Source organism: Strix uralensis, chromosome 3 (genome assembly GCF_047716275.1).
Source record: "Strix uralensis isolate ZFMK-TIS-50842 chromosome 3, bStrUra1, whole genome shotgun sequence".
In the NCBI taxonomy this organism is placed as follows: domain Eukaryota; kingdom Metazoa; phylum Chordata; class Aves; order Strigiformes; family Strigidae; genus Strix; species Strix uralensis.
The window spans coordinates 6,889,280-7,172,963 of record NC_133974.1 but is presented as its reverse complement, the minus strand read 5'-3'; the positions used below and the strand labels follow the sequence as shown (position 1 = coordinate 7,172,963).

At 45.1% G+C, this 283,684-nt stretch overlaps 12 protein-coding genes and 1 pseudogene across 26 annotated transcripts; 5 read left to right on the top strand and 8 right to left on the bottom strand.

The window, feature by feature from the left end:
- Positions 1–15,876: 15,876 nt before the first annotated feature.
- TNFRSF21 (TNF receptor superfamily member 21) lies at positions 15,877–50,543 on the top strand. 5 transcript variants are annotated; one of them, XM_074861434.1, is made up of 7 exons: positions 15,877–16,031; positions 21,646–22,300; positions 24,018–24,515; positions 39,017–39,282; positions 45,957–46,010; positions 48,348–48,567; positions 49,468–50,543. In XM_074861434.1, the coding sequence occupies exons 1-7, from the start codon at positions 15,987–15,989 to the stop codon at positions 49,695–49,697; spliced, it is 1,968 nt and encodes a 655-aa protein (XP_074717535.1). In that variant the 5' UTR covers positions 15,877–15,986; the 3' UTR covers positions 49,698–50,543. The 5 variants fall into 5 exon arrangements, with proteins under 5 accessions (XP_074717535.1, XP_074717534.1, XP_074717536.1 ...); XM_074861433.1 differs by lacking the exon at positions 15,877–16,031 and adding an exon at positions 16,867–17,025; XM_074861435.1 differs by lacking the exon at positions 15,877–16,031 and adding an exon at positions 20,430–20,523 and having other exon boundaries at positions 24,057–24,515.
- Positions 50,544–87,262: 36,719 nt separating this feature from the next.
- ADGRF5 (adhesion G protein-coupled receptor F5) lies at positions 87,263–137,994 on the top strand. Of its 3 annotated transcripts, none has more exons than XM_074861418.1 (23): positions 87,263–87,555; positions 104,804–104,919; positions 106,323–106,451; positions 108,693–108,753; positions 110,762–110,932; positions 112,236–112,415; positions 114,908–115,035; positions 115,509–115,567; positions 116,233–116,375; positions 117,186–117,398; positions 118,656–118,889; positions 120,296–120,460; positions 120,596–120,814; positions 121,085–121,303; positions 122,436–122,588; positions 123,836–124,032; positions 124,738–124,917; positions 126,339–127,709; positions 128,654–128,695; positions 128,789–128,848; positions 132,343–132,399; positions 133,670–133,754; positions 134,881–137,994. In XM_074861418.1, the coding sequence occupies exons 3-23, from the start codon at positions 106,347–106,349 to the stop codon at positions 134,958–134,960; spliced, it is 4,122 nt and encodes a 1,373-aa protein (XP_074717519.1). In that variant the 5' UTR covers positions 87,263–87,555; positions 104,804–104,919; positions 106,323–106,346; the 3' UTR covers positions 134,961–137,994. The 3 variants fall into 3 exon arrangements, with proteins under 3 accessions (XP_074717519.1, XP_074717522.1, XP_074717520.1); XM_074861419.1 differs by lacking the exon at positions 87,263–87,555 and adding an exon at positions 87,580–87,698; XM_074861421.1 differs by lacking the exon at positions 132,343–132,399.
- Positions 100,239–100,508, bottom strand: LOC141941601 (mitochondrial import inner membrane translocase subunit Tim9 pseudogene; annotated as a pseudogene).
- An 836-nt stretch (positions 137,995–138,830) lies between the features above and the next one.
- LOC141940487 (meprin A subunit alpha-like) lies at positions 138,831–155,706 on the bottom strand. Of its 2 annotated transcripts, XM_074861423.1 has the most exons (14): positions 154,027–155,706; positions 153,917–153,941; positions 153,765–153,818; positions 152,870–152,910; positions 152,681–152,759; positions 152,285–152,402; positions 150,549–150,724; positions 147,067–147,288; positions 145,966–146,115; positions 142,882–143,097; positions 141,583–142,041; positions 140,280–140,453; positions 139,503–139,710; positions 138,831–139,159 (listed from the first exon to the last, which is right to left on the bottom strand). In XM_074861423.1, the coding sequence occupies exons 1-14, from the start codon at positions 154,093–154,095 to the stop codon at positions 139,012–139,014; spliced, it is 2,139 nt and encodes a 712-aa protein (XP_074717524.1). In that variant the 5' UTR covers positions 154,096–155,706; the 3' UTR covers positions 138,831–139,011. The 2 variants fall into 2 exon arrangements, with proteins under 2 accessions (XP_074717524.1, XP_074717523.1); XM_074861422.1 differs by lacking the exons at positions 152,285–152,402; positions 152,681–152,759; positions 152,870–152,910; ... (1 more) ...; positions 153,917–153,941; positions 154,027–155,706 and adding an exon at positions 151,961–152,217.
- A 646-nt stretch (positions 155,707–156,352) lies between these two features.
- On the bottom strand, positions 156,353–169,922 carry LOC141940488 (meprin A subunit alpha-like). Its single transcript, XM_074861424.1, has 13 exons — positions 169,367–169,922; positions 169,246–169,270; positions 169,081–169,134; positions 167,327–167,367; positions 167,165–167,240; positions 166,203–166,320; positions 164,625–164,800; positions 164,197–164,418; positions 163,195–163,341; positions 160,469–160,684; positions 159,687–160,160; positions 159,415–159,588; positions 156,353–157,443 (listed from the first exon to the last, which is right to left on the bottom strand). Exons 1-13 carry the CDS (start codon positions 169,424–169,426, stop codon positions 157,400–157,402), a joined length of 1,827 nt encoding a protein of 608 aa, XP_074717525.1. The 5' UTR covers positions 169,427–169,922; the 3' UTR covers positions 156,353–157,399.
- Positions 169,101–193,010, bottom strand: ANKRD66 (ankyrin repeat domain 66). Of its 5 annotated transcripts, XR_012627999.1 has the most exons (6): positions 188,362–193,010; positions 187,846–188,006; positions 186,246–186,474; positions 179,098–179,447; positions 169,246–169,270; positions 169,101–169,134 (listed from the first exon to the last, which is right to left on the bottom strand). XR_012627999.1 is itself a non-coding variant. In XM_074861430.1 (5 exons), exons 3-5 carry the CDS (start codon positions 187,982–187,984, stop codon positions 179,264–179,266), a joined length of 552 nt encoding a protein of 183 aa, XP_074717531.1. In that variant the 5' UTR covers positions 187,985–188,006; positions 188,362–188,418; positions 188,714–188,729; the 3' UTR covers positions 177,023–179,263. The 5 variants fall into 5 exon arrangements, 2 of the variants coding, with proteins under 2 accessions (XP_074717531.1, XP_074717530.1); XR_012627998.1 differs by lacking the exons at positions 169,101–169,134; positions 169,246–169,270 and adding an exon at positions 173,646–173,690; XR_012628000.1 differs by lacking the exons at positions 169,101–169,134; positions 169,246–169,270 and adding an exon at positions 175,774–176,773.
- Positions 171,628–173,687, top strand: LOC141940490 (taste receptor type 2 member 9-like). The gene is made up of 2 exons (XM_074861427.1): positions 171,628–172,984; positions 173,023–173,687. The coding sequence occupies exons 1-2, from the start codon at positions 172,699–172,701 to the stop codon at positions 173,685–173,687; spliced, it is 951 nt and encodes a 316-aa protein (XP_074717528.1). The 5' UTR covers positions 171,628–172,698.
- Positions 193,011–193,620: 610 nt separating the features above from the next.
- Positions 193,621–210,977, top strand: PLA2G7 (phospholipase A2 group VII). 2 transcript variants are annotated; one of them, XM_074861425.1, is made up of 11 exons: positions 193,621–193,994; positions 200,724–200,848; positions 203,089–203,239; positions 203,855–203,948; positions 204,491–204,559; positions 205,024–205,171; positions 206,647–206,760; positions 207,032–207,123; positions 207,566–207,739; positions 209,142–209,290; positions 209,672–210,977. In XM_074861425.1, exons 1-11 carry the CDS (start codon positions 193,733–193,735, stop codon positions 209,773–209,775), a joined length of 1,482 nt encoding a protein of 493 aa, XP_074717526.1. In that variant the 5' UTR covers positions 193,621–193,732; the 3' UTR covers positions 209,776–210,977. The 2 variants fall into 2 exon arrangements, with proteins under 2 accessions (XP_074717526.1, XP_074717527.1); XM_074861426.1 differs by lacking the exon at positions 193,621–193,994 and adding an exon at positions 199,846–200,093.
- Positions 198,213–199,726, bottom strand: IMP3 (IMP U3 small nucleolar ribonucleoprotein 3). Its single transcript, XM_074861431.1, has one exon. It carries the CDS (start codon positions 199,724–199,726, stop codon positions 199,169–199,171), a length of 558 nt encoding a protein of 185 aa, XP_074717532.1. The 3' UTR covers positions 198,213–199,168.
- Positions 210,978–221,192: 10,215 nt separating the features above from the next.
- Positions 221,193–223,236, bottom strand: LOC141941707 (taste receptor type 2 member 9-like). Its single transcript, XM_074864686.1, has one exon. The coding sequence runs from the start codon at positions 222,989–222,991 to the stop codon at positions 222,038–222,040; it is 954 nt and encodes a 317-aa protein (XP_074720787.1). The 5' UTR covers positions 222,992–223,236; the 3' UTR covers positions 221,193–222,037.
- A 2,210-nt stretch (positions 223,237–225,446) lies between these two features.
- On the bottom strand, positions 225,447–236,778 carry TDRD6 (tudor domain containing 6). Its single transcript, XM_074861417.1, has 5 exons — positions 230,096–236,778; positions 229,547–229,665; positions 228,390–228,479; positions 227,518–227,575; positions 225,447–226,218 (listed from the first exon to the last, which is right to left on the bottom strand). Exons 1-5 carry the CDS (start codon positions 236,712–236,714, stop codon positions 226,157–226,159), a joined length of 6,948 nt encoding a protein of 2,315 aa, XP_074717518.1. The 5' UTR covers positions 236,715–236,778; the 3' UTR covers positions 225,447–226,156.
- A 2,417-nt stretch (positions 236,779–239,195) lies between these two features.
- SLC25A27 (solute carrier family 25 member 27) lies at positions 239,196–251,641 on the bottom strand. Of its 2 annotated transcripts, XM_074861416.1 has the most exons (9): positions 251,425–251,641; positions 249,886–250,077; positions 249,031–249,115; positions 247,040–247,162; positions 246,169–246,281; positions 243,181–243,265; positions 242,438–242,530; positions 241,993–242,095; positions 239,196–240,624 (listed from the first exon to the last, which is right to left on the bottom strand). In XM_074861416.1, exons 1-9 carry the CDS (start codon positions 251,525–251,527, stop codon positions 240,553–240,555), a joined length of 969 nt encoding a protein of 322 aa, XP_074717517.1. In that variant the 5' UTR covers positions 251,528–251,641; the 3' UTR covers positions 239,196–240,552. The 2 variants fall into 2 exon arrangements, 1 of the variants encoding a protein (XP_074717517.1); XR_012627997.1 differs by lacking the exons at positions 239,196–240,624; positions 241,993–242,095 and having other exon boundaries at positions 242,458–242,530; positions 242,648–243,265.
- A 4,953-nt stretch (positions 251,642–256,594) lies between these two features.
- Positions 256,595–283,349, top strand: CYP39A1 (cytochrome P450 family 39 subfamily A member 1). 2 transcript variants are annotated; one of them, XM_074864683.1, is made up of 12 exons: positions 256,595–256,827; positions 263,820–263,955; positions 264,470–264,644; positions 266,655–266,804; positions 267,626–267,719; positions 269,693–269,791; positions 271,693–271,783; positions 272,826–272,959; positions 273,806–273,901; positions 276,840–276,928; positions 280,570–280,657; positions 281,772–283,349. In XM_074864683.1, exons 1-12 carry the CDS (start codon positions 256,651–256,653, stop codon positions 281,841–281,843), a joined length of 1,401 nt encoding a protein of 466 aa, XP_074720784.1. In that variant the 5' UTR covers positions 256,595–256,650; the 3' UTR covers positions 281,844–283,349. The 2 variants fall into 2 exon arrangements, with proteins under 2 accessions (XP_074720784.1, XP_074720786.1); XM_074864685.1 differs by lacking the exon at positions 269,693–269,791.
- Positions 283,350–283,684: the final 335 nt, after the last annotated feature.

Below are 283,684 nucleotides of genomic sequence, written 5' to 3'. Positions count from 1 at the left end.
ATGGGAATAAGAAGAGAAGGTGAATTTGTCAGAAATAAATTGCCCAACCCAGAGTAATGTTCAGCTCATGTTCTCTCTTGGGCAGCTGAAACTTGCTGCAATTTAGGTAAAGCTTTTTAAGTAGTCCCATCTGACATTTCACAAATTCTCTTAAATTAAGGAGATATGGGAAAGCAAATTTAGGAACAATTGAATAAGACACTTGGAGTCACTGCTGATGCTTTTGAGCCAGACAAGACGGAGTTTTTGAGCAGTGTCCTCCTCAATCAGGCATAAAGGTGCTTCAATATTTTCATTTACCGACTCGAATGATAGCCCAGGGAACACACTTCTAAAATATGCAGGTTGTGCTGGACCGCAAGCGCCTGGGAGGACCAGATGAGAATTCAAAATGACCTCGAAAAATTGGAGAAAAAGCCTGAACTGAACTAGATTAAATCCAATAAATAACAGCACAAACTGTGGCTCTTAGAGGAGCGATATCAAATGAACAGGTACCCACCAGGGAGCTCTTACCAGATGACGGTATGGCAGAAACAGAGGAAGTATGGCAAGTCACAAAGGATGGGGATGAGAAATCTGCCATTGGGAAAACACCAACAGAAGAAGCAAATCTCTTTCCAGGATGCAATAACAAGACTGTTGTGTGTAAACCAGAGGAGGTAATTATTCAACTTTCCTTCATACTGATAAGGTCTCAGTTGGACCAAGTCTCCTATTTAGGGTACACTTTGAAAAAGATGTTAATTAATTAAAAAAGATTAAGATATGAAAAAGTAGAAAGGTCAAAGGATTTAACTTTGTTTTGCCAGGAAGGACAAGCTGTGATAAAAGTTCTAGGATACAGCCAACTGTTGCAAAGAGCAGATATTCGAGTGTTGCAAGAGGAATTCACTTTAAATTGCAACAGGGCAGCTGCTCCATCCCCATAAACCATTTAGCTGCCTTTTTCTGTCCCTTCTGCCCCCAACACACCCGCTTTGGGGTGGAGAGACTGGAGCAGCACACAGTGCTCACCGTGTGGGTGCACCAAGGTTGAACACAGCAGGAGAGTGGTACCTTCTGCCCTGATCTCCATCTCCCTCATTGGTGCTCTCTCCTGATGGGTTTCCCAGGTTCTGGCAGGGACATCTCAGCTGGACTGACTCAACCAGCAGCGCAGATTTTAGCATTGCTGAGCGCAGAAACAGGGAAAAATGGCCATGTCTCTTGCAGCGAAAGAATCAGGACAGAGGTATGGAGCTGGTTGGTTCAATTTAAGCACCAGATTATGGATGTGTGGCCACCCTCGGAGTGGGTCTCCTAGCCCCTTGCCTCAGTCCTTTGGACTCTAATCCAGGTTCAAGCTGTTGGATGTGCATCAGTTGAAAATAAGGAATAATTAAAACACTGTGCAATGCCTTTCCCTTTGGGGCCAGAAAAAAAAAAAAAAAAAAATCTGTTTGTATTTTTGGCCTGGCTTTCCTCATTTTTTTGCCACAGAAAACAATTGTCCTTAATGATGACTGTTCCACGTTCCCGCTCGTGTTCCTCGCTTTTGTTAATGTGAAGATTTAAATGCACCAGTTAATACTGACATGGGCCAATGAACTCATGGTTACACTCGCACTCCCAGACTGTGAGGAGGATGCACGATTCTATGACAGGCAATTAAAAATCCTATTATAGGATCGTGGAATAAGAAGTAGATGATATATTAAAACAAGGACCATGTTTAATTTATAAATCCAAGTTACTGCATGCTGTGAAGTGCTAGGGAGAGAAATGAATAAAGAAAGGACTTTGTAGTGTTGTTTGCTATTAAGTATTATAAACAGCAATATATGTCTGGCTGTCAGAGCCTCCCAGCAGCTTTGCATCTCAGGCAGCTCTATGCCTCCCCTTCCCCCAGGGCAACTAGTTTCCTGTATTTCCAAATCCAATAAGAATTTTTGTTGCATTAGGCAAAAAAAATTCTAACCTCATCATTAGGGACTCTTTGATGCTAGCAACCTGGCCTTGGGGCTGGGGCGTAAAGTAGCATTAGACAGTTTCTCTATAAAAATTCGGCCCCGGTAATTAAAATTTAATAATAAAGACAGCTCAGCACCCAGATGGTGCAGGGATGAATTTCTCAGGCATGCTCCTGTCCCTTGTGTGCCCAGTGTGGTAGCCCGAGGCACCACCTTCCTGGCAGCTGACCACCTGGCTGGGAGACAGTGGGCTGCCATGGGGGCCCTATTCCCATTTAGTTTTCAGAGGGAAAGGGAGAGGTACATCATGCAAAACACACAAATAATTGCACGGATGGCAATTGCATGGACGGCTCTGTCCTTTCAAGGAGGACTGATGAAGTAGGGTGCAGCCCTGGTGTGAAAACCCCTCCAAGGAGGGCTGTCAGGTCAGACTGAGATCCTGGAGAAGTGCCTGAGCTCACCTCTCCCTCCAGATGGGAAGGCTGAGGCTTCTCCATGGGTCCATGCTCCGTACACATGTGTTGCAGCGGTAAGTTATCCTCTGAAGAGCAATGCCTCCAGCCACAGCCATTCGGGTGACAGAGGGACGCTACCAGGGACGCTAGCCTGAGATGACCAGAGCCCAGCAGCTTGCTGAAGGGGGTCAGAGGAAATCCCAGAGAGAAGTCAGGGTGAGAGATAACGGGAGGGCAAGACATCTCTGACCCACAGGGAGGGCTGGGAGAGGAAATGGTCCATTAGCAGCTCTTCGTCTGGGGGAATCAAAGAACCATTGTGCATTGGTCTCTGCATCCAGCTTTCTCAGCATGTTTCCACCTCCCTCGGGACAATGCTCCAGCCTCTCACCTACTTCTTACGTCAATGCATTTCCCAGCAGATTTCCCCATCTGTTTATCATCTCTGGTGGTGAAGGATCTCATGGGGAGCTCTGCCTGCTCTGCATCTGCTCTTGTGACAGGCTCCGTTCTGTCTGCAAGAGATGAATGAGCAGCCCTGGGGTGGGGAAGTCCTGGGAATAAATACTCTGGTCTGGCGAAGAGACCTTTCTATGGTGAGGGTAAGACCCCGCGCTGCTGCTGTGGTAATCTGGGGAAGAATGGGAGCTCCTTGTCAAAGCAGCCAAGGGGGTCTTTGTCTTCATCCACAGAAAAGAAATGGTATTTTCCTACATGTCTCACTTCATGTGGCCTTTAAAGATACTGTTGCTCCTTGGGTGATTAGTGGAGAAGAATGTTATTCTGCCTTGCCTCTACAAAGTGCGATGACCATCTCCCGACACGCTTGTTGGCCAAAGGACTTGCACACGGCAAAGGAAGATGCCTAACAGATCCTGGGCCAAACATACTCCACACCAAACTGGCTCTGAGGGGGGGCTGCATAACAAGAGGAATCAAGCAGCAAGCAAGGACAGAGAAGTCCAGACTACCCAAAGCCCAGCTCCTTGCCACACACAAGCACGTGCCCCCTGCCTCTTCAAAATGGCTGCACAAACAAGATGTGTGTTGAGGAATATCTCACCCAGGCAGCCAAATGGGCTCCTAAAGCCTGAAAGGACACAGTTTCCCTTCCCTCCTGACAGTACCATGGCCGCTGGAGGACACACAACCCCCTAACTCCTGAGGGTTTTGCAAGGAAGCACTGGCAGGAAAAGTCCTATCTGATGTCCCCCAGTGCTCCCACAAGTCCTCCCCTTGGCACTGGATGGCCCGCAGAAGATTTTCTAGTGAGATGCTGTTCTGCTGTTCTTGGTTATTTCACTGGCCTACAGCGCATCACTGCCAGATATTGCAGGCATCGCAACATCCCAAATAAGCCTAAAATACAGGTAGGTCCTGGAAGGGACTTTCCAAACCATTTCAAAGCAAAAATCCATGTGAATAGGGCAAGCCCATAAGGCACCTGCTGGCTGGTCACTCTCTTTGACTTGATACTTAAAGGATATTTATGAACTTCATCAAGGTCAAATGCCAAGTCTGGCACCTGGAAAGGAATAATCTCCATGCTACAACACAGGTTGGGGCTGACTGGTGGGGGAACAGCTCTGCAGAAAAGGACCTGGGGGTCTTGGTGGACACAGGTTGACCAGGAGCCAGCAATGTGTCATTACAGCGAAGGCAGCAAACAGCCCCTTGGGCTGCATCAGGCAGCATTGCCAGCAGGTTGAAGGAGGGGATCCTTCTCCTCTGCTCAGCCCTGCTGACACCACATCTGGATTGCATCCAGTTGTCAGCCCCCAGTACAAGAGGAACAGGGACACATGGGAGTGAGTCCAGTGAAGGGCCACCAAGATGGTCAGGACACTGGAGCACATGGCCTGGGAGGAGAGGCTGAGGGTGCAGGGCTGAGGAAGAGAGAGCTTTGGTGGGGATCTGATCATGACCTCCAATACCTGCAGGAAGGATATGAAGATGATGAAGACAGCCTCTACACAGTGGTGCATGAGAGGAGGACAATAAACACAGGGCATAAGCTGAAATGAGGAAGGTTCTGACTGGATATGAGGAAAAACATTCCCACTACGAGGACAGTTCAGCACTGATACACATGCTTCAGCCTCAGAGGTTTCTAAGACCCGACTGGGTAAAGCCCTGAGCAACCTGGTCTGACCCCAGAGCTGGGCCCACATGAGTCGGAGGTTGGGCTGGAGACCTCCTGCAGTCCCTTCCCATGTGAGCTATCCTGTGATTCTTCAGTGCCTGAGGGCATCGTGTGCCCAAGACACACAGTGCATCTGTGGCTTAGTCGGCTCCAAAAGCTGGCCTTCCTGTCTAGGAACAGGGCTGGTGATTGCTTCTTCTCCCTTGCTGTGGGACCTCCACCAAACCCACAGCTACCAGATGGCCGAAAGCTGCCTCCCCGCCAGCACTGGCAGAGAGGGGGGGAGCAGGGAGCCTCCCGGCACTCTCCCAGGCATCCCTAACCACAACATATTGTTCTGGGCATCGCACAATAACCCCAGACGGAGCAGGGCGTCATGGGGGGCTGGGATCCACAGTCACGTCTGGGATGCTGCGCGTCACTCCTAGGAACAAAGCCTTGCGGGAAAGGGCAGGGGGCTGTGCCTGCTACCCCTCCCTGCTTAGCGCAGGAGGGACAAGGAGTGCAGCCCTCCTTCCTCTGTCGCAATCGGCATTTGATTATCCAAAACCAGTGATCGTAAAAGTCCCCCACTCATCTGGTAACAATAATGAGCAGGGGAACAGCATGTCCCTTGGCTGGCACCACGTCACTCATCAGGCAATGCAGCCAAAAGTGCAACACCCCACGCTCCTGCTCTGAGTCTTTCCTATTCCACTGCTGCTTGAGTGCAAGGTGAACCTTGCAATGGAAACTGGAGGTCCAGAAGCACTCCTGTTCCTGGGTCAAATACCTCTCACTGCATGACCTTGAGACCTTAGCTCAACAGAACTGCTATCAGAAATTGTGCATAAAAAATGGGCTGCCCTTGGGTTTTGACTTTATTTAGGAAGCCTTCTTCTGAGAGAGGACAATATGGGGTTCCTGCTAAGGTCATCACTGAATAGCTAATGAGGAGTAGTGCCTAATGGGGGTGGTTGCACAGACAGAGGGAGGGAGGGAGGGAGGGAGGGAGGGATGGATGGATGGATGGATGGATGGATGGATGGATGGATGGATGGATATCTTCTGCCTGGGAGAAATGCACAGCCTGAGACTTGAGACCAGTGAACAGAACACAGTGGGAGGCTGTAGGACAGAGGCAGTAGCCAGCTTTCCTAGGGGGCCCCGGAAAAGCAAAGAGAAACGGAGAGTTGAACATTTCTCTGTGTACTTTGGATGGGGTGGTTGTTTATTGTTATATTATCTGCTTTCCTGTTTCCCTTGCCTCTCTTCCTTTCAGTGAAGCACTGTTTTGTTAAGTTTCTTTGTTCACAAGTGGAGAAGGATAGCCGGGAAGGGAAGCAGGGGAAGGATGGCTGGGGCATAGCGGTGGGAGAAGGAGAGCAGAGGTAGAATGGTGGGGAAAGGCTTGCAGGGCAGGATAGGCCCTGGAGTACGCAGGCTGATTTGACGAAATTTTCCCGGGTTTCTGCCAGGATATTAGTGATGTGTTTGTAAGGACCCTTAGAAATTAACAGTTCTTTAATTGCTCTCTTGTTGCTGCCAGAAAGGTTGCATTTATTACAGCATTACCACTAGATAGGGCAGCATCTAGAGCTTTTAGGGCTGTGCTCTGGCTCATTTTCAAGGACAACTTGATCCATAGACACTTCAGAGATTGAAGAGGAGGTTCCCAGAGGTGAAATGGAAAGAACTGGGCTAAGAGCAGAAATGCAGTAGCTACACATCCAGACCTTGTGCTACCTCTAACCAGGCTTATCCCATAGGCAGGGCACTGGGCATCCCATCATCCTGCTGCTACTCAACCAGCAAGTGCCCCACAGTGATGGGACAGAGCTCAGGGTGAGGTGAGCTACAAGCAAGGCCTGGTGCAACCCCAGACCTCCCACGGCACCTCACAGCCATCACTGTGCCATGGTAGTCATTCCTCAGCTGCTGCTGATATTGTCCCAGCAACCTGCCAATGTCCCTTCCCAGTTCCCCCAGTCTCAGGCCTTTCACCCCAGTTCTCATTGTACCTCCAAAGGACCATCTCTGCTTCTCCTCTGATCCCATATGACCTGGGAATAGGCTCTGATGGCATTTGCATCCATAATGACTATCCCTCACCCACAGACTGCCTGGGACCATCCTCCACCCCCCACCCCCCACACCCCCACACCCCCACCCACCCCCCGTCACTCTCTCTTGCATCAGGTTTGGTGTTGCAAAGCCTCCACACACCCAAAATACTAATCTGGCACAAAAATAACCGAGCAAGAAAAGGGAACATATTTCTGCTAAGTCAGCGCTGAATGTGCCAGCGTGAGGGCTGAGACAGAGCGGAGGACGGGAGCTGGTGGCCTGGAGCTGCAGGAGGAAGGACGAGAATGAGACCTCCATGTTTGGCAGCGGCGAGCTCTTAGGTTGGTTGAAGCTGATGTGTTTAAGCCATGGCTGAAGGTGATTTGAGCTTGGGGAGTGGGACTTAGCATCTCTTCTCCTTCTTATCCAGCCTGAGTATAAATGCGGAGGCAAACAAGACCATAAGCCATCACAGGAGAGGGTCTGAAGAACTTGCCAAGGGATCAGAGAAAAACTGCCCAGTCCCTAGGAAGGACCTAGAGGCTGGTGAGATGGGAGGGATGTGTCCTCCCTGTGAGCTGGCCTGTGATCTCTGTGCTGCTTTGCACACCAAGCCCCAAGAACAGGCATTAAACGGGTGTTAATGTCTCTAAAGGTGCTCTCTTCCAGAGTAATTTAGCACCAGGGCTAATTCTAAATTTCCTGGAGGAGGATTTGCATGCAGTAAAAATGTGTGAAGGGAGGAGAGTGCCAGACTGCAGGGAGTTTCCTGCAGGCCCTTCTTGCCTCCTAAACTGGTGCCTAATGCAAGGCTTGAGCTCCCTTGTGCTGGAGGTCTTGCTTCCTGGGTCTTTGTCTCCACTGAAAGCATATCACGGGATAACCAACTCCTTATACCACGTTACTCTAACCAATGTTAAGTCTATAAATTAGCCTTTAAGCTATGTCTGCTTATGTGATGATTAAATAGCCTGAAGTGATTTAAATCAGCCAAACTTTGGCAAGGCTTTTAAATAGTTGTGCTGGACTGCAGGAGCCCATGAAAGACGTGAACATCTCGCTACCTGCAAGCCGCTTTGCCCTGCTCCCCACGGTGCCGAGGACATCCAGCCACCGCTCGGACCCCAGAGAGCTGCCTACAGTCACAGCAGGCTGCTCTGTGCACGCTTTCCACCGACGGCCACTCCGGGGAAAAGCCTGCCTCGCAGCACTCAGACAATGCAACAGGGAACACCCAGTGCTGCCAGGACTGAGGTTGCACAAATCCCCGTGATTCAGAGACCCGGCATGTTCCCAGGCTCCCTCACCTACGTATGCTGTGAGTGATACGTTACTAATTTCCCTGTTGGTTTTCTCTGTATCATCCATGACTTCAGCCTCATGTCCCCCATGCTACAGTGCCTGCTAAGCCCTCCCCATCCAGGGGCTCCTCCATACCCATCACCATCCTCCAGATGCAGGGGAGGCTGTTTGTGTTCCTTGCCCGCTGCTGTGCTGCGACTTGATATCTAGGGGATCCTCTGAAAGGCTCTGGGATCTCGTTCCTCTGTGGCAGTAACCCACGTGGAGGCAGTCCTTGCCCCTCTTCAAGGACACTGTGCTTGTGGTGCCTGGTCAGCTGTTATTTTACGCTCTTTGCATCTCTTTGCTGTCACCCCTAGTGACCACCCTGGATAACTCCGTATCCGGCGCAAACACATCAAAAATGATGTACAGCGCAGGGCTAGCAGAGCCCCTGTGAGTTACTTCTCACCCTGACCATCCTTCCCCCATGAACACCGTGGCCGTAGCCCCCTTGGCACAGACATGTGCACAGCCCTGCATGCCCCTCAGCCTTGGGGCAACGGAGCCGTGGGGTCCCCCTTACATTGGGGGAGTGGGAGGAGGCCTTAAATTGTGATTAAGATTATCCGTGATCACTCAGCAATGAGGTCTGCCTTACTGGGTGCAGCTGGGGTGGCTGAGCAAGGTCACTTGGGAAATGACATTCTCCTGGAGCTCCAAAAATCCCCCAAGGCTGCACAGCTGGCTTTGAGCTCTCGCTTGAGCAAGAAAAGCACTGTGCTGAGCCAAGCGAAATGAAGCTTGCTGCGTTAGAGGTGGTGAGAGTTATTTGCTGGTTCATCTCTGTACCAGGAGGATTTAGGCTGGATTAGGCAGTGGCTGCCCATGCCACTCCAACAGTCCTTCTGCAGGCGACATGAAGTGTGAAGCCGGCGGCATCACGTGCACTGGGTAATCTGACACAAAAGGGATCTTGCGTCCACAGCTGACATGAATCACTGATTTGAACTGGAGGGTTTTTTGTGTCTTATTGTGATGTTGAATCTACAAGAGCACACAACTCTCCCAGGAAAACAGTTAGCTTTGGGAAGCTCATACTGAGTTTTGCAGTTCTCTCCGAAAGCTCTGCAAACCACCCCGTCACCCTTGCCACTTCCCCATCCCACTCAGGCTGTGCGGGGCTCAAAGGAGCAAGACAACATGTGGTCTTCTGCTTAGTGTGAAGCTCCCGGCTTTGCTGACAACTCTCTGATTGTGGCTACACTGCTTAATTTGCTACTTGGATTTCTCCGTGTAAGCTTAGGGACACTGCAAGACGTTTCAGATACATGCATAAAAATTGTCTTCATAATTTTTAATTTCCAATTTCATGACCACCAAGATATCCCGGCTGAGAGCAAGGCTCAGCTTTGTTAGGCACTGTTCAAGACTCAGCCCCAGAGCACTTGCACCCAAGGAGAAGCAGGAAGGTGAATGCGGGTGTTATATGATATGCCCAGAGTCATAGTGGTTTTGGTGAGGTTGAAATAAGCCTTCAGGCTTCAAAATCTGGGCCTCACTCCCCAGCTGAGCCAAAGGACCTCCTGCAAAACAAGACTCCATATAATCAAAGGGATAAAACCTCCAAAAAGAAGCATTAACTTTAAATACGTTTGTTATTTTTTCTCTGGAAGGTACAGACGTGACTGCTGGGCTTGCTCCACTTGTACTAAACAGCGCGCAGGCAGCCGTGGCTTTCAGATGGAGATAAACTGTTCTGCTTTATAGCACTGGCGTTACTGTGCTGCTTTGGGGCAGAAGGGAAACTTCTTTACAGCGAGTCACTGACCTGGAAAGGATTTGATGTGCCAGCCCCAAGTGCCCCTCTCCCCTTTCTCGCCAGAGGTGAAGATGCAGCACCAGCTGTGCTTCACATGCAGCCTCATCTCCCCATCTTACCTGCTGGTTATATCTCACGGCCGTTACCCTGGGTGCAGGGTTAAAGTCATGTTTATGCACTTAGCCTTGCCATCAGCTGCTGAGTTTCTCCTTTCTTAAGATCCTCTGGGAAAACACGCTTTTCAGCTGTGCATCAGCCTTTTACAGAAGAGAGATCAGCTCAGGAGTGATGAGGACCATGTCAAACAGGGCCGCATTTCATTTCCCAGCTGCCACCGCTGGCTCCCCAGCTCCTTGCCATGACATCCCATGGGGTACGTAGGCAGGAAATCCATCAGTGATAACACACCTTTGTTAAGGAAATCTCTCTCCTTTAAGATGCTTCTTATTCAGTGGAATCAAAATAATATATAACAGCAACTTGCTGCTGGCAAAAAGTTTAAGTCAGGAACTGGATTCTCTACAGGGAGACCCAGACTCATCTTAGCTCTGTCACGGAGAACGTGATTTTGTTTTCCCACAGTGTAAGGTGAGAAAAGCTCATTTAAAAAGCAGAAGTGCACTCTGTCCCAGTCTGGACAAAGGGCCACAGGGGAGCTGCTCTGCCTGATGATCTGCAGGACATTCTCATGGTCTTTTTCGGTTGCCATCTTACACTGGCAGACCAACATTTTCTCATCTCACCTCAACCACCCGAAAGACCTTCCTGCAGGCAATCCTGCATTTGCCATGGATCCTGCTAGAAACTGCTGTGTTTATAAATATGTGTGTATATATATATCTATATGTTCCTGCTGGGAACATCTGCTCTTGGTAGACATTTCCCTTCCCAATTTCCTGGAGATCATAAGGAGGGCCAGAAGGGTGAGAACTCCCACCCAAACTCTCCTTTCCCTCACCCAGGGAAGTCTACAGGCTTTGTTGGTTTAACTTCCCAGTTTATGTTAATGCAAGTGATAATTGCGGTTTCTGTATGAACTGGAGCTGCAAATTTTCCCATGCAGTGGCTATTTTTCCATAACAGCAACAGAACATAGAAATGTTCTGTTTCTACAGGAGATGTGGAGGCAATGGTCCATGTACAGAAAATGAGAAAGTCCGAAAGTGATTTACGTCTGCCCCATTAGCTTGGTCTCTTTTATTGCAAGTAAGAGATGAGAAATTGCTTCCCAGAATGCTTCTGGCTTCTATGGGATGAAACAAGTGATGGTTCTGTAACGTATTCTTTAACATTTCCCAAAAAACTTCTCTTCACAGAATCACAGAATCGTCAAGGTTGGAAAAGACCTTGAAGATCATCTATTCCAACCATTAACCTCTCACTGACCATTCTCAACTCCACCAGATCCCTCAGTGCTGGGTCAACCCGACTCTTAAACCCCTCCAGGGATGGGGACTCCACCATTGCCCTGGGCAGCCCATTCCAATGCCCAACCACCCCTTCGGGAAAGAAATGCTTCCTAATATCCAGTCTAACCCTGCCCTGGTGCAACTTGAGGCCATTCCCTCTTGTCATATCACTCATTACTTGGTTAAAGAGACTCATCCCCAGCTCTCTGCAACCTCCTTGCAGGTAGTTGTAGAGGGCGATGAGGTCTCCCCTCAGCCTCCTCTTCTCCAGACTAAACACCCCCAGTTCCCTCAGCCGCTCCTCGTACAACATGCGCTCCAGACCCTGCACCAGCTTCGTTGCCCTTCTCTGGACACGCTCAAGTCATTCAATGTCCTTTTTGTAGTGAGGGGCCCAAAACTGAACACAGTAATTGAGGTGCGGCCTCACCAGTGCCGAGTACAGGGGTAAGATCCCTTCCCTGTCCCTGCTGGCCACTCTATTTCTGATACAAGCCAGGATGCCATTGGCCTTCTTGGCCACCTGGGCACACTGCTGGCTCATGTTCAGCTGGCTGTCAATCAACACCCCCAGGTCCCTCTCTGACTGGCAGCTCTCCAGCCACTCCTCCCCAAGCCTGTAGCGCTGCTGGGGGTTGTTGTGACCCAAGTGCAGCACCCGGCATTTGGCCTTATTGAAACTCCTACAGTTGGCCTTAGCCCATCGCTCCAGCCTGTCCAGGTCTCTCTGCAGAGCCTCCCTGCCCTTGAGCAGATCAACACTCCCACCCAACTTGGTGTCATCTGCAAACTTACTGAGGGTGCACTCGATCCCCTTGTCTAGATCATCAATAAAGATGTTAAACAGGAGTGGCCCCAAAACCGAGCCCTGGGGGACACCACTCGTGACCGGCTGCCAACTGGATTTAACTCCGTTCACCACCACTCTTTGGGCCCGGCCATCCAGCCAGTTTTCCATTCCTCCCATTTCATGAACATGCTTTAAATAGCCTCAGATGACTAAGCAGGACCACTGGCTTTTCCTCGCAAGAGAGGAGATCTTGCCATTGAAGAGAAGATGGTTTCTGGTGGCAAGCCAGGTCAGTGGATGTCCCTCTATCACTCACTTGGACTTGTGCCACCGTCTTAGCAAAGACCCAGGGGTCTCCGGTCAACATGAGCAGCGAGGTTCACCAACTCCGATTAAAAATACCCTCCTTCTTGTTTTTTTAACAGTTACCAGTTCACTGACCTGGTTGATCCCGTGGGCCTGTACTTGCATGATTCACAGGGTGGCACAAGGGGGAAAAAAGGAACCAAATGCAGGGAGGCGAGGAGGAACTTCTTGAGCTGCTGCTGCCGCCACCAAAAACACTTAACTTGAAACTCTGGCCTCAGTCACCTGCTTCCCTATTTTCCTTCCAAAGACTGAGAAAAGTGGAGATGCAGCAAGTTGGATGTTAATAAGCAATTTATGTCGCAGCCAGTATGAACCAGTCTAGGCAGCGTGACTGGTGTTTGTCATTACAAGGGCTGAGAGGCGGGGTGGGACAGGGGATTTACAGATCAGCCCATGCATTTTTGGATAATCTGTGGACTGCCTTTAGGTTCTGTATAAATAACAATAATTAAAAGCGGATGTAACTAATTGGAATCCATTCCATGGCAGTAACATGATCCATCTTATTGCCAGTCCCCTGAGTCACTCCGTCCTCTGGATGATTATTTTTCTGCTTTTCCCTAATACAATCTGAACACTGTCTTTCACACTGCTGATGGATCCAGCGTGGGCTGACGCTGCTGGGGCATTTCAAACCCTCTTCTAGCCCAGACACAACCAGCCCAGATAGTTCCGCATCAGCAGGGCAAGACTTGTCCTGTATTTCATCAGAAAGCTGCACATTTTTAAACTGAAAATCCCCTCCACCATCCACAAGTCTGGTGTTGACCCAGTTGTGTTATCGCCTATTATTTGCTCAATTTATTTTGAATTAAAAGCAGCAATGGACATCCCGGGTTTCCCTCTGGGCAGCTTTACTGGGTCTTGCTTTGCATCGTGATCTCTGTTTGGGATGAGCCTCCCCTTCTTTGACCTCCTGGGAAGAGCACGTTGTTCCCGCGTTTGGTGGCCCCGGGGGAAGGCAAAGCCCAAAGCAGAGCTCTGCAGAGCTTGCACAGCAGCACGGCCAGCTGTGGAGGAAGATCCTCTCTCTGCACATGTGACACAGTCTGTCTTGTCCCCTCCTGGGAACAGCAGTCCTGCCACTGCCACCCCGGTTCAGAGGGGGAAGCTCTTCTCGAGGCTCATTCCCAGGCTCCCGAGGGTCATTGCTCTCTTCCAGCTCCCTTACAGGATTAGATATGGAGAAAGTATGGGGAGAAAAAGTGCACCTTGGCTGGGAGAGGAGCCTTCTAGCTGGAGTCAAACGTCCCTAAATCAGTAGGAGGCTTCTTGTGGGTTTCAGAAGGGTTTGGATGAAACCCACACTCCTGTAGAGCAAGACTATGACTTTTTTATTTTTTAAAATTTTTTTTTTGGAGATTTTCTGTCATTCACAGGGATTCTGTGCTGTTTGCTTTGGCACTGAAACCCTCCCTTGTTTCATCTGTCTTCAGGATGCCTCCAGAAGGTGACTGTTGGTCAATAGAATTTCTGCAGGCTCTGGAAATCAGGTGTTTGAATGTTTTCCTCAGTAGACAACCAGCAATGTAGAGTCATATAATGCCTTAATTCGGTGCATTCATAAACCCTGACAGCATTGATCAGCCTTACCTGGCGCCTCCCCCACCCCTGCCCTGGTCTCTGAAGCCTCATCTCTGCTCCTGTCTCCTGGAAAGACCTTGGACTTTAGTTGCAGCCTTTCCAGTCCTGTCCCTGGCCCCATCTCTTTCTCCTCCTGACTCCCCAGATAGACCTGGACCTGTTTCCATCACTTGTCATGGCCATCGATAGACACTGTGACCAGCACCCTGCTCTGCCCACCCTGTTCAGATGGTGCAGGATGGTCCCTGAGGGCACTGCCTGTGCTGTGGCCCCCCTCGGCTGCCAGCTAATCCTCATGCATGGAGGGATGCGTCTGCTCCCTGGCACATTCCTCCATCGTGGGGAATGTGCTACATGTTCATAGAATCATAGAATGGTTTGGGTTGGAAGGGACCTTTAAAGGTAACCTACTTCCAACCTTCTGGAAATGAGCAGGGACATCTTCAAATAGATCAGGTTGCTCAGAGCCCCATCCAACATGACCTTGAATGTGTCCAGGGATGGAGCATCTACTGCATCTCTGGGCACCATGTGCCTGTGTTTCGCCACCCTCATTGTACAAAAATTTCTTCCTATATCTAGTCTGATGTTGAAGAACAAGAAAAAAAAAGAGTCTAGAAATCCCACCCCAAAATTTGTTGCTGCTGAACACTCACCGCCCTGCAATTTCTACATGCTCGCAGCCTTAGGATGGCTGAGCTCACTTGAGCAAAACTACCATGGGAAGAGAAACTACTCCTACCCCGTTTTTAGGGAGGACGACGGAGGGGGACGCTAAAGCAACACGGGGCAGAGCTGACGCAAAACCATTTCACTTCCTTCACCATCCTGCACAGCGCTTCCACCTCTGGGGTCCCAGGTGGGTGGGAGAGGGTCACCCCTGGCTGGAAGGCTGGGCAGCACGTGCAGCGATGCCACGTAGGGCCCCTCTTCTACATGTGCCCAACGCCTCAATGCTCGGCACAAGGATGGATTTGGGGTGGTGGAGCTGGACGCTCCCTCTGGCAGGGTCCGCACCTCGATTACTGTGTTCAGTTTTGGGCCCCTCACTACAAAAAGGTCATTGAATGACTGGAGCGTGTCCAGAGAAGGGCAACGAAGCTGGTGCAGGGTCTGGAGCACAGGTCTGACGGGGAGCGACTGAGGGAACTGGGGGGGTTTAGTCTGGAGAAGAGGAGGCTGAGGGGAGACCTCATCGCCCTCTACAGCTGTCTGAAAGGAGGTTGCAGAGAGCTGGGGATGAGCTTCTGGAACCAAGGAACAAGTGATAGGACAAGAGAGAATGGACTCAAGTTGCGCCAGGGAAGGGTTAGACTGGATATTAGGAAGTATTTCTTTCCAGAAGGGGTTGTTGGGCGTTGGAATGGGCTGCCCAGGGCAGTGGTGGAGTCCCCATCCCTGGAGGTGCTCAGGAGTCGGGTCGACATAGCGCTGAGGGATCTGGTGTGGTTGGGAACTGTCAGTGTGAGGTTCATGGTTGGACTGGATGATCCTCAAGGTCTTTTCCAACCTCGATGATTCTGTGACTCTGTGACTCTGTGAGCCTCGCACACCCCGCGGACGGCGGGTCACCAGCCTGAAGCAGCCGGGCGGGGTGTGGGTGGGGGATCCGCCGGCGCGGAGAGCCGCGCAGGCTGCTTGGGTGAATGTGAAGGGGGGGGAGGAACGGGACGGGACACGCGGTGCTGCATCGCGCTGCGGAGCTTCCAGGCAGCCTTACGCGGCCGCGGAGGGAATATGTGGGGGTGGAGGTGGTGGGGGTGGGAGGGGTGCGCGCTGCGCGGCGCTGCGCGGGGGGGGGCGCCCTTGTGCGTTTGTCTTGCGCGGCCGGGTGACGCCACAAAGGCCGCCCCGCCCCGCCGCGCCGCCCCACGTGCGCGCCGCCCCGCCGCGGCAGTGCGCAGCCGGCGGCCCCGCAGGCAGGTGGGAGCGCGGCGGGCGGCTGGGCCCCCGCCCCGCCCCGCCCGGCCCGGCCCCGGCCCCGGCCCGCCGCCATGGGCGCCTGCCCCCCCCCACCCCCCCCCCACCCCCGGCCGCCGCCGGCCCCCCGCCCCGCCGCGTAAGGCAGCGCGGCTGGACGGGCAGCGCCTCGCCCGCAGCGCTGCGCGGCGGCCCCGGCCCCGGCCGCCACCATGGGGGCCGCCGCGGCGTGCCGGAGCGCCGCCACCTTCCTCACGGTGAGTGTTTGGGGGGGGGGGGGGAGTTGGTGTCGCTCCGTCCCTGCGGGCGCAGCGGCGCCGCCCGCGTAAGATCCGCGGGGGTGGGGGGATATGCTGCAGTGCGAGGCTGCCTGCACGCCCCTCCTGCATGCCTGGTGGGGGGGATATGCGTGTATTTGGGTGTCCTGGTGTCCCCTCTCCGCGGCGCCGTGGGGTGTGCGGGGCTCCCCTGTGCCTTCCCCGGGGGGTACTGCCCGCGCCGGCCCCTGCACCCCCAGCCCTGGCAGCGGGCACTGGCTGGGTGAGATTACCGCCCCCCCCCCCCCCATCCTCTCCATCCCCGTGTTACTGCAGGCGGGCAAAGGGCCGCGTCCTCTCCGGAGGCTTCATCCAGGGCTGTGCCGCCCCTCGAGGTGTGAGCGATCCTTGCTTCGCCCCCCTGCCCCCGCTCCCGAAGCTCGGCACGGGGTTGGGGTCAGTTTGTCCGTCCGTCCATCCATCCCAGCTGCTTCTCTTGCCATTCACCGCCGCTGCTTGCAGGCAGCTGCCCTGACTTAACCGGGCAACGTTTTCCGGTGAGTTCACCTTCAGGTTTCCCTTCCCAGGTAGGGCCCTTCCCCATCAGCGCTTTGGGGCTACATCCTGTCTTTTTGGGGAGAGACGGTAATTCGGTGTGTCAGGCGCACGCCGCAGCTGCTGCGGCTGGGTTGTGTAACCGAGGAGTGCACTTGCTCTTGAACTCAAGGTGGGTCTTAGCAAGCTGGTGCTGGCTCGACAGGAATCCGAGTAAACAAAAAATAATCTAAAGCTGGGAGAGCATTAGTGGGGAAACAGCCTTGTCGCTTTGAAGGCGAAGGGTAACTTTGCGGAGCAGCCCGGGTCCGTGCATGGTGCTGGCTGGGTGCTCCCGAGCGCCGGGTTCCCGCTGGGAGAGGCGAGTGCTGCTGTGTGCCTGGAAGATGAGATGCTGAGGGGGAGCTTGAGATATGGAGCTCCAGCTGGGATCCTGGAGGTCAGTCGGGAATGGCGGGTGTAGAGGGAAGAGGGGCGGGGCGGGGGGGAAAGACCTTTAGGTGTAGGGAAATAAAACAGCAATTTTGCAAAATGAAGCTGAGAGCAAATGTGTGTGTGTACTGCTTGTGCGTGCATGTACTCAAACCTCTGTCCGTGTTGATCATACGAGCGAAAGAGCCACAGGACAAAATTCCCATTTGCTCGTGAGCTGGCAGGATGCTCTCTTGGCCATTGGCCAGGGTTTCTTCATCCGACATCATCATCTTCAAAAATTTGGGCAACTCCCTTTGGCCCCACAAGGAGTTAATGGCTTTCCAATGTGATGGAAGTACGTTCACATCAATACTTGGTGGATCTCTCACTGGTGCGGCAAACTCGGATCCGCCCGGCCGCTTGGTTTTTCAGCGACGGCTGCTTGGTTTTTGAGCCGTAGCTGCTCGGCAGTGGCTGTGTAAGGCTGATGTTGGCTGTGGTTTCCCTGGCTTGCCGTGGGCTTTGGGCACCCGCCAGCTGCCGCAAGGTAGTTTCTACCATCTCCCCCAATGCCCTCGCCTTGAATAGGCACGATGTCACCTTGCTTAGACTCGGGGCTTTCAGGAGCCTGGGGGATTTCCTCTGCTTGGAGCAAAACTGTGGCTGCTAGGGATGCTCATGGGCTCTGGTCAGCGCTGGCTGCAGGAATAGCTGCTGGGTTTTCCTTTGTGGGGACCAGATGTGCCAGCTGGTGCTGCTGTTTTGGCACGCTCGGCTGCCAGCGTTTTGCTCTCGAGATGTAGCAAAGGGACTGCTAAGCAGGGTAAGCCCTGGACTCTCGGTTTCACAAACCCCAAACCAGCTGGTCGTGTTGCAAGAAACGGAAACTTGCTTTGCTCTTCGATACTCCGCTCACAGGCAACTTTTTTCGGAGTGAGTAACTTGATCCTTTTTACAGTGAGCTGGACAGGAGGTGGGCTCCTCCTGTCTGTGAAGTTACCATAAAACTTCCAGACCGGTCTTTCTGGGTTTGTTTTATAGTTTTTTTTTTTTCCTCCTTTAATGTAACAAGCAACTTCCCAGTGCTGGTTGGCGGAGGGTGCAGCTGACCTTCAGGAAGGGGGGTGGGCTGTGCAGCCCATCCCTGACCTGTGCCAAGGCATCGCCATGGAGCCAGCTGCCATTTCTACCAAATTCTCCTGGTTTTGCTTGGAAACAGTTCCCAGAGTATCAGTTTAGCACTGTCAGTCTTTGCTTGCTTACAGCTCTCTGCTCCCGCACTTTTCTAGCAGCGTCAAGTGCCCTGCGTTTAGCTGGCTTTTGTCTTTTTTTCCTTTTTTATTTTTTAGGTTTGTCACTGCTTCCGTGCAGGGCTGGCAGCAGGGCAGCACTGTACACAACCTAAGATTGACTGTCTTAAGGTGTCACCCTGTTTTGGGACACAAATGCTTGTTGATCCAACTTTCTGCTGGTGTTTTGAGTCCCAGAGGAGCCGTTGTGTTCCCAGCTGCATCCCCTCTGCCACGTGCCCAGGAAGTTTGTGGCCCCCTAAAAGCTATTCTAGGGTAAATTAGTGCAAATTGCTCATCAGGTCTCTCCTGCAGCATGCAGTTATTTAAGAGGGTGATGGAGGCATGGCATGGATGTCATTGGGATGGAGTCATCTAGCTGGGAGGTGGTAAGGTGGGTCATGCCCACGTCAGCTGTGGGATGCTGCTGGCTCGCGGGTTTGTTTGCAGCTAAGCACAAAGGTCCCCTTGTCTGAGCCATTTCCCTGATATGGGGAGGTGAAAATGGGAGCGTTCCCAAGCCTGATCTGCTTTCCTCATACCATAAAACCTCCATGTGTTGGAATGGGTGAAGGTGGCTGGGAAGTGCCTTTGCCTGTGCGGTGCAGGGCGTTGGTGCTGAGTTGGGGATGCTCTTTGGGATTGTGGCCACCCTGTCCCGCTTGACCCTTTTGGCTTTGGTGTTGAGAGCTACTCCTGCATTGGGCACAGAGAGCAGCACCGAAACTGCTTGAAACCAAATCTGCTCTTTAGTGTTGTCTTGCACCCGTTCCTTTTTTTATGTGTTTTTTTGTTACCCTATACACTTTCTTTGGTGTTGGAGTAATGAACTGAAATCCAGCGGCTAAGCAGAGCCCACTTCATTACTCTGTTGCTTTTGCCACTGAAACTGGGTGTACCAGCCAGAAAAGTCTATAGTTTTGTGTGCTGCTGGGCAGCCCTGAGGATGAGGGACCAAACCAGCAGACACCCTTTTTTGTTGAAGATGTCTTCTTGCTCCTGGCTCTCTATCAGATCTGAGTGGTCCCAACCGCAGAAGCTGAGCAGCTGAGTTTTTTTTTTAGGGACCAGAAGTGCCAATCTGAATAAATAGCAAATTCTCAGTGCTGCTTATCCTTCCCCCACAGGGACTTGCTGTTGTCCCTAAGCTTGGAAGTGCATGTGCAGCTGAAGATCTGGAGATGTGCAAAAGTGCCAGTGCCACTTTGCTGAGGATAGGGTTTGGAAAAAAAAAAAACAAACAACAAAACCAAACCAAAAAAAAACCCCACCCTGGTGCTGTTGCAGTAGTGCAGGTCCCACTGACTTTAGTTACTTGGATGAGTGATGGAAAGATCCCGGAGATGGGAAGGAAAGGGAGAGCAAGGGGGGACCGGTGGCACGTGCCTGTAGCAGGGTTGTCCGTGGGTTTCCTGAGGTCTGGCTTGATGAAGAGGGAGAAATCAGGATCTGAGACGGCAGCACACAGCTCATCGCTGGCAAGGCAGGAGAGCTGCTGCCTGTCCTGCTTCTCCTGACACCCTGTCCCGCTCAGTGTCAGCATAGGGAGGAGGATGAGTAACACGGGTGACCCCCCCACGCAACCTCAAGAGGCCGGATCCTGCTTCATCTGGTTTGCTAATGCAGGGTTGCGTCATGGAGATTACGGGCGGCAGGTTTCCTTAGAGCCAGCTAAGCACTTCGTTAAATCATGTCTTAGGGGAGGGGAAAAATAAAATGCATCCTGTAAACCTTTGCTGCCTGCCAGGGCAGCCCCGCTTTTTAATTTGACGTGCTGTAATTAGCCTGGCCGCTGCAGGATCTTTGTCAACTCCTGCGGGTTTACCTGCTTCTGCCTGCTCTGTAATTGCTGCTTCAGGGGAAAAAAAAAAATAAAAAAAATAAAAAAAATTGAAGTGTTTTGTACAAATCCCAAGCCGTAAATTATTTAGCAGGTGAAACAGAAATGTGCTGTGTGTTTCCAGGAAGCAAGAGACTGCACCAAAAATGACGCGGCGCAGCTTGCGGCTCTGCCGCGATGTGCCTTCTGCAGAGTCATGTTGTTGGGAGGCTGTTTTTTTTTTTCTTCTGAATGTATTCTTGCTGGCTGATAGCCTGGAATAGGTAGCAGAGCAAGAGGCGAGGGCTTGTGTAACATAGCCGAGTGATCTATGTGCCTGGCTGTGCAGTTGAAAAGTGTTAGGGTCTCTGGTCTTCTTACCTTCAGTGTAGGAAAGCACCTTTGGAAATTCAAGGTAACGTTGGCTCATTGTTCTGTCTCCCTCCTAACTCAGCCTGAAGCTGTTTGAAAATGTTTTTTCTATTGCTTTGCATGTTATATGAGGTTGTGTCAGCCTTTCTTCTGATACATCTTTTGTTCTTGCTGTCTTATCTCTGCTGGCATAACTGACATTAAATCCAGGGACCGGAGGTCTCCTGGAGGAAGAGGAGATCCTGCTTGGTAGATGGAGGTTCTTTTGGCCATGGAGCAGCCTCAATGCAAAGGAATTAAGGGAATAAAGCCCTGGGATTGGAAATAGGTAAACAGATTTGTAGCAGCCATCTAGCCAAGCCCAACTGGGTGCAGTTCAGTGTCTAAAAACTGGAGACCTTTTACCTGTATCTGATGCAATGAGGAACTGAGTTACAGCAGAGTTCCTCAAAGAGCTTAAAAATAGCATCAGGTTTTCTCTTCTGTTGCCAACGCATCTGGTTTAAAGTGGGTTGAGATGTGGTTGGAGTCTCGAGGCAGAACATCCCTTGAGGTCTCACCAAACCCTACGCTTGTGCAGGGTCATAAAAAAATCATGAAAGTGCAGAGGAGCTGAGAAATAGTCCGGTAATGCCCGCTAGCCTGGATTTCATCCTGGTTTGTGTTATTTAGAAAGGCAACTGTTTGAACAAGTGCAAATTAATAAATACAGAGGAAGAAAGTTTTACAGGTCAGAGCTGCCACCTGCATGTGTGTTTTGTCTTCTTGGCAAGCGCCTGGCTTGTGCTGGAGCCTCTCAGCCCTGAAATGCAAAGCTGGTCTGAATTCTCCTGGGGTGGCCAGGTAGCACATACTGCTGAAACACAATTAGCAGTATTTACCGCCATGGCAGGGTTGCAGTGTAAATGATGCTTAGTCTCGCTGAGAAGCGTGGTGTCAAATTTAAGGAATTATAATCATAGCTGGGGATGTGTCCGGAGAGTGTGCTGCTGTCTGCACTGGTTCTCTTCCACCCTGACCTTGCTGAGCTCCCACCCCTGGGTGTAGAAACAACTCTGTGGTCCCACGGCTTTGGGACATCCCTTGTGATCCTGCAAGGGATCGCTGGCAGGGAGGGCTCCGGTCATGCACTGTTGTTGACTAATACCTCCTGCCTGTCTTCCAGCTGCTCATGCTCCTTGGCACCGCTGATGGTCAGTCGAAGCTGACCTCCGAGCAGAATGCCATCAGCCTCTCCCCTGGCAAGTACCGCCACTTGGACCGTGCCACCAACAAAGAGCTGATCTGCGACAAATGTCCTGCAGGAACCTATGTGTCTAAACATTGTACGAAGAGTACCTTAAGAGAGTGCAGCCCTTGTCCAGATGGGACTTTTACGAAGCATGAAAATGGCATAGAGCGATGCCACCCTTGTAGAAAACCCTGTGAACTGCCAATGATTGAGAAAACTCATTGTACTGCCTTGACTGACCGCGAGTGCACTTGCCTGTCTGGTACGTTTCAGACGAACGATACCTGTGTCCCTTACACGGTGTGCCCGGTCGGCTGGGGTGTCCGCAAGAAAGGAACTGAGACAGAAGACGTTAGGTGCAAGCCGTGCCCTCGTGGTACCTTTTCTGATGTGCCTTCTAGTGTGATGAAGTGCAAAACATACACTGACTGCTTTGGGAAAAACATGGTGGTCGTCAAGCCTGGGACGAAGGAGAGTGACAACGTCTGTGGTTCTCCAGCGTCTCTTCCGAACACATCCTTGACTTCATCAAGCACTGAAGCAGGTGAAGAGCCCTATGAAGTTCCACCAACTGCTCATCTTCCCAAAGGTAATGTCCACCACTGAAACAGATGTGGTTTTGGTTGTGGGATTGTGTTCCTGCTGTGTTCAGGGTTGACTTTAGGCTCTTGAAGAGCAACCTGCTCCAAAGTGTGGGTGGTGCTTTTGTTTCTTGGCCAGGAGGCAGCTCTGGGGTGCATCAGGTTGTCCTCACTTGTGTTAAACCACGCTTAATAACATTTTCACTGGGACTATAGTCGTGATTGTACTCCTGGCTGTCCTACTGTTTGGACTGAAAGGACATCACGTTCCCCAGCTGCTTTTCCCATCTGTGTGTTGTGCTGGCACAAGTCTTTGTGCATACGTGGCAAACTTGAGCAGGGTGCAGCAGGAAAACCCCGACAGGAGAGGAGCTTTGCTCCACCAGACTCCTTTCCTGCCCATGCTTTCTTTGCTGCGTTTTGCCCCATACTGTGCCAGCATATCAGCTGGAATGGGAAACGTTGCCAAAACAGCCCGCCAGGAATCTAGGCTGTGCCATAAATTTTTTTCTTTAACCTCTAAGATTTCTGTTAGTTATCACTGGTGAGGAGAACCAAGTTAAATTCCCTATTCTCTTATTTAATTGGAAATGATATACGATCCCAGTCTTTATGGAGATGTTTTAGCCATGGCTGATTGCAGTGGTGCTGTGGGACCCCATCTGAGGTGATGCTCAGCACTCCCTGGAAAGCAGCCTACTTACAGTGTCTCAAATGAGGCATTTTATTAAAAAAATGCAACTTCTGGTGGCCTGTACACCTGAGCTGGTGAATGCAATAGCAGGGAAGTGTTGACAGTGGTAGACTCCCAGTCCTTATCCTTTGTTATGTCTCAAAGTTTGATACCATGTTTGTGTATCACTGGGAGAGCACACAAGGGTGTTCCCTGAACTTTGAAATCAACTGTAGACAATTAGGTAAAAGTTAAAGTGTTTTCCCTGTTTGTATCCTGGTCAGAGTGTTTTGGGTAACCAAGACAGAGGCAAAGTCAGGTTACAGATAGTTACACCCACTCTCTGGCTCAGCTGGGTTGAGACATAATCTTCAAAAGCTGAGTTTCTAAAGTAAGCTCCAGTTTTTGCCATAACAGCCCTTCCTCTTCTCAGCCAGCTTTGGTCATGCATCTGGCTGGGACCTGAGAGCTGTTGGTCGATAAGAAAACTCAATAAAGATGGAAAGTAGCTCTTAGGGGGAGGTTTGCTTTCTTTTGTTGCTTCAGAAACCTGTTTTGTAGCTGATGCATCCACAGCTGCTTGCAGTGCTGATAAAAAAGTTTGTGCTTCCTTAACAAAACACAGTAGAGAGATACTAAGCCTCCAAATTGTCCTGTATTTCTAGCCCAAATGCTAAATTCCACAATTGGAGTAAAATTAATGTTCATAAACCTAAGAAAGAAAAAACAACTCCCTGATAGTTGTAGGTTTTCTGGGAAATACTGAATATGAGGCAAACACAGATTGACAACATGCCTTTAACTCATCTTTTCTTTAATGAGCTGCCAACAGCCTTAACCAACAAGGGTCATTTTTACCTTGAACCTACCTCTGTAACTGTACCCATCTGTTCCCAGAGCCAAACCTCAACTTCACCTATTCCCTTTCTCGCTGCTTGGCATTGGGTTTCTGTCTGCTGGCCAAGCAGATGCTCAGGCAGGTCTTAGACTGTGATGCGATGCCGTATCGCGTCTCCGGTGCCGTGACACTGAACTCGCCTCTCCTTTTACAGGTCTGAACTCTTCAGTTCCTGATTTTGTCCCCTCTCCAGCACCACGCGCGTCCAGCAGCATGGCAGAGCCGGCAGGCTACTACAACGAAACCTCGTCCAACGAAACGGATGGCGCTGGTGGGATCCTCACAGGCTCCAGCACCACCGGCCAGGCACAGAGCTACCGGCACAAGCAGACCAGCCAAGCACTGGAGAAGCAGCCGTCGCTGGAGATGGTGGGGGGTGAGAAGTCCAGCGTCCCATACAGGCCCCCCCGGCGAGGTCCGCAGAACAGCCACCAGCACTTTGACATCAACGAACACTTGCCGTGGATGATTGTCCTGTTCCTGCTGCTGGTCCTGGTGGTTATCGTTGTCTGCAGTGTCAGGAAGAGCTCACGGACTCTGAAGAAGGGACCCAGGCAAGATCCCAGTGCCATTGTGGAAAAAGCTATTATGAAAAAGTCCACCACCCCAACGCAGAACAGGGAGAAGTGGATCTATTACTGCAACGGGCACGGTGAGCAGGAGCGACTGGGGGCCGCGGGGGGTACTGTCCTCTCTACCATCCCACATGGTGCTTTGGAGGGGCTGCCCCCCATGTCCAGTGACCAGTTGCTTTTCTGACGTGCTGGGTTTTGTAGCAAGGACAAAGTCCATATACTGGTTCCTCAGGTGTTTCTCTGTCCTTGGATTCTCCCCCTTGCTGTTCCCATGGTGTGTCCCTGCTCCTGAAGGAAGGGTTAATTGAGCGAATGTCACCTGCTTGCCCTAGCTCCTCTCCTTCTCCTTCTCCTTCTCACCCATCCTTGATAGAAGGATCTTGAATGAAGGCGCCTTCTTATTTCCCCCCCCCGCCCCCTCCTTCCCACTTTTCTGTTTTGCACTCTCCTTATTTTCTCGGTGACTCAGGCGTGGGTCTGGTTGTCTTTCATGTTGTCCTTTTTCCCCTCACCCTGTCTGTTTCTGGAAGACTGAGTCATTACCCGCCTCTTGGCAGCGCCTCAATTTCAGGTTCTTAGCCCTAAATCCTGACTGCTGGCTTGTGTCCCCAGCCCTTCGCCCATGCTGGAGCCAGGAAGGTTGTCCTTAAAGTCTGTGTCGTGGAGGCGTACAGCTCCATGAGTATTGTCGGGTCTTCCTGGAGGCTCTGCTTTGTAGTGTTTTCTGTTCTTTTGGTTCATTTTGACTTGCTGTCAGCTTTTTGACGAGACTTTAAAGATGACCTGTTGTGGTCATTAAATTGAAATTTGTAAAAATCAATGATAAATTAATGGTGTCATGAATGTGAACACCGAGCAGCCATGATCTCCCTAGTAGGATGTATGGTTCTTCCTCTGCAAAGCTACAGTGGCAATTCTGACACTCCCCTTTTCCTGTGCAAACAGCACTGACGAGTCCTTTCTTTGGGTTGAGGTTGCTCAACCTTAAACATCCGTTCAGTTAACCTTTAGAAAAGCACATTTAACAAGAGGGGCCAAACAAAGAATGGATTGAAAAAAGATCGGAAGGTTTAAGAGAGATCAGTCCTTGATGAAAGTCATCCATGAGTGCTTAAGTACAAAGCAAAGAAGGCTTTGAGTAGGGCGTCTTCTGTCATGTACTCTCTTCTCTTTTGTGCCGATTAATAGACCTATACTTTGTTTGCCTTCATTAATGCATTTATAGAAACAAAAGGTCTTGTTGGAATTAGTTTTGTGCCTTCTGTTTGTGCTACTTATCAGGTTTTTTTTAACTCTCTTGAATTCTTGCGGTACAGTTCCTTGAGCTTTCTTCTGTTTGTGATAACTTTTTCCAGTAACCCCTGCACTCCATTGTCTCTAAAATCTGTACCTGAAGCATGGTCCTTGAGGCTATGGTGAGTGATCTGCAATGGGGTTTCAGAACGTTACTAGATGTCCTTATTTGTGGGCACTACCAGAAATACTACGTGGCTTTGACCATGGTTCATTGACCAAAAGCAGCTGGCTGTTACTAACTTGTAGTAACTTTTTTCCCCAAGACCTTAATTTCAGTTGGTTGAATTTCTGACTCTCTCCTGTTTTATGAAGCATCTTAGAGCAGGAGCTGACTTTGTATAGGGCAGGGAGTGCTCAAGTGCAGGGACAAGACCAAGTTGCTTTGAGCAGGTGCAGCTCTGGTTTCTAAATGGGTGTTTCAGACACTGTGCAGAAATAAATGCCCGTACTGCAGCTGGTCCTTCTCCTGGAGGCCACGTTAGAGCTGCCTTTGTGGGCAGTGCTGTGTGTTTGGCCACCAAGCATGATTCACGTTAAAGAAACAGTGCACGTAAGAGAAGGTGATACATGGTGAGCAGTGAGGCTGTGTTAGCCCATTTGGGTATAACCCCACCTCCCAGATCTTGTCGTCCTTTGGGGGACAGCATTATTCATGGTGCATCCTGTGCTTCTCAAGGTGAGTTGTTCCAGTCTTGTCTGTCATCCTTTAACAGCTGAATTCAGTTAGTGCATCACATTCACAAAGGTATTTGCTAAGTTTTTGCCTTGTCTTGGGAATAAGCTGAATGTAACAACAAAACCACGTTTAGATGATAAACTGGCCCAGTATCTGACCAGGTCTATCAGGTCTGGAGACAAACTGCCCTGTTAGTCTGGGCTCCTGGCTGGGTAGTTTTGCACATCCCTCCCAGTCATTCTTGCAATAGTCACGCTGGTTCCGTGTTGGCACGGGTGGCTTCATGACTTCCTCCTGTCACTGAATGTCCTCAGTTGAACTTCGTGCTATGAAGGCAGACAGACGAGCGCAAACCAATTAATGTTTTGTCTTGCTTTGAGTGCAGCTCTGGTGTTGCCTAAATCGTGTTGTGTTAGCTGGAAGGGCCTTGCTCATTAGTTCTTACATGGTGGTGGTGCTCTGTCATGTCAGATTTGGAAATTGTTCTCCTCCACAGTGGTGTATAAATCCCTCTTTGGTTTTCCTATTGAAACGTCTGGCTCTTAAGACTGTTTACTTGAAACAAGAGAAGATGTAGTGCCATAGAGGAATTGACCTTTTACTTAATAACTGGCTGTACAGCTAAGATGTACTGCAGAGCTGCAGCGTCATGGCTTAGCTTTCTGCTGTTCTAGCAGTGTTTGTACCCAAATCATGCTTCATCCTGAAGCAGTATTTCAAACGAGCGTGAATATGGCCAGGAACAAACTTCAAGCAGTTGCAAAGAAATCTTTCCCCTCCTGTGCTGCTAGTGCAGATCCCTCCATGATAGGCAGCCAGAGCAAAGCCTCCATAGGTGTGAGGACCACAGTTGCTTCTCAGGTCTTCAGGTGGCAGCCTGGTTTGTGGTTGTACAAGGGGTGTGGAGGGCAAGCAATTAGGTTTAAGTCATTTTCTGAGGCTGGGGGTGAAGCCCCAGAGTCTGGTGCTGGCAGTGCACCCGCATTCATATGACCTCCCCACCTATATGTTGGCTGGCCACGCCAACAAGGGGTTGGGGAGTGTTTATTGTCGGGGCAAAGCCTATGTACGTAGTTGTTGCGCACAGTCTCCCTCACTTCCTTCTAGTTTACTATCTCCTCCCTCCTAATCCTTTCAGTAAACAGCTTTAACCTTTGAAAGGGAAGACTGGGTCTGACGTCGGTGCTGCAGCCTCTGCTCAAGGAGCTGTGTTTGGGCAGCTGACCTCACTCCGGCACCTCTCAAGCCTTCTGTGGTGCCAGACAGACATCCAAGGCTTTGCCTGGTTGAAGTATTTTATTACTGATTGCCTCAAGCCCATCAGTTCCAGGTAAAGTGTGGTCAGGGTGGCATTAGCACTGTTTGGTGCTGGAGCAAAGACATCTCGCTGTGGTTGGGCTGCTTCCCAAGAGAGGAGGATTTTAGGGTGGAAACAGTGGTTCAAACTCTTGCCCAGTTCCCGAAGGTGCTTGATATACTGAATTGCCTAAATAGATGAGATAGGCGTGCGATCCTGCACAGCAGTTGTTGTCATGGGGCATTTCACTTGTCCTTATTTCCCCGTGAGGTGTCTATGCCCCGTGCGCTCTCTGGTTATAATACATGCCTTAAATAACAGCCCAAACCTAAAAATAGCAGTAGCTTGGGAGGCTGGTGTTAAAACTAGGCCTGTGTCCTTAACATGGACACGTTCCAGCTAAGATGGCAAATGCCAATGATTCTCGCTGGATTAAATGGTTCAGAGGTCTGGGAAGAGCTTGCGATGACTAATGGCCTGAGTTAGCAACCAGCCTACCTCCACGTCTGTCCTCGTGTCCATCCCCATGACAGGGGTTCTCCCGAGCACTCCAAGGTCTCACCTACACAGGATTGAGAAGGTAGAGCAACACCAACGGTACAGCTGTGGTTGGAGAAGCTGGACCTCTTGCTGCTTCAGCTGGCTCTTACATTGTAGCCCCTGCAAATGGGAATCCAAAGGGGAAAAACAGTTTGCCAAAGTTTTCCAAAGAAATTATCAGCGTGGTGCCTGAACGACGTGGGTACTGGGCTGATAGTGCTCTGTGGTTTTAACCTTGTACCTTTTAGAAGATCAAGAACAGCCTACACACTGGAAACACTTTCTTCTAAACAATCCCTTTATTTTAGCAAATAGCCATTTCCTTTCTTCAACTGTTTCCAAAGGCAAGGAATTGAGCTTGCAGAAACCTTTCAATAAAAATAGAGAGTTGAAGCCTGTCTCTTGAACGTCTCGGAAGTGCCAAATTTGGCATCGTTCTATGTCAAACGTGAAGATGGGCTTGAAATCATCTTGCAGAAATTGCTGATAGTGTTGCCTTTTGACTTTCACCCATTGAGTAGCAGAGGATGAAAGGCAAAGACTGTGTAAAATGTTATGTTTTGGGGTAAAATCTGTGTATAGAAGAAGCTGCCTGAAATGATGTGCCAAGAGTCAAGAAGAGAGTTTGGTGATTATTTTTTTTTCTGGGAGTTGAAAGACTGAAGAACAGATCTTGGCAGCACTGGCCTGGCATGAGATGCCACTTCCCTTTTATTTTTCTTCAAGTCTGGTAATTGCACATTATTACAGTGGGTGGTGAGAGCGAAGCCAGGAAGCCTCTGGTTAAATAATCAGAGAAATAAACTGTTCTGCAAAAGCTGTTTGCAGCCGAGATGGAGCTGAGGCTTGACTGCAGGTAGAAGAGTGTTTACTGAAGATGGCTCAAGGTCAGAGTGGGGAGCTAAGGGATGATGCTGGAAAGATGGGGAGTGTCAGGATTTGAGGGTCTTGGTTGCTCAGTTATTGGGACTCCCAGTTGTCAGCATGTTGGGAGCCATGATCATCTTTGTTGGCAGTTCATAGAGAATAGTCCTTGGCTTGCAGCTCGGTTGCTGTAGGACCAGGGCTAGGCTGGGGCTTGGCCTGCTCCCAAGGAAGTTGTTGAGGGTCTTGAAGAGGGACCACATCCTTGTACCTTGGAGAGTCTGATGCTGCACTGCAGCTCTGAAGCATCCCCATGTGAATATAACCAGCAGGTATGTTGGGAGTATGCATTGGGATGTTTGGGTCTGCAGACTTGTCCTCACATGGAATCAGATACTCATTTATGGTTAGTGTTGGAAGATGCTTATCAGAGTAAAATTACTTGATTCTTTTTCTTTTAAAGAGACAGCACATGGCCAAAAAAAGCCCACACATAACCATAATCCTTTATATAGATTCATCACCTAATGAAGGGAAGCAAGTGCGTGGAAACAACCCAGCAGGGGATACTCTTCCTCAGGTGTTGTGTCACTCCTTATTCAACTGCTATCCTAAATAAGGAAAACCCAGCTGCAGCGATGGCGCTCACAGGTCCATGCATGATTCTGGATGCTACTTTAGGACACCTCCTTATGCGTGTATGGGTAAATGAGATGAAAGCCACTTAGTGTGGTGGTTTTGTTTTGTAGCTGTAGTTTTCCCTTTGATCAGCTCCTGAACAGATCGCAGCTTGGTGGCAGGAGCATCACGCTGGGAGGCAGGGCGAGGATGGAGGAGCTGCTGTGGAAACGCACCCCTGGGGACTCCGTCTCTTCTGCACATCTGCAGATCTGGGGAGGAGCGATGGGGTTGAAAGTTTCACCAGTCTCAAACTCTGGTGACCTCAAGGTGTTGTGCCTAGACCACAGGTAGGGCAGAGATGGCCAGCAGCATCTCACAAGGGCGGGTGTGCCCATTGCTGCTAACATAATTTGGTAATTGCGGTTACACCTGGATAGGAGCAGCCCTGGGCTTGTGTGCAAACCCTAATAAGAGTCTGGCAGGCAGAGCATGAGATAAGGGATTAATGTCTGTCTCCCTGCCAAAACGAAGAAGCAGAAGGTGTTCATTTGTTTTTTTTTCAAAGCAGTCTCTCTTCTGGCATCTGCATCTTAATAATCTGCAGATGACTGCTGGTCCTCTAATGTCAGCCTGCCCAACTTAGCAAAGTAAGACCCAGGCAGAAAGGGAGCCTGTTAAATTGGAAGGGGCAAGTATGTGCCAGGCACTGTGAGGAATATGGATGCTGTGGTACTGCTGAGCCTTAAAACAGGAATGTTCCCTTGCTGGAGCTTGTTTGACCGTGCGGGAGCTCTGCATTTCATGCTACCTTTGCTCCAACACAGGAGCAATGCTCTGCTTCAGAGTGGGTTGAAGCAGCATTTTATCTGCAACACAGACCTCTGCCATGGGAGCTTTGGGGTGAAAGCTGAGAAGTTAGAAAAAAACCATCTTCCTTAAACTACTTAACTTACAACTTTGCTCAGGTTTGCCCCAAACTCACCAACCTTTTGGGAATCTCTGTGGTTTCCAAAGGGCGTATGCAGGAGCTGACCAAGGCTTCATGGTGAAAGGGAGCCTTGGAAAACATGAGCGAGGGATCTGTTTTGCTTAGAAAGGAGGAAACATAATCATGTGCAGGTTTATCATATCTTGCTCTTCAGCCTTACTGCATTAGCAGGCCTGAAGACCGGTGCTTGATTACTTTTAATGTGTGCTGCTACATGAGCCATCTATCCGCAATGTGCGCAGGGCTGTGCGGAGCTGCCCTGGGAAGCTGGTATGTTTGCTCCCAAATCTGCTTTAAAAAAAAAAAATTAACCCCCAAGCTATCCATGATCAAAATTCCTGGGTGGCCCCTGGCTTAATTTAATAAGGGATCGGGATTTGTGCCTGTCTGTTAAGGCACAGGGCTGAGTGTCAGAGACAGAGCAGCTCTGCAGGGAGAGGAGGGTTGTCCTTGTAGAAAAACACACCGAGCCCGGGTTTCTTTTTCCAAAAACCCAACACCGGTTTCTGCGCCAGGAGGGCTGTGATTTCTCACATCAGTAAGGCTCTCACACATAACTCCTCGAATAACAAGGCAGATTTTTCTTCCTCTCTTGCCAAAGCTTTTTGGGGGGGGGAGGGGTGTGGAAATGCAGGAGGCAAATTTAATCCTTGGGGTGGCATCTGCAGGTGTCTGGATATTTATATGGCTCTGGCCGTGGCAGTGTGCTTGCTCAGGGTTACCAGCTGTCCGAGACGGTTATAATGAAGATTAACTCTGCGAAAGCTGTTTAAAATTTAATAATTACATAAAATACTTAAGCTAGCCATTCCCTTTTAAACCAAAGGAAGAGCAAGTCCACTCTGCAGATCCCCAATGTAGGGGGACACGCAGGGAGAGCATCCTGTGGTGGTGTGCAGGAGCTTGCGTGGGTCCTGGGAGAGTTGGACCACAGGTGCTGTTATAGAGGTGACGTCCACATAGCGTGTAGTGGGAAGGGAGGTCTTGTCTTGTGCTGACCCTCAATTTCCCAGATCTGAAACACATTCATAACCCTGTGTGATTGATCACAGACCTTCCTTGACTGCCTGGTTTGGTTGAGTTATTTTCCAGAGAGTGTGTGGGAAGTGTTTGTCAGGAGTCCCTTTCCTGCCCTGCAAGATTATCTTTTTTTTAAAACAAAACAAAACAAACCTCACCATTTAGTGGTTTGTTGCCCAAACAGTGCTTGCTGAGGATGTGAATCACTGGCTCCTGGGAGGGTCTGATACCAGCACTGTCCTCCATGGGAAAACTAGCAAATTGCTTAACAAGTCTTCGTAACTGTGTCCTTTCCTCCTGTCCAGACAAAGGCTCTTGTTAGACTCATGGGAAGATTTGGGTTGGAAAGGACTTTCAAATATCATCTAGCCCAGCTCCCCTGCCATGGGCAGGGATATCTTTCATTAGACCAGGTTGCTCAGAGCCCCGTCCAACCTGGCCTTGAACACTTCCAGGGAGGGGGCAGCCACAGCTTCTCTGGGCAACCTGTTCCAGTGACTCACCACCCTCACAGTAAAGAATTTCTTGCTTATATCTAATCTAAGTCTACCTCCTTCAGTTTAAAACTGTTGTCCCTTGTCTTATCACTACAGGCCCTGGTAAAAAGTCTCTCTCCATCTTTCTTAAAAGCCCCCTTTAAGTACAGAAAGGCTGCAACAAGGTTTCCCAGGAGTCTTCTCCAGGCTGAGCAACCCCAAATCTCTCAGCCTTTCTTCACAGGAGAGGTGTTCCACCCTTGTGACCATTTTTGTGGCCCTGATCTAACAGGTCCCATGTCTTTTCTGTGCTGAGGACCCCAGAGCTGGGCACAGTACTCCAGGTGGGGGTCTCACCAGAGCAGAGTAGAGGGGGAGAATCACCTCCCTTGACCCGCTGGCCACTCTTGTTATGCAGCCCAGGATACAGTTGGCTTTCTGGGCTACGAGCGCACATTGCGGACTCATGTCCGTCTTTTCATCCACCAGTACCTCCAAGTCCTCAGGAGAGCTGCTCTCAATTCCTTCACCCTCCAGCCTGTGCTGATACTGGTGATTGCCCTGACCCAGGTACATGACCTTGCACATCTTCCAAACCTCCTCATCTATGACCTGAAATATATTTGGGGAGAGGAGTTGAGTTTCCAATAACCTCCCCTTATTGGTGAAATTTTCAGTTTTTGGAAAGGCATTTGTGTCAGGGATTTGGGATTTCTAAGTGCTGGTTTGGCTGAGCCATGGTGTCTTGTCGACTGGAGTTTGGATGTGCTGCATCCTGGCTTGCTTGTACATGCAGGCTCTTGGTGTGTGCTCAGAGGTAAAAATAGGCTGCTGTGGCTGTGTTTCGCATGAGTCAGGAGGATATTTGGAGGAGGTAGGTGGACTGAGCTCAGGAACAGAGCTGGGTTTGCAGTGATTTGGAGCTTTTATCTGAACATAGGGGCGGATTGAGCTGCATCACCGCAGTTCTCTTGTCTGACTTGCGTGTGCCCTTGGGCTGTGCTCTCCACCCATGATGCTTCATCCTCAAGGTCTGTGCAAGTGTTGAAATCCAGCCAGCCTGTTACAGTCAGGATTTGTCACTGCATGTGGTGTACAAATTAATATTGCCCATCTCTGGGATACCTGTGTCAGTAGGTAGGTGGTGGAAGCTCCAGGTGCTCCAGCTCGGATTGTTACTGAAATGGTGGAGGTCAGTTCCCAGAGGTGTCATGGGTGGACTGGTGGGACCTGTCCCTGCTGGTGAAGGGCTGGAGCATGCAGTCTCCTGAAATCCAGCCTTTCATGCATGAAGCTGGCTCTGGAACCCTGGGCAGATTTGCTGCTCGCTAGATGAGACTGTGCGCCACAGGTCCTGGAGGATCTCCTGAACTTTGCTTCCCAGCTGTATAAGACAGCCTGTAAGACCTGAACTGATGTTGTATTAATCCTTTTCTCTGTGCCGTCCCTTCATTATTAGGGGGTTGAGAGGACACATGGCTTGGGAGGTCTCTGTAGACTTGAGCATGAGATTTCCCTCAACAAGCACTCTTCTGAAAAATACAAATTATGTTTGGCTTGAGCTCCAGAAATGAAAATGACGGCTTTTTGTTTGTGAGAGGGTGGGGAGAGGAAGGAACCGAAGCTTCTCTGTGGCTAGGCTGTGGTTAGACTTTACCGTATCTGCTGCCAGGTGCTCGGGTGTAGCCTTCTGGCGGGGTAGCTTTTCCACTCCTCTTGAGTTTGCTTGAAGATGTGAAAAAGTAATGGCAGAGAAGAGAAATGGTCTCTTGCAGATATTGTACATAAGCATGCCAGCACTGCTGGTCATGGCCCCGTGCCGTGCTGGCCTCTTGCCCTGCTTGAGGCCAAATGATTGCAGAAGAACTGGGTTTGTGTCCAACCTGTGAATAGCAGGTCTATGGCAGATGAGCGAGGCTTGTCCAGAACAAGCTCAAGAGAGTCATTAAAAGCTCAGCCGTGTCCCATGCGCTTGTGTGATGACCACCTTGGTGACATTCATGAGTGGAAGGAGTGACTGCTCTGTCTACACCAAACAGTGTACTGCAATGAGGTGGGAGGCATCCAAGGGAGCTGGAAATGGGTGGGAATTGTTTTGAACCAGATTCAAAATAAGCAAATGGAAGTCACTGAAATAAACTGAAATGGTGTTTATGGGGAAGATTGGGGCAGAGGTGAGCAGTGTGCTTGGGGCGAGGGACCTGTCTGTAGACCTGCCCTGCCTCTCCAGGAAGGTCCTTCCTTCAGCCCAGCATCCTTGCCGATGAGCTGGACGTGTATTCAGCAATGCTGTTAGCTTGTGCCACTCTGCAGGCATCTGTCCGTCTCTGGACTTGTCTCAATTTGCCTCAGTTTGCTCTGACTGTAGACGTGCCTGATTGCACCCATGTTCCTATGTGTGTACATACACCCTTGGGCTTCACATTTGCCTGTGCACAACACGTTGGCCTTGTCCTGGCTTGAAGGGGAGTCCTTCATTGCTCTGGGGTTATCACCACCTTAAAAATAATTAGGTGGTTACATGGAGTAGCCCATCACAACACTTAGGGAATTGCAATGTTCAGATAATGGCAATTGAAATGCCACCTGCCCGGGTACCCAAGACATGCTTGGACGTTCTGTATTCTTCAGACGCTGTTGTTGCCTGCTCTGGGATGGCAGACAGCTCTGCTGGATGCAGCCATGGGGGTTTTACAGCAAGGGCTCCTCTTTAATTCCACTGTCTGAAGCAAGCAGAGTTGGGTGATAAATGGTGATGGTCCTTGATGGTGATGATGGAGAGGGTGATGGTGCCTCCTGCATTAGCAGCAGGTTGGTGGCTGCTCTGCCAGGCTGTTCCTGTGGCCCACGTTAAAAAAGGAGGACAACTCGGGCTGTTCTCCAGTATTGGCAAGCTCAGAGGAGCTTTAGCATTGTGCCGACGTGACTGTGACCGGGCTTGTATGGGAAGCATGAAATGGTTGGGTTAAAGCACCATCCCTGCTGAGCTCAGCCATTTTTATTGGGATTGCTGGGGTCTGGAGGGCTTTGAGCATCATCTCTAGCCTTGGTGTTTAGATGAGCGTGGTGGGAGAAGGTCCACATGGTTCAGTGGGTGGGGAGGACCCAGGACCTAAGGTGGAGCTCCACACACCCTGATGGGCACCTTCCCATCCCAATGGGACACTCCGGCACTATTAGTGCTCTGCAGAGTAACTTGTAGGGCTTCTGGAAATATGGAAATAGTAGGACTGTAAGCTTATTATAAGCATTAACATTGTATTTTAGTTTTGAACAAGTGAATTAAGTTACTGTAAATGACTTGAGCAGTAATACTTGGCAGTGTGCAGCCGCAAGTTGTCATGTAATGGTTTTAATCTTATTTTTCAAGAACAGAGGGAGCAATGTTTTCTAACTGACTGGAGCCAAATCTGCGCTCATGTCTGTGTCTCTTCCACATCTCTCTGGGGTTTTGTTTGCACAATATTGTAGTGGATGTAGTGAACATATGAGGCTTAAATTCATTTAATAGTTGCAAGAAAATGAGTTTAAGGTTCTTATAGTATTAAGGTAGACATTTCCAAATTAGTTTTTAATGGAACATTTGTTTTCCAAAGATTATCATGCGCCATTAAGTCCTCTGCTGCGTGGTGCATTCTTGGGCCCTGGGATATTATTGCCAAGGGATATAAACATGTTTATGAGGCCACTTTATTGAACGGTGAGATTAAATACACTAAACTCAAAAATGTCAGTAGCGGCACGAGCGCTTTTTGTCATAAATCTTGTGTGAGAACACCAGGACATAAATGTCGTGCCACTGTGTAAAACTGGTGCAAATCAGCATTTCTCACCAGTACAGCAGCTGTAAATACTGGGATTTATCAGCATTAAATACAGATAGCATATGGGTTTTTCCTTCCCTGGGAGGGCTAGATGTGCCATACAGGGGTCATAAAACAGCAGACTACGTTTTTATGCTTCTGTATGACTGACATGCATGGGAGTGGGTGTGGGCAAATCTCCCACCCAGCTGTAATGCTTCATCTCGCCGTGGGGCAGCACTGTCGGGGGTGGGGGGGGACCCGACTGCTCATTTTATATATGTGTGTGTGTATATATATACACACACTTATATACATATATATAAAAATAGTATTATCTATATATCTCTATATATCATTCAACCCAGGAAAAAATAATAATCCCTGAATATGAGAGTAGAAAAAACACTGCAAGATTTATGCACTGAGATAACGACTTATGCACTATATATAGTTATATCTCAGTGCATAAGTCGTTATCTATATATATCTATTATCTATATATATCTATAGAGAGAGATATATATATAAAAGGTAGTACCAGACCTGCTTGTCCCTCTGCGTTGCTGGCATTGCCTTGGTGCACAAGCCTTGCAGAGCTTTTTCTACCCTTGTATTCAGGGATTTTTAATTTTTTTTTCCCCCTAGGTTGAGTGATAATATTGTCAGCAGCATAAACCCAGTGTTTTGCTGCTTTTATGTCAAAAGCAGCTGAATTTGCTAGTGATTCCAAACCCAGGTTGGCTTTTGGCCTTCTTACTGACACAGGTGTGTGATATCTGAAGGTGCAGGGCTTGGCTGCCAGTGTGATTTGGGCTGCTTGTCCTTCCTGCCTGGATGCAAATGCATCCAGCGAGAGGAATTTGGGATTTGCCTGGAAGCCTGCAGGCAACCTGTGTCATCTTGAACTGAGAACCGCTGGGTCTTTGTCTTAGTAATGGCAAGAGTTAACAAGACCTGGCTTAACTCCTGCTACTGTGTTGAAATGTGATGGGTGATAGCATCTATTTATGTGCCTCAGATAATTAACCCCATCATAAATCTCAGTAGCATTTTCGCAGCCTTTTCTTGTTTCTTAACGCTGGGGAACATTGTCTTTGTCTTGGGTTTATTTTGAATAATGAAGGTGGCTTTTTTTCTTTTTCTTTTTTTTTTTTTTTTTTTTTTTTTCCCCTCCCTTCTGAACCTTCCCATACTGAAAACCAAGCCCTGTGGTTGGTTTGTTTCTTGGGGGACTCTGCATCCCCTGTGCTGGGCTGGTGGGCTGAGCTTTTATGGTAGGAGAAACCCCGACCCTTGCATCTCCATGTGAGATAGTAGGTGCACATGGCTGTAAATCAGCTGGGGAGGGAGGTGTGATGGTTATGGTGGGAGGAGGGTAGGCATGTGCAAAGTGCAGTTTGTACTTTGGTGTTGCTGCTGTAGAGCAGGTTGAACACCGGCTGCAGATGCACTGATCACGGTGGAGTCATGGCTACGTTATCTAGCTCGGAAATGAAAACAAAACTCTATATATAGCAGGTCTTGATAAGCTTGCCTTAATAATAAGAAGGATTTGGATCAAAAATATCTCTATGAGTCTGTGTAGGGGTTTTTTTATACATGTGTATGTATGTGCTTTTACATGCACACATAAAACATGTAATATCTAGAGATATATGAAATGTATATATACACATACATATATAAAAATATATCAGGCCATATAGGTTTATGTGTATGTATATACACACTATATATGATATTGATATTATGAGATAAAAATATCATGTATATCTATGCATACACACATATATGTATAAAAAAGATGCAAATATATACATCAGGCTGTATTGTTTCTATCTTTTTTTTACATGTATATATATGTACGTATTTATTTGGCTATATCAGGGCTGCAACCTGAAGGTGCAGTTGGGAGGTCTGGTCTAAACTGCGTTAGAAATTGTTAAATTTTAGGCTAGCAGGAAAGACCTTGGCTATGACATTTCTCTGTAAGCAGCTGTTTTGGCTGACACAGCTGTTGTGCCTGCAGAGGGAAAGAGAAATAGCCCCTGTAGCAACTGAGGCATGCTGGCTCACGAAGAACCCAAGGTGTGGTTATATCTCTGGAAAAAGTGAGTTTCTCTTTGCAGCTCACCTACACCAACCCTTTGTGTGGTTGTGAAACAAGGTGTTGCTCAGCTTGATAAAACAGGGTTAATTAGCTATTACGAAGGAGGTATGGCTTTATTTGAAGGTTTAACTCTTGACCTTAGACTCAAGAATAAGAGTGCTGTTTGCATTGCCCTCAAAGCTTACAGGGAGGAAACCCTCACCATCCTGAACCAACATGTCTCAAGGGCCTTTCTGGGGGAAACTCTGCCTTTTTGCCCTTCAGATCCCCTACCGGATCATCCATTCACCCAACACTCACTTGATGCTGGGTCTTCCGTCCCATAACTGAGTCATGCCCACCAGTCTGCACTGGAAACAGCTCCAAGTCTGACTGTAGCTGCTATAGGTGCTCTGTTATGGAAATATTCATCTTTATAGAGATGCTTTGGTGACTCACCTCTTAATCCAGCCGCTGTTCAAAGCGGTGGCTGTGATGGAAGCGTATGGGCAAGCACGTTGCTATCTCTCCTGTTCCTACAGCTGTGCGTTGGCTGAGCACCAAGGTTTTTTCTGTGCTGGAGAGTGCAGGAAATTTTTATGGTTAAATTAACATGGTTAATTTTGGAGTGCGTGTGCCTTGATTGGAGCAAGCTATGGGTCTGTCACCCTTCACTTGCATAGCAGGTGTTGAGCATGTTATGGGTGCTTCTTGTCTGAAGAGCTCCTTGCGGGCTGGACTCATGAACGATCTTAAAAATAATAAAATAATCTCCAAACAAAGACCAACCAAAGAAAAGTAAAGCATGGCAATTTGAGGTTGGGAGAAGCTTTGCTAAAGCTTGGGTAGACATGCTGGGAGGCTGCAGACCCCCGTGGCTCACCTGTAGCTCTTCTGCCCCACAGGCATTGACATCCTGAAGCTGGTGGCAGCCCAGGTGGGGAGCCAGTGGAAGGACATCTACCAGTTCCTGTGCAACGCCAGCGAGCGCGAGGTGGCAGCTTTCTCCAACGGCTACGCGGCCGACCACGAGCGCGCCTACGCTGCCTTGCAGCACTGGACCATCCGTGGGCCCGAGGCCAGCCTGGCCCAGCTCATCAGTGCCCTCCGCCAGCACCGCCGCAACGACGTGGTGGAGAAGATCCGAGGCCTGATGGAGGACACCACACCGGTAATGACGGGCTGGGCTTCGCGCGCTCTGGTCTGGCGTGGTGCACGTCTTGCCTGGCCGTGGCGAGCACGTGGGTGTGTGGAAACCTGGCTGCGGCCTTGAGCTTAGCTAATAGCCGAGTAGCTGGACTCCATCTCCCCCTGGAGCTCCTCAGGGACTTAAATATAAGCCTTACTTTACTGTTGAGCAAAGATTTGCCAAACTTTTGAGCAAACTTCGTCAAAGTCTTGACAAGCTCTGGAGTCCTGTATGTTGCAGTGTGCTTGTATCTTTGAGGGTCACCGGGAGGACTTTGTACTTGAGCCCTTGTGTTGAGGAGGCAGAGGAAAAGGCATCCCTCTTTCAACTTGCTCTTAAATGCTGTTGCTAAATCCTCAGGACTTTGTGAGAAGGGCCAAGCATCCACCAAGTGGTGGTGGTGTAGAGCAGCAAATTGCTTCCTCCAAGGCAGTGACTGGTGGCATAGCGGACTCCATGCACACTGTCCTCCAGAGTTGCTGCCCTTCTGTGGCAGCTCTGGCCTTAAAACAACCTTTCCCGTATTTTTGGAAAATAAATTGCTGCAGGATATCCTGCAGCAAGGTCTTGGTGGGGTGTAAGTTGTTGGGAGCTGCCTCAGTGACCTTTGTGGTTTGTTTTGGCCACCGCTGCCTTACTTGTCAGTGTACTTTTGGGGTTTTGGCTGTGATAAGTTGGTGGTTTTCTGGAAACATTTTTAAAGGTGATGAATGAGGCGTCTTCTGAATGTGGAAGCCAATGGGATAACACAGGGACAGAGGTGGGAGCGGTTGAGGGAGGGCTGTTTCCCCTAAATCAGTTGGTGAAACATCTCCCTTTGGCCTTAGCAGTGACTCAGACCTAAAGGGGAATGGGGGGGGTGCTTGCAAATCTCCCTGGGCACTTGGTGGGGGCTTGGCAAGGTGGACCTTCGTGTATAGCAAAGACTGTGGGGCAGAACATTTGTCAGGGCAGGGGATTCCCCCCCCCAAATCCCATTTTGACCATCCCAAACTTCCTTCTATAAGAGGCACCATGATCCCTTCACCATGTTGCATATCTCACGTCACTTCATTTCCTGTGCTGAACATTTTGGTCCCTCACAACCACAGTGTGAAATCACAGGTTTTGATGTGTTAACAGGAGTCCTGGGCTTGTGTTCTTGAGAGACCCCCAAGTCAGGTGCGTGCCAAGCATCACCCCATGCATCCTGCCCAAATTTTGGATAGGTTCACTTTGCCAGCTCCCGCATCACTCCTGCTCCCATTCAGTTGCTGTTTTCTTCCTTCCAGCTCCTAGTAATTAAGCAGCATGTAGCTTTCTCATTTCCTGCCACACTCGAGATAATTTTTCTTTATATCAAAGATGGAAAAAATGAAATTAAAAGCCTGAGACAAAGCTATGGTTAGGAAAAGGAGAAGCAGAGAAAATTGTCATTTTGCACACGTGAATTAAAGTTTCCAGTGTGTGCAGTGTCCCAGAAGGACACATTGTCTTCTTGCTCTCCTGGAGCAGGTAGTAACATCTGTCCTCCTAGTTACTGCTTTGACTTTGAAAACTACAGCAAAGCGTTGGGCTAGGACATCAGATGAAACGTGGGGCTTGTTCATCAGCACAATGTCTAATTAACAGACTTGGGCTATGCGGTGTTCAGTGTTCCTGAGCGTTGCACTGTTTTGGCCAAGACTGTCAGGTGGTGCTTCTCAAACAGCACAAAAATATGGGTGGTAGCTCTATGAACATGTTTTATTGGGTGACCTGTTGGGATGGTGGGTTTGTTGGGTGACCTGTTGAGATGGTGGACTCCAGACGATGGAGTAACCATGAGCTGTTGGCTTGCATGTCTTCAGAGCGGATGCTCTGAAGAATGAACAAACCCAAATCTCAGGGATGCTTGTATGGAAGTCTTCTGGACTTCCTGACCAGCTCTCCTGGAGGACGTTTTTCTTTTTTTAAAACAGTGTGTTTCATTCCTCAGAATCCAGCAGCACCTGGAGCCTGATGGTTCCCCACCACTTCACTTGCTTTCCTAGAAATTGGTAAAATAGGGTTGCTGATCTTTTGAGCAGGTGGCTCAGGTGGATCCACATGAGAAATGGGGCTCATTTCAGCAAAGGAGGTGTTTTTAAAAATTCACTTGAGCTGGCACATCCTCCTCCCCCGTGCATGTGATCAGGCTTTTTCGGATAAGCATCCCTCATGATCAACCTTAGGTGTTGGCCGTTCCCCTGCCCTGAAGGTCCTGGAGCAGTTGCTGCTCTGCAGCTCTGTGTGGGATGTCAAAGCTCGAAAGCACCCCAGGGTGCAGATTCAGCATGACAGCACATTGTATTTCTGCAAGGTATTACCTGCTGTAACCTGTCTACCTCCTCTCACTGAGTTGGCTCCTGCACTGTGGCTGCAGGCGGTGATGGAATGGCCCTGGGAGGGATGCAGAAACCTTGGGGAAGCAGCTTGTGAAAGGGAGACTGAATCCCTGTAGCCTCGTGCCATCGGCTGAGCTGCATTGCAGCGGTCCAGAGTGGCCAGGGCAGCCAATTGCTCAACGCCGGGAGCAGGCATTGAGGTTGATTTTTAATCTGCTGGTTGGAAAGCCTTTAATTAGAGCTAATTCAAGTTTGATTCTCAGTGATTTGTCTGTCCAAATGCAGACAAAAAGAGGAATTTTCTCTCCATACAAGAGTGGTTTGATCTGAAGGAGCAGGTCGCCCCATTGGTGGCAGATGTAGATCCTGCGCTGCACCTCTCCAGCAACCTGCCCTGCAGAAACAGTCTTGCAAAAAAGCAAACAAAAAATAATAGAAGAGCTTTTTTGAGCTGTGGAAGGAGTGAGGGCTCTCCTAAGCAATGCAAATGCATATGTCCTCCCTGTAGCTAACAGTGTGAAGCCTTTGTGGTGACCAACCCAGCAGCAAGCATCCAGTGTGTGCTGGTGTGTCATAGTGAGCCTGGGCAGGATGTCTGGGTGGCTCTGCCATCCATGATACCTTTGGCTCTTGCCCAGCATCTGTGGGTGCAAATGGACACTCCCCCATCTCTCCCCATGGCCCTGAATCATAAGAAAGCACCAACACTCCCAACTCTTAGGTAGAAATTCTGTTATTGGATGACATAACTCTTAGACAGCAAATTAGTACCCTAAACCCAGCTGGTGTCCCTTCACCATCCCAGCGCAGCCGCTATCACATCTTTGTCCCAGATCTTTTATCTGGCATCTGGCTTCAGCCCGTGAGACCTGCGGAGGCAAAGCTGCTCTCTGCTGTAGTGCCCCATTCCCTCAGTAGCCTTTTGGGCTGCAAAATCCAAATATTTACAACCCCCAGATGGAATAAGGGAATTAATGGGAGTCTCTGGAGCGTTAAAGTATGTGGCAGGAACATTTTCCTTTGGGTAGGGAAGAGCTCTGCTGAAGGCTCGCCTTTTTTAGCTGCAGGAGATTATGCTGGTTTTGCATCGTGCTGAATGAATTTAGGTTAAAACGAGATTAGCCCTCTGAATCGCTTTGCTAGGGTTTTTTTGTAGCTGATCCAGAAAATAATGGTGAGCGCAGCAGTTCTTGGAAGGTTTTTTTTGAGGTGTGTTTAACTCACAGGGCTCCTGTTAAAGGTTGGCCCCAGCCATGAGCACTTCTCCAGCCTGAGGTTTGCAAAATCTCTCCCCTTGCAGGCAGGCTTGACGGGGAGCAGCTTGCACACCTGGGCACTGCCTAGCGAGCACAGGCACACCCCAAATTAGTGGTGCTGACAACAACAAAAATAAGGGACAGAGTCGGGGAAAGGGAGAGTTTTTTCACTGCTATCCCAGCAAATTGCAATTCTCCATTTTGACATTAAAATTGGAAAAGTTCAGTGCTGCGCAGGCACTGGGTAGTGGGATTTTTTTTGGGGTGCATAACAGCATTTTGTAGATACCACTGGGTGTCTGTGCTTGCCAGAGCTGGTCTGGGACATTGCTGGCACAGCTGGCCATGTTGGCTACCGTATGTGTCCTACTGTGAGCAATGCTTTAAGCTCTTATATATTCATTTATGGTTCTGCTGGCCTTGGCTGAAATATTTCAGGGAATGGATGGTGGGGAAGCAAACAGCCTTGCTCAGGGCATTCAGCAGCGCAGCCTCAGCAAAGCTTAAAAAAAAAAAAAATATTAGTAAGGGAGATGTTGAAAATGGAGAGGGGGAGGCTGTGGCCCCGAGCCCAACAACATTTAGGTCTGTGGCTAATTGCACACCACAGATAATCCCATAAATTGGCAGATATGTCAGGGCTGGGTCTGGTGTGAGGTTTAAGCCTTGGGATTTTTGGGGGGTGCCAGAGGAGAAGAGGATGTGAAAGCAGCCCTGTGTCCAGGCACACAGCTGTGGCAAGTGCCTTTTGGCTCCTTCCTCTTCTTCGGGTCAAAACGCTGGGATGGGGTTCAAAAGCCTGGAGCAGCATTCCCCAAATTCAGCCCCTGACAGCTCCTGCCTATCCCCTTCGTTTCCTCTTTTGGCAAAGCAGAACTGGGCTGGACCCAGTAATTAGCAACTAACTTTGTGCTGTGTCAACCTCACACCTTGGTGGCGGAGCAAGGGTGAAGCTGTTGGATGGATTTCCCAGCTGGGGGGCTGCAGTTTGGGGGCTGGGAAATGCCCAGGCAGCCAGGAAAAAACAAAATTGCATGCAGTTTTTCCTTCTGGACTTGCATCAGGTTTTATTTGAGGCACAAAGCTGTAGGATAGTGGCCAGAGCCCTGGGGAAGGGGTAGGGCCAGTTGGGTTTTGTTGGAGTGAGCTTCACTGTTTTCACAGAATCACAGAATCATCTAGGTTGGAAAAGACCTTTGAAGATCATCCAGTCCAACCATTAACCTAACACTGACCGTTCTCAACTACACCATATCCCTCAGCGCTGGGTCAACCTGAAGGTTCCTCCAGGTTTGCTCTAAACCATGAGTCAATTTTTGTCAAACCAAGGTTGGGTTTGAACCAGGCTGGACAATGTGCAGTAAACAAAAACTTAAAAATTTATAAAGTAATATAAATAATATAAACACAAAAATAAAAACTTTATAGTAGATGCAGTTGTATTTGAGGTTTCCCTGCAGTGGTAGCCACATCTCCTTGGGTCTGTGTATTTGCAGTATAATGGGCTTGGGAGCATAAGATGAAACTAGAAGATGGTGGGGTCATAACAGGCCAAACTCGGTACTGACTTACTCAGCCTGTAAATGAGTTTGGCTCTTCATCATGGCTTCATCAACTCTTCATCATGGTTTGAGCTGAAAAAACGGGTGGGCAAATCCATATAAAGGAGAAGCCACCAGAAGCTCTTCTGCTTGGAGAAGCACCTGGCTGGCCAGGGACAGTGAAGAAGAGCTGCTTCCTCCATGGATGGCTGTGTTTTGGTCTTGGTGTCTAAACCCTCCCCAGACCCGGCATTGCCTGTCCTGGGTCATGTGAGACTTGACTTGAGTCACTCTTCTCCAGGGCTGCCTTGTGTTCAGGGATGCCGGCTCCACCACAGAGCTGGTGTCAAGTGCTCTTCTGAAACCTGGCCAGTGAGGTGAAGGACACAGAGAGGACATTGGGGTTTTCCCACCACAGGCTGCTGAGCCTCCCTGTGCCCGTCCCATCCTGGTGAAGGGCTTGCCTGCTGCTCTGCAGCACCTGCACACCATCGCTGTGTCTCCTCTGCCACCTTGGCAAGACCTTGTGGCCTAGCCAGCAGCGTTTCACCTTCCAACGTCTGGTCTGCCCTGGAGGTGGGACCCCCAAACACCACATGCACCATGAAGCTGCTCATCCAGGGACATCCTCCCTGTGCCTGTGGGGACCACAGCAAGAGCATCCCCCACCAACACCACCCTGCATCCACAACATTGCCCGCTCAGGGCTGCTGCCCAGCCCCACCCTGCCTCATGTGCTGGGGTTTCTCCTCCCGCATCCCTGCGGAGGTGTAGCAGACCTGGGAATATAGGGCTGGTGTCAGCCGGGTGTCATCTTTTGGCAGGGAATCCGGGAAACGGCCTCCTCGGTGCTAAATTTATCCCCCCGCATCCCAGGAGGGTGCACAGCCACCCTCTGCAGCAGCAAACCTGCCACCGGCTTTTATTACCGCCTGGTTGCTGCAGGAGGAATTACAGGGAAGCATTGCCCAAGGGAGGGTTGGTTGGTTGTTTTTTTTAAATGCTTATGACTGCTGCTTCCTAACATTAGCACAGCAGCTGCAGTTTCTGTTTGTCCAAGTTGAGCTTTTATTGCGGTACAGTAAAACGATGGCAGATAATGGGACCAACCAGTTCAAACAGAGCTGTTGGGAGCAGCTGTGAAAAGAAAACAAAGCCAAGCCTATGTCCTCTGTACCCGTGCCCTTCTGTTCCCTTTTCTTCCTTTTAGTAAGGACCTTCAGACACCCTGAGCTGCTTAGAACATCCTCTCACATGCATTGGGATCCAAGGGGATGTTGGAGCTTGAGCCACATCCTAAAGGGCTGCGAGTACACAGAGCTTTTAGGATTTTTTTGTTTTTGGCATTGCAAGCCTCTTGCTGCAGTGCTGGAAAAAAAAAAAAAAATTGGCAGAGCACTCTAGTACGACTGACTGGTCGCCGGAGACTGCTGATGCGTCAAAGCCACCGCGGCGCCTTTGGTTTTCACGCTGGACCCCATGCATCTAACAGTCTCCCGTATGTCTGTCTGCAGGTGCAAATGCAGCCTCAGTGGCAAGCGCAGGACCCCTGCAACGATGATGGAAAGGTGAGAAACGTGGTGGCTCTGGAAAGGCAAAAGGGCTGCAGAGGGTTGGGTATTTTTTCCAGCCAGAGCTCGGTTTCGCTTGAGCACTGCCGTTCTTAAAAATAGGAATGGCCAAGGTGGTTTCAAGCAAATGAGTCATGGGCTATGAATAGTGTATTTTTACACCTATTCCACAGGCTTCACCTCACAGCAACCTTTTGCTTTCCCTGGCCTTTCAAAACCCTCATTCCCACTCGCTTTCTTCCCGCGGTTTAAATATTAACACGCATCCGAGCATCCTGTTTGCTTTGCCTCAAGCTCACAACCATTCAGCTATTTGGAAGGCTTTGGGCTCCCGGGACGCCTACAGTCAAATAACCTTGGCTGATTTTTTTTTTTTTTTTTTCCTAGTGTGCTTTAGCAGCTGTTTAATTAAACTCCAAATGACTCGCTTCTGGGAAGGGTTTTTCCCCTCTGCTGGGAAGGCAGAGCCGGGGCAGCCGCCTGCTCCCTGCCCTCTCTGTAATTGCTCCTTGGCCGTTGGGCCCCTTTTTGGAAATCAGGAGGTGGGTTTGTGGCTGGATATTAAATAGATGAGTTGCATGAGGAAAAACTAACCCCTAAAGCCTGTTTGTTGGTTTTTTTAAAGGGGAAATCTGAGCGTGTTGCAATTTGGAAAGCAGCCAGCCACTGTTCTGGTCCTTCCCTTGCTTTTCCCCAATAGGCAATAGGCTGATTCTCGTCGATGAACTGTATTGGGAAGGGAGTTTCAGAGGAGAAGGCAGATTCTTTTAATTAAAAATTAAAGCTGACTTTTATTTTTAACGTGTCTATTGCGTAACATGCTGAGCTAGAACAAATCCTCCCCTGTTTATTTTCAATGAGGGGAAAAAAAAACTTTTATTCTACCAGGAACAGGCTTCAATGTTAATTTAATTTGAACTAATGGGCGTCTCAGCAGACATGTGATTTGTGGGTGGCGGATTCCTCGACATGGATGAGGAATGTGCAGGCACATCCGTGCTGGCGTGGAGGTGGCTCAGCAGCTCCCTTTCCCACAGCCTTTAATCCGAATTTTTAATTTTAATCCTTGGGTAGTAGGCAAAAGCATGTTAGAAGGAATAGCCTGGTCTTCCCTCTGTAGAAAGAGAAAACAGGGTTGCAGAATGCTGTTGGGAGAGTGGGCTGCATGCGGACAGCGCTTGCAGTTCTGCTTTGTTGCAGCTTGAGCAGGGGTCTGGGGTTTGAGAAAAGTTAAATATTAGATGGTCCTTAAAGCAGCCTGCTTGGGGGGCCCTGGTGACTTGCAGAGGTGCCCAAGCTGCCAGCCACGGATGTGGGGACACTGCCCCAAGCTTCTCGTCCCTGTGAGGGATGGGAACCAGAAGTGCTCTGCTTGAGATTTGCACCCCGAGGGGATGCTGAGAGTTGGAGGAGGGTAGATAACGTTGTGTTAGGAAGGAGATACAAGAAGGAAGATGGGGCACAGTGAAATTAGGAAGTGGGTCACGCCAGCACCCAAATGGTGCTGCTTCCCAGCACAGCGGGTCCCAGCAGTGCTTGCTGCTCCCTGTGTCTTCGGGACCATGGAGCCAAACGGTTGCCCTTGGCTCGCATCATGGTAGCAAAAAGCAAAGGCACTTGGGTGATTTTGTGGTCAATGCCAGCCAGTCCCTGCTTGTTCTTCCTGGGCTTGACCTTGGAGTCTGGTGGGATGGATTTCACCATCACACTTTAATGGGGTGCTCACAGGAGCAAGAGTGAGACAGGGCAAACAAATCATTAACTTGAAATGTTACCAGTGCAGCTGGTCATAGGACTGTGCTGCAGTGGAGATCCCTGACGGGTCTTGCAGCTCTTGCCCTGCAGCCTTGGCACTGGTTGGAGGTGTGGAGCCCAGCTATGACTTGCTTTTAGCAAATGATAGCTATGGAGCAGGTTTTCTGGGGGAGCTTACCTGCTTGGGCATCATCACCTGTTGCCCCCAAGAGCTGTGCTTTTGGGCTTTAATAAACTGAGTGAGAAGGAAAACCAAGTTAACGTGCTCTGCTGTGGTTGTGTGTGCCATCCTGGTGCTGCGATTGCTCCTACCAAGGATGCAGGTTGCATTACCCCTCCTGCCTGCTGAGTGCTGACGTGCCAAATGCCAGCACTGATGTCCACCCTGGGTCACCTCCAGTGCCTGTTGTGGGTCAACAGGTCCCCTGGGAGGAGGAGGCGGCCACCCGAATGCGGCAACTGCTTGCCAAGGATGGGCGGGGGTGTGTTGAAAGCTGGGATGCAGATGGTTTTAAGTGCTAACCCACTGCACAGCATCTCCACCGAGTTAATTTTCCCCTATCTTTCTTCCCCCCAAAGCTGGAAGCTGACAGACTGGCGCTGCCGGTGAGCCCCAGCCCGATCAGCCCTGCGCCCAGCCCCAGCCCCAAGCCCCCTGAGGCAGCCGTCCTCACCGTGGAGCCCTCTCCTTCGGAAAAGAAATGCTTCTTCGTCGACGAAGCAGAGCCCCTCCTGCGGTGCGACTCCACCTCCAGCGGCTCCTCCGCGCTCAGCCGGACAGGCTCTTTTATTACCAAAGGTACCAAAATCATCCCAGGGGGGAGCGGGAGGACTGAAGGGATGCCACAGTGTGTCTGCTGCAGTCAACACACGTGACAGAGCTGCCCAATATAATATAATTAAAATATATAACTGGGAAAACTGGCTCTCCAGGATACATTTATCACATCCTTGTTCCAGACCAGAATATCCTGTTAGCAAAGATGATACAGGTTTGAGAGGGGAAAACACCTTTGAAGGCTTTTAACTCTTTGAAGTGCTGCCAGAGAAGTTGTAGCATCCCTAGATGTTTGTAGGGATTCCGCCTGACTTTTGGCTTTTGCACTGGCCTGTGCGTTATTGCATGAGATGAAACCAGAAAAATGTAATTTCAAGATCTGAATTATTAGTTTGGGTTTTTTTCACCCTTGGTCCTGCTTTCTGCAGTGTGTGACTTGAGATGTAAATCACTGTTAGTCCCCCACACTTTTTTGAGGGGGTTTAGTTTACTGCATTTAACTTGCTGCATTTAATCTTCTTTAACTTCTGATGAAGGTGAAACACTGAGTTCAATCAATCTACTAAATTTATACTTGGGTGCGGAAATGAAGCTGACCCAACAAAAACAACTCAAAAGAGCAGAATTCAGCTTTTTTGGCTCCCCTTCCTCTTCACTTTTCCACATTGGCCATTCAGCATTTATAAATGCTGTATTTGCTCTGGCAGGATCCTGGATTAGGTGCCTCAGCAGCGCTGGCGGCTTCACCTTCTCCTCTCTCCATGGCTCATCACCCTCCACCTTTTCCCTCAGTTCTCCTTGTGGCATGTCTCTCTCCAGAGGTGGCACTGGGGGTGGAGCAGGGTCTCCAAGGAGAGCAAGCCCTGGTTAGCAGAGGTTTCTCGAGGAGTTTCTTGACCACCTTCTCCTTTCCTCCTACAGAAAAGAAGGACACTGTCCTGCGCCAGGTGCGCTTGGACCCTTGCGACCTGCAGCCCATCTTCGACGACATGCTGCACATCCTCAACCCTGAGGAGCTCCACGTGATAGAGGAGATCCCGCAGGCCGAAGACAAGCTGGACAGGCTATTTGAGATCGCCGGAGTCAAGAGCCAGGAAGCCAGCCAGACCCTCCTGGACTCTGTCTATAGCCACCTTCCTGACTTACTGTAGGCACTGGGTCACCACGCACTCTCCGAATATCTGCTAGAGCTAGCTTGGCACTCGTTAAGATGACTGACAATATGCAGGCAGGTTTTGTTGTAGAATATATGGCCAGTATTTTCGTTGAGGTGTCCTTGGTTTCTGGAGGGGGGGCAGTTTGCCAGCATTGCACCCCTCCACCTTAACTCTCGCTCAGTCCAAGTCTTTGCACCCTCTGCCCCCATCCCGAGCATCTCTTCTCCTTGTTCTCATTCCAATCAGATCAGTCGATGCACTTTAAAAAAAAAAAAAAAATCAGTTAATGAACTAAAAGACCATGAATCTGGTGTAATTTAACACATCGAATCGGGGATTGCTCTGTAACCCACTTCTTCTGTCAAAGCTGTTGCTCGGAGTGACTGTCTCCCACCACCTCCCTTTGCCTTGGAGCGGTAAATGGCAAAAACACGCAAAAAAACCCCAATTGTTGCTGGTTACTGTCTCTTAACGCAGCTAAGCTTCCCACCTGAGCTGTCTCTTTTTTTTTTTAATGTACTATTGTATAGCTCATATCCATTGCTGAGATTTTACTAGCACGGTTATTTATTGTATGGTTTTCACCTGGACAATGCATCGTGCTCCTATAAGCTAAAGCAGAAGTGCTTTAACCGCAAAGAAAAGGGTCAGTCCCACCAACCTTTGAGGCGATGAAAAGGTCCTTTGCCTTCAGTTGAATGTAAGGAGTTTATCTTGCCTTGCCTCTGCGGGAACGGCGGGGCCCCGAAGGGAGCCGGTGCTGGATGTGAGGAGTCGAAGGCGGCCGCTGGTGGTCCTGCTCTCCTCGTGGTGTAAGACTTAAACCAAGCTATGCTTTTACACTCGTGTCTCTTGTTTTTTATACAGACGTGGCCGATAGGTTCTCCAAAGACCTTACCTGGTCTTAATAGTCTCTTCAAATCACACTTCACTTTTTATTAAAATAAAAGAGGTTGGGGGGTGGGGGAAAAAAGCTGCATCGTAAAAAGTCTGTCTGATTATATTTGCAACTATTATGCTCCCGTAACGAACAGTCTGTACTATGCTCAATTTGAAGAAATCATGATACAAGGGTGGCATGTGTCACCCTGTGGGAAGGGGTGGGAGTGGGGGAAGAGGGGAATGAATTGAAAAATTGCCTTCCAGTGTACTAATTTATTAATAAATACTAGGTGTTTGTTACTTGACATGATTCTGCGTTAACCTCCTTAACACCTGCCTCTGCTCAGGGTCACCTGGGTTGGAGCAGGGGGTGCTCAGGGTGCCTGTGGAGGGTTTGGGGGTATGAGAGTGTGTCTCCTTTAGCTTTAAGGCCAGAATGTGATTGCTTTCTGTTGACAACACTGCCTTGAGCCCCCGTGATCACTGCTGGAGCTCTCTGCAGCTGGCAGGGGGATGCTTCCCTGTGGGGCAGGTCCCCTCACTGAGCTGGGGTGGGGGACATGTGTTAATCCCTGTAGTGGTGAGCAGATCAGATGGCTGATGGGGCTTCCAGGGTTGGTTTTTGCAAGCTCTCAGAGGCTTTGCAGGCATTTTGGGGGGGGTGAAGTATTAATTTTCCAGGATGCAGCTGCTGTGCTGAGTCACTCCTGAGCAAAGGTCTTGCAGTCACAGCATTTGTCTTGCCCTGTTATGTTACCAATGTCCTTAAAATCTCCAACTCCCAATAACTCATCCCTTGTTACTCTGTCTACAAATGGAAACCTTAATGGGACAAATGCTTCTGGTTTATAATACTGTCATTTTGTATACTTAGCTCTAGAGTGTTTCCACTGTACTGTGTTTTTCTTCTGGCTGGCATTGAAATTTGCTGTTACAGGTCTATACATAGGTACAGGATTAGAACTTTTCAACACATGGACAGATGAAATACAGTGCAAAATAGCAAGAGCCTTCATTAGGAGTGCTGGGGTGGGGTTTTCCCTCAATGGCAATGAAGCATTGAGCTCTCTGTGGCTGCAACGTGTCTTCAAAGCATCACAAAGAAATAGTGAGCATGGCTCATGTGCCTGGCATACACCAAGTTGCTAAAAGCAGTATTTTGAGGTGGGGCCCAGTACCACCCTGTTGGCAAGTGGGTTTTTTTTAATCTCTGTGTTGGGAGCAGTGGTGGTTGCTGTTGATCAGCCTGGGCAAGAACTGACAAAGGGAGGGAAGGCATGCGATCGTGGGCTCAAGCTTAAGGCAAGCACAAACGGCTGGCTTTAAATCATCCTTAGCAGGTTCTCAGAGTGAGTCCAGCTGGGAAACTGGGGATTTGTCCTTTCTGATAATCCAGGTTCTCCCAGGTAAACCCATGGGTTGTAAGCACCAGAGCCATCATGTCACCCTCTCATGGCCCCATCCCGCAGCTCCGCTCCCCATCCTGGCAGCTGCTTGTGTTTTCTGACAGGCTTTGAAGGTAAAGCAAAAAAAAGGGTCCTGGGAGGAGGATTTAGTAGCCAGCTGAAGAAACACCACGAAGCAGGCATGTTGTGGAGGTGCCTTTGGCCAGGAGATGCCAAGGAGGCACGAGGAAGCTGTAAAAGCGGACGCAGGTGGGTCCCTGGGCTGTTGGGATGTGTTTAACTCCTCTTGGTGGCAGGTTGTGGGACAGGCCAAGATTTGGGCAATCCTTGGCTCCATCTGTGCTGTGCTCCCTCCTTTGCTTGCACCTAGATGTTGGTCTTGACTGGCTCCATTACTTCCTATTTGCAAGCTGATCACTCTAAGCAGCCCTTTGCTGTATTCATATGTATGTGTGTGCAATTTATGTATTTATTATATATTTAATATATATAAACATGTTAACATATACTACATAAGTATTTTTATATGTTATTTGTATATTTATATATATTTAAATAATTATGTATATATGTGTATTTTTATATATATATATAAATTTATATATCTGGGGGTGTGCAGGGGAAATGTCTGAGAGCAGTTGAGCCACACATACAGGCAGGGTATTTCCTGGCACTGTAGGAGGTGTGAGGAGCCACAAGCCCTGCACCCCCACCCTTCTTGTGAGCCAGCTCTCTTAGACCTTAAGAAAATAAACCAAGCAGGTAGGATCAATGGGTTTGTGACCTGAAGGCATAACTGTACGGTGGAGAAACTGTCCTTTTCCCCGTACGTGGCTTATTTGAGGCATCGAGGGCAATGCACAAATCTTGCATGCCACAACACTGATTGTGGTGTGCAACATAAGTGGGTGAAGTTTTGGGCTAAATGGTTTTAGCAAGGTAATGCTGTGAGTATAAAGACCTTCATACATATATATATAATATGCATAAAAATGCATTAAAAATGTACTCAAGTGTGCATTGTAGGCCAGCGGTGGGGTTTGAAATGCACGGCTTGGCTTTGCCCCTTGCTTGGCCTCACTCGGTTGGTCGCGGTGTTTGGTCCCTGTGTGCTGTCCTCCACCTAGGGACAGCCAGGAGGAGGGCGGATTGGGTGCTGGGGTGGCAGTCCTGGGCAAGGGAGCCTGTGAAACCAGAGGGGACAGAAAGGAACACGAGAGTGCAGCCGTGCTCCCCTCTGCCTGCTGTGGGCATCTTGTGTCAGAGCAGAGATCGAAATTTCTGGTGTAGCTTACACAAAACACCAGCTGCTCCAGTCCTGCTTGCTGTGGGCTTGGACACAAGGTGTGAAAACTGCATCTCCCCCCAAGGTCACAGTGTTTGCTGGGACAAAACCCTCTGAGATGCCTCCAGCGTGGCCTGGCATCCTCAGGACTGGATGGCTCTGCTCTTCCAGGGTCTTTTAGTTCCTCCCATGCAAATGAGGCTTGAAATTTATCTTTTTTTCCATGAATTACAGGCACTCCCTGCAGAAGAACAAGGCATCTAGTGCACTTTTCTCCTACCCCAGCCTAATTGGAGTTTATCCTAATGGGGAATTAATTGCAACCCTCCGGGCATGGCTGCTGCATCCCTGGTTGGAAGAGCACCCAGGGTATTCTGGGAGGTTATTCAGCCCTTCAGCTTATTTTACGTCAGCTAATTGTTGATGAATTGCAACACAGCCTCTGCGTAGGAGGAATCGTCTGTGCAGCCTTTGTGTGAATAACCTGCGGGGAGATCGGTGGTGGCGATGCCGCCCAAGGATGCCCCACAGACTCAGCGTGGGATGTGGGGGTTATTTGGGGTGGGCGGGTGTCTGTGCCTGTCCCTGGGGCTGCAGGAACGAGCTGTGCAGCGCATGGGATGGAGGCAGGTCGACACAGGGACGGCTTACACCAAAATGCTCGTTTGGCATTACTTGGCCGTGAGGTTTGCAGCTGGGTTTTCTTCTCTTGGGCTTTGCTCCTGTGAGTACCATGATGGAGAAGTTTCCAGGGCAACTGGTAGGGAATGGGAAGATGAAGGAGAAATAAGAGGAGCCATCGTTTATGTATTCATCAAGTACATGCCTAGCGATGGCACCCCCTGGGTTGTTTATCAAACCAGCCTTCAGGACACAGCTTCCTCACCATGTGAGCACTGATGAAGTTTACAGTTTCCTTCCTACTGCTGACACTTAATATTCCCTTCCAGCTTTCCTCCCTTTCTCAAGCATTTTTTTAACCAATAGAGAAAAAGGGGAAACAAACCCCAAAATTAAACCAGAAGCATCTGAATAACATTGGATCAGCTGTTGATGTAGATACTGTCCAGCAGCTCAGGCAGGGATTTTGTGGGGTTTCCTAAACTTGTACCTACCTTTCTTCAGATTTAGGTGCCGTTACAGCCAGGCAATATTCTTGTTTCTGTTCTTTAGGTGCCTAAAATGCTCTTGGAGTATCTGGCTCTGAAGTTACTTAAGCGATATTGGAGATGTTCCTCTATCTGCTTCTCAGATTTGCTTTGGCTGCATGATTAACCCATAACAGTGATCTAATTCAAAATCAGAAGCTAGTCTTTCCATTGATTTTTTGGGGGAGGAAAGCATTTATAAGTTTATAAAATGTTGCAACCCTGTAAGTTTTATTTTTTCTCTTTTTTTTTTTAAAAAAAATTTCTTTTTAATTTTTCTTTATCCTTTTTTTATGTGGATTTTTTTTCCCCTCTTATTTTCCTGATGCTAAAGTAGGAAATCTCCTGTTTCGGGCATGACTGAAACCTTGCTAACCCCTACATAAACTCACAGTGAGTGATTTACAGGGGGTGACTTGACAAGCAGCCAGGCCAGGCATCCTCTTGTTTTCCTCTGAAACCCTTGCAGGTCCATGGACCTGACTTCAGCACCAGGATGGGAACATGCTCTTTTTATTGTTGGAAACATCGCTGTTCCTCATCCCTAACCTCAAAACTCCTTGTGTCCAAGATGAATGACTTCTGGTTTGCTGTAAAAATCAGGCATGTTGTCTTGTTTTCTTCCCTTCTTCTTCAACAGCAGGTTTGGAGGGGGATAAGGTGGTCCATCAGGAGTTTGGGGTCTTTATTAAGCTGTATGGAGGCCTTAAATTGAAACAAGGGAGGTCCCGGGTGGGTATAAGAAGAAACTTTTCCGCTCTGAGGACAGTGGAGCAGGTCAAACAGAGAAGTTGTGAGTGGATAAAGCCATGAGCAACCTGTCTGACCACAGAGCCAGCCCTGCTTCAGCAGGAGGTTGGGCTGGAGACCCATGAGGTCCTTTTCAGTCCCAGTTATCTATGGTCCTGTAAGTTACAGTGCAAAGTAATGAAGCTTCTTTTAATTACTATTATTTAAAATTCTTTGGCTCTTTAATGTTAAAGCATTTGTGCCTTCCCTGAAGACAGTTTTCTCTGGATTCCTACCTACCTACCAGCTTGGACATCAGTGGTGAGCTTGTGTTTCTTTCAAAGGGCTTCACTGAGTGATGGATTTTTATCCAGAGCACTCAAATATCAGGAACGTATTTTGTTGGGCACCCAATAGTGCAAATGTGCAACCAAGAGCTGCCTTGGGCTTTCCCCAACGCTGCCCAGATCCTCTAGGTAGCAAAAGGGCTGTACACTTTGGGTAGAGCACTGCCATGTATGAACTGTGCCCTGAAAAATAAAAGCAATCTCCAATTAAGCAGACTTAAGAAGAGATGAGCAGCTGTGTCCAAGAGGCATGTTTATGGAAGGCATTTTCTGAAATGGTAATTTCACAACACAGTGACTTGGATGGCAAAACCAGCTGAAGGACCTCCTGTTCCTGGCTGCACCACTCCACCTTCGTGGTGTGCTTCGCCTCCATGGTGCCAGGGCAAGCTGCGTGGATCCCCTGGGACAACCTGGACTAGATCATGAAGCCACAGGAGCACTGAGAAACAGAGGTGAAGCTGATGTCAATCCATAAATCAGCTCCCTCTCTGAGGTCAAGGTAGGGTGAACCAGTACAAATAGCCATGAGAATAAATCTGTAGGATCTCAAAATGTTCCAAAGGTTTACTCATACTTTAGGGTCATTGAATAATTTAGAACCATAAAATTAACTTAAACTGGGAGGGACCTTTTAAAATCACTTGGCCCAGTCCCCTTTTCAAGGCAGGGCCATCTTCAAAATTGAATCTATTCTCAGATTTAGGTCTGGCTGCTCAGGGCTATGTTCAGTTGAGTTTTGAGCATCTCCAGTGGTGGAGAGACCCCACACCTTCTCTGGGAAACCATCCACAGAAAAGGCAGAATTTTCCACTTTTTCCCCCATTTTTGCTATGAGAGATCCAGGTTTATCTATCACAGCCCATGAAACAGTCTCAAGGAAGAGTCCCCTGCCTGAGACTCCATGTTGCTGGAGTGGGCCCAGGCATAGCCTGGGCTTCCCAGCAGTTCCCAGGCACAGTGCCCCTCCAGTGCTCTGGCCACAGACCCCTCCAGACAGCTGCCTGAATGTGTCCGCCCCGTCTAGGCTAACTAAGAGGGTGAAATGGTGTGGATGTGGCCAAACTGTGCCAGCTAGCCTTCTTTTGGACCCCATGGAGCCCCTTTCTGCCATCTCACACAGGCTGTTAGATGCAGATTTGTGGATATTTAGTACTCGTAGGGTGAAGGTTTGCACTGCCTCCCCTTCCACTACTCTCCTGGCTGAAGGGCCCAGCTTTCCCTCATGCATCAGTTCTCATTTCCATCACACCTTCAGCTGAGCCAGTTTAACCCTCTAAAACTGTAGATCACTACCTACTTTCTTGCTGGGTTGGTTGGGAGCGGAGGGACCTTGGGGGGATGATGGAGGACCTGCTTGTTTTGGCAGCTGTGTGTATTTCTGGCAGCTCATGTACCCCAAGCCCTGGAGCTTTGCAGTGCTCAGTGGAGCCAAGCCAGCACACCCTTGTATCTCTGTGCTCCTGCTACCCCATTTCTGCTCCAAGCCCCACAGGGACCCTTTGGCTGCAATGCCAGCTTCACCTGTCTGCTCCTTTCCCACTATGGACGAGATTAACTTCACCTTAATTTAATTTGAAGGGAATGAGTTACTCGTCAAGCATGCTAGGCTCAAAATACATTTCTGGGTACAGGAGCTTTTGCCAAGACCTGTCAGGCTTAGCAGGAGAACAGGACTGTGGGCAGGACATTAATCTGCCTGACTTTGTTTCTGGCAGCTCAGATCTTTCCAGGTTAATACTTGGCAAGGATTAGATTGATTAAATATTTGATCTTCCAGGGTCCTTTGATGGGATGATAAGTGATTCTTATGGTAACTGCTTCTTCTCTTTTACTGTTAATTTATTGTAAGAATAGCTAGTTGTCTTACAGCTCTCCCAGTGAGCGGAGCTCTGAGTACCTTACAGCTGAGGTTGGCAGCATTACTGTCATTTTACAGGTGGGGAAACTTGAAGGATGGAGATGAAAATCAACTGGTCAGAAAAAAAACCAAGGTGAAATTCAGAGAAGTCTTGCCCTATCAGACGCCACATCAGCCTCCCTCAAGGAGCCTATGTGTAAGATTTGGGGTTTGAAGTGCTGAGCCCCAGCAAATGGGGAGGGTTGGAGGCGGTGTTCCCAAACCGTGCTCTCCATTAATTAATTTGTTCATTAAACTAGTTTTCAAGCTGGAAATAAATCTATGGCTGTGCTGGCTCCCTGGTTAGACCAACTGCCTTCCTCTTGCCCCATCTTGCCATGTGCAGCTGAGAGGAAGGTCCAGCTCCAGAGCTGAGCCAACAGGCCCATTCTCCATCCTCTGTCTCTGTTTCTCCCAGAGAAAACCACTTGCTCCTGCCTTTTGCCCAAACCTCTTCTGTCTCCCCAAAGCAACGATGCTCCTTCTCTCTGCCCCATGCAAGGGCATGGCATGGTGGTGATGCTTTTATGGCTGTTGATGGAAGAAAGACACGAAATTGATGAGCAGAGCTCTTGGCTTTGCAAGCGAAGCAATTCCACGTGGCCAGGAGATTCACACCTGGAAATCACAGCTGGCCATGAGTGGTGAAAACCACATCAGGTTCCCTCAAGGAGGGAAGGGAATTACTATTGAAATGCAACACAGCACATGATGATTTCTTCGGAGTAACAGCAATTTTTTCCCCTTTTTGTTTTTTCTCCTTTTCTTCCTTTCCCAATGACCTCCCCACTCTGCCTCTGGCCATCATTTCTGCTGTGGGAGGATGGAGGAGCAGGGACCGGCAGTGATGGGAAGAGGATGGACTGGTGCTCTGCCAGCCTCCAGGATGAGGGGCACTTCCAAACGCCCCTGCAGGGATGGAGCACCCACCTGCCCTCCAACCCCCCGGATAGGCCCTGTGAGCTGGTTGGCAGCCTGTGAGTTGGCCTGGGCCAAAATCAGGCATGGGGACAACCTGAAAAATTCAACCGTCTGGACAGTAAAGATGAATTAACCAGCCCAAATGCAGTGAGATCACCTAAAGGAGGTGTGAGGACGGGACATCAACCTTTTCCCCCACCCCTGCTGTGGCCATCTTATAAAATTTCCTTTTTTGAGATGACATTCAATCTTGAAAACATCTTTCCTTTTTTTTAATTCTCGCCTCTGCTTTTTTCTGCTCTAATAGCTGGGAAGTTTCCTCTAATTAAATGTATCCATGGACAGATAATCCTGTTTTGCTCTAGTGTCAATATGGTCCTTTAGCTAAATTAAATATTTGCCCTGACTGATGTTTATCCTTCCCTCTCTGCCCCTTGGCTCCCTCCTAGAGGTATTTGAAGACCATGTTCCCATTTCGTCTCTTTTCTTTCTTCTTCTGAGCTCAGAAAGTCAGGTTTTCTCAGGGTTTTGATTCATGCCTGTCATTTAAGGCGTTCCTATCCTCAAGCATCTGCTCTCCCTTTCTGGATGTCTTCACCCCTGTAGCAGAGGTGGGGAGAAGGAGGCAGGTGTCTCCCCAACTGCCACAGCTAAACCCAGCAGAAACTACAAGCCAAAGACCCTTTTTCTTGGGTGAGCGAGTCCATCGTTCCCCATCAGATTCCCTTCAGCTTCACCCAGCTGTGGTGCAGGAAATCAGGGCTGCAGCTGGTGCTGCTGCTGGTCTGGACCTCAGGGTCATCCTCGGTATGTCCAATGCATGGAGACAGCCACGTGCCATCAGCACATGTTGCTAATGAAGAGTGAAATAACATCCACCTCAGCACTAACCTCTGGGATCTTCTTGCAGTTTCCCTCCAGATTTTCTCCCTGCTTTTGCCTGACTTGTGGTAGTGGATGGCAATTTAAGAAGTTAAATATTTGTTGAGTGCCTGACCCTGTTTTGGGGCTGCACTTGTGTTCATCTCGAGCTCATTTCTGCATGGTGTGGTGGGTCTTCGTCCTTGCAGTTCTGTGCTATTCGACAAGGCTGCTCCCCTCTCCCCTCCCATTGTGGACACCCAAGGGAGGGCCCTCACTGCTGGGAAACCCTGGCTAGTTTAATTCTTTGCAGTCTTGTTTTTTATTCCTAATATTCTTGAGATGGTGAGTAAAGTCAACAGCTTCAGGGCAGCTAGTATGGTGTGACCCCAGCCAAAACATTAACTCTCATCCTCTTGCATGGGGTGGCCCCATCCAAATTCCCCGCCAGTTACAAGGTGGTGTACCTGTCCCCCCACCCCGAGCAGTGCACAAGAGACCTTTGGAGGGATGTGATCTTTCCTGGGCCAAAACCATGCCAGGGATGGTCCTCACGCTGATGGCATTTGCAGTCGGGCTCTGGCGATGCTCAGTTTGTGAGCTTTGCCCTTTTGAAATCAGGAGCCTCCATCATGACCATGTGTTTGCTTGCACTTTCACTTCACTTCCATCAGCCACCTTGTCTGGACTAATTCAGCCTTCCTCTCCTCTAACTTTCTGTGATTGTAAATAATTTATGTAACAGGCTGAGTCAGGATTTGTTGCCTGGGATAAAGCACACAGGCTTCTGCAAAACACGCCTTGGTTTTGCTATTAGCCTAGAAATAGGGCCACTAATATAATAAACACGTAATAGTCCTGGCTCTTCTCCCTCCTACGGTGACATAAATTGGGGGTGACACTTGCTCAGTAACTGCAGCTACTCGGTTGTGCTATGAGCATGCAGGATGAAGTGCCAAAGAGACGAATCTACAAGGTTTTCTGGATCTGGCATGGAAATAAAAGCTGTTCCAGCAGGGAACAAATCCTGGCAGGTCACCAGCAGATGTAATCTTTGAACTCACAAGCATGGGGACATGTTATGGAAGAAGCTCAGTGTGCCCCTAGGATGCCCAAGCAATTCCACCCTGGGGGAAAAAAAAAAGCTGTTTCGATGGGAAAAATAAAAGTAACCTGTGTTTACTGCACCTCATACCGAATGTCCCTCTCTTCTTTACAGTTCTTTCCCACTTCCTTTGTTTTGCTCCACTTTCTCCTGCCCTGTGTCCTACAGCTGCATCCCTACACCCACCCATCAACCTCAGGGTGGAAGGATGTGGGGTAAGAAGGGCTGGTGGGGCTGTTTTCCTGCATCCACCCCCAAGGTGATGCACTTCTGTACATGATCCCCATGGATGAATAATGCCAACAGTGTCTTGCTGCCATGGATGGCCATGAGGGTCTCAGTCTGAGCCTGAAATCCCGAGCCATGGGTGCTCTGACCCATTCGAGACCCCTCTAGAAGAACAAAACTAGGCTGACATGCCAGATTTTAAATGAATGCACATGTATCTGTGGAAGAGGCAGTGATACAGCATCTGGATTGCATCCTAAAATAGCATTCAGCTTCACTGATTTTGGCATGCTTGTCCTGATGTACAAGAGCCACGGGGGGACTCAACCCCCCAGTTTGGGGTTTGGGTGTTCAAAGGGGTGAAAATGCTTCCCCAGAGGGCAGCAAACCCTTTGGGCTTAGCGCCGCTAACGCTGCCCTGGTGCTTGGTGCTGCCCTGGGGCTGGGGCTGGGTCCCCAGGCCAGGTCCCAACTCCCTTCTCAAATGTCACCCACTGGGGTCTCAATATGAAGCCCACAGGACTGTGTTTCAAACTGTATGAGTGTTTCTCAATCAGATTAATTGGTTACTTGCTATAAAAATCCAGTGCTGCCATTACACAGCAAACCTGCACTCACCGGGGATGGACAGACCCAGGGAAACTCCATGATGGACAAGTCACCTGAAATAACCCCTCGTTTGTCTGGAGTCCCAGCAGCTTCTGGAAAACGAGCTGCACAATTAACACTGCGGCATCAACGCACGCTGACACAGCACTGCTAATTATAGAGCCAAGGCTCAAGCAAGCACAGCACAATTAGCATTTCTTAGTCAAGGCTGCAAGAGGTGTGAGTGCTGCTCGGCTGGTCCCAGACCTCCTGCAGGCGAAGGTGATAACACGATGCCTACCAAGAACTGCCCAGCCATGGTGGCAGTCCCACAACGAGCAGCACTGATTTACACCCCGCTGCTCTGAGGGTGACATTTGGGCCTTTAATATTGGAGCAATGAATTGCACGTGGTTTTTGGAGGAAGGCCAGATTTTCTCCACTGGTAGCTCCAGGAGGGAGGGAAGTGGCCAGAGTGTGACTTTAAGGCTTGCAGCGCCTGTCCTCTGTGTCATCCATTCACATCATTCCCTGAGGCTTTGTTAAAAAGCACAAGGTGTAATTTTCAGCACTGAAATGCTGGTGTCTTACACCACCTATCTCTAAATGTACAGCCATTTCATTACAGAGGAGACATTATTCTGAAGATAAAAAGAAATGCATATTTTGACCAGAGTAAGCAGTGATTTTCTGTGCTTGTTGGTATTTGGAGCATTTGGCAAGCTGGGGGTTACCACACTAAAATCCTATTTAACATAATCCTCACCGCAGTGCCCATAGACCCCATCCTCAAGCTCTGGGAAACCTCTATGAAGGGTACCACTAAAGCACCTGAAATTCTTCATTAAAGACCAGGGATGGTCCCTGTGCTCCACTATATGATGCCCAACACTGCCATGAACTGGTGCCAGCCTGGGCACAAATTCCAGGCTGGAGTCTGAGGAGATTAAGTGGCCTTTTTGTGATAGGACAAGGGGTAATGGTTTTAAACTGAAAGAGGGTAGATTTAGACTAGATATAACGAAGAAATTTTTTACAGTGTGGGTGGTGAAACACTGGAACAAGTTGCCCAGAGAGGTGGTAGATGCCCCATCCCTGGCAACGTTCAAGGCCAGGTTGGATGAGGCTCTGAGCAACCTGATCTAGTTGAAGATGCCCCTGCTCATTGCAGGGGGGGTGGACTAGATGACCTTTAAAGGTCCCTTCCAACACAAACCATTCTATGATTCTATGATTTCTGACCAAAAGTTTGGGTGGGACTTGCAGAATCTCTTCATGGGATGTATGTCCTCAAGTCTCATGCCAAGGACCTGCACCCACTCTCAGCTGGGGAGACAGTGCAGGGGAAGTACCATCAAGCACCATGTGGCTCTCCTGGGACACATGGTTGTTTGGAAGTCATCCATCCCCAATGTCACAGCGAGCAGGCCCTCCACCAGCCCCCAGCTTGCAGACCTGTGTTCCCATGGGGTTTCACTGGGCATTTTGGATAAGCTCAATGCCCAGCACATCTCTGCATCGCATCCCACACCTGCACATTTTTCCCCTGCTTCCACCCCAGCGGCTCTCAGCAGCATTAAAGCTGGTTAATCAGTTCGACTGAAGAGTTTGATATTTAACTCATTTCTGTGGCCAGGCAGAGGCAGGAGAGGTGACCCAACAAGGTATCACCCTATTTCAGCCAGGAAAATCACGTCCTGTTCTTTCAACAGGAAAGAAACTTGGCCACAAACACGTTGCAGCTTGTGCACTGGAGGCATCTGCTCCTCACCCGGGCTGGTGTCACCTCCTCTGACCCCTGCTACAGCGGCTTAAAACTGGCACGAACCCACCAGCACAGCATCATATGGATGCACATAACTGCCTGGGCTGTTGGCAATTTTAAATGGTGTCCCACATGTTGCTCGTAACTTAAAAACAACTCACCTTGTGCCTGGGATTGGGTTTGCTCCATCTCACCCCAGCAATGGTTTTGGGTTCATGCCTGCTCATGTGCTCGATTGCACATCCCCATCACAGCTGGTTTAATGAATCTGAGCAAACTAGCACAAAAACATCGAGCTGTACCGATTTTATGTCACTGCCAGACTTTGCACTCAGCTTGGGTAGTGAGAGCCAGGGAGATAAAATACAGCTCATTTTGTTAATGTCAGTGAGGTTTAAAATTCAAGACAAATTAATTGCATCCCTATTTTTTGATTGGTGAAGGCAATTTCGTGAAGCATTTGTTAAAGATGCCACTTAAGGAGGAATTTCCTAACTGCAGAAGTTAATAACTTTAAAACTGCTGCTCATGCTCCCTGCAAATGGGGCTTTGTGCTGCAAATCTCTTTGAGGCTCATAATTCAATCCTATTTAGAAGCAAATTTCTTAGATTTAGAGCAATAAATATTTAAATACTACCAGTTGAAACATTTTCAGTTCTGAGATCATTTCAAAGCCAGGAGAGTTTATAGCATTCAGCTACTCTGCAACGCTTCTGTGTCTGAATTGATCTGAACTGTAACTGAATCTTAAGCAGCTTAAACAGCTATAAAGGGTTAGAGTAGTTTAAAGGGTTAGGGTAGTTTAAGCAGAATATCATGTTTTCAGGGCTTTGGTTAAAGAAATGGGAGTTCACAGGCTGCCAAGCGGAGCAGCTCCAGATGAAGGACCTGACAAGCATCGCTAGAAAAACTCTCTGAAGCACTCCACACGTTCTCTGCTTTCAAACCTTGTCTGCTTTATTTTTTCTAAGAAAAAAAGGAAAAAGGAAATTAAATGAGCAGGTTTAACATTCACACAAAATGCAGAATAAAGGCAAAGCATTTGGGAAATCCTGTGAAGGTGGGTTTGCTCTGACAACAGGCTTGTTACTACTCCCCATATTTGACACTTGTTTTTCTACACTACAAAACACTTCAAAACATAGTAACACTCTGAAAAGTGGCAATGAAAAAAACACATGATCTTTGTTGTGCTCATGTTTAGCCCCTTCGATGTCAGATACATGCAAATTAAAAATTGAAAGGTGGAGCTTTTAAAAACTCTTTTGCAAGCCCAAGCCAGTTCTGCATAAACATTTTTCCAGGACAATTATTTCAGATGGGAAAGAAGACAAGGGGAGAAGGAGAGGGGTTTGTTTTTTTTTTTGTAAGATATATTTATGCCAGTCCTAGCCATATAAAAAAGCCTCTGTGTACCATTATAATTTATTCCTCTCAACTAAAAGCCATGCATATTCCAGCATAGTTGCTCCATCTGTGCTGTTAATGCTGGACTGTGCAAAAAACAATTTAGGATTTATTGGGTACGAGAGGCAGCTGAGGCAGAGGGAAGACTCCTTAGTTTGGTACAATGCAGATGGGTGAACACAGGGGATATGTTTCCAGGTGTTTCTCCAACTGGACTGGCATAAGGACAGCATCTGTGCTGGCACAAGCCACCCATGCCTGTGCTACAAAAGCAAGGTGAGAGTGCAACTGAGGTGAGCCTGCAACGGCTCTGCTTGGAGCTGTCTGTGCTACAGCTTCTTTGTGTCAGTTGAAGGGGTGCAAGAACAGGACAGGACTGCTGTACCAGGACACCCACATGTCCCAGTCACCCACTGTCCTGTCCCTGACACTCACCAGAAGCAGATGTCTGGGAAAGGCATAATAACAGATAATGACATTTTCTCCACAAGCCCTCCTGTCTCTGACCATTTGTGGCTTGGGGAGCACCTGCAGCAGCTGGAGTTTCTGCGTGCTGGGTGACCCTCCATGGGTTTCTCTCCTGTGACCACTCACGCTCCTCTGGAGGGAGCAGGACCAGCCTTTGCCACCCAAAGCTTCCTTGCCAGACTTTGTAGCAAGCACTGGCTGATTTGTCTGTTTTGAGCCTGACAACCTCAGCTGATGCACTTATCTATTCATTTATTTAATAATTTTAATTGTATTTTTTGATTGGATGAAGCAGAGAACATCCTGTCCTCTCCCAATTTCATAAACCTCACCACGCTTCCCCTCCAGCCATCTCTTTTCAAAGGCAAGGAGCCCTGACCTACTCATTGCAGGAGCTGTTTGATTGTCCCTGTATCCCTTCTTCGAACTTCTCCCCTTCTGCCCGTGGTGAGCTGTGATGCAGGATGAGACAGGACCACATCCACATCAGGATTATACCCCGTTATTCTTGCAGAAGAAAGTGCCAGCCCTGACTAAATGCCCCCTCTGAGGCTATTGCTAGGGACTTCATGAGGAATGGGCTATTTAGCATCACCATCATAGAATCCAGGCAATCACTCAACCAGAAAAAAAACTCAGATGCCATGTAATGAGATCTGACAGAAATGTAGCATTAAATGATTTAATTACTCAGCTTATATTAGTGATGGTGCCAGGATGGATGCGGAGGTGCTGGGTCCCTCCAGCTGACAGCAGCATCCTCCCATAGCCTGGCAGCAAGCCTGGGGCAAGCCTGGGGCTTGTGGCCTCCCATCTCACCATAAATATACTATAGAATTGAATTATACTATAAATAGTGAGTACACCAATAGTATAGCTGGTATGTATATATTCACTGAAATATTCCATATCCAAGGCCTCCAGCAAACCTATTTCTCCTTCAGCTGCCTTCCTCAGCCCTATCTCCTCACTCCCAGTTTGCTCCTTGCTCATTCCATCTTGTCTCCATACCCTTGTAAAACCCTTTTCTTCAGCTGGAAGCCAGCAATATCCTCTCTGTCCATGAGTATGGTATTCCCACCAGTTCTTACTTTCCCAGTTCCTTTGGAGACATATGCAAAAGACCTGTTTTTCAGAGCAGACACTCAGCGTTTCCCATTAATTGGGTCTCTTCATCAAGTGCTAATGTGTGTGTTGTCCTCAAAAGCATCCAGCCCTTGCTTTTAATACTGGCTGTGCTGGGACCCCTTTCTTTGGGCTCTGGGTTAGGGTTAGAGCACCAGTATGCTCTAATCTGGTGGGATTTTCTAACCCCTCTGAACCTGGCAAGTGGCTGATCTCCTTCTTTCCTACAGAACTTTGCAAGGAACCTGTTTATATATCTCATTGAAAAGGAGCATAACTTCTGCATCAGTGGCATTAGGACTTCCCTTCCTGCATTGCCCAGGATTTCTGGCTTGTGAACCAGCTCCTGGGGAAAGTCACTGAAAAACTTCCCACCTGACGTAAGGCATTGACTGATTTCATCATTCCAAAAGCTTTCCAGGAAGCCCAGAGTCAGGAGTTCATGTTCTCCTTCTCTCACCCAGCCCATCGCCCTGATCTCCGCAGTAGTGGTCAGGCTTGGGGGGCCAGAGACGTCATCGCAGAAATGGGCCGGAAAACGCACTATCTGGGGGGAATTCCTTATCATGGGTCTTTCTGCTGCGGTTTTGCAAGCAGATCACCTCCAGGGTGGCCGGAGCTCTTCCCAGCGTCTTTTTGAAAGGTTTTCGCCCTCTGGAGGCTAATAGTAGGAAAGCAAATGCAAGAGGGGAAAAAAAAAAAAAAAAAAAAAAAAAAAAAAGCTCAAATCTTACATTTGCAGAAATACAGCCCCCATGAGAACCATGAGAATAAACCTGCAAAGAGCTGGTGGGCTTCAAAGTGCTTCTCCTGAAGATCATGGACAAGGACAATCTTGCATGGCATTGAAAGCCTTGGTGGGACCCAGAGGTGTTGCGCTCAGCCTCGGCTGTCCTGTTCCTGCTGCAACATCACTGAAAAATGTCAAAATAATGTTGATTCACCCTGCCTTGACAATTCCAGATAAGACCTGCTGATCTTGTTCATTTTATAATTATTTTATTCCCCCTTTTTTCTTGCCCCACCTTTGCCATAGGTTGTGCATTATAAAAGAATACACAGGGGCTAAAATGCACATGACATTTCTAAATTTTCAAAATTAAATGGTTGGATATCCTTTGAAATTCCCATAGTTTGCTCTCATCAGACACAGCTGCATTCATTGCCTGAAATTAGAACCAGGGGAGAAAAACAGTAGCTTTATTCCTTAATGAATAATACTGAGGGTGACACAGAAAATCTGAGCTCAGGTTTGGTTTGCACTGGGCTTGGTCTAGCAGCATCTACATATCTATTTGATTTTACTTCCCTATGTCTTTCTACCGTGACTCAGTCCAAGTTCCCTGGAGACCCCGATAGCCTGTGAGGTCCTCCTGTTCCTCTGGATTTTTCTTGCTAGCCTTAAGTACACCCTCTGTCAAGCTAACACACAGCTCAGCCTCATGAGTCTCATGAAGAACACAAAAAGTGCTGTGCATGGAGGCATGATGCCAAGAACATGCCCAATGAAGGCCATTTTCCAGGCATGGGTGATGTGATTCAGTGAGCTGGAGGCAGAGATGCAGAACGTCCCCTCCCGACCAATGCACCCACACAGGACACCCTGTGTTTGTGTTTGCTCTCTTCCAGCCAGGCCAGGTCCTTGCACGTCTGCCAAAACGAGAGCTTGAAGCCAGATGTGTGAAAGATAGCTAACACCTAGCTCCTAGCAGTGGCATAAACACCCATGGGTGCAGACACAGGTTAGGAGCCTATATATGAATGATGCTCCTAAACATCTTTGTGGACCTGGATCTTGTTTCCAGAACACAAAGCACATAACAGATGTGAGGGGCACCAAGGATGATTAGATTGCCATAGCTTCAGAAGCATTCTTACACCTATGGTGCATTCATCTGTAAGAAGGAGTTGCCCACCTGTGATCTATATGTCTCAAGAGCTCAAAAAATTCCCATATTCCATCAATGCCACAGCTCTACATCACAACTCATGGTTGGAAGAGAGGTGTGCAACAACACGAAGCAGCCAAGTGCCTCACTCTTACCTTGTCCGACTTCATGCCCAATCTCAGCGAGGTGCCCACCTCCACCTCCACAACATTCAACACTTCTGCATGGGGTCAGCTCCAGCCCACAGGCTGCCAAAGGGAAAGGCACAAGCCTTTTCCAAGGAGAAAACCAGAGGTTGTGAGAAAACAAAGTCCAGACAGCAGAGGGTTGATAAGGAAAACCTAGATGGGACTGGCCACATTCTTGGTCCTTGACCCAGAGAAGTGCCGCAGGTTTACCCAGTGCCAGCTGTCCAGTCCTACAGACAAGGGTTGGGGTTGGCCTTCACTTTCTCTGCAGGTCTCATCTGACTTCCCATCTCTGAGCTTGTTGAGGTCCCCCTCTGCTGCCAGTGCAGGGTCCGTAACTCATCAGCTATCCAGGGCCACCACCAGCCACCATGGTTCCTCAGTGCCAACACCAGCAAACCTGTGTAGGGCTCAGCTCAACAAGCTTTGATGTTTCTCAGACCCTCAGCACTGGAACACAGCCATGAGTTCAGCACCCTGGATCTTCATACAAAACTTGAGGAGATGTCCATTTACCTCCAAGAGTGAGTCTTCCCATGCTCGAATAGGTCTGAACTTTGGAAAAAGCCTTCTACAAGGCTAACCAAAAGAGAAAAAAAAAAAAAAAAAACAAAACAACAATTTACCTGCAGCTCCCTCTATCTCAATAAAAAGACAAGACCATTTCCTACTGTGCACTGTCAGGGAACCATGTGCATTCATGAGACTTCAGGGGAACTCATAGCCATCATAGCCAGGTGGCTGTGGCAAGTAGCTCCTCCATGAGACCTCTTTTGGTGTGTAAGCAACTATTTGGTGTGAAGAAGTGTGCTACTTAGTTAAGTTTGCTCTCAGCAATTCCCAGTACAAGACCTGCGGGAAGGCACATGGGGGCAAGAACCCTGAGGTGGAAGCAGTTTGCTCTGTCCTGATTCCCATTTTAGGGGGTTTGGGGTCAATTTTGACAGGATGGCTCCTTGGGCATGACCCTGGTTGTGGGTGAGGGCTGAGAAAAGAGATTTCCCCCTTCTTTCAGGGACATTATATAGTGTCAATGATCCAAGTTACATTTTAGCAAAAGAGGATGACTTGTCACCACACAGCAGAGGGACAAAGCTGGGACAGGAGACACTTGTTGCAAAACCCCCAGCAGTTCTGGGTGCTACTGGAGTAGGGAACAGGACATCAGTTAAACCTAGCTATTGCAATACCTGTGCAACCCAGCACCTCCTAATGTGAGCAATACCATTCCCAACTCCTATAGGCAGTAAATCACTTAATAATTTGATACTGTGCTCAACAATAGAGGTAAATACATTCTGGTGGAGGAGTGGAGGTAAATGGATTTCAGTGGTGGAGTACATCTGATGTGTACTGAAATAAGTTATCAAATCAAAGCAGAAGCCAGAAGGGTACTTTCTTAGTGTGTGCTGAGAAGGGTACAGTCACAGGGATGTGATCATTACTGCAGATACGGGGTCGGCTTTGTCAGTGGTTTACAGGGAACCCAGGAAGGCGCCAGCAATGTTTTGAATTCTGCAGGGCTGGGATTTGTACAGCTGAACAAGTTTTAATGTGATGTTTTCTGAGGCAATAGATGTGGAAGCCCAAAGTGCCACTATTACAAAACTCCAGTCCAATGAGAGGCACATTTTAAATAAGCAATAAAGATGCAAGAACAAGTCAGTACCAAATAGCAATTCCACTGAAAGATCACAAAGCCATGACCAGGCACAACCGGATTTTTTATGCATGTTAAAGTAATTGGAAAGTTGCCTTGTACTTGTTCCTCATCTTATTAAAGGACCTGCTGCTATGAGGACACATGGGATCATTTTTTGGATGTTGCTAGCACGCTGCACAATTTCTTGGCTGGGTTTCACAGTGTGCCAGTAAACAGTTACCTGCTTGTTTACTGGAAAAGTAAGGATTTCAGACCTTCTTTAGAAGATGATTTAATCTTCTTACACACAATTTTGCACTTGGATAAGCAGGTCAGCAGCCAAGGCTTGAATCAACAACAGGGTCTGCCATTGCCTTACCTCCCACCTCGGCCAGCACTGGTATGCAGGAACGAGGAAACCAATGAGTGCACACACACGGCTGAGTCTCTGCAGCTTTATCATGTTTCCTCATGCCTGATGTGCACATGCCATATTAGCAAAATGTGAAAATTTGACTCAGCTTGGCCTACACTGAACAGGAGTCAGAGCCCTAGCAAGTAAACAAACCCATGTGTCATTCTCCAGCTGAGCTGCCAAGAGGCTCTTCAATACCCAGGCAGAATTCAATGGGCACCACACTGTCAGACAGCGTCTGCAGCGTGCCACTAATAAGGAAAAACCATCACAGTTGAGATGTCCTTTGGTTCATCTCAGCATACATGGAGAGCTAATCCTGCAGACTAATTCTCAGCTGGCCCAGCCACAGGAGAAAGGGAAGGTCATTTTAGAAAAAGCAGCACAACTTTGCCTTGCTCAGCCTGCGGTCGCTCACGAGGCAGAATTGCACCATCTCACTGTGACCTCAGCGGGTTACACCAACGACACAGACATGCCACGTGATGTCCAACACATTTCAGAAAGCAGCTGGTACTTCCACTTAGTCCCAAGAACTGACTTTTGCCATGCTCGTGCTGAGTACTGTGTTGTGCCTGGCTGAGTCATCTCTGCTGGGTAAGCACACATCTCTGAAGTCAACCACTGCTTGTGAGTTAGTAACTCAAAACCCAGCCTTTCTCAGCTGGGCAGCTCTTTGCCTGTGCAAGGATAAGAGGAGTCAGGTCTGTGTAAGAAGTGAAATCCAAAACCAGGAGGATGAAATGATGTTTTTCCCCATTTCTAAGCTGGCTGTAACCATCATAATTTTCTGGCTCAGTCCCTACAGCTGTGAAAGCTGGGGTTGTCATGGCTAACCCAGCTGCTGTCACCCCTTGGCTGGGAGCTGCAGGAGTTAATACAACTCAGAAAATGGAGGGGGGTTTATGAATGTTTTATCCATACCTGCCATTCTGCATAGCATCTGCACATCACGTGTGCTGTTTGCCTGTCCTATGAATGGGGCATACGTGGTACGTAACACCATTTGCAGCAAGAACAGGGACAGGAGAAAAACAGCATAGGGAGGGTAGAAAAAGGCTGATGGCAAAGAAAAGAAAAATATGAAAGAAACTATGAAAGACATGAGAAATAAAAAAGAACCTCTGTAGAAACCTACAGCAGAGCTCAGCAAGACAATTGGGTATGTCCCTCTGGGTTCATTAATGACTAATAAGATTTATGAGAAGAATTTGTCACACTCTTAGGAGTATTTAGAAAAACAAAAAATTAATCTGGAAAGAATCACACACTCTATAAACATGTATCTTTTCTAATGAACACTTTATGCTTGTTAAGAGTAGAGGAAGTAAAAGGAGCCAAGTGGAAGTTGAGCAGGGTCCAGTGTGAGATGAAGCCCCTGAGGTATGTAAGGACCTGGAGTCCTTGGCTCACACAGGTATTTAGGGCTGTATGAGATACCCTGAGCATCTGTCCTGGCCTCCAGCCACCTCTCATTGGTTGTTGATGTCCCACATGTTACACCTGGAGCCCATATCTATGTCTCTGATGCCCAGGAGCACTTGAATGATGCTTGAGGCCTTCAGTGAAGCAAAACAATGGAGCTTCCATGGGTTTTTTGGTATGGGTGCTTCAAATTATGGACCAGCTCAAGGGCAAGAAAGGTCACATCCAGTTGCAGGGAATGCCACAACCTGAATGGACCAAAATCCTACACTGTAACATGGACAGTCCAAAATGGCTGCTGGGAACCCAGGAGATGCTCACCCTTGCCTGGGTAGAGAAACACCAGGCAATGACCTACCCGAAAGCAACTGTGCCACCAAAGCCAGGACTGGGAACACTGGGGCAATTTCTGTTGCACCCCTGAGTCCCCCACAGAGATGAGCTTCTCGAGATCTTAATTTTTTCTGGGCTTCAGGAGTCCTAAATGCAAACCAGTAAGCAATTCCTGAGGCATGTTCAATGCCCTGAGCAAAACCACCATGATAATCCTCAGCTTTCAACACAAGGTGGCAGGCTGTCCCCAAGATGGGGAGCAGCCAAGGCAAAGTGGACAGAAATGGTCCTTTGTCACCACAGAAAGGAAAATGTTTCTCCTTCTTGTCACCTCTTAGAGGAGGGAGGAAAGGCACAAGGTTTCTGTGGGACTCGTAGTGACTTAGGGAGAGCCATATGTGGTGAAAGAAGGCTCGTTGCTGTGAAAGGCTTCCTCCAAGCCTGAGTTCTTGTCCAAAACAACCTACCAGCTTGGGAGGGAGGTGACTGAGGGGTGCCTGCAGTCTGACTGTGGTGACAGTGGAATGCTGCTGTCGATGAGTCTCCCCTCCTGGAAGTTAGGTACTGGCAGCAACCTCAGTGCATGTCCTTTAGTGCTTTGGCTACCAGGACTTGGAGATGGCATGGCTGAGGGCTGTTTCCCATCATTTGGACCTGTTTCACCCATATGAACTTGTCTGGTAGCCACTGGGCTGTGTCTAAGTCTGGTTACCTCACTAGACTGGATCCTGACCTTGACCCTGACCTGCAGGCTGACTTTGCAGCTTGACCTCCAACCTGCCTCATCACCTCAACTTGCCCAAGGACCTGGACTCTTGATTGAACCTGGCCACCATCTCCAGACCTGCAGCAAACCTGCACTAGCCATTTTGGTAGGGGAGAAATGAGAGCTAAGGAGGTGCCTTTGAATGCCTCTGGCCAGTGCAGACATAAGCCCGGCCCAGCTGCCCAGAAATACCCCAGGGGTTCACAACCCTACGGGTGTGGGGGGATGCTGGGGTCATCTACCTGCTCCCCACCACCCACTGATGGAGGAATGCAGCACCCACATTCAGCACAGAGCTCCATGCGGAGCAGAAGCTTCCCATGGCTTACGGGGCTCCTTGGCTGAAGTTTATTCACAGGGCAATTTACATTATATTGCAAAGAGTGACTAAACATGGTGAAACGGTGGAAAGAGCAGTCTAATCCACGAAGTCTCACACCTACAGTAGCTGCTGGCACCAGGTGACTTGGCGTGCTACCTTTGACACTGGTGTCAGAGCCTGAACACACTGCACTAAAGTGGCTTGATACTCTGCCTTCCCCTCACCCTGCTGACAGCATCCCCAGTTCATTAAGCTGATTTGCATACAGCTCTATATTAAGTCATTAAGAAGTGCCAGATGTGACAGTAAAACTGGATGAAAGCTTCACTGGTGGGAACAATCCAAGGAAATCCCAGTGCTCGAGCTCCAGTTTGCCTCAACAGAGGGGAATTCAATTAAGGGCTAATTTGATTTGTGTAGCTCAGAGAAAAACCAGCTGACTGGGTGTTGGACATATTTTTGGCTCTGAATCAGCCATAAATACCAAGGATTGTTTTAAGCAGACTGGAACAAACATGTTGAACCAAGCCCATCTCCAGCTGCCAGCTGAGGATCCAGGGTGGGCAGCAGAGGAGGCAGAATTGCCCCTCACTGATAGAGAGTTGATGTGTAACTGCTCTCAAGGGCTGCCATCTCCACACACCCCTCTCTGGGAGGAGGCCCTGCAGACTTTGGCTGTACTGGATCTGTCCTTCCCTCCCATGCAGCTTGCTCATGCCCTCCAGCCACTGCACACCGCTACACTGTGAGTCCTCAGAGACCTCCACAGTTCATTGCACTAGAAATGCACCTTATCACTTCAAGAGGTTTTGATCTCGCATTTACCTCCCTTGGGGACACTAAGATAAGGACAATAACCCGCTATGATCAATCTTTGCAGAAGTGATTAGGTATCCTGTGTTACTCATTATCTTCCTGTTATCATTTTCTTTTATTCCTTTGAAAAAACACTGTTTGTTAAATCAACCAATTCTTCCTTTGCCAACACCCCAGAGGAGCAGTACCCAGTTTGGTTTCCCTCTCCCAGGTTTCTAGCTTTGGAGGGACTCAAGATGGGTGGTTTCTTAGTGATTCCCTACATCTGAGCCCACCTCTGATAGGTACCTATTAAATCCTATTAACTGCTGGCTACCCTAAAGCTTGGGGGGAACTCACCCTCCCTGTGAGCGCACAGGAAATTTTAGCTCTTGCATGCAAAGAACCGCTGCACTAATAAACTTAATGAGAACCTTGCTTCCTAAACACAAGGGCCCATGCACAGCTGTGCTGCTGCATAAACACAGGCCAGCTCATACGACTCCCATGGGGACCTTGTCTGTGCCTGGGGTCCCTCTGTGCCTGAAGGTGTTTATGGACTTGCAGGACCAGGCAAGCTCCAGTTCCTGCTCATGTTGGGAGCAGAAAAGCTGCTCTGAGGTGCCTGCAGCTCCCCAGGAGCTACGTCCATGGTGCAGGATGAGTCCTGGAGGCATGGCCAGAGCTGCTGCTTGATTGCTGCAAAAAGCACAGAGCAAATGGAGCAGCCCTGGGTATCAGGGAGCAATCACCACTCAAAGACTAGTGCGAACAAGATGTTCATTAATTCTCTTAAAATTTCACATGTGCACAGGGAGTTAGAGGGTCCTTCCTGAAGGAAAATCCATTTACAGTACAAAGCAATCCCTTGGGTTGACAACACAGAGCTTTTTTTTCATTTGCTCAGGGAGAAAAATGGAATATCACAGCTCCAAAAGGGAGCAAAGAAGTAATTTAAGAGGGTTTGTCCTTCACATCTGAAGAAAGTCATTAGTGCTTTGCCTGAAGTCACATGAGAAGTGTCTATGTGAACATCTTGCCTGTCTGCATAAAATGAACTTTTTGGTAAGACTGGGCAAAATTCCTCTCTAAATAAAATATTTAACTGGGAAGGATACAAATTTTCTGCTGAAACTGCTCAAACAGGTAAATTTGTATGAGTGAGTTCACTTGGTTTTTTTTCCTCTCCTCTATATGGCACATGGGAGCCTGTACAGAGCTGATCATCTCTTTCCCTCATGCTCTTAGCCGTGTCCCCTCCTTGTTCCTTGCCCTGTGGCATCTCAAGTGCTCAGCCAGTTCCTCCATCTGCTGCTTTGCTTCCTCCTGCTATGCTGGCTGCAAACCAGCCAAGCAAACATCCGCGAGGTTTCCTGCCAGCTCCGTGAGCTGGATCAGCTGTCCCAGGAGGGCAGCCGCTGGGACTCAGGGAAGAGGAGGGAGCAGGCAGCAAGAGCAGCTGTGCTTGCTTACAGCAGGGGCGAGCTGCTAGGGCAGCTCAACTGGAGAATGCCATCTAGTCGTACTGGAGCTTTTTGCCAGATAAAAGTTATTCTCGAAATTGGGAAGAGGGCCCATGAAGCACCAAGCGGTGATTGTGCTATTTGGAAGAGCTGTGTCCCCCAAAGTCTTTGAATGTTGCTGATAGTGCTCCATGCCTTAGTTCCCCCAGTTAGAAAGGATGCCAAAAGCTGGCTGGAGTTTCCTGGGCAAATTTTGAGTCTGGTACAAAACTCTCAGGATTTCTGTAGTAATTCTAACATAAAAGTAGACAGACAGGTTATTGCTAGCCAACTACAGCAAAAGTTAAACCTGTCTTTTTCAATACTTGGCAAAGACTGCATTTAATACTAAGTAACTATTGCATTCTTGGAACCATTTCCTTTTAAAATGAGCAGGCTGGATGAAAGGCTTCCCCAGCTCTCCCAACCATATAAAAAGGCAAGATTTATTTTCTTGCTTGTGTGAGCAATGCTGGTGGACAACTGTACCTCAGGTTTTCCTTCCTGCTTCTATCATGTCTGCTTATCAGAAAGTATCACCTGTTTATTCAAGATAAGACAAACAGAGTTTGCTCATCTGAGGCCTCTTAGAGACATCCTACGAGCATCCTTTGTAGTCTGAACAGGACAACCTGCTCTGACAGCCCTATGAGCACGCAGCTCATGCTGGTCAGATTTGCTGGTGTTTTGAGCTGGATCAACATGTGTTTTTAAGTAGAACCAATGTTAAAGCTGGGATCTGCTCTGCAGGGAGCATCTGATCAACTTTAAAGCTTTGAAACAGAAGGAGGAAGCAAAAGCTGCTCTTCCCAGAAAACAGTGGGGACTGGCGACTCTCCCATCTGACCTTGATTTTTGGACATGGGAATGGACATTGTGGCCATGTCTACACAGGTCAGTGTTGCTCCATGGCCCATTTCAGGTGGGCATGAATAAACAGGTAAGCATGGGCTGGCAGCAGCTTGCAGTCCTTGGCAGGACTAAAACCCAGCAGCAGCGAGCAGCTTTGGTCAGTGTTGGCCTAGTGGGAGGGCGAATGATGCTTTTCCTTTGGGATGCATTCTGCAACAGACAGCATCAGTGAAGAGAGGTCCCAGAGGGACCACAGCCCACCCACCTACCCCAGGAACACAAGCCCCGTGCAATCAGCAGGGCCAGAGGGATGTGTTTAATGAAGTTCGTGCTCGAGGTGCTTGTCCATGCATCTCCCAAGGTCATGCCTATGCACCAGCAGCCTCCATCATGTGTATCAGCAGCACCAAGTCATATTGTCCCCTGCCTCATGGTGCTGGGACCATGAGGATGGGGGATTTGGATGAGCCAGCAGTGTGCTGAGCCAGCTACTGTGCAAGGGATCTGGGGAAAGGAGAGAAAATAGGGGATGTGCCACATCCATCCAACAAAGTACCCCAGTGCCCCGTCTCTTTCACCTGCTGCCAGCAGCACTGTCTCACCCCCTGGGACACCCCTCCACAGCGTGCTGGATGACAGCACGTGTCCCTCTGCATTCCTTGCTGGGGTTAGGATAGGGCCAGTGCTTTCAAGTGTAGACTAGTCCCAAGAAATTTATCTTGCCAGCTTCCCTTTCGTAACAGGAAGGATAGCGGGCAAACAATAATTGCAGGAAATGTACAACTGACCCAGGCAAAGGTAGAAGGTTTGTTCTGGATCAACCTTGTGTTCAGATGGGAACAAGGAGAAAAGCCAGTGCTGAAAGCCTGTGGGTCCTCTTCATGGATTTTTTTTTTAATGGAGAAATGTTATTTTGTCACAAATGAAGTCTTGTGGAAGTGTGCCTGACTCCACAAAACTATGGATGAAACACTGACAGGGTTATGTGTGCTAGAAGCAATCCTGCTTTCTCAGTGCCTGTGAACCCTAGCCACCACCAGTGATGCCTCTAGGGAAACTCTGCCCAGCAGAGATCTCCCATGCTGATGTCCTAAGGTGTCTCAGACCCCTGCTAGGGAGCCAAGGCATCTTAGATACTTGGGATCCACATCTGGATCCACACTCAACAAGCAACAAGAACTATTTCTGGGCTTGGTGAAAGGCTCTCAACACCTTAGCCCAGGGCAATTTTCTCCCAGTGTTCAAGTTCTGTAAAACTTGAGTATTCACTGATTTGTGACAGCTAGCAAAGGTGAGAGAAACCATCAACACCCATGGACAAGCCTCTGTTTCAATCCCAGTATCATTTATCAGATAATTAAATTTAAGCATTTAGTTTATTTCAAAATATTTTGTCTTATATTTCCTCCTCTTAGAGACCCTATTTGAGATTCTCACATAAGGTCCCAGAGCAGGATATATGTTTTACAGTATGTGACAAATTTCAGCTGGGGGGAAAGCCCAGCTTTCAACCACCTCTAATCTCAGCTATCTTCAGCCTTCATTTCCCCACTCCTCGATCAGATTAGACACTCCAAAATCTGGACTGAGGGAGAGCCTGAGATGCATCAGCCCTTATGTAAGGATCAGCATGTTCAGTGGTCTGGGACTTGAGGAGGAAGAGTCCCAGAGGAGGGGCTCCATCTGCCAGTCCACAAGTCTGGTTGTCCTCTCCTCCTCTCCATCCACCTTTGCAAATGGAGGATTTACACTGGTGCCAATAAAACCATGTTGGCACAAAACTGGTGTGAGAGAAAATTCAAGCTGAATATTTGCTGTCCTTTCTGTTCATCTGGGACCAGTGAGAAGGTCAAACCCAGCGTCAGCTGAGCTTTCTGAATGCACACCCTAACCTAAGATCAGGGTTTATTTTCATGTACACAGTCCACTGTTGATATTTCTTCTCCATTTTTGTGCTAACCATCAAGAAAGAACCACCTTTGTGCTGCATTAATAAATGGGCCAGGTGTGCTGGTTAATAAACAAACCAACCTTTTTAATCCATAAATGGCATTTTCAGGCTGCATTAACCTGGCAGTTCAGTATCACCCTGTCCCGTGTTCCCCTGTCTCTGTTGGAGGGGTTTTGGGTTGTGCAGCAAGAGTTTTCTCTCCAGATCTGTTCTACAGGTGATATGTCTGTACTGGGCCACAATCCTACAGGCTTTTCAGTCTTTTCTAGAGGTGAGATCTGAAAGGTTATTGGGAGAAAACAAGTCTGGAAGAAATCATAAAATGCACATGCAGCCCATGATCTTTGGCTTGGCCAGGGACAGCCTGTAATCCTCATAAATGCCTCCTGACATGGATGATGTCTGGTCCTGGTCCAGGCTGAGCTCCTCAGGAAGGGACTCTCAAAAACCTGAAAAGCTGAACACGGATCTACTGAAACAAGTACGGAGCAGGCAGAGGTATGTATAGGCTTAGGCAATGGCTGACAGGACTTTCAGAGTATTCAGGAGGTGTATTGATAATGGACACAGAACTTGACACCTGAAGTGACAATTAAGCACTCACATCCCTATGGGCACTTAGTTTTGGTTAGGGAGTTGTCTACCTTGAAAAGCATGGGGACTTTCAGGCAGAAACTGTTGTTAGACACAGCACCTCACACCCATACCTGTTTTACTTCAGAAATACCAATACCATGCAGTGTCAGCACATCCAAGAGATGTGAATGAGGCTGTGCCACTATTCTTATTTCACCCAAACCCTTTCAGGTTCAGTTTGTAGTTGCATCAGCTCTGCAAGGGTGGCAAAGATGTCAGGTTTAACTTAAGGGATCAGACCAGTAGGACTGCATACCACAGAGGCATTTTTGGTGTTGGCAAATGACAGAGCTCAGGGGCCAAACAAAAGCCAAACTTTGGTCTCAGGTCTGGGGAACTGAGCTGCAAATCAGGGTTGTGTCTGGCATTTGACCCCTTTGGCATCTACCCCTTTGGACTCTAACACTGAGGTGAGAGTTTTCCTTGTTAAGAAATTATTTTTTTTGGCTGCTCAGACCAGTCTTTCTCTATTAGTCTCTCTTCTTATTTTCTTTTTTTTTTTTTTTTTCAACACAGAAAGCACAGCAAACTGAAGCCTTTAGCATGACAGAGGCCCCCAGCCAGGGGAAAAGCCTCTAAGCAAGGCTGCTGAGAGAAGGATCCCATATCTAGCAATGCATAAGAGATTCAGTACTCAAATACCACCCTGTTCTACAACATTTCACCCTTTCTTCAGCTGGATCTGAGCCCCAAGGCAACCAGTGCTCCTTGTGTGTAACGGCAAGCCTGGACACTGAACTGAGGGCAAAGTATTATGGTAGAAGCAGATATTCAGAAGTGAGGTGTTGCTTCTTTCTTCACATTGGGTGTAAGCACCTTTGCAGTAAAACTGCATCTCTACACAATTACATACTCCCAGTAGTCATTCCCTATGGATTCAGATGTTTAAGGGCGAGTGTAATGGCCCTGAGAGCACTGACAGGCTTTGCAATTTCTTTCCTTGTCTTTTGAGGTTTGCTTGCCTCTAACCAAGGTCAGCTCTGAAAGGGTGCAGCTGTGTAACCAGGGATCAGACTGCTGGGAAGACAGCTAGGGTGTGAGAACAAGCTGAGAGATGTCTCACTGGGGACCCCACCTTGGCTTAGGAGCGACATTTAAGTTTTGCCCTCAGTCCTTGACCGAGCCATGTTGTGCATCTGCATGTGCCCAGCTTTGTACCTTGCTAATCCCAACACCAACTTGCTGACGTGACCTCCCAGCTTCACCTTGGACCTGAGCCTTCGCTATGGTCTCATTTGGAGAAGGGACTGTGGCTGAACCCAGTCACTGTCACCAGACCTGCTCTGTTTTCCTTGTTCAGGTGCCGTGGGACTGTACCCATCAGTGAGGCCACTGCTCTGCCAGCTCCCAGCTCCTGCCATGTGGAGCAGGCAGCTTCTTCTTCTCTCTGCAGTGGGTCTCTCCTTCTCCTGTGGGATAAGCATCCACCCAGGCAGTTGTAGGCCAAGTTCTAGGTCCCTCAGCAGGTGCCTTTCCATAGGTTTTCATGGGAATTTGTCAGTCCTTGGAAACATGCTATTGCAAGTAAACAGAAGCTGTGATGGGACTTCCATGCCAATGGAAAGACTTGAAGGTTCAGGGTAACGTATTATCCAGCATTTGTGATATCTGCTGGTGGTTCTGATCTGCAAGAGAGTTCAGTTCCTTATGGCCTATCTATCTTGAGTAAAAAACCAACTAATGGACTAATGAACATCATGGATCAGGCACAAAACAGACAACTGGAGGAAGTTTAACCAACCACCACAAGAATGTGATAGAGCAAAAATTCTACCCTGATAAGCAACTAAATTGTGCCAAATTCCTTCCACTCTACCCAGAAAACAAGCTGCACCCTTCCTTAATGCTGTTACAGGGCAAACGTTCCCCATTTCACAAGGCCATAAGCAAACAAGGAAGTCTGTCAGAAGACCAGAATTCAGGTGAACTACCTCTCCTCTTCCAGTAACACTGCCAAAAGCCTGCTTAAATGCTCCTTCGCTGGAGTCAGGGTGCCTTTCCCCACTGCTCTGGATCCAGGCTCATCACTGCATCTCACACCCAGGTCACTGGCCTGAGCTTCTCTCTCCAGAGTCCTTAGGGTGCAGGAACATTTGGGACTCTTCAGCAACCTCCCACCTGCTTAGCATAGAACTGTAAAAAGATAAAGTTGTCTTATGAACCACAGAGTAATGAATTTTTTCCCCAGCTTTATATGCAACACCTTCTACTGCAATATGGTGGAGTCTCACCATATTCCCTGTAATACTCACCATAACAATATTCAAGCCAGCACACCTGCCCTAGACCCTGCTGTAGTCCTTCTGTGTCCTCTCTATGCCTCTGTTCCCAACTCTGTCCTGTATTTCCAACAGACCTATCCCTTACCTCCCCATAGTGCACCCCAATTCATTTCCACACTACCCGTCCCTTCCTAATACCTCATGTGTCTCCTGCCTGGATCAGCCTGGTTGTTGGCCTGACAGAAGTCCTCACCATGTAGTTGGCAACCACTTAACTGGTGTTTGACCAGCTGCATATCTTTTCGGGCTGCTGAACAGCCAACCAAAACATACTTGTCCTTTAGGTATTTGTCCTTTAGCTCAGCCTCTGACAGGAAATATGTAGGTATTTATTATCATTGAGATTACAGTATCTCTGTCCTTCAGAGAAACTGTGTGATCAGTCTAAAAGGTTTTAGGGAAGGAATTAACAAACATTGCAATATACAAAGCATACTCGTGTCTAAAAATAATCCTTCCTCAAATTAGTTTGCTTCTCCCAATATATGTGGAGTTGTCTCTTAAAACGTTCCATGAATATCTGGTTACGGGCCTTTGTGGCAATGTTGTCTTCTTTTCAACAGCAGAAAGAGTGCTTCTTGTCCCAGAGCAAAGGACAGCAAAGAAGAATGTGATTTAATAAAAAACCAGGTCTGGGAGCTGGACCTGTGGGTCAGAGGGGACATGTGATGGTGAAGACATCTCATTCATCTCTGTAAAGGAGAAAAAAGATCAGATTCACACAGGAAAAGTGCCTTTCACAGGGAATTGTACCAAATACAAAGGTTTCTGTATAGCCAGAAGTTTATGTTTTGCCTAGTCATTTTCAATGCAAAAGAGGAAATGACTTGCTGAATGAATGGACTATATATATATACCGACTCTGCAAGCTGGAATTCATAAATCCTTTTTGTATTTGCCTTTCTTTGTGCTCGATTACCTCTAGTCATCCATGTGGTGACTCCACAGCTCTCATGGAGGGATCTGACCCTTGTTGGCTCATGCTTGCTTGGGATTTGCAGTGAGCTGATAGACATCTAAGGCAAAAGGGTGACTGGGAAGCAGCTGTATGATGACAATGTTCTTTACCAGTAATCAGCATGATGTGTAAACATGTTCTGACTGGGTCGAAAAGTCTCTTTTCACTGGAAAGGATATGCAAATCCATGAACTAAATATACATGCAAACCACTGACATGTACTTCAGCCAGCACATTTTAAATGTGCATCAGTAGTGGTTGTACAGCCCATATTCTTTCACCTTGAAGTCTCTCACAGATAGTGGATCCCTTCTTCTTCACCTTCATAATCATGGAAAATACTTCGGAGGACCTGCCCAAGGTATTGTACCTTAATATCATATATAACATCTGCTGTTAAAGAAAGGATTTTAAATCCACATCTTCCTAGGCAAGTTTATTATCCTAATGCCTACCTATGTAAGGTTTCCTCTCTCTTGTAAAGAAAGCAAGTACTATGTAAACAGAATACTAAGTGAAAGGAGCATGAGAACATAAGAAAAGGCAATATACATATAGTCTATCTACCCACTTTTGTGCTTGTCATGGGAACAAGGCAAGAAGAAAAGCTCCTGGAGCTCTTTCCCTACACTCTCCATTTTGTCCTGAGAGAAGTATACAATTTCTTTTGGATCATAATCTAACACATCAACTTCCCTATCATGTTGGAATATGTGCCACATTGACCAGGGTTCAAAAGAAAGATCTTGGTCCTGAAAGCAAACCCAGCTGTATTCTTTATGTGCGTGATGTCACTCCCATGCCAAAGTCTGTGCACTACTGGAGCTTTAACTCTTCAACAGCTCCCATTCATGCCCTGACTAAATCCTGCAGGTTCTGCTTGATTCCAGCTCTGGGAGATATCCTCTTCCCTCCATTTCTACCTGGGTTCTGGCCATCTCACTGGTGGCACCACCGGTATGATGACAACATTCTTCCATCTCCATCTGCTGGTGTCTGCTCTTGCACACATGTCTAGCTTGAGCACTGTCCTAGCTCATCCCTTTGACACACCAGGACAAGGACCATTCCTTGTGTTCCTGTCCTGTCCTATCTGTGTATCTTCAGCTACTACTTGTCCTGCTCTTTGGAGCAGGAGCTATGGGTCTGGTACACCTTCAACACAAAGGTATCCTCTTGACTGCTTGTGTTTCTCTGTGACGTTACTTCTATTAATAACTTTTATGTGCAGATAGTTACAATAATAAGTGGAAATTCCACAGCACACTGCCTTGTGCGGAATTCTCAAGCCCCATGTTATTTAGGATACAGCTTTGCAGAGCTCTCCACACCCACACCTCTCAGGTGATCACTTCTGTTTGGTAATGCACCATTAAAAAGCATTTCCTTCATTGTCCGTTGTCAGAAGAAAGGACGGGAAAACAGGCCACTGCCTGGAGCCATCCATTTTAAACAGGGCCCAGCTAACCCAAAGGAAGCTGCATGAAGTTTCAGAAAGGGATGGGTGGGTTGTGCTTTGTGGGCAGGGACTCAAAAATCCCTGGAGGAATTACTACGTGTTTTCTGCTAGGGGAAATCCAACAATTGCGTGAACACAAAGGCTACCAGTTACAGGCGTTTTCCACTTCCTCTATTGGTTTTCACAACAGCTCAATGAGTTCTCCATCGTTCTGCAGAAGTCCCTACTTTGGCCTGGGTCTCTGCACTGGGATTTCCTATCAAGCAGCTATGAGGCCCAGGTTGCCTATTGTCAATATAGCTTTATATAACCCCAGACAAAACGTGTTAAAACCACAGTCCACTGAAGAAACCAGATCCCTAATTTAATAATAAAAGAGGTCCAGCAAGTCTAAAGACTGAAAGGGCAGATCCTATATTAGGGATATCAAATAGCTATATCTCTATCTAAGCTCAGTGATGAATTAAAATGAAGCACCTCATGTAGAAAAGCAGCCAGCTGTGATATGAATGTGTCAGGTATTAGTGAATCGCACTGAAGTTTGTATGTATGGTTGATTGCTGGGATTATTAAAAATATGGACCTTTGTTTTTAAATTAAATTCGTCCAGCTTCAGTTTCTCACATTTGCTTTTTCTGTGATTGCGCTAGAAGATTAAATAGCTATTTCGCATTTTGTGCCTTCTCAACATAATGATTACATTACACATTATTGTAGTAATTGTTCTCTGTCACAGTAGAGACGGACACGACAAACATCAGATTGTGTGAAATGACCAAAATGGCTGCAAAAGCACCTTTATTGTTCTAACAAGCCTTTTTATAACCTTCTTCAAAGTAGGTGTTCATACAGGATTGGTTTACTTTAGTAACTAACAGTTCACGATTGGGTGATAGTTTCTCGCCTGAATCGTCAGGACAGTTCTTCTTATCTTAGTTCTCTAATCTTGTTTCCATGGCATTTCTTGGGACTTTCTGGCCGTTCATGGATACACTGGAATCTTGTCAAGGTTAAATTCATCTTCAGTTAGACTAGAGGCAGACCCGCTGCCTCCCCCGACAGTTCTCCTATGATGAAATTCATGCAAGTGAGGTAATTAGCCTAGAAAAACACATTTATAAACCCAAGACACTGAAACCTAAAAGAAATCCATAAAGCTGGGCAATGGCAGTGTACAGTCAAAGTACTCCAAATACCCAAATTAGTTGTTCTATCACTGCAATGAATTCCTGGGGCTTCAGGGGAAAAAGTAATCTTCAGGGACCTTATTCATGCAGATAAATAGTTTCAGCTGACCGCTGGCTGCAGTGAGACAGTCCAGAACATGTCACTTCTTTTGGTATGAAACCGTGCAGCCTTCAGCACTACTGTCAGTTCTAAATACATTACTCAAGTCAGAGGTATAATGAAACATTTCATTACTTCCTTCCTTCTCAGCACATTACAGCAAAGTGAGTCAGGATTTGCTGTCCCAGTCATGAGCAAAGGATAATTCTTTGATCTCTGCCAGGATCACCAGGACGACTGAAATATTCCTTTGCTGTCCCCGTGCACATTAGAGTTTTACAGCTCACTTGATGGTCATGACACTCCTTGATGACAGGACAGGCTTGTGAGATACCTGCTATACCATCCTTCTAGTGCCCCATGGCATTTAATGATTTATATTACATATAGTTGTACTGAGATGCCCCAGCCAACTTCAGAGCCCCACAGTGCTCGGTGCTGTACAAACTGATTCAGCTTTGCCATGTAAAGACAGAGCACGGGATATAGAAAAATAAGATAGGACTCTTGTGAGGTCCTGCAAGCCTTTCCTAATCTCTAAACTAGATTAATCCAAATTTAGGCATGGCTTGCATTTACTCGTGCCTGCTCAAACATCAAGAGTTCAGGCTTTCCTTGTTCCCTTCAAAATTTTTATGTCTGGCCTAAACACCAGTCCACACTCTGGCAAATCGAATTGTTGCTGTATGCTGCTGTTGATGAACCGTGCCTGTCAGCTTTATCTTGAAGTCCAAAGAGCCATTCCATTTTGCATAATATAACTACACATTGATTGCAGCAAGGTCTTTCCACAAAGAGTGGTGTTCATCTCGCTTCACTGGAAATGCCAGCAATGTAGGTACCTGCTCCAGAGCTAGTCTTCGAGGCTTCTATTAGTCAAGAGAGTAAGCATCTCTAGTCTGAGCCAATTTACATACTTTATTCTGAGATGTTTTAGATATTTATCTAGCTGTTCTCTAGAGCACCCATTTCTCTCCAATTCCCAGTTCTGACAGCGAAATCTGCCCCAGGCTTTCTTGAATATTTTAAATTTATCTCGATGTTGAACAGGAACAGTTCTGAAACTTTGGAAACTACCGTGGGGGTCAAAATCATCTTCCACCCACCACCAAACTGCAATATAAATGGGAATAAATGTCAGGAAAAAAACCTGAACTATAAACATACTATGAATGTTTTCTATATACTTTAAAAAATAATCACTCAGGTGCTTTATTTTAAAGAAATAAACATTCTGTCACTCTAATCAAAATATCTCAGCAGCATTTTCTCTCCTAGATGTCCCAAACATCATATTTTACTCATCCCACCAGCAGAAGGAGATAAATAAGAATAAAACTTCCAACTCTAGCTAAACAAAAGGAAATGAAACTGAAAAGCCCACTGAAATGAAGTAACTGCTCTTAGATATAGAGATTGCTATTAAATATAAGGAAATATGAACTATGCTTATTAACTGAAAGCACATAAAGATGGGTACACAGCCCAGGCTCCCTGTCCAAATGTCCCTTCTTGCTTTTATACTATGAACTGAATCATGACAGAGTAACTAAAAAGTGATCCTGAGTGGAGATATCAAATTACTAAAATAAATTCTTGTTGTGTCCAGAAAAAAGGATGCTGTTAACTGTAGAGTCTGGAGTCCTATATACAATTTTTTGTCTTAAGACATTTGCAGAAAGATGATCCAGATAAACCCCACTCAGACCCTGAAACACAGAGAGACTAGCTGTTGTCAGCTACTGCTACAGTCAAGAAGAACTGATACCTCCAGAAAGCAATATTCATCACAGATGGAACATGCCCTGTGCCATCTGATGGGTTGATGTTGGGCCATGATGCTGTAGTGTTATCTTGCAAGACCATCAGAGATCGTGCAAAGTCAGGAAAGACAAAAGCAAGGAGACCATTACAGTGTCCTTCATTTTATCAGCATAACCAAGACTGAGCCTTGGGGAACCATCCCCACCTTCCTGGGGTGCAGTCATTTGGCTAGTACATGAAAATCCTGCTCTGGAAGCCCCCGTGTGAGGCAGCAGGACCTGCACAGCAGAGTTTGGGGGTTATTCCAGGGGTCCTTCTGGATGCATGAGACTGCCCAGATTTCTTCTGCACCTTGACAAGGAGCCCTTGTGCCACAGCTGCATCGCTGGGGTGTTGCTGAACATGAGCTCCATGTGTAAAAGCTCTCCTATATGAATCTGCAGAGAATCTCAGCACCTCTTAGCATGAAAGGCACCATATCTGAAAGTCTGAGAAGCACCTACACAAGTTAGACTCCAGATCACTGTGTATAGTGACTGAAGCTCTTAGAACAGTTTACCCTAGAAAAAGAAAGTAATTTCTTTTACTTCCACAACCCTGGTGACCAAAAAAGTGTTTTCCTCATCCTGAAATTGCACTCCCCAGCAGCTCTGTTAGCACCCACACCCAAGTGTCCCTTGCATCCACTTTCCCCCCCACCAGCAGGAAATCACTTAGAAAATATTTCGCAGGTTCCTTCCTGGCCAGAGGTCATCTCCGTGTTTCGGACCAGCAGGAATCACCATGTTCTCTGACACAACAAACGGAGAAGGAAGACCTGCCCTGCCCATCCAGCACAGTGCTTTCAGGCTTGTGGTTTTTAGCTGCAACTCCACCCTGCGCTGGTGGAGAAGGGATCAGTTCCCACTGATCGCAGGAAAGGGAGGTCACGGGGTTTGCTTGATTAAATCACCACAAGCCAAAAGGTTCTCTCTCGCGCTTACTGAGAATTGCTCACAGGCTGTTTAATTTGTTCCAAAAAGAAAGGCAAAACAAAAAACAAACCCTGAGCTCAACAATCAACAGCACACACGAAAAAGCAGGTGTGTCTTGAGCTCTTGGAAAAACAAAGGGCAGAGACTGAGGCAGGAGTTGACACCTGGATGGGAAGTTTCCTTCCCAGCACAGAAGGACAAGTTTGGAAAAGACTCGGACACGACCAGCACTTGTTGTCCTACAGGTATGGATGATGTGCATGAAACAGCATCGGTCTCCTTCTGTGGTATAACAGTCTGGGGCAGGTGAAGACAGCTTGAAAGAATTTTCAGAGCCAGATTCTGACATTGCGGAGCAAACTTTGCATGACCAGTAAACCTGCTGCAGGTTTCTATTGGGAAAACTACAGTCTATGCATGTTTCATTTTGTGGTGATTAGTTCACAGTTTTCTGAGGGATGTTTTTGGCTTTTCAGGGTATGAATTAAGCCATTCAAGCTTCTGACAAAATGCTACTGTCTGTTAGCTTGGCTAGTGAATTTTAATAGAGGCTGTGATTAATCTAGTTTAAGGTCGGGGCTGCAGAGGTAAAGAGGGACATGCATGGAAATACTGTGCTAATCTGGACTGCATTTATTACCTCCTAAGGCATACTACACAGATTCAGAAAAAAAAACCCCAGATCAACTGCAATAGTGTTTGGCTTTTTTTCATTTTGTTTTATGCTTACATATGGCTGGGATTTGCAACGCAGATAATAGTCACTGTATTTTTGTCATCTGTATAAAATGATGGGTTTGTTTCTTTTTTAGAGCAATCTCTTGCATCGCCCTTCAGTTTCATATTAGGTGACACTTGCTGACAGGGGAGAGGGACTTGGGGTACCCACAGCCACAGGATGAGATGCTGCTGTGTACTGTCTTTGAGTGTCACATTTATCTTCTACTTGTGTTTTGATCTGCTTAAGTGAAAGCCAGTTTTATGGTGTTATGTTGGAGTGCTGGAGTGCTGTTGCCAGTGCTCAGTGTCAGGGGGGATGCAGGAATGCTTTCTGACGCTTTATTTTCTGTTGATGTCTATAACGCCAAAAGTCATGCTCCATCCAAACATCTCTGGTGCAGCAGTATCCACTGGTTGCTTAAACGATCGTGATTCAGAATAGAAAAACACAGCTGTGGTGTGACCTTGTACAACCTTGTTTCTGTCTCCCTATCAGTGGGAAAGTGATGTTCACCTGTGTGAGCATAAGGAGCTTTCAGATTTGGGGAAGAAAGGTGTTACTGTTTGAGTGCTGTAATTCTCACTTTCAGTGACAGTTTTATGGGAGGCAATGAGCTTGTAACAGGCAAGGGAAAAGTAAGGGAAAGGACGTAGGGAATTTGGAAGCCTGAGGCTCCATTTCTCCTTGCTCCATCACTTGCTGTTGCATGGTGAAAGTGGCATTTCTCAACCCATAGATATTCCTCTCACCCAGAAAATTCCTCATCTATTTCTGTCACTTAACCTGTCTTGCGGTGTCTGGCAACACTGCAGGATGAAGTGATACGTAAGGAAATTTAGGGGCAGATCTTCAGCATCTGCGTAGCAGTGACACTTGACTGAATTCAGTAATGGCTGGGTCAGCTCAGCAGGAACCTCGTGTGAGTATTTGGCATTTGTCATTATTTAACTTCCCTAGATTCCTCTCAGTTTGCCTCCGGTGATCCAGGTTTAAAAAACAAACAAACAGAACATGCGTAGGCTCTGGGAAGATATCTTTGTCCTAATCTCCTTGATTATTTTTATTTTTTTAACACCTCTTAGACAGGCTTAATAAAGCAGTTTTCCAAAGTCTGAATTGGAGACGTGGGAAATTCCTCAAACTAGGCAGAGCTTCCTCTCATTGTTAAAACACAAAAGACCAGCACAGCCTTTACTAGAGTTCCTTTTTTAACCCATTCATCTTGATCAAGAAAGCCTCCCTGCTGCTGCTGCTGTTCATGGTTGCGATTCACAGTTTGCCAGAAGAGACGAGGGCTTAGAGTAGTTAAGCATGGATGTGAATTGCATCACACATGAGGGCATCATTAGTTTTGGGCTATATTTGTACATAGTAAATGAAATGTACTTGCACTTGAAATGGAAATGATTTGCTGTGGGAATTAATCTCAGCCTTCTGTAAAAATCACGACTTTTTAAGACCAAATAGGATGAATCTACAGTAAAACCAAACTTCTTTCAGAAAACCATTTCCAGTTTTCCATGAAACAGTTTCTTAGGACTGTGATGTCAAAGAAGGGTCCCATTGCCATTCGTGAGCTGATCCACTGTAATTGCCTGATTATGCAGAGTTTATTTCTTAAATGATCTTGCATGTGGCTCAGCCTGCCTATGGGCAGTTACCACCCATCAACTAATCTGATCCAGCTCCTGTTGTGTGTGGTAACTAAACAGCAACTTGTCCCCCTTATCTGTGCTCGGCAGCATCCTGGATGAGGACTGAGCCAGTGCTGGGTGAGGGCAGAAACTGGGGGGCTGTGATGGTGGCCCACAGTGGGCTGGAGGGGCTGTATTGGGAATGTGGGTGAGCTGAAAGGCACAAGGTGTGCGTGCAGAAACAGGGAGCATGGGAAAGAGCTTGCAAAAGATGATTTGCAATGTCTTGTTTCTCTCTGATGGAAGAATGATCCGTTTCATGTTTTTTTGCAGGAAAGAGCAGTTCCTACAGAGCAGCTAACTCCCTGTAGCAGGTTGTCTAGTAATTACAGTACTAAATTTGCATGTTATAATGCTGCACCAGTGGACTTTGTTAAGGAATTTTTGACTACATTTGCAGCCTATTCTGAGGGCTTGTGTGCTTATGGTGGTGGCCTGTAACAGAGGTTTCACTGTGACAACCATTCCATGACATGACACGGATGTTGTAACTTTAATCCACCATCTCTGCACCCAGTCCATATCTCTTCTTCAAACTTCAGTTTATCCCTGTGGAAGCCTGTAAGAATTCTGCCCCAAAGCCCTGCCATCTCCGTCATAACTCCCATCAGAGCCATCCAAACAAGATGGGTGTACTGGGTCTGTCTGTGATGGAGTTACCTTTCTTTGTAACAGCCTGTAAGGTGCTGTGTTTTGGATTTGTGGATAAAACAGTGTTTTGGCTATTGCTGAGCAGTGCTTGCACAACATCAAGGCTTTCTCTCTTTCCCACTCTATCTCTGTAGTGAGTGGGCTGGGTTTACAGCTGGGAGGGGTTACAGCTGGGAAAGCTGACTCAAATTCACGAAAAGGATATTTCAAACCATATAACATCATGTTCAGCAATAAAAAACAGGGGTGGTGGGCAGGATTGTCTTCCAAGGTGACCATTGCTTGGAGACTTGCTGGGCATCCATCTGCTTGTGGGACATGGTAAGTGCCTCCACGTCACTTGTTTTTTCTTTCCTCTTTCTTTCCCTTATTAACCTGTATTTATCTCAACCCACTAGTTTTCTCACTTTTCCTATTCTCTGCTGTCCTCTGGCAGGTGGGGAGTAAGTGAGTGGCTATGTGGGTGCTTAGCTGCAGGCCAGAGTCAACCCACCACAATAGGATATCTAGCCTGCCTTTTAGACACCTCCTAATGGACCACTTTTGAATAAACAGAAGACTTTTCCCAGCCCAGAAAAAACCTTTAACTCCATTGTGTCATCTCAGTCAGCTGATTTACCAAAGTAATATTTGTTTTAGGAAGAACTCAAAGGTCACCTAAAATTGATCACTCCTGGCATTGAAATCCTTCCTTCTGGCTGAGAGGAAAGCTGTGTCTCACTTGCCTTCTAGGTATTTCTCCAGCTCTTGCTTTATCAGGCTGTTATCACAAGCACGGATGGATTATTCCTGCACCCAGTTCTCTCTAAACACCCTGTGAAGTAGGGGCAGCAAATACCATTCTTGTTTGGCAGCAGAGAACTGAAACACAGAGATGGCAAGGGCCTGCTTACATAGTTGGCTGCTGTCAACCCAGGCTCCGCTTAAAACCCACCTCAACAGGAGAGAAAATGCTGTGGCAGGCCAGGTTTGATGATGCCTCTGAGCAGCAGAGCTGTATGTATTACCCATTTAAATCTTAATAAGAAACATTAATTTCCAAATGCCTTCCCCAAAAACATAATAGAGCTGTGATCTAGTATGTAATTTACTGTCCTCGGAAATTCCTCAAAACGACAGAGCTTCCCCCAATTGTTAATGCACAGAGGAAAAGCTCTACTAGAATTCCTGCTTCTGCTCATTCCTGTGACCACAGGCTTGGCCCTCAACAACCATCAGGTTGAGTGTGTAAAAGCCATCTTCATTCCAAAGCTGTCCGTACGTGCCTTATGACAGGCTGTTCGCAGCATGCCCCTTGCTCCTGAAATTGTTTTACTGTCCCTTCTCGAGGGAGAAATTCTAAATTCCTGCATGGGGTCCCTAAAATCTGTATCGACCGATCTTATGGCTGAGATCCCGGATGAGCCTGTGCATGCCTCAAGTCTCTCCAGACGTAAAACGGGACTGATGGCACTTCCTTCCTTCCTCTCACTATCTGTCCTGTTTCAAACCCATGGCTTAAAAAGTCCAATTGCCATTCATAACCACTGGCCCTCACCTGAGCAAGGATACACAAGATGTTAGAATCATAGAATCATAGAATGGTTTGGGTTGGAAGGAACATTAAAGATCATCTAGTTCCAACCCCCCTGCCATGGGCAGGGACACCTTCCACTAGACCAGGTTGCTCAAAGCCCCGTCCAACCTGGCCTTGAACCCTTCCACGGAGGGGGCAGCCACAACTTCTTTGGCCAGCCTGTTCCAGTGTCTCACCACCCTCAGAGTAAAGAATTTCTTCCTCATATCTAATCTAACTCTACCCTCTTTCAGTTTAAAACCTTTAGCCCTCATCCTATCACCACACCACCTGATAAAGAGTCCCTCCCCATCTTTCCTGTAGGCCCTTTAAGTACTGGAAGGCCGCTAAAAGGTCTCCCCAGAGCCTCTCTTCTCCAGGCTGAACAACCCCAACTCTCTCAACATGTCCTCACAGGGGAGGTGTTCTGTGCTATTAATGAAAATCTGTATCAAAAACTGCCTGCTCTTTTCTTAAATGCCTTGTTTCTGGACAGCCTTGCAATGGTGGCTCCAGCACTATTTCAGCATCATAGTACCAAACTCAGCAAAGGCGTAATTTGTCTGACAGTAGTTAAAGCAGGCTTCCCTTGCTCCTAATGTAAATGCAGATGCTTTTGAGGATGTTGAAGAGATTGCTACTGAAGTAAGACTTAGATTGCCTGTACAGTCAGCAGAGAGAAACACAAGTGCCTCTGAAGATTTGCCATGGGAGATACGACCAAAGTTAGGCACCAGCCTTGTCCCAGCTGAAGAATATTCCTGATCTTGAAATGTGCATTTTATCTTAGGCCATGCTAGGATTAGGAGAAACCCATGCAACAGCACCAGTGCAGCATGGGAGGCTGGAGTTGTTCCCTAATCCTGAGGCTCTCTGTCAGTGCACAGCTCACTTCCATATGCCTGAACTCTCCTTTTCCCTCTAAAACAAGGCTGGGAACAGACCCTGGCCCATACTGTTCTTTGAATCATTTCTGTGAATCTTGGCATTGGCTGAGACAGGGAACAGGCTAACTATTGACTAGGTCTCCTAGAAAACCAGGGCAGAAAGAGACCTCAGCAGGTCATCTACTCTGGCCCTACAACTCATGGCAGGTGTTTGTTTAAGCTCTCCAAAGGCACCCTGGGTTATTAGAAATGCCACTGCTCTACCCAGCTCAGTGTCTGATCTCATGAGCACACCTGCCATCAGGTGCAAGTTGTCTTTGCATTGCTGTGTTTTTATGCCATGTGAGCCCAACATGCACCATAGGGATTCATAAGGCTGGATCATCCCTGGTCTAAATCTGAAGTATGATGTGATTTTGAACCAGGCCAAGCATCTGCCTGAAGTCTAATATATCTTAAAATCTTCTGAACATTAATAAAACAAACTAGTCCCCTCTGTGTTGATATTCTGTCTTGATCTCACACCTAATGACAATCATGAAGATGAAAGAGCTCTGATGATTTTGAAAACATTATAGATAAGTGTAGCCTTCAAAGAACTTAAATGCTAACACTGTTTAGCATTTCTGAGTTATCCTGTGCTCTGGAAGACAGACCAGTACAAAAATAGTAAGGCTGGAAGCAAGATCAGTGGAATAAAATATCAACGATTATATTTTCTCTCAGGCTTGATCACTACAGAAGGGAATTATGAGATATGGACAACAGAGACCTGTCTTCACTGATCTAGAGGATTTCCCTCCATTTATACAATTCTTTGTGCAAAAGGTGGATGCTATTTTATACTTCTACATTTTTTGATGCTAGGTGTGACAGGCCAGGCCCTCAGGCAGGAAACTCCCGCTGTGCAGAGCAGGATTATACAAACCCCAAACGGCTGACACCTACACAACTTGCAGTAGCTTCCTACATAGCCAGCTGCACTTGCAGCAATAACAGGAAAAAAATCAAGAGGTTAATAAAACGAAATGAGCAGGAAGCATGCAGTCATCAGACTTTCTAGTACTTCAGTCTATAGAAGTAACCCGTGGCTGGCCTGACTTAGGGACCTAATCCAAAACTCATTGAAGCCCATGGAAATTCCACTTCAACGGATGTTGTTAGACCTCACTCTTCAATATGATGATATGGGAGTACCTGGAGAGTTTCACCTCCCCTGTACTCGCGGGGAGTGCTAAGCTCCAAATCTCTTGCTTCGTTACTGCTAGCTGTGAGATAGGCCTGCCACTAATAACTGCAGATGCTCCAGAAAGGGTAAGGAGAAGAAGGGAAAGTTCATGGCTACATCCCTTCTCCCGTCCCAGCCATCAGAGGTGAGCACATGTATGCTGGCATGTGCTTTTCCACAGCCTTTCAAAACATATGGTACTCAGCTACGTGCAAAGAGCTGGAATAGCAGAGTGGAACTTATTGTTTTGCATTTTTTTTTCCTTTGTTGCTTCTACAAAACTGCAACATCAAGGTCAGGCAGGAGCCCTTAGCTGCAGTTGAGAAAAACCTCCTGAGCAGATGTGAGGAAAACATGCCAGGAAGAAGGCAAGAATTGGGCAGGGCTTTCTTTTTCCAGTAAAGTGCTGGTTTAAATGCCTTTTTCACTTTGGTTTCAGCTAGCACTGTTTTCAGCTTGGTACATTAATGTGCCATGTGGCATGGGGAGCATTCATGCCTTCGCTTATGAGTGCCATGACAGCTGTTTGCACGCAACTAACTCACAAAAACATAAAAATTTTCCCCGCAGTCCCCCTGAAAATGAAACCTCTGTAAAAGTCCTACAGTTCCCTTACCATACCCACCAACTCAGACCCCTGTACCACGCTAGGCACAAAGCTGGAATGACACAGTTCCTCAGACATCACAGAAAGTATCTCACAGCCTGTTTATTGACTGTTTGAATTCTTATCACTAAGCAGTTTGTTTCGGAGTCCTTGATTACTTTGTGTTTATTTTATTTTTGTTCTCATTCAGATGTGTTATCTAAGGTCAGTGCAACTTCCCCTGTCCCCCCTTTCGCTTTTAGCCAACTCTCCCATGAAATATTGTTGTGCCTGGGTGTGTGTTTCTTAAAGTCATTGTGTGTTTTATGTCTGAAACAAACATTGTCTGATCATCCAACTTATTACGCACTAGCAAAGGTCATGTTTTATGCACAGAAGGGAAAGCTTTTCTGTTGTGGCTGAGGAAGAACAAATTGGATGATCACTGAAACAAGGGCTTCAGCTCCAGAGATTAAATCTCTGAAAAAATGCTCCATGGCTGTTTGAAAACAGTAAAAGAGGGCTCAGTTGCTATAAGCTACTGCACAGCCATGGAGCTAGACTGTCTTGTGCCAGCCAGGTATCTACTCCATTCACACGTTCTAGTCTTTAGCAGCTCCTGGTTCCTCTCTCCATGTGCCCTTCACCTCCACAGATCTCATGGCACCATAGGCCTTTCCTCCAAAATGCCTAAAGGGAGGCAGAGCTATTTAAGCCATGGGAAAATGCTGGCGTGGGGACAAATGAGCTTAATTAATTTCAAAAAAGATACAGCGCACCTGAAAAGGTGCAGAGCAGAGCAAGTACCGAAGAGGGGGGGGGACTGTTGTGCTAGAATGACATAGGACTCTTCAGCCTAAACAGCTGATGGGGAATGTAAAAGGGATGTATGCTGCTATGAGGCCAGGGAGCAAGTGTGCCATCCAGTTTGATAATGAAGGACCAGGTCTGACCCGAATGAGTGGCAGATTCAAAGCAACTGAAGGACATTTAGATCTCCCTGCTCCTGGACGTTTGACACTCTCCTGTCACAAGTCCCTGTACCTCTGATAGCCAGAAGTGGAAAGAACATCCTGAAGATGTGCTGCTACAAGCTTACTTCGCTTTTGTAAAACTCTTCCCTAGAGCCTCTGCTATAGCCTGTGTTGGATAAGAAGCGACTGGGCTAGAGGATCCTTGGATCCAGCCAAGTGCAAATCTGCTTATGGCCTTGAGCAACCAGTGCCTGTTAGAAAGGTTGGGGAACGGTCCCTCAGTGTGAACAAAGGAGTAAAACCACAGAATTTAATGCTTTTAAAATGAGGTTTGACAAACCCCTAAGGCAGAACATAGGAGGTCAGCCACACAGAGGGGTCAACCTCAGTGACCCAGGACATGTCTTACAGGCCTAGGAGAGGGCCAAGAGCTGATGCTATAGACTAATATTTGCCTCACAAAGAGCTCTGCTGATTGAAGATGTATTGAGGCTACAGAGTTGTTTGTTATCCTCTTCCTGCTGATGCCAAATGTGGGATCTGCACAAGAGAGGCCACATTCCCAGACACAGAATATAGAAAAGTTTCAGCGAACAGGAATAAAATATTTCTATCTGAGATGGTTGCATGAGGATGGATAACTCTGTATTTGTTGTGGTTTAAACATGGCTGGCAGCCAAACCCCTGCAACCGCTTGCTCACCCTCCCCTGCCCAGGGGATGGAGGAAAAATTAGAAGGGGTAAAGGAAGACTCATAGGTTGAGATAAAAACAATTTAATAATTGTAATAAAATAAAACAATAACAATAATAGAAAATACAAACAAATAATACACTATGTGGTTGCTCACCACCTGTAGACCGATATCCAGCCCATTCCCAGCTAGTGATCCCGAAATCCCAAGATCCTCCAATTGCAATCCCAGAAGCGAGAGAGAAGCCCCGCCTTCCTGGCCACCCCTCCTTTATATAATGAGCATGACATTACATGATATGGAATATTTTATTGGCCAATTTGGGTCTGGTGCTCTGGCCTTGCTCCCTCCCAGCTTCTTGTACACCTGTGCACAGGCAGGACATGGGGAGTTGGAGAGCCCTTGATCTCTTAGCAACAACTGAAACACCAGTCTATTATCAGCATTCTTCTCATACCAAATCCCAAACTGAATTAAAAGCACAGCACTATTCTAGCTACTAAGAAGATAAATTACCTCTATCTCAGCCGAAACCAGGACAGTATTCTAATACAGAAATGCTTGCTTCAACTTGCATTTCTGCATTCGTAACCCTTTATCAAAGAAGCCATGCCAGGGTGGGTGCTTCTTTAGTTCCCCTCATCAGTTATTTATAGACATTGAAAAGATCCCCCTGTGCCTTTCCTTTTCCAGGTTAAACAGTCTCAGCTCTCTCAGCCTCTCCTGGTATAACAGATGCTCCAGCCCCTTAATCATCTTTGTGTCCCTTTGCTGGACTCACTCCAGTATTTCCATGTCTCTCTTGTACTGGGGAGCCTGGAAACTGGATACTGTGCTTCAGATGCATCGAGAACCAGGAAATCTTCTTATCATTAAGTCTGGTATCAAATGAGAAATGTTGTCCCAAAGACTCTAGAAAGAAGACATAGCTGGGTGGGCTGAGAGAGGCTACCAAATGTGTCTGACTGTAAGAGACAAGAGTGAAAATCTGGGAGTCAGACAGAAAGATAAGGTGGACTAAGTCAGGTTCTGCTGAGTGAATAGAGGTTGCATGAGCTAGGAAACCCAAATACGGAGCCACGGGACTGTAAGAGTTTATAGAAGCAGTCTGGCCAGCAGACATGAGCTACCAAACCTTGCTCCAAGGGATTATACAACATGCCAACAATGTATTACTTCTAGCTCTGGTACAACCCAGGTGTCTCTGCACCATGCTACACTGGTAAGGCCATAGAAGCCATGAGCTATGTGGGCATCATCTCCCTGCCAAAGATGGAGGTACCTACTCTGAAGAAAAGTTAGTCCTCAGTAGGTCTTTCTTATCCTAACTCAGTGAAATGGCTGTAAGTGCAGATGAACTTTGTTATCTATCCCCATGAGAGAGGCAAGCCAGAGGTCTAACATCAGTGTGGTAGCTTCCCAGACAGGTCGGCTGTACAGCTAGCCAGCAACTGGGACAGTGCTAATATCTTGCCGAATGTGATGGACTGTTTCTCACCTTCCTCCTTCCCTGAGTTAATGCTTAACCAATGACCACTGCAGTTAATGTTTATTCATGCGGGAATACCCTCACTGATCCAGCAGATTGATGTTCTCCACTGACAAGTAGTAAGTCCAACTATGAACTATTCTAGGGGGGTTAGGACAACGTTCCAGGGCTGGCTGGTACTGTCCAGACTCTGTTGAAATGCTTATGGAAAGTTCTGTGGCTGCTCTCAGAGCATAAGGAGTGCTTGAAGGATGTGATAATTTGGCCATTCAGCTGGGCAGTATTTTCTGTGCTCTCAATTATCTGGCTGAGTGGTTCTTATTCCAGCTACCATGCCTTGCAAACATGAGTCTTGCAGAGTTATTTTCTTCTTGCAGGAAGTCCTGCTTAGTCATGGTATGATTTGAGCCTGATCTGGAGATAGCTGGGACTAAATTATTTTCATTTTCCATGAAGACTATTTGAGTATGTAAAAAGGTCATCACCAATTCATGTGAAGGTTTACAGAGGAATAAAGGAATTTAAGTCATAGGTCAAGAAGGAAAAATATATACTTGGTAAACAAGGATGGAAAATGTGGCTTGTGTAGAAAAGGGTGTGAACCAGAGACCTTCTCTGGAAATATCATTCTGGGGAAACCCTTGATAAAGCTGTAGATACAGTTCACCAGTGGGAATGTTGTGCTGGAGAGGTCCAAATAGGAATTCCTGAACTTGTCTCAGATGGAGATAGCAAAAGTCCAAACACAGCTCTGAATACACAGATTAGTGGTCTTGCATGTCTCCTTTGAATCTCTCTGAACTTGTTCATTGTACAGAAATTGAAGCAGTGTAGAGAAACAGAGGTAATCAGAAAAGGTCAATAAACAATTTACCTGGTGCTCCATTGCCGCAAACTCACATGGAGGCAGAATCAAGGGCTCTCTTCCATCTCAGCAATTTTATTGTCTGTCCTTAAAAACCTCCACTGAAAGGAACTTTGAAGCTGCCCTGGATAGCCTAATTCAGTGCTTCTAACCTTTATAATTACACATTTTCCATAATCACCAACATATTTATCTTTCCTTCAGATTGTGTGATTTCACATCATCCTTCACCCAGTCATCACTGTGAACATTTATGTCAGTCCTTTACCAAGTGACAGACTGTTACGGTGTCCTTACATGAGTTTTGTCCTATCTAAATCGAAACACTTTCAACTTGTTCACAAGGTTGTACTCTGCTCATGTCTTAGCATTCACGTGGCTCTCCTTTGGATGCTCTCCAGTACAGCAACATCCGGACACAGCACTCCAGCCAAGGCATCAACAGCATCAAGTAGAGCACTTCTGTTACCTTCCAGGACTTAAAAATACTTGTTAATAAACTTCAGAATGAGATTAGCCTTTTCAACATCATCATGCTGAGTGGATTTAGGTAGCAATTTGCTAGAACTCCATCAAGATTTTTTTCTGCAAGACTGAGGTGGGCAAAACTATATAAAGTCATGTGAGAGAGAGAATAAATGAAGCCCCAGGCATCATCAGATTCATCCCAAAACCTTTTATCTCAAAGAAATCTGCCTATTAGTACCAACATGCTGGGGATTCACACATCTCTCCGAGAGTCTAATCATGCAAAATTCAGACTCAGAAATAGTAAGAATGGCAAATGGTGTAAGAATCTGAAGTGTTGCATCCAGCTTCTGAGAGGTTTTGCCATCTTTTTCTGAGTTTGGGATACAAATGGCAATGGGATTTGATTACAAAAGTTGCTGAGGTTAGATTCTAGAGAGGAGACTGAAGTGTTAACAGCCAGGCCTGGAATGAAAATGGGTGAGTCAAGAGGGCTGTATCTTGTTAACTTTATTTCTAAGTTGTTTCCACATTTACTTTTGCTTTGAACAGTATCTCTCAGATTGCACCTATGTGGGAACATCACCCTGGTCTGTTTTGTTCATGCCAGATGAAATGTGTTCACATGCTTTTGTAACGGCACATTTCCAGTGAATTACAGGATCAGCATAGTTCTGCCTTGTTTTGGATGAGTGCTCCTTGTTCAGAGCAGATATGCTCTAACACTCCTTTTGCTTGCTTTCTTGAGCCTGTGATGGCTCTTTAAGTGCAGTCTCAGATGTTTAAACGTGGTCTGTGGTTGGAACTTTAAAACTTTAAAATCCAGGAAGTTCACAGTTTCTGGTGACATGATAGTACATGATGAACGCATACAGGAAAAAACAGCAGGACGATCAGGACATCCCCCTGTGCTCACATACCAAGTTGATTACATACCTAATGCTCTGACATTGCGCAATTTTCACATTCTGTAAAGTGAACCAAGATTTATCATACTTTTACAAACCAGGTTTGTTGATACAATATCTTGAGCAGAAACCCTCTTTTAAGGAATCCTTTCACCTTGCTGACATTCTTTCCCATTCCCACACCCCAAGGTAAACAAAGTGCTCTTGTCTAACAAGGCTGGCCAAACAGGCCTGCTTTAGCTGCCAGAGCTTTGTTCTGCTGAGTATAATACTCCTGAAATCTCATGGAGATCCTTTGTGCCATTTTTAAATACTTCTGTAGGCAGTGGTCTGAGCAAGTCATCTCTTCTGGTTTAACCTCTCTGCTAGTGAGATCCTTTATGCAATTCAGGAAGCAACTTTCTGTAAGTTTATTGTATGTTCCAAGAAACTCTTTGAACTGCTTGATCTGATCAGATTCCAGTATTTGTCTGGCCATATTCTACAGCCTGTGATTCAGTCACGTATTTGACTGCTTTTAGTGCTGTTGGCTGAAATATTTTGAAAAGCACAGTGGCACAAAAAAAAAAAAGGATGGGGAGGAGGGTTTAAATCAGATTGGTTTTCCAGTCAAGGGCTGGCAATGTGAAACGTGTGGATCCACCACAGATAACTTGCTCTAAGCCAAGGCTGCCCTCCTCTTCACCTCATCCTCGGCAATGGCACTGCTGCTTATCTAAATCTGCAAGGAGACAGCCAAGGGAGCAACACTGTGAAAACTACACAACTGTTTCTACAGGGATAGACCATGGACTTATGCTTGTGAGGGCAGAAAGGAAGAGGTTCTCCTTCTCCTTACCCTCCTGTCCTTCCTGCCAACCTCTCTTTCTTCCCCCTACCATGCTTGGGGCCACATATCTGTTCCTCTCCTTGCTTTGGCCCTGGCACTCACTGGGCCCTTCTCTGAGCTGATTAAACTCTCTCAGGTGCCTTGTTGCTGGTTTAGTTTTCTGCAGGGACAGTGAGTTAAATTGGCTCAGAGAGGGGTAAGAGGTGGTTGCAATTAGTACTGTAGATGTAGCCTCGGATTTCTGCTTGTTCAGATTCCTGGAACAGCTGAGGTGGGCAATAAACCAGACTGATGCCACTGCAAAAGTGGGGACAAGCTCGAAGGGCAACGAGGACATCAATCATGCCAATTTAATCACCTTAAAACTGCTGCAGAATGGCAAGCTGAGGGCTGACTCATCACATTCTGGGAAGCAGCAGGTGACCAGGTTTGCAGAAAAGGGAACAGGAATAGGCTGTATTGCTGCCAAGGACAATGCACCCTCAAGTTGGCTTATTGAAGAGAAGTTTACAGTCACGTACTGCGATATCCTCAGTATCCTTAGTGATGCTGGCACCTGCGAAGGCTGCAGGGCAAACTTTGCTAAACATGGAATTTGCTTTCTATGTCTCAGACCCAGCAAGAGGCAAAATGCAGTGACGTGTCTTAGGGCTGTTAGAAATAGCGCAACCAGCACACTCACCACAGCCAGCTGATAGAGAATTGAATACCTGATCCAAGCTCACTTTGACACAAAAATTACTACTACTGCTCTAGGCAGTTAACACCAAGGGCAACCCAAACTATGCCCAATGCTGCTGTGATAGCCACCCCTCCTGTTCCCCTGAAACAGCAAATGCCAGCTGGCAGCAAGACTCTACTGTAACTGCTGGACCAGCCCTGATGTCACAACCTTTTAATTCGGCAAGTAGTGTTGAAGTGGAAAAAGCATGTCACCTTATCAGGCACCTTATTGACTCTTTTGCTTTCATTTTCCTTCTGCAGTGTGACAATAAGTGACATTTACAGCTCAGTTGTCTACCTTGGAGATGTGCCCTTTTAGGATGCCCTGGTGTGTCCCACGTGGTCTTCAGCTGCTGCACAGTGGCTCTGGAGATCCCGGGGCACATCCACTTACCCCACGAGCCTATCACCTCCCCATGGACTTCTTATGAGAAGTCAGGATCTCCACAGGGACTGTGTTTCCACTCTGTGGGGGAAAAGGAACTCTTTCTATAGACTTGTCACCCAAATAAATCACTGTTTAAAAAATAATCCCCCCCAACATGAGTTTAATCCCAGGCTTTTCCACAGACACTGCACGAGTGCACACTGCTGTAGAAACAAATGCCATCGATACACTGGTTGTGGTTGAACACTGCTGGGACACCAGCCCCATTGCTATCTGGACAGATGTCTCCTGCTTCTGCAGTGGGTTCCTGGCTCCAGATTTTGTTCAAGGTAGAAAGGTACATAACGCATCAGAGTTTCCTCTGGTTCATGGGAATTTCCTGCTCTTTCTCACCTTCCACAGTAGTCATCAAGAACCATAGGTCTGCCTCTGTGTGCAGCTTCTCCAAGGGCACCAATACCAGGTCCAGCCCACAGTGAGGATGCTGTTAGCTCGAGTAGGAAAACTTTAGGGTTTTTCTTCCTTGTTATTTAAATCAAAACCCACAAACATTTTGCCATAGCTACAAAACATCATTTCACTGCTTTCAGTCCTCAACGCCCTCTTGTTAGAACCAATGAGGTGAGTAACAGCAGTGGAACAAGTTAGTCCACTTGACAAACTAATCTGCAGATAAGACACTGAAGGATTTAGATCAGTGCAGGGGGAAATAATGAGTATTACCTGATGAATGGTATCAGGAAATATGTCCTTTTACAATGCCTTGTGGGTTTTTTGCAGTGGCATCTCTGGTCAGCCTCACACTTGAAAATTGAGTGCAGGCTCTAGAGGCGACTTGTTTTCTGGGCAGTAATAACTAATTATACAGCTAATTATACAAGTCTTGGTTACCCTTTGAGAGAGCAGCCTAAGCTGTAATAGAAAGCAGAGGATGTTTAAAATGGAGCTAATTAGCAGATCTTCTCTTCAAATCACATGAAAAGGTAAATCATATTATATGTCTGGGTGTCTGCTTTATTTTCTAAAATGTATGCAATGGTAACTATTGTACTGGGTGGATTTGCAAGAGAGGGTGTAATTTTTCTGCAATATTTATGAAAAAGAGAAACTTACAGAAAAAGTAAAAAGAAGGTCATGTAGATCACCTGTGTCCTGGGTTAAAGTGAGACCTTGCTGTTTACCTCTAGGAATCTTCTGCACTTTAGAGTTAACTTTAAACAACATTTTTGAGCCTGAATGCTATGGAGAAGAAGAGATTTGGTAGCAAACCTGTGCTTCTTCTCTGGGACTAGTCAAAGATACTTATTGCCTCCCAGGAGACAGTTCATATGAGAATTTATGAATGTGTCCACATATCTTCTGTTTTACCAACAGCAGGTAGACAGAAACTTGAGAAATTTCTTGCTGAAAAATTTACAACAATTTTTTTTCAACAAGAAATTAAATGAACAAGAGGAACAGCCACATTACTTGAGAAGAACATTAATATTTTTCTCCATTTGCAATTTGTTTGCAAGTTTACAAATCTCCACTTGATATTTGTTTGCTATTTTTCTGGCTTTCGAGATACTGGTTTGGGAATTTTGGATTTTTAAATTGCTATCAAAGCCTGAGTAGCAGCATGATTCTCATTTACATGAGTTGTCCTCTGTTTGGTTTCTTATGTGTACAATTAACAGAGCATTTGGTCTCAGCTACATGGCTGCACAAAGGGTGTGTCTGAAAATAGAGGCTGACCCACAGCATTTGAATATGAATGCAAGTTTGGGAACAGTGCAAGATACATGCAAAACTGTAGCATATGATGTTTAACCTCATCATAAATTTTGTTTAATGACCTTTTTCCCTTTCTATTATGTTTCATTAACCCGTTACCAATGAAATACAAGTTCTTTGTACAGATTAAGCTATTGTACCATATGCTGTGAGCATATGCTGCATATACAAAACTATCAGAAATCTTTGTTTTGTTAGTGTTTCTATTATTAATTCATACCTCTATCTCAAGGACTTGTGTCACAGCTTATAAATTTGCAATCTTTTCCTCTTGATCCATTTTGATTCATCTTGGTCTTGGGACCAGCCAGATCCATGGAAGCCTTGAGGTTGTTACAAGTGAATGATGTCTTCAAGACAGCAAAACAGTCTCTTTTGTAGAATTCTGGTTATACTGATAGACATGCCCAGGAAACAGAAGAAACTTTTCCCTACCTTTTTTTCTAATTCTGCCAGCCATTCATCTATTGCAATAAAAAAGCCTGTAACAGTCTTTTTTTTTAATGAATTTTGGGCTGGGAGGGGAGGATGTTCTGAATCAGTGAGATGTCTTGCTTTCTGCTTATTACTATATAGGAGCATAAGTGCAGACATACTGTATCAGCTCAGATGTCTAGATAGCACAGTTGGGTTTTTTCCTCTGTTGCTACCCTAAAATATCTTAAAATTAATTTTCCTTTTTTAATTGCATCTCAGAATTCAGTCGACATTTCTTCACACCCCATTTCTGAGTGTAATAGTCAGTTCAGAGTCCATCACAGAATGCATGAAGTCAGGGTCATTTCTTTCTACCTTACACTTATCAGTGTTGAATTTCATGAATTTCATGACCCAGTCACTCAGTATGCCATGATCTCTATGCAGATGTTCACAGGCAGACTTTGTTAGTCTCAATCAGTTAAAATTTTCCACAGTGTCGTATCACTAATCACTGCCACATGACTTGAAAACAGAGGGTAAAACACAGACTTACACGCATGTTCCTGCAGAGCTCTGGTGATGACATCTCTCTATTGGAAAAGTAAATAAATAATTTCTTCCTACTTTTGTCTCCTAGCTTTTAACCAAGCCAGTATCCATGTGATGTCTCACTACAAACAAATCGCTCTAAGAATCACCTTTGGTGAGAAACCCTGACAAATCCCTGCTGGAAACCCACGTCGGTGACATCAGGTATATTGCTTGGCTATAAGCTCATTGCTGTCCTCTATCCATTCACAAGGTGAGACCACAGATCATGTTCATATTATAATTCTCCATCATGGGCTCTTCTGAGCAGGAAAGTCACAATGCAGCTCCCTGTCGACTTGGGAGCACCAGCTCTGATATGCAAAATGGTGGCAATAGACAGCCATTGCCAGTGTTCATTTTCATCTCAGGAGGTGCTGATTTTTCTGCTTTCACCTGGTGATTCACAGACTTTCAAAGCCTGAGTTTGTATGAACATCTTTTTCAGTACAAAAAAATAATTTTACAAAAGCTTAGGATTTTAATCAAGCTGATGTTACCCACTCAGGTACTGTTCAGTACTATTCTTAGCAGTCTTTTCTCAGCGCTTTCCTTTCTTAAAACGATTTTCACAATCTGTTTGGGTTCTGCCTTTTCATGTAGTTCTCCACTAGCTGTTTATTCTGGTGCTAGGGAAGTGCTTTCTTAGGAATAATCAGAAAGTGCATATTCATAGAAAAATACATATTTTTACATATTCTTCAGCTCCTTTTCTCTATTCCCTCTGGTTGCATAAATGTGTCAGCACCTGTTATAAGGGTCCATGCAAGTTTTGCCTCTCCCTTTATGCTTCATCATCCAATCTACTGCATCAGTAAATTAGCTTAGGTATTAATGAGCTGGAAAAAGTTGGGTTTTTTCTGGGTTTTGATTTCAGGCACCACATTATATTCTGGTGTGTCAGTATTCTTGGGTTCTAGGTTATTTACTTGTTATCTTCAGTGCAATTAATGGAGGTGTATACTAAAAATTCAAAATTACATGGATTTTGTTCCAGGAGATACCACTCTTCATTGTTTTCCTCCTTAGCCAAGGGGTAACAAAACTCTAGAAATCTGTAGTTGATCCCATGATGTTACTACAGCCCTCTCCAGAGTGGGACATGGCCGGTAGCAGAGCTCTCCCTGCTGCAATGGGACAGGCCCTCACTTACAGCAACATTTCTAACTATTCCCTCATGTTCTGGATGTGTGTTTGCCAGGTAGCACTGTGTGGAACATTTGAAGATTCAAAGTCAACTTTTCTCATGGCAGATTAATTTCTAGCACCTCGTTTGTCCCTTTTAGGAATCTACTTAGGACTGCTTTCTCCAAGTGATTTCTTTCTCCCTGTTTTGAGTAGGTACAGCTGACATGAAAAAAAAAAAAAAGAGATATAAGGGAAACAGTCTGGTGACAGTGGCAGAGGAATAAGTACAGACCTTGGTCTGTGCTCTGTCTTGCATGGAGTGAACAGGGAGAATGTGCTGAAAAAGTCTGAACATACGATCTTCATAGAGTGTGTTGGTATTTCCTACTGTACGAGTCGGCTGAAAATTCCCTGGTCCTTTTGCTTCATTTTCCTCTCAGGCTGTACAGCAGTCACTGGACACAATGCCGTCCCCAATTACTGCAGGTCTCCACTGCCTGTTTCTACTGGTCACAGCATGTTGCCAGACATCACAGGGCTCAGATTTCAATCCATTCATCCAATATGTGGTGAGTATCCTTTCCCAGCCCCACTGGTTTTCATTTGGTCTCTACTTGTAGCACCCAGCTGCTACAGCTCTCCTTTACATCCATAAAAGCTTAGAAGTTGGTATAAGATCAGGAAACTGAACCCAGGGTCGTCCGAGTGCGTAAAAGAGAGAGAGAAATCCAGGAACTGGGCTCTTCCTGCTTCCCAGTCTTAAAGCCTCTCCAGAAGGAACTGAGTGAAACTTCTCACTTGTTTCTCACTTGTATTAGTCTGCAAGGGATTTAAATTGCTGTCCTTGGAGCTAAGCCTAGGTAACAGTTACATGGACATGTTCCTGGATGGGATTCGTCCATCCTGTGGGACAGAGAAACCAAATAAATCTTGCCTAGAATTGGCATGCCAACAAAACTAGCTCTGGCACAAAGGTGCTTACAGGTAGGTGACAGAAGTCTCACCACTTAACAGCAGGACAAGTACACATGACCAAAATGACACTCCTGAGTGACTTGTGTTTAAACGTTGCCCTTGGACTCAGACTTCAGTTTCCCACTTTTTCAACAATCCTCACATACCTCTTTTGCTTCATCAGTAGTGTGAATTATGGAAAGCCATTTTGTGCTTCATCCTGTATATGAGTTTGTTAACAGACAGTTTCTGCACAAATAGTCCCTAACTAGAAAGGACAAAGAGGAATAGAGAAACAAAGAGGCTGACCAAGTGGAAGTTAGTATAGTCTGGTAAAGAAAACTAGTCTACAAATTTACCAACTCTTGGTCTATCACAATTATTATTAGACCAGAAAATACTTCTTTTGTCTTCTGCATTATGAACCCTATCAAGCCAAAATGTATTCTAACATCTATGTTCAGCCCCTAGCACCCCAGGGACTGACCAGAACACAATGGGCTTTTTTGAGCAGGTTGAAAAAAGAAAAAGAAATGTAAAGAGGAAGGTGGGAACTCCTTAAGCTGTTTCTGCCTCCATCCCCTGTCTTGGCAAACTAAGTTATAACTGGTTCCAGCAGCCTCATCTGCCCTTTGGCAGATGTCTAATAGTGACCAAGTATCTTCTTTGCTCTGGTTTTTTCAAACTGACTCCATCTCAGCACTTAGGCATTTTCACGAGCGGAGTAACACCTCATTTTTTAACATCATTGATCCACAGTACACCCTGCAAATGAGTCATTATTTAATGGTGTGAAATATGTGAAGTGTTTAAGAATGTAGCAATACCCTGCAGTTGTGTGGGAGAATAATTGAAAAAGGAAACCACTGAGTCCAAACCTGGAGGAATAAGTGGATCAGTGGTGGGCTTTCTGTACGTCTCGCAGCTAGTCTCTAAGCTGAAAGGTAGTACCCCTAGCAGTGCAAAAAATGCCAACGCACCTTGAGATCTTCACTGCCAGCACAGCTGTGATACGAAGCTCAGCTCTAATCACACACCAGATGGTTCCTTTATGTAAAGAGATGACTTAAGAGTTGCCAAGCTATTCACTCTTTCTGTAAATAAAGATTTCAGTAGGAATCAAGAAACTGGCAACGCCACACATTTCCTGCCTGCGTCTTTGCTTGTTCTTTAGCCTTTCTTGCTAACTGTGGTGCCAGTGTATTTTTAGGGCATGATTAAAAAAATAAGATGGTCTGCATCTCACTTGGCTGCACCCTGCATGAACCCAGTCATATTGAAATTGTGCCACCACTGCCCTGGTCAACTGTGTGCTACTGATGGCCCACAAAATATCTGACCTGACACCTGAGCTGGAGCCAAGACATTTCAATTCCCTTTCTACTCCTACTCAGGCTAGCTTTGCTGCTGAAGAGCTGGAAGCTCAGAGCAAAAAGGAAAGCAAAGGGTAATATGAGTCCATTTTCTGGATTCAAAGGCTGAGTGGGCAATTTCCCAAGCAGTTTGCAAGGCTGGCCCAAGACTAAGTGCACTGCATCAGCCCCATAGCCAGTTTGCAGCTCAGATGCAGAATTCATGCTAAGATGAGGCAATTGCCTTGCAGAGATATGCAAAGAGTCACCTGCAAACTCAGTACATCCCTCAGCGGGTGTTTAACATTTCCCTGCTTGGTAGATACAAATATTCTGTTTAAAGAGGAAGATTGGGGTGGGGTGGGGGAAGCAGGGGGCTGAGATTGGTGGAGGGAAAAAAATTATCTATGCCGGTATTCTCTTCACTAATTCTTTCAGGCCAACAATGGCAGCTAAAGCTTCACTTTGTTTTTTTCTCAGAGCTTCACTCTCTTTCTTCCACAGATTGACAGTGCGCTAGGAGAGGAAAGCTTCCAGTCAGAGATGCAAAGGCAGAAGCGAAACAGTACGTACACAAACGTGTGGTAACAGAGAAGGTTTCTAGTAAGCCAAGGGTGCAGTTGCTGTTGGGGACAGCATCTCTTGAGGTACTGAACTGCGATCATCAAGGGGGAGGTAGCTGTTGTGGTTTAACCCCAGCCAGCAGCTGAGCACCACACAGCCACTCACTCACTCTCCCACAGTGGGATGGGGGACAGAATCAGAAGAGTAAAAGTGAGAAAACTCATGGGTTGAGATAAAGACAGTTTTATCAGTAAAGCAAAACAAGGAATTCATTCACTACTTCCCAACAGCAGGCAGGTGTTCAGCCATTTCCAGGAAAGCAGGGCTCCATCACACGTCACAGTTACTTGGGAAGACATACACCATAACTCGGAATGTCTTCCCCTTTCTTCTTCTTCTCCTAGCTTTTATTGCTGAGCATGACATCATATGGTGTGGACATCATATGCCAGGTCATATGGTGCGTGACATCATATTAGTCAGCTGGGGTCAGTTGTCCCAGCTGTGTCCCTTTCCAACTTCTTGTGCACCCCCAACCTACTTGCTGGAAAGAGTTGTAAAAAAAGAAAGCCTCGGTGCTGTGTAAGCACAGTTCAACAATGACTAAATTGTTGTGTTATCAACACTGTTTTCATTACAAATCCAAAATACAGCCCCATACGAGCTACTATGAAGAAATTTAAGTCTACCCCAGCCAAAACCAGAACAGTAATAAAGGCACAAACAAAAGAGGTGGAAACGTCTGTCTTGTCAGAGATTGACATAGAATCATAGAATGGTTTGGATTGGGAGGGACATTTAAAAGTCATCTAGTCCACCCGCCCTGCAACGAGCAGGGACATCTTCAACTAGATCAGGTTGCTCAGAGCCCCATCCAACCTGACCTTAAATGTTTCCAGGGATGGGGCACCTACAGCCTCTCTGGGCAACTTGTTCCAGTGTTTCACCACTCACACTGTAAAAAATGTCTTGCTTATATCTAGTCTAAATCTACCCTCTTTCAGTTTAAAACCATTAACCCTTGTGCTATCACAACAGAGCCCAGTAAAATGTCCATCCCCATCTTTCTTATAAGCCCCCTTTAAGTACTGAAAGGCCACTATAAGATCTCCCTGGACCCTTCTCTTCTCCAGGCTGAACAACCCCAACTCTCTCAGCCTGTCCTCACAGGGGAGGTGTTCCAGCCCTGTGATCATTTTCGTGGCCTCCTCTGGACCCTCTTCAACAGGTCCATTTCTGTTGTGTGCTGAGGACCCCAGAGCTGGACACAGTACTCCAGGTGGGGTCTCACGAGAGTGGAGGGGCAGAATCTCCTCCCTTGACCTGCTGGTCATGCTTCTTTTGATGCAACCCAGGCTTTCTGGTCTGCAAGCGCACATTCCTGGCTCATGTCTAGCTTTTCATCCACCAGTACCCCCTAAGTGCTTCTCAGGAGAGCTGCTCTCAATCTCTCATCTGAGGATTGTCCTGGGGCGAAAACTGGGGATTGGCCTGACCCAGAAACAGGACCTTCCACTAGGCTTTGTTAAACTTCATGAGGTTCACATGGGCCCACTTCTCAAGCTCGTCCAGGTCCCTCTAGATGCCATCAATGTGATGACATATATGAGCACAGCTTCTATGCAAGTTGAAATGCATGGTGTAGAAAAGCATCTAAGCCAGACAGGGGTCACAAGATATTCCTGTATGGCTTCAGTCTATGGTTGACAACCCATCCACTTGCTGAGTCAAAGGAGAGAAGAGATGAGACAGCTTTTCCCTGTATATATTACGCCATTTGTATCAGCTTCCTATTGCTCTGAGACCAAAGAAATACGGCTTTTGTCAGACAAGAAACAGATAAAACATGTGCAGAACATCTGCTGAGTAGGAAGGAAGATTTCCTAAGCAGAATGCTACACTAAGCTACTATCAAATAGCAACAAAGAGCCCTAATGCCAAACTGGAAGCCATAATTTGTGATTTACCCTCACACAGAGCTTTGCAGTCTCATGCTATTTCTCTTTCAGTGCTTTTTTTTGACCTTCCCCCTGTGGAGTACACCGTTGACATTGAAGTAAGCCTTATGGATTCGTCTTTTCTGGAGCCAATCAAAGACCATTTCAAAAACCTTACACTTCCACTTTCAACAAATATTTCAAATGCAGAAATGACAGTTTCAAACATCAACATTACAACAGGTGGGTTGGTTATTTATTTTTATATTCTGAGTGATGTCTTTTTTGCCAGTATATGATCTCTCCCAGTTTTACCATCCATCACGGTTAGAAATCAGCAAAATTGAACTATCTTTGTTACCTACTGAAAGACCCAACAAGACTGAAGCTCTAACACACAACTGCATGTTTTGTGATCTGCATTCCACCACACCTCTTTATATAAAGTTGGCATTAGGAATAGCCCTGGATGTTTTTCTTTTCCTAAGGAAGGGACAAAGTCAGAGGAAGCCTGAGCCAAAGGAGTTTGCTCCAGTTTGACTAACAAGCAGTCTCAGTTACTTTCAAGTTACAGGAAACTGCGACAGTGATTATCAGACTGTTTACTTCCCTTCACTTGCATTTGGAATGTAAATCGCTGTAAGAGCCTGTCCTCTGACCCTGACAGAGTGCATGAGATGCAGTCTTTTCCTGATACAGCTCACTAAACGTATTCTTACAGGGCGAGGTATCTGACAGGTTTTATTACATGAATTGTGGTTGTGCAACATCACATCCAAGTAACTAATACAGTGGAGGATATACAAACACACCAAGGATTTACAACAGTAGAGGAGGGAAATTTGGTACCTTCCTATCGCTGGCCCATAAAGCAGTGAAAGGAAGTGTTCATCAGTTCTCAAAACAACATGCAAATGGATATTTTAAGGCCTTCAGGGTCACATGCAGTGTGTGAAAATCACTTTGTTAATATCTTTCTTTGCCAATGGCACATTAAGAGCAGAAAAATTTACAGTGAAGTGGTTTTGTTTTGGTTTTTAATTAGAATATATGTCTTTAAAGCACTTTTTGATAATGTTACCTTCGCTCATGCAGCATCTGTCAGGATACAGTCAGAATGACACAACACCTCACTAGCCACTGGGACTTTGAAAGACCATTACATGCTCCTACAATCTTTAAATGCCTAAACATTTGCTTTCAGCCCATGCAATACAGAAATATCCAATTTGCAAACTCTCATAGGATGCTGGCCAATATGCCAGATAAATTTTTAGGATCAGGCTTCACATCTCCATTCAATTACTTAAAAGTAATTGTTCAGACTTATCCCTGTACTAGTCTGGCTTCCATTTCTGGTGAGTCATTTATTAGCAGTATAGTAAGACCTGCAAGGCATCAGATCATCATGCTTGCATTATTCAAGTGAACTCACAAGAAAGGCAACATTTAGTGGAGATCACTGGTATAAAGATACAGCAGGGTAAATATGCAATATGTTATGCCCTGTTTTACATTCTCATAGTATTTCTCTGTCTGACACTAGTCTGTCTGCCCAGTGGTGAGAACAATAGCTGTTGTTCTTGTGAAAATGGATATGCCTGGCCAAGTGCGGTGTGCAGTGACTTGATAACCTGCCCTTCTGTCAGCCTAGCACTCGACCTGCCCTGCAGCTACATGATGGAAATGCCTTTCTACGGGCCTTACTGTAAGCCTCAGACCGAAGGTAAGGAGAAACATTGAACTTTGTCATTATACGACTCATATACTGGTTAGAAGATGGAATAGTGTTAAAGGTGTGATAAAGGGGCACACCAGGACTGAGTTGGCTACCACATGGATGAATGTGGAAAGTCTGTAGTGATGGTCTGGAGCTCTTCTCTTTGTGATGTGTGTCCACCTTGACCCAAGTACTTGCAGATATTTAGTGTTATACTGGAGCCCCAGCCCCTGGAATCACTTACATGCCCCTTTGGGACTTCCAGGTTCTGCTAAGCAAAGCAAGTTTCATCTCATCAGATTTTCAACAAAGGAACTTACAAATGTTACCAAAGTGTGCCATAGTGCTCAAGAGAAAAGAAGGAACAAAAAACCCCCAGCATTTGTTTGGTTTTATTTCATGACTCTCATGACAAGGTGCCCATGAGTTTTTAGGAACCTGACTGATGACTGGACACTTAGGCTTGTCAGCACTGGGGTGGAGCACTACTTGTTGTCTTTGCAATCCAAGAGAAACCCCCATGAGGCTCTGCCTCTGATTTGTGATGGGGCAGTATGCAGAGATACCCAGAGGTGGCCCTAGAGCTGGAAGCAATCCAGTGCTGTCAGCATCCCCATTCTAATCAGCTCTGCTTAGTGGCAATGCTTTTATCATAGGGCAGGCCCACATCAATACTGCTGTACTTTTTCAAGGACTAGAGCTAGTATCTCCTCCACGTGGAAGTCGCACACTCCTTAGAAATCCAGGGCCCTGGGTACAATGCTCCTTACTTCATGGTATAGACATATCCTTAAATGGACCCAGCTTAGAAAATTCCAGTATTTTATATTCTAAGCATTTTATATTCTTTTGTGCCCACTGATGGGTGTTCACTCAGAATATTACCTTCCTAAAGTCTTTGAGGATCTTTCCATTCATTTCAGTGAAACATAGGTGGAGATTCATCCTGTGTAACTTTCACTGTGTGAAAGTTGAGTATCTCATCAAAGTTATTCATCCAAACTGTATAACTGGAGCAATACAGCAATTTAACCATTGTAGAAAAGCTGTCTATCACCTTCTGAATCTATCACCTTCTGAAAGTGTCTACAGCTTTGTATCAACTAGAGAGGGAGTCTAGATATCTAGCAGATGCCAGGCATTTAAATTAGATAGAGAAAACTAGGAGAAACCCAACTTCCCTATTATACAGAGGAATCTTGACAAGTTGTAAGATTTTGATTTAGGATTAGGATGGCTTCACAAAGGGCAAATTATGCCTGACTAATCTAGTGGTTTTATAGGATGGAGTGGCTGCATCAGTGGACAAGGGAAGAGCTACAGATGTCACCTACCTAGACTTCTGTAAGGTCTTTGATACGATCCCCCACAACATTCTTGCTTCTAAATTGAAGACATATGGGTCTGGCAGATGGGCTGTTAGATGAATAAAGAACTGGTTGGGTGGTCACGTCCAAAGAGTTATAGTCAATTGATCAACATCCAAGTAGAAGTCAGTAACAAGTGATATCCTCAAGGATCTGTAATATTTAATATCTTCATCAATGACATAGAGAGTGGGATTGAGTGCCCCCTCAACAAGTGCGCAGATGACACTAAGCTGAGTGATGGACTTGATTCGCTAGAGGGAAGGGATGTCATCCAGAAGGACCTTGACCACTCAAGAAATGGGCCTGTGCCAATCTCATGAAGTTCAACAAGGCCAAGTGCAAGGTCCTTCACCTCAGTCAGGGCAATCCCCAGTATCAGCACAGTCTGGGGGATGAAGGAATTGAGAGCAGCTCTCCTGAGAAGGACTTAGGGGGTACTGGTGGATGAAAAGCTAGACATGAGCCAGGAATGTGCGCTTGCAGACCAGAAAGCCAACTGTATCCTGGGCTGCATCAAAAGCAGCATGACCAGCAGGTCATTCTGCCCCTCCACTCTCGTGAGACCCCACCTGGAGTACTGTGTCCAGCTCTGGGGTCCTCAGCACACGACAGAAATGGACCTGTTGAAGAGGGTCCAGAGGAGGCCACGAAAATGATCACAGGGCTGGAACACCTCCCCTGTGAGGACAGGCTGAGAGAGTTGGGGTTGTTCAGCCTGGAGAAGAGAAGGGTCCAGGGAGATCTTATAGTGGCCTTTCAGTACTTAAAGGGGGCTTATAAGAAAGATGGGGATGGACATTTTACTGGGGTCTGTTGTGATAGCACAAGGGGTAATGGTTTTAAACTGAAAGAGGGTAGATTTAGACTAGATATAAGGAACAAATTTTTTACAGTGTGGGTGGTTAGACACTGGAATAAGTTGCCCAGAGAGGTTGTGGATGCCCCATCATTGGAAGTGTTCAAGGCCAGGTTGGATATTGGACTAGATGATCTTTAAAGGTCCCTTCCAATGCATACCATTCTATGATTCTATGATTCTATGATTACATTAGAAGAAAAAGCTAAGAAATCACTTTGTAAACATTGCTTTAGATTATTTTTACATTTATTTTTATTTTTTCCTTACAGACTCATGTGGTATGGGAGAGCCCATTGTAATGTATATGTCAGTCAGACTTGACAGAGAATTTGTGGATGATCTCAGGAATTCTTCTACTGAATTTTACAAAAAATACAAAGCTGACCTTGAAAAAGCGGTAATGACTTTAGTTTTCCATCTGTGAAGGTAGAAAGCCCTCTAAGAAAGATGCTTTTTACCCTAAATGTCTGGGAAATAGGGTGCACTGTCACTGTCTCTGTGGGGAGCTGTGAAGTATGCAGCAGTGGTAGCTACAAAGTGAGCCAAAGCTGACCTCCATTGAAAGGCATTGCCAATACTCCCATTCATTTTAATATGGTGGCTGACAGGGAAGTATTTAAGAATCTTTTGCACCAAAAGCATGAAAAAAAAATCACATTATTTGTCCCAGCTTAAATCCACATGAGCACACATAGAATGAAACCATCAACACAAGTTTAACCCATGACAATTGAGAGTGCACCAGGCCTGTTCTATCAGATATGCTACCAACCTTTACTCACATCAGTACTGAATGGAGAGTTTCCTGTTTTAAGCACACTCAAGTAATATGCAGAGGACTTATGTCATGTAATATGTCTTTGTTTACAGTTTAATGCTAGCTACAGATGTTTACCAGGCTTTGTATCGGCAACAGTTACTGGTTTCAGGTAAGTAAACAATTTCATTTTTTCCTGGAAGACACAAATCTTTCTGTCCAGTCTCAAGGAGACACTGGCCAGCAAAGACTACGTTCGCTCTGGCTAGAATCTATGCCCAGTATATACATACTGAATAACAATGTAAGAGCTGCAAAGGAAAGCCCAACTATTAGCATGGAAATTGGGCTGTGGGTAAAATTCACTACTGTGCAAAAGTCCAAGATACATAATCATTATCCATCTGGATCAAAGTCTTTTGTGGGAAAGACTGAATTCCACCCAAAAGGGGAAAAGGATGCGAGTAAACCCAACGTCATTTCCTAGGTCATCAGGAAGATAAATGAGTGCATTGACTCTGGATATAACATTGGATCTGGATAAAAGAGACATTACTTAAGTCCACAAATATTTAAATGCAGCTGTATTTTAGGGAACTTTACTAGAAATAGACAGCAGATGGAGGAGATGTCACATAAAGGTGTTCTTACTTTGGGAAGAGCTGTAGCACAACCTTCTTGTATACCAGAGCAAGTTGTGAGTCACAACAGGAGCCTTCACAGGTGAGGCCTGTGAAGCCTTCCTATCCATGAAAGATGGGTCACCACAATATAGAAAACCACTAATATGCAAGGATATTTAATTCTGGTTCTTCTCTCATTCTTGTATCTGTTTAGGTCTGGAAGTGTTTTTGTGAACTATGAAGTAAAAGCAGGAGCAGCAAGCTTCGCTCAGATAGCAAATGCCCACAAAATTGTACCACAATTTCTAGATACGTTTTACCAAGTCAACCAATCTACCTTCACAACAGAAATAACTAGTAAGTTTAAGGTGTCTCAGCATTTTCCTTCAACCTTTACTTTAGTATTTCTAGCCTGAACCATGTAGCTGTCTTATACTGTTGATTATTTGGTAGTGTACCTTAAAAAACCATTTATTTCTCTGGCTGTTTCATTTTGTCCTGTGCCACCAAAGCTTAGGACTTACATGAGATGAACATGCATGCAGTACCTCCCACAGAAAACCAAATCCTTCCAGCTACTCCACTGAACCCTGATGCAGTCTCTCCATGGGAGGGAGATTGAATAAGTTCACGTCCAGAACTGAGACAGCTCTCAGCATATCAGTCTGCCAGCACTTCCCACTTCTTCAGACAAAATAAAAACCTCTTGCAGTTTACATGAGATCAGGTTCCCCCTGGCTTCCCTGGCACATTTTCCATGCTGCTGCTGGACAGCGTGTTACAAATCAGTTGCCAGATCAAATGCCCCAGAGGTGCTGTACTCTCAGTGCACTGAGTGCTGGACTGTCTGTCTCAGAGGATTACTTTAACTTGGTTGCTTCTCTTTAACCTGGTTGTTTCCCCTCTCAGTTTATCTACTTAGAAAGTAGTGGTGGTGATAATATTTCTGGCTCTCTGCAGAAAACCTTCTGGGATCTTTGGCTGACAAAAATAGTAGAAGAATGTATTGCAGGAAAATTGCATAGACTGTATCAGAGGTAGTACCCTGCAACTGATGCTGAGTGTGTATTAGTTGTGAAAGACCCAGGATTTCCATGAGATGGAAGACACCATATAGATGTGAGCTGAAATGACAATAATGCAGAATGTTGCTCTTTGTCTTCTCAGATCAGACAAACTTCACTGTGAGTCCTGTAGACATTTTTGAAGGGGATACAGTAAGACTGATTTGTGAGGTAAATTCAACATCTGAGAATGTGACCTGGTATCACCTTGATCAGATCATCTCACCCAGCATCCACTATTCGATGGAGAGAATATTTTCAAGGGGAACGTCAAGGTCGATTCTTAAAATTGTCAACGTTACGATGACGGATTCTGGTATGATTTTCTCTCATTAAAACAGCAGATGTAAATCTCTTGTGTGTCTAGTTCTACAAAAAGAAAAGAGGAATGCAGAATGCAGTGACTGTATTTTCCTAGAGCAAATGTGAAAAATGCACTGTCTTTAATAATTCTCCAGTGGTTTTTTTTCTCTAATGAACTGCGTACTGACTGGCATTACCAGTAAGATGTGAATTGACTGAGGAGACTATACAGGCCTGGGTATTCTCAGTGCCATATCACAAGAGACAGCAGTGACTATATGACTGTGAGGGTTTCCCACCCTTTTGGTATGGTAACTTGAGGCTGTGGCTGAATTTGGCGTTGATAGCCCTTGCCCAATTTGCAAACATAACCTAGCTAATCAGAGCTCGGAGTTACAGTTTTTCATATTTAGGGCTTTTTTGAAAATCAGAAACAGGTAAATTGGTGACATTTTGCTGGGAGGAGTTGTCAGAGGAATTATCACGTATTATCAGAGCTTTGACTCAAGTTCCTACTCAGTTCTTCTCTTTGGACCAGGGATTTTACATTCAACTTCAAAAAGGGTAGCCTGTGACCAGGTATTTGGGCACATATACGTGAGGTAGGAGTCGTGGGTCCAAACTTCTTTGGGCTAAGGATGCCCTGAACCTTGGTGTCCCTGGTCCTATGTAGGTGGCCTACTCACTTGGCTATTCCAATGGGGAAGAGGAATCCACATACCTAAAGCATGGAGGAAGTTTGGAGCTCTGATTGCCAATTTCAAAAGGAAGCCTGTCTGCATCCAGGGGACAAGTGCCTGAGAAAGTGGCTGATAAATACTCTGTTCTCTTTGGCAATACCTTCTGAGGTAGATGTATGTGCCTACACTCAGCGTGCTAGCTTTTGGGGTGTCCACCCCAGGCACCTCTCTCTCACTCATTCTGTGTAGGAACCTTTTGCACAGTCAGACTACATTCTTACCATGACGTATTGCTGCCATGTGGGTTATGGGATCCCAAAACACCAACTCAGACAGATTTTAAGTATTTCAGTCCCAGAGCTCTGGTGTCTTCTGAAGTACCCATCAACACTGAGGCTGCCTAATCTGTACCAGGAGTCTGCAGAAAGCATACTGCAGATGACCTGATGGTACATTTTGATTAGCAAGTAGCAGAACCAGGGAGATGTGAAAACTAGGTGTGGTAGTAGCTCCCAGCTCATAACTCCAAATGTAGAGGAAAAACCAGCAAAACGTGATCTCACTGCTAAGATATTGCCTATGCTTTACAGGTTTCTATAGGTGCACTTTCACAATGAGCAAACACCTTACCACATGGATATACAAGGCCACAGAAACAATAACAGTCTCTCCGCTGTACATCACCTCAAACTTAAATGACATCAGTGTTACATGCAACAGTCCTGAAATGCAGACAAACAGCCCTCTGCTCTCCTGCTGTATTGACAGACACTTACCATCACTTACTGGTGACTGGAAAGTAAATGGAGCAATCAATATTACAGGTAAGATTAACAAAAGATTGCCTTTCATCTGCTAGGTTTGTTTGTTCTTCAAAGATATCCTCCTATTTGGCTACGCCAAAGGCCAAGTCCTAGGATGTATATGGGGTGTGCTCCAAAGATGTGCGTGTGTGTGTGAGGGACGATGAATGGACAGCATGGTACAGACTCCATATGAGTTGTACAGGCGCCAGTGGGATTATGGGCATCTCCATGCACTGTGTGGACATTGATGCTTAAAACTGTGCTATCCTGGATGGAAACAGCTGCCTGGACCAGCATCATACTGACTTTTTCCAAAAGGCTTATTTCTGCATTGTCTAGTTTTAAGAGGAGGGATGAGTGCATCAGTCTCTACTACTATTTCCAGAATCACCCTTGGGGTATGAAAAGCTTCTGTGTACCACATACTAGTATCTAAGAGAGACAGGTGCTACACTTTGAAACAGCTGCAGCATAGCTAAATGCACAGTTTCCCTCTCTACCTGTAGTTGTGATACTTCACACGCCAGTTGAGTCAGTGACATCCCACAAGGCTTTCCTTATGACTATAAAAAGATAATAAAGCACCAAGCAATTGTGTTACAAAGAGTTACAAAATAACATCAATAGAAACCTCATAAATGTCTATGAACCATAGCCATAAACAGCCTATTGCCCTCTTCATATTTTATGGGTATAGATTAACTGTTCATTGTTAACTGCTTGTTATAAATGAAATTTAGCAGAAAGCAGGACAGCAAAATGAGAGAAAACCTTCAAAACTCATGTGCACAGTCATTTCCACAGAGTGCTTGCAGAGAGAGGGGTGATCCTGGCCTACTGTAATGAGCTGTTTCGCCCTTAATTCCCTGTGGCCAGGCTTTCCCCCAGGAACTCTGCTCTCCTGCCAGATGTACTACCAGTTGCAGCATGGGACAGCTTTAGTGGGGTTTTCACCTTACAGCTAAACCATCACTCTTCAGATTTAAAGTTGAATGACTCTCAAATACCCCCAAATGTTTATTTCAAAATAAGATGACGTTAAAATCTGCAGTATTTACTCCTGTTTTACTTATCTTACTCATCCTAAATATTGCAGATAATGCGGTTAGGCTGAACCAGACTAATATTCATTTTGGTTTATCCTGAGGTATTCAAGCAATGTTGTTGCTTTCAGACTGGTATTGGCCGTAAGTGCCCAGCACTGTGCTGAGAGCTGTCTTCAGGCCTTTGGAAAAACACTGTGAGTGTTGCCAGAGTAAAAGATGTGAATGAACTTCAGCAATGATGAGTTAAAAGTGCCATGTTGTCAAAGGTTACATACAAACCCACAAGGTTTTCCTTAGCTAGAGTGATTACTTGTGATTCCGGAGCCCAGGTATTTTCAGACATCCATAGCCCTTCAAGGAATGTTTGTTTCTCTCTAGGAGTCCCCAGTTTCAGTGAAAACTGCACCGAATACAAGCTCAACATTAATGAATCACTATGCCCACCTGAGAAGTCAGGTACAGTGACAACATATACATGTAAGCTGCAGACTGGACACGGTGCCAGGCGCAGCCGAAACATCAACGTGACGTACCTCCGGACAGGTAAGTGTCAGGTAGCATGTAACAGACCATCAGGTCTTTAACACGTAGGTGGCCCCTGTGACACATGTCATTTGCAAGCAAATGGTTATAACAAGTGACTCTTAACAATATGACATTTATCTTGTGTTGTCTCAGCCAATGTAACAATATCTTCAAGCACAAACTCATCAGTTTCCGAGGGACATTCATTCAATCTAACGTGTGAAAGTGATGTGAGCAATTATGACAGCATCAGTTGGAAAATCCAGTCTGGAAATAAGACAATAACAGTAGACTGTGGTACATGCATCCAAAATAGCAAATTTCCAGCCACATCTGTGCTCACAGTGGAGACTGCCACACAGGACTGGAACGGTGAGTGAACCTGGTTTGTACTGGCTACAAAGACAATTAACTCTATGTACTAGATCATTTACAGCATCCCCTAGCCCTGTGAATCACTGTAAAGCCTGGCCACTGTAAATTAAAAAAAAAAAAAAAAGTTAAAATCGTAACTGCTGGAGGACAGCAAGACATGACGCTGCTGACAACGCTGTATTTGTTCAGTATTAGGGCTCATGACCACTGAAAAGTTGAGGAGAATTTCTGTTGACTGAGACATGTTTTTTGTGTCGCTTCTTTCAGGCACCTACATCTGCACATTCTCCCAGAAGCACCTGGAGAGTTCTGCCAATGTGACACGCAAGGTTATTTCCTTGCCTCTGAAGAGCAACATCCTGATAGACCCCATTACAGCATCTATACAGTGCAAAGTGCAACAAACCCTTGAGTGCTGCATAAGTGCTAACTCCACGGAAGATTACAATGTTACCTTCGTGGTTCAACAAAATGAATTTCAAGCTGGTAAGGAACAATAAACTTGCAGAATCACAGTATCACACAGCAGTTGCACTATGTGTCACAACCCAGTCCCTGGGTTTTTTTTTGCTTTCAGTTAGATCTGTGTAACGAATTCATACTTACTACTATTATGACAACCCACAAGTACTCTTGAGAGTGTAAAAAAGGGGTAATGGACTTTTTTTGGGATGGTTGCTATGCCTGAGGAGCATGGCTGGGAATAGAAGAGCAACTGAAGTCACTACTGTAACGATAAATACATAAAAACCATAAATATATTGCTTTTATCTTCTACTCTGCCACATTTTTGAACTGAGTATCAAGGAAATGTTACTTAAGAAGATGATCTACTGAATCATGAGAAACATATAATAATATATTAGGAATGCAATTCAAAGCACTATTCTATTTTCTTCAAGGATATGGGTAACATATTTTTAACAGCACAGAAGCCTAAGGTTCCATGTCTTCAAACTTAGGGCAGTTCTGCAGCTTCCCTGGCATGTTTTTATATAGTAGAAGTTTTCAAGTAGGTTACAAAACAGTTAGTTTGAAAACAACAAAGAGCCACCTAAACTAAGTCAGAAAACATGCAGGAGTGCATAAACAACAGGCTGAAGTGTAAAGCAGGTGGAAACTGAGGAGTCTTTTGGCTGCTAAGAAAAATGCTAAGATCTTATTGGAAGAGATTGCAGTCAGGGACCCTCAGGCACAGGCATGCTGGAAATCAATGGCCGTGTGGTACAGATCCTGAGTTAAAAAGAACCATATAGGAACAGCAGAAATGTACCCTAGCCTAAATAAAACAGCTGTGGTAGAAGTAGTTATCAGAAGAGTATACTCCAACAGAGTTTCTAAAGTAAATTTTTGTTCCTGCACAGTAAAAGAGGGTTTGGGCAGGATTTGCTCATACACCAGTGACTGAAAAGGTACTGATCACACAGCAGTTGTCAGCAGATTTATTGAGTGGGGAGTAAGAGACAGAGCTCATCATACAGAAAGGAAATTTTTCCACAAAGGAGGTTTTTTCTCTAGGACCCACAGAAAAGAAAGTTTTGCAGAAGCTTTCTGCTGTCTGCTAGCTGACTGACCCCAAATCTGTGTTAACCTAACCTATGTTAACCCTTTCATACAGGGAAAAGGGAAAATGGAAGTTTGTTCTGCTACACGTACAATTACATAGAAACAGAATGCAACAAAGAGCAAGAGCTCAAGGCATATTGCAGGTTTATTAACCAAATTGAACAGGAAGTCAAGAGTGAAGATATAACACTGCACGTGATACTTGGTAAGAAAAAAGTTACTGTTTAAAGCTATTAAATAGGAAATCCGAATATCTCTGTTAAATCAGATGCCACAAATTTATCACTGGTGACACCTAACAGGAGCAGTTTTTGTTAGCCAAGAATTTTTGTCTCCTTTTTTGACAGGAAATTTTGAAATACAGAGGAAAATAACAATTTTGTTGTTATTTTTTAAAAAATAAATAGAAAAGCTGTTTTCTCTTCACTGTATTTGACAGTGGTCCCAGTATGTTCCCAAGCAGTTATAGTTCAGTCATCGTCTATCCCTATTTCCTTCTGGTGCAGCCTGCACCACCAAGTTTCGTCTCCTATGTTGAAATGGGGTCATGCAGCTCCCAGCTTGCACCAACAATTTGGCAAGTATGAAAGATTATGGGGTCTCAGGAAAAAGTCATCCAGCTCAGGAGGTCAGCCTGTGGGAGAGCACATCCACTTTGAACACAGGAATGGCAACCTCCATGAGGTGCTGCAGAGACCTGGGCAGATCCAGCTTCTAGTCAGCTCTGCAGGAAATGCTGGGCAATTAGAATTCAACTTTGCTAAATCCAGTTTTGATCTTTAGTTCTGACCAGAGCTTGCATATTTCAGCTTCTTATTCTAAATTGGAAAGAAATAAATGTTGGACATCCCCATAATGCATAAATATTTTTTTTTCCATAGAGGTGGTACCTACTGTTGAATTACTGTATCTGGTCAGATTTCACTCTTAGGCAATAAATAAGCAGACAGTTTATTTACTTTAATCAGCAGGTATTTACTGATATGACTAACCCAATCAAAGCCAATTAGCAAGACTCACCGTTCATCAAAACAGTGTTGAGCTCTCAATATCACGGTCTTAGTGAATTTCCTATTAGTGCTGCAGCAGTGCTAAGTCCCTTAGCAGAATAAACTTTGTGTGAATTACTGCTCACATAGTGACCAATATAATCCCACTCCACCCCCATCTAACCCTGTAATCTAACAGACAAATCCCAAAACGATGGATACTGGTTTGTTGATTTGATTCAGTATTCAAAAACAAGGAGCTTTACTCAATTTCCTTTTTAATTTCATGATTCCAGAAAATTAGGGATGCAAGACATGTATGTCCTGAAAAGCCATAATTTCAGCAAGCTGAAATCCTAATTTAAAGACCTTTGAATTTCAGGAAGTAACAGGTTTGATGGGGGTAAATTCTTCATCTCCCTTCTTCTTCGTTTTGTACCTCTATGTCTTTTTCTCAACACAGCTAAGGAAGTTTCCTGCTCAACCAGCTTTGGCATTGGAAAAGAAGGGGCCACATTAATAAAGCCATGCCGTGGGTTAAATATTTCAGATGGTTTTATACGAGGCAATGTAATTTACAAGTGCTCCAACAAATCATGGAAGATTGCAAGGAATGACTGCCTGTCTGAATCAATAAACAACTTGCTGACTAGTGCCGAGGTAACATTTATGAGTTTTCTAGAGGTTGGGGGGGGCTGGGGTAGGAGAGAGCAAAAATTTTTCTTGGGTGCTTTTTTGCTTAACATAATCTAAAATATATGAAGCATTAAAAATCAAATATTTAATTAAAACTATCTTTTAAAAGATATAAAGAATGATTGGCTATATCTATGCAAGTCAGTGAAAGAGGTTAGGTCCCCTTCTCTGGCCCAGAGCTTCACAGATGGGTGCTGTGCCTCTGTTTTCAGCCTAGGTATCCTATCATAGTGCTCTTCACCTCTGCAAACCATCCAGAGTCACCCTTCTCTCAGTGAGGTTAGATAAGAACAATTATCTTTCTTTCATCAAATACTTGCTGTGTTTATTTTAGAAAATAAGGCACAGCAAAGTCCCAGGCAGAGGTACAGCTACTCAACTATTTATTTTCTTAACTTACTAGATTGCTCCCTTGTATGATTTGGTCCCAGGCCAACTATTTTCTCCCCCAGAATTTCCAGGAGCAGTCTATGAGTTACTACAGATGAGAGACCACTCTCAATATGCAGTTAGAATACCCTATTCTGGAGAGTCAGAGCGCTGAACACTACCAGCATGTCTAGAAAGATCCTGGATCTGTTTATTTTATTAGTATAGAAGCCATTATGAAGAAGGATCAAGCTCCAGGCAAATTACACACATGTGACGTACTGTTATCTTCTGTTCCAGTCCTTGGTCAAGAGTCCTGAGGCAAAAGCAAACCTACCTAAATACCTTAAAGAGCTTAAGAAAAAGACAAGAATGGAGCAAAACATAATAAGCCATTCTCCTGCAAACCTAGGTGCAATTGTTACCATCCTGGATATGGTCTCCTCTATCCCAACAGATGCAGCGGAGCCCACTATTCAGGTAAGTTTTATTTTAAGTCTTACCTATTCTTATCAAGCCCTTTTGTCACAGGGGATAACATTCTCCCTGAAAAAGTTTCACAGTTAGGGTCAGGAACAGGAAAGTATTAAGGAAATTAGAAGAAATGACAACAAAGATGAAATGACAGCAAAGATATGGAAGAGTTTATGAAAAGTCAAAATGATGAGAACAAGGAGCTTATGCATGAAAGAGAGGCTGCTGTGTGCTTAGCAATTAGAACTGTTCTAGGGGCCAATAAATGTCTCTAGCTTTCTAAGAGGAAAAGACAAGGAATGATGGATGAAAAATTGGACATGAGCAAGCAACATGCGCTTGCAGCTCAGAAAGCTAATCGTATCCTGGGCTGTCTAAAAGGAAGGGTGGCCAGCAGGTGGAGGGAGGTGATTCTCCCCATCTACTCCACTCTTGTGAGTCCCTACATGCAGTACTGTGTCCAGCTCTGGGGTTCCCCACTACAAGAAAGACATGGAAGAGGGCCATGAAAATGATCAGAGGGCTGGAACACCTCCCCTGTGAGGAAAGGCTAAGAGAGTTGGGGTTGTTCAGCCTGGAGAAGAGAAGCCTTCAAGAAGACCTCATTGCAGCCTTTCAGTACTTAAAGTAGGCTTATAAGAAAGATGGAGAAGGACTTTTTAACAGGGCTTGTGGTGACAGGACAAGGGGCAACATTTTTAAGCTGAAGGAGGGTAGATTTAAATTGGACACAAGGAAGAAAATTTTTACAATGAGGGTAGTGAGGCACTGGAACAGGTTGTCCAGAGAAATTGTGGATGCCCCCTCCCTGGTAGTGTTCAAGGTCAGGTTGGATGTCCCTGCCCATGGCAGGGAGGTTGAACTGGATGATCTTTAAATGACAAAACCATTCTGTGATTCTATGATTCTCTGAGTAGGAGAAAAAAGGATTGAAATAGGGATAGGGAGAGTAAATTCCAGGGGACATCATTAAGCAAGGAAAATCAACTGGATGTTACAACAAATGAACAACAAAACAAATCTTAGAAATACTTAGAAACCTTGGTTGTGAGGTACAGAGGAAAAGCACTGCTCTTCTGAGCAGAAAAGTGCAAAAAGACTTGATGTTTTGTAGCTGGAGAACTCTACAATGAGAGACTGAGAAACCAAAGACAGCATAAAAGCTGAGAAAGAAGGGAAAGAAGACTAAGAAAAAATACTAAGTAATATGTAACAAAAAAACCACTCGGCTCCACTTTTTGGAAGCCTTACCTTGAAAATAGACCATGCAGAGGGTTAACAACTAAAGGTTTCACATGGATTGAGCAAAATAAGAAAATACTGGGCTTTTTCAAAAGGCAATTCTAGGACCACGCAGAAATTACCATCAGAAACAACAATGATTTGTATGGGATTTCAGTAACAGTATTATTCTGTTCTTGTTCCAGGATTTCCTCTCCACAGTGGACTTTATTGTTGCTGATTCCACAACTGAAGCTTGGAAAGACCTGAATAAAGCGAAGAAACCCGCAAGTTCTTTGTTGCTGGATTCAGTAGAAAATTTTACCCGGCATCTCCAACCCGTTAATAATACCATTCCTCCTGTCTCTGCAAACAGCCTTCAGCTACAAGGTAGAGTTGTGACAGAAAATAACTACACAGATTATAACAAGACCTTCAACAGTACAGAAAATCTCACAGTTAATGTGTTCATTGATGAAAGTGAAATTCAGACTCTAACTCAAAATTCAACCATTGTCAGTGTGATGTACTCAAAACTTGCACATATTTTGCCATGGAATGAGCCCGAGCGTGTGAATGGCTTACTGATAACAACAACTGTGAGCAGCAACAGAAGCCAGAAGTTCAATATTAATATGACCTTTACAAAGAACGACTCATCTCTAAAGATGGCCCAGTGTGTCTTTTGGAACTTCACGCTCAACAAAGAGCGGGGGGGCTGGGATACTCGTGGTTGCATAGCCACAGAGGTAGAAGATTATGTCATTTGCTCCTGCAGTCACTTAACACCGTTCTCTATTCTGATGTCACCTGATAAATCCTCTCAGGTAATCTTTGAAGATTATATAACCTACATTGGCCTGGTCATTTCAATCTTGAGTTTGGTGGCGTGCATTATAATTGAATCCTTAGTCTGGAAATACGTGACAAACAACACAACCTCCTATATGCGCCATGTCTGTATACTCAACATAGCTACATCACTCCTGATTGCTGACATTTGGTTCATTGTCACTGCCTCCATCAATGACCAAAACCAACAGATGAGCAGAGGGATCTGTTTTGTGGCCACATTCTTCATCCATTTATTCTACCTATGTGTCTTTTTCTGGATGCTCAGCCTGGGCCTCATTCTTTTCTACAGACTGATCTTCATCTTACATAACACGAGCAAGACCGCTCAGAAAGCAGTGGCATTCTGTCTGGGATATGGGTGCCCCTTTGTCATTGCAGTCATCACCATCGCTGTCACACTGCCAAGGAACAATTACACCAGAAGGGGTGTCTGCTGGCTCAACTGGCAGGACAGCAAAGCTCTCTTGGCCTTCGTCATACCTGCCCTGATCATTGTGGCCATAAATTTGTTCATCACCGCAGTTGTCATAATAAAAATACTGAGGCCAACTATTGGGGATAGGTCAAACAGACAGGAGAAGAACTCTTTGTTTCAAATTGGCAAAAGCGTGGCCATCTTGACACCACTGTTAGGCCTCACCTGGGGATTTGGCCTTGCCACCGTCATCAAAAACAGTCACCGAGCTTTCCACATCCTCTTTGCTCTGTTCAATGCTTTGCAGGTGAGTGACATATACGTATGGTTTTGTTTCTTTTATGACCATTTAACGTGTAGTGACATTCTTGCAGTGCTGTGCTTGGAGGGGAACAAAAACAGCTTGGGAGAGCTCTGGTTTGCCTTACACATCCCAGTTCCCCAAGGGCTCTTTGGGAAACCCATTCCAAGAATTCAGCAGTATTTCGTATTCTCAGCCGCCTTAACCAGTGTGCCTTATAGATAAAGTTGACATAAAGATAACTTCAAACTCTGCCAGTAGCTTTGGGAAGAGCTTCATTCCTGAAGATCAGGAAAATAGCCCTATTGTGTTCAAATGGACAAACTTCAGTATGTCTAGACTCATTTACAGTTCATCTGGAGGCATCATATTATGCTCTGTGGGTTCAAATAATGAGGGAGTATAAACAGCTCAAAAGTCACCAAGAACAGCTGAATAGTACTAATAATAAAGAGAGAAATTGAACAAAATACACATGGTTGAGAGTTTTCAGTCAGTATGATATTTACAACAACACATTTAGGTGGCCAGTAGGATCCCAATACAACTGGATTTCTTAAGGACACAATAGTTATGTCTACTCTATCTCTTAAGAATGGCATCAAAATTGTATGCTTTAGACCAAACTCGCTTGCCTTTTATATTGCGAACCTGCTACCTTATCTGGGGAGCATAGGCAGGGCACAAAGGTCCTTTCCTCCAAAAAAGTTTAGTACTATCAAACTGTCTGTATCACTTTTGTAGACCAGATATACACAGTTTAAATAGGCCAGGTCTGGAGAACTTCTACCACATTAGCAATCTGTTATGTGAGATGCAGTTAGAAAAATGACCTCTATCAAAGAGTTCAGAGTTTAAATAGTCAACATGGACAATGTTTGAGATAATTATGAGGTACTGCAATTAAAAGGTTGTTGTCATCAAACTGCATATAATTATCTGTCTCCTAGGGATTATTCATTTTGTTGTTCGGGAGTCTCTGGGACAAGAAGGTAAGAATTCAAACTGTTTCTTGCATTATGTGAAAATACTGTTGGAATTTTAACATAATTACTGTTTTTACTGACTTTTTTTTAAACAAATAGATACAAGAAGCCCTGCTGAAGAGGAATTCAATGTCCAAATGGAGTTCGCAGCAAACAAAGGTTAGAACCTTGACCTAAAAATGTATTTCAGCTACTGCTGAATAGTCTAACATTCTCCAAATGTCTTCTAAGTCAAATGCACTTTGTGTTCTGATTTGCTTATTAGAACCAGTCAGAGAAAGAGAAGACACTACCAACACAAATATGAATATACCCCCTTTTTCAAAGTTCATTATTTCACCTATAATTGGTAAAAAATGAGAAGAAAGTTGGTGGACATTTGCTCTAAAATCCACAAGAAATAAACCACAAAATGTAACTGAAACTTTAAGTTAGAAGACAGAAGATTTCAGTGACACTATTATTTATTCACAATTTAAGAGAAATGCAAAGGGAACTTCTTGGGGAAGATACCCTTCAGCTATTAGCAGGAAAGGGTGGAGATATTGCAACCTGAATGCATGAGACAAGGAGACAGGTTAGCCTCCACTTCATGCTGGGAACAGAAAATGGGAGGAAGAATGAATCTTTTGTCAAAATCATGTCTATGTGTTGCAAGGACTCAGATGTTAGTGAATAAAAGAACATAAATAAATATATTTCTGGAACCAAGTGGCCTGGACACACTCCTAGAAGAGGAGAGACTTAGGTCCCATACCCAGCAAATTCCTGCATTTAACCCAAAATATGCAGTGTCTAAAGAAAAAAAGAAATAATATTGCAAACAGGGACTGGATCCTTAAGGAAGATCCTGGAAGGTTTCTCTCCGAGCCACAGAGAGTTTCTCTGGCCCATTGACTCTTGCATTCCTCCCTGCATTGAAGCATAGCTTGAATGGGCATCTAGAAATGCCTCTGCTCAGGATAGGTGTTCACATTAAAGAGGGAAGCCAGTTCCACTACCATCTTTAAAAGGAAATATAAAGTTTGCACAGTACCTCAGGAAAATTATTTCCGAGGAATACGATTAGGACAGAAACATAGGCAATGTTACTGCTGAAGAGAGATGTCACAGAATCAGAGGACAGTTGAGGTTGGAAAGAATCATTTGAGATCATCTAGTTCAAATCCACTACTCAAAGCAAGGTAAATTAGAGCAGGTTGCTTAGGACATTGTCACGTCAGGTTTTCAGTATCTCTAAAGCTGGAGAATCCACTAATACTTTGGACAAAAAGATGTGGTGTTTGGTCACCCTCAGCGTAAAAAAAAAAAAGCTTTTTCTTATGATTAAATGGAACTTCTTCCATTTCAATTTGTGTTCCAGAGATCAAGACTCTGAAAATAAATGCTCAGTGGCTGTTTGAAAAGGGTAAAACAGGGTTCAGCTGCTATAAGCTACTGGGCAGCCATGGAGCTAGACTGTAGGTATCTGCTCCATTCACACGTTCTAGTCTTTAGCAGCTCCTGGTTCCTCTCTCCATGTGTCCTGCACCTCCACAGATCTCATGGCACCATAGGCCTTTCCTCCAAAATGCCTAAAGGGAGGCAGAGCTATTTAAGCCATGGGAAAATGCTGGCGTGGGGACAAATGAGCTTAATTAATTTCAAAAAAGATACAGCGCACCTGGAAAGGTGCAGAGCAGAGCAAGTACTGAAGAGGGGGGGGGACTGTTGTGCTAGAATGACATAGGACTCTTCAGCCTAAACAGCTGATGGGGAATGTAAAAGGGATGTATGCTGCTATGAAGCCAGGGAGCAAGTGTGCCATCCAGTTTGATAATGAAGGACCAGGCCTGACCCGAATGAGTGGCAGATTCAAAGCAACTGAAGGAGATTTAGATCTCCCTGCTCCTGGACGTTTGACACTCTCCTAAGTTTTCTTATGGCTTACTTCATTTTGTGTAAGTGTAATAGGCCATTAGGGGCTTTTAAACACCAAGGACTTGCCTTTGCCTCCACAAGTCCCTGTACCTCTGATAGCCGGAAGTGGAAAGAACATTCTGAAGATGTGCTGCTACAAGCTTACTTTGCTTTTGTAAAACTCTTCCCTAGAGCCTCTGCTATAGCCTGTGTTGGATAGGAAGCGACTGGGCTAGAGGATCCTTGGATCCAGCCAAGTGCAAATCTGCTTATGGCCTTGAGCAACCAGTGCCCGTTAGAAAGGCTGAGGAACGGTCCCTCAGTGTGAACAAAGGAGTAAAACCACAGAATTTAATGCTTTTAAAATGAGGTTTGACAAACCCCTAAAGCAGAACATAGGAGGTCAGCCACACAGGGGGGTCAACCTCAGTGACCCAGGACATGTCTTACAGGCCTAGGAGAGGGCCAAGAGCTGATGCTATAGACTAATATTCACCTCACAAAGAGCTCTGCTGATTGAAGACGTGTTGTGGCTACAGAATTGTTTGTTACCCTCTTTGGGATGTTTGGAATTCCGCTGATGCCAAAGGTGTCTTCATCTCTACTCCTGCACAAGAAGGGTCACATTCCCAGATACGGAATATAGAAAAGTTTCAGCCAACAGGAATAAAATATTTCCATCTGGGATGGTTGCATGAGGATGGATAACTTTGTGTATTCTAACACAGAAATGCTTCTTCTAATTTACAATTTTGCATTTATAACTCCTTACCAGAGAAGCCATGCCAGGATGGGTAGAGGATTGAAGGCATCAGAATCTAACCACTGGCACTGGAGGTGAAAAAAAAAAAAAGATGATAAATGCTAGAACCATTCTTATATGACAATAGAGTTTAATTATATATTGGTGTCTGAAAAGGGTTTATTCAGAAGAGCCTGTACAGGTATTGCTAAAGAACTGGGAAGCAGACATAAATCCCAGCATAATTAAGACAGATGGGTATATAACCTCAAAGGAATTCAGGAGTCCATTAAGGCTGAACTGTTAGCTCAGAGAAGCAGCATTAGATTGAATCCATCCAGCTTCCACAAGATTTACAGAGTTGCTGAAGTTGGAAAGTACCTCCAGAGATCATATAGTACCACCCTCCAGAGATCATATAGTACCACCCTCCAGAGCATGGTCAGCTAGAACTCAGAGTCATGGCCAGGTGGGTTTTGAGTAGCTCCAAGGATGGAGACTCCACAGTCTCGCTATGCAGCCTTTTCCTGTGTTTGACTACCCTCACAGTGAAAAAGTTTCTTCTTAAGTGGAATTTCCTGTATTTCTATTTGTTCTGAATGCCTCTTGTCCTTTCACTGAGCGCAAACAAGAAAAGTCTGGCTCCGTCTTCATTCCCACTGCCTCTTCTCCTTTTACTGCCGCCAAGGAGAAATGTTTGGCTCTGTCTTTACTCCTTTCCAGTCAGATGGCCCCCAACATGTCCTGGTGCATGGGATTGTTCCTCCCCACGGACAGGAGGACTTTGCATTTTCTTTTGCTGAATTTCATAAGATTCCTGTCATCCCATTTCTCCAGCCTGTTGAGGTCCCTCTGAATGACAGCAGACTCATCTGATCTATCAGTCACTCCTTCTAGTTTTGTGTCATCTGCAGACTTGGTGAGGGTGTGCTCTTCCCATCATCTATATCATTAATGAAGATGTTAAAACAGTATTGGACCCAGTACTGACCTCTCTGTATCTCCCCTCCAGCAACGTGCTGAAGGCCCGGGAGGAAGCAGCCTGCGACTAGCCAGGCAGAGCAGCACTGTAAGTTCTAAGTGCTCCAACCCTCTGCCACATTCAGATATTTTGTCAGGACAAGACAGGAAAGATGCGGGTTTGGTCTCATGTTTCTTCATTTAGGATTCCCAGAATCATCCACCTGGATTTTTTTAACTGGTACTCCAAGTATTCCAGTGTTTTCTGCAGGAGGCTTACTCTTGGGAACCCAGGTCTGGGAACATTTCCTAATGCATTTTTAAAACGCCACTCCTTCTTTCTGGCTTGAAAATGACATCTGCTGAATGTGGTGCTATTCTGTCTGTGGGAAAAACTGCTTTTTCCCAGGAAACTGGAAGGAAGACAGAAATAACTGGTACTACTATCATTAAGCATGTCAGTTTCTTCGTTCCCTCCTGTACTGACACATCCAGCAGAATGAAGTAGAGAGAACAAGTTGTTAAGTCTTGGACCCCAATTCTGAATTCCTGTTCAGACAAAGTCTCCTGGCCAGACACTTTTAACTCTAGCTGACACTGTGGAAGCTGCCCCAGGCAGTGGGAATTGGCATATTTTCTTGGCAGTTCTGCTGATAAGGAATAAATAAAGCAAGATCAAAATCTTTGATCAAACTTTTTAGATGTGATTCATTTACCTTCTTCCTCTATTACATTGTGATATAGGTGACTGCATAAAACTGCTTAATTTGCCCCACCATGGTACAACCTAATGAACAGAGAAGGATTGAACAGAAAAAGATGTGTTTTTCACACTTTTTTTTTAACACATCTTTGGAGGAATCCCATTAAATTCTCAAATCACTTCAGAACTGAAAAAAACCCTTAATTTTAGCAGCATAAAATTTCTTCCTTCCTGTCTGGACTGCAGAGAGTTGTGTTCCAATGCCCTCTAGTGTGTCAAGTTAAATTTGCCTTTGATTATCTCAGGCTATTGGCCTTCAATGACCATCCCCAAGCATATAAATCTTAGCTTTTCTGGCTACCTTAATGGATATACTCCCTCAGAGTCAGACTCTGTACTGTCTGTATGACTGTGGAGACTAAGCCACCTTCCACGGCCAACAGTTAAGAGACAGGCTGTTTTTGTCCTGTAGTTTCTTTTAAAGTTGATCTCCTTCATTGTCATCATAAATATGCAGATGGGTGAACCTGATGCCTCACAAACATCTAACCTGTCCCTTTGTGGATTGCCTGCTTGTACTACTGAACAACATGTTATTGTAATCTTTTTCTTCCCCTCAATGTGGCTATAAAGAAAGTTCTAGGCTTTTAACAAAAAGCAATTTTCTCTCTTACAGTCATCCTCCCTGATCCTGGTGACACCAATGTTTGCTATGAGCTATCCATTTTCAAGAACCTTTAATAACTTATGTGGGAAAACAGGTATGTAACAACTGATCTCTCCTACTGAAGCACAAACAAGGTTTTGCCTGCATTCTCACTCTCAGGATATGTGTATCCCGATTTCTCTCAATCTATATGTCTATCCATCCATCCATAGACGGTATTTCATCTTGTAGTACAAAGGAACTGTAATGAGTCATTAGAATCACTAGCATAATTGTTCTCGATTGTAGCATGATGCTAGCAGCATAATTCTCTACCACTAAAACAAGTATTGAATGGTGGCATGCATCACCAATCCTAAAACCCACTAACAGAGCTTTGTTTTGAGCTTAATGATACCATGACACAGTGCTCCTCAGTTCATTTACTGTTCATGTACTCTTCACCACCTTGGAGTTGTATCTCTTCAAAAGTTCTCTGGCAGTCATTTTATAGACATCACCATTTCAGTTAGGACTTTATTTTGCAAGAAGCATTCCTGAAAATATGAGTAATTTCAGTCCTAAATGTATAATCTTTACATTCAACCATTGCTCAAAGAAGATGGTGACAATTGGTCAAAGTGGAATATGAAGGAGTTTAATTTAGGCAATCATCTGCTTTTTAAGTCTGTTTATTAGTCAGATAATGGAACAAGAAGTTGGTCTCTGATTCTGCTACAGTAAGTTTACACGAGTACACCAGCCAGATACAGAAGCCTCCCACCACAAGAATGACAATTGCCCACAACTGCCTCCCATGCTGCTGCCACCCGAAACTCCCATATTATTAGCACTTGCTTCCACACTCTGCTCTCAGGCTCTGTGCACCTGAGTCTTAGTTTAGAGCCTCATGGTCACAAGGGGGAGGGAGTTAGTATTTATCTCAAGAGCACATGTTCTAGATGCATCCCGATGCTTAAGGAGGATCACTAAGTCCTTCCATTTGTGTGAGTAAATTACTATCCTATGACATGATTGTCAGTTCAAGATGACATATCCTGGCTGTGTCACCAAATACATTGACTTCTGTGGTTGCTGGTATTGTTGGAATCCAGCTAGTATCAGAGACCAAGACAAAGCCACCTGGGTCATCAGGACAGGTCTAACTGTCCTTACTTTGCAGTGCCAGCATGTCCTAGGCTATCTGTTCTTATGTCTAACCACTATGTTTTGTTTTGCAGGAAAATACAGAGTATCTTCTTCAGAGTCATCCAGCTCTTCCTCTGAAAACACTTCCAAGTCATATTCTTTGCTTAACTGAGGCACTACAAATGTTAAATCACGTAACTCTGGAAGGACCTCTGCCCTTTCCAAGATAAGCAGAAAACAGTACCTGAGAGTCATCAAGAAGTGGACTGCTTCATTTTGACTAGATTGTGCCTTGGTGCATTCTTCTGGAATAGTCATTTCTGGTTAACATGTAAGGCAGGGAGACTTTGAGATATGGAATTTTACAGGGGCTGCCAATCCCAGAAGAGATGACAAGATGTTTCAAACTTGGAAGGATTTGAAGGCCTTCAAGTGCCAGAAAAGTCACTGGGAGTGAAGAATTCTTAGCCTTTAAGAGGGTGCTTAGCACTATGCAGTACTGAGCCATGAATTGCAGTGCTATACACAGCTGTTTCCAGTGGTTTTAGTATTTCCACTATCAACTCTCTGAATGATTCCAAAGGCCTGTGTAGATACACAAGTACCTCATAGCTTCTCTCTTGTCCTTGTATTAGAGTCTGGAAAGTCCATAAGGTATAGTGCTCTCCACTTTCTATTTAAGACTTTCTGGAACCAAAGATTCACAGCTAAGAAGGTCCATTTCAGAACTTCACTTTTGACTTAGATACAGTGAAGACCATGATGATGGTCTTCTTTCAGATGGAATGTACTGAAAGCTCCATGTGTGTCTTTTTTGAAGAAAAGGAAGTTTTATATCCTCAACTATAATTGTCCTTCCCTTGATATGTAATGTGGTAAGACAGAGACGGTTGCTGCTCTCTACCACAGAGGGGACTGCATTTATTTAATGTATAGTAGTGTTAAGTATACAGGGAGTCTTTTGTGTAAATTCTGTGTGTTTGGGTCTCCTCTTAGAGGAAAATCATAATTGGAGAGCTCAGAGAGTCAGCTCTGCAGTGAATATAAGCCACCATGTGCCAGGCAGGATGAAAGGTTTTATATAATTTATTGTCCTAATACTACATTTGTGGAATCAGTTATTTCCAAGCCTGTATACCTTTAAGGCAAGACTCCTGTCTTAAGCAGAGGGCTGTGAGAGAGCCTGCAAAGTATTTATAGAGCACACAAATGTTACAAAACTTATGCAAAATATGATAGATGGAATCAGGAAGATTTAGATCTGAGGCCAATATCAAATACTGCTGTCAGGTGTTACAGCCCTATTTGGTTGTTGGGGAATCAGGACTATGTTTACCAGTGGTGAACTTGTTCCCAGGACTTTGGGATGAACCAGGATGGAAAACTGTTGCCTACAGTTACAGGCAAGTGTGATGGTTTGGTATGGGCAGGTGGTGATGACTGAAGACAATAAACAAGCATCAATCAAATGTATTATTTATATTGAAAACAATTTCTTTTTGCTTGAAGATTTAGTTGCAATAATAGAACTAGAACACAGTTAGAGATTAAGAAATATTTGAAAATCCAGAATCTCTTTGAAGTGCATGGCCAGTGGAAACTTGAAAATCAGGCCTTCGCACATTATTCCAACAAAAACTTGCCTTTGTACAGCTCAGAGTAGTCCACCTCACTCTGGAAGTAGCTTGTGCAATATTGACCTGCTGCAGAACCATCCACTCCCACTGAGTTAGAATAGGCTTTACATAAACTGTAAAGTACGAGTCCCTGTAGACAGCACAGTCCCACCACACCTTATCTCTGCAGACATTTAACCTCTGAGGTTTCACCACACCTCTCAGTTTAGCTAAGCCTGGGTCTTGACTGTATGTGAATGAGAAATCAGGATGTGATACTGAGCTGTCTGGCACTAAAGGGCTATCTTTGGATGGACCTTCAAAGGCATGGTCCTTGCCATTGTTACAAAAGTCATGACAGTTCATGAAAGAGTAGCAGCTAAGAAATTAACTGTACCAGTCTTAAAGATCTGGGTCCAAGGCTTCACTTGTATACATACATGGATCAAACTAAAAAGGGAGAGAAGAAAATAAGGCCAAATGCCGGGTGCTGCACTTTGGCCACAACAACCCCCAGCAGCACTACAGGCTTGGGGAGGAGTGGCTGGAGAGCTGCCAGTCAGAGAGGGACCTGGGGGTGTTCATTGACAGCCAGCTGAACATGAGCCAGCAGTGTGCCCAGGTGGCCAAGAAGGCCAATGGTATCCTGGCTTGTATCAGAAATAGCGTGGCCAGCAGGGACAGGGAAGGGATCTTGCCCCTGTACTCAGCACTGGTGAGGCCGCACCTCAATGACTGTGTTCAGTTTTGGGCCCGTCACTACAAAAAGGACATTGAATGACTCGAGAGTGTCCAGAGAAGGGCAACGAAGCTGGTGCAGGGTCTGGAGCACATGTCGTACAAGGAGCGGCTGAGGGAACTGGGGGTGTTTAGTCTGGAGAAGAGGAGGCTGAGGGGAGACCTCATCGCCCTCTACAACTACCTGCAAGGAGGTTGCAGAGAGCTGGGGATGAGTCTCTTTAACCAAGTAATAAGAGATAGGACAAGAGGTAATGACCTCAAGTTGCACCAGGGCAGGGTTAGACTGGATATTAGGAAGTATTTCTTTGCAGAAGGGGTTGTTGGGCGTTGGAATGGGCTGCCCAGGGAGGTGGTGGAGTCCCCATCCCTGGAGGTGTTCAAGAGGCGGGTTGACATAGCACTTAGGGATCTGGTGTAGTTGGGATCTGTCAGTGCTAGGTTAACAGTTGGACTAGATGATCTTCAAGGTCTTTACCAACCTAGATGATTCAGTGATTCTGTGAAAAAGTGGGAGTGCTGAATGGAGGAAGGAGAAACATGACACCAACCACATTATTCCCCTCCCACCCACTCTCAGCAGCAAGAGCCAGGTTTTTGGCACAGACAAGGTGGGCAGTGGGCTCACCAACAGCTTGCTCCCCTCAGGATTCTGGCATTTTGGGCCACTGGCTATTTTTGGTCAGCTGGCCCAATCCTCCCCTTTGTCCTGATCAAAACCCAAATCCCTCCATTGACCCCCCTTCCTGAAGTCAGGGCTGTCACAGTGTTTGTTTTCTGATGATTTCTGTCACTTGTACCTCCTCCTGTTAACTGCAAGGCACTAAATTAAAGCACATATTGCAACAAAAACCTACCAGGTTTACCTTCTATTTCTGTTCTGATATGAAGACAGGAAGAAACTGCTTTTGGAGGAAACCTGGGTAACAAAGTTTCAAGTGTGGAAACTGTTAGAGTGTTTGAAAGTAGAGATCTTGGGACATAATAGATCAGTTGCTTCCTGCTATCTGCAGTAAGTTGTAGGGTGTTAACACCTTATCCAGTACCCACCAGTATCACAGAGCCAGCCTTCCTCTTCCTACATTTCCACCTCTCTCCTTGACTTGTGATTTCTAAAGGGATATGAATTTAATGATAACAGCTACAGATCCAGTTCTATAACTGATGATCTGCTCCACTTTCATCCACTGCCTGCTGAAATGAAGAGAGCTTTATAGATGTTTAAAAGAATTTTATATTATGCCTAGAGAAAAGATTTACACTTGAATATTTGAAAAACCTTATGTGATGAGGCCTTCTAGAAAGACAACTAGCTTTAACGTGAAATTATTTTCCTGGTATAGAATTGGCCAAAAATATATAGTAGTAATTTAGTACGAATTCTATGTAATAGCTAACCAGCTTTTGTAAACCAGCACAGGTCCATGGATGTACTGATCTACATAACTATGGATTTGTACCCTTTAGATTTCTTGAGCAATTTCTATAGGAACATTTCTGGAATCTTAATATATGTGCTTCTGTGTAACTTCTTCCAGTGTTTTGAGGGGTTCTGCCAGCTATTTAATCTAAGTTTGAACTGTGATTGAGAGTAAATGCATGGACTCTCAGCTTGATATTGGATGGCACTGATATCGCTTGATATCGGATGAAGAAACAAAACATTCAAAGAATACACAAGAGAGACAGGGTATAAACTTTCATTATATTCTTTAACTGCCAAGTCCTACAGACTAAACAGATTTCTGCCAAGATGTTGACTGAGCATTTCATCCATATGCTGACTGGTCTTCATCATTTTTCACTGAAAACTGATGCCTTATGAACTATGGAAAAATACCAGGCTGAGATTTATCCTCCTGAATCTCTTTATCTTCTAGCCATCATGGAAATGAGGACAATGCTTAAGACAATGGTTCCAGCAATTCCACCAACTGTCATTCCCAGGATGTTCCCATGGATCTGCCTTGACTGACACTTCTCACCTGTATAGAAGAAGGCTTGTCCTGATGGACACCTGGGAAAATAAAGTACAGATTCACATGAATCAGGATTTTTGCCCTGCCCTATAGGTCCAACTCAAGATCCCCACACTCACTATCCTGGACGGTCAATCCCCTCCCATTAGAGGGGTTCACATCACAACATCCCCACCTTGTTTGGAGGGTATTTATATCCCCTAGAAGCACCACAGAATGGGGTTTCTTTGCTGACTCACTGCACAGTGAAGTGTTTTGTTTCTAGTGTTTCTGGAAAACCTAGTGACTCAGATCTCTGCAGTCTGTATCACTGAATACTTATTAGCTACATCATTTGATTCAGAAGAAAGTCAAGGCAAGCAGGGAAGAGGTTCGTGGTACCTGCAGCTTGCTCTCCCTTTCACGCTGACGCAGACTCCATCATTCTGGCAAGGGTTTGGGTAACATGGGTCTTGCAGATAAGGCCGCTGGTCTTGAACAGGCTCCATATCCTGGGCTGCTCTCTTCTGCCTTTCAAGAACAAGGCTGTCCACAAAGGTAGATTGTTGAGGTCCAACAGGGACTTCAGTATTATTGAGGTGAATTAGATCTTTTAAAAAAAGAGAGGAGAAAGACATCAGATATCAGTGAGTGATGCTCTATGTAGTATTCTTCATGTTAGGTGCTCACAGGGTGCTTTGTGGACCAGAGGGTACTCCTTGTCCATTTGCCCTTTACGGAGCTAGTTCTGCATATTTAAAGCACAAGATAGAAAATAATGCTGAAATGATGGTTACTAGTTAGGTGAATCAGTGGTATTCTGTTCTTTGAAAAATTATGCCAAGTGCAGCTGTTCTGTTTGAAAATAAACACAACAGGGATGGCCTTTTAGTATGTTCAATGCTTAAAAATAGACATAGCTACTGCTTATGGTTCTTAAAGGTGTCTAAGAAGTTAACCTTCAGTAAATCACTGCCATTTAGATTCCTCTGAACTCACAAACACTTTAGTCAACATCACCCACCTGAAACTAAGACACAGAAATGCTTTTAAAGTTGATCTGAATTAGAAGAGAAGATGATTCAGAGACAGGTGGCAATAGTTACTTGACTGTGTGAAAAGAGACATAAAGGATGACCCATTTGTTTTTGTAAGGAGAATCAGGAAGAGGGTCTTTACCATGAAATTCTGCAAAAATAATCAGGTCATCATTTTTCAGGAAACTTCTCCGTCTCATCTGGATGTGGGATATGAAGTTAGTCCACCCCCAGTCTCTACTTCTATAGCAATTGCATGAAGCATCAAATTTTCCAGCAATTGATGGTTTCTCCCATATTAAGGTTCCATTAGCATCTACAAAGAGAATTTAAGTGACAAATAAGAACCACAAAGTTCTGCAGCTGGAAGTATGACATGACTTTCTTGTGCATTACACTGTTAAATGGTATTTATGCTGTAAAATCAAATTCAGAGCTGAAATGCCCAAACAAATCACACCTGACTGACAAATTATGGGTGCCAGCAAACCCTTAGGGATGGTATGCATGAGGACTCTTAGTCTATGCGAGGCCAATTAAATTCCGTGACTCCTTTCATTGAGGACTAACCAAACGCATGTTAACATCTCATTGTCACCAGTTAAGAGATCCCTCCTGCATAAGGACACTCCTTCGTCAGTTTTTAAGTACTTATGGTTTAGAGCCTAGCAGATTTTGTTCAGTGCTATGGTCCTGTCAAACATATTCATACCTAAGGTCTAAAACCTCCTACTGAAAAAGTGTGTACTAAACTTCCACTGGAAAAAATGAAGAGGGATGCAGATTCATCTCTAGGATTTTATTCTGTACCAAACTCAATATTGTCCTGTTGTTCTTATTTCTTTGAATTAACATATTCATGGGAAATCCTAGGACTGAATGTGGAACTATGGTGCTACGTGCTGTATAAACCTGGAGTTAAAAGTTAACTCCTGTCTGAAAGAGTTCATAATCTGCAGTCTACACCCAGCCAAGCAAGACAGGCTTCAAATGCTGCAGACTGATCTCACAGGTGTTTTCAGGTATCTTTGTCTTAAATACAGCTACAATGTGAACCCTGTGCATTCAGACCATGTACATTCAAGTTAATGAAGTCTCCAAAATGCAGTTTTAACTTAAATTATTGCTGATTTAGTAATGGAATACAGCATCCTGCTGGCGTTGCACCATCCTGTGCTGATATGTCACCTATGATAAAGGGCAAATCACAGGTAGAATGGGGAACTCTGTATTTAGAGTTAAACTCAGATATCCCAGGGATTGTTCATAATAACACCAATGTTCTATGCATCACTTTTCACACTAGATGATCTTTCACAGACAGGAATTCTGAGTCATACACAGGAAAGTGTCCCAAATTGGGAAATGCAGTCCCTAAACTCAATCCTCTGACTCGAATCCCTTGACTTTCATTTTCATCATTCCTCCAGGCAGACACCACTTACTTGAGCTAACATGGTCTTTGCTTGTGGTAAAGCTTTTGCTTGAGGACATCCTTTTCAAGATGTCAGGGTCCTGGTCCAGCACTGTGAGTACAGCTTGGCGGTTCAGAGCTGGCCACTCCAGAACACCATCGTTCTCTCCACTGCACAAGTGAAAGGCAACGCGACTGTAGCCGCTGATTGTGGAGTGGGGATACAAACTTATGCCAAAACCATAACCCTCAGGGCTGTAAAACCGGGGGCTTTGAATAACATCACTTGATGCATTTTTGAGGAATTGGCTGAAATTCCGAACGACCCACACAGCTGTGGGACAGGGGATCTCTGTCAGTGTGACATCATCGATAGCTATCCCACCAGATGAAGAGCTGGGGTTGCCCTTTAGTCCTTGGAAGAGGTAACGGAACTTCTTCTGAGCGTTGAGGGTTACGTGGGCAATCTTCCAGTTATAGTCATCATCCGCTTTGGTAAAAGGAAAGAAAACATTGCCATCAGCATGATTAGTCATGTTAGAAAGCAGCTTATTCCTCGTCATCCATTCCAGCTGCATTTTTAGATAACTGAACCTCTCACAGAGTCCCGAAGGCCAGAGATCTTAAATTGGTATTGTGATCATAATATGCACACATTGCCTTATCATCTAAATGCTTTGGACATATTATATTAGGAACTCTTCACACATTAGTGAATGACAGTCTCTAGTATAAAGGGCAACAAGCTAAGGGCCAAGACATAACAAGTGGGTGGGAGTCAAGTGTCCTTGGGTTTTGACAACATAAATGTGTAGTGACACAGTGGCTGAATTTGTCCTATTTAGCAAAATTACCCAAAGTGGGAACTCAGTTCACATTCCAAAACTACATATGTTTTTACTTTTCCAACCATATAAAGATCAGGCTGGGCTTCTTACTGACTGCAGATGAGCACAGGTATTTACATGTGAATAGCTCACTCATATAACAGCCAGTGGAGATCTAGTCAATTGATCTCCAGCATAGTTTGGGATTCCTCTCAATCACTGAGTGTAACATAACATTATTAGGAACGTTGTGACTTCTGCTGTGGAGCACCTAAATTATATTATTACAGCCCACAGTTTCACTGATAAATGCCCTCAGGTAATGCCAAAATCCTTAGCCAGACTGCAAGATATTCTGGTAGCTTCAGGAAAATATTTTGATTTCTGAGCCAATCCACTGCATTCATGGACTCAGTAAGACAACTTTTCCTCCCCTAATGGACTCAGTAAGACAACTTTTCCTCCCCTAATGTTCTGTGTATTCCTCATATTTCCAGAATTACCTTGAAAGGTTTGAATTTTCCTCATCTTACGAATATTTCCAGTGCCATCATCCTCTTTAAGCCAGATGATCAGCTTGTCAGAAACGCTTCCTGTGATCTTATAGAAGAATTGGAGGCACTGTTGAGCTCTCTTTGGATAAAGGATTCGAGACTCTAGGACTGCCACCTCATCTGGCTTGCCAGAGCTGGTGCTGAAGTACATGAAATAGCCAGCATCTGTGAAGAAAGTGTAGACTGTCACTGTCTCTTTCCAGATTTCCTGCTAGATGCATGGTGTATATTTATTATTTCAACTCCACTCTTTAACAGGCATAAATGTAGCACTTAAAATGAATAGTAGAGGAAATGATATGCAATAATCATCCAAGACTGACCAGGATAAGAACAGGACTAGTAGTTTAGCATATATATGGAACTTATTGCTGGCAACTTATGTCAATTTTGCATTAATTGGTCTAGTTGGAAGTTGGATGCCTCAGAAATGTCAGACATACAAGACAGAGGATTCAGTACTGACTGCAAGTAACTAGTAGACATATTTTTTTACTTGATTTATACTGAAGATAATCTAAACATGAGATTGTAGACATCATATGCTATATTACCTTGTAAAGAGTAAGATAATTTCTTATCGGTGATAACGATAATAAAAAAGGGTTGGACACAAAACTAGCACCCTCCTGACCTTGAACATGAAGAATCTCTTTTTTACAGCTTGACCAAAGACATTTCAAAACTCAGCTTCCCAGTTTCAGGAAATTATTTAAGAATTCCTGCCCCCCCTAGTTTAATTTCCCACTAACATTTTCTGTACTGTTTTTTACTTTAGATTTGAAGTGTCTACTTTTATCCTTATATTTACAAGGAATTCACCATTTGCACACGTGTCTTATCTGAACTTTGTCTTATCGTGAACTTGTCATGTCTTATCTGTATTGTGTTGCTTTTTAGTTATTCATTATAGTCTATGTTTAAAGTAACAAGTGAAATTCTTTTAGCTATTGTGTGAAACCTTCCTCTGTTGGGGGCTAGTTCCTTGAACTCTCATCCAAGGTAACATCTAGGGCATGATAAGTTAATTCTGTAGCTGCATAAATGCAGTACAGCCTCCTGCATGGTTAGTAGAGTTGTTTATCATGTTAGCTCTATCATGTCAGGGGGACATTCTTCATTACCTCCCACATGATAGCAATGCTTTGGACTCATAGAAACCTTGCCAAATATACCTAATTGCTTTAAACACATGTATGACACTTCACCATAAGTTAAATCTGTGTTAAATTTAAGTATGGTAAATATAAGTATGATCACTATTGTCCCAAGTGAGAAACAGGGCTGTGAGCCTTATTCAAGTCCCTAACTTTGTTGTTGAACTTCTTATCGGATCAAACCCCCAAATGATCTAGACTCTACCTCCTTTTTGATAAGAAAGTCAAATAAAGGCAGCATTAAGCATCTATGGCAGTTAGAATACGGCTTTAGCAGACTTCAGCGTGGGGATACAGGGATCAAATCCAGATCCAGGTTGCCAGTTCCTCTCTAAATTTTCATCTGTACTTTCCTCCTTCAGTTTAGCTTGTAATAAGTCAAAAACCCAAAACATCAAAACTGTTTGGGCAAAATAAGATCCATCTGGGTTAGAAACCTAAAATTTACCCCGACTTGAGACATCTGCAGAACCAGTTCTCATAAAATGTCTAAATTCCTGGTGGAGTCAATTACCCTCTGAAGGTGTCCAAAAGGAGACGCACTCCCTACTCATGCAATTCATTTAGACACTCTGGAGATCCTCAGAGGCACCTATCCCTCTCCATTAACTCTTCAGATAACTTTGATACTTATTTTACACTGAGTCATTAGATGCTAAAGTGTAAATGCAAGTTAAATGCTTAAATTCAGACAGCTTGGATTTTACCTGATAATCTCAAAAAACTTGGCTGAAATATTTTTCAGTTATGATTACACTATATGGGAAAAAAAGGAGAGAAAGAATTTAAAAAGTCAGTTGAGGGTTAGGAGCATGTACTTCTAGAAGCTGTCAGATAGTTTTCTTGAGTTATATTGCATTCTTGGACCTGATCGACAAGTACCAGCATTATAAGAGGTTGAGGATCTGTTCTTTCTAGGTGGTGGGTCACATAAGGGCAATAATGTATTCCCGAGTGCAGCAAGTAAAATCTTTCCTTTATCAAAGAGTAATAAACCACGACTGAATATGTTTTAAGCCAGGATTCCTTCACTCTGTATTTAGGCAAAATTTACCATAGAAGTCACTTTTTTTTTTTTTTTTTTTTTTTTGAAGTCTGTAGTAGTTTACCCTGTCTGAATAATGACAAATCAAGCCCTTGCTTTTGAGAAGTGCCTGTTGGGAATTAATCTTTATTCTCACTTCTAAACTAGCACCCTGCGACTGTGACTGGGGCAGGTTCCACCCTTTTTGAGATTTTCTTCCTTTGAAACATAACAAAATTACCATGTGAAAAAGAAAATTATCCCTAAACTCCTATCATAAAACAGTTTGCAACTTTATTCTACCTCCAGAACCAGCACTCCTCAAGTTTAACCTATCACTTGCTTTTCAAACACAACATTTATGAGTGGCTTTCAGTACTGTTTCATTCTTGTCATGGGGTAACATAACTCTTACTCAGACTTTGGCTGTTGTAGTAAATCCTTTTCCAGGTTATATTTAAAAGGCCTATAGTTGAGATAGTTCTTTGACCCCTTTTACCTTGGTGCTGTAGAGAACATTCCACTATGTTGAAAAAGCTTAATGAGAGCACAAGTGCAACTATGAACTCACACTCACAGGGCCAAGGCACGTGGAGAGAAAAAAGGGTTTTTTGCTTAACTAGAAAAATTACAACTTGGATGTTTGCTGGGTAGTGTCTTAAATACAGTCATTTAATGTGTTTTCAGAGTAGCCAGTGCTGGATTTTCTCAAGGGTTGACTACAATGATAGGTGCAGAGAGGTTGTTAAAGATGCTGTATTTAAAGCACACAGACCAGTACAGACACGCACAGGGACCATTACTCCAGCTAACCCTTTTTCCATGGAAAAGTGTTCTGTTACTTCATTTTACCTCTACAGCGCCCAGAAAGTGTGTGGTCTTCCTGTCCTGTAGCACTGCTCTGTTGATGGACCCAGTCTAGATCATCTCTGGTGCCCTGAATCATGCCACAGATATTTTCAAACTCAAAAGAACACTGGTCCAAAAAAGTGTGAGTTGAAGCTGAAAAAAAATGCGCACATGGTTACCTCCAAAGTAGTATTTCATTAAAACTCTGTTCTAATTTTGGGGGGGTTTGTTTACATTAGTATAGATACCATGTAGAGAATACAACCCACAGCAGATCTGAGCCCAAAGACTCAAAAGAGGAAATACTGATTTCTGGAGGGATCCCTTGCATAAAGAGAACAACATTTGACCACTTTGCAGAAGGTTAAAAAACTCCCGTGCAGCAGCTGAAACACAGTGACCTGCTTGTAAGCCTTGGAGAGACAAGTCACTTTTTGTGAACAGTGGTGTTGGTGTATTTAAACATTCCTCGACTGGAGGTTATTGTTCTTCATGGCTCACTTGTCTGCTTGATGAGCATGAGCACTGTTCTTCCACTTCAAGCAAAGTCCATCCAGCTACCTTAGGCCAGTTCAGCTGAGTTTGCCTGCAAGTTGATGCTTTTATTGACAGATCCATGGGGACAATAACTTCTCTCTAACAATCACAGGTGGTGATAACATCTTCAACCAGTTTAGCAACCAACTAAGTGTCAGACTCTAGATTTAGCCAATCTCAGGTGCAAATAATCCAATAAAGAGCAAATGTCAGTATAAGAGGACAAAGTACAGTTGCCTTCAACTCACAAAAGCACAGTGAAGCTGCCCACACACCAGCAGAACACAACCACATATATGAAACCCTAGAAGCAACATGGAAGAAAAGATGTGAATCAATTGACTTGCATTGACTAATTGAACTTTTACAAAAGTAATGACAGTTAGAAGAGCCAAAGAGATGATGAGGAGGGAATAAACAGTTTGGGTCTCTACCCCGCAGGACCTCCATACCTCTTCAAGAGCACCTGAGAAGAGTTTTTGTGGTTTTAGAGACATCAGAGAGGTGAACCAGTCAGGGTAAAATATTAACAAAGAAAGAATTTGCCATGGTTATATTATGACTTACTGCAGTTATACATGCGATTCAATCTTTCCAGGTCAATGGCACTGAGATCTAGACGTTGTCCAATTATGTTATCAAATTCTGGTATCTTCGCTGTGATTGTGGGGATGCTTTCATTTTTGTTAAATGAAAATGGTTCATAGTGCATCAATGATTCGTAGTCATAGGGAGTGTTCAGATCAGTGATGAAGCTGTCATCGTACTTCAGAAAATTGTGCTCTTTGTCTGGTAAAAGAACAGAAAAGTGCTTCATTCTTAGAAAAATTGGAAAGGAAATAGCTTTAGCATGGCCCCTTGGATAGGGAGAGGCAGAATTGATATACCCAAAAGCAACTACTTTATAATAAAATATTCAAACTTAGTAAGATTTGTTTATGAAGTCATTTGAACAACAAAGCAGTGTCTCTAGACTAAAGTTTTGCACCCTCACATGTGGCTTCAATAAGTTCAAAATCAAATATCAATGATCTGTAAAGAATGGGATATATAGGAGGTCAGATTAGATAGTCTAATAGTAAGCGTCCTGAAGGATTAAATCTAAGGATTAAGGTACTCCATTACAGAGCCTATGAATATTGATGCAAATGTTTTCCAGGATATTAGATCATATATGGACAAGGAGAGGCCTTGGAGCCCTCCAGTCATTAAGGTATGACAGTCCTGGAGTGCCTCTGGGTTCTGTTCTTCTTTGAAGCAAAGAATATATTAGGAATCGGGGGGGGGGGGGGGGGGGGAAGACATTTTTACCCTAGATTGACAATATGCTATAATGTTTCTATTGGAATGTCTTTTGGAAACGTGTTTCTCATGGCTTCTTGGTGAAATATTTTGTCCTTAGAGAAAGTTTTTCATTATGAATGTGTCTGCTCTGACAGAGAGAGGGAGCCATTTCACATATTTTGGTATGGAAGTAAAGAGAGATTTCCAGCATTTCCAACTACAAACTATATTTTCAGAAAATTTGGCATTCTTTCTCCACAAAGAAGCAGCACATGACTACTCTGGTGGATAATCGTGGTTTCTCTGTGTAAAGACTGCTCTTCCCTTCTGCAAGTCCATTCTGGGTGCAAAGGTCTTCAGTCCAAGGGTTGAGATTAGAAAGGGGTTTAAGATTGTTTTCTTACAGATACTTGAATTGCACCTTTTATCAAAAAGGCTGAGAATCTTGCTAGTTAAGGGCTATCACTTTTTATAGGATCATAGAATACCAGGTTGGAAGGGACCTCAAGGATCATCTGGTCCAAATTTTCTTGGCAAAAGCACGGTCTAGACAAGACGGCTCAGCACACTGTGCAGCTGAATCTTAAAAGTGTCCAATGTTTGGGAATCCACCACTTTCCCGGGGAGATTATTCCAATGGTTGATTGTTCTCAAGGAGAAAAACTGGCTGGTGAAAAAATCTTAGCAGGACACAGACATCTGTAATGATGATGACTTTTAAGATCATTATCAGGCAAAAGGTATCTTCTATGTGTTTTTAAAATAAATAAACCATACAGCAAAGTGGCAAATTAATTAGGCTGTCTTGTGTGTTTTCTCTAAAGGCTCTCATGAGACCCCACCTGCAGTGCTGTGTCCAGTTCTGGGGCCCCCAACATATGAAGGGCAGGGACTTGCTTGAGCTGGTCCAGAGGAGGCCACAGAGATGATCGGGGGGCTGGAGCACCTCCCCTGTGAGGACAGGCTGAGAGAGTTGGGGGTGTTCAGCCTGGAGAAGAGAAGGCTCCAGGGAGACCTTAGAGCGGCCTTCCAGTACTAAAAGGTGGCTACAAAAAAGATGGGGAGGGACCCTTTATCAGGGGGTGTAGTGATAGGATGAGGGGCAACGGTTTTAAACTGGAAGAGGGTAGATTTAGGTATAAAGAAGAAATTCATTACAATGAGGATGGTGAGGCACTGGCACAGGTTGCCCAGAGAAACTGTGGCTGCCCCCTTCTTGGAAGTGTTCAAGGCCAGGTTGGACGGGGCTTTAAGCAACCTGGGCTAGTGGAAGGTGTCCCTGTTCATGGCAGGGGGGTTGGAACTAGATGATCTTTAAGGTCTCTTCCAACCCAAACCATTCTATGATTCTATGATTCTGTTATCCTCTTGTAGCTCTTAATCTCAGCTGCCTCCATCATAGAGCATATATAAAAGAGGCTATGTCATGGAGCTTATAATATTGCATTATAAGTACATTGTAAGACTTTTTGCTTTGGAGGTGGTTAGTTACAGTGAACAGCAAAACAGAGCCCAAAAGTCAGAGTCTAAATGCTATTAACATCATCATCCTCATCTTCATCACCATGATTCAAGGTAAGACCAAGTTAGTAATAAGGTGAATTGTTTTTAATGCTGTTCCTAACAATAAAAATAATGGTCTGTAAAATCAATATCCACATCCTATCTACTATTCAGCCACCCCAAAAGACACTGCAGATTACAAGGTAGAGGCAAGTAGTAATGCACAAGACCATTCAACTTGGAGCAATTCCAAATATTAGATACTGCTCTCAGAGATCAACAGAAATTGCTTGTACCAGCAGTTCTTATCTATCTAAAAGAGAACACAGCATTCCCTGAATCTTGTTCCTTTCTGATGATTATTTTTCATGTATTTTTCACTTATTTGGAAAGATGGTGAGTGCACAACCCTGGAGACTGAAGTGATCATTTTGTCCACACAGATCATGAGCAACGACAGGGCAACTTTGCTGCACTGGCACCATCACTAGCACTGCAAAGCACCACCACTGGGAATAAGCATTTACACTTGGTGTCTTTGCTAGCGTGACTTTCAGAACTTGTTACAGATTCCCATTCACTCTTTTTCACATAAGTGATCATTAAGTAGCACAGAACCAGACCTCACAGGAGAAAGCAGGAGAAACTGCCTAGGGACCAGGGGGACTATGGAGAGTTTGCTGAAACTCATAAAACTCTGATGATACTAAACCTGAAAGCAAGAACCTGCAAAGACACACCGGGCAGGAGAGAACAGGATAGAGCCCTATTTTATGTGACCCATCTGATCTAATCACTTTGAGGATTCTTCATGTACAAAGTAAATCTTTCCAGTTTCAGGAATCTCTGAGTATAAAAGCCTTTCAGATTCTGAGAGGATGTCTGACTAAAGAAGAGCCACCTCAAAGCTCACCATCCCAGTAAGTTTACAATTTGTGTTACATGGCAAAAGAAAACAGACTCATAGAGAGGGGAAGTGATTTGTTCAAAAGCAGAGAGCAGACCAGTGCTGGAGCCAAGGGGAAATCAGGTCCTCTGATTCCAAGAAGGCCCTCTCTTCTGGCCTTGGACAGTCGTCTTCTCTTTGAACAGAGAAGTTGTATCAAAGTCCTGATACATCTGCAGATTGATTTACAGTGGTCTCAGGTGTGGCACAGTGTTTCTAAAATAATATCTTTAAGAAGGTCTTAAAATCTAGGAGGGAAAATAAGATACTGATGAATCTGCACTTTAGAAAATCTGACTTGAAGGTCAAAACTCACCTGTAATAATTTCATCCCACCAGATTTTCACATAGTCATCCCGGTCCATCCTCGACTGCTCATGGTAAAATCCTAAAGCATGCAGGATCTCATGCTCCACAATTGCTCTGTAGTCACACCCTGCCCCAATAGAGAGGTTCTGTCCAGTCTGCAGGTCCCCCACCATGGACCAACACCTAAGAAAGAGAAAGACCTTACTAACCATTAAGTAGTGTTTTCTTCTCTGTATTTAAGTTCTCAGTCTGCTCACTGGATTTAAAGTAATATCAAAAATGGTTTAAATACAAAAGGAGTAACATAAATCATTATTTAGATGCTGACCACATGCCTTGATACTTGATACTGTGCTCTGAAAGCAGACTAAGCACCAAAGCCATACTCACGATCACTTGTGTGAGGCCAGCATTTTACTTACACTCTATGTTAGACAAGCTCACCCCTGATTTTTGTGATCCACACAAGTTTAGTCCTGTATCAGCTGCCATTTTGCCAAGAAACATGCCAAGAAACATAATATATACATAAACTCGTCAAGACAGACTGAACTTATTTGCAATCTCTTGGGCTAGAGAAAAGATCTAGGAGGATTTAAAATAGCAACATTAGGTCCTCTTTAACAGCAACTGTGCAATACATTGGCCATAGGTGTGAAACTACATTTTTCTGTGAGGGCCCAGCCCTTTGTCTGTGACTCAGCAGAAGCTAATCATGATTGAGGAGGAAAGATGCTCCTCAGTCAATTCACTGGGAACTTTTTAGGGTGGCTCAAGGGTGATGTGAGAGGCAACTGCTAAAGAATTTCTGCTTGGACTGCAGCTTCATTTTCACATTACAAAGGAGTGTCAGGTCGAGTTTGTGAAGGAGCTCTGAACACCCTAATGTGGGTACTGAAAACAAAGAGCTTGAGCCTATGGTCTCTTGAATAGTTGCTACTAGGGGGTTTCCACTGCCAGGGTCTTCAAGACCAACTTGTCAAAAATCATGGTGCTTGCAGTCTTGTAAGAAGAGTGTCATAGGATATATTACCAAAAGAAGAGCTGAGGGCAAAAATTTCAGTGCCCATAGGCCCTTATGAAGTTCTGGGAGAACAAGACATATACACAGCTGATACAGTGAGAAGATTTTGGTGGTTTTCTGGATGTTCTTTCAAAACACATTTATATGTAAGAAATAAAATAAATATTTCCATTTCCTGAAAACCTGAATCTCTGCATATAAATCCCTTTCAGATTTTGAGAGAACCTTTCATTAAAGAAGAGCAACATCAAAACACTAGCAATATTAAAATAAACTGGCTTCCAACAGCTTTTTTTGACCTATTTTCCAAATAGGTCCAAATTTCAGACCTTAAATTCTGGCTATTCACATCCTTGGTAAGTTAAGAGGATCTACATGCGGGTTGTTTCACTCACCACTGAGAAGGAAAGCAATCCTAGGTAGGAAAGTGGAAGCAGCTGATGAAAACCCAGCGATGCTAGGATTCACCTCGTCGAAGCGTAACCATCCAAACATCAGATGCCCATTTCAAGTTCATCATCTAAATATACTCTGCAGTCAGCAGAGGGAGGCAGCTGCTTCCAAACTTTGTGTCTAAGAAGGTAAGATGGGTTGCTTTCTCAGTGGCCTCTTTTTCTCTGCTGATAACAAACTTAGACTAAAGTTTTAGACTGCTGAAGTCAAATGGGATGAATTCCAGGATAATTCTACACAGTAAAACTAAACAGAATAACCCTTACCCGCTTTCTTTTCTAAAAAATATGTAGGTTCTCTCTCCTTCATATGGCTTGAAATCAATGCAAGACTTAAGACGGAACATTTCAAACGCCTGGAGAATTACTCCTTTGGCATTCAGATCTGAAAAACATGCATTAGGAAAGCACCTTTAACACACTGCAGATCATTCACCCTGGAGAGGTGAGGTATGAACACACATATACACATGGGACCAAAAGAGAAATTATTGAAAAGAAAAAGGATTGAGAAAAAAAATGGGTTCGATATAAAAGAGCCATCTAGATATTAGTGAATTTTAATGTGAGAGAACCAGTTCTGAAAAAGGCAAATTTTTTATCATAGTGAATCCAGTGCAAATAAGGATTGGAGTTAAAGTCTGAATAAAGTATCTGTATTACCTAAGTTATCACCCAGAATATAGGGAATGGGGAACTTCCATCTGTAGGTCTCATTTCTTAGGGCATTTCGCTGATTCCGCTGAAAAGAGAATTAACAGCTGGTGATGCATCTGCTGTGGAGAGATGAGCTGATTTGTACCAAAAATACAATTAGAACAAGTGAAAGGTATAAAGGTTTTAATTACTTACAGGGAGCAAGATATCACCCTGAAAGAGGTCCAGTCCAGCAGCTGAAAAGTAATTTAATGAACGATAATGTAAATGAAATATCAAATTTCTAATGCATTTCACCTCATAAACCATATTGAGCCTACTTATACAAAGCTAATGTCCTTGAGCATTTACAGAAAATAAAGACCAGCCTCTTTAGACTGAAATATAGGGATGAACCTAAAAGTAACAGTAGTTTCTACTCAATATTTACTACTCAGCAATGTCTGCATTTTTGGTGGCAGAAATCTGGTGGCCACCATTATCCATGTCTAGTTTGATAAACTCTCGCTTGCTATCAGGTAGTGGCAACAGCCACAGGGTGAGACAGTGCTCTAGAGAATATAGTAATATTGAGTAATGTATCGGGAAGAATATTGTACAGTACATCATCAAAGCGTCTATGGAATTTTGCACTACAGAAAATTATAATAAAAATAGAGGAAGACAATACAGTGTGTTGTGTCTTTTCCATTTGATTTCCTTACCACATATATAGAAGCTCAGTAAACATCTAAGCTATTTTCCACTTTGTAAAACTTTATAAAAATCATATAGAGATGGGGGAAAAAATGCTGGTGGGACTCCAGAGCCTTTCCAATTGATATTGTGTGTTACTGCCTTAACATCGTGAGTCTGTCCAAACTTCAGAAGTGAAAGACACCTGCATCCCTTGTTTACATAGGGTTACAGTCCTAGGATAAATTCATGTGTCGTAGCCAGAGGAGGGTAATTCAGAACTCACTTAATTATATTTCTCTTCTTACCACGAGCAATGTGACGATCAGTCACCCACATTTTTTTTACAATACTGAAAATTTAGCATTTTCCTCACAATTTTTCAGGCTTTATGAGAATTTAGACATGAACTCACCTAAGTTTATGTCTGGAATGTCTTTGATTATCTCACCAGCATTCACATCTGCTGCTGCAAGACAGAAAAAAACATTATGTGTTCAGATGTGGTGGCACACAGCAAGCAGAAGAAAATGCTTCAAAACTCAGACCAGCTCACAAAGCACTTACGAGCTTCACTGGAGAGAAGATTGACCTGAAAAAGAATAAAATACAACCAGTATAAGGTATGAGATGGCTCTGGACTGAGAGGAGCCTGGAGAAATCAGGTTTCTACTTACAGAGACAGGAGTACTGTAAACATAACATAATAGAAGCACTAGGCAGAGTGGGAAGATGCTGGAGCTCATTTTTGCACTGGAAAAAGAAGCTGGTCTCTCTCATCTCTTGCAATATATAGGGCATGCTGCTGAGCTTTCCACAAAACATCAGCCAACCATCTTCGAACTTTCTACCTTTGTAGCATTATAACAGCAAGTTTTTTCTCCTAAATGGCATGTGATGGCATTGTTGTTATCAGTTACCTAAGTTCACTTTGAAGGAATGTTGCAGAGAGGAATGTCATAACTTTATGCCTTCAGTGCAGCTGGTGAAAGGCCCACCCAGATTTAGTGTAAGAATATCTCAATCTGGTCCAAAGTTGCTGACTCCTTCCACTGTGCTTATCTGTCAGCATTATGATCTTGACTGTACAGGAGGAAAGCCACATGCTTAAGCAGAATTATTCTGGGTTTATGGCACTCCAGTGACATTAGAATTTGGCCCAGTGCTGTTTTCAATTAATAATTAACATCACATTGTAAAGATTAGAGATAAAAGAGATACAATTATGAATGCCCTGACAGTGTTTTCCCACAGCTGATCCCATCCCAGGACTGATGCCCCAGTGCACAACATGCCACTCTTTGCCTCCAGAGGTGGTTACATATATCAGTAGATCCTTATCCTTCTAGCTTGATGCTCCTTTCTTTTCTGGTGGGTTTCAGAGATGACAAACTCTTGTCCTGCACTTTGCTGTTTTCTTTCTCAGGGGACATCATTCACGGTGGGCACAGGGGCTAACTGAGCTAAGGCTCCCAAAAGCTCTAGATCTCCCACAGGTCCTGCATCATACCTGTTATCTCCTTGCAAATATCCCATAGGCTCTGGAGTGTATCTTAAACTTAGGCAATTGAATCCTCCTCCTTCATTTCACAACTGAAATTACAAGTCATGAAGGTGAGGATGTCCACCTTTGTGTTCAGCAATTAGGTAGGAAAAGGTGCCACAGACACCACCATGCATAGCACAGCACAGAGGGCTTGAGTAGGAAGAGAAGAAAAAGTGCTCTGGAGGTGCTTCACACACCGCTTCCCAGCAGTGTTGGTGGGACACAGTGGACTTCAGTGTGAAGGAGATCCAAATGCAAGTAGGTTTTGAGTTGGATATGTGCCTGTGTACAGTGTCTGTACACAGGACTCTGTGTACAGGACTCCTGTCCTAGTAAGGAGTCAGTCCTTCAACCTAAGCAACATATTTTCCCCAAAAAAAATCAAAGTAGAAGGCTATTTGTATGAGATCACATTGCAGAGGCATAAGTACACAGATTTTTTTTTTTTTTGAGAAGGGCCCCAGATGACTGATCTTTCACCTAGCATACATGGATCTTCTTCGACACTTGCTTTTACAAGCTATTCTTTCAAAGGACACTGATATCTAAGCAAAACAGGACACACTACTAGTAAAAGAGCAGCATGATACATCATGTAAAGGCTGTTTTCAGAGGCAAGCAAAGAGAGTCAAAACACAGCACAAAGGGTGTGGTTTGCAGATGTGTAGCAGTGGATGTGAGAAAGGAACAAAAAACTGAAGTAAAATCAGAGTAGTCTGAAAAGCACTTGGTTTTTAGTCCCCTTAACTTAAAGGTTACCCAAGAAACTAAAGAGGATGTCTAAAGAGAAGCCATTTTTTAGGCATATATTTGAATTTATAGAGGGCAATGGTTATGCAGCCATCTCACGATGTACTAATGCAATTTAATATATTCATTTAACACCTTGCACAATGTATGCATCCCTAAATGCATCCTGTATTCAGTTCATGTGGCAAGGTTTTGGTAGCAGGGGGGTTACAGGGTTAGCTTCTGTGAAAAGACAACAGAAGTTGCCCCCATGTTGGCCAAAGCCTGTTTCAGCATGAGATGGACATGCCACCAGCCAACACTGAGCCTACCAGCAACATTAGTAGCACCCCTATGATAACATAAAAAGGGGAAAAACTGCTGTGGAACAGCAGCTGGAGAGAGGAGTGAGAATATGTGTGAGAAACAACTCTGCAGACACCAAGGTCAGTGAAGAAGGAGGGGGAGGAGGGTGCTACAGGTGCTGGAGCAGAGATTCCCCTGCAGCCCGTGGTGCAGCCCATGGTGAGGCAGCTGTGCCCTGCACCCAGGGAGGTTCACGGTGGAGCAGATCTCCACCTGCAGCCCGTGGGGGACCCCACCCCAGAGCAGGTGGATGCACCCAAAGGACACTGTGACCCCATGAGAAGCCCACGCTGGAGCAGTCTCCTGGCAGGACCTGTGACCCCGTGGGGGACCCACGCTGGAGCAGTCCATTCCTGAAGGACTGCACCCCATGGAAAGGACCCATGCTGGAGCAGTTCATGAAGAACTGCAGCCTGTGGGAAGGACCCATGCTGACATGAAGGACTCTCCTGTGAGTGGGACCCCACACTGGAGCAGGGGAAGAGAGTGAGGAGGAAGGAGCAGCAGAGACAGTGCGTAATGAACTGACCGCAATCCCATACCTTGTCCCCCTGTGCTGCTCAGGGGGAGGAGGTAGAGAAGTCAGGAGTGAAGTTGAGCCTGGGAAGAAGGGATGAGTGGGGGGAAGGTGTTTTTATATTTGTTCTTATTTTTCATTATCCTAGTCTGTTTGAATGGCAATAAAATAAATTAATTTCCCTAAACTGAGGCTGTTTTGCCCATGACAGTAATTGGTAAGTGATCTCTCTGTCCTGATCTCGATCAATGAGATTTTCATTGTGTTTTTCTCTCCTTGTCTTGTTGATGGAGGGGGAGTGCTAGACCATCTTGGTCAGCACCTGGTAGCCAGCCACAGTCAACCCACCACAAAGTCCAAACAAATCCTCATTCTGCTTTTGTGAAAACTTCTCAGTAACGTTGAACGGGGTCCAGACACAGATGAAGGTAGGGAACCATGCTATTCTTTTAGTTGTGACCTAATTTGCTGAATACTTGGGAGTGAGCGTTATCAAAAACTGGGTTTGAAGAACTGGTAATGGCCATGGGGAGAAAAGAGAAATCCTGGAACAGGATCTTGGAAACAAGCACTGGTACTTCTGGCTAGGGAAAGTTGGACAGAAAGACTTCAGATGCACAAGCTGGGAAGTAAGCATTGCCATCAGCAAAGATAAACAAAAAGAATGAAACATGGAAAGGAAAAAAGTGATATAACTAAGAGAAGCCCTTTGCTACTTGGGCCAAAATAATCTTTGGAGAGTCTATGGGTTTAGTCTCTTAAAACTAACAAGGAAGCTTAGTTCAAATTCTTAAAACACAGAAACCACAGAATACAGTTTCTTTAGTGAAGTAATAAATTTTATCTGTCATGGATAGCTGTTTGCACTTGTAATGAAGAGGTTGAGGGCACTTCAAGGACGGACTGGGACTTCAGATGTAATCAAAGGGGTAAGATCTGCAAGAAAAGAAAAAAAATTAATACATGGAGTATATAGTACAGTTCTACAATGGATTTTGGGATGACATTCAGGCTTATTCTAAGGGCAAGAAACAAAGCAACAATAATTCATCCAAACATCCCTAGAGACTGCAGCAGTACCCAGCGAAGGAGGTGGAGGGGAAGCTGGAAGGGCAGAGAGCTGCAGGCATGCATGGCACTCCAGTCTGCACTTTCTCAACCCCAGCAGGGTTTACTGGGATTACTGAGCTGAAGGGGAACTGGGGTGAGGCAGTAGAGAGCTTGGGTCAGAGGTGATCTGAAATGGGACTGGGGGGTGAGGAGGGAGGGTGGAAAGGCTTGTGGAGAAGCGGGAGGCATGGGGCAGACCCTCGGTGGTTATGCAGAGACAACCTCCAACTTTTATCAGAGGGCAATGTAACATTGCCCCTGAGTTTTTAGGCACCCTGGTATCAAAATGAATATTCAAATATAGTGACTGGAACCTTACAAATGTGACCATATCAGATTTAATATCTAGAAATGAAGCTGAACCCATTTATAACTGGAGACTAAATGCAGTCTCCTAACAAGTCTTTCAATTTCTTAACTACAATCTCATCTAGCAGTTGCAAATGTTTTTGGGACCACTGGCACCCATATGAAACAGCAGGACTGAATTTCCCCCAGTGAATTATTCCCAGTACAAGGCGCCGTCAGGAAAAGCACAAAGAGGACTCGGCTGCTTTTCTCTTTGCTAAAGGGTACTTGGAAGCGTTGCCGAATGCCCTACATAACCTGAAGAAAAGCTGGGCTGTTCTGTATGCCAGAAATGTAGACTGCTCTTTGCATTTTTATTCGGCAGCACACATTCCTGGTTCAGCATTCATGGGAAGCAGCTTTCCCACCTTGCAAATGTTCTTCTTGCTTCAAAAATTTCTCCATTCTCTGCTGGATTGAAAACAAGAACTTCGCTTTTTTTTTTTTTTTTTTTTTTTTTTTCACGAAGAACAAGGGAGAAATCCTCCTGCCAGGAGAGTTCACAGCCTGGTGTTCACAGCCCTCAGTTGTGCGGAGTGAGTCTGGATCATCACAGCATACTCTCAACTGTCCTCTCCGATCTGAGACAAGTGCTTTGACCCCTGTACTAGCGTCACATCTGGTTTAATGATTATTTACTTATACAAAGTGTTTCTACTTCCCAGACACTGACATTTTCCAAAGGAAAATCACTTCAGAAGGGTGATAGGATTTATCTTACTCACCATTAGTTATTAGTGATGGATTTCTTTGCAGCTGGTGGAGATCAGCACATCAGAAGAGCAGTTCATCACAACTATAATGGAATGGGATCAACTGCTCCCCAGAGGTACCTGTTGCTCTCAAATGACCCACCAGGGAGTCTAGAAAGTTCATTTTTGGACACCTAACATGAGGGAAGATGAATGCAGCCATCTGACAGGTGGCTCTCACAGGATGGGCATGTGCAGGCCAGGCTGCCCTCTGCACTAAACAGCTCTTTTCCTCCTTCTTCCCCTTCCCTGCTGCCTTTGGCAGAGCAGAGAGGCTGCGCACAGTCCTGACAAAAATTACCACCTCAGAAGAGGAACTTTGGATCAAAAAATCCTTCTGTCAGTTTTTCAAGATCTGTAAAGAATCTCTTCATTTTCAAACAACAATTTTCTTAAGTTGGAAGTGATACAGAGGGTGGTAGTGAATGGGAACACCATTAAGTAGACTGATCATCAAGACATGGAAGTATAATCTCTCCTGAAAATCTGATTTTCAGGGATCAGAGAGTCAAGGTCATCCACAGGGTTTCATATTCTGTATTCAAAAATCCAGGCACCTGAAATCACTAAGCATTTAAAAACCTTGTTCCTGAAACAGATGCTTGCTAATCACCCTTATCTTTTGTACTTTCCTTACAAACAGAAGAGTGTGTAGCTGCTCTGTTCCCGTGGAGATTCTGATAATATTATACTCTACCTTCAAAATCAGCAAAGATGAAAAGACTGTCATTTTTAAGGAATTTTTTCCAGTGCAGCTCCCTGTGGGTCAGGAATGTATTCCAGCCAACACCTGGGCTCATGTAGCAGTTGCAGGAAGAAGAAAAACTTCCAGTGATAGATGGCTTGTCCCACTGCAGGGTGTCATTTCTGCCTGTTGTGCCACAATATAGAAATAATTAAAGCTGATCTCCACTCAGCCCAGTTGTGTTTCTGCATTTCTACATTTCTCACTGGTGCACTCTGACTTACCTTGTACTAGCTGTTTTGGGTCTGTCGTAAAGCTAAGGCTGAGGGACATCCTGTGGATTACATCAGGTTCTTGATCCAAAACAGACAAGATAACTTGTCTGTGTCCAGCTGGCCATTCAAGAAGGCCATCGTTTGGACTGCTGCAGAGATGGAAAGTAATCCCCATGTAATTCGTGTAGGGTGAAGAATTTCTTCCGTGAGGATACAGCTGTAAAGCAAAGGCATATCCTTCCGAGCTGTTAAATACAGGGCTTACGATATAATCGCCTTTTGAAGTACTATTCAGAAGAGATGTGAAGTTTCTGATGTGCCAGATGTTGGTGGGGCAGTTTGTCTCTGTCAGGCTGGTGTCATCGATGGCAATGCCCCCCGCAGACATGGCTGGCTCTCCTCTGATGCCCTGAAACCCATACCGGAATTTGTTTTCGACACTGAAGGGGATGCTGGCCAATTTCCAGTGATGTTCTCCATCAGCTGAAGAGGGAAGTAAATACATGTGAGAATGGAAAGTCCAGGACACAATCCCAAATCAAGCTGTGCCTTCCTCAAGCGTCCTGTGACCTGTTTGTTTGTATGGTGATTGTCTGATGCCCTTCACCCTAGCTAATCTGGGGACAGTCTTAAGGAAATCGCCTCTGAGCCGAATTCTGTTCTCATGGGCGCTAACTCTGGAATTATTCAACTGAAGTAAATGAAGGTTAGATTTACACTGGACACTTGAGCAAATGTTCACATGATAAACTTTTTCAGCACTTCAGATATGGAAATGCACTTTCACTTACCTGTAATCGTATGCAACTTTTCCATCCGTCTAACATTTCCAGTTCCATCATCTTTCTTAACCCAGATAACTAGCTTATCCTGTGGACTTCCATTTAACCTGTAGAAAAACTGAAGGCATTTTTCCTTCCTCCTTGGATAAAGGATGCGAGATTCCAGAAGAGCTGACTGACCAGCACGTCCAGTTTTTGTATCTAAGTGCATGAAATATCCTCTATCTGGGAAGCACAAAACACAGTGGTGTGAAAAAAGTTTTTGATCCATTCACTAATGAAATGCCAATGCTAAATAAGCTTTAGTGCAGTTTCCACTTGCCTGAGCTAGCAAGTTATTTTCAAAGTAGAAAAAAAAAATCAATAGAAAATAATTCTCTCTACATTGCAAATCGATATTAAAATGAAAATACATTGAAATAAGGTACACATTTTGTTCCATTCTTTAGAAATTAAGTACAAACTGTACATGTGCCAATCCTGTCAACATGTGCAAATGTAAGTGGATGCACTTGGGCAGGGATTTTTTTGAAGACAAACTAGGAAAGTATTGGAAGGGTCCTGTTAGGTCAAGTCCTCCAGTCTTCTGCTTTGCCTAGAAACGGTGACCACCTGCACCCTCATCACCCACATCAGCCCTGTTGCATATATTCCAATTTTAAATCAGCTTCTTGAAGTTGACTGAGCAAGTGCATCAGCTTCACCTAACAGCCTCAATACATTCCTCTCTATAGAAAGTGTCTCTCCTGACAGCAAGGACATTTTCAAGCTGCATCACACTGGGGGTTTCCAAATACTCTGTGACTGCATCTATGGGTTTGAACTTTTACGTCTGTCTGGGAGACAACTGATGCAAATAGCAGAGACGTGTAGGGAAGAATGACTCTGAATTGCAACCTGATGTCACTCGGAGCTCCACTGCTGTTCCCAGCTACATGCCTGTGCTTGGATGTGCTCCCATAAGCATGACTAGCTTTCTGCAGTAAGTTCCCCTACAAACACTCGATAAAGCTGCTTATTTTCCACTAACTGCTGACCTGTTTGCTCTCAGGAAACTTATGAAGGCTGACTACTTTTTAAACATTTTTTCTTCCCCCTCCTTGAAGCTGAGCAGTTAATTTTCTGTCCCTAGCCACAAGAGGCAGGAAGTTTCTGTCAGCTCCCCAGCCACATGCTCTGTCACACATCCAGAGCCTTTACGGTGTCAGCAAACCGCACTCCCTGCAAACCGCAAGCAAACAGCCCATCAAACAACAGCCAAACAGACTTGTTCCTCTAGAAACAAGACATGGCCAATGATGGGATGTAAACAACCCTCCTGTTCATTTTGCTCCCTACTCAGAGGGTCTTCCAAGTGCTGGTTTTTGCACTGTGCCTTTCACCAGGTGCACATCTGCCCTTTCGAACCCCACATGTGATGAGAATAGGAGCACCCCCCACCCTGCCTGCTATGCACCTGCTCTCCTCCTCATGGACTGCAAATTTGGTATAAAGGCGGGATCCCCAAACTGTAACCAAATGCAGTGTTAGCCAGCAAACATGATCTGTTACTGCCAACAGCCATCTCTTGCTCTCTCCTCCCTGGGAGCAGGCTCGACAGAAATGACTTTTGTTCTATTCAGCATTTTTTTCCTCTCCTGCACCATGAGACAATTTTGTGACTAATCACCACTCGTGTTTTGGGAAGCAGATGTGCCTAACTGTGACCACTTGTACACAGACCAGCTGGTCTCATGCCTCTGATTTTCCAAATAAACTTTTTTGATTGAGGATTTTTGGACTGTCTATGTGATGCTCCTCTACAATGTTTAATTTTCTCTGCACTGCCTCTGAAAGCAACAGACCTACTCAATTCCTGTGTCCTGGTAGCAATCAAAATACTGCAGAACTCAATACAATTGTATTTGTTCAATATATATTTAAATCAGTGCAGTTAAAGCCAACGCCTCGATCAAAAGGACCCCATGCAACACTTTCCTTGGAAGAGGGGAAATCACTGCGGGTTTGCTTCTCAGATAATCCTTCAGCCTCCCTATGTGGTGCAGCTCAAACAAACTTTGAATTACCAGCAGCTACACCCTCCTGATATGGCTCTGCATCACACAGCACCCCCTCCCTAGAATAGTCTCCTGAGGGTGGTTTCCTTCTACTCTGTGACACATTGCTGAAGCTCAGCTTCCTATTTTGATGATCCTGGATTGGTTTCAATGTCAGAATTTGACTACAAACAAGATTTGTGTATTGTGATATCTGCTTATGCATGGCCTTCTATGGGGATGCCTCAAGTGAACTCCTGTACAAAGGGAAAGTGTCTTTCAACTTTAAACAAAAACTAGAAAATTGCTCAAAATCCTGTAACATATGCATAAAAGCAGGAGAGTCTCACCTGACTAAACTCTATGGAGTTTCACTAAAGTCAGTTGTGGCAATCTGGTGGAGATCCCTTCATTTTAATGGAGCTACCACCAATTTACAGCAGCTAAGTCTCAAAGTGTCATTTCTTCATGAGATACTACAATGTAGGGAGAATATTTAAAGAAGGGTTAAACATTTCAAATTAAAATTATTAGCTTTTCTATCTGAAAATTCAAGAGTTATGTTTAGCATAAGGCATACAGTGATTAACATAAATAGAATGATATTTCTAGTGACTTATTTATCTCTGTATATCTTCATTCTCACATCTCATAAAAGCATGGTAAAGTCTAATGACCACCTAAAACTACATCTGTTACCTGCACAGCTTCCCACCAAAGTGTGGTCTTCATCTCCTGGTTTGCCCAATGTGTGTTCCCAGTTAGCACCGTCTTGTGCATTTTGCACCATCCCACAGATACTGATGTATTCAAAGGAACACTGGTCCAAGAAGGTGAGGCTTGAGGCTGCCAGGAACAGAGTAACATATTTTACTATGTCCATTAATATTAAATAAGGCTCTCGCTGTTAACCCCATTCTGGAGTGTTTACATACAGCACCTAACATCAGGAAATATGTTCTTAATACAGCTGAAGACTATACAGACTTTCACATCTATATCTCTGTTACCACACATAAATGATGTTTCCCCCTGAAAGAAACATCTTATCTATTTCACCTATTCTTGGCTGAATATTTCCTTGAAGGAACCAGCTTGGCCCCTACATGCTAGTTTTCCCTTTCAGACATCCATCATTTTCTCTAAGCCTGACTGGAATAGGCTCTGTAGCCCATTTCTCTCTTCAAGGTGTAAATCAGAAGTAGTTCTGCTGAGGCTAGTGGAAATATTCAGGTGTGTGTCAGTACTATACAGCATGTTGAGCATTTAGTTTCAAAGCTTTGCCAGTGGAGCTGGAAAGCATGATTATCCCCATTTGTGCTCCTGACTCCAATTGTCTTATCAAACATCACATAAGCAGAAAAAAGAACTTGAAATACTCTGGTTTTGGAGACCCCAATTCCAGACTATTGTTACTTGATCATCATCTGTGAAGGAAACAGTAACTATTACAAATAATATTACAGGAAAGTCTGTGTGAATGAAAAGTGTTAGACCCTTGATTCACTTCAATGGTATTCTATAAGGAAATGGGGATCTGGCCACCATGGAGCTTGCTGCTGCATAAGAACCATAGTATCTCTTAGCATTGCAATAGAATCTCAGGGGTGAAATGTTCCTGCTCCTCCCATGTGAGTCCATCCATGTTCTCATGAAGCTTGAGCAAGGATTTTCAAGCACATGTGTGAGAAGAGGACTTACTGCAGTTGTACATGCGATTCAACCTCAGTAAGTCGATCCTGCTGAAATCCAACCTCTGCCCAATGATCTCATTAAATTCTGGAATTTTTGTTGTAATAGAAGGAACATTGCTATTGATGTTGAAAGAATATGGTCCATAGTGCAGGACTGACTCATAATCATACGGGGTATTGAGGTCATCAAGGAAACTATCATTGTGTTTGTCAAAGGCATATGCAAAACCTAGGCAAAAATATACACAAGTGATTAGGTAAGACCAGAAATAAAATTTAGCACGTAGCATCTTTTCAAAGTGCTTTACCCATGACTAAATAATGGTCCAGTTGTCAACATGTAGGCAGCCATTCTCAACAGAGACATTTTGGCATCATAAAAGAAGGAACATGCATCTACAAACAATTCTCAAACATTTCAGATCTGCATCATACCTTCAATAATTTCATCCCACCATATCTGAACATAGTCATCACGATCTGTCCTGGACTGCTCATGGTAAAATCCTAGGGCATGCAGAAGCTCATGCTCCACAATGGCTTTATAGTCACATCTCTCTCCTATGGACACTGTCTGGCCACTCTGAAGGTCCCCCACATAAGACCAGCACCTGTAAGGGAAAGACTCAGATATTGCACCCATTTTGCATAATATCTTCTATGAATTGAATCTATATATTAACTCAACTGTAAGATCAAGGTAGAAGTAAAAAAATAATATTTTTTTAGAGTTTCCCATCTGAGTTTTCCAGTCTTACCCAAACTAGATTTGCAATGTCAGAATACATGCACTTTCATCATCCTGCCACAGTCCAGCAATGAGTGCCTGTCCCAGATGTGATTGGCCTTCTTGTTTCATTTTGCCCTCCCTGGAGGGCAGCGCATGTGTGTTCTTCAGCTGGCTGCAGTTCTTGTAAGGAAGGTGGTGATGGCAAGTGCTATTGCTCTTCAACTCTGGGTAGCCCCAGCTCAACCAATATAGGAAGGGGACCAGCGGATGAGCAGTGCAAGAAAGTACAGCAGATGCCTTATAACCTCATACACTGTGTTTGCTGTTGTTTACATGTATGTTTACCGAAGCACCTAAGTAAGTGGCCCAATATTAAAAGGTACTGAGCAGCCTCCACTGAACTCAGGTTGCATTGGCTTCTCAGGTTTGGTTCCTAGGTACTGATTTAAATCTTAATTTCTCATGTCCATTCAGAAATAATTCATCACTGTGTGTTAAAAAAAAAAAAAAGCAGCTACCCCAAAAATACTATGCACCAGTCTCCCCCCACCCAACGGCAGATCTACACTGGATTCCTAGACACAGACACTAGCTGGTGTCACCAGCTTCCTGATGGTCCCTCCCAGCAAGTGGAGAAATCCCCTGACCTAACTTTAGACAGTCACAGCATTGGCATTGGCCGCTGAGTTAACTTTCCTGGCACCTTTACAGTCCCTGGACAGTAACAGGCATTTGGGATATGAGTCACCAGACCTGTTTTAGAATTCTATTTTAGGTGAGATGGTTTGTGGCCTGGCAGAGTCACCACCTCCCCACTGACTGCAAAGGCAACCTGCGGTGACCTGCACAGCGGTAGAAGTTGTTGGCTTCAACACTTGGTCAGGTAAACCCAATCCTGCATTTGAAAGCAAGGAGGAAGCTACATGCTAATGCCAGCACACTAGTGACATACCCTGCCCCTAACCAACACCAGGAGGAAGTTATTTGCTGGTTTTCCCTGAAAGAGTGCCAGGAAAGGGATTCACTTCAGTAGCTAGGATGCAAATGGAAATAAAATACTATTTTTCTTATATTAAGAGAACATCAAATGCAGATAATACCTTTGATTAGTCTGTTTTCATTGGATTTATCTCCAGTGTAATACAAATAAGTACTGGGATAGACAAGTGGCAGAGGTATTTATGTCCTTTTTACAAGCAAGAATGAAAACGAATGTCTCCTGAGTTGGAAAAACTATTGTATCAAACAAGGTGGTACAAACCAGATTGTTAATACAAAATTACCCATCCAGCTTCTCAAATTTCAGGTAAGTCCGTTCCCCTTCGTAGGGCTTGAAATCAACACAAGACTTCAGCCTGAACATGTCAAACGCCTGCAGGATAACGCCTTTAGCATTCAGATCTGAAACACAGCAGAGGATAACAAAAGCAGTTGTTCTGCTTTGATAATATTATAAATACCTATAATTCTAGACAGAAAGTATGAACAAGAGTGCATTAAAACTATGAACGTGTATCAAAAATATCTACCTGGATGAAAGAGCAGGAGGCTATTAGCAGAATTCCCTGACTGGAGTAATTTTGGCAGAGGCCATAGGGAGAGAGAATATCTTTTATTAGACAAACTGATAGTGCTGAAACAAACAAGCAGGCTTTTGGACATCCAGGGCATTGCTCAGGTTTTGTTGGGTAATTGTATTGCATGTTATTATATAATTTCAAGTATTGTAAACTTTGAGCTAGTAAAGATAGGAGAGGATTTTAACACTGATTTGCTATTAGTTTTTACACCTAAATTGTTCAAAATTTAAAATAGTCCCTAAAATTAAATGGAAACAAGATGTGAGAATGCTCTGAACTTTGTTATGTATAAAATATCTGCATTTCCTTTCTGTCTGTTCTGAGCTGGGGCTGTTAAGAAGAGATAAGGCATGAAGGGTGCAGTAGATTAACATGCATATTCTTGAGATTAGGATTTTCTGACTTCTTTGTCTAGAGATCTCAGCTAGACACACTGGTATTAGTTAAATTGACTGCTCATCAGCCTCCGGCTGGTCACTGGGGCTGTTATATTCGAAACAGTGTGTGCTAGGGCAAAGTTGCATCGCTCTGTCTAGCAGTAACATGGACATTAATGCAGCATAACTCAATAGCAAATGAAACAAAAGCAGCCTGGAGAGCTGGACAAAACCAGAGTATGTCTAATGCAAGTAGTACAGTGTTATGATAACAAAAAATCTTATTACCCAGGCTGTCAGCTAGGATATAGGGGATGGGAAATTTCCATCTGTAGGAGCTGTTTCTCAGAGCATTCCTCTCCAGCTGTTAATGAGATCCACATGCATGTGTTAACATTTCAAACCCAGTCTATGCTCTTGCTGTTGTTGGTTTAGATCAGCAGCACATACCGGTAAGATAATATCACCTTCAAAAAGCTTTCTTCCTGTTTCTGAAATGAGATAAATAACCATTTAGGCCAGAGTAATGTATCAAGAACTACAATATGGTTTTTTTCAAAGATGACACAATCTGTCAGGCTGCCTCATCAACCAACCCATCTCTCTTTAAAGAGCTGCCGCCCAGAAACAAGCAAATGAATAGCCATTGCCACAATATAGCATGCCTGTCCTCTGTCTGCAGCTAAGGAGAATTTGGGGTTGAGTTAAGATTTCCGTAAAAATTTCATAACAGCTGGCCAGAGAAGATTTTACTTCCAGGCTTGTATCCTGAAACAACTGTGGACTTCTGAACATTGTAGTTGATATATAGGTGGAATGGATTTATCCAGAAGTTAGGCATCTAATAGCTTAATTAGTTACCTAACCTAGGCCAATCATCTGGGATTCCCCATATGATCAAAGGCGAAAGACAAGGATTCTGGAGAGGGAACAGGTTCAGTCCACTTTTTCAACCACCTGAGTCTGACCCAAGCTCAGAATGCATCAATTAAATCTATGTGCTATGTGTCTCAGATCCCATTACAGCTGTGTGTCCATCCAGTTGCCTAAAGATACGTGTCTGGTGCCATTTGAGATGCACAAGGGTATCCAAAATATCCACTTGGGTTGGTAGATACAAAATTTGGGAGACTCCTTCGCCTTCTAGAATGGTGGGGATGGATTTGAACTGGCAACAGACACCTGTGTGTTAAGTAGCTGATCCACATTTTCCATTATTTAAAAACAGCATGTGAGACTCTGATTTTATACCCTTATTTTTTTAAGGTGCCAAATTCCCCGCACAGAGCTAAGCCCAAACCCCAGCCACTGTATGCTCCTGCTAGCGTAACCTTTTTGTTTAATGCCCTTGTATAAGCACAATCCCAACACAGACACCTCATCTTCAGATCTTTTGTTATGGAAATGACTTATATTCTCCTCATGTACATATATAGAGAAAAAAAACCAACAAAACCAAACCCCCAACCTTACACATGGTTTCTATTGTGTCAGCAACACCAGAGGAAACTTACACCAGAGCATAAAGCAGATACCAGGCAATGTCAGGCAATTAAAACTCTCTCAAGGCAATGCCACTGAAACCCTGGGGTAGGAATGAAGGTACTTAAGCTTCATGTCTTGGTCATCGGTCATGTGGAACCAACCAACTCACTTAAGATAAATGCACATCAGCGAAGCAGAATTTGAATTAGAGCCACTGCCAAGGTTTCTCTGGGAGTCACGTTGCAGAAGAGTGCAGTGGGGAGGGATGCAGGTTCAGTCCAAGGGTTGCTGAGCCTTCCCCTAGAGCACTTGAGTGTGGTTCCAAATTTACGATTAAGATCCTGGGCTTCCTACAAAATTATCCTTGTGGAAATTTCCTGGCCTTTCCATCTTCCCTTTCCAAGACCAACCTTTTATGGACCTTTCTGTCCTCTGCTCCATGCCCTGCTCGTGCCCTTCCATCCTCTCTGGCTGCTACCAGACTCCAAAGTGGAGGTCTTCTCCCTTCTCTCCAGAAGTAGCTGGGGTTCATCCCACACATTTTTAACTGCCCTGCAATAGTCACTGTATCCCTGATACATTTGGGATTTTTCTCAGATAGGAGGGAGCTTTCAGTCCCCTCTGGTGCCATCACATCTGCCAGACTTGTGGTTCCTAAAGGCTAGGTCAGATCTTTCTAATAATTCAACACTTTGGACATATTTACTGTCCTGACTTACCTGAGTTGATTTCTGGAATGTCCTTTCTAAGCTGCCCTCCATCAACATCATCAGCTATCAAAAGAAATAATACACCTAAGTTAGTGACTAAATTACATGAGTTGATATAATTCCCCACCTGATGACTGGCAGGCTTCCGCTAACATAAAAATATTGCGTCCTTACCTGTGTCTTCAACAGAGTTTTGGATCTGAAACATAGAAAATACAGTTTCAAAATCACAGGTAAATGAAGGGAAATCTCACCCTGATACCAAGCCAGAAAACAGAGGAGCAGGTGGGAGTACCGTAAAGGCAGAGGAGCAGGTAACCAACGCTGTGAAACAACATATCCTCCAGAAATCCATTTCAGAAGATCATCTGGTGCTACCTGGCAGTGTAGATATAGTGTCCTGCAGGTGAAGAGCCTTCAGAGTACTGATAAGCATAAGCCATAAAAAAAGTTGAACTTTAAAATGAAGAGCAGATTTTGATCTTATTAAATACAGCCATAAGCCAACCCAGTAAGCAATCTGCCTCCCCGTTTTATAACTAGTTGTAGCATATTAACCCTTGTAGCAATCAGGAGCTGTTGAACTCTTTAAAATTTCTGTGACTTCTTCAGAGATAATATCACTCTTTTCTCCTGCTTTACAAACCATCCTGACCCTATCCTGACATGATGAACTGCGTAAGGAAGTAACAACAAAAGAAGAGGCTTATGGTCTCCAACCTGAATAAATAACTTTAAGAGAAGGCTTGCTTGGTGGGTTTTTTTGTATTTCTGTAAATATCTTGGTAGATGCAAATATATTTTTCATCTGATTCTATGGGTAAAGCATCATCTTTAATTTAAAACTAACATTATTTTTGTAATCAGCAGAATGCCAGCCATCAAGTTCCAACAAAATGTGTTGGTTTGGGTTTCCTCAGGTGATCTGAAAGAGGGTCCCTGTTTGGTCCTGCTCATGTGCCTATGAAGACCTGTTCTCCCAGTGTTTTGTATGGGAATCCCACCCAGGTCCTTCCCTGTGAACACAAGCCATTTGGGCCAGGATGAAGAAGGGTGAAAGAAAGTCCCCTTGGTGAGAAGGCAAGAGCAGGACTGAGCTTTGCCTCCAACTGTTCAGAGTGTTTCTCCTCCTGGCAGCCACATGAAGGGGTTTTGCGCGCTCCTGCAGCTCTCTTGCTCCCACACACTTCCTGCACCTCCTCCTCCTCCTCCCATCTTCACACCGCTGCTGCTACCTTTGCCTCCCCTTTGCTCAGGTGCCCAGCATCACGCTGCACTGCCATCCTCCAGGGGAAGGACTGTTCTGATCTGGCCGTGGTGGGGGAAATGAGATATTCAGCAGGGAGCTCCCTGGCCATGCTCTCCAGCCTGCCAGCACTCTTTCCTCCCAGCCGGGGAGACTCCAGCTGTCAGGCACTGCAAGAAGTGAGAGGGTTGTTATGGGACAGGAGAGGAGCAGTTGTACTGGACTGAGGTGGGGGGGGGGGTCAGGACTGGCCATCCTGAGAGCCCAGGGTCTCTACAGGTTGCACGTTCAGTACTGCTACCTGCATGGGGCATCTGCCTGGCCAATCCCATCAGTCCAGTGGGATCACAGAGGGGAATGAGGTATTGGTGGGTGTAAAGGAGTTAATCCACATGTCTCATCAGTATCCTTCCCCCAGAGGCACAATCACAAACCATCCCATAAAACTGGGGCCACAAGAGAGGAAACAACTGAATTCACCAACAGGTGTCCATCAGTTCCCAGCCCGCCTGTCACAGAAGCAGCAGAATGGGGGTTACAGGGAGAGAAATTGCCAAATCAGCCTCCTGAAACACAGCCTGCAAGTCATTCACTAATGGCCAGCTGGCACAAGCCAGCCCTGACTCCTAGACTCAAGGGTATAGACCAAAAAAAAGGAACAGATTTGCCTCCTTGCCACCCAGTCTGTAAAAATTCCACCCTCTTTAGACATGAAGGTGATGGCAAATGAGATACAGAGAAGTGGGTGATTTATTAACTGCTGTTTCTTACTGACACCTGCTGCAGGGCAGTGGTGTTGTGTCCAGTGCCCATAGGGTTGCTCTTCACACACACACAAGAGGAGTCTGATCACCGTCACAGTCTGATGACCTCATTCCTGAATTTTTGCAGGTCTAAAAGACCAGGAGAACATCTCACTTCACATTAATTCTTGAATTTTTAGCCTCAGAGAAGTGGGTTGTTTTCCATAAGTAATTAATTCTCTTTTGAGCTTCCAGGCAACATCCATAGACAATATCCATCCATAAGTGCAGTGACAATCTCTAACATCATCTCAGTCAAAGATGACTGGTTTTAAATGATCCATAATATTTTGGAATGACTGCATCCAAATCCCTCTAGGACATTGATGTTTTCTAGACAATATGAAAAATAAAGGGCGGTGAAGATCTCACTAGAACTTTTATTAAAAGCCACTGGACTCTCTGAATGGATTTCATGGAAACATGTGGTAGGTACCATGTTTCGGTGTGGAGATGAACTCCAGGCCTTCTGTAAAAACATTTCCATATGTTAATGCTGTAGCAAGGTCCTTAGCAAAAACATGCAAATAGGAGCATGTGATAGTAATATTCAAAGAGTAGTGCCTGCATTTATATCCCTCCAGAAAACAAGGGCATCATTCTGAAGAGAGAAAATGCTGGTGGTTTATTTCTTTATTTCTGTATAGCTATGTGTTGTGATTTAAATTTTTGCTGATTACACCACAGCATCGGCCAAGACCTAGTTGGGAACGATGGTCCCTATGTGTGAGGTCCTGTACAAACACAAAGTCTATAGGCAGTCCGTGCCCTACAGAGCTTAACACACCTTGCCTGTTATAAACCCACAGTTTTCAGGACTTAAAAGTCATTTGGAAGCTTCAGGGTATTTCAGTGTGGCAGGAGCCCAGTATGGTCCCATCCCTAAAACTCCTCACGTTGCTAGCAGATGAGTTTTGAACCCTGGCACAGAGTCATGCTTATCTTTGCCCTTTTCCTCTCTACGCTTCAACTTAAACCTTTAAAAGAAAGTCCTGCTTTTCCTTCAATGCCCTCCCCCTACCATGTGGCTCTTCACTTAGGATTAAGGCATTACCATTGGGAAAACTCATATGGATTTCAGCACCTGTGGAGAATCCAAAGGAACTCCAGTTTCCAGCATCTTGGTTGAATTTCTTGGACTCTTGGATGAAAGAGGACAGTGACTCCCCTGGCTGCTTGGCTGAGCGCACCCCACCACATGAGCAGCATCAGCAACAAAGGGACAGAAGAACCCAAATGGTGGATTCTGGCAGTGAGCAAACATGCGACAGTCACTAAATCACAACACTGTACACTGCAGAAAAACATGTACATTGTTTGTGTCACCCAACAGAGCTCTTCTGACCGGAAACTCAAATACTGAAGACTGACACTGCCACCAGGTAAGGGAACACCCAGAACATTTACATTCCTGCACCTGCCCCGATCTGAATAGGGGCAGCACCAAAACCCCCACCCTCACCAGCTCTATAAAGCTCCTGTTTCCATACGTGACAGAGAGCAGCAGCTGCCAACCTGCGCTGAGCTTTGGTGCAACAACCTACTTTTCTGGCACAGCACTGCTACCCATCTGGGAGGATGGAAGCTTGTCACTCTCAAGATAAATTTAATATCACTGTATATGGTGCCATCGCTATGGTCATCATCACACCTCAGGCATTTGCTGGCATGTGGATAAATGCTTTCATTGTTTCTGTGCTTTGTGTTACTTGGCTCAAAAAGAAAACCTTCAACTCTAATGAGAAGATCTTGCTGGTTCTGGGGTGCTCCAGGTTTTGGTTTTTGTGCACTACATGGATATATTTCTTTTTTTCAGTAATTTATCCCCGGTGCTTTTACGTACACCCCATACCCCAACTACCCGGTGCTTTTACGTACACCCCATACCCCAACTATCTGCAGCTATTGAAACCTTTTTTAATTGTTACAACTTGTGGGCTTCTGCTTTTCTTTGTGTTTTTTATTGTATAAAAATTGCAACTTTCAGGCACATCTTCTTCATCTACCTGAAACTAAAAATTGACAGGATCGTACCATGGCTGTTATTGGGTTTACTGTTTTCATCCCTGTTCCTCTGCATCCTTGCCTATGACTTCACTGATAAAACGTGCTGCCAAAACCTCAATTCTACCACCCTAGGAAATATGTGGCAATCAACTGTCAGAATGGATGAACATTTTTTCCCTATGTTTTTTATCAGTGGCTTAGGAATTACCACTGCATTCCTGGCAGTAATCTTTTCTGTCCTTCTCCTCCTCTTTTCTCTCTGGAGACACAAATGCAAGATGCAAACAAACTCAATGAAGGACCTCAGCATGGATGCCCATATCAAGGCCATGAAATCTATTTTGTCCTTTTTCTTCATTTACAGCATTAACTTTATATGTTTGGTCTTGATGCTGATTTATACCAGTAAGATGGAAAATTCTGTGGTGTTTCTCACTTTAATACTTCAGTATGTTTTCCCGTCTGTTCATTCCCTTATTCTGATTCTCAGCAATCCCAAACTGAAAAAGGCACTGCTAAGGACTCTGCCCTGTGTGAAGTGCAAGGTCTGCATGAAGTAGGAACTGTAACAAAAGATAAAGCCCATTAAAGATGTTGATATTTTATTATAAAAAACAAGTAATTTAATCTCTAATGCAACTCTCCAGCCAGTGTAGATGATACTATCTTCACCATCTAAGGAAACTTACTTAAAATTATTTGAATTAAATTATTATGAGTTAAATAAATTATTTTAATTTGATTTAGATAATTCTTTGTTAAATTTTTGTCAATAACAAAGTAATTCAGGCCTGGTACATGAGCTAGCTGCAAAAGGGGAATAACAATACTGTAAACCTTCTAAAAATGCTTTGGTATTTGCTGATTGAAACTACTTAACTAAACAATAGGTCTGTATCTATTTTGTTTTACATTTATTTCTGCTTTGGCTGTGTAATTGTAATATTATGAGCTGTATCGCTTTCTTGCATTGGTTTATAACTTATGCGTGACTACGTTGATCACTATTATTCTCCAGAGGTGGTTACTGACTTACAAACAGCAATGCAGAAATGGCCTCGGGGTGGACGGGTGGGTGAGAGCCCACTTCCTACACCAGCCTCATGTGTCCCCTCTCTGCCCCACTTCATGCAAAAACATGATTCCCCCTGCTCTGTGCCACTGCTCTCCTGGTCTGCTTTGACTATTTTACAAGATCTGCTTTTACCAATGAACTCTGGCTCGGTAAAACACCGAGGCAGGTGGTTTTTGTGCAAAGTGCGGTGTGGAATAAAGCCGTGCTTTCATCTCGCAGTGACCCGTGGGCAGATGTATGGGGTGTTCGTGCCATGTGCTGGGAAGCTGGGGGGTCCAGGGGGATCTCTGTCAGGCAAGGTCAAGGCTGCCCTGTGCTGGGGAAAGCCAGTTCCAGTCAGCTCCAGCGAACTCACCACAGGACACAGCTCAGCCCATCAGCAATGCTGGTGACTCCTCAGAGAAAGTATCTTTAAGAAAGGATAAAAGCACGTCCCAGGAGTGAGGAGTGAGGAAAATTGTGAGAAATAGTCCTGCAACAGGCAGGGTCAGAGAAGGAAGGGGGGGAGGTGTTCCAGGTGCCAGAGTAGGGATTCACCTGCAGCCCGTGTTGAAAACCATGGTGAGGTAGGCTGTGCCCTGCACCCATGTGTAAGGAACTGAAGGAAGAAATGCCTCAAACATTCATCGACACAGAAAACATCAAGCACAAGCTGTGGCCTTTGGATTAGTCTAAGGAATGTCACCCAAGGAAGCGGGAGCGTATCGAAGGATGCATCTCCCACTCCCTTGCAGTTGCATTGACAAACTCCTTAGATAAGCCTCAAAGGAGGAGAGGGGGACTGAGCGAAACCAAATGTTTATCCCTGGCTCCATCGTGTAGCCATTTGTGACCCTATCGTGTATGCCAGACACCATGCATGCATTGCTAATGAACTGATAATAGGCGAGCATTTCTGCCCCAGAAGCCGGATGATTTCTCAAGAAGCATGAAGTCAGCAAAAACCTGTGGGACCAGAGGAAAAACTAAAGGTGGACAGCTCTGCTAATCGGTGGATACGATGAACTTAATATGGCAGCAGAAAACTTTGCTCCGTGTGCACCCACGACCCAGGATTACCGGGCCTTAGACAACAGTGGATCCAGGGGTGGTGATACGGATTTCTTTGACTCCTTTCCTTTCCTTTCCTTTCCTTTCCTTTCCTTTCCTTTCCTTTCCTTTCCTTTCCTTTCCTTTCCTTTCCTTTCCTTTCCTTTCCTTTCCTTTCCTTTCCTTTCCTTTCCTTTCCTTTCCTTCCCTTCCCTTCCCTTCCCTTCCCTTCCCTTCCCTTCCCTTCCCTTCCCTTCCCTTCCCTTCCCTTCCCTTCCCTTCCCTTCCCTTCCCTTCCCTTCCCTTCCCTTCCCTTCCCTTCCCTTCCCTTCCCTTCCCTTCCCTTCCCTTCCCTTCCCTTCCCTTCCCTTCCCTTCCCTTCCCTTCCCTTCCCTTCCCTTCCCTTCCCTTCCCTTCCCTTCCCTTCCCTTCCCTTCCCTTCCCTTCCCTTCCCTTCCCTTCCCTTCCCTTCCCTTCCCTTCCCTTCCCTTCCCTTCCCTTTCCTATTTTCTTATACATTTATAATAGACCACATTGCTTATTATACTTTCACAAGTTTAAAATGTTCTCTACCGCAAGTAAAACATTTTAACCCGTCATTTGCTGTCGTTTCACCTTAATTTAACCCGAGGGGATCAGAGAACCGTTGCCATTCTCTGGGCTTCCAGTCCGGGTCGTGACACCATGGAGGTTAACAGGGGAGTAGATACCCACCTGCAACCCATGGGGGACCCCACGCCAGAGCAGGTAGTGACGACCTGAAGGATGTAACCCATGGAGACCCCACACTGGAACAGGCTTATCCTTAAGGATTGCATCTTGTGGGAGGGATCCCACACTGGAGCAGGGGAAGAGCATAGGGAGGAAGGAGTGTCAGAGGCAATGCGTTATGGACTGACTGTAAGCTCCATTCCCCATCCCCCTGAGCTGCTCGGGGGATGGATGTAGAAGAGTTGGGAATGAGGGAGTGAAGTTGAGCTTGGGAAGAAGAGGGGGTGGAGGTAAGGTGTCTTAGTTTTGTCTTTGTTTCTCACCATCCTACCCTATTTTCAGTTGGCAATAAATTAAATTCATTTTCCCCAAGTTGAGTCTGTTTTGCCCATGACAGTAGTTGATGAGTGATCTCTCTGTCTTCATTCGACCCATGAGCTTTTTCATCTTATTTTCTGCCCCTGTCCTGTTGATGAGTGAGAGTGAAGGAGTGGCTGGGTGGGGGTCTGGCAGCTGGCCAAGGTCAACCCACCACAGTAGATTATCTAAGTATGAAATGGTTTCAACATGAGCAGATCAGAACCTGAACTGTTCATTTCTTTCACCAGCTCAGGCCCAGAGGGATGTCTTAGCTCATGCCAAGGGCCAAGGGTGCATTTTTCATGCATCTTGGCAGGTTTTGTTTCTGCTTTTGTTTTAAACCACTCACGCAGAAGGAGTACGTTTGCCAGGTGTGGAGACCAAACCTCAGAAGTCTCCTGAAGCTCTGCAGAATTCAGATCTATCCAAAATGCTCACCAGGGAGTCATCTCAGGTGTAGCATCAGCCCTGCTGGACATGGATTCACTCTGTAAGAAGCTGTTGAGCTTTCTCTCTGCTGCATTCTTGAGAACAACCTTTAATGTATTTCTACTAGCAGAAGGCTTCTCAGACCTTCTTTTCCCCTGATAAAGGAGATGCAGTCGTCTTGTATGACAACAGTGTGAAGGACTCACTACTTTCTAGGTACTCTCTATTAGAAATCAACCCAGAGGAAGAGTCTCTGCTAATTTGAAAAGGTGAAGTGAAGGCAAAAAAGCTTGGTTTGTAAGCTTTTTATTTTAAGGGTTGCCTTTTCCGTGGGCAAAAGAACACTCCCTTCTTTCTTCCTCTCCATCCCCACAGAAATGAAAGGGGAAGAGGTTAACAAGGAAGTATAAGAAAGTGGTTTTGAACCATTAGCTTTCACTCTTTTCCGGCTTTTCCTGCAGTAGTAAAGCAAAAAAAATTGCGTGCATGTTGTTCCACTAAAAAGAAAGGGTTTGAGTCATCTGATCAAAATTAGACACTCAAAGTCATTGCCTTTAGCTGCAATTCAGATCAGATGTCAAACGCCACTGAGTCTCACTTCCACCGTAGGAGACACTCTCCACCACCACTGTTCCCAAGGGAGGCAGATGTTAAATATCTCATCTGGACACAGGTCCACAGCTGAAAGACCTTTAAAGGACAGGCACCACCACACCTCCCCTCTTTCCCTGCTGTTGCTCAATGCAGTTGATCCTCTAGCATGACAGTCCCAATCGCTTTTACAAAAAGACCATGGAAATTCCTTCTTACTCCCTCCATCCCATGCACCGTCATCCCTCAAAAGCTCACATACCACAAGACTCAGCAGGCAAAAACAACATCTTGCAGATGTTCTCGCACAAAAGAACACAGCCCCAGCAAACCACGTTGAAGACACCTTCTTCCACCTCCATGAAACCCCCATGAACATGATACCCAACACAGCATCACCCCCCGCCATGCACCAGCCCCATCCAGCTGGCACTGGAGGAGACAGGTTATAAACCACCACGACCACAGTGCACAGCCCATAGGCTCAAGTTGCTCTCTGGAGAGATGCAATGGTGTGCCCAGTCCTGGGGAAAATGTTCCTCAACTACAGGACACTACGGCCTCATGGCTAGAAACAGGCCTGTTCAGTTCATCAGCATGGCAACAGGCACTCTGCCCCACGTATGTCTCCACGTGCACTGGCACTAATTCAACAGCCAGGCCAACTGTGAATGGTGTTGATGTTTCATATGGCTTGGAAAGTGCAAATGACAAAAGACAAAGCTGGAGCTTGACTCGTTTGCCCTAACATAGGCATTCTGAGTCATCTGAGAAGTCCTAGGGTATCTGAGACATCTGCATAGGATTCTGAGCTACAGCACAGGATCTTCTGGAGACCTGCAGGGTCAGCCTGGGTACTCGAGAGCATCTCAAGAGTCATTAGACACCTCTGTGTAGATGGCTGAATCAGTCCCTGGAAATCTAGAAGAGGGAGAAGGATCAGAGAGTTGTTGGCTGTGGTTGCATTTGCTGAGTGTTGTGGCTGGGTGGGAAGGACACCTGTAACCAAGGCAGCCCAGAAGGACCAGGTTTGGGAAGTGGAGGGGAAGCGGGGCAGACACATAAGGGGAGGGGAAGCAGACACATAAAAGATGTCAGAAGTCAATGCAAATGGCTGCCCAGTGCTGGCAGAGTATGGAAAACTGCTCTGGGTCAAATTCAGACTTTTTATGATTGAGAAATGAAACAGTGAAAGATGCTTTTGCCATGGAAAGTGCTGATGAGCAGAGGGATAGCTCAGAACCAGTTCCACAGCATTCCTATGAGAATAGACATAAAATGACTGGGGGCACTGCTAAAAATAAGGCAGTGCTCTGTCTTGGCAGCCACACATGTCTGAAAGTAGTAACTAGGGAGCGAGTTTTCCCTTCTGCTGAGCGAGCAATGGTAGGTACAGGCTGTTAGACCCACGTATCCAGTCAAAGGTCAACATCAACATCTCCCCTTCAGCCAGAAGAGGCAACTACACTTCCAAAGAAAAGAGAGGCAACGCCAGAGACTACAAGACCCGGTAGAGCCTTCTGGTTGACTCAAGACCAGAAGTAAACCAGCTAAAACATCACCAGAGTGAGCAGAACCACAGTCCCAGATGCTTTCTTGAATCAATTAGGAGCAAAACCATTTCCCTCTCAGACAATATGGGTAACTGCTGTAATTTCTTTAAATTTATACATTTCAATGACTTAGAATATTAGTATATTAAAACATTGTCAGCAGTTTTCTGATATTTGAGATCTGATACGTATAGACACCCAGACAGACAGAAGCACTTCTACCTGTTCCCTGTCAGTGACAGTATTTACGGTACATCACAAAGATCCATTCTTGTGTCCATCTGCTTCTCCTGTTCATCCATATTTCACCCTGCAGGGGCATCTGAGCTCTGCCAGTGTCTTTGCTCTGCACTGCGAGTTGTCAGTGGCACCAAACAGGCGGGGCACGCTACTGCTTCCCCCTTTTTTTTTGATTTTTCTTTGGAGTGGAGGATGTGTAGTGTAGCTCCCATGAACATGGTGGGTTTCTCTCAAGTTCTTCTTTCTTGACTTCCCAGTCTTCATCTCTCTGGTCTAAGGGGATTCCTTTCATTGCAGCCATCCTGCGATAGTTTCTGCTCTCCACCTCTGCTCTGGGGAAGAAAGCAAGAGTGCATCTTCAGACACAGCACAGCCACACCACCGCTCATGAGCGGCCCATCTATGGACCAGGGGATCAGGTATTCGTATGGTCAAAACACTGTTGCCAACAATAGAAGAGAAAACACTGAGGCTCATCCCAAATCCAACAACATTCATCACCCCAAGTGACCAGGTACTCACCCAGAGTTGGGCTGAAGTGGGAAACCTTTGGTAAGGATCTACAGTGAGACTGGACTTTTACCATTGGAATGGTAATTTCAACCATAAAAAGCTCTCAAAGACTGATCTTGTGAATCCGTGTGCTTTTAAATAGACTTAAGCACATTTAATGCAATTGTACATGGTATATTAACTCACTGCAACCTCAACATTTCCATTTTATTTTTTGTACTGCTCATTCATAAGTACGAGAAATTCTTAACGCCAAAATATCAGATCTGAAGACAACAGGAATTTGGGAGCATTTGTACATCGTTATTCTTTATAGAAGACATTTTAATCTCAGAAATTGTCTAACCCTCATCCAATTCAGCCTTGAAATTTTGCTAAACTTTGCATTCAAATCCAGAACTAAGTTTGACAATTCATCCCCATTTCTGTTTTTTAAATAATAACTCGACTTAAGCAATGTCATAGAAATAAGGCTGTGCTGCAGAGGTTCCAGTTTTGCATGGGAAAACATTATGTAGAAGATACCATTTTCCCCAGCCCAGAATCTCCATACACAAACCGTTGACAACTCTCCCCTGGTTGCTGGGGTTTTTAGCTGTGTTTTTCAAGTTGTCGCTATGATTTCAAGTGTGTGAAACCTGCTGGATGTCAAACACTCCCAGGGTCCATCCAGACTCTGCAATTTCCAGGTCAGCAGTGAGTTTGCTCTTGGCATCTGTGATTTTCCCAAAGTCCTAATTTCTTGGGGGTGATATTCATATATTTTCTATTAAACAAACACATTCCCAGACCTTCAGTGAAGGACACTGTACAAGCTGACCTGAAAATAAACACACTTCACTGTACTTTTCCTTATAGCCTTGAAATATCAATGGTTTGTCATTACACTTTCCTTTGAAAACAAAGAAAGCAAATTAAAAACCACTTTCATCAAGACCAAAATGCTCCTTTGAGCAGTAGAATTACTTTTTTTTGTCATCTCAGTTATGGCTTTGTTAATCACAGCTCTTGAGTATTTTTACTATTAAGTGTTGTTAACTTTCTCTTTATAATCTTTACACATGCCTGGCACTGACACAGTCAATTATTTTGGAAAAAAAGTGACCCAAAACTAAAAAATAGATAGCCACTTTCTGTATTTTGTAGGCACTGAAGAATTCTAAAAGAACAAGTACACCTATCCTTCATGTCCAAGTCACACAACATAGAATCATGGAATGGTTTGGGATGGAAGGGACCTTTGAAGATCATCTAGTCCAACCCCCAGGTTTCAAGTCACTGAAAGTTTCTTTCAGTTCTCTTCTAAAATCCAGCAAAAACTCAGGCCTTCTTTTCTTCCTCACATCAGCAGCAAACAGGAGAAAGTACTGTAAAAACAGGAACCACTGTGGTGGGTTGACCTTGGCCATCTGCCAGATGCCCACCCAGCTGCTCTCTCACTGCCCCTCCTCAACAGAACAGGGGCAGAAAGACAGAAAAGCTTTTGGGTCAAAATAAAGACATGGAGATCACTTAACAATTATGTCATGGGCAAAACAAACTCGGGGAAAATCAGTTTAATTTATTGCCAACTGAAAACAGAGTAGGATGATGAGGAACAAAGACAAAGCTACACCATCTGCCCCCCACCCCCTCTTCCTCACAGGTCAACTTCACTCCTTCATTCCCAACTCCCCTACCTCCTCCCCCCGAGCGGCACAGGGGGATGGGGAATGGGAGATGTGGTCAGTCCATAACGCTTCATCTCTGCCGCTCCTTCCTCCTCATGCTCTTTCCCTGCTCCAGCGTGGTCCTGCCCATGGGCTGCAGCCCTTCAGGGTAAGACAGCTCCAGCACAGGCTCTCCATGGGCTGCAACTCCTTCAGGGCATGTCCACGTGCTGCAGCGTGGGGTCCCCCGTGGGCTGCAGTTGGGCATCTCCTCCACCATGGTCCTCCACAGGCTGCAGGGGAATCCCTGCTCTGGGACCCAAAACACCTCCTCCCTCCCCTGCCCCTCTGACCCTGGTGTTGCCGAGCTGTTTCGCACACTTCTTCCCTTACTCCTCACTGCTGGGCAGCATTTTTGCCCTTTCATAAATATGTCTTCCCAGAGGAGCCACCAGAATGGCTGATGGGCTGAGCTGTGCCCTGCGCTGTGTCCGGCATGGGGCAGCCTCACTCTCTTTTTACAGAGACCCCCCTGCACTCCCCCACTGCCAGCACCTGGGCACAGACACCCCAACTGTACATCTTGTTCAAGAGAGACAAACGCTTTTCTCCTGCTGCACAGGTCTGAGTTTGTAGGTGCTCAGTATTTATGGAGCTCAGTCAAAAATACTACCAAATATTGGGAAAAATCCTTTTTTTCTGTAATACAGCAGCACTATCATGTCAGTGCAACGCTGTGCTGGCTGAGAACATGGAGCAAAGCCAGCAGCTCCACACAGATGCGCTGCATAGCGTGGGCTTACTCTCTCTCTCTCTCTCTAAATATATATATATATACAGTATAAATAGTAATGCATATATATAAAAAATATATACTATATTTATAAATATATATAAATATATACAGTGTGTATATATATACACATAAATATATATAAAAATATATATACACACATACATAGACACACACAAACATATGTATGTGGGGTATGTGTCTAAGTATATATATGTGTGTGTATATGTATATATATACATGCCCTGGTCTTGGACAGCAGGAGCCTTGGGTGCAGTTTCAACACTCAGCACTTTGCAGGCAGGCTGGCACAGGCTGCGGGTCTCTGCCACCTCGACAGCTCTCACAGCATCCAGGGTAAAGCCACATACCCAGGCAAAGCCCTCCTGCTGCCAAAAAAATATCTGATGCAAATTACATGGTTGCTATTCAGAAGCAGCTGTGCTTTGAAGGCTGCTTCCTATTCTTTGCATGTCCCTGCAAACTTTGGTGAGTGGTATGGATACTCTGTAGCAGAACATTCCTAACATTTACATGTTAATAACATTTACATGTCCATACCCGTAATATTTCCATGCTGACGCAAACAACCCCCAGCACAGAGCCGTGGCTCAGCCCAGGTAGGCAGGGGTATGCTCGTGCAGCCAGCAGCAGCTGGGGTCAGACAGGCAGCGTGCGAGGATCGTGGTGGTGCCAGGGAGGGCTGAAGTGGGATTTAGGAAGGATTTGGATGCTCATAGCCCTGGTTAGATACGCATGTCAGCCCTGCATTGGGCATAGGCTATTATTTTAAAAATTGCCTTTTCTCTCTTTTTGCATGACAGGCAAATATCCAGAACTGACAGAGACGCTCTGTAACAAAATATCCCTCATATTTACATACCAATACTGCCATGAGCAAAGGGCAGACCTACTCTGTGTGGCACAGCATTAGCGTGCAGACACACACCTCATCTTCTGTCTGCAGCACAGGGCGGCACTGCCCAGCTCCCCCCTGCAGCCACGGAGCCTGACCATGGACATCCCCTCTGGGACCTTCTGCACACCCGCAGGAGCAGAAGGTACTCCTGATTATGCTACAAATGCCACTAATTCCTCCTAGTTAATGCCAAATTTGCTGATGTGAGGAGGTGAAACTGTTGCATGAGGGTGAAGGCATCCTCTGTGGTTGTAAATTATAGCGGTTGGGCTTGAAAAAAAGGGCTCCTGAGCCCTGGTGATAAACTGTTTGCTGCCCACAGGCTGCGTTATGGCTGTGAGGTGATCATACAGGCTTCGTGTGTCTTATAAAATGTCCTAGACACGGGCGTTCAGAGCATCTTCCCAGTTATTAAGTTCTCCCGGCCATGCTCCTAGCTGAGCCATGCAGCCTCAGGGCGAGTCAGGCCAGCACGTGGCTCTGAAAGACAATTTCCACCTTAAATTAGTCATTCACCTCAGAAAACCCTCTCCATGAGTGCCCTAGGCTGTTGCCTAGGTGGCTCAGACCAGGATGTCAATCATTCTGTCAATCATCCTCCCACTCTGCCTGCTGGGGGCATTGCCCCTCGGCATCATCCACGCAATTCCCCCCCTCTTTGCTGTCACCTCACCCCACGGCTCTGGTGCACAGCCAAGAGCACGGCAAATGCTACAGACTTGTCAGGACTTGATAAGCAGGATTTAATGGTGAGATTGGTGCAAAAATGACAGCACTGAATAGGTTAGCAATTGCTATAAATGATTAATCAAGGGCAAAAGGCCTGCAGACCTTTCACTCTCCAGGGAAAACAATATTTACCTGTTCTGATAAAGAAATTAAGCAACCCAAGATCTGAGAACAGTATAAAGAGAAACTCCCCCTTCTCAGAGAACTGGCAAAACTGAGCTTATCCCAGCTACAGTCTGGGTAGTAAAAAAACTAAGTAGCAGACTTTAGATATCAGCTGTTTGTTGTTTAAATTTCTTTAAACTGAAGGTGTAAGGGCAATAAGAGCTGATTCTTCTGTGTGAAAGGAAGGGGGTGAATAGTGAGGGTTTGCAGCACGTCAGGTCCATAAATAGTGAGGCTTTAGCTGGAAGGTTTCCTGCATGTGAAAGGTCCCATCAGCTTCTATAATAGCCAGAGCTCAGAAATGGGAAGCTGTGGCTCCCCTAGAAAGTTTTCTGTGCTCTGTACAGGGGGATTTTCCACAGTTTGAGTGTCTCTTCCTATGGAAGGACACTGATGCTGTGTCAAGATTAAAGGTGGGCATGGAGCATTTCAGCAGGAACCAACAAGTTGTAGAAGTACAGCAAAAGGACAGAAGTACCTACAGAAAAGTTTACATGTATTAATGAAAATTGGCATTTGGTAGACACTGGTCACCTCAGGCATTTGCCCAGCCATCATACCTGATTTTGAATTTGGCAGCTCTTGTGCTGAACTGGCAAGCTGGAGCCTTTTGAGTTGGATATGCATCTATAAAGAAATCCATGATTTGATGGTGCCAAAGCAGTCTTGAGAATGTGGCCGTGGTAAAAAAGATGCCAGTTAAGGACTATGGTGGGACTCTAAATTCACAGAAAAACCCAGAGGAGGAAAAGCCTTTGGGTGCTTTCAGCATCTCAGGGTCTGGCATGTGCAAGTTTCACAAGCAGTGTATTTAAATACCAGGTAAGGTGTGGGACTAGGACTTGCACTGAACAAGCTGGTTCTGGTGATCTGTTCCACTGTTTTAGAAAGATGCAGGTATGTGACACAGCTCAGATCTCTGGAGGACTGCATCCTGATCCAGGGAAACAGCTTTACAAGGGTGAAAATATCCGTGAGCCAAATCAGTGGCTGAAAAACATGAATGGTAATTGGAAACCCTTTAAAAAGCATATTACACATTGCATATGTTGTGACAGTGATAACTGCAAACAGTTAAGACAATAAGGAGTTTTCCAAAATTTGGAAGTAATATGCGGCCACCCTCTTAACAGATCAAAAGGTATAATTTTCAATAATTATGGAAAAAAAAAAGCATGGCTCTCTTCTTTACTGCAAGAAAAGCCAAATCACAGAATCACAGAATCATCTAGGTTGGAAAGGACCTTGAAGATCATCCAGTCCAACCATTAACCTAACACTGACAGATCCCAACTACACCAGATCCCTCAGCGCTATGTCAACCCGCCTCTTGAACGCCTCCAGGGATGGGGACTCCACCACCTCCCTGGGCAGCCCATTCCAAGGCCTAACAACACGTTCTGTAAAGAAATGTTTCCTAATACCTAGTCTAAACCTGCCCTGGTGCAACTCGAGGCCATTCCCTCTTGTCCTATCGCTTATTACTTGGTTCAAGAGGCTCATCCCCAGCTCTCTGCAACCTCCTTTCAGACAGCTGTAGAGGGCGATGAGGTCTCCCCTCAGCCTCCTCTTCTCCAGACTAAACAATCCCAGTTCCCTCAGCCGCTCCTCGTACAACGTGTGCTCCAGACCCTGCACCAGCTTCGTTGCCCTTCTCTGGACACGCTCGAGTCATTCCATGTCCTTTTTGTAGTGAGGGGCCCAAAACTGAACACAGTCATCGAGGTGCGGCCTCACCAGTGCCGAGTACAGGGGCAAGATCCCTTCCCTGTCCCTGCTGGCCACGCTATTTCTGATACAAGCCAGGATGCCATTGGCCTTCTTGGCCACCTGGGCACACTGCTGGCTCATGTTCAGCTGGCTGTCAATCAACACCCCCAGGTCCCTCTCTGACTGGCAGCTCTCCAGCCACTCCTCCCCAAGCCTGTAGTGCTGCTGGTGATATACATGATATACATTCACTACTATCAACTACTAAAGGGCTGTTCTTAAACAATTCAACCTGTGTATTCAGTATCCACCACTCTAAGAGGTTAATATTTCTTAGTTCTTGCCTTCATTTCCTTTGCTAAATAATCACTCTGTAATATCCTTATAAAAACAATGATGTCATGAAGTGGTAACGATTTTGAAAACATACCAAGACAAACCACAGAATGCAGTGGAATAAATGAATGTCTTCCCCTTGACAAAGACACATATTTGCTTATTTACTACTCATGCTTGACGGCTTTAATAGGCTTTAGGTGGAAAGATAAGTAACACACTTGTATTTGTTGTGATCCTCTATCTAGCAGTCAATTTAATTTTAATTTCTCGTTCCCCATCAGCTGCTGCAGTGGGACCAGCCATCGCTACTCACTTTTCTAAGAACCTGGAGCAGTCGTGGTGACCATAGATTTCCGCAAGCCTCTTGGGAGTGTCGCCGAAGAGGTCAGCCGCGTCCATGGCAGCATGCAGGGAATGAAGGGTGCGAAGCACCCCCAGTCTCCCTGACTCAGCAGCAAAGTGAGCCGGAGTCCAGCCCACGTCACTCTGCAGGCAATGCCGGGCGCCGTGATCGACGAGGAGCTTGACCAGTTCCGACTGCCCTTGTGTTGGGCAGAGAAACAGGGAGAGAAGATGAACCTGCATTAGACTTTATTCCTTCAGGATGCAGAAGACAGTCACACACAGTTGATCATAATTCCCTCAGTCATGTAACGATGGATTTTACCCATGACCTGGCCATTTGATTTATCAAATAAATGATACTCATTAGAAAATGCTTTTTTTTTTTTTCCAAACTGGACTGTTTCCAGAAGCATTTTTGCAACAAAACCAACAATAAAATCAAAAAAGCTTTTTACTAATTTCTGAACAGCACATCTCAATTAGTCATTGACCAATTGGCTATTGACTGTCTCAATTGTTTCATTTTGGTTTTTAGTTCAATGCAAAATAAAATTTAAACATTGAAAAAGTGGAAAACTTGTGAACAGCTTCACTAAAACAAAGGTTTGTTTGATAGGAGATAGAGAAATTACTAGTCTTCATTCACCTTCATATTTTTCTGACTTGTGGAATTGCTTAAAGAAACAAAATAAGTTATTTCTACCCCACTTCACACTGCCTTGACTGAGCTAGACTGTTCCCAATGGCACCTAGGCCATGCCAGTCTCATCATCATTTTCTTAAATAACTCAGTTCCCTTTGCTGCTGCCCAAAGGAATAATAATCCATCAAGGCAAAAGTAAAACGTGGTGTCAAGTATAAACCAGCAAAACACCCACTTGATTTCTGAGCAACGACAGATGCCATGATGTGAGCTCCCAAAATGTAACAAACACCCTAGCATGGAGGAGTACAGGTCCAGTTTCCCATTTTACACTGTGCAGAATTATACATTATATGGTTGCATTCATCTCTTTTCTGGCCTATAAAGGGATGTTTGAATTTAACAGGCACTTCTGATGGTGAAGGACCAAATGGGAGCTGCAAACAACTCTGGTCCTGTTTGTTCATTCAACGAGGTGGGATAAAGGGAGAGCAATGTAAAACACGCTGTAGTTATTTTGTTCTATTGGGTTTGATAAATACCTGGTTTAAATACAGCGGGTTTGACTTTCTGCTTATTCGTGGAGGTGTACATGAGAAATAACTCCTCTGCACTCCTCTTAGAAAAGTAATGTGGGGGACAAGCAGGCATGCTATATGTACATACCCTGTAAATTGTAAATTTTCAAGTGACAGGAAAAAAAAGCTAAAAAATCACTTTGATGGTAACCCCAGAAATTATTTTGGAGGCAAAGTTTGCATTTAAATTGGTATTTTTCTCTTTCTTTCCCATTGAGGACAAAATGATCAGATAAAGCTGTGAATACTACCAGCATTAATTGCCATCATAGCAAGATGTATTTGCAATCAGCATCACCTTTTAAGGCACCTGCTCGCAGAGGTAACATAGCAGGGGGTGCCCTTACCTTTTGCAGCAGCCCAGTGCAGCGGGGTCCTGTCATGCCAGTCAACATCCTTGTGATTTGGGTCGCAGCGCCCTGTCCTCAAAATCTCACGTGCCAGGTCATAGTCCCCCAAAGCTGCAGCTTCATGGAGCTCTGTCATGCTGCACACTTCAGAAAGGTGCCTGGTAAAAGAGCAATTGTTGTTTAGTGGGTGTTCACTGGTGCATCAACTCCTCTCAAGAGCAATTTTAACAGATCAAGCAGCATCTGGAATAAAAATGAGACATGCACTGTGAAAAAACAGGATTTATCCAAAAATAAGGAAAAAGAGAGGGAAAAAAATTATAATTTATCTTCAAAGCACTGATCACAGACTGATGGTGACATTTGGTTTGCAATAATGGAAATCTGGAGGAAAGTGCAGCCCTTTATATAAAGGACTCGTAGATAAAACCATGTTGCATTTCTCAAGGATGTTGCTAACCAACAGCCAGCTCAGGCCAAACATTTGCCTCGGGTCTGTTAGTACTCACTTACCATGGAAACTGGCTCCTCCCTTGCCAATGCTGCCGATCCACTACTGGTAGTATTTTACTGCAATGAAAGAAATGTCTGTGCAAGTATCTTCTGATGTTCTTTGGTGCAAATAATAGAGCTATGGTGTTGTTGTGGTTCAACCCCAGACAGCAATTAAGCACCATGCAGCTGCTCACTCACTCCCCCCCCCACACCCAGTGGGATGGGGGAGAGAAACGGAATAAAAAACCCAAACAACTCAGGGCTTGAGATAAAGACAGTTTAACAGGACAGAAAAGGAAGGGAAAATAATAATAATAACAGAATATACAAAACAAGTGATGCACAATACAATTGCTCGCTACCCACTGACCAACGCCCAGCCAATCTCCAAGCCACAGCATCCCCCAACTGACTTCCCCCAGTTTATATGTCCCCAGGGCATGACATCATATGGTTTGGAATATCCCTTTGGCTCGTTTGGGTTAGCTGTCCTGGCTGTGTCCCCTCCCAGCTGCTTGTGCACCCCCAGCCTCTGCTGGCAGGGCAGCATGAGAAGCTGAAAAGTCCTTGACTTAGTATAAACACTGCTTAGCAACAACTAAAACATCAGTGTGTTATCGACATTATTCTCATCCTAAATCCAAAACACAGCACTATGCCAGCTACTAGGCAGAAAATTAACTTTATTCCAGCTGAAACCAGCTCAGGCATGTTGCCTGATGGGTTTACTTCTGTGCTGCTGGTTGCTCTGCTTCCATTGCTGCAACTACCCCCACAGGGCATTTCCCACCATCTATGAGTCAGTATAGAGATAAAGTATTGGCCACCTTTCTCGCTCAGCGATGTCTAAAGCCAGTTGGGTGGCTTCCACCTCTGCAAACTGACTCAATTCACCTTCTCCTTCAGCAGTTTCTGCAGCTTGTCATAGGGAACTCCATACAGCTGCCTTCCACTTCTGATGCTTTCCTACCACCACAGAATCACTGAATCATCAAGGTTGGAAAAGACCTTGAAGATCCTCCAGTCCAACCATTAACCTAACACTGACTGTTCTCAACTCTACCAGATCCCCCAGCGCTGGGTCAACCCGACTCTTAAACCCCTCCAGGGATGGGGACTCCACCACCTCCCTGGGCAGCCTATTCCAACGCCCAACAACCCCTTCTGCAAAGAAATACTTCCTAACAGCCAGTCTAAACCTTCCCTGGCACAACTTGAGGCCATTACCTCTTGTCTTATTGCTTGTTACTTGGGTCAAGAGACTCATCCCCAGCTCTCTGCAGCCTCCTTTCAGGTAGCTGTAGAGGGCGATGAGGTCTCCCCTCAGCCTCCTCTTCTCCAGACTAAACAACCTATGCAACAGGACCCCTCAGTAAACAGGACATATTGCCTCTCATTTTCTGGTAGTTTATTATACAGTGGAGCCTCTTCAGCATGCATCACCTCCTCCTCTGGCAATGTTCTGAAATCTTTGCCTTCTGGCCAGTCCATGATCACTTCTAAAATTCCTGGGTGACTGGGGCTCCCTATTTGAGCCCATTTTGTGATCAGCGTGACCCACTGACTCCACGTGGCCTCAGCTGCACCATGTACAGAGGGGACCCTCACTTTGAACATCCAGCCCAGCACCAGAAGTTGGGGTGCCAGGAGGAGCTGTGCTTCAGTACCAACCACTTTTGAGGCAGCTCGAAGCCCTTCATATGCTGTCAATATCTCTTTGTCAGTTGGAGTATACTGGGCCTCGGATCCTCTGTAACCTCGACTCCAAAACTCCAGGGACTGATCTCAAGCCTCCTTGGGTGCTCTCTGCCAGAGGCTCCAGGTAGGGCCATTCTTCAAGGCTGCAGCATAGAGCACATTTTAACATCTTGTCCTGCCCAGACTGGCCCAAGGGCTACTGCATGAACTATTTCCCGTTTAATTTGTTCAAAGGCTTGTTGTTGCTCAGGGCCCCATTTAAAATCTTTATCCCTTACTAAGCAAACTGATTTTTTTGTGTATTTCTTCTTCTGTAGAGGGGTGACTGATACTGGCATGCGTTGGTTCTCTGGGTCAGCTGCAGTGCCTGTTGCAGGGGTTGGAGTAACCACAGTGCCAGTGGGTCAGTTTTCCCTCCCTTCCCCTTGAGGGTGCTGCATAGGATCAAGCAGCATTTGGTAGATACTGGCCAGGGCCCAGCACAGCGTGGTTAAGTTGTGCCTCTTTGGAATAGCCACAGCATTTTTCTTTCAAATATTCTCACTTTATCAGGGTCCTGTATTGTTCAGGAGTGAAGTTCCAAACCATTGGAAGTGAGAAGTTCTCTAGATACCTGCCCATATTCCCCCACATGCCATGTCACCCATGATTATCCAGCCTCGGGCAGATCTCAGGGTGGTACTCTTAAATAGTTGTTTAACCCTAAACAAGATCTGAACCACATTGAGGAACATGCTGGTTTCTAGCAATAGGACCATGCTGGTTTCAACATCCCAACGATATTCAAAATTCTCAAGAGCTATTGTAACTAGCCTGGAGGAAAAGGGGAAGGTGGAGGAAGGTGTCTCCTCCATAGATTGGCTCTCCAAGGAGAAAAGGTAAAGAGTGTAATTATTAATAGTTTCCAAGAGATGGCTCCTGAAGTATGGAAATGATGTCAATGCTGAGTACAAATACTGGATTAGTCTCACAACCAATAATTTTATCGTACCATAAATCAGCATTACGTAGTATATCAAAGGGAAAACCTTAATCCACCTCCCACGGATAAGCAGCAGCACAGGGACTATATACAGCAAGTAAGGTGATACATAACACAGCTCTAAGAGCCAATAAATCAACATTGTGACCGCCAACTATTAAACTAATATAATGAATACTTGTAACAAATTTGTTTTAACACGCTCTGGTCAGATCTGTTGTTATCTCAACCCTTCAAGCCCCACACTGGGTGCCAAAAAAAGGACTGTCATGGTTTAACCCCAACCAGCAATTAAGCACCACGAGGCCACTTGCTCAGTGCCACCCCCTGCAGTGGGACGGGGGATAGAATTGGAAAAAAAAAAAAGTAAAACTCAAGGGTTGAGATAAAGACAGTTTAATAGAACAGAAAAGGAAGGGAAAATAATAATAACAATAGAATATACACAACAAGCAATGTGCAATACAATTGCTCACCACCCAATGACAGATGCCCAGCCAATCTCCAAGCCACAGTGAACCTTGGCCAACTCCCCCCAGTTTATATACTGGGTATGACATCATATGGTTTGGAATATCCCTTTGGCTCGTTTGGGTTAGCTGTCCTGGCTGTGTCCCCTCCCAGCTGCTTGTGCACCCCCAGCCTCCGCTGGCAGGGCAGCATGAGAAGCTGAAAAGTCCTTGACTTAGTATAAACACTGCTTAGCAACAACTAAAACATCAGTGTGTTATCGACATTATTCTCATCCTAAATCCAAAACACAGCACTATGCCAGCTACTAGGCAGAAAATTAACTTTATTCCAGCTGAAACCAGCTCAGGCACGTTGCTTAAAAATCTCATCTCCATAGCTGTGCTTTGCATTTTCCAGTCCCATAAAACAGACCCCAATCAAGAAATGCAATTAGATCTTCAGTCCCGCAAGGCTTATACCTGTGCTAGGGGATATTTCCTAGCTGCTTTGCTGGCAGGGAATTTAAGCAGCTTGCAAGGATCACAACACTACTCCATCATCCTGAGGATTGGAAACACTGCAGTATTTTCTCCAGTCTGACTAAATCAATGGAGAAAAAACTTTTATATTCCCATATCAACATCTGGCTTTCAGCTAATTAGTCCAGTTCTCCTCAGAAACCAGAAGAGTTTTAGGATTTGCTTCAGCTTTTGCATTACATTTACCTCATGGAGTAACTTTCTCAGATTGAAAAGAGTGAGATTTCTATGTTCAGCATGTTGGAAAGGACCAACATTGAAGTTTCCTGAGGTTGGTGTGAACGAAGGTTTGCAATCCTAGGGGCTATATCCTGGGAGCCAGAGGTGGATGGGGCCACTTCCCTGCTCCCAACTCCCATAAACAACCCAACAACATCCTAAATCCAGGCTGGAAAGAGACAGCACCATCTCTAACCTGCTTTCTTGTAAGGAAAATATGAGATACAAAGGTCAGAGGGAATCACAGCCTGTGTCAGTAGGTCCCTTGACTTAGCTGGTCAGATTGTGTAGACCAGATCCAAGAGAAAGACCCATACATGACTTCTACTGAGTTTGACTCCTGCAAATTGGGAATTTATGAATATATTAAAAAATATAATAAATTTTGGAGCTTCTCTGTGGGCCACAAAAGTATCATTGGTTTTGGCATGTCTCTGTTACTTTAAGCAGTCATGCACTGCCTCCTCCTCCTCATTGCCTCTCACTAACCTTGAAGAACCTGTTCCTTTAGATTAAACAGAAGTCCTCAGAGTTGTCCTCCAAGACCTTTCATCAGCATTAAATCTAACCTGAAAATGTTACACTTTAAGGCATCCATCCCATCACTGAAACAAGTGCTGGATAAAAGTACACAAAAAAATCTCGGACCTTTTCATACAAATTTATTATTTTCCAAGGAAATGCCAACAAAATTCAAAGTTTAAAAATATAACTTAAATTTCAAGCACCTTTGTGCTCTGCTAGCTTCAGATCATATTCACACACATAACCTGCAAGGGGAGGGGAAGAGAATTTGATGATTCCACCCCAGAAGCTCACCAGCTCTACAAGGAGATGGTGCATGGGTGCAGCTTCATAAGCAACTTAGGCCAAGTCAAATTTTACCTTCCCTTCCTCCCCTACTGCCTCACTTTGCTTAGCCTTGAAGCTCATATGGCTGTTTCATCAGCTGGATCAACCTGTTGATCTCTCAGAAAACTAATCTTTTATTATCGGTGCTGGTTTTAGGGTTAATTCCCTAAATTCAGCATTATTGAGGGGGCAAATGCTGGGGCTGTGCAAAAGGGGGGGTGGATGCAGATCCACCCCACTACTAGGGACCTGTGCTTGATCCACCTTAAACCACTCCAGAAGTTGCACCCCAAAAGTGGGATCAGCTTCCTTAGGGTGTTGTTATCCCCTTTCATAAAACCAGTGGAAAAAAGATTTGGATTTTTATGGGGGGACCTTGTGCCAAAGGGCAGTGATCCCCTGCTGCAGGTCTCCCCTCCTCACCCATCCATAAAGGTCACAGCAGCCTGGCCAGGGGGATTTTCTCACAAGGATCACAGTGCTTAATCCAGCCCTAACGCCACCACACTCAGCGCTGTGAGCAAAGCCAGAAATTCACAGCCACATACAAACAAACCCGTATCTAAACCCGTCCCTGCCCTGCAAAGGCACAGCCCGACATCTAAGCAGCCGCAGGGTCCTCTGGGGCGTGTGGCGTTTTTTTGGTATGGCACCATGCCGGAAGCTTGTTTTCCAGGCCCAGAGAAGATCTCTCCCAGAAAGATTGTCTCGTCTGGAAACTAAGGCAAAGTTTGGTCCCTCCCCTTCGGGGAGAGCCCGGCAGTCAGTCTGCCAGAGAGAAAGACATCCTCCTGCGGGGCCAGCCGCCTCTCGCCTGGCTCCGGAGGGCCGCGGGCGGCCGAAGGGTCCATCCTGCTCCTCCAGCCAGTGGGACGGGAGCCAAGGGCAGCCGGGACACCGCACACCAGGTACGTGGAGGGCTAAAGGGGGAAAAACGGTCTGGGGAGATCACGGGGAGGAGCAACGGTAGCGTGAGGGGGATTTTAAGGAGCTGAGTAGTTTCTGCGCAGCCCCTCGTGCAGCTTGCCAGTGCTCCTGCTCCCTGGCTTCAGCCTGCTCTTCCCAAAGCCTGTTCCCAATCCTTGAAGACTCGTGCTCCTCTGTTTCCTCCCTTACAGCCCCTTATCTGGCCCCAGCGCTCCCGCTCCCTGGCTTCAGCCTGCTCTTCCCGAAGCCTGTTCCCAGTCCTTGAGGGCTTGTGCTCCTCCGTTTCCTCCCTTACAGCCCCTCATCTGGCCCCAAATCCCTGCGCGTCCCCGCGGAGGGGTGGGATTCGCTCTGGGTAAGCGGCAGGGGGGGACATGGTGGATGTGCCCCTTCCTTGCTGCGTGTATGGCCAGCGTTCAGGGAAGAGGTGAATCGAGTTTTCCCATGGGGAGAAGTAACCCACCTCCTGACACCGTGGGGATGGAAAGCAGCAGTCCCCAGGCTGCAGCAAGGGAAACTCAGACTAGATGGAAAGGGAAAAAAAGTATTTGCAGCGAGGGTGATTAAACTCTCCTTTGAGTGTCTGTAACTGAGACATGTAAAACCAAGGCAGCCCCATGCGTGCCCTGATTTGGGCAGGGGTTTGGGCTAGGTGACCTCCAGCAGTCCTTCCCAGCTTAAATGCTTCTAGGAGGCTGACAGGGACACAGAGCGGGAGGTTTTGGGTGCTCTGCCAGCACGGCATTCATCTCCCCCAAACCCAGCATCGGCAAGGTGGACACCTGCACGGGACCCTGCACCCTGGCTGCTGTTAGAGAGGTGGGGAGAGAGACGACGGTTTTAGGATATGCTCACCCCCAGTGTGTTTTAAGCCCAATGAGCTCAGATATAGGTGACAGACTGTAACATTAGTCAGACGAACCTGCCAGGAGAGCCTGCCTGTACTTCACCCCGTGACACAACCATCTGAGCCTCTGCAGGAGCAGCAGGTGGTGGCTCTTCAGGGCAGGAACTGAGGGTGGCAACACCATCCGGACTTGCACATATCAACCCCGCTGACATGATTTACAGCAGCCGAGAAGCTGTTGTGACTTACTGCTGGGGACACGTGGATCCTCTAATGGGCAGCTCTAGGAGGAAACTGGAGATGCTCAAATCTCCATCTCTGTCGGTCAGTAGTGGTTGGCCTCTCCTTTTTCTCTGCCTGCTGGAAGTGGAACACTTTCTCTCTTTGAAATTAGCCAATAATAGTGGTGGTGGAACCTTTCTGCTGTGTAGTCATGTTTGCAGAGAAGCGAGAGGGCACGTTTCCACTGGGGGAGGTACACTTGGATTTAGATCCATAAGCTCCATGGTTTATGGGAAGACTGAATCCAATTGCCTCCTCCTGCTGACTCCAGGGCTGCTGCCTGCTGCTTCCACCCAGCATCCCCACATACTGACCACATAGCAGACAGGTTTTCCACCACCCAGGTCCTGCTTCAGGCCCAAACTAGCAAGCAAAGGGTGAGAAGAGTTGCTCTGATGTCTAAACCAGCGCATTTAAGAGCAGACACCAGAACTGGGGCTCTCAGGTAAATGCTGCCATAATGCTTAGGGGTGCTTTTTTCTCCCAGACCCAGTGAATGTTGAAACGTTTTGGTATATGGTGTAGGAACTATGGCAAGCCCATGCCCCAGTGATGAGAACTGGCTCTGTGGTTGAATCTGCAGTGCCAAATCAGCCAGGGGATGTACTTAAAACAGAGTGCTCAGAGCTTAAGAAGGGGACAGTGACATTTCCACCCGTGGGGGAATATCTCACTGGGGAGTGCCACTGAGGTGAGCACATGGAAGTGCCCTGAGATGTGGCTGGGAGGCCCTGGCCTAATCCAGGATGCAGGAGCATCACCCAAACGGCTGGGAATCACCCAGCTCCACCATTGCTTCTCTCAGTCTCTGTACCCCATCTTGGCAAGGGGGTTGCATGCCCTTCCCCAGCCTCACGTGCCATCTATGCTTGCCATGATGTGCTATCACCAAATTACTGAGGTCGGCATCAACTCTGCACTAAGTCATGCCAAGACGTCAGATGGAAGCAGCTTTTAAAACACGGAGCATTCTTGTTTACTGGAAAAAAAGCGGCTCAGATCAGCAGAAAAACACACATTTGCATTTCAGTGACAGCTTCAGGCATTTATACCCTGCAACACAAAAGGCATCAGTGTGAAGGACTCTTTTCTTCAGCTCCCCCACATTCCCCAAGCTCAGCTCCCCCACTTTGGCAGCCTTCAAATAAAGGACAAGCCAAGGCCAGGGAAAAGAAGGAGGAAAAAAAACAAGGGAAAAAAAACCCCAAACCCAGCATAGGCCCTGATAAAACCTCCCTGATCGCTGCCTGCTATCCAAGAGAGAGCTGCTGCACAGGAACTGCTCGCTGTTTGTCCTGACGGCTCTTGCACTGCCCAGAGCCCCCCACAGCTCCTTCCTCCCTTGCTGGAGAAGCTGGGACCCCTCCAGCTCCCAGCCAGATCATCCTTGTGCCAGCTCACACAGACCCCTGGAAGTCAGCACCGATTTATACTGATGTTGGATCCAGCCTTGGGTTTTAAAAACCAGACTGTTTATCCAAGTGCCAGGAAAGGCTGTCGGAGCTGCTTCCTGTACCCCTGCAATCTCCAGCTCCGGAGCTGCTGCGGGAACCGCCCGTCCGCAGCCACCGCACGTCAGCTCTGACAAACAAACTCAAACCCACAAACTAAAGGCAAAGTCACCATTAAACACAAGGAAGCCATCATCTGCCTGACTGCACTCACGAGCAAGAGCGTGGGCGTGCTGCCGTCAGATGTCACTTCCATTTTCATATCAAGACAACGCTCTGTTTATCCCACTTGGAAATGGACCCAGCTCTCCTCTGAGGGGTACGTGGACTCCAGCTATTAAAAATTTAGGAGCATCTCGGGTCTCAGCTACTGTAAAACCAACAGGGCCACAGACTTCCAGACTTAAGAAACACATAGACATATAAAGATGCATTTCTTAAAATGCACCTGATGCGTTTCTTAAAAAGCACCTAAGGGTTTGATTTCCAATACCGCAGGAGGAGAGCAGGGGTGATGGATGCTGTTATCCCACAGCATCCATACGGAAATCAATTAGCTACCATTGCCATAGCATAATTTAACAGCCTACAGGTTTTTGGGTTGTTTCTCTTCTGCTGCAGAAGATGCTGGAGGGGCACAGATTAATGATGAAAAGTTGGTCTAGGACAGGCTGATGATGTAAACTACAGAGGCTAACAGGCTGGAGGTTCAAGATTTCCTTTTCTGCTGTTCCTTTGAGGGCTGGACAAAGTGGGCAGAGCAGCAGCTCAGCATCTGAGCAGTAAAATGCCCTGCACAGGGCATGTCATTGTGCTGGTACTTAAATTCCCCCAAAAGAGTGAAGCAGAGCAAACACAGCATTTTTACCTGCACCTGACTTGGGCACCTTCTGAACTTCCCAAAGAATGATGATGTTTTTCCAGATGAAAGCTGGAAAGGTGTTTAAGAAAAGTCATGCTTCAGGTGCGAAACATCTTTTCAATTTGTATTTCTTACTATAAACAAGGCGCATACCCTGAGAAAAAGGTTTTTAAGGTATTGCAGGTGATGTTTTACTGAAATAAATTAATGTGTAAACAGGAGTAGTTCATAGGATAAGCAAAGGGGTTTCCCCACCTCTTTTGTGTCCGTTTCTTAATATCTATTATTGCTTTAAAAGTTAATGCTCTGCTTAATACATTTGGCTTACAAGACTGGTAGGAATTTTAACATCTAATCTGCATTTTAAAAAACAGCCGTAACATTTGTTGAGTTTCTGGTCCTCATTTGGTAATCCCAAAACACCCTTCACCTAAATACCTTTCCCATTCAGAGAAGCCTTATTAAAGCTTCCAGACCCCAAGAAGTAGGTGCAGCTGAACTCCAGCCTTTGGACAGGCAGTCACAGCTCCACTCCTAAACCTACTGCCAAATCCTTTCATAGTCCTGGGTAAAGTAAAGAAAGTATTTCTAGCAAAAAGCACTTTGTAACTCAGTATAGCCCTGTAGCAATCAAAATTAAAAAGTTACATAAATTACCTTAAAAAAAAATTCTGCACGATGACAAACAGGGCTTACTGGAATATTTAAAAACGAGAAGAAACTCTCAGAGAAACTACATCATAAAATAGCACACACATTTCTTCAGGAACTTAAACCACCTGTTTTATTTTTGCTTTTCTGCTCTTTATTTCAAAGGGGAATAAAGTTCCCAACAGCCCCAGAAAGCCTGAGGTTCCCCTCAGGTATTGATGTTTGTTTGGCTTATGTACTAAACGCAGAAGTTCCCCCCAGATCTGCAGTTATGGTTAGGACAGCTTTCGCTCCAACTCCTCCCCTGCTCCATAAATGATGCCTCATTGTCAGCTGGAACCCCACACAGCGAAGATACTGAACTCAGGGTATCAAACTTCCCTTTATGACTTCACATGAAAATAAAAGTTGGCTTTTTTTTTTTCTTCTTAATTCCCTTTTTGGCCAAAACTTTTATTGCTCCAGAAATGCCGTACTTGGCCTCCTTGTTTACTGCTGACCCTGAACCACCTCCACATCTCCCCCATATACACTTTTCTTAGTATCAAGAGAAAAACCTTCCAATGCAGCTCCTCTGGTTACTGCACGCCTGTCAGCCGAAGGAGGAACCAGCAGTCTTTTGGGACAATCTCTCAGAAAGGCAGCACCGAAGCTGCCAAACTCAGTCCTAAAACTGAGTTTTAAGCCACCTGGCCAGGCTTAAAACCCCTTCCCGCAGCTATTATTAGCAGCCAAGCAATAAACCTGACCACCCCTCCTCTCCTGCGATCAGGCAGAGAGCCTTCCAAGCACTTCTGCTCTACGGGACACAAGGACAATGGAGCTGGGCTGTCGGATGTTTCCTCGGAGCGATGGAAGCGGAGGGGAAGTTTCTCCGCGTGGATGAACGGAGCCGTTCGCTGTAAAGGGGAGCGAGGAGCAGAGCAACGCGTCACTAGAAGGGAGTAGGTCTCCTCCTTGCTCCCCGCGCAGGTGTGTTTGGGGGGGTGTGGGGTGAATACCCGATGGTGGTTTTACGCGTGCGTGTCTATTCCCACGCGTGTCCCGAGGGGCGGCGCGTCCCTAGGCGGCCAGGTCGAAGTCATCGCGCTCCTGGTTGTAGTCGAGGACCTTCTGCCGGAGGCGAGAGGCGTCCACCCAGGTGATGAAGTCCTCCACGGCGCGGGGGATGAGGAGCGCGGGGTCGGTCACCACCTCGGGCCCCACGCGGACGTGTCCCTGCTCCACGAAGGTGACGGCGTGGCGCAGGTCCTGGGCCATGCGCAGCTTCAGCAGCAGGCAGGGCAGGCGCCGGCGGCAGAAGGCGGCGGCCGAGAGGCTCTCGCAGTCGGCCAGCGACCGCCGGCTGCCCACCAGCCCCAGTCCGTACAGCTTCTCCAGCAGCGCGGCCGCGCAACGGGCGCGGAAGGCGGCGCTGGCCGGTCCCAGGTCGCGGAGGCGGCGGGCCAAGGCGCGGACGGTGCGGGCCAGCGCCTTGTACTGCACGTAGTCCTCCCGCCGGCCCAGCCGGTACCGCCGCAGCGCTTTCACCTCGGCCAGGCTCCCCCCCGCCGCCTCCCAGCTCACCAGCTCCAGCCGCCGCAGCAGCTTCTGCTCGTGGTACTTCAGCTTCCGCACCATCTCCGCTCCTCGCTCCGCTCCGCGCCGGCGGAAGACGACGGCCTTTTCCGGGGAGGAGCCGCCGCGCTCCGCCCCGCCGCTTCCCCGGGCGAGGGAGGCCCGGCCCGGCCCCGCGCCTTCCCCAGCCCCCGCGGGCTGCCGGGCCTGGCTGGGGGGCGGCGGAGCGGACCCGCCGGGCTGCTCCTGCGGTGCCGGGATGGCCCCGGGGCTGTTCCACGCTGCGGCGGGGCGGGACAACGTGGCAGATCCCGGGCGCCCCGGGAGCGAGGGCCCGGGGGTGCGGCTCAGGGCTGCTGCCTAGGCCGGGCTGCGGCGGCTGCGCCCCGCTCGTCCCCAGGGCCGGCCGGGCCCGGCCGGGTCACCCCAGGTATGGGCCGGGGAGGGCCGGACCTTCCCCACAACCTCTCCGGCACGGACAGCCCTTCCTCTTCTCTCCAGGGATCAAATCCAGGCTTCGTCATTCCTCCTGGAAAAACGGCTACAGCGTTGTTTTTCTCCGTGACACCCTTCCACCCCAGACGCGTAGGCCGGTTTTGTTTACCGAGGAGCTGCAAAAACTTCCCTCTCTGCAGTCGTGCGAGGAGGAGCAGCTCGAGGTCGTAGCCTGGCAGGGAGGAAACTGCCTTCAGGCCTGAAACTCGCTGCTCGTGGGCTCGCTCTTCCCTGTTTGTGCCCAAGAAGTGAGACTGGTGCTGCTCTACGCCCCAGCACCTCGACCTCCTGTGGCGTTCCCAGCCAAACGTTTCCTCCCCGCCTTTCTCTGTAGTGCACGGTGTTGTCTGAGCCTTGGGATTCAGGACACTCTGCTCCAAGGCAGAGTGAGACAGGTTGCTGATGTGAGATTTCAGATCTCTGATTCTCATAAGCACATTCTTGTATCGGCTCAACCTTGAATTTCCTACTCCTGGATCTTCTGCATGCTGAATTTTGTTCAGGGTAGGTGGTTTGGTCATACAGGCCATGGGCATCTCTTGATTTGCTTTGTGTTTTTCCCCAGGTTTGTCGGTGAAGGCAGCAATGGAAATGGGGACGAACAGCACTGAGAAGTTTTATAGGATCCCCAAAGGAAAGGGACCACACTCGGTTGGATGTACAGACCTGATGACAGAAAATGCAGTTGAGGTAAAGCTCTCGGTTCTTCCTCCATTGGATTTAAGCCACAATGTTAGTGAAACAACTTGCTGTAGTTTTACAGATAATCAAACAGAAGGTCTTGGCTGTGTGCAGCGATGCTGCATGGCTGACACTCACAGCTCAGCTTTCTATCCTCTCTGTCCCAATGTAGGATGTGTGCTGGGCATTTACCAGGTGAATGTAACCTCTAAGCCTTCCCCATGGCTGCTTCCTCCCTCCTCCTAATATCCTTGCCTTCCTGACTCCCCTACACAAGATACTGCAGGGAAGCTGTGTCCCACTGGGACCCACGGGGCTCTTCCCATCCACCCCACCGCTCCCTTCTGCACTGGGCTCCTGGGGAGGCTCCACACGCAGTCTCCGTGACTGTAGCTGTTCTCATCACAAAGATCCCAGTGGGATTTGGCAGGGTTGGGTGATGAGGGTATGCAGTGTTTCAGCCACAGGGTAAAGCACGAGATGTCCTACTGAAATTTTATCTATCTGAAAAAGAACAGGATGTCAATTCTGCAAGTGGTTAGTACAGAGAGAAGCCATGATAAGAAGATGGGAACAGTAAATAGCCAGCTAATGAGCTCGCTTATAGGTTTCCATTTCAAATCCTCTTGCTTTTTAATTTTCCTATGAGAATACGTCTGCCTTTACACTTTACACTGAGGTTTTACTCCTCAGACTAGCCAGGCATAGTGGAACTCATGATCAGTTTGAAGTGGTTATTCATATGTTTTCCTTTACTGAGCTTACTGTGTATTAGCACAAAGAAGCAGTTAGTTTCTTTGCAATCAGCCCATGTGTTTTTTTTAGACAGGCAATCTGTATAATTACAGTTCTCTTAGGCATAGATAATGAACCTTTTTCCCTTTCCGGTAAGAAGTTAGTCACCTGGGGAGGTTCACTGGGGCTATGCTGGGATCAAATTAATATCATTACCAGTATGGATGAAGGTTTGATGATTTCTGCCTTAGTAGCCTTTGTGTCAAAGATTGATTGAAGTTTGATGAGTAAATAGAAATAAGCTTCATTAAACAAGCTTTTGGTACACGTTGTGTGTGAGACTGATAAATTAGAGTTCAAGAAGCCAGATATTCCAAAGCTCTTATTCTTTTTGGCCCTAGACTTAACTTGTTAAAACAAAAGTACAGGTGGAACAAAACCGTGAATTTGAATAGTGGGTCACAAATTCCGTTGCAAACCAGGAAGTAAGAATGCAAATTACATACAGTTCATCTGCTGCGAGGGGTGCTTTAAGGTGTGCCTTCAGTAAATTGATGCTGTCTGTGTAGGAAAAACGCCAGCAAGGGGGTACGGAGGGTCCATGTGAATGTGGAAAGCTTGAGTGGTTTCCTGGAAGACCTGGAGTGCAGACAGTAAAAGAGGATTCAGATCAGTGGTAAGAAACAGGCAGATAAAACACAGGTTAACAAAATTGTGTTTAGAAAGATGGACCACTACAGACTTGGAAACATCTTGATGAGGAGGAAGAACAATGTATTGCATGTGCAGCTGCCCAAGAGCTTTACTGACAGCCTTTTGCTCACTTCAGCCAGGAACACTATAGCCACGTTGAGACCACGCGCCTGACTCTGCCCACATCTCCTCTGCAGGACCACACTTCCAGAAACTAGTCTTGGGGTAAAATTTGTCTTGTTAACCTAGGGGAAAAATATACATCCAGCAGGGTCCTTTCCCCCCCCGCCCCAGTTTAGCAAACTGAATTGAGTCAGTAGTAGCTCCGTGAGACTCACTGGTGCAAGGAAAGCAATGACGGCTCCCACCTGGAAGGGTGAAGGGGACACCGTCACCCCTGTTAAACTGATCAAACTGCATCATCCTACCATTCCCAGAAAGGAGGCGTAGTGAGGAGGACGTAAGAAAAGATCCAGCAAGGTGCAGAAATGGAGCAAATACGTTGTGAGTGTTTAGAATTATTAACTTAATTAAATGGAGCATTTTGAATTAGCTATAGGCTAACCTAGAGAAGGTGATGTGTATCTCTTGATGCCAACAGTCATGCTACTTTAAATTGATTGCAGGAACAAAAAGATAGTGACATAGGATTCGGCATCAAAGCCTGTATAGGATAATAATTTTTTCATGAGATTCTCTTGAGCTGTTACACTTGCATCTGAAGTCCTTGACATAAATGTTTGAATCTTCCTTTTCTTCTGTCATATATAAATAAATATCAATCTTCCTTTTTTTTCTTTTCTTTTTCCTCCTAATCCCAGGGAAGCTTCTTGCGCCTGTATTATCCATCGTGTGACACCACAAATAATGAAGAGGCACCATGGATTCCAGATAAAGAGTACTATCAAGGACTCTCTGACTTCCTTAATATGTACCGAGTCGTAGGAGAAAGGCTTTTCCAGTACTATGTTGGTAAGACTGGTTTTGATTTTATTCCTCGACTAGTGCAAGGGCATGAGCTCTGTATGCAGGTCGTTGCCTCGCTGCTCCGTGCACACTGTGTTCTTCCCAAAGAAGTATATTTGTTTGGGATGGGTTTGTGATGCTCAAGGCTGAATATGACCCAGTTCTCGGGCAGACCTGCTGTCCCCGCCTGCTATGAATAGGAGTGTCTGGGCAATTTGATCTAGGAAGACCTTGGGTAAGCTGCGCCTGTGTGTGGGGATTTAAATCCCACCGGGAAATGTGCAAATATACAAAGGTCAGATAGATACTAAGGTCTGAATACCAACAAGACTTGGATGCCTGACTATTCTTGAAAATCTGTTCTCGTAGGGTTTAAGAGGCATGTAGGCCTTGTGCTAGGCTGTGGGTGGGAGGAGAAGGAAAGTATCTTCTGCCAAGTAGAAAGTATTTTCAGAATCAGATCCATATTTGTCTTCTGTATTTTAAGGATGAGGTTTGGTACCTTATCGTCAGATGACGACTCTGAAATCAGTGGTCACCAGATTTTTGGGATCTCTCCCACAGGAGGAAATGCTTTCTCTCGTTTCAGTAATAATGACATGTGCTTCAATTTTTATCTAGGTTCAGTGACCTGTCCTGCAAAGTCGAATGCTGCTTTTAAGCCAGGAGAAAAATACCCACTCCTCGTTTTTTCCCATGGACTTGGAGCTTTTCGGTAATTCTTCAGTTTGTTGACAAACTATTTTTGGCGTCTGTGGAGGCAGCAGTCTCCAAGGGTTGTTCTGAGCAGATTCTCAGTAGGGGAGTGAGATCCCCGTGGAGCTGAAACAGATTTGAAGAACAGGCTGTTCTGTGTATTAGTATGCCTCCACTGAAATAAGCAGCAGGTTGATGTATTTATTCGTGTATTCCCCTTGTATTTTAGGGGTGAAGGTATTTACCAATCCCTAAGCATGTTGTGATGATTAGACAGCTGATTTTTGGACAGCTCTTTGAAGATGCGAAGTGTCATATATGCTACTTTTTAAAAATCATTAGCATTCTTCCTTCTGAATAGATAGTAAAACAATAACAGGGTTTTGTGAACAGGCTTTTGTGCCTGGCATACAAAAGCCTGCTCTACTGGCTAGCAAATTTAAAAAGAAGCAGTAGTGAGTGGGGGCTAGCACATATGTAGTGTGGTCAGCGTTTAAAGAGCAGTGTAATTGAAATAATTGTGTGTGCACGTGTCTCACCAGAGTGTGGTTTTCATTGCAGGACAATCTATTCTGCTATTTGCATAGAGATGGCTTCTCAGGGCTTTGTAGTGGCTGCTGTGGAGCACAGGTGTGTATACTGCATGTTTTTGACTTCTGATGGAAAGAAACTTTCTTACATTGAGTACAATGTTATTTATTCTAAAGAAGAACTTACAATTTTTTTTTAAAAAAAACCTAATATATCTTCTTCAGCCCTGCCCACACCCCCTGTTTCTCTAGCTCAACTCTTATCTAAGCAAAGGGAATTTAGATAAGCCCTTAAATGAAAAGTCCCAGGGTAGATATCATTCGTCATTCTTCAGGTGTGCTGTTTTTCTCTCTCTTATTCTTAGAACTTGGAGAATATAAAGGAGGTGGGAGTTTTGGTGGGGTTATTGCATTATTTAGAAAGTCTGTCTACACTCGCTTGTGATTGCAGCACAGAGTTGGTGGCTGGATCTCTTGAGATAAGTGAAATCTAAAACTTCTGTTGACTTCATCTCAAACTAAATGGAATACATCCCCAGAAATAACCTTTTGTTGATATTACAGAGATGAATCTGCTTCAGCAACGTATTATTGTAAAAAAAAGTCCGTTTCAGAACCACAGGAAGAGTCTACATCAAACATGGAGAAGGAGTGGATCTACTACAGGAGACTAAAAACTGGAGAGGAAGAGCGTTGTTTGCGCCATAAACAGGTACTCATCCTGGGTCTGTGCTCTAGGCAGTGAGGCAGGAGTGGTGTGTTTAGGACTAACTAGTGGACTTTCCCTTTGGCTATGTCTGCAGTCTTCTGCCATGACTCAGGGGATATATAAAAGTGCATCATGTCCTATGTTTCTGAAGATGGGAAAGCCAACTACAGCTTTCTTCAGAGCATAAACTACTTCCTCAATAAAGCTTTCTCATGAAGTTGCACTGTTGAGATAATCAGCTGTTCCTCCTCTGGTTCCACTCAACTTTCTGTTTCTTCTCCGTGTCTTCACACTTTTGCTGCCCAGCCCAGTCTTTTAGGTGACACAGAGTTGAATTCAGATGTTTGTGTGGCTTTAGGCTTGCTTTAGCTTTTGTTTACAGTTGGATAGCAAGGTGAGTCATGGCTGCTTTAAGGGGGATGTTCTGCTTCATCATCTTCAACACACTTTAACACAGTTTATAGCAATGTAAACAATGCAGACTTCCTGATTATAAGCAGCATCCGTGCTAGATGTGATATGGCCATACTGATGAGCTCCTTCAAGCCTAGACTTGACCTTTAAAATATGGGAGTCTTTTCTTCCAACTAATGCAAAGTCAGCCAGGGGGGTGTTTATCTCCCTGGGCCATACAGACAGCAGTACAAGTGTCATTTCCTGTGTGCATACAACAATCCTACTTACAAGTCTAAATATGTAATGTCTGAGCTTGCAAATAACCTCCAGAAGCCATTGTCTGCTAATTTCACTAGTAGAGAAGTCAGGAGATTGAGATTTATTTGAAATTCAGTGATGCACAGACATCTTGCTGGCTGCCTACACACTGCAGTTCCCAAGGACACTACTGTTCTTTAGTTCTTTTTGAATCTCTTCTTTTACTGACATATCAAAGTCAAAAACACTTCTTACACTGGACAATGAAAGCCTTTATTTGCAACAGCTTTACTACAGTTTTCAAGAATGTGTATATTTGTAAGATGAGACGGGATTCTTGGCTGTTTCTTATTTTGGGTTTATCCAGTGTAAAGACAGTTTCAAATCTATTATGCAGATGGGGCAAGTGATGTAATGATGTTTGCTCATCGAAGTGAGCATGAGGAGGAGCAGCAAGTCAGCTTTCTTTGTAGTTGTGTAACTTAAGCCTTTGCACATCCCAACAACCCCTTCTCTGACTAGTGTCAGGATGAAGGAGTTGAAGGTCTTTGGCGCATGTTCTAGGGATAAATTCCTCTGTGTGCAGAGGGTCTGTGCAAGAGCTCCAGCTCTTTGGATCTCCAGAAGTCATTTTGTTGTTGGTCAGACCTTGACAGAGTTCTGTTTTACAGTTCCCTTCTGCAGTTCAGAATAGTCGTTACTGTATCAGACACTTAAGGGAAAAAAAAAGATCAGATTAAGTCTTGTGTCTAACGGAGCAGCAAGCCTAGCAGTTGTCTGATAATTCCTTCCACTGCTCTGCCCTAATTTATCTTTCTCCGCAGGTGCAGCAAAGAGCACAGGAGTGTATCAAGGCTCTCAATCTCATTCTTAAAATCAATTCAGGAGAGGAAGTAATGAATGTATTAAATTCAAACTTTGACTGGAATAGCCTAAAGGTGAGTGAAAGACGGTGACTGCATTTTGTTAAACGCTTAATAATGCTTCTGGTTTCCCTCTTCCATTTCTAAACTGGTTCCTGTAAACTACTCTGATCACACCATAGATCTATGAACATATTCTCAGGTCATCCCAATCTGGATAGTTAGTAATGAAGCTGAAATGATGCTCTTCTTACTTCAGTAGTATCTATTGCCTAAAAAATTATTCCCTTTAAAAAAAAAAGTTTGGGAAAGAAAGTCTCTTACAGCACCTGGATTTTTTTGACAGGATTCTGTTGATACTAGCAGAATAGCTGTGATGGGACACTCTTTTGGTGGTGCTACAGTTATTGAGAGTCTCAGCAGAGAAATAAGATTCAGGTAAGTATGCAAAACAAGGCAAGAGACGTTTGGCACTTGAGAGGTCTGGAGCAGCGGACCTTACCTGAGATCCCCCAACTACTGATTAGCTCTTGAAGAAGAGTTTTGTTTGGCATGTCTTGTTTTCTCAAGTCATGCTTCTTTCAGCTGTGGGGATGTGGTAGAACATAATAGCTGTATCATGTCATGATACTGTGGGACCCTGCAGAAGCTCCTCTGCCCTGCTGCACCTGGCAATGGAGACCAACAAATGCAATAATGGATTAATTCTCTTCCCCTAGAGTAGAAATAATTTTGAAACAAAATGATTCATTAACCTGTTTACATGTTCAGTATCATAGAGAGTTTCTCTTTCCCATGTCTCCTGCAAATCAAAGCATGCTGAGAACTTCCATATACAAAGCTTTTTGCTTCCGTGACAATATCCAGTTGTTTTTGACAGGTGTGGCATTGCCCTCGATGCATGGATGCTTCCAGTAGGTGATGACATTTACCAAAACAGTGTCCAGCAACCACTGCTTTTTATCAACTCTGAAAAATTCCAGTGGGCTGATAATATCTTAAAGATGAAGAAGCTTGGCTCCAATGACACAAACAAGAAAATGATCACTATCAAGTAAGTGTTCAGGATCAATCATCGGTGGGCCAACGTTAACGGGATGAGTGTCAACAAGGCCAAGTGCCAGGTCCTGCACTTGGGCCACAACAACCCCGTGCGTGGCTACAGGCTTGGGGAGGGGTGGCTGGAGAGCTGTGTGGAAGAGAAGGATCTGGGGGTTCTAATTGACAAGCAGCTGAACATGAGCCGGCAGTGTGCCCAGGTGGCCAAGAAAGCCAATGGCATCCTGGCTTGTATTAGAAATAGTGTGGCCAGCAGAAGCAGGGAGGTGATAGTCCCCCTGTACTCTGCACTGGTGAGGCCACACCTGGAGTATTGTGTCCAGTTTTGGGCACCTCAATACGAGAGAGATCTCGAGGGGCTGGAGCGAGTGCAGAGGAGGGCAGCGAAGCTGGTGAAGGGCCTGGAGAACAAATTGGAGGAGCGATTGAAGGAGCTGGGACTGTTTAGTTTGAGGAGGAGAAGGCTGATGGGAGACCTCATAACTCTCTACAACTACCTGAAAGGGCATAGCAGAGAGGTTGGTGCTGGTCTCTTCTCACAGGTGATTAGCGACAGAACAAGAGGGAATGGCTTTAAACTGCAACAGGGGAGGTTCAAAATGGACATTAGGAACAACTTTTTCACAGAAAGAGTGGTCAGACAGTGGAATAGGCTGCCCAGGGAGGGGGTGGAGTCCCCATCCTTGGATGTGCTTAAGGGTTGTTTAGATGAGCTGTTGGGGGATATAGTGTAGGGGAGAACTTTGTAGAGTCGGGCTGATGGTTGGACTCGATGATTCCAGGGGTCTTTTCCAACCTGAATGATTCTGTGATTTCTGTGGTTGAAGATGAATCTTTACTCTCTTGTTGGAGCTGTTCAGTTACATGTAACTGCAGACACAGTCACTACTTCCTCACGGCCCAGGTTTTCACTGCATGTTTAAATTAGCAGTATGTCCCCCACAGTGGAGACAGAGACCTGTCTCAGAGCAGCCAGTAACCCTAAGTTTAAGGTACTCCAAGGTGTGCATTCCTGCCCTGAGGCACAAGTTTTGCTCTGGGTGGGCCTCGTGCATCATCTGTGTTTGAACACTCTGAATAGCCTTCTGGGTGCAGTTATGCACTCCTAGTGAAAGTGCTGCGTACAGGGGAGTGGATGGCTCTGTAATCCACCTTATATTCAGAGCAGAGAGATAACTTGATCTTGAAGTTTTGCCAGTCACAGTAAGCATGTACAAAACTTCCTCTCTTCTGTGGTTAGGACAGAATTTACTGCTAATCTTGCATGCTCACGAGACTAACCTGTTTTATCTTCTGTTAAAGAAGACAGCATAAGATGTGTGACCGTCTTTAAAGAAGTCTGTACAACCTATGGAATCTTTTAATCAGACAACTGTTGATCATTGATCTATTTGCAGGGGGTCAGTACATCAGAGCTTTCCTGACTTTACCTTTGTGAGTGGAGAAATCATTGGAAGATTTTTCAAATTAAAAGGAGAAATAGATCCAAATGAAGCTATTGATATAAGCAATCATGCTTCATTAGCCTTCCTGCAGAAACATTTGAGTAAGTATCTGTTTACATCAAAGTATGAAGTTAAATTAATACTTTATTCCTATGAAGCTTTTTATATAACCAGTCTGTTTAGAACAAGATCAAAAGTAAGTGTGTCAGAAAAGTTTAAATAGAAAAAACAACAGTCAGACTCTTTTTCTAGAGGTTTGTTAGTTACTTTTGTAATCTAAGCAATTCAGAGGAGGAACATTGCAGTTTTGTTCTAATACATAAAAAACCTGGAGTATCGTTTTTCCCTCCTTAAAACATCATGCCTCCCCTACTTTGCCAAGTCGACTCATCTGTCCTATAATTTAATATTTCATTGTAGCTTTACAAAAAGCTGATTACTTATTTCATTACCACTTGGGTTTTCTTTCCTCCATTTTATAGGTCTTAAGAAAGATTTCGATAAGTGGGATTCTCTTGTGGATGGCATAGGACCCAATGTTATTCCTGGTACCAATATTGACTTATCTCCAGCTGAACCTGAATAAGGAATACAAAGAAGTACTGAAAATGCCACGGACATCAGGACACTAATGTTGGCCAGACATTGCTCAGACATGTGATAGCACTGGCCACCTACACAGCTTTTGGGGTGTGGAACAAAAAAAAAAGATAAGGCATTAGGGTACATTGTCATGAAAATGTAGAGAAGTTTTAGTTCAAATGAGTTAGTGAGATTCTTTGAAATACTGCAACAGGGTAACTTCTGTTTTATAGGCAGCTGGGGGAAATGGTAATTTAAACTCTCTTTCTGGTTTTGACTTAATTTGCAGAGAGAGAGATTAAGCTCCAAGGAATTCAACTAAAGTGCTGCTTACCAAGCTTTAGGTTTGCATCCAGCAAGCCTTTTTTGCAGTGTAAGAGAAAAAATAATCTTTATTAAACTATTCAGTATTTCAGCTGTGCTCTGACAACAGTTGACAGTTGGAGCAGGTTTTTGCTCCTTCTAGTCAGTGAGGTGCCAGTGGAAGAAGGTTTTCAAAACTGCCTTATTAAAATAAGAGTCACAGTAAAAGCCACAGGAAATAGTTTAAGATAACAGCAGGGCAAGGTGTTTGTTCGGGCACAGGACTTCTCATATGAACTTAATCCACTTACGTTTTAAGATTGTGTTTACTGCCATACTCAGAGGATGTTTCCATTCCAAAAGCTGCTGAAATGGTCGGTCTTGTAGCAACTGTAATTTCCCTTAGGCAAAGCTCCAAGCAGTGCCTCTCTCATTAATCTCTATATTACCACTGTCACTCAATCATACTGTTGTAGGTGAAATTACAGAAGAGATGTGTCACTCCTACCACTCCCTTCAAAAAGGAGGATGTAAGCATTGCTTGATCATCTTGATGTCTCTCATGGTTGTAGTACTCTCCAGACACTGATCTTTGTCCAAGTACTAGCATTGCTGTCTGTATCTCAGTAGAAGCAGCTGACTGTGGTTGGCTAAAGAAGGAACTGATTTTTAGATCAAAACTCCCTGAAGCTACCACATGGAAGGGTGACTTCTAAATGAATAAGCCTTGCAAAAGGCGGGGACTACTTCTAGCCGTAGCCTGTTTGTTTCAGCGTCAGGTTACAAACAAAACAACTGAAGCAAGAGGAACAAGCAGAACATAACAGTGTAATTAAATATTTATATAATCTGTGATCTTAACATGAGATTGCAACAGAATTTAATTAAATTCTCTCCAGCCTACCACTGTGTATTGTCTATTAAGGGAATAAACATGCAAGTGTTTCTCTTACTGAGTGACCACTAACAATTGAGATCTACTGTGATACTCACCCAGACTATTACACTGTCATAGATCATTATGGCAGCATGAAAAATCCACACCCTTTGAAGAGGAGAAAGAAGCTGTGGTATACAGGGGCATGGAACAGAACTATAAAATAGAAACCGCTTTTCCATACAGGTCATGGTTTAGGCCCAGCTGGCTTGCAGCAGCTCCATCATTCCTGCCCCCACATGGGATGAGGTGGAGAAAATACAAAAGACTTGAGAGTCAAGGACAGAGAGGGCTCACTCACCCATTATGGTCACAGGCAAAAGACAGACTCAACTTGGGGGGAAAAAAAAGCCATGAAAACCCCAAAATATAATTTGAACACCACCACCACCAATATACCAATCTAAACAGGACAGTGAGAAATGCAACCACATCTTAAAAACACCTTCCCCCCCATCTCTCCCTTCTTCCCAGGCTCAGCTTTGCTCTTGAATTCTCTACCTCCTCCCCACCAGTGGCACTGGGGGATGGGGAATGGGGGCTGTGGTCAGTTCAATCACACATTGTCTCTGCTGCTTCTTCATCCTCAGGGGGAGGACTCCTCACACTCTTCCCCTGCTCCAGCGTGGGCTCCCTCTCACAGCAGACAGTCCTCCACTAACTTCCCCAATGCAAGCCCTTCCCACAGGCTGCAGCTCTTCATGAACTGCTCCAGCGTGGGTCCCTCCCACAGGGTGCAGCCCTTCAGGCACAGACTGCTCCAGTGTGGGTCCCTCATGGGGTCACAAGTCCTGCCAGCAAACCTGCTCCACCGTGGGCTCCTCTCTCCATAGGGCCACAGGTCTTGCCAGGAGCCTGCTCCAGCATGGGCTTCCCATAGCATACGCCTGCTCTGGCGTGGGGTCCCCCACAGGCTGCAGGTGGAGATCTGCTCAACCGTGAACCTCCCTGGGTGCAGGGCACAGCTGCCTCACCATGGGCTGCACCACGGGCTGCAGGGGAATCTCAGCTCCAGCACCTAGAGCACCTCCTCCCCCTCCTTCTTCACTTACCTTGGTGTCTGCAGAGTTGTTTCTCTCTCATTCCTCTTCTCTGCTCCCTCTTCACAGCAGGTTCCTCCCCTCTTAAATATGTTATCCCAGGGGTGCTACCCCTGTCACTGAATGGGCTCAGCCTCGGCCAGAGGCGAGTCTGACTTGGAGATGGGGGAGCTTCTAGAAGCTTATCACAGGAGCCATCCCTGTACCCTCTACCCTGCTACCAAACCCCCACCACAAACAAACCCAACACAACAGATGATGATTGACAGGATGATTGACATCCTGGTCTGAGCCACCTAGGCAACAGCCTAGGGCACTCATGGAGAGGGTTTTCTGAGGTGAATGACTAATTTAAGGTGGAAATTGTCTTTCAGAGCCGCGTGCTGGCCTGACTCGCCCTGAGGCTGCATGGCTCAGCTAGGAGCATGGCCGGGAGAACTTAATAACTGGGAAGATGCTCTGAACGCCCGTGTCTAGGACATTTTATAAGACACATGAAGCCTGTATGATCACCTCACAGCCATAACGCAGCCTGTGGGCAGCAAACAGTTTATCACCAGGGCTCAGGAGCCCTTTTTTTCAAGCCCAACCACTATAATTTACAACCACAGAGGATGCCTTCACCCTCATGCAACAGTTTCACCTCCTCACATCAGCAAATTTGGCATTAACTAGGAGGAATTAGTGGCATTTGTAGCATAATCAGGAGTACCTTCTGCTCCTGCGGGTGTGCAGAAGGTCCCAGAGGGGATGTCCATGGTCAGGCTCCGTGGCTGCAGGGGGGAGCTGGGCAGTGCCGCCCTGTGCTGCAGACAGAAGATGAGGTGTGTGTCTGCACGCTAATGCTGTGCCACACAGAGTAGGTCTGCCCTTTGCTCATGGCAGTATTGGTATGTAAATATGAGGGATATTTTGTTACAGAGCATCTCTGTCAGTTCTGGATATTTGCCTGTCATGCAAAAAGAGAGAAAAGGCAATTTTTAAAATAATAGCCTATGCCCAATGCAGGGCTGACATGCGTATCTAACCAGGGCTATGAGCATCCAAATCCTTCCTAAATCCCACTTCAGCCCTCCCTGGCACCACCACGATCCTCGCACGCTGCCTGTCTGACCCCAGCTGCTGCTGGCTGCACGAGCATACCCCTGCCTACCTGGGCTGAGCCACGGCTCTGTGCTGGGGGTTGTTTGCGTCAGCATGGAAATATTACGGGTATGGACATGTAAATGTTATTAACATGTAAATGTTAGGAATGTTCTGCTACAGAGTATCCATACCACTCACCAAAGTTTGCACGGACATGCAAAGAATAGGAAGCAGCCTTCAAAGCACAGCTGCTTCTGAATAGCAACCATGTAATTTGCATCAGATATTTTTTTGGCAGCAGGAGGGCTTTGCCTGGGTATGTGGCTTTACCCTGGATGCTGTGAGAGCTGTCGAGGTGGCAGAGACCCGCAGCCTGTGCCAGCCTGCCTGCAAAGTGCTGAGTGTTGAAACTGCACCCAAGGCTCCTGCTGTCCAAGACCAGGGCATGTATATATATACATATACACACACATATATATACTTAGACACATACCCCACATACATATGTTTGTGTGTGTCTATGTATGTGTGTATATATATTTTTATATATATTTATGTGTATATATATACACACTGTATATATTTATATATATTTATAAATATAGTATATATTTTTTATATATATGCATTACTATTTATACTGTATATATATATATATTTAGAGAGAGAGAGAGAGAGTAAGCCCACGCTATGCAGCACATCTGTGTGGAGCTGCTGGCTTTGCTCCATGTTCTCAGCCAGCACAGCGTTGCACTGACATGATAGTGCTGCTGTATTACAGAAAAAAAGGATTTTTCCCAATATTTGGTAGTATTTTTGCCTGAGCTCCATAAATACTGAGCACCTACAAACTCAGACCTGTGCAGTAGGAGAAAAGGGTTTGTCTCTCTTGAACAAGATGTACAATTGGGGTGTCTGTGCCCAGGTGCTGGCAGTGGGGGCGTGCAGGGGGGTCTCTGTAAAAAGAGAGTGAGGCTACCCCATGCCGGACACAGCGCAGGGCACAGCTCAGCCCATCAGCCACTCTGGTGACTCCTCAGGGAAAACATATTTATGAAAGGGCAAAAATGCTGCCCAGCAGTGAGGAGTGAGGGAAGAAGTGTGCGAAACAGCTCGGCAACACCAGGGTCAGAGGGGCAGGGGAGGGAGGAGGTGTTTCGGGTCCCAGAGCAGGGATTCCCCTGCAGCCTGTGGAGGACCATGGTGGAGGAGATGCCCAACTGCAGCCCACGGGGGACCCCACGCTGCAGCACGTGGACATGCCCTGAAGGAGTTGCAGCCCATGGAAAGCCTGTGCTGGAGCTGTCTTACCCTGAAGGGCTGCAGCCCATGGGCAGGACCACACTGGAGCAGGGAAGAGCATGAGGAGGAAGGAGCGGCAGAGATGAAGCGTTATGGACTGACCACATCTCCCATTCCCCATCCCCCTGTGCCGCTCGGGGGGAGGAGGTAGGGGAGTTGGGAATGAAGGAGTGAAGTTGACCTGTGAGGAAGAGGGGGTGGGGGGCAGATGGTGTAGCTTTGTCTTTGTTCCTCATCATCCTACTCTGTTTTCAGTTGGCAATAAATTAAACTGATTTTCCCCGAATTTGTTTTGCCCATGACATAATTGTTAAGTGATCTCCATGTCTTTATTTTGACCCAAAAGCTTTTCTGTCTTTCTGCCGCTGTTCTGTTGAGGAGGGGCAGTGAGAGAGCAGCTGGGTGGGCATCTGGCAGATGGCCAAGGTCAACCCACCACAGTGGTTCCTGTTTTTACAGTACTTTCTCCTGTTTCCTGCTGATGTGAGAAACAAAAGAAGGCCTGAGTTTTTGCTGGTGTTTGGAAAAGAACTGAAAGAAACTTTCAGTGACTTGAAACCTGGGGGTTGGACTAGATGATCTTCAAAGGTCCCTTCCATCCCAAACCATTCCATGATTCTATGTTGTGTGACTTGGACATGAAGGATAGGTGTACTTGTTCTTTTAGAATTCTTCAGTGCCTACAAAATACAGAAAGTGGCTATCTATTTTTTAGTTTGGGGTCACTTTTTTTCCAAAATAATTGACTGTGTCAGTGCCAGGCATGTGTAAAGATTATAAAGAGAAAGTTAACAACACTTAATAGTAAAAATACTCAAGAGCTGTGATTAACAAAGCCATAACTGAGATGACAAAAAAAAGTAATTCTACTGCTCAAAGGAGCATTTTGGTCTTGATGAAAGTGGTTTTTAATTTGCTTTCTTTGTTTTCAAAGGAAAGTGTAATGACAAACCATTGATATTTCAAGGCTATAAGGAAAAGTACAGTGAAGTGTGTTTATTTTCAGGTCAGCTTGTACAGTGTCCTTCACTGAAGGTCTGGGAATGTGTTTGTTTAATAGAAAATATATGAATATCACCCCCAAGAAATTAGGACTTTGGGAAAATCACAGATGCCAAGAGCAAACTCACTGCTGACCTGGAAATTGCAGAGTCTGGATGGACCCTGGGAGTGTTTGACATCCAGCAGGTTTCACACACTTGAAATCATAGCGACAACTTGAAAAACACAGCTAAAAACCCCAGCAACCAGGGGAGAGTTGTCAACGGTTTGTGTATGGAGATTCTGGGCTGGGGAAAATGGTATCTTCTACATAATGTTTTCCCATGCAAAACTGGAACCTCTGCAGCACAGCCTTATTTCTATGACATTGCTTAAGTCGAGTTATTATTTAAAAAACAGAAATGGGGATGAATTGTCAAACTTAGTTCTGGATTTGAATGCAAAGTTTAGCAAAATTTCAAGGCTGAATTGGATGAGGGTTAGACAATTTCTGAGATTAAAATGTCTTCTATAAAGATTAACGATGTACAAATGCTCCCAAATTCCTGTTGTCTTCAGATCTGATGTTTTGGCGTTAAGAATTTCTCGTACTTATGAATGAGCAGTGCAAAAAATAAAATGGAAATGTTGGGGTTGCAGTGAGTTAATACACCATGTACAATTGCATTAAACGTGCTTAAGTCTGTTTAGTAGCATACGGATTCCCATGATCAGTCTTTGAGAGCTTTTTATGGTTGAAATTACCATTCCAATGGTAAAAGTCCAGTCTCACTGTAGATCCTTACCAAAGGTTTCCCACTTCAGCCCAACTCTGGGTGAGTACCTGGTCACTTGGGGTGATGAATGTTGTTGGATTTGGGATGAGCCTCAGTGTTTTCTCTTCTATCGTTGGCAACAGTGTTTTGACCATACGAATACCTGATCCCCTGGTCCATAGATGGGCCGCTCATGAGCGGTGGTGTGGCTGTGCTGTGTCTGAAGATGCACTCTTGCTTTCTTCCCCAGAGCAGAGGTGGAGAGCAGAAACTATCGCAGGATGGCTGCAATGAAAGGAATCCCCTTAGACCAGAGAGATGAAGACTGGGAAGTCAAGAAAGAAGAACTTGAGAGAAACCCACCATATTCATGGGAGCTACACTACACATCCTCCACTCCAAAGAAAAATCAAAAAAAAAGGGGGAAGCAGTAGCGTGCCCCGCCTGTTTGGTGCCACTGACAACTCGCAGTGCAGAGCAAAGACACTGGCAGAGCTCAGATGCCCCTGCAGGGTGAAATATGGATGAACAGGAGAAGCAGATGGACACAAGAATGGATCTTTGTGATGTACCGTAAATACTGTCACTGACAGGGAACAGGTAGAAGTGGTTCTGTCTGTCTGGGTGTCTATACGTATCAGATCTCAAATATCAGAAAACTGCTGACAATGTTTTAATATACTAATATTCTAAGTCATTGAAATGTATAAATTTAAAGAAATTACAGCAGTTACCCATATTGTCTGAGAGGGAAATGGTTTTGCTCCTAATTGATTCAAGAAAGCATCTGGGACTGTGGTTCTGCTCACTCTGGTGATGTTTTAGCTGGTTTACTTCTGGTCTTGAGTCAACCAGAAGGCTCTACCGGGTCTTGTAGTCTCTGGCGTTGCCTCTCTTTTCTTTGGAAGTGTAGTTGCCTCTTCTGGCTGAAGGGGAGATGTTGATGTTGACCTTTGACTGGATACGTGGATCTAACAGCCTGTACCTACCATTGCTCGCTCAGCAGAAGGGAAAACTCGCTCCCTAGTTACTACTTTCAGACATGTGTGGCTGCCAAGACAGAGCACTGCCTTATTTTTAGCAGTGCCCCCAGTCATTTTATGTCTATTCTCATAGGAATGCTGTGGAACTGGTTCTGAGCTATCCCTCTGCTCATCAGCACTTTCCATGGCAAAAGCATCTTTCACTGTTTCATTTCTCAATCATAAAAAGTCTGAATTTGACCCAGAGCAGTTTTCCATACTCTGCCAGCACTGGGCAGCCATTTGCATTGACTTCTGACATCTTTTATGTGTCTGCTTCCCCTCCCCTTATGTGTCTGCCCCGCTTCCCCTCCACTTCCCAAACCTGGTCCTTCTGGGCTGCCTTGGTTACAGGTGTCCTTCCCACCCAGCCACAACACTCAGCAAATGCAACCACAGCCAACAACTCTCTGATCCTTCTCCCTCTTCTAGATTTCCAGGGACTGATTCAGCCATCTACACAGAGGTGTCTAATGGCTCTTGAGATGCTCTCGAGTACCCAGGCTGACCCTGCAGGTCTCCAGAAGATCCTGTGCTGTAGCTCAGAATCCTATGCAGATGTCTCAGATACCCTAGGACTTCTCAGATGACTCAGAATGCCTATGTTAGGGCAAACGAGTCAAGCTCCAGCTTTGTCTTTTGTCATTTGCACTTTCCAAGCCATATGAAACATCAACACCATTCACAGTTGGCCTGGCTGTTGAATTAGTGCCAGTGCACGTGGAGACATACGTGGGACAGAGTGCCTCTTGCCATGCTGATGAACTGAACAGGCCTGTTTCTAGCCATGAGGCCGTAGTGTCCTGTAGTTGAGGAACATTTTCCCCAGGACTGGGCACACCATTGCATCTCTCCAGAGAGCAACTTGAGCCTATGGGCTGTGCACTGTGGTCGTGGTGGTTTATAACCTGTCTCCTCCAGTGCCAGCTGGATGGGGCTGGTGCATGGCGGGGGGTGATGCTGTGTTGGGTATCATGTTCATGGGGGTTTCATGGAGGTGGAAGAAGGTGTCTTCAACGTGGTTTGCCGGGGCTGTGTTCTTTTGTGCGAGAACATCTGCAAGATGTTGTTTTTGCCTGCTGAGTCTTGTGGTATGTGAGCTTTTGAGGGATGACGGTGCATGGGATGGAGGGAGTAAGAAGGAATTTCCATGGTCTTTTTGTAAAAGCGATTGGGACTGTCATGCTAGAGGATCAACTGTATTGAGCAACAGCAGGGAAAGAGGGGAGGTGTGGTGGTGCCTGTCCTTTAAAGGTCTTTCAGCTGTGGACCTGTGTCCAGATGAGATATTTAACATCTGCCTCCCTTGGGAACTGTGGTGGTGGAGAGTGTCTCCTACGGTGGAAGTGAGACTCAGTGGCGTTTGACATCTGATCTGAATTGCAGCTAAAGGCAATGACTTTGAGTGTCTAATTTTGATCAGATGACTCAAACCCTTTCTTTTTAGTGGAACAACATGCACGCAATTTTTTTTGCTTTACTACTGCAGGAAAAGCCGGAAAAGAGTGAAAGCTAATGGTTCAAAACCACTTTCTTATACTTCCTTGTTAACCTCTTCCCCTTTCATTTCTGTGGGGATGGAGAGGAAGAAAGAAGGGAGTGTTCTTTTGCCCACGGAAAAGGCAACCCTTAAAATAAAAAGCTTACAAACCAAGCTTTTTTGCCTTCACTTCACCTTTTCAAATTAGCAGAGACTCTTCCTCTGGGTTGATTTCTAATAGAGAGTACCTAGAAAGTAGTGAGTCCTTCACACTGTTGTCATACAAGACGACTGCATCTCCTTTATCAGTGGAAAAGAAGGTCTGAGAAGCCTTCTGCTAGTAGAAATACATTAAAGGTTGTTCTCAAGAATGCAGCAGAGAGAAAGCTCAACAGCTTCTTACAGAGTGAATCCATGTCCAGCAGGGCTGATGCTACACCTGAGATGACTCCCTGGTGAGCATTTTGGATAGATCTGAATTCTGCAGAGCTTCAGGAGACTTCTGAGGTTTGGTCTCCACACCTGGCAAACGTACTCCTTCTGCGTGAGTGGTTTAAAACAAAAGCAGAAACAAAACCTGCCAAGATGCATGAAAAATGCACCCTTGGCCCTTGGCATGAGCTAAGACATCCCTCTGGGCCTGAGCTGGTGAAAGAAATGAACAGTTCAGGTTCTGATCTGCTCATGTTGAAACCATTTCATACTTAGATAATCTACTGTGGTGGGTTGACCTTGGCCAGCTGCCAGACCCCCACCCAGCCACTCCTTCACTCTCACTCATCAACAGGACAGGGGCAGAAAATAAGATGAAAAAGCTCATGGGTCGAATGAAGACAGAGAGATCACTCATCAACTACTGTCATGGGCAAAACAGACTCAACTTGGGGAAAATGAATTTAATTTATTGCCAATTGAAAATAGGGTAGGATGGTGAGAAACAAAGACAAAACTAAGACACCTTACCTCCACCCCCTCTTCTTCCCAAGCTCAACTTCACTCCCTCATTCCCAACTCTTCTACATCCATCCCCCGAGCAGCTCAGGGGGATGGGGAATGGAGCTTACAGTCAGTCCATAACGCATTGCCTCTGACACTCCTTCCTCCCCATGCTCTTCCCCTGCTCCAGTGTGGGATCCCTCCCACAAGATACAATCCTTAAGGATAAGCCTGTTCCAGTGTGGGGTCTCCATGGGTTACATCCTTCAGGTCGTCACTACCTGCTCTGGCGTGGGGTCCCCCATGGGTTGCAGGTGGGTATCTACTCCACTGTTAACCTCCATGGTGTCACGACCCAGACTGGAAGCCCAGAGAATCGCAGCATTTCTCTGATCCCCTCAGGTTAAATTAAGGTGAAACGACAGCAAATGACGGGTTAAAATGTTTTACTTGCGGTAGAGAACATTTTAAACTTGTGAAAGTATAATAAGCAATGTGGTCTATTATAAATGTATAAGGAAAAGAAAGGAATGGAAAGGAATGGAAAGGAAAGGAAAGGAAAGGAAAGGAAAGGAAAGGAAAGGAAAGGAAAGGAAAGGAAAGGAAAGGAAAGGAAAGGAAAGGAAAGGAAAGGAAAGGAAAGGAAAGGAAAGGAAAGGAAAGGAAAGGAAAGGAAAGGAAAGGAAAGGAAAGGAAAGGAAAGGAAAGGAAAGGAAAGGAAAGGAAAGGAAAGGAAAGGAAAGGAAAGGAAAGGAAAGGAAAGGAAAGGAAAGGAAAGGAGTCAAAGAAATCCGTATCACCACCCCTGGATCCACTGTTGTCTAAGGCCCGGTAATCCTGGGTCGTGGGTGCACACGGAGCAAAGTTTTCTGCTGCCATATTAAGTTCATCGTATCCACCGATTAGCAGAGCTGTCCACCTTTAGTTTTTCCTCTGGTCCCACAGGTTTTTGCTGACTTCATGCTTCTTGAGAAATCATCCGGCTTCTGGGGCAGAAATGCTCGCCTATTATCAGTTCATTAGCAATGCATGCATGGTGTCTGGCATACACGATAGGGTCACAAATGGCTACACGATGGAGCCAGGGATAAACATTTGGTTTCGCTCAGTCCCCCTCTCCTCCTTTGAGGCTTATCTAAGGAGTTTGTCAATGCAACTGCAAGGGAGTGGGAGGTGCATCCTTCGATACGCTCCCGCTTCCTTGGGTGACATTCCTTAGACTAATCCAAAGGCCACAGCTTGTGCTTGATGTTTTCTGTGTCGATGAATGTTTGAGGCATTTCTTCCTTCAGTTCCTTACACATGGGTGCAGGGCACAGCCTACCTCACCATGGTTTTCAACACGGGCTGCAGGTGAATCCCTACTCTGGCACCTGGAACACCTCCCCCCCTTCCTTCTCTGACCCTGCCTGTTGCAGGACTATTTCTCACAATTTTCCTCACTCCTCACTCCTGGGACGTGCTTTTATCCTTTCTTAAAGATACTTTCTCTGAGGAGTCACCAGCATTGCTGATGGGCTGAGCTGTGTCCTGTGGTGGTTCACTGGAGCTGACTGGAACTGGCTTTCCCCAGCACAGGGCAGCCTTGACCTTGCCTGACAGAGATCCCCCTGGACCCCCCAGCTTCCCAGCACATGGCACGAACACCCCATACATCTGCCCACGGGTCACTGCGAGATGAAAGCACGGCTTTATTCCACACCGCACTTTGCACAAAAACCACCTGCCTCGGTGTTTTACCGAGCCAGAGTTCATTGGTAAAAGCAGATCTTGTAAAATAGTCAAAGCAGACCAGGAGAGCAGTGGCACAGAGCAGGGGGAATCATGTTTTTGCATGAAGTGGGGCAGAGAGGGGACACATGAGGCTGGTGTAGGAAGTGGCTCTCACCCACCCGTCCACCCCGAGGCCATTTCTGCATTGCTGTTTGTAAGTCAGTAACCACCTCTGGGGAATAATAGTGATCAACGTAGTCACGCATAAGTTATAAACCAATGCAAGGAAGCGATACAGCTCATAATATTACAGTTACACAGCCAAAGCAGAAATAAATGTAAAACAAAATAGATACAGACCTATTGTTTAGTTAAGTAGTTTCAATCAGCAAATACCAAAGCATTTTTAGAAGGTTTACAGTATTGTTATTCCCCTTTTGCAGCTAGCTCATGCACCAGGCCTGAATTACTTTGTTATTGACAAAAATTTAACAAAGAATTATCTAAATCAAATTAAAATAATTTATTTAACTCATAATAATTTAATTCAAATAATTTTAAGTAAGTTTCCTTAGATGGTGAAGATAGTATCATCTACACTGGCTGGAGAGTTGCATTAGAGATTAAATTACTTGTTTCTTATAATAAAATATCAACATCTTTAATGGGCTTTATCTTTTGTTACAGTTCCTACTTCATGCAGACCTTGCACTTCACACAGGGCAGAGTCCTTAGCAGTGCCTTTTTCAGTTTGGGATTGCTGAGAATCAGAATAAGGGAATGAACAGACGGAAAAACATACTGAAGTATTAAAGTGAGAAACACCACAGAATTTTCCATCTTACTGGTATAAATCAGCATCAAGACCAAACATATAAAGTTAATGCTGTAAATGAAGAAAAAGGACAAAATAGATTTCATGGCCTTGATATGGGCATCCATGCTGAGGTCCTTCATTGAGTTTGTTTGCATCTTGCATTTGTGTCTCCAGAGAGAAAAGAGGAGGAGAAGGACAGAAAAGATTACTGCCAGGAATGCAGTGGTAATTCCTAAGCCACTGATAAAAAACATAGGGAAAAAATGTTCATCCATTCTGACAGTTGATTGCCACATATTTCCTAGGGTGGTAGAATTGAGGTTTTGGCAGCACGTTTTATCAGTGAAGTCATAGGCAAGGATGCAGAGGAACAGGGATGAAAACAGTAAACCCAATAACAGCCATGGTACAATCCTGTCAATTTTTAGTTTCAGGTAGATGAAGAAGATGTGCCTGAAAGTTGCAATTTTTATACAATAAAAAACACAAAGAAAAGCAGAAGCCCACAAGTTGTAACAATTAAAAAAGCTTTGAACAGCTGCAAATAGTTGGGGTATGGGGCGAACAAAAAAGCACCAGGGATAAATTACTGAAAAAAAGAAATATATCCATGTAGTGCACAAAAACCAAAACCTGGAGCACCCCAGAACCAGCAAGATCTTCTCATTAGAGTTGAAGGTTTTCTTTTTGAGCCAAGTAACACAAAGCACAGAAACAATGAAAGCATTTATCCACATGCCAGCAAATGCCTGAGGTGTGATGATGACCATAGCGATGGCACCATATACAGTGATATTAAATTTATCTTGAGAGTGACAAGCTTCCATCCTCCCAGATGGGTAGCAGTGCTGTGCCAGAAAAGTAGGTTGTTGCACCAAAGCTCAGCGCAGGTTGGCAGCTGCTGCTCTCTGTCACGTATGGAAACAGGAGCTTTATAGAGCTGGTGAGGGTGGGGGTTTTGGTGCTGCCCCTATTCAGATCGGGGCAGGTGCAGGAATGTAAATGTTCTGGGTGTTCCCTTACCTGGTGGCAGTGTCAGTCTTCAGTATTTGAGTTTCCGGTCAGAAGAGCTCTGTTGGGTGACACAAACAATGTACATGTTTTTCTGCAGTGTACAGTGTTGTGATTTAGTGACTGTAGCATGTTTGCTCACTGCCAGAATTCAACATTTGGGTTCTTCTGTCCCTTCGTTGCTGATGCTGCTCACGTGGTGGTGTGCGCTCAGCCAAGCAGCCAGGGGAGTCACTGTCCTCTTTCATCCAAGAGTCCAAGAAATTCAACCAAGATGCTGGAAACTGGAGTTCCTTTGGATTCTCCACAGGTGCTGAAATCCATATGAGTTTTCCCAATGGTAATGCCTTAATCCTAAGTGAAGAGCCACATGGTAGGGGGAGGGCATTGAAGGAAAAGCAGGACTTTCTTTTAAAGGTTTAAGTTGAAGCGTAGAGAGGAAAAGGGCAAAGATAAGCATGACTCTGTGCCAGGGTTCAAAACTCATCTGCTAGCAACGTGAGGAGTTTTAGGGATGGGACCATACTGGGTTCCTGCCACACTGAAATACCCTGAAGCTTCCAAAAGACTTTAAGTCCTGAAAACTGTGGGTTTATAACAGGCAAGGTGTGTTAAGCTCTGTAGGGCACGGACTGCCTATAGACTTTGTGTTTGTACAGGACCTCACACATAGGGACCGTCGTTCCCAACTAGGTCTTGGCCGATGCTGTGGTGTAATCAGCAAAAATTTAAATCACAACACATAGCTATACAGAAATAAAGAAATAAACCACCAGCATTTCGTCTCTTCAGAATGATGCCCTTGTTTTCTGGAGGGATATAAATGCAGGCACTACTCTTTGAATATTACTATCACATGCTCCTATTTGCATGTTTTTGCTAAGGACCTTGCTACAGCATTAACATATGGAAATGTTTTTACAGAAGGCCTGGAGTTCATCTCCACACCGAAACATGGTACCTACCACATGTTTCCATGAAATCCATTCAGAGAGTCCAGTGGCTTTTAATAAAAGTTCTAGTGAGATCTTCACCACCCTTTATTTTTCATATTGCCTAGAAAACATCAATGTCCTAGCGGGATTTGGATGCAGTCATTCTGGGATGAACCCCAGCTACTTCTGGAGAGAAGGGAGAAGACCTCCACTTTGGAGTCTGGTAGCAGCCAGAGAGGATGGAAGGGCACGAGCAGGGCGTGGAGCAGAGGACAGAAAGGTCCATAAAAGGTTGGTCTTGGAAAGGGAAGATGGAAAGGCCAGGAAATTTCCACAAGGATAATTTTGTAGGAAGCCCAGGATCTTAATCTTAAATTTGGAACCACACTCAAGTGCTCTAGGGGAAGGCTCAGCAACCCTTGGACTGAACCTGCATCCCTCCCCACTGCACTCTTCTGCAACGTGACTCCCAGAGAAACCTTGGCAGTGGCTCTAATTCAAATTCTGCTTCGCTGATGTGCATTTATCTTAAGTGAGTTGGTTGGTTCCACATGACCGATGACCAAGACATGAAGCTTAAGTACCTTCATTCCTACCCCAGGGTTTCAGTGGCATTGCCTTGAGAGAGTTTTAATTGCCTGACATTGCCTGGTATCTGCTTTATGCTCTGGTGTAAGTTTCCTCTGGTGTTGCTGACACAATAGAAACCATGTGTAAGGTTGGGGGTTTGGTTTTGTTGGTTTTTTTTCTCTATATATGTACATGAGGAGAATATAAGTCATTTCCATAACAAAAGATCTGAAGATGAGGTGTCTGTGTTGGGATTGTGCTTATACAAGGGCATTAAACAAAAAGGTTACGCTAGCAGGAGCATACAGTGGCTGGGGTTTGGGCTTAGCTCTGTGCGGGGAATTTGGCACCTTAAAAAAATAAGGGTATAAAATCAGAGTCTCACATGCTGTTTTTAAATAATGGAAAATGTGGATCAGCTGCTTAACACACAGGTGTCTGTTGCCAGTTCAAATCCATCCCCACCATTCTAGAAGGCGAAGGAGTCTCCCAAATTTTGTATCTACCAACCCAAGTGGATATTTTGGATACCCTTGTGCATCTCAAATGGCACCAGACACGTATCTTCGGGCAACTGGATGGACACACAGCTGTAAGGTGTGATAAGCTGCAGCTGTTTTAAGAAGTCCTTACCACACTGTACACATGCAGCAGCAAAACCCTTCTACTAGGTCTGCTTCATATTTAACAGGAGTAAGCGGCATCTTTCATTAGTGCAATTAAAGCCAAGTTATAAATACAATTTATATTTTGTACATGACTGATGTTTCGTGGCATTCACCATAGCTCATGGTGCTCTAGAAAGCTGTTTAGGGTCAAACCAAAACCAGTAACTGCCGAATGTGCATAGCTACTTTTAACTGCAGTAGTGCAGTTGAAGAAAGTTGCACACAGCAAGTTGCTGTTGTATGCACACAGCATTTAGGTTTATGCACAGGGAAAGAACAAATTCATTAACAAAACACTAATCAGTATATGCCACCAAATCTTTATTCCAGCTTTTTCCATTGCTTTATAAGAGCCCCAAACTCAAGACTTCAACCCAAGACTGCTATGTTCCCCTACAGAGAAAAAACTCCTCCCCACAACAAAAAGGTACCCTCAACTTTTCTTAGAGGAAAAAAACAACACACTTAACAATGCAACTTTTCAAAAAGCAAACATCAGAAAGCAGTATTGTGCAACACAGTAACCTATACAGCAACTCACAAGAAACCTTTGTTCAAGAACCACCCACCAATGCCAGTCAGGAGGCAAATTCTTATTTAAGTAAAGTACAGCTCTAAGAAGCCACGCTGACAACAGCTGTCTACCAACAAGCACTATGCCTTGACAGGGAAGTATGGAAGTGACAGGCATTTGCTCAGTTCAGTAGAATAAACACGCAGAGCTTTGCTTGTATTCTTGTTCCCCTGCAAATGTGTTTGCGGACACAGGTACTTGTTCAGCTTCACGTGAGGAACATGTCAGCTGGTTTCAGGGGTGTTGGAGGACATGAGGATCTTCAGCTAAATCTGAACTGCAGCCCATTTGCTTTTCTACAGGGAATAAAAACAGATTAGACCCATCAAGACGTTTCTACAAACATGTATAAATGCATTAGTATCTGAACTCACAGCTCTACAGGGCTTCAGACTAAATGTCATCACCATACTGGACCGTATGGAAAGACTACTCTTATGCAAAGTTAATGGACAAAGATAAGACAGCTGAAAGAGCAGAACTGCCCAAGAAGATGAAGCAAGCACTGTGCCCAGATTTCAGTTACTTCAGCCCCTCCAGCCCCTCAGTGGGCTTAGCATAAGCCACTGCAGGAGTTTTGCACCCTGTGGATCATGGACTTTCTACTCAAACTGCCTTTCCAGGCAGTGGCCCCCGTGTACAGCAAGATCCAGTTCTGTGCCACATGGTTGCATGACCTTAGCTCACGTTTTCTGCACTGCTGCTGACAGGGTGCCTACACTAATACCAGGCAAAGTATTCAAGAATATATACAGTGGACAAATTTGGACAGCAATAATTCTCAACCAAGAGAGGGGGAAAAAACTAAAAAGATGTGGTAAAAACTGTAAAAGAATTATCAAAACCAGAAACAGCAAGATCATGAATAATCCTGCATTTCAGTGATGCAACTGAAGGAGGATTTGTAGATTCACCAGTTTAACATTTTAAAGTTTTTAACTACTTTTTTGCCCAACAGGTAACTAGATCTCTGTTGCAGGCTTCATTATTTGTTTCTTGTAAACCAGTCGTCCTTCAGTACAGTTGTACTGAAATACAATTATCAATTCAATCACTGAAACCACACATGCTACTCTAACAATAAAGATGTACATGCACTATTCACAAACTATCCTTACAACAACTAAGATGGTATTATGGGTTTAGATTCACAGACCAAGATCTATTAAAGGCATTCAAATCCCAACCCACAATGCTTAGTAGAGACTGCCTAGCAGTCGCTCACCTTGCCTCAGAAATGTGAGCAAGAGTAGCATGCTGGTGGCCCATGCTCAAAACCCTACCAAAATCTATAACTTAAGTGTACAACCCCAGCTTGTCCAAGAGGCTCAATCCACTAGGTTGAATAAATAAATACTAAATTAATTTCTAATCAAGACAGAGTAGCAGCTTTCATTGCATGTATTCACCATGAAAATGACAGTATATAAGCTAATGCTCCTAAGAAGATTACAACAGTATTAGAGTAAATACATAAGCTCAAAAAAAAAAAAGCGTTTCAACTGTATTTTCTAAACTAAAGCATTTCCCAGAAAATTAGAAAGCATCCAAACACTGAGTACACAACCTTTTGGTGAGGTTTAAGGTAGTCTTACCTTGAAGTAAGGACTCCTCTGGTAAGGAGTACAAGTCTTCTGTTGCAGGGGTTATTGCCTAAACAAAAGGGAATTCTGTTAGGAAGCTGGCACCATTGACAAGATAGTTTTTCAGGGAGGTGAGGTGCTTGCTTTAACACTAGACTTTTTACATCAGCACTGCCGGATTCCTATTTACCACGGTTTCCCCCCCTTATAACTCACTACACAAGTCTTCTGCCCACTTTTTGCTTTGATGCAAAAACTGCATGTGAAGAATGAACTGGAAACTCATTCTGTTATCATCATCAGTAGCATGGTTGACGACCTGAGTTTTGGGTTCCAGACATAAGTTTTTCATTCACTGGTACTTCATGAAGGACACTGGTGTAAACCTTACTATCATTTCCTAACTACTTAGTAAGAAGAGTATTTTTCATGGTTTACCAGTTAGTTACATGCTCTACTAACATGCTCTGTCAAAAGCCACATATCATCAGCATCGTTCTACAGTTCTTGATTAACAATAGTCTTCCAGTAACATTCCTTCCTTCAAGCTGTTTTCATTAATCTCTGCCCAGACTGAATTCACAGTCCTCAGGCCAAATGGCTGGCAGATGATATAAATAGTTTACATAAATTATCTCGGTTATATAATAGATTTATACAAATTTCTATAGTCTCCATAGAGATCTATTAGAGAAGGAAGGACAATATAATGTCTTAAAGAAGAATACTGTGCTTCTAGTGGTTGGCATGAATGCACAGATTTAGATTAATGCTACTTTGTCTTTCTATTCTCATGGCGATACAGGAAGAATCACAACTAAACTCAGACTGCCCTTTCTAAAAATCAGTACTGTCCTGCCCAGCCCACTACCACACCGCCATACCTCAGGTGAGCTGGCAGCCCAGTCAGGAATACCGTTCCAGACATTCTCAGGACCCACAAGCTCCTCATTGCCACTGGAGAGATTCAAGACCTGTACAGAGCCAAAACGTATCTAGCACAGCAGTGGATCCTGAGAATGCACTCAGCAAATAAGACATAGTAGGAGGAAAACACAACTGAGGGCTCCCTGCCTTTAGGAAGGCTTTCAGTCTGGATCTTGCAAGGAAGAGCGAGTTAACCTCTAATAAAGCTGAATATCACTACTGAATCTGCTCAAGGCTCTCCTGGGCTTCCAACCCATGTGTGGTGAGAGAGGAAGGCTGGAAGATACCTACCAGGATCAGAACCAGTAGGAAACTGATGAATAGGGATATTACTACAGACCTGACACTGACACTCATCTGAATACAGCCGAGGTTGGCTTCAGATATGCAAGGAATCTCCTTGCAAAAGAGCTGGCTTCCATGATCTCAGGTATTCGATCTTCCAAAAAGCTACTTTTATGAAATGATCTTTTGGATTTGCAACATTAAATTATAATTTAAAGGCCCTTTTATGTAAGTATAATGTCTATATATATGTGTACATACTCCCCCTGAACTGGGGGAAGACTCCTCATTTATCCCATAGCTTAAACAGCAGTAGAACAAGCCCATTAGATTATCATCTACTGTTAAAGTTAACTCCTACCAACCCTAATTCAATACACATTGCACTGAAGTGGGAATAGTTGTGTATGCATTTTTAATTACAGTATAATTTAAGTTTCTTCCCAAGTTTCTACTGTTCTAGCACTAATTCCTCAAATAATGCCAAGTTTCATGAGCATTTAATGGTAACACAGCGCCATAGCAGAACATTAACTTGCAGATAGGACCACACACATATGAGAATGTATCTCAAACTGAAGCCAGACTCTTCAGTCTTCCCAATCAATGCAGGGGAATAAGATGTGATGGGCATATCAAGTGTTGACATATAGAATCCACTTGGTCTGAGACACTGCTGTTTCTATGTAGTCTATACATCCAGAATCCGTGTTTGCAATACTAAGTCTTATATTTTTGTAATAAAATTCTATAAAATATTCATAGTTTGGACGAAGACCAAAGGAGGGCCAGACCTTAAGAATGCAGAAAGAGGATTCAACATACTTACCCTGGTACCTCTTTCAGATACCCCCAAAATGCGAGCCTCGCACCATTTTAGAGAAGTCCACACCACACATTTGGAACCAACAGCAAAACCCTTCAGATTACAAGTATACTCCTTGTGTTCTACAAGAATGATGACATATCAATAAAGGAGGAAGAAAAAGAAGTAACACACAAAAACAACCCCTCCAAAAAACTCTCACAACCCTGCCCCATAGTCCTCTGCCTCCCTCCAAACTACTTAATAAATATTTGAAAGTTAAAGATTTGTCATCTTGAACAGTCTTGAAAATGCATTTCATGTTCAGAAGTAGATTTCCAATCACAAAATCATTAACCTCTCAAAAGTAACATTAGCTGCTGTTAGACTGTCACATTATCCATGAGCTATGACGCTTAGTATCTGATGTCCTTAACCCAAAGCATACTGACATTCACACTAATATAGTAATTTATTGGGGAATAAAAGTTAGGTTTCTACAAGAAAGCTGCTCTCATGTTTGAACACGCACAACATTTTGATTATTTAACTCCTTAAAATCAGATACTTTACCTGCACCACGGTCAGCCAAGTTCTCATTCGGTTTTTTCTCTACTTCTTCATCCCCAGGCTTACAGTCTGAAGACTGCACACATGTATTTCCACATCCTTTAAGTAAGTCAGTCAAGTCTTGTTTCATCCATTCTTCCACATAACAGTCCTCTTTCTTCTTCTGCCTCTCCTCATGTTTCTCAACTTTGCAGTCATGTGATTTTACAGTGCAAACAGACCTCTGATTCATTACATCTTTTGTAAGAAACGAAAATTGACTTCCACTAATTGCAGAACTTTGCAGTGCAGTGTGTTCCAACCCCAACGAGTCATCCTCCCCATCTTCATAAGATGGCTGCACATCAGGCGCCACCAGTTCCAGAAATTGCTCGATTTCGGCACCTAGCACTGACAGCAGGTCATGGGTCTTCTGGTCCAGTTGTTTCTCAGGTCCATCAGCAGATGAAGACAGCCTTAGGGGAGGAGGCTCTACTTCCATCCAGTCTTCTTGTATAGCTTCTGCTTTATGAACTCCAGACAAATTCAATTCCAGATTTTTTGCCTTCTCTCCCAAAGCAAGCTGACTGGGTGGAATCAGCTCTACTGTCTTCAGTCCATCACTAACTGAAGGCACCGAGTTCTCTCTCTCATGAAGCGATGGTAAGATTTCAAGAGGTTTCAGAGCCCCCAACTCCCCCATGTCCTCACTCACAACTGGCAGCTCAAACAATTCTTGTTCCAACACTTTCTCCCTTGCTTCACTGCCCAAAGCTGTTTGTATTTCAAGCAACTCTGTTTCCAGAGCGTCCTTTGTTTCTTCACCAAAGGAGGGTGGCACTGAAAGTGCCTCTAGCTCCAGCATTAACTCTTTTAGATCATCATACGAAGAGTGCTTTTGTAATTGATCCAGTTCCACTAACGTCCCTGTTTCATCACTCGAAGATGACTGTACCTGGAGCACTGGCAATCCCTGCACTTCTTGTTCATTTCCCAGGAAAAGACTGGCTGCCGAAGCACTGCCTATCAGTTCCGCTTTCAGCTCAGCATCCTCTCCAAACAGTAGTTCAGATAATTCTTGTTCTGAAGCTTTCATTTCACTCCCCAAAATAGGAAGACTACAGCTTCTCATTGGTTCTAGTAATACGTTGTTATTGCTCTCTCCTTCAGGTAGAGGTATCTCTTTATCAAAGTTGCTTTGATGCTCAGCTGTTTCACATCCATCATCAGCCTTCCCAGACATAGATTCAACAGCTCCCACTGACACATTTGTTTCTACAGTATTTAAACACTCAGAAGTTACACCCAGGAAAGGTTCAGAACAAAGTAAAGCACTTTCACTTTCTTCTTGAGCTAATCCAAAAACAGCAGTAGTTTCTCTTTTGAGACAAAGACCCATATCATCATTTGAACATCTGTTTTCCTTTAAGGGGTTCTCGAGGTTTGAGAAAGCGTTGTCACCAGTTCCTTTATTAGCCTTCCAAAAAGACTTCATCTCTTCATTAATACTCTTGCCAGAAGCTTCCAGCTTGACAACAGAGAGAGGAACTTCAGAAGCTTTATCTTCCTGAGTTTCTATTACTTCAGCTTCTAATAAGAGGTTTTCAGTCATATCATAAAACTTCTCTTTTGCTTCACTAAGCCATGAGCCCTCTGAAGAACTAAAACCTGACAGACAGCAAGCAAATGCTTGATTAGGTACTTTGAGCAATTCACATGGAATCTCTCTGACCATCTCCATGCTAACAGCTTCCTCACTTCCATAATCCACATGTCTAACAACTACGGTGTCACCTTTTATGCTACTGACTTTAGCTCTGTAGAACTTTCCATCTTCACTATGTTTTGCTAGACAAATATCACCCCTTTTAATACAAGATCTGCAATCATTCAAAGAGTTTAGTCCATGGTTTTCAGCTTCCTCTGTTTTTTCCTCTATGTAGTTCATGTCTTCTGTATCAGCACTGCGACTCCAAAAGTATTCTGGACCATTTACCACTGTGACGTGAATTTTTACAGTCTGACCTGCCTCTGGAAACTTCCAGATAAATGATTTAGAATCACTTACACAAGAAATTTCATTTTGACCCTGAGGAGGCGAAGGCTCACACACAGTTATCATGTCACTGTTCTCTCCTCTATCAAGTGTTTCTGTTGAACAAGATCTTTCCCTACTTGCAAGATTTTCCTCAGCTAAATCCACTGTTATTATACCTTGATGGTCACTGAGAACAACTTCCCATTTATCCTCAACTTTCTCTACAAATTCACACGTTAGAAGAACCTCACTTGTTCTCTTGGTGAAGTAAAGCACTGCTTTCTCTGCCCAGACTGTATTTTTTTTGCATCGAAGTCCACCTAGGAAGCAGTGAATGCTTATTGCTGGAATAGATGACAAGTCTTCAGGGAGTCTGTGTGCTTGATCAACATTGATTACTGAAGTATTACCATAATCAATATATTGTATACTTATCAAATTGTCACAAGTCTTCTCTTTCACTACAGCTCGATACCACAGGCTGTCTTCTGAATAAACAGCACTGATTAAGTCTCCTGCTTGGAAAAGTTGTCCACAAAGCTTCTCTGCTTGTGTCCTATTGTTTAAGATTTCCGAAATGCTGTTAAGCTGAGCCTCATCACTTTCTAGTTGAACATAAAAATCCAGCGGATCATTTACATGAGACACATACACTAACACTTTAAGAGCTGGCACTATCTTCTGTTGCAGTAGATCAGATACTTTTTTAAGTGTTATGCAGCTGCCTTCAGCATCAGATTTAATATTTGACTGTGCATTCAGCTGGACGGAAAGCAGAGACTCCTCCCCTGCTTTATTTAACAAAAAAGCACCCTTCTCACTGCTAAGCATTTCATCAGACTCTAGTAATCCATCTGCCAGATCTCCCTTTGTAGCAGGCTGGAAAACGTTTACATCTGCTTCCTTGAAGTGCCTTTTGCTACTCCTCCCTCCTCCCTGGGCTTCAGATCTGCATTCTTTTCTTTCCAGAGGCCTACTTGCATTTAAAGCGGACTCTGCAGCCTCATTCCTCTCATTCACATTTGTATTTCTAGAGCACAAAGTTTCATCTTCTACATGCCTACAAAGTCCTGTGTAGTCCTTCAGTTTCACATTAATTTGAGTACTACCATCAAACAACTCGATCAACAGTTTACCATCAGATTTCTTTGCTACTACTATTGCCTTTAATTGCCTTTCTAAGACAGCTTGCTTAAACCATGTTGTAGCTTCTTTGGGAACATTAGATATATCAGCTAAGGAACACTTTATGGCCTGCATCGGCAAAAGCAAGATATCACAAGCATCACTGGGTAAAGGAAGCAGATGATCTTTCTCTATTGTCTCTGTGTTCCCAAAATCCACAAAGAAGACTTCCGTATTAGGTTTTGTTTTTGTAATCAGTCCCCTGTACCAGCAATTATCAGTATACTTTGCTAGACACAAGCTCCCAGACTTCTGTGAGGTTGTTAAGCTGGTCATTGTTTCACTTAGGCGATCAATGTTATCCATAAGCTGTGCCAAGACATCTGCACATCTTTCAAGCTGGCAGTAAAATGTCCATGGATCCTCAACATGCGTAATAAAAACATCTTCCTCGCTCCCAATTTTGATACCATGCATAGAATAATAGTAAGAATGAAGCTGAACCGAGGATACCAGAGGCTTTTGAGGAGACAAAGGTCTGGCCACACCTCTCTCGGTCAGAAACTGGCAAGCACTCTGAAAAGGTGTCATTAAATCTACAATGTTAAATAGCTCCTTATGTTTTATTGAAGCCAAGGCAAATACTGTACACTTCAGATCCAACTGAGATGACGAAGTATCGACAAACTCCTGAAAAGCCTGAACTGCTGCTTCATCCCAAGCAAAAGGATCCTGACCATTAGGTTGGATTAAGTTGTAAAGGCTGCACCTGAAAGCCTGAGCCTCTAACTTAAGAAAGCGTTTGTTAGTTGAGCGCAGGTTTGTTAGAGAGACCTGCTCTCTGTTGCCATAGTCGACATATAAAACTTCTACTTTTTCTGCAGAAGGAGTTTCACTAGTAATTAGAGCCCTGTACCACTTTTCATCCTCTGAGTACTGGGCTAAACATACAGAATCTGGCCAAGCACATGGATTGGAGGAGTTTTTACAATACTCCTGAATTTCAGCCATTAATACCTTAAGGTCGTGGCAATTTCTACTTAACTGACACCAAAAATAACTAGGGTTTTCAACATATGACACAACTACATTAACTGTACTTCCCACTTCTAACTGACCTCCATGAGAGGAACTTGGCGTCATTTCCACATAACTCTGTCTCCACGGGATGGGCAGGTTTTTCTTGCCCTCATACTTCTGAGCAGGAAGAGTTTCACTACTTTTAGAATTGTGAATGGCTGCAACAGGGCTCTCTCTGACCATCACAGCTGCGCAAGGATTAAGTGCTCTATCACTTCTCTTGAGATCAGGTTCTTCCCTGTGCCTCTTCTCTGCATTTACTTGGTTTTCCTTCCCAGCATGTGCTGGGGAAGAGGCCTGGCTCACAGCCTTATCAGATGATTTCTGGAGAGTCTCAGGTACTTCACACCTCTGGTATTCAGCATACCCTCTCTGGACCATGAGTTTACCTACACTTTTCTCTCCTAATTGAGACTGGTCCAAAATTTCAACCATGTATTTGTCACCCTGTGCACTCAAAAAACGAGCCTTTAGTCCTTTGTTCAGTACAATCTCCCTGAATGCAGACACAGATACCTCACTCCAACTCCCTCCCAGAGGAGACACACCTACCAAACAAGACTTCAGAGCTAAAGCAGGTAGTTCCCTGAACCGAGGGAGCAGCTCCTTTACTGCACTCCGACCTACAGTTTCCATATTGCCTGTGTCCACCAGATGTATCTCCACCTCACTGTCCAGTATCCTGGTGATCACCGCTCGACAAAAGACACCCTCTTTCCTACTGACACAAAGGGATCCAGGCTGTAGGTCCCACCCAGCACCATACAGTTTTGGGGCATGGGAGTAAAAATTCCACATGCTCTGCCTCAGCTGCCTGAAGAGCTGGCAATGCTCATGGAGCTGCAGCCAGAACTCAGATGGGTCTCGGAGGTGGGAAACCTGCACATCGTGGAACACACCCAACTCCAGATGCACACCAGCTCCAGGAGCAGAGGCCAAATCTCTGTGCGTTAAAGCAACAGGAAGTGCTCCTGGGAGGAATTCCAGTTCTTTAGCTGTGGATTCTTCTACTTCCAGCTGCTTCTGAGCTTCCGTTTGGCTGACCTGCATATGGCTGCTCACCAGGCAGCAAGTCTGCACCCCAAAAAGATGGTTCAAGTTGACACCATTTTCCCCATACAGGCTCACATAATAGAGATGCTCATAGGAGTTAAAGGCTTTGAGGTGAGCACTCACTCGTTTGCCTAGCACCAACGCTTTCAGCTCATCGATCTGCGATGGGGACCAGCCGCAACCACCATCTGAGATACCTTGAAGAGCACATGGGTAAGTGACCACAGGCATACGGAAACACTCAACAGGCAAATGGCGCAGGTTAGCTCTGGTCACAGTCTCCTTCCTGCCATAGTCCACAAAGATCACTAGAGCCACTTGCTGGTCCTGCTCCCCAGCAATAAGCTCCAGCACAAGTGCACGGTACCACTGGCCATCTATGCCACGGGCAGCACAGGGTGAGCCCACTTTGGGTAATAAATCCTGCTCCCACCAGTCGCAAGCATGGCACATGGTATCAGAGAGGCAGAGGATCTCCTGCGACAAGCTCTGCAACTGGCAGTAGATATGGTGCGGGTCAGAAACATGGGTCACTAGGACAGGCTCTGTCACACCCAACTGAAGCTGTGGGTAGAAGTAATCAGCCTGTGTCACCTGTCTCAGCTGTGGCACTGCAGAAGTGACCAGGGAAGATGCTGGAGGCTGCAGCTTGAGCAGGTTCCCGAAGTGGCTGTGAGTTAGGCAGCACCTGAGCACCTGGCAGAACAAACTGGGCGTGACCTGCCTGGCCAGGCCCAGCTGATGCATCTGGGCTACAAGCTGGGGCAGCTCAAGCACTATGAGCTGTGGCGTCACCACCTTCTGCACCAGGCCAAGCACCTCCTTGCCATGCAGGTAGCTGAGGAACTCCATAGCCTCCACTGTCCAGGTGGAGGCACAGACATCCCCAGAGACTGCCATCCCAGGGCCTCCAGGAGGCACGACATCAGCCACAACACAGCCCAGCACCTCTGGAGGCAGGTGGAAAAGCTCCTTGCAGCCCCGCGCCAGGTAGTAGGCAGACGTGACCATCGTGCAGCCCTCATCAAGCAGGAACACACGGTAGTGCTGGCCACGGCGACTCACCACACAGCAGCGGTACCAGAGCCCGACCACCTCCACCAGGCCCATGTCCCCAGTGCACAGCTCAGCTCCACCAGCCACCGGCCCACCGGGACCCGGGGCAGCCGCCAGCCGCGGCCCCGCCGCCGCCTGGATCTCACGGCGGAGGCGGACGTACTCCGCCCTGCGCTCACCCAGCAGCCCCCACAGCCGCACAACGGGCACCTCGGGGCGCAGACCCACGGCGCAGACCCGCAGGGCCACGCTGGCGCCGGGGCTGAGGCTCATCCCCGCCCCGCGGCTCATTCCCGCCCTGCGGCCGCCGCCGCTGCCTTCGCCGCCCGCACGAAGACCAACTGCCCGACCGTCGCCTCGTCCTCACAGTTCACGCGTCGCCCACGTGACCCGCGGGGAACGGCTACGCGGCTGCCCGAGTGGTCGAGTCCATTTCGAACACCCGCGGGGGGGGCGCGAAGCGGGAACAGGGGCGGGATAATACATCGGGCAGCTCCGGCTAAGCCGAGACTTGTCCGCAAGCGGCACAAGGAGGGCGGTTTCCTCCCGGGCACGCTGGCGCCGCGGGGCTCGGCCCGGAGCCCGCCAGAGCTGCCCTCGCCCAGGGGGGAGCGGCCCGCGGCGTCTGTATGGGAGCGGCACGGCCGGGGGCGGGGCGAGGGGCGAGCCCTCCGAGCCCGCTTATCTCCCATTGGTCAGAGCGGGCATCCGGGGCGGGGCGTGCGCGCGGGGCTCGGTGGCCATTGGCCAGCGTGGGGCCGCGGTGTGAGGGCGGGCTGGGGCGCTGAGCGGTCGGGGAGGGCCGGGCGGGGTGCGAGGCTGCCCGCCGCCGGCGGCAGTGGCTGGGCGCGGAGCGGTGTCACCGCCCGCCCGACGGCTCTGCCCGGCCCCGCCGCAGCCAACCTCTCAGCGGGGCAGAGGCGCCTGAGGCGCGGGCTGGGCGCGCGGGACTGCGCCTCCGCCGGCAGCGAGGCCCCGCCGCAATCCCGCCTCAGGCTGCCTCAGCGCCGGAGGCGGAGGCCGCGCTCCTCCTAGCACCGGCCGGTCCGCGCCCTCTATCTGCAGCCGCTCCGTGGCACGGGACACCAGCCTCGGCCGAGTTGTGGCTGGCCCAGCCATCTGCAGCGCGGGCAGGGTGACACCGCGCTGAGGGGCAGCAGCGCCCGGGGCCGTCCTGCCGAAGGACAAGCCAGCCCTTCTCAGGGCCTTGGGAAGCGGCAAACGTGGATGCTTGGTTTGGTGGCCCCCTCCAGATAGCCTGGACTGCCACACTGCTCCGTTCTATCTGTTCAGGTCCACAAGCGTGTGATTTGTCCTTGGTTTTGCCCCCCTTTTCCCAGGCAGACCTTTGACATTTTCATGGGACTGTCTTCCAGCCCGGGGACAATGGTCAGAAGTGGAGGTGTGAGGAAGAGGAACGCCCAGGGCTTCACCAACCCTTTCTCAGGCCACAGAAGAGTCCACCCCAGGAACCTCAGTGCCATCCTCGGGCTAACTCTTGGCTTCTGAAACTGAAGCTGAGAAGTAAATAAATATGGTCAAGTGCTTCACAGGGTAGAAACTTCTCCTTGAAAAATTTGAAATTACAAAACACTAAGAAGTAATGCAGAAAGTGGCAAGTATATATATATATTCAACTTATTTTTTAATACAAAACACTAGGAATCAGCACTGACAAATCCTTTAGTGTTTCACAGTCAAAAAAATATTTAAGAGTTAAAACAGTTTTTCACTACAAGACTTAAAATTACTTTCTTCAACGCAATAGCTCAGGTACTTCTGCATGTCCATCATCAGGGTTAACTGAGTAACAGGATTGCAGGCAGGATCACTCGGGGTGTAACTGAAGAAGCAGCTTAGACTGCTATTTTATAATCACTGGTGATGGTGTGCAAGAAGAACTCAGATTAGTTTCTGACGCTGACAACTAGAAACATAACAGTAGTTCAGAACAAAAACTATTGACCCCCTAATAATGGTGAGATGATTTTTTTCCAAGCTGGAATCACACACCCAAATGCGTGCAGCCACGACAGATTTACAATAAAATCAAAAAGTACAAGTGCAAGCTGAAGTGCTAAGGCTTGGACAATAAGCCCAAGCCAGAGTTGACCTATAGATGAATCCTGTACATTTTATAACTAATAATCATTGTACTAATAGGTATTATACTAAGTTATAGCAAACCACCTATTTTGATGTAAAAGGTGGAAATACTGAAGCCTGAGCAACAGGCCTTGAACTGAAACTGCTAACTCTGTATGTAGTCATTAGTGAAATATGCATAGAAGATGTAGTTTAAACAGCATAAAACATGTCTATCCTGAATGTATCCTTATATTTCTTTATGTGTGAGCAAGATAACAAGGCCACAGAAACAGTTGTCTGGCCTTGTGACCTTGCTCATAAATTAACTAGATAAGCAGGGAAACTCCCTTAGCTTCTCCCTTAAGCCCTGGCCAGGCTCTGGGGGGAACCTAACGTGAGATGAAAACCAGATATTTCCGCTTAAAACAAAGGTGTCAGCTATTCTGGCTTACTGATTTTTAGGTATATAAGGCTGGGCCCGCTCACAGCGACTTTGGAAGCCTCACCTACGGGTGGACGCACCGCGTAGGATTTCCCACTTGCAGGGAAAGGTTCTCCAAATCCTCGCTGTAACCGGGGCTGCCCAGCGACTGCGGGTCTGGATGATGGTAACGTATGCAAGTGGTGATGTATCGTTCTTAATCACTATTCTCTCTCTCAGGTAGTAATGATTTGATGCATTACCCTGTATTTTCCTATTTGTTTAAGTGCACTATTCTGTCTTTTCTTACTGTATGTTTTCTGTATTATTCTGTTACATTATTTAGTTATTTCTAGTAAAATACGCCTACTCTTTTCACTCTGGTGTCTGAGTTTAATTGATATCCCTGATCAGTAAAACACAAGCCAAGAAGATACCCAAACTCTATTTAATCAGAAATTGGCACATTGAAGATACTAGTTGCAAAGGCTAGTATAGAAGAAATCCCGACTATTTACTCAGAGAGCTAAGGCTTGTACAGCCGTCTCATTACCAGATACTGCTAAATCAAAGCCAGCTTTGTTCTGTCTACATTATGATGCTTTCACACCGCCTTTGTGCCTCCTGATTGCCAAAGATAAGCCTAATGGCAAACAGCAGTAGTCCCCTTCCTAGGAAACCTGGAAAGCTTGAGGTTTAAAATAAAAGAATCACTCCTATTCAAACATTTTGTGTTTTTGAAGAGAAGATCATATTTCCACCTAGATTTGAAAGGGGCAGAGTGCGAATTTCTGTGGAAAAGTGGTGCTTGAATGACCCAGTCTGCCACGTCAGCACTGGGACTCTCAGAGGAGAAGTAGTTGAACTTGGTCCTACAGACAGCATGTGTATTATGAGTCCTTCAAGAGGGGCAGAGCAAACTCTGCGTTTGATTTCCTGGGTACAGGGCTGCGTTTCACTTGGGGGGTGTTACCAAATGGTGGACTGACCAGGTCAGGCTGTCTCTGGGAAGTAAGAGGGACACAAACCCTTTCACCTTTTGTGCAAAACAAATTTGAAATCAGGTAAACTGCTCTAGTCTTTTTCAGTCCCTAGCACTACAGGCTCGGTTTACTGAGTCATCAAACTAAAGAGGTAGTTCTTCACGTGTGTGCAAATGTAATAGTAACAAAAGTTCCCAAATCATTTTATAGACTGTTTAGCCACAGCAGATGTTCAGCGCTGCATTGTTCAACCTGCTCTTGTCCTTAACAATAGGAACCATCTCTATTATCAAACAAACAAACAGTATTATATTCTACTTGCTTGGTAGATTTGGTTTTTACCTCTGTTTACTGTTTCAGAAAGCTGATGCTGGCTGCCAGTTGAAGTATTTTGTGACAGTTTTATCCTGTGGATAATTTAAATTTCATAGAGCTGTCTGACAAGCAAATAGTATCCTTAAGTCATGGCTACTCCTAACCAGTAAGGACTGGGTTTGAGGCAGCAACCTGTACATGTTATCCTACTGCCAATCGCCTGAATGAGTTAGTTCCCTGGGGGGTCAGGATGCCTCATGCAATGAGAATTCGGCTTTCTGATTCTTCTTTGTTTTATGAATACTGAAGTGGTTTCATGATTTTAAAAAGAACTGACTCCACAGATCCTTCTGACTTGTTCATATGTAAGCCAGAATACCAGTGACCAAGGAGCCTGTGAAAGCAAACACTGAAGTTAGAGGCTTAAAACAGAAGGGACCCAATAAATAAACCCATTAAACTGTCTCCTCTTAAAAATCATATTCTTAAACTCAATCTCATGTTATGTCTTTCATACAAAACTCGTAGGGTTGCATATTTGGACCTTTGATCTTCAAGGTCTTTTCCAACCGAGACAATTCTGTTGATATGGTTAGGGCTGCCCAGTCCTTCACAAGACACCGAAACCTTTTTTTCTCAGCTTGTCACCCCATAAATGTTTGACCTGAAATGTTTCATACTTGGGGGCTACTTCAGGCTGAATGCTTTTAAAATTTTTTTTAAAGGGTTTACTTGTTCTAAAAACTTAATCATAAAATTACGTGGTTCTCCTTGCATAAAATTTATATCCTGAACCTCTTTAGTTAAGATAGAGATTTTTGGGTTTTTGTTAGAGCAATAGATTGGTGTTTGTCAAAAGGCTGCCTTGTGTCTAGGAAAGACCTTTTCCTGCTCCTCAGAAACACCTGTTAAACATTCCCCAAATTACAAGCCTTTGGGAAAACTAAGTTGGCGCATGCTCCATGGAAACTGCGAGTAGTAACTTCACAAAGAGCCCATCGATACTGAATGTGCTCTGGCTCAGGGGACTGAGCAGAACCTTCCTGTAATTGCTCTTACCAGAGGCTGCTGGCCACCGTTGTGCCCAGTTAAATTACAGAAGGGAGGCTTTTGCCTTCGATCATAGTGCTCAGTCTGGTAATTTAAACAGTGTAAAGACCTTGAAGCCAGCTGGCAGAGTCTAGACATAGTCATACTGTTAAATTCTTATAGACTTAAAAAAAAAAAAAAAGGTGGTCACATCTAAATTTGTATTGGGAAATGTCCCTTGCCCAAACTAAAAGCCTAGTTCTAGTTCCCAGGCTCCAACTACTGCTTGACAGATGTGGCTTTAGCGGCCCAGCTGCATGCAGGAGGAAGCTGCCAGCCTGAACACAAAAGGGGCAAAAGTGAGACCCACGATGGAGGAGTAATAAAGCAATTCTGGGATCAGGAGAGAAGGAGAAATGAAAGTATGAGGAATGCAAAGGGAGTCCAGGTCTGGGAGTAAGAAGGGAACAATGGAGAGTTTGTGGAAGGGAGAATGGAGGGAGCCTGAACTTACTGAAAAAGCAAGGAAAATCACTAGCAATTAAGCAGGACAGCATTTTCCAATGCACACTGCATGCAGTTGTTTCATCCACTACATTCAATTATGCTAACTGCAGTTAAATAAATTGAGAGACACAAATAGTTTTGAAAAAGTGTTGGCACAGAAAGAACGCCTCACATTTTAATGACACATTGTTCAACTGTGTTGTAAAGAGAGTTAAAAGGCACTTACCATTCTCATCCAGGTTGGTATAAATCCTTTGTATAGGGACATAAACCCTTCACCCTGTATAGTTTGAATCAAGCAGTCCGTGGATGACTTATACAGCAGACCTCTAGGAATGTGCAAGGAGAACAAATAGTGTTAGGATTACAAATATGCAATTTTAAAAAATCCCACCCTCCTCCCAAAAAATAATCTGTATCTGATAAATTTGTACAAGCAATAGCTCTTTTGTAAACTCACTGGAGTCTAATCAGAACTGAAATCCACTGAAGTAACTGGGTATGCTTAGGTGGCCATCACAACAATGGCCCCTGGACATTTACTAAATCAGTAAAATGATCATCAGGAAGGTGAAGAGCAAATTAGAAACTTAGCACTTCACTGCCAGTGAAATCAGTGAGACTCGGGGTTTCAGTTTTTGACTGAAAGTCGGTCTCCCAAGTGTCCATACCTTCCCTGCTTATCTCTTGGCTGGTTCATTATCCGGGTTTTGACCACGTCAGCAGGAGTTCCCAGAACAGCAGCTACCAGGCCAGAACAGCCACTGTCAACAGCAACAGGTACTTAAAGAAGAAACTAAGATTTATCATGACAATTTAAGCCTCATGATATTCTAATGTATAATATAGTAAAACAGTTATCATAAAATCATAAGTAATACCTCATAACTTAACATAAACTTGATTTGGGAGGAGGTTTGCTAGTATTGCTCTTGCTCAGATGTCCTCCCAGCACCGTCTTCCCTCACCTATGTGTGCAATTCTGAGGCAGGGATAAAGGACCCACAATAAGCAGTGTATCATATTGTTTATATAAAGCAGATTTCTTCATAATTTAAGGGAGTAAAAGTGGTTGCTCTGTAGAGTTTATATTGCTGATTCTTACAGTTTGCTAAAATTAAAACTCTGTTAGATAAAATAGTAGCAATTCTAGAAAAGTGAGAATTCCCGTGCTGTCACAGATGTGTGAGGTGTTTAAATGCATCAGCAAGGCACTTCTGGTGAGGGCAGTTTTGTAGCAACGGTTGCATCCTTTGTCTTGTGTCTTTTATGCAAAGATGTCCTCTCAGGCAAAAAATAAAAGGAGTTATAAAGGTGCATTTTCAGGACCAAAGAATAGAGGCTTCTGCTGGCACAGAGAGGCAGATCAAGACAGTGAGGCTGCAAGAAAAGGGGTAATCGGGGAATACAGCACCTGGCAATACTGTGAGTCACACTATTGTCCACAAGCGGCGTGTTCAGAAGCAAAAAGTGTTTCACTGAGTCGTAAGTGGTCAGATCTGTAAAGAGGATAATGAGAAAAACCAGCATTGTCAGAAGGAAATGGTGCCTGTGCTGTTCATTACTGACATAGGATGGAGGCTTGGCAAGACCTAAATTTCCAGTGCAGCTTCTCCCATTGGCACAGCTAGCACTCTGCCCCCAGTTTCTGATGATGGTTCTGGCACCTACGTCCTGTCGTTAGACGTGTGAGTATGTGCTCCCTTCTACTACTGTCTTCTCTGATTTACCCTACAAATGATAGAGGATCCCAAATGGAAAATTCTACAAAATAACTCATTAACCAATCCCCCAAAATGTCACAATTAGGACAGCTTTACCTCTCCCACCTCTCTGCAAGTGTTATGTAAGAACCGTTAGACAAAAAAAAAAACAGATGATGTCATGGAAGTTATATCATGTTCTTCTGAAAGAAGACATGAGTTACAGTGTCTGGGCATCTGAATGAAAGACAGCGATCTGAAAGTTAATAGCAGATCTGGGTTACATTTCCAACGTCCTGACCTTAAAATTTAGGAGCCCAGCCTACTAGCCAGGATGACCCTCCTAGCACTTTATAGTGCTTTACAGCCCAGACGTAGCCAGGGGAGATCATTTCCCACTTGTAAAAGAGTTTTTACATGCTGAGACTGCACATTAATGTTGTGTATGGAGATACATGCTTTAGTTAATAGTCATTCTGTAGCCCTCATTTAACAGCTCCTGCTGCCAACATCCATCCAGTGATTCCTTCACTGATGCTTAGCAAGGTGTAAGCTTGCACCACCTCTGGTTTTCTATCTTCGAGGATATTTTTTGGTCATGCTGCTAACATATCCCTGTGCTGAATGATGTAGAAATTAGCAGCTGTCATGCCAAAGAAATTTAAGCATGCAAAATAAAAAAATTGCCAAGACGATGCTATAATATGTGCCACCAAGCACAGAGCAAGTGTTTATGGTGGGCACTGACAGGCAGTGTCTTTCGGTTTCAAAGACATCTTCCTCCTTACTTTATAAACAGAACCTCAAGAGGGAGAGCAAAGACTATCCAACATATCCTAGCAGTTTTGGAGAGACACAGGAAAGCTCTGCCTATATGTGGAAGGAGTGAGTGCTTCTTGGATCAGCCAAGCACTCAGGCAGCCGCTTCACCTTATAACCCTCAGTCCCTGCCTGAACCACACTGTAGGTGTACCTGTCTGCTGCTCCATCACACCATGCCTGGGCTGTGGACCTTGTTGATCTGGACACTGACCCATGGACCATCTCCCTAGCTTGATCTTGGATCTTTCTTATTACTACAGACCTTATCGGATGACGGAAAGGCTGTGGATGTTGTCTGCCTTGACTTCAGTAAGGCCTTTGACACTGTTTCCCACAGCATTCTCCTGGTGAAAATGGCTGCTTGTGGCTTGGATGGGCACACACTTTGCTGGGTAAAAAACTGGCTGGATGGCTGGGCCCAAAGAGTGGTGGTGAACGGAGTTAAATCCGGTTGGCAGCTGGTCACGAGTGGTGTCCCCCAGGGCTCGGTTTTGGGGCCACTCCTGTTTAACATCTTTATTGATGATCTAGACAAGGGGATCGAGTGCACCCTCAGTAAGTTTGTTGAGGACACCAAGTTGGGTGGGAGTGTTGATCTGCTCGAGGGTAGGGAGGCTCTGCAGAGAGACCTGGACAGGCTGGAGCGATGGGCTAAGGCCAACTGTAGGAGTTTCAATAAGGCCAAATGCCGGGTGCTGCACTTGGGCCACAACAACCCCCAGCAGCGCTACAGGCTTGGGGAGGAGTGGCTGGAGAGCTGCCAGTCAGAGAGGGACCTGGGGGTGTTGACTGACAGCCAGCTGAACATGAGCCAGCAGTGTGCCCAGGTGGCCAAGAAGGCCAATGGCATCCTGGCTTGTATCAGAAATAGCGTGGCCAGCAGGGACAGGGAAGGGATCTTACCCCTGTACTCGGCACTGGTGAGGCCGCACCTCGATTACTGTGTTCAGTTTTGGGCCCCTCACTACAAAAAGGACATGGAATGACTCGAGCGTGTCCAGAGAAGGGCAACGAAGCTGGTGAAGGGTCTGGAGCACATGTCGTACGAGGAGCGGCTGAGGGAACTGGGGTTGTTTAGTCTGGAGAAGAGGAGGCTGAGGGGATACCTCATCGCCCTCTACAACTACCTGCAAGGAGGTTGCAGAGAGCTGGGGATGAGTCTCTTGAACCAAGGAACAAGCGATAGGACAAGAGGTAATGGCCTCAAGTTGCACTAGGGGAGGTTTAGACTGGCTGTTAGGAAGTATTTCTTTCCAGAAGGGGTTGTTGGGTGTTGGAATGGGCTGCCCAGGGAGGTAGTGGTGTCCCCATCCCTGGAGGGGTTTAAGAGTCGGATTGACCCAGTGCTGAGGGATCTGGTGGAGTTGAGAATGGTCAGTGTGAGGTCAATGGTTGGACTAGATGGTCTTCAAGGTCTTTTCCAACCTTGATTATTCTGTGATTCTGTGACTTGCTGGTGATCACTGAGCTCTGTCTGACCCTGGTGCCTCTCACCAGACCTGATGCTGGCTCAGCTTCCTGACTTGGCCTCAGGCCTGCCTTGTCACCACACAGTTTCCTGAGGATCTGGATCTTGGTGGAAACTGGCTGCCTTTGCTGGCTCTGCCCTGCTCACCTTGCTTGGGCACCAGGGAGCTGGGTCGTGGCTGGTGAGGTCCTTGCTCAGCTGGCTGTGGGACCCCCTCAGCTCCCAGCTCACCACCCCTCAGGCTCAGGCACAAACTGTTATTTTTAAGCAACTTGATTTCCACAGGAACAAAATGCTCAAGGCAGAAGTCACTTGCAGTGCGCTTTAAACAGGTCCCCAGTGTAGATGACCAAGAGACGAAGACTGGGGGAGCAGCCGTAAGTGCTGCAGACCAAGTTATGAAATTTACCTCCCATGTTCACCAGGGCAGCTCTCTGGACATTTGGCACCCATCCAGCCCAAAGCCCCCGTATTCCTCCTTCAGACAGGATCTTCATAAATGCATGGTGCACTCCTCGAAACCTGAAATCAATATGCAACTAATAAGTAGAGAGCCCAGCTATGGAGAAATCTTTGCATATTCCAGCACTTTGCTGCTCCAGGTCCTCACATAGGAAAGGTGATTTATACCTATAAGGATCTTGCCCTCTGGATCGATTTTTTTGATCCATTTTTAGATCCATCTTTGACTTTCATGCAGTGGTATTTTACCAAACATACTGGTTGCCCTGGTAAGCAGCAATCTGGTTGCTAGTGACAGACAACCCTTTGATCCCACAGCTGGGTTGCAATGCTGGATGTACGAGACACCAAAGGATGCCAGCAGTTTTGGATGCAAAGAGCATCCTGGTATCTGCAGGAGGGTCTTAAGCCCTCCTGTCTGCAGGTGACCCAGCCCTTCCCTGTGCCTGTGTATCCTGCACAAGCCATTTCCCCCATCCTTTTTCCAGCTTCCCTTCTTCAGAAAGCATCCTTCCCTCCCCGTGGCAGAGCGCTGGCATGGACATACTGCACATGTAGGATAGGCCAAAGGGTTTGTGATCTGTGGGACCAATACATCAGAATAAGGAAGGTGAATATAAATGGAATAAGGAGGAAGTCTTGGATCCCCCACCCTCTGTGCTGCCCAGAGCCATCGTGTACCTCCCAGGCACTGCTCTTCCCCCAAAAGGGCTCAGAGCCACTGGGGAGAGGGAGTGGCAGAAAACAGAGACAACCACACCCTCGGTCAAAGAGTACTCATTAACAGGAAAAAACTGCCAGCTTTGAGAGGAACTGACCGTAACGGCTTTCCTTCCAACTTCCTTTTTCCTTCCATCTGCATCTGCACCTTCACCAGATCAGTCGGGCTAGCGAAAAACTGTCCAATGGCACCCGCAGACATGCCTCCAACTACAGCTTTCCTGCCAAACAGGGAGAAAAAATGTGCTCCAGAATACACTGAAAATCTTCACAAATTGCAGTGCTCGAGCTGAAGAGTTCAGCAGCACGACCCAGGTGAACAAATGTAAATGGTTATTACTTATACTAACAGCCAAAGTTAAGGTAATAATTGTGGCGACTGCAGGTAGTTAAGGTAGTCAATAATATTCTGTTAATTTTAAGAAAGGGTTAAAACTTATCTGGGAAAAAAATCAAGTCATTATATGTCACCAAGATGCTCTGCTTCCTCTCCAGGTTGCATTATGCTCATTGCTTCAGTTTTAAAGGCAGGATGGCAAGGTACACAAGTAAGGGATGGTACTCCGTGTATTATAATATCTGAATGCCTATTTGAAATTCTAAACTGCTTGCTGTTATATAAAACTTTTCTTTATCTCCCATCGCTACTAGATGAGTTATATTAATTTTCTAGTTCTGCTTATTTTTCTTGAACCAGAAATTTCAGTGTTATCTACAGTTTCCCCTTCCTGTAGCACCAGGCATGACAAGTATTTTGTATTAGATTTTATAATTCCCATCCTAAAAACAGTCACATTTTGGACCCAAGATTTGCTTTTGGAATAAAATACTTGATTGGATATGGTAAAGTGTATGACTGACATTTTGACAATAAGGATTTCACAATTAGAAATTAGCAATTTTTTCAAAACTTCTGTAAAAATCTGCTCATTCCCCACAGGCAAAGAGTTAATTCTGTGGCAGTATGCCACTTGCATTGTGAAAAAAGGGACTGAGTGAGATTTAACTGTTGCTGAATTAAACTTGCAAAACAAAGACTTTGGTTTTGCTGTTAATAGGGATCATTTGTCTCCTTGGGAAGGATGCACAGATTTACCTTAGGCTGACATCTGTCATACACACGTGAACAAAATAACGTTTTTTCCTTCATGACCTGCCTCTTCAGTAGCTGGGAACTTTCCGTCTCTCAGGCTGAGATACAACACCAGAATCAGCAAACCTTCCTATCCCCCTTGTTTATAACCCAATGGCACAGTAATTTCTTACCCAGGCAGTATGACAAGCAGCAAAACAGCGAAGTGTTGCCATACTGCTGCTGCCCAACACCTAGTGGGACCCATCCCTTCAGCAGCTGGAAATCTGAGATGTACCACCCCTCACTTCTTTTCTGCAAAGCTCCAGAGGATAATTGAGATGTCCATCATACCTTTGGAAATGTATCCTCACCCCCTTTGGAGCAAATCAGGCTCTCGGTTGACCTCAGAGCTGAGCAGGGCACAAGCTTGGCTCAGCTGAACCTCTGGTTTGCATTACCCAGGCAACTAACTGTAGGATTAGTCATGGCTACTCACGCTGGTGTCAGGTTTGTGCAATTGCTCACAGCTTCTCCAACAGCCGTTACACACAACTGCATGGTCAGCCACGACTCACCCGCACTTCCCAACATCCCCTGGCCCATGTGGAAATAAAAGACCTGCCACTACATCACAGACCTTGAGTCGTGGTAAAGCTTCCCTGCCTCCACCCTCATCCAGGCTAATTCCTGCCTGCTCAGGACAGCTGCTCCTATCAATGCGGTTTATCACGTTTCTCCATCTCTTTGGTAGAGTATCCTTATTAAAGAAATCATGGTCTTAGTTAAGACTCTGACAAGCTTATTTCAATATTTCTTTGTCCTGTTTCCAGCTGAATGAAAAGATACTGCCCTGAAACTAAAAATCAGAAAGTCCATATCAATGCTTAAACTCCTATTTTATATTTACCCTCTTTAGGGTAGGCAAGCCATGAGGAAAAGACATCTTTTAGGGCTGTAGGACTCCTACCGTAAGGACAATCCCAAAAAGGCAAAAGCATAAATATGCAACATTACCAGAAAGGAAAGCTTTCATCCTCAGACCTGCCAAGCACGGAGTCACGGAGATGTTCATACGCAACCATCCGAACACCAGAGTACACTGGAAAACAAAAGTGGGAAACAAATCCTGGGTCTGCCATTTCTGGAGGTGATGCTGTGATAGAGAGGTGGAGATTGGTTCTAAAGCACTCTGGAGCTTGCCTGGGTAAGCTGGTCACTACTCTCCTGTTCATGATCAAAATGGGGAAAGTGAGGGGTCTCGCCTGGTAGCAGTGCTAGAGCCAGAATTTTTTAGCATCAGAGAATGGCTCTGGCTGAGCCGTACGTTTGCCAGGAGGCAGCATGGCATACGCCCACAAGCTGAGGAGATGCAACCGCATTGCTTCACCCTCAGCTGGTGCCAAGCACAAAACCTCCCACAAGTGCTTTTGAGGTTTATTGCTGTCACCATACTTCCAAATAAAACAGAAAGCTGTTACCTGTGGCCAAACCGCTAATGCATTTCTTCATCCTAGCACTTGCAACCTTATCTTTTTTTCCCAGCTTGTCCCCACTTCCCTCAAATAAAAGATATTTATTGTTCTGAGGACTCTTGAGTGACTGCTTGCACTGAAGACCTTCCTGCAAAGACGACAGGGAAATATTTTGTTTTCCCAGAAGCCAGAATAAGGCTGTGCAGAAATAGGCAAGAGTGGGAAGAGGTGATACTGAGCCAGAATCCTGTATATTTCGAAGTGGGATTGCAGTGTAGACTGAAGAAGTCCTCGCAGATATATTTAAAGTAAAAGAAGATATGGCAAGCTCACTCCAAAAGGCTGTTGGCCACAGACTGCAGGACCCCAACTTGTCCCATCACAAGCAGATAATCACCTATGTGGCGGTAGACAGCCGGCGTGGCTCCTTGCCAGAGCTTTCGTAAGCCCTCCTCTTGCACGATGCCAGCCGCAGTGCGCAGCATGCCGCGGTAAGGGACTGCCTGGCCAGCGGCAGCTCCGTGGCGATGAACGGCAGCTTCACCTTGGACCTGCAGCCGAGTTTTTGTGAGATCCAGGGGAAATGTCACTGAAGAGAAAGAGCAGGGAACAAACGTGAATACGAGTGCAGCTGCAGGGAGACCTACCATGCTGGTAACATCTGGGCCACAATCCACCCTGCCAGGTGGCCAAGGGGTCTGTGCAAGTACCAGCAGGCAGCAGGGACAGTACCCAACAGGGGTGCAGGCGATTCGTGGAGAACAGGAGATTCATGTCCAGATCTGTTAAAAGTGGCTCTGGGTATGAGTAACCAAAATACATTCCTGTCAAACACCAAGTCTTTCTCCCTTATTTCTTTTTACAGATTTGTTATGCAATATGTGTACTTTCCAATAGACTCTGGATTAAAAATCCTGTTCCAGTTACTTCCCCTGAATAAAGATCAGTCAAATCTCTTACCATCGAGTGTGTGGCCTCTCCAATTCTGCCTAGCATAGTGGCAGGAACAACCCCACAGTGGCTATTATAATGCAGACACACATGCAGGCGAGCACCTATCCTACAAACCGCCCTAAAACATGCTGCTTTGCTGATGCAGACACAAAAATCATGATTAGCCTGTTATTTCTCTGAAATAACTGGTGGCCAGGGAAAGTGGTCCAACTCAATCTCAGCTTGCCAGATTCCCAGCTTCTCCTGAAACAGTTTTGGAACATATTTGCTGCCCCTAATTTCAGTTTCAGGACACTGGGTGATGGACCTTCCCAGCCATTAAGTTTGGTATTTATGTTTAAAGATTAGCAAAGATTGAGAAGTTACAAATCATTAGAGCAAAGGTTTGCCTGCAAGAGTTTATAGAAATTACATAGAATATGCTGAGAAATATTCCAAATAAATTACTGATCACAAAGTAGTGCTATGCAGATGCCAGGGTGCTTCTTTCTCACATTTCAGGAAGCAGTTTATTATAGTCCATTTTTACAGACATGTCCACTGTAACCAGAAACATAAGATTCCATTTTTCTTTGATTAACCTGCATTAACTATGAAAAGCAAATTCCTGAAGAAGTCAGCCCCTTGCTACTAACTTAGGCAACAGATCATTGTCCTGCCTCTTAGTCTTCTTCCAGAAACCCAACAAGCACAAAGCTTAAATTAGTCACAACTGCTCTGTGTTAATGTCTGCAGCCCTTCGGTCTCAGAGGCAAAGATTTTGACCTAAAAAATCCCTCCAGCCACAGTCAGGTGGCATAAAACACTCGCAAGCCTTAAACTATCGAAGTCACGACAAGCAGAGTGGAACAAACAGATTTGCTGGAGCGGAAAAGCCAGAGCGAACACCGAGGAATGAGGCTCCTGGGGACTGAAGTTCCCCCTGCCCCCCATAAGTAAATTTTGAACCCCTTCCCTCTCAGAAAATCACGGTGAGTTGTACCTAGTTCTGCCACAGCCGCTGCACAGGCTGACAGAGCGAATTTGCTGGCCCGGGGCCATCTCTCTGGAAGAGGTAAGCTCTTCTCTTCTTCTGCAGGTGACATCTAGCGTCTAACATGGAACAAGGCAAACCAGCCACCCTGCGAGGGTCTGGAGCAGAAGCAGAGCCTAGCTCAGCTCTGTTCTGGGTCGTTTAGGAGACAAATTGCTGAAGGTCATGTTTCTCCAGCGCCAGCACCAGGAACCGAAACAGCCCAAGTGCCTCCTGCGGAGCTGCAAGGTCCTTGTGCAGTGACACGAGAGACTCCTGCACAACGGTCTCCTGGGAAATGTAGTCTGTCACCAACACTACCCTCTGCTAGGAAACCGGCAGTGCGGGTACAGTCACACGCACAATTTTGCCCATTATCTACGTTTTAAAAAAATTTCATTAACGAGACCTCAAGATGATGAGAACGTGTGTGGGGTCTATTCACTTTATGGGGTGCTGTCATTGACAGCAGCGCCTTGGGAGCCCCAAACTCCATTCCCTTGTCAGACAGCTGCCCTGGCATCCGAGACGAATGAATTGAGCCAGATCTGTTTAAGGAAAGCTGCGTTAGCAACAGCTACGTGCCGAGCTGGAGTGCTAGAGAGCTGGAGTGCTTGTAGCAATTCATGTCTGCTGGGGATCAGGCACAGAGCAGTGCAGTTTGCACGCAAACCTAAGAAGACGGAAGCCGATCTCTGCCCAAAGCCCTGTATGTGAAGAGTGGCTGAATGCTGAAGCCGTGTTAATTGTGTGCCAGTCCTAATTTCCCTTACATTAATGCAGGCATATTTAGGTTCTCATCATGAAAAAAAGGGTAAGGCATGTGCTGTTCAAAAGAATTTATCATTAAGGCTCAGCTGAGTCACTAAGTTAATCATTAGTCATTAATCACTAATCTTCATGCTGAGGATCTGAGGATTTTTTAGGTCACAGAAACTTATCCCAGAACACCTCCCCACACCCCTATCTAACTGCCTAACATTTTGATGTGTGATCCCAGTCACAACGATTCAGACAAATGAAGGGAGCATTGCAGGTGAAATACACAGCTAAAGTCAGATGACTTTATCTTGTTGGTCACCAGTAATCAGTATTAAACTGGATCCTTCTTTGGGTTAGAATTCATTAGAATTCATGCAGTGATAAAACAAACTACCGACAAAACCCTGAGTAAAACAGGAAGCATATTACAATTTAATGCAAACGTGCCCGTCTGCACTGAGAGTATGAGTGGTTCAGAGCCTTATTCTAGACAGTTTATGCCATCTGCTGTTGTGGTTCCCTCAATAGCTATTCTCCAGGCTTGGGTGAGCTTGTGCCACTATATATCAGCCTGTCTATCATCGAGTCATAGTTTAGGTTGGAGAGGACCTCTAGAGGTCATCTAGTGCAATCTCCTGCTCAGAGCAGGGATAGCTTCAGAGCTACATCACGTTGCCCAGGGTCTTGTTTGGCAACCTTTTGAAAATCTCCAGGAACGGGGATTTCACAGCCACAGCCTGCTCTGGTGCTTAACCACTTCATGAACGTTTTTTCCTTATATTCAGTCAGAATTTCCCACGTTGATTCTTACGTCCATTGCCTCTCATCCCGTAGATGTACACCTCTGGGGACAGTCTCACTCTTGTCTTCTCTAGAGCCATGCTTTAAGGGGTGGAAAACAACAGCTAGATCCCTCCTTAAAATAAACACCATAACATTGTGGCATCCTGTGGAGATAGCAGCTCTTCACGGCCATTTTCAGTCTGGGGAAATAAGTTCTTTTTTAAACCAGACTGATTTGGGGATGGCAGTGAGGAAGAATTTTCTCTCCCCACAGGATCTTTGAAATGAACCTGACCTGGAGATGAATGCTTGTGTGAATAGCTCTGTGATTTGTGGAGCAGAGAAGGGCCAGTGCCCAGAGGTCCATCAAACAGCTAGAGTTTATATATCCCCAAACCCTGAGGCAGACAGCTCCAGCAGAGAGCACCTTTCCCATTTTTTTAGTTCACTTTTCAGTGAGACAGCATTTTCTGGTTTCTGTCCAAAGCCAGTCTGATCAAAGACTGCATATGCAGGGAGGGAGCGTGGACTTCAGATGTGATGAAAACACAGCAGCAGGGTTTGGGAGGGCTGTGTGCTGCTGGAGAAAGGCAGCCAAACTGCCTCGGTCCTTTCACCTGCTTCCATCAGTGGTGACTGCGTTAAGTTTACATTGGAAAGTTGTATCTGCCCAGGACTAGAACCTAGTCTGAAAAAAGCTTGTTAATGACTATCTCACCATCATACTGACTGTGTCTTCCTCACAATAGTGTCCTTCAGTAGTGTCTCATGTCCTTCACCAAATTGTGCCCCAGAAGCAGAAGCTAAACAAAAGTCCAAAACAAACACAAAACCATCACAGAGGGTTGAGGGGTGTCTTACCTGTATACATAGCTCACTTTAAGTTCACTACTCAGGCTGTGCGTATAATGAAAATATACTCCAATATTACAAGGCCTTTAGCTCTCTTATCACTTTACCCCTTTGTAGGAAAAGGAAGAATTTAATGGATAAAATAAAACCAGGGAATAAACATACAAAGAGCTGTGATAGCTAAACACAGAAGTGTAGTAATATCATAGTTAAAAGTGATTTATCTGTTTCTTCCAGACAGTTTGCAGAATGGAGATCCACACCCTACTTGTCATAACTGACATATTTGGGCTTGTTCTTCTGCACCCATGACCAATGTAGGTGACATCCCAATGTATTTCAGCATGACTGTTTAATGACGGCTGTAGATCTGTTTTTCACAGCTCTTAACCTCCTACTCTCAGGTGTATTTCTGCTGTGCTATTTTTACTGTACTGCCTGTCTGCATAGGTACAAAGGTTCCTGTCTGTGCACCTATTCCTGTACAGGAAGGGACTTAAACTATTTCTACAAAGCACTTTTAATGGAATAATCATGCTCACGAAATGGTGTACAAATTGTGCACCATACAAATGGTGTGGTGTTCCCGTGGTGCTGTGTTATGAAATATAGTAGCAGTGAACTGTATCCTTCTCCTAGTAAAATATATAAAGCTGGTGAGTAGATAAGGCCTCTGGGTTAGTAACTATTGAAATATTATGAAAACATACATGAGGACAAGTTCAAGAACAGTCCAGGTCTATTTCCTACTCAGACATCAGGTGTGGTTTTATTCTGGTGAGATTTGGGAGCATAGATACAAAGCGAATGGGACAGAACTAAGTAGGGTTTGGGAGGAAGGATGTGGGGAAATAATTTGGGGTTCAGAGCCAGAAAGGCTGAGACTCATTGAAAAGGAAATGCATGTGTGGAGGTATTATTTGAGTAAAGGGAGAAGTGTAAGGTGTGATGTACAGCTGGATGCTTGTCTGTGGAACAAACAGATGAAGAGCTAGAAAGGCTGAGCAGGGCTTGTTCAACCAAGGAGTCTGGGCCTGAGGATCAGGTCCTGGGACTGAGCAGAAGAAGAGATTTGTACAAAGAGCCAGAGCAAAGAAGACAAAATTATAAAAAACAACCAACAATTGAGGCTGGAAGGGACCTGGAGTGTGGCTAGTCCAACACCCTGTTTAAAGTAGGGTTGCCTAGAGCAGGCTCTCAGGATTGTGTCTGGCTGGGTTTTGAATGTCTCCCAGGACTCCCCAGCCTCTCTGGGCAACCTGTTCCAGTATCTGACGACCATCATGATAAAAAAATAATTTCAAGTGGAATTTTCTGTATTTGTTTGTGCCTACTGCCTCTTGCCCTTTCATTAGACACCACTGAAAAGAGCCTGGCTCCATCCTCTTTGCACCCTGCCTTCAGGTGTTCATACATGATGATAAGATCCCCCAGAGCCTTCACTTCTCCAGGCTGAACTGTCCCAGATCTCTCAGCCTCTCCTCAAATGACAGATGCTCCAGCCCCTTTATGAACTTCCTGGCACTTCGCTGGGCTCACTGCAGTCTGTCCATGTCTTTCTTGCACTGGGGAGCCTAGAACTGGACCCAGCACTCTGGATGGATCTCTCCAACACTGAGAAAAGGGGGAGGATCACCTCCCTGGTCCCACTGGCAATGCTCTTCCTAATGCATGCAGGGTGCTATTGAGTGCAAAGGCACATTTCTGACTCATGTTCAATGTGGTGTCCAGTAGGACCCCCAGATCTGCACAGCTGCTCGCCACCCAGGTGGCCCCCAGCCTCTACTGGTACATGGGATTGTTCCTACCCAGAGGCAGGACTTGGCATGTCCCTTTGCTGAACTTCATGAAGTCATTTTTTTGCCAAGAGAGTTTGGACCAGATGATCCTTGAGGTCCCTTCCAACCTGCTATTCTGTGATTGTATGGTAAGTCCATGTTTGCCCATTTCTCCATCATGTGAGGTTCCTCTGAATAGCAGCACACTCATCTGGTCTATCAACTACTCCTCCTGGTTTTCTATTGTCTTCAAACTTGCCAAGGGTATCTGGGGTTAGGCTGTGAGAGCACTTCCTATGTTTTCTTATACTTAATGAATTCTGTACATAATTTGGCGTGCCACTTCCACACAGGCAAAGAAATGAATCTGACCTCTCTGAAATCTTGGCTTCTGACATTGCAGTGATGTTACAGGGGCCACCAGCAGGTTTTGAATTGCCAGTTCAACTTCTGAAGCCTTTCTCTACTCCTCAGACACTGGACACACATCTACCTTTAATGAAATAATCTCAGACAAGTAAGAGATACCTTTGATAATGCTTACTGCTTCAGGTGATGCCTGCAGAAGTTTCTTGCCATCTGCCTTGCTGAAAGCTAAATGTCTGCAAATCACAGCCTCTCTGCTTGGTAATCTTGATATTGCCAAAAAATAAAATGTTTAGCTGAAGAAAGAGATGCACTGCTTTGCCACAGTGTCCTTGGCTGTGTCCCTGGCTGCTTCGGTACCCTTCCAGCAATGGGTACAAAGTTCAAGGATTTGTCACAGCAACATTTAAGTTTTGCAAGCAATGGAGTTGGTCCTCGTCCCAGCGTGGAAGAGAATTGGCTCTGCCTTTTCCAAAACAAGGGCTTGTCCCCTGGACTGCTTGGTGCTTTGACATCTTGTCTCCATGGCAGTGATCAGCTGGCAGGACTGATAAAAAAGCCCCTATTCATTGACTCGGGTAATCCTGGCCAGCGCGGCCGTGCTGGGTGCTGCGTCAGGCAGAGCAGCTGCTGCAGCAGGCAGCGAAGAGGCAAAATGGCTCTTGCTGTCCTTTTGGCAGCTGTCCTGGGACTTCTTATTGTCAAGGCTGTTTTGTTTCAGCTGAGAAACCCGAGCTGCCCTCCTTGCATCGGGAGCTGGATCCCTTGGTTTGGAGCTGCGTTTCAGTTCGGGAAAGCTCCTCTGGAGTTTATAGAGCAAGCTAGAAGCAAGGTAATGGCTGTGGCGGCGTGCCTGCTCGTGGGTGCGTGCTCAGGGTGGCTGCCTGCAAGGGGAAAAGCTAGAAGAAACTTCTGCATTAAGTTTTCCCCTTTCCTGTCACGTTTTATAATGCCAGGAGCATTTAGCTGGTGAAGGATTGTCTTTGTACCAGTAACATTGCAAAGTTGTGGACCCAATCCAGGCACGATCTCTGTGCTGTGATCATCCTGCTGGTACCCAGCACTTCTGCTGGTTTGCTTTTGCAGTCTGGTTACCTGTTAATCTTGTTTTCAGATAACATGGAAAGCCCTGTGCCAGGCGCTGGGAACAGGAGGCTGATTATTTGTGTACCTAAAGTTAGGTGAGATTTCTGAGTACCAGCTGGTGTCCCTCAACATTCAAGAGAGACGCATGCTTGGCCAGCAGCTTTTTCCATCCTAATAAGCTTACCAAAGACAGGTGTGAAGATTTACCCCCTGGACATGCCTTTCTTTTCTATGTCTGTCTGATAGAGCCTAAATGATTAATTTAGGTTAGATGCTTAATTTCTAGGCAGCTAATAATCACTGATGTAAACCCCATCTTTCTGTTTGCATTCAGTGATATCACCTGCTACTGAGGCAATATAGTCAGCCTCGAGTGTTCAATACTGAAGGATCTCACAGCCCACTACTTGCAAAAACTAGATAAAAATGAAACCACTGTAACATCCTGAAAGTTGAAAAAAAGTATTAAGAAATACTGGATGTTTAAAATTTGCTTTCTCATTTTGAACTATTGTATTGTAAGTACTTCTTTGCAGCCATGGCTGTTACAAACTTGTGGTGTTAAATGAAAGCGGAGGTGCAAGTATAAACTGAAGTATGAGGTGTAAGAACATCAAGAGCTGTCAGCTTGTATTAAAGCACATTGGATGCACCATAGAGTAAGCTTATGTGTATGATCAGGAGTTCCTTGGCTTCTTTGAGCTTAACAGGCTGGTTTTAACCTTACATTACTATGTCTTTCCTTTATCTTTCATCTATGCATACCATGATCAGTTATTTGTTCATCTTAGGGCAGAAATGTAGGACTGGAATAAAACTCATTCCAGTCCATTCTCTTACTATTTCAGAAACCATGCCATATAATCCTTCAAATAAACTGATCAAGCCTCACATAAAAAACCCAATCGTAATATTTCTTTGACTCTTCTGATACAAGGCTGTTAGAGAACCTCCTTGTTCTATTGAAAATCTATCCTGGTGGCAACGAGATTAAAGCAGCCTGCCATTCCAGTGCAATCCCTTTTAGGGACAGATGTTGCACCGTGACTTAAGCTTGCTTTAGTTGCCTTTTTTCCCAGGAAGCTTTTAGCAAAACCCCTTAGATGAAATTTTAAAACAAACCTGAAAGAAGAGTCCTTTTTGGGGGTTCATTCACCAGTTGAATGAGCAAAACTTCTATGTACTAAAGAATGTGTTGAAGTACAAATGCAAACTTAGTGGCTCTGGGCCCATTAATTTTGACAGTTCATTTGCCTGGAGACCCTTTAGGCTGCTGTTCGTTCTGTGGCAGCTACATCTGAACATGCCAGAAACACCTGAAGGATTTTATAAACCCCAGGTTTTGCTGGGACAGAAACTATAACAAGAAACATTTTCAGTGGGAGAAAACTCAAAATAAGGCAAAGCAGAAAGAGGCGGCTTTCTTATGTATCTCCCCTTTACTGTGTGTTTGCAGATAGGACCTTTTCTTTGATCTTTTTCTTAGTCCAGCACCTCAGTGTCCTTATGAGTTGTGACCTCTCCCTGCGGTCCCCCTGGGTAAGAGGGACCTTTCCATCCGTCACCCCCATGCTGGCTGCCTGCCTGCAGCAGGATCATCCGGCAGTCTCCCTGTCCCTGGCGAGGGATACTCTCTTGTTCTCCCCTTCCTCTCCTTAAACACCCCAGGCATGTCTCCCTCCCTCCGTTCCCACCTCCCACACTGGCACCATGTGCTGAGGTCAGGAAAGATAAGCCTTTTCCTGCCTGCTCCCTTTTAAAGGAGTAGGCACTGTAGCATGGTACAGCCAAAGAAAACAGGTGCTACTGCCAAAGGGGTCATTAACAGGCATTACAGGGGTTGCAAAATACATCTGCAATCATTACAAGCTCCTTAATATTACCAGAACAGGGTAAAGTGTCCTTAGTGCAAGCAAGCTGCCCTCATAAAAGCTAGTGCAGAATCAGGCCTCAGGCAGTGTGAAACCTCTTCAGCTCCATAGGGACATTACCTTCAGGGGACACTTCTGCAATTAGGAAGTTCCTCCCCTGGATTAGTCCTTCAGTCTGTCAAAGTGACACTCATTTCTTTTTCTTTCTTAAAGAGTTAGCTTTCTTATTATTGTCCCTTTTGTGTATATCCCTCACTGCTTTTTCTTTCAAGTCCTGGAGTAACACACCAGACTTCCAATCTGCACTTGAAGTTCTTCCAACCTGCATGAAGTTCACTGCTTCTGTTTTCCTCCTACGGAAGAAGACGTGGGCTGGAAGAATTGTCTGTTTTTCCCCTTGTGTCATAAGTGGGTCTAATAAAAGACAGATCTCCTGCTCTAATAAAATACTTAATCTCTGGTCTAATAAAAGATACCACCTCTTCCTCCTAAAGCTGCCTGACTAGTTAAAGTAGTTTTGCAGGCAGTCTGAGACAGGCAAGGGGGGTAACTGGAGCCACCAGGCAACATAAAATACAAGTAGAGCTGCTTATTGAGGGCTTCAAAGCATGTGGTTCCCCACTTTGTCTGGCAAACGTAAGAATTAATAAGGAATTTTAACTGCTTCTCATCAGTTTGCTAATTAAGCTAACAAAAAAAGTTCAGTTAAACCCATGAAATTGTTCTGCCCTGTTGTATGGACCTGTGGATCCATACATCACTGTCACTCTGTTGATTGTATGTGGGACATGGTGCTGTGTCTCAGGACTCAGCGAAATGCCTCTCGGCCTTATTCTCTGTGTGTGGTTGTGTGAGGGATGGCTTGCTGGGTTACATGGCAGGGGACATGCATCCTGCGTGAGGTTTGGTGGAGGGGAAACAGGCTGGAGAAGAGGACAAGGCTTCTGGTGGAGCGTTTCTGAAGACAGCTGAGTCACTAACAATCTGTGACCCTGGTCCCATGCTCAGAAGACCAGAATGCTAAAGGCCCTGAGACAGAGAGGGGACATGGCATTGAACTCGTGTGTGTGCATGCCAATGGAGAGGAAAACCAGCCCAGTGCACCTAGCTCCTGACGTGACTGCAGCTAGTCAGCCAAGAGTGGTTGCTCCCTGCCTGGCAGTGCCCCCTGGGAAAAATGGCTGTTTCCCTGATTTCCTTCCTGTGGGATTTTGGAGGACATCCTTCTGAAGTTTTTATTTCTCTGGAGTGTTACTTTCATGTGAACTCAATCGGCCTCTCATCATGGCACTGCTGTTCTGTGTGGTGTTTCCCAGTCTTTGGGAAAGAAGGAGCTTTCATAAGTGAGAGCAACTTCATAGCCCTAAATCCTAACAGGATTTTTATTTTGCTTTCTCTGTCTCTATATATCATCAGGTCTCCTTAAACACTATTTCAGACAGAGCAGTAAACTGGGACATGGTGCTGTCAGGCTATACCCACGCTTCATTGGTACCCACCCATAACACGATGGTAAATGCAGAACTGCTTGACAGCTTGTTCCAGTAGCTGATTTCATGACATTAGAACATCAGCATAATTATACCGGGACAGATGAGAAATCTGTTTATTCAGGTGTCTGTCTCGAATAACAGCTATTATTAGATGCTGGGTAACAGGGTGTAGGGAGCACACCCAGATGAGAGTATGCAGCCTTCTGCTTTTCCTTCCCAGCTTCTGGCCATCAACAGTTTAGGGACTTCTTAGGCTGGAACTGGCATCCAGATGATCTGACTATGATAGCCTAATCCCTTTTTTTTTTTACCCTGTGCATAATTTTGTCTTGCACAGCATCCCACAGCAATGAATCCATAATTTAACCATGAACCATATGAAGAAAGCTAGCATCTAAGAGGTGCCCATTAGCTTTTATATTATGAGAAACTGAATAATTATTCTCTTTTCACCTTTCCTGGAAGCTAAGAATGAATGAAACTTTCATTCATGCTTGCTGTCCATCCCTTTGCCTTTTCTAGCTCGGTAGATCCTGCTGAGATGGAATGGGCAGAGACACACATTAAATTGAAGGTGTGGGCACAGGATGGGTTTAGATATTTGTTGTCCTTTCTCTGCTCTTTTCCTAGCAAGATGAGAGCTCTAAATTAATTATTAATGCTTGTATAATAGATCTTGAGGTCACTTCAGAATGTGATTCTTGTAGGCCGTCTTCTTCTGTGATGTTTCTAGGTCTCCTCATAATTTAGCCTCCCAAATTACTCCAGATTACATGCAAGCTTTTAATTTCTTCTTCTAAGGAATGAATTATGAATATGTTTAAGGCCACACAGCCTTATGTCTTTCTTAAAGCTGTATTGGGCTCTTCCTCAGTACATCCTATTTATCCACTACTTATCCTGGTACTTTGATAACACTTGTAAAAATTTGCAGAGTACTGGAATGACTCTTTGAAGCTTCCCAGGTCCTCCTTCAGGAGCCCTTTAGAAAGGCACCACGTTTGCCTGTCCATCGTCCTGTTGCTGAGGGTGGTTTAACAGACCACACTAGGTAGTTCTGCAACTTCATATTTTAATCCCTCTAGAATTTTGAATTGAAATATTTATCACTGATTTAACTAGCACTTGTTTAAGTCTATTCTACTTAACACTTCCTTTGAAACAAGGTCTCAGTCCATCACTCTCAGTGAAAGGCTCCAGGGTGGGACTTGTCTTAAACTGATGTAATCACTAACTCACATTGCTTCCCCACTTGGTTTCTTTACACATTGAGCATTTATCAGGCTCAGCAACACCCTGGGAGACTTCCTGAATCTGGTATGTTCGGAAAAGTGTTTAGTATTGGGGATGGAGATTGCCATTAGCAGTTTGATCCTCAAACCTTTTTTAGTATTTTAATTTTACATTTCTTTCGTCAGATATCATATTTATTTGTCCTGTTTGGACACAAAATTCTGCTTTCTGAAAGATGTGTCTTTGAATATCCACCATCACTGTGCTGTTCAATGAAACTGACTTGTTCTGGAGGTCCTTTATGGAGCTTTTTAAATTTCCATTTTAATTTTAATTATTCTAAAAAGATTGCAGGAAATTGGATGAGAGTCAAAACCAGATTGTTTGCATAGGTGTCTACAGGTAAGCGAGATGTCCAAGATTTACTGATGGTCAGTGGACATGTAGTCAGTCCTATCAGTGGAGTCTAGGGGTGGTTCAGCTCACCTTCAAAAATAGAGGTGTGCAGTAGCTGCTCAGATTAATTGGTTTTTAGGCTCCCCTGACTGCATAGACTCAATCTCTATTGTCTATAATGGAGCTTAGCCATCTTGCTCACATGTAATCATCTAAAATAAAGTGTTCAGTCTTTAACTGAGTGCGACCTTAATCGAATAATTAAGTGTTATTGCAGGTTGCTTTTAGTTCAAATTTAATTTTATTTTAAAATTCGTTTGAGTACATTTTAATGTTAGTGTAAAATTTAAAAAATCTAATTTAAAAACAAACATAGTTCAAATTCACTGATTGTTATCCAGCCTGATGCTGAGGACATGCTGTTATCCATAAAAAAGCAACCTTAGCAATTTAGCTATTATTAAAACAATATTTTATTTATTATCACCCAGAGAGTTTAAACAGTCATTCTTTCTTTAATAATTTACAGTTGAAGGACACAATCAAAATTCAACTGATGTCAAGAGGAATCTTTTCCTTGGCTTCAAAGAGCTTTTGATGAAGCAGGCTTTACAATACAGACACAGACAACAAAAGCCAGATGTTAATGCATGGTTAAAGTCAGTGACATAAACCATGTGAGCAAGGTGGATTTAAGGCTTTTCAGTACTCCAGACAGATCAACAGAAAACTTTTTCTCACCCTTGTCAGCAGTGTAACCTGGAAAAGAAAATCAAGTTCCTTGCTGTGTCCAGAGACTTTATGAAACCCTAAACCTTTCCATATGTACAATAACTTTGTCAAAAGAAGGTGTTGTGCATATAAATGTAAATGCTGGGCTTTCGATTTCCAAGGTTTTTGCCTGTGAGCAGAAATTGCCTTGACTAAGAAAAAGACGCTAAAGATGCTTCATTTCCTAATTTTGGTCTTTTTATGTCTAAATCTGACAGCCAGTAGATATTGCACATTTGTTTGCTAGTTTAGAGTATCTACAAATATCAGTGATCTTTTTCATAATACAAGAATTCAGAAGTGAATACTTATTGCTGAAAGTTTTGAGAGGGCTCTAGGACATTAGACTAAGAGGAAATGAAAGAATGATTTATGACATCAAAAATCTTCCCTGAATAGAAGTCTCAACAAACTCCATATATTCTGCTCAAAGCTTGTTAGCTATTTTGACATTAATCTTTCAACAGATGTACAAGAAAGAAGTTGTGGGTATTAGCAGAACCTTTAAACTAGAAAAGAAGAAAAAACAAACATTAAAAAGATTCAGGAGTGGGGAAGTTTTGTTAAAAAATGTAGGTGGAAACAGGCAGGATTATGGATTTTTACGATGTGGGTACTTTGCTATGACAGCCAAGAGATGCAGTAGATAATCCATCACTTGAGTTCTTTAAATCCAGGTGGGTTGTATTGTTTGAACTGTAATGTAATTCAAATATAAAATGTTAATCTCATTGAAGGAATCTATTCTACTCTGGAAGAGGTCAGGCAGGTCCCTGTGATGTTCCCTTCTGGTCTGTAAGTCTACAGATCTTGGTCTGATTCATGTTCATCTTTGTGCACTTCTGAGCCAAGGTGTACAGAGAGCAGGAGGGACCAGATCCTCCCTCCTGACCTCTCAGCAGCACTGAAGTCCTGTTGGGGCTCCCATCAAATGTGTTAACAATACAATAATATGAAATCTTTGTTTGTTCCAGCATGGGCCTGTATTCACAGTATTTGCTCTGGGAAAACGGTTTACTTTTGTGACTGAGGAAGAAGGAACTGAAGCATTTTTTAAATCTAAAGACTTAAATTTTGAACAGGCAGTACAACAAGCTGTCGAGAATGCAGGTAAATGAGATTTACCTCTTTTTTAATGGAAATCATATCTAGTTACCCAGGAACATTAAAGCCCAATCCAAAGCCCACTGGCTTTTTGATCATGCCTTAAATGCTCATCTTGACCCATGACCATGCTACAAAATGAAGGCAAAATGAAATTCCTTCATGTGGATCCAGCACTGTAAGTGATTTGGATTCAGTCTCAAGGGATCAAAGGTTTTTGAACCAGGGACTGTTACTACTTTTATCATCAAGCAGCCCCAGTTTAAGATCACGTCCTTTTCTGCAGCTAGACGTGCCACCTGTGTGTACCAGGTTTGAAGCAATAGTACGTTGTCCTATCACGTAATGTGAAAATCAGCTTGTAGCAATAATTTGTTACCCTGCAGTACAACAGTCATTAGAAAGGGATGAGGTACATATCCCATCCACAGTGGCATGCTCTGACAGCTCATGGGCTTATATCCACATGAAATCACACAGACAGGAATTCCAAAATGTTTCTGGGTTTTTTTGTATTTAGTTTCTGTCCCTGCAGAAGCATTTTATCAGAACCATGGTAACCTCTACAGCATGATGAAGGGGAAAATGGGTCCTTCTAATCTGCACATGTTCACGGGCACTTTGTGTAAGGAACTACATGAGCACATGGCACATCTGGGCATCGAGGGCACAGGCGACCTCAATGACCTGGTAAGGTAAGGGATTTTTGCAGCACATCTGTAACACATACGTATCCTATATGGGAGCAGAGATGTTACAGTAAAGTTGGTGGAGCTCAGGCTCTCAGGTCTTAGTAAAGCTGTGTCAGGATATTCACCACTGCTTCACAGTTTCATATGGGTCACAGAGTGGACAGGGTTTCATCTAAAGGTGTTTCTCCCAGCTAGGGGAAACATCTGAATTACCTATTTGGAAGAAAAAAGAAAAAAACAGCACCTTTCAACAAACCCCGTTTCCCAAAACATGGGATAAAAGCTTCCATGTTTATAAAGAACTTACAAACAGACAAAATGCTTGATCTTCAGCAGGATGAAAACTTTCCGTGTATGTTTTGGGCCAAGCCTAGCCGAAAACTTAAATAAGACCTCTGCAACTGACTTTGCTGCCTGAACTTCATCCTTCATGTAAAAAAAATCCTTTTACTGACAATTTCAGGTGACAACAACAGAGCTTTTAACTCCTCTTTATTCCTGATTGTCTGGGACAACACCTATATCTTGGCTGTCCATCAGGGCTACAAGTTGAATACTGCAGGTGGCTTGGACCTGTTTCTAAGACCTTACATCCAGGTTGTCTTTTGCTGAGTTTTTCTGCATAATACATCTAAGATACAGCTTTTTACTGCAGCTAAAACACCGAGCACCTGTCACTTCAATCACTGCAATTTGGATTAACTGGGGAGAAATGTGGGGGAAAGGGTCTTTGAAACCTCCCAGCTGTCAGTGCCACTGGTCTCAATAAAGAGGTGCAAACCCCCACATCCCATGGTGATCCCCCACCTGTCTTCTGAGATCAGAGTCACATCTGCTTCTTGTGAAAAAACGGACAGTCATCAAATCGGTGGTGTGCTACGTCACTGCCTGGTATGCTAATATTGCCTCCCATTTTCTTGTTATTTCCCTGTCTGAATCCATCTGTGGTCTTTTACCTGGGCTCGGGTTTCTGAGGGCAGGGACGGACCTGTTGTTCTGTGCTGTACTGGCACCAGCACAGACCATGGCCCACACCATGGCACGGGCCCCCGTGGTGGCATGGGTGTACAAGTCATACACGAGGCACGCACGGCTCCCTGCTGCATGCCTGATGCAGCCTTGGGGAACTGGGTGTTTTTCCCACTACTGTGGCTGTCATAGACGCTGGGCATCAAATCCCAATCTGCTGCTATTTGTCTAAAATTAAAAAAAAAGTCATAGGCTGGATGATAAACTAAAAAATCCAAGAGAGTCATTCACAGTAAAACTGTGCTGGGTGTGACCTGTTCAGACAACACAGGATAGAAGACTTGGAATGCAATGCCCTGGATAATCGTTATTTAGCTGCCTCAAAATTAAATCCGTGGAGCCACCAGGTGGCTCCATCTTCCTTATGATCTGTAGAAAAGCGAAGTGAAAGAGCCATTGCCTGAAATATGTGTTTAGCAGTGGTTGGAACCCAGCAACGACTGCGTAAGGGTTTCTTGGAGCTAAAGAATACAGGTGAAGTGGTCTGAGAAAGGAGCTCAGAGTCTGCAGGATAATGGATGAGCAAACAGGGAAGGAGTGAGACAAAGAGAAAACAAAAAAGCATTGTTCTGTCCAGCAAAGCTGCAGCCAGAAGGATTTCTCAGGTGCCTGGTTGCAGAAAGGTTTGTGCAATGCCCAGAAGGTCCACATGGGCTACCCTGAAATAAGAGGGGTGGTTAAAGGTGAGAAGGGAACTTCAGCGCCCAGAGTCTTTCTGCCACTGCTCAAGTGACCAAACACAAACTGATGAGGTTCAGCCACATGCAGAGGACTAGCCTGAGGTCTGTGTATCTCCCAGCCTCTGCTTATAATCTGCAATAAGGGTGTGCGTGAGGTATGAGCCTTGTGCTACCCTTTCCATCCTGGCATGACACTTGAATACCACACTTCTAGTGCTGGCAATTCAGAATGCTGCATTCTGACCTGAAACTGCTGCAATATCTTCCCTGTGGCCTGTAAATCACAAAGATCTTGTCCTTGCAGGCATGTCATGTATCCAGCGGTGGTGAACACTTTGTTTGGAAAAGGCATCTGCCCAACAAGTCAGACTGAAATCAAGGAGTTTGAAGAACATTTTCAAAAGTATGATGAGGACTTTGAATATGCTTCTCAGATGCCCGAGTGCTTCCTGAGGTAATGGGGCAGAGCTGATGCACGTGGTGTACCCATTACAGGCATTTTGCTTGCTCAGATACCAACGACAGGAGACCTCTCCCCTGGAGGATGATGCGCTGTCTTTATCTATGGTACACCCTGGGGTCAAGGCTTTCAGCTAGGTGCTCTAAAAATGTTCTGACCTTGTCTCATGCACTCATGCTCTAAAAATGTTCATGACCTTGCTTAGGTGGGCAGGGTTCAGCTTGGACCTGTCAGGGAGCAGCAGAAAGGGGCAAAGGGCAAAGGCCTGAGCCTAAATGTGAGTCCCAAGCTGAGGGGTCCCCAACGAGGCATCTCTCTGCTCTTTCCCACACCTTAGCTCTTTTCCCAGCAGACTGATCCCAGGTTACATGGCTGCACTGTCACAGAGCTGACCTTGGGTAGAGGCAACCAGGCTCCAAGGAAGGGAGCCTGTCAGTGCTCTCATGGCCATGACAGCACCTTGAGCACCTCAAAATAGCCTTCAGAAAGAACTAAGGAAGCTCTAAAAAGGCGGTCTTTATTTTCTTATGGGAGGTCATTCTTGAAAAGCAATTGGCCAAAGCCACAATGCAAACCTGTAGTAGAATAGATACGAAAATCTAGGAGTCTTGCAGTCACAGGTCCTGGCTGCAAGGTGATGTCAGGCCAAGGTGAAGTCAACACTACTGACAGTCAGATTGACACTTGACTATTCATCAACGGACTGCTGCCCTGGGGCTTTTGGGAAGAAACCAAGGAGTCCTTCTCATGAAAAAGGAAACGTTGGTTTGTGCTGACTTAGTTAAGTGCTTCTTGTTTGTTGCTTTTCTTTACAGGAACTGGTCGAAATCCAAAAAATGGCTTCTAAAATTATTTGAGAAAGTAGTGTCAGATGCTGAAAGAACTAACCCTTCAGAGATCACGTCCAAGGTAAACATCCGAGGCTATGAAATAAGATGACTTCCTTGTATATTCTGACTGAAGGAATGGAGGGCAGGATTTCATAGAATCACAGAATACCAGGTTGGAAGGGACCTCAAGGATCATCTGGTCCAACCTTTCTTGGCAAAAGCACGGTCTAGACAAGATGGCCCAGTACCCTGTCCAGATGAATCTTAAAAGTGTCCAATGTTGGGGAATCCACCACTTCCCTGGGGAGATTATTCCAGTGGCTGATTGTTCTCATTGTGAAAAATTTTCCTCTTGTGTCCAATCAGAATCTCCCCAGGAATAACTCGTACCCATTACTCCTCGTCTTTTCCATGTGACTCCTTGTAAAAAGGGAGTCTCCATCTGCTTTGCAGCCACCCTTTAAATACTGGAACATGGTGATAAGGTTTCCCCTAAGCCTTCTCTTCTCCAGGCTGAACAAACCCAATTCTCTCAGCCTTTCCTCATAGGGCAGGCCCCCCAGTCCTTTGATCATCTTTGTGGCCCTCCTCTGGACCCTCTCCAGCCTGTCCACATCTTTTTTGTGTAGCAGGGACCCAAACTGAACACACTGAATTACTTCAGTACTGGAAGAAATAAGCCAAATATGTCAGCTTTGATAGCTGTACCTTAATTATCCAGTACTGCTGTCACCTACAATAGGACAGACCCACAATTTTGAGTCCTACTCCTCAGTTTAATTTATTTCCTACAATTCTGAGAACTGGCATCTTCCTCTGGGGAATTTTAAGCCAGGGGTTCAGAGCTATGACCCATTTCCAGCCTCCAGTATTGCAGTTGCAGTAAGCAGTTGAAAGAGGTGAGAGAAAGACCTCTTCAGTGGTTTCTCTGAGGGCACCGCACTGTGAAATTTCAAAACCTTACATGTACTATTTTTAAACCCTGGTGTAGACTGAGTAGATCCTCCAGCAGCCAGACTAGTAGAAAATAGCAGATTACTGGATTGGAAGCCAAGTACCCTAAATATTGATTGTGTCAAAGCTGTGATAAGTTGTCCCCTTGGTTATTTTCCTTAGCTATGGCAGGAATCCTGTCTATATGGCTGACAAACACGAGGGCAGACTGGCCTGGGAATTTTGATCTACCGAATGGTTATAGAACAGATCATTAAACAAACCAGGTTTTATTTAGACTTTAAAAGCTTTACATACCACAATTTCTTTCATAAAATAAACCAGAATAATGGAAAGAAAGATAGGGCTGGAGAGAGGATGGTGGGAGGTAAGGAGGTGCAGGAAGTAGGAGGCATGAACTCAGTGTCTTAGATTGGGTGGGAATTTGGAAAAAAAAGCGATCACTTTTTATTCAAGGTCAGCCTGTTCCCCTCTAAAAAGTAGACAGGAAGCTTTGCCTTGAATGCATGGTTGCCCTGTATTTAAGGAAATACTATAAACAAAAGTTGATCCTAAAACATTACACAGTTGCTATAGTTTCAAAGAATATCAAGCCATTGAAATCACTGGTTAGGTCACTAACAAAGCACCTGAAACTAGGAGTTCACTGATATATCGGACCATCTCTTCCTAACAAGCACCCTTTTGGCAGGAACAGAGAGAACATTTTCTTCATTTCCATTCATTCAACTTATTCAGTCCCATTTTCAGGTTCTTTAAAGTAGAGAAGTAGAGCAGGAATTAAAAAAAGAATAGAGATTTCTTTTTTCTTTCTTCCATGTACAAGCAACAATGGGGAGTGAGGGAATTAATTCCCTTAAAAACTTTAAGAAAATGGAGGGCAGTGCAAATATTCAGTAGGGATTCACGTGGTGCATTGACTTCTTCTGGCCCTCTGCCTCTGAGTCTCACTTTCTCTTAACAGCTGTCATCTCTACTTTGTGACTGCAAAAAAACATAACTAACATTACTTCATCCTTGAATTCTAGTAAGCCCTACCCTAAACTAGTTTTTAATATATTTTTGGAAATACACATTATTATCTTTTATTTATAACAGACACTACTGCAACATCTCCTGGATAACTTGCAAGGAAAACATCTAGCTCCCAATTATGGTCTCCTCATGCTCTGGGCTTCCCAAGCAAATGCTGTCCCTGTAAGTACATCAGCTAGAGAAACACCTTCTCTCTATCCTGTTCAAAAGCCTGTATTTGGGAAGCAAAGGCTTTGAACCAGAGGTCACACACACTGCACCTATTCCAAAGAAGGGATTATCATGCCCACATGCATCGCTAGAAATGTGCCCAGGCTGCAATGTCAGAAGCAATGACAAGAAAAGCTCTGCCTGTATTTTTCCTAAACTATGATGTCCCCTACAATAACATTTCAGGAACATAAGTTTCATAGCTATTAAGATCACAGTCTTAAGCTGTGAAGAGCATTTAACTCTATTTTGAAGCACTGTGGCTGTATTATAGTAGAGAGTCTATTTTAAATAGCCTGGTGTTATCAACTGTAAGGAATATCAAAACCATAATATAGAATAACTTCATCTATGTGTAAATCCTTGAGTGAATTCGGCTCTTTGGCTTCGGGGGATCTGCTGTACAAATGCCAGTGTTGCTTCAGGGGAAGAAAAGCAATAGGTTGATTCTACTGCAGCTTAAGTTTTGTCTGTGTTAGAAATGGATTTGATGGATTAATGATACAGATATATGTATGCGAACAAGCCCAATATATCTAACACATCTTATGCTGACCAAAGACATTTACAGGAATTTCTCAGATGAAAAATCCATAGCAGCAAAAACATCCTTTATTTACCATGACTACTAAGCTCTTTCCAGCACAGTCATGTCCGTTACAGATGTGAGTTAGAAAAAAAATGATAGTGAGTTATTTTTATATGTACTCCTAATGGATATATCTATGTTTTTTGTAGATTGGATATTACTACAATTTACCCTAAAGGAATTTCATCCATTTCAGTGAGGTTTCTGTGGATTCACATGTTGGTATAAGTGAGAGGCATAGCCTGCTGTCTGTTATCAGGATAACTGACATTCCTTCCACAACACTATCATTACTTACTTCTGTAATACTCAGCTGTAAATAGACATACAGATATTTTGTTGTTTCTCAGAATAGTCACAACCACTGTTCTGGTGACTGGAATGATGAAAAAAGGTCTTTCAACTTCCAAGGGGATTTTTTACAAGCATGTTAAACCCTTTTATCTGAAACAATTCAGTTATCCCTCCTTAGCCCATGGAGTGAAGCCACAGCATCCATGCTGTAGAAGAAAACTAAGCTACCAGATTTGTTTTGCAGAAGGAGGGCTGCATCCACGTGGGGCTATTTGGAAAATAACAGTAAGAGTTCTCATCCCTCACCAGCACAGATGGCCCACGACCAGATCTGCGTGCAGACTGCATCTCCCGCTAGCTCAGCAAGAGAGGGACTCCTGGCAGTGCTGCGAGCCCTTCTGGTTTCATCTAACTTAAGAGGATTTTCTCCTTTCCTAAATTTCTTGATTTTCAACCTCATTGCGTAATCAGTTAGCAAATTATTTCTAAAGGGGATATATTATTGCTTGTTTTGCTTGTTAATTAAAACTTTTCCTGCCCATTTTTGTGTGACTCACTGCGACAATGCCCTGCAAATTATTTAACCTCATTTCTGCTAATACTAGTAGGAATTTACTATTTAATTTTTTTCCATTCATGCAGCTAAATCTAATCACACACAATGATTTAGTAATTCATTTTAGCACCTAGTTATTTGAAATTAAAGAAAGGATTCTGTGTTTCAAAGCTCAAAGCCAAAGCTATATAATGTTCACTGAAGGTAAGTACACAGCAGATGACTCACATAATCTCTCAGGAGCTGAGGCCTTAGATGTGGATTTACCCGGGAAGCACAGCTCCCTGTGCATCCCAACTACAACAGGCACATACAAAAAAGTGCAAATGTTTTCACCTGCCTCTGTGATTTGCTACAAAGATACTGTAATGCTGTTCCATATTCCTGAATTAAAGTCCTTTCATCTCTGTTTAGATTGCATTTTGGACCCTTGCTTTCATACTCTCTTATCCTTCCATTTACAAGAAAATCATGGAGGACCTGGCTTCTGTTTTTGGCAAAGCAGGTAATAAATCCAATCATGTCCTTCTGGAACCTAGAAGCAACTTATTCTGCATTGGCCCAGCACACGGCACACTTGGTCAACGGCTGGGAATAATCAATGTTGCTGCTAAGGGTACTACTGATAACACAGAGTCCAGCTGAGCTCTTTACTCAGCATATACTCAAGGCATAGTTTTAAGCAAAAACACCTGTGATGTTAGCAAAAGAAGGCAGACAAAGAACTATATGTGTTTGTCTCTTTGTTCCACACCTATCATTTAGACCTAGATTTGTATTAATCAGTCTTGTGCTTTTTTCATGCATCTATGATAGGGTCAGATGAGTCTTTCAATTCAGCTGCTTTTCATGGTGTGATGTTCACCAGACTTACAGCTATTCTGTGGAAAAACAGGACAGGAACTGTTCTCTTTTCTCTCATCTGAGGCCACTTTGTCCAGCATGATTCCTCTCCATGACTAATCTCTTTCCCTCAAAAAACAGTCACCTACTGGGAGCAGTCATTCACATATGCAGTCCCCTGAACCATGCTTAGACTTTCATGGAAGATTCTTAGTTGACATGGGTCAAAACCATACCAAGGAACTTGTCAATAATTAACTAGTAAGGAAAATCATGAACCAGTGCTTAAGCCTTTCTCCTGGCCCTGTTTTATTTGCCAGTGTTAACATAGCCCAAGAGCTCAGCCACGGCTTCTTGTCTTGGTGCCTACAGTCCCTGAGATTTCCATGCAGTAACCTGCCAAAGTACTGAAAAAGTCCAGGGACTCTGAACTTCCAAGATGGCCTTTGTCAGCTTCTTCTGGTCAATGCCATATCTACACCTACTGTAGAGTTATGAAATTATCTTCACTGGCTTTTCTTAAATTGTACTGATTTTGGTCCATTTATTTACTTTGAAATATCACAAAAATTGCTGGGCGTAAACAAGGTCTTGAAGTCTTGAGGCATTCTGTCAAAAGTTCTAAAGCAAGATGTGTCAGCAGGTATCAAAACAAGTATGAAATCTAATTTTTACACAGAGTCTTCTTTCTCATGCCACAACAGGTAAAGATAACATAGAAGTCTCTGAAGAGGACCTTAAGAAGCTCCCTTTTATTAAATGGTGCACTTTAGAAGCCATACGGCTGAGGTCTCCAGGTGCGATCACCAAGAAAGTAGTAAACCCAATAAGAATTCAGGTGAGGTTTGGGTTTTTTTTTTTTTCCCCAAAAGGATGCCATATGATTTGTCTGTAAAGGGGTCTTCCAGTAGATCTGGATAAAATTAAAACAGTAGAGATATTCCACAATCTCATATATATATTCTGTTTAAGAGATTTATTCATCATCACCATTAATTATCATTAATTTAAGAGTGGTTTTGTTTCTCTTGCTCACAGTCTTATCTTCAATCTTTAATTGATTTTAGATTGAATTGAATCGAGCTGGAGATACTGTGCTGATGGTATATAAAATAGTAATCAGACACAGGGACCACAATTTAGTAACTGATAAAATGCCTTCTTTTCTGTTTGTCCTCTTCACTGCCATTCAGAAGGGAAGTGCCAACGTGCAGGGGCCTAACAAATAAATGTTTGGGAGAAAAACACTCTCTTAAGGAATCAGCACTCATGCCTATTTAAGAAATTACTAAAGTCCCATAAAGGTCTACTGTCATATAAGACTTTCTATGAATTTCTTTGCATCAAAGGAAGTGCTTAACAAAAGATTTAGTAAAAAATACCAGTGCACATGGTACATCAAGAAGTAGGAAAGACAGAAACAATGTTTCTATTTTGTTACCTGAAAAAAAGGGCAACAAAAGTAGTCTTTCCACATTCCCCGCTGTTTAGGTCTTTCTTATGGAAACAAATGGCAACAGCAAGAAGCAGCTTCAAACATGTAATATGCCTACTGTGGCTTTACCACCTTCACTTGTCCACTGTTAGGACCTTCTGCTGATGGAAGAAAAGTACTAAGGAGGGACTGTTTTGTGATCTGAACCTGTGATTTTCTCTTTTCTTAAGAGTTTTTTCTCCTTTTCAGAATTTCACCGTCCCTGCAGGTGACATGCTGATGTTGTCGCCATATTGGTTGCACAGGAATCCAAAATATTTTCCTGACCCAGAAATGTTCAAACCTGTAAGTTGTCACTCTTAGTGTGGGTATCTTGCTTTCTTTTCTCCTCTTCACTTATTTCACAACAAAAGCACATGGACAAATTGGCTTAAAGTTGGGTATTTCCCATATTCTGGAGAATGGCCTTGTATACAGAGAAGATGTGCACAAAACCGAGGAGCCTTTAAATGAGCAAGATGTGCACAAAAACGAGCAAGACTTTAAAGCTCAGTTATATGTTCCAAATAATATGGTACTACTTTATATCATTTTGATCTTGATTCAGAGCTCACCATGGAAAGACCCCACTGTTTGAGCCCAACTTGCTTGACTAACCTTATCTCCTTCTACAGCAAAGTGACCTGCTTAATGGATGAGGGAAAACCTGTGGCTGTAGTTTAGCTGGACTTTAGTAAAGCCTTTGACAATGTTTCCCACAGCATTCTCCTGGTGAAAATGGCTGCTCATGGCTTGGATGGGTGCACTCTTCACTGGGTAAAAAACTGGCTGGATGGCTGGGCCCAAAGAGTGGTGGTGAACAGAGTTAAATCCAGTTGGCAGCCGGTCACAAGTGGTGTCCCCCAGGGCTCGGTTTTGGGGCCACTCCTGTTTAATATCTTTAACAATGATCTGGACGAGGGGATCGAGTGCACCCTCAGTTAGTTTGCAAATGACACCAGGTTGGGTGGGAGTGTTGATCTGCTTGAGGGAAGGAAGGTGCTACAGAGGGATCTGGACAGGCTGGAGTGATGGGATGAGGCCAGCTGCATGAGATTGAACAAGGCTCAGTGCTGGGTCCTGCACTTGGGGCACAAGAACCCCATTGTAACTGCTACAGACTTGGGGAAGAGTGAATGGAAAGCTGCCTGGTGGAAAAGGACCTGGGGGTGTTGGTCAACAGCCAGCTGAACATGAGCCAGCAGTGTGCCCAGGTGGCCAAGAAGGCCAATGGCATCCTGGCTTGTATCAGAAACAGTTTGGCCAGCAGGGACAGGGAAGAGATTGTCCCCCTGTACTCAGCACTGGTGAGGCCGGACCCCAAATATTGTGTTCAGTTTTGGGCCCCTCACTACCAGAAAGACATTGAGGTGCTGGAACATGTCCAAAGAGCAACGAAGCTGGTACAGGGTCTAGAGCACAAGTCTTATGAGGAGCAGCTGAGGGAACTGGGGTTGTTTAGTCTGGAGAAGAGGAGGCTGAGGGGAGACCTCATCGCCCTCTACAACTCCCTGCAAGGAGGTTGCAGAGAGCTGGGCATGAGCCTCTGGAACCAAGTAACAAGTGATAGGACAAGAGGAGATGAACTCAAGTTGTTCCAGGGGAGGTTTAGGTTGGATATTAGGAAAAATTTCTTCTCTGAAAGTGTTGTCAAGCATTGGAACAGGCTGCCCGGGGAAGTGGTTGAGTCACCATCCCTGGAAGTGTTTAAAAGATGTAGATGTGCTTAGGGACATGGTTTAGTGGTGGACTTGGCAGTGTTAGGTTAATGGTTGAACTCGATCTTAAAGATCTTTTCCAACCTAAATAATTCTATGAGTCTATGATTCCAAGTACTCTCCTCTCTCCGTCATTTGTTTGTATAGCTCATCTCCATTTATTTACCCAGGTTCATTGGTCTTTCCAGTCAGATGATTTCTGGTAGGTATTAGCTCTGTTAATGCAGTAGTTCATCTAGAGTTTCTCGATTATTATTCCACTCCAGGTGGTCGTGTGGGCAGGCTTGTAACTGCTCTTTTTAGCACCATCTGATATAGAACAGTTTGTCTTTTTTATAGAAATACATCAAGGAATAATTTAAACAAAACTTCCCTTCTAGCAAACTCTTCACCAATTTGAAATCCCTCGTAACAATTCCTGCCTGTCTGAAATCCGAAGCAGAAACCCTGATGCAGCAGCTTATTTCTTTAGTAACTTTATTCCTAAAAAGTAAGCCAGCTTGTTTTATAGAAACACTTTTTTTCCATGAGGAATAGGTGAGTACCCCTTGGACATTGCCATTCCAAATGTATTGCCTTGCTTCATCATTGCTGAGATTTTTTTTCTTGCTTTTACTGGATTTTGATACTAACAGGTTTCCTCTTCGGAAAGCTTTAAACACCCCCAGCTGAAAAAAAAAAAAATAAACAAACACAAGATTACATCCTCTCAAAGACAGCTTCATCAGAGGAGTTCTAGCCATCATAAACTTGACAGGGTGTCACTTGAAGGCCTTGGTAGAGTTGCAGAGTTTCTGGAGGCTGGTGTAGTTTGTCACCCAGCATTCAAGAGATTTACTTCTGTCAGTGCCAACAACCCAAACTTTAGCCCATATTGTCTTGTTCCATGTGTTGTTCCTCTTCTCTTAAAGCAACTCAGGATGGAGCAAGGAGCCCTCTGAGTACAGACAGGCTGGTTTTGTTGAGCAGACTTCATTTTCTCACACACTGGCTTGCACCTGAGAATGGGGCTGTGCAATCCTTGCCTTTCTCTCGTTTGACAGCTGATACACCTTCCCTCTGTCTGTGCACAGCGTCTTAGAAATGGTTTGTGTGCAAGATGTGCACGAGCCGTTTGTGTGCCGTGATACAATTTTGTGGCTGACGGAAGGTGCTGGTTGAACATTTGCTTTGAATGTGCATATATTTAAGATATATATATATATTTATAGGAATTTCAATAGCTCAAGATGCAGGATTTAGAAAAATGGGGAGGTATAGGAAGAATGCTTTAGGGGTGATCTTGAAAACCTCTCCAGCACTTTGAGGCACCTAAACAGGTTTCATATGGGACCTTCATTTCTTTCCCTGAGTCAGTGCTGACTTTTGAATCCAGACTCTAACACTAACAGGTTGCATAGAAAAAAATGGCATTAGTGCAACTTTGTATTGAGGATTAGCTGTCCAAGGTCATTTTTAGCCTGGAGAAATAAAGTTAAGCTTTATTTATATAAGGCTGATTTGGAAAAAAAAATTTCTTCCCACAGGATCGTTGGAAAGAGGCAAATTTAGAGAAGAATGCTTTCTTGGACAGCTTTGTGGCATTCGGAGGAGGGAAGCATCAGTGTCCAGGAAGGTCAGTGAAACAGCTGGGGTTTATTTATTCCCAAACCCTGCAGAGAACAACTCTCTTGAACTGGGCTCCTCTTACACTTGGAAATAAAGTGTTTTCATTGCGTTGCTCTTTGTCAGTCCCCTAATGTTCAGTATTGTCTGGACCATGTTTAAACTGATTTGAAAGTGGTTTCATTCCTGGAAAAGACAAGTTAAGTCAGAGTGTAAATGAAGAATCTGAGACTAGTGTATCAAGGGATATCCCCCAGGGAGGAAAGTCAGCTGAGATCTGCTGCTGCTGAGGCATCTTTTCATCAAGGGAGAGTTGTTCCACTTACAAACATGCCAGTTTGCAGACACAGGCAGTTAGGTTGCCATAAACCAGTTCTAAACTAACCTAAAGAACATTTCTCAGATCTGAGACTCTTTTTCCATCCTCTATGATGCCACTGACATCTTTGCTAATCTTCAGATGTCTTAACTGGCTCCTCTCTGTTTGAATCTTGTCTTTGCATTAAGGCCCACGCAATTGTACGATGGCTTAAATTGCAGATCCTATCTGTATTCACTCCTCCAGCAATGCCAGCCTCGAAGCTTCCTGCATTCCTTCTGCTGTTTTCTCTGCTGTCCCTCTTCCTGGAACAAGTCCCAGGGAGCCAGCTGCTCCTCGTTTCTGTGTTCAAACATCTCTATGCTCAATTCTCTGCCTTCCAAACCTGGTCTCCTCTAAGAAGCAAGTATCCAAGAATCCTTAAAACTGGTCAGTTTAACTCAAGAATCCCAAGTGGAGCAAGGAGTCTAGAGGGTGTTGCAGAGGATCTGCATTCTTGAATCTGCACCCATGGCTGGACATGAGTGTCAGATAAACTTTGTGAAGGCAATAAAGACATAAATAAAATGAATAATACTGCATTGGCCATTTAGGCCTGCCAAAGAAAAGTGCTCACTCACTGCTGTACCTCTGTGGCTTGTACCATATTCCTGAGCTAAAAACGAGCACAGCCTCAATCCCAGCAAGGGTGACAGCAGAATTCACAAGAGGCATCCACAGGTACAGGAAAGCTGCAAAACAATGTTTCTGAAAGCTGCTTGTTTATATACACTGACCTATTTCTTTGTTCAGGCTGTTCTCTGGACTCTGATAATATCTTTAAAATAAGTTTGTGGTTAGAAAGAAAATCATAACATTTCTACATAGACAATGGATGGAGAATCTTTTTCTCGCTGACAAACAAAAACTCCTTTCAAACCCTTTCACAGTCCACATGGTAACACACACCTTCATGCTTTTCAGTAATAATTCTAAACGAATAATGTGGTGCTCTTGGAAGAAATTAAATTAAATCAAGGGATGTATCTAGATCCCAGGTTTCAGATTTCCTTGGTATGACTGAATGAAACAATGATATTTCAAGTTTAAGATGCATTTGCATTTAATTCAGTACGGGGATTTATAAATGAAATGTATTAAACATTTAATTTCTCCATTGCAAAAGTTTATAATGAAATTAATAGCTAATTTAATCAAACTGAAAGCTAGACAATTACTTACTTTACAAATATTCCAGCAAACTAATATGGGAAGAGCTCCCACAAAGCCATTTCTGTGCCATCTTTTTTACCTAAAGGAAAAATTTGATGTCAGTGAAGCTACTTTTGTCTAACCAGGTGACTGTTGCCTGTGTGACTGTGCTTATCTTGCATGGCTCCGTCTGATGTCTCCTATCTTACGCTGACATTGTAAACACTTCAGCACAACGGCCATGATTTCATTCTCGGACTCCATTTACTGTAGGACCTCAATCCACAGCTCACCTCCTGGGTTCCAGCACAACACAAATACGTAGCAACACACTGGGGGCAAGATTCAGAAAGCACATCTTTGTCAAACCCCCTTGTCACTAAATAAAACGGGAAGGCATCAGTGACTCAGAGTTTTTACAGGAGAACTGCTCTAGAACTCAGTCATGAATACGAAAGACAGGTGGGAAGTAAGAGGCATTTAGCTGCAAGAAAGCTCCTGGTTTCTGCTCGGTACAACGTGCCGTGGGAGAGGGGAACACACGGGGACTCTGCAGTCCTGCCTTTCACTCCTGGACTGTCCCTCTGGCTGCCCTCAGACCCGCATGTTGCTTCTGGTCCTTGTGTCTCAGCATCTCTGTTTGCAGAGCAGAATAACAACAGCAGCCTGCTGGGAGAAGTGCTTTGGGATCTAACAGTGGGAAATGCTGCAGTCGGTTACGGGTTATACCCATCGCCGCTCAGACAGGCTGCAGATGAACCCCGCCGTGGGTACAGAAGTGCCAGAGCTGGTCAGTCCGCATCCAGCTGTGCTTGTGTTTGAAGGACGGGCCTCTGGAAATGCAGCTTTTCCACTTTCAGGGCAACTTAGAGGCATTTTGGCATTTGGTTGCATCACGGTACATCCGTGCCAAACCAGGGAGGACGGCGCAGAGGCAGGACCTCAGGCCCCACCCTGTGCACACAGTGCAGTCACCCTAAGGAGCCCACCTTTGTGTGGTGCTGCCAGCATGGAGTTTGGGCTAGTAAGTCCTGTCTGACCTGAGCTAAATTCCATTGAAATATCTCTGTACTGCATTCCCCCGAGCTCAAGGTCACCAAAAGCTCCCTATCTCAAGGTAATTCCAATGTGAAATCAGAGAGATAATTTGGGTCTAAAGCTACGCCAAAGCAAACAAGCGTCCTCCCGCTTTGGAGCACAGGGCGGCTCAGCGTGCAGATCTGGATGACTCTGAAGGAGTTAGCTTGGCTCTCGTGAGGTTTATTAGCTTCCTCTTCACACCTGCCAGGCCAAATCCAGACTGATGCCATGTGCAGTCATGTGGTCTTCTCCCCAGTGAATTCCCCAATAGATGTTTTATCCAAGTTTTCCAGCATCTCTCAGATAATGGAAGATAAACTGTGTAGAAGAGCAAGGTAGTATTACTATTTTAACGAGGTATTTAAGACTTAGGTCTAAATTCTGCAAGTGAGTAATCCCATGACCTGGGATAGGTGCATGCAGGTGCCTGAATGCAGAAAGCTCTTGTACAGATCGACATTAAAAAATAATAGCCTAGAGGAGTTTACCTGCAGTTATCTGAAATCTTCTCCGCATTGACTAAGGAAGACCTTTCTTGAGAGTGTTACAGAAAAAAAATCATGCCCTTGGGTCTCATACTGCATTCTAATGCTGACGCATTAAATAATAACTCCCGCTGTCACAGCTACTCTGATGTCATCAGGCTCCCAGCTGCATTATATAACTTTATATAGCACAATTAGTCATATAGCCTTTTCTATATTTGACTGTCTTCTCACTCCTATGAAGTTATTTCAAGTCAGTAAGAGTTAGAAGAACATAAATGTTTATACAGTGGAAAAAACCATAATGATAAGGGGCTGTTTTAAAATAGGGTGTCAGAGGGATACTGTCAGTCTAAAGTTTCACCAGAAAGAAGGGGCAGCCGCTACAGTCATGTTCTTCACTGAATAGTGAAGCTGAACAAAGCTACAGCATATTTTCCTACTGAAGATAAACTTTCAAGCAGAACTAAAGCATGGAATGTAAAATGTGTCAAAGACACCCCGTTTCTTATCTGATGATAACACAGGTGTGATGGTCAGGCTGGATGGCCAATGTTTTCCTCTCTTTTCTTGCAGGTGGTTTGCTATCATGGAAATCCAGTTGTTCGTTGTGCTATTCCTACACAAATATGAATTTGTGCTTTTGGATGCAGTACCAAAAGAGGTAAAAGATCCATGCATTTGTATAGCATTCCACATCTTTATATTCTTCATTCATCACGCTCAGCTGAACAACCATGTTCAACTGTGGTTATGTATAATGAAGCAAGATTTTGAGAGGAGTGTTAATAAAACATGTAATGAATAGCTCAATCTTCATTTTAACTCAGAAAACCCAGAGTAACTCCAGCAACGTTAGTGGGGCTGCACTGTCTATACAAGAAAGTGCCTACAAGAGTATTTTATCTCATCGTTGCTTAAACATTACAAGAGATTTTATAATTGCTTTCTGCCACTCACAAAACCAATGAATATGGAACTGGATTATTAATACTTTAAAGATATGAAATCAGATGCAGCACTCGCAGTGCTTTTCCACTACATATTCAGTGGTGGAGAATAAATGATTAGGATAAGACTGAAGGAGCAACTGTGACCCAGAAAGGTTTTACCATTAAGGGAGAGTGGTGCAGTCTCCATTCTTAGCAGTCATTTCCTTCTCCATTTGCACTGTGTCCTTTCTGCTTTCCAAATGTCATTGTTCTGCACAAACACAGACCACTGTTAAGTGAGCATGTCTACCTGTCACAACCGAAACGTGACACGCATGCCCTATGGCTAAGCTGCCAAGGAGAGGAGGGAGAAGTTTAGAGTGGGATGATTGCACTTCAGGCTGGAAGTTGGAAGCTTGGAGAACTTAATTCCTCTTCTCTCCTTGAAGAACGTGAGATGTTGATCTCAAGTAGTGGTAGAAAGTCCACCGAGAACATGGAGGAAAGTTGTCTTTTCCTGACTGAGGGTGTGTTGCCACATCAGCTCTCACTGGAGTTGATTGTAACTTGGGTCTGCACCCACAGGCAATTATGCTGGTGAAGATGTTCAAAACCATTAGATTTTCTTAAGATCTCATGTGCCATCCTCTGTCAGTGTGAGTGAAATAAAAAGTAATCACGAAGGCCCTGCTCGATGGCTTCAGCAAAGCCAAGAAATACTCTCAGTATTTGGTCTTGGTTCTCTAAGACCAAAGCTCCAAAACCGTATCTTAGTGTTAAACCACAATGATAATTCCATTAACTGAACTAACTTAAATCTTTCTACTGATTTTCTTCTTTTTGCAGAGCCCTTTACATTTGGTGGGGACACAGCAACCCATGGCACCGTTCCGGGTCCAGTATAAATGCCGGGAATGAAAGCTGCCCAGCATTAACTTACCTTCCTTTGCCAGCCACCCCTGGATGGATGGACCACTGAGCTGCTTCCCTGTCCTACATCTTCAGATAGGTTCTCTGCCTTAACAGTTCTTAATTTCAACTTTAAATGCTGTCCATACTCTGCGTTCTGGTATGCCATACCAGTATAGGCGTGTCTGTGCTCCTCACCTGAGTGTCCACCTCCTAGTATTTAAAAATCAAGCTCTCCTGCTGCATTCATAATTTGTGGGCCAATTATTCATAGACTTTGAAAATCCGATATACTAAACTCTCCAACCAGACATTCAGGACAAAAAGCTGCTATGTTTGGAAATCCTGCATGGAAACTGTGCTAGAACCTGTGAAAAAGCAGGTCCCTTGGGCCAGGTCACTGTTTCCTGCAGGTCTCTTTGAACCAAGGCCAAAGCAGTGCCTGGTGCTAAGAAATCAGATTGGTAACTCCCCACAGCTCCCTGGTGCCGGCGTGCACAAATTACAGGACAGCGCTGAGCAGAGGACTCCGGATCAGATTCAGGGCCACGATAAACTACTATGACTTATGTATCACGGCCTCTGTAGGTAGCTGAAGATGTGGCTGCTCTGCCTACAGTCGGTGCCAACGTTTTGCAAATAAAATGCATCTGTAATGGAAAAATTACGAGCGTGGGCAACACTGGGGTCTTGTTCCACTGGAGCACCTAAAATTTCTACTGAGCTTTATTTCCTCCACAGGATTCAGAATTGGTCCTTGCATGAATACACAATTAAAGTTTAATTGTGATGTTTGGCTTCTAATGAAAAGTGATTGCAAGAAAAGCTATTACTATCCATTAGACTGGTTGTCTAGTATCTAGAACATTTTTGCTTTCCCTTTAACATGACTGAGTTATAGAACAAATTTCACAATTCTAAAAATATTTAATCCTATAAAGAATACCTAGTAAAAGTTGTTCAAAGAAGCTGTCAAATAAGTTCAGATACCAACACCTTAACTGCTGTCAGATTTCATGTATGATAATAACTGGCATGTATTTTTAGTCTTTTAAGTAAAGATTGTTATTATTTTAGAATTATTTGAAAAAAAAACCACAAATGGACTTTCAACAGGGTAAAAACTATGGCAGTAACATCCATAGGAAAATAACACAATGTATAATTCATTAAATGGTTGACTTTCCTCAGTTATGGATAACAACAATTTAACAAACTTTAATGATTTATATGGCTGGAAAATGATTCATCCAACTTCTAATTTAGCTCATAATGCTTAACTCCGCAAGAGTTGCAAACTTAGCTGCTGTTTCAATATCTCTTCCCTAAGAGAAAATTATTCCATGAGTTTTCATGTCTGGTCATTACCCCAAAGTGTATATTTTAATGTTAAAATTTGGAAATGTCCACAATATCTGTTCAGATATCTTGTAGTTTTGTGAAGATAATTTTTTTTTTCCCAATGTACATCTCTTTTATTTTTCTGTTTAATTAATTTTAGTGTTTGGGTGGTTTTTTGTGTGTGTGGCTTTGTTTTCATTGCGTTTTTATTCCCCAAGAGAGGTAACTCAAAAAAGTAAAATTCTGTAATGGCAAACTTGACTTTAAAGTACAAGGTCCCTAAAGGAAAGTATAAATTGAAGGTCAGCACCAATTTGGTTAGAATGGATAAAAGGCATCTGAAGCCACCTGTGAAGATTTACAACACACTACTGCCCATGGGTCGTAATCTGTCCTAAACACAGTCACAGTTCTAGTGTAGCTTCTGCGTATTGCTGAGTTTTTCAGATGTGGTGTGATCTTGTGTCTGACGAGAACTACATTTGTCTTCCTTCCACATCCCGCAAGAA

Coding starts and splice junctions, on each gene's coding strand:
- LOC141940487 (XM_074861423.1), bottom strand. CDS start 154,095: ATGAGCTCCAGCATCTTCCCACTCTGCCTAGTGCTTCTATTATGTTAT. Junction 153,942..154,026: donor TTTACAGTACTCCTGTCTCT/GTAAGTAGAAAC, acceptor ATTCTTTTTCAG/GTCAATCTTCTCTCCAGTGA. Junction 146,116..147,066: donor GAATCGCATGTATAACTGCA/GTAAGTCATAAT, acceptor ATTTTTTTTCAG/CTTCAACTCACACTTTTTTG.
- ADGRF5 (XM_074861418.1), top strand. CDS start 106,347: ATGCCGTCCCCAATTACTGCAGGTCTCCACTGCCTGTTTCTACTGGTC. Junction 112,416..114,907: donor CTGTAAGCCTCAGACCGAAG/GTAAGGAGAAAC, acceptor TTTTCCTTACAG/ACTCATGTGGTATGGGAGAG. Junction 127,710..128,653: donor CTCTGTTCAATGCTTTGCAG/GTGAGTGACATA, acceptor TCTGTCTCCTAG/GGATTATTCATTTTGTTGTT.
- LOC141940490 (XM_074861427.1), top strand. CDS start 172,699: ATGGAAGCTTGTCACTCTCAAGATAAATTTAATATCACTGTATATGGT. Junction 172,985..173,022: donor CCCCATACCCCAACTACCCG/GTGCTTTTACGT, acceptor AACTATCTGCAG/CTATTGAAACCTTTTTTAAT.
- TNFRSF21 (XM_074861432.1), top strand. CDS start 20,440: ATGTGCCTGGCTGTGCAGTTGAAAAGTGTTAGGGTCTCTGGTCTTCTT. Junction 39,283..45,956: donor TGATGGAGGACACCACACCG/GTAATGACGGGC, acceptor GTCTGTCTGCAG/GTGCAAATGCAGCCTCAGTG. Junction 48,568..49,467: donor AGGCTCTTTTATTACCAAAG/GTACCAAAATCA, acceptor TTCCTCCTACAG/AAAAGAAGGACACTGTCCTG.
- ANKRD66 (XM_074861429.1), bottom strand. CDS start 188,525: ATGGTGCTTAATTGCTGTCTGGGGTTGAACCACAACAACACCATAGCT. Junction 186,475..187,845: donor GCACTGGGCTGCTGCAAAAG/GTAAGGGCACCC, acceptor GCCCAACACAAG/GGCAGTCGGAACTGGTCAAG. Junction 179,448..186,245: donor TGCTCCAGGTTCTTAGAAAA/GTGAGTAGCGAT, acceptor TTTCTTCCCCAG/AGCAGAGGTGGAGAGCAGAA.
- TDRD6 (XM_074861417.1), bottom strand. CDS start 236,714: ATGAGCCGCGGGGCGGGGATGAGCCTCAGCCCCGGCGCCAGCGTGGCC. Junction 228,480..229,546: donor TATCTGAAAGAGGTACCAGG/GTAAGTATGTTG, acceptor GGCTCTGTACAG/GTCTTGAATCTCTCCAGTGG. Junction 226,219..227,517: donor AGAGGAGTCCTTACTTCAAG/GTAAGACTACCT, acceptor TATTCCCTGTAG/AAAAGCAAATGGGCTGCAGT.
- SLC25A27 (XM_074861416.1), bottom strand. CDS start 251,527: ATGTCACCTGCAGAAGAAGAGAAGAGCTTACCTCTTCCAGAGAGATGG. Junction 250,078..251,424: donor AGCGGCTGTGGCAGAACTAG/GTACAACTCACC, acceptor CTTTCTCTTCAG/TGACATTTCCCCTGGATCTC. Junction 249,116..249,885: donor GGCTGTCTACCGCCACATAG/GTGATTATCTGC, acceptor TTTGTTTTCCAG/TGTACTCTGGTGTTCGGATG.
- CYP39A1 (XM_074864683.1), top strand. CDS start 256,651: ATGGCTCTTGCTGTCCTTTTGGCAGCTGTCCTGGGACTTCTTATTGTC. Junction 264,645..266,654: donor GACCTCAATGACCTGGTAAG/GTAAGGGATTTT, acceptor TTGTCCTTGCAG/GCATGTCATGTATCCAGCGG. Junction 269,792..271,692: donor CCCAAGCAAATGCTGTCCCT/GTAAGTACATCA, acceptor ATCTCTGTTTAG/ATTGCATTTTGGACCCTTGC.
- LOC141940488 (XM_074861424.1), bottom strand. CDS start 169,426: ATGGATTTCTGGAGGATATGTTGTTTCACAGCGTTGGTTACCTGCTCC. Junction 169,271..169,366: donor CCTGCTCCTCTGCCTTTACG/GTACTCCCACCT, acceptor TCTATGTTTCAG/ATCCAAAACTCTGTTGAAGA. Junction 163,342..164,196: donor GAATCGCATGTACAACTGCA/GTAAGTCCTCTT, acceptor TGTTCCTGGCAG/CCTCAAGCCTCACCTTCTTG.
- IMP3 (XM_074861431.1), bottom strand. CDS start 199,726: ATGGTGCGGAAGCTGAAGTACCACGAGCAGAAGCTGCTGCGGCGGCTG.
- PLA2G7 (XM_074861425.1), top strand. CDS start 193,733: ATGGCACCATGCCGGAAGCTTGTTTTCCAGGCCCAGAGAAGATCTCTC. Junction 193,995..200,723: donor GCCGGGACACCGCACACCAG/GTACGTGGAGGG, acceptor GTTTTTCCCCAG/GTTTGTCGGTGAAGGCAGCA. Junction 209,291..209,671: donor CTTCCTGCAGAAACATTTGA/GTAAGTATCTGT, acceptor TCCATTTTATAG/GTCTTAAGAAAGATTTCGAT.
- LOC141941707 (XM_074864686.1), bottom strand. CDS start 222,991: ATGGAAGCTTGTCACTCTCAAGATAAATTTAATATCACTGTATATGGT.